General features: G+C 35.2%; 4 protein-coding genes across 5 annotated transcripts in view; 3 read left to right on the forward strand and 1 right to left on the reverse strand.

Moving 5' to 3' along the window:
- Positions 1–9,837, forward strand: part of LOC149791710 (uncharacterized) — a 56,617-nt gene extending 46,780 nt beyond the window's left edge. Inside the window, exons 8-12 of the mRNA XM_089969243.1 lie at positions 320–433; positions 2,324–2,406; positions 3,339–3,492; positions 5,556–5,732; positions 8,506–9,837. Of these exons, the coding sequence (XP_089825369.1) occupies positions 320–433; positions 2,324–2,406; positions 3,339–3,492; positions 5,556–5,732; positions 8,506–8,544 (567 nt within the window). The 3' untranslated portion in view covers positions 8,545–9,837. The remainder of the gene's footprint in view (positions 1–319; positions 434–2,323; positions 2,407–3,338; positions 3,493–5,555; positions 5,733–8,505) is intronic.
- A 4,799-nt stretch (positions 9,838–14,636) lies between these two features.
- Positions 14,637–147,696, reverse strand: LOC149791711 (protein timeless homolog). Of its 2 annotated transcripts, none has more exons than XM_089970219.1 (34): positions 147,612–147,696; positions 137,100–137,228; positions 135,030–135,180; positions 134,214–134,331; positions 133,075–133,137; positions 123,577–123,678; positions 122,567–122,607; positions 118,769–118,883; positions 115,149–115,213; positions 108,856–108,924; positions 105,702–105,966; positions 96,853–96,965; positions 95,499–95,603; positions 91,055–91,158; positions 83,779–83,857; positions 82,879–83,018; positions 81,371–81,527; positions 78,148–78,228; positions 73,628–73,725; positions 54,912–54,968; positions 52,789–52,858; positions 46,663–46,870; positions 44,114–44,256; positions 37,117–37,199; positions 35,408–35,537; positions 33,947–34,026; positions 32,699–32,896; positions 29,496–29,687; positions 26,136–26,204; positions 25,465–25,580; positions 24,939–25,225; positions 22,677–22,844; positions 21,426–21,937; positions 14,637–16,730 (listed from the first exon to the last, which is right to left on the reverse strand). In XM_089970219.1, exons 2-34 carry the CDS (start codon positions 137,185–137,187, stop codon positions 16,609–16,611), a joined length of 4,389 nt encoding a protein of 1,462 aa, XP_089826345.1. In that variant the 5' UTR covers positions 137,188–137,228; positions 147,612–147,696; the 3' UTR covers positions 14,637–16,608. The 2 variants fall into 2 exon arrangements, with proteins under 2 accessions (XP_089826345.1, XP_089826346.1); XM_089970220.1 differs by having other exon boundaries at positions 147,633–147,683.
- Positions 62,111–68,698, forward strand: LOC149791712 (uncharacterized). Its single transcript, XM_089970221.1, has one exon. The coding sequence runs from the start codon at positions 62,431–62,433 to the stop codon at positions 64,711–64,713; it is 2,283 nt and encodes a 760-aa protein (XP_089826347.1). The 5' UTR covers positions 62,111–62,430; the 3' UTR covers positions 64,714–68,698.
- A 29,349-nt stretch (positions 147,697–177,045) lies between the features above and the next one.
- Positions 177,046–288,358, forward strand: part of LOC149791713 (myc box-dependent-interacting protein 1-like) — a 124,221-nt gene continuing 12,908 nt past the window's right edge. The window contains exons 1-13 of the mRNA XM_089970222.1: positions 177,046–177,121; positions 207,458–207,538; positions 209,722–209,776; positions 248,637–248,731; positions 253,801–253,896; positions 257,407–257,514; positions 261,513–261,598; positions 262,691–262,766; positions 265,866–265,966; positions 273,875–274,077; positions 274,575–274,915; positions 278,875–279,096; positions 282,449–282,550. Of these exons, the coding sequence (XP_089826348.1) occupies positions 177,056–177,121; positions 207,458–207,538; positions 209,722–209,776; positions 248,637–248,731; positions 253,801–253,896; positions 257,407–257,514; positions 261,513–261,598; positions 262,691–262,766; positions 265,866–265,966; positions 273,875–274,077; positions 274,575–274,915; positions 278,875–279,096; positions 282,449–282,550 (1,632 nt within the window). The 5' untranslated portion in view covers positions 177,046–177,055. The remainder of the gene's footprint in view (positions 177,122–207,457; positions 207,539–209,721; positions 209,777–248,636; positions 248,732–253,800; positions 253,897–257,406; positions 257,515–261,512; positions 261,599–262,690; positions 262,767–265,865; positions 265,967–273,874; positions 274,078–274,574; positions 274,916–278,874; positions 279,097–282,448; positions 282,551–288,358) is intronic.

Raw genomic sequence — 288,358 nt, forward strand, 5'->3', positions numbered from 1 at the left:
TTTCGACAGGAATTAAATTTAAGTTAGTTAGATTAGTTAGATACTAGTTTCGCACTGTTCGTTGTCAGTTTATTGCATTTATTTTAATCAATCCCTGACACACGTGATCCCTTGCTGGATCCAGTGCTCTTGAAAGGACTCTTATTCGCCATATGATTTGTATTCTTTATATATATATATATATGCAGCATACATGCCAGTCTGATTTTAATGTAGAGATCTAGTTATAATAATTATGTTATTCATTACACTAGGTCTGAAATTTTGATTCTAGTCCAAATATGATACTGTATGAATGTAACTCAATCTTTTTTCACAGCTTGGGTACCACATTTACCCTCCTGGCCTATCAGAGCTAAGGGAGGCTGTTCGTAGCGGGGCTAGTCATACCTATACATGTGCAGCTGCTCCTATACAGTATGCATCAGTTAAGGTAATACTGTACATTTAATTCTTGTCCACTTTTATATTTTATTTCTTGGAATCTTGAGAGCTTATATTTGTAACAAATCAACATGCCAGATTGACCATATAGAACTTTGCAAAACACACTTTTTTATAGAGTATTCAGAATCTCATTTAAAACCAGTAAGGAGTTCAGTTGTATAGCACTGAGAATACCTTATAAGTTTGTGTTTTTTCCTGAAATATTGCCTCATATTTTTGACTAATAAAGAAATATTTTGAAGAAAGTTCAACCATAAATGCAAAATTTTGAAAGAAATCTTAACTGTATAATTTTGGACATTTACTAAATGCAGCAATGACTGATGGTTTAACTTCTCTACCTTGCAAACATGATGGACAATCTGCACACTGTAATATGGAAAGATAGTTCATGTGGTCAGCTGTCATGCTACATTAATTGATACTAAATTAAGAATTAGCTTCCAATTATTTTGAATAGGCTATCTGCTATAGATAAAAAACCTCTAGGGATGATCTCTCAATATAACAATCGTATCTGATTTTGGATAACTTTAATGCAGAACTTTAACACTTTTGACGACAGTGACACTGGCAGAAAAGTGACTTATGTATCTTGCAATGCTCTAGTGAGATGCAAAAAAAATCTTCAAAACTAAGTGCATAAATATTAAACAAACGGTGTCTTCCCACCACAGTTTGAAGGGACATTATTCAGTGTAAGGGTTTATTCTTGGAAATGACAGGAACTTAGCTTACTTTGGAACGCTTCTTCTCACTCATTATAAAATTTGATGTCTCAGGTCACCCAGAATTGATAAGAACATCATTTTTATAACTGAATGGAATGGCATTTTCTTTAAGATTGTTAAGAATCTTTTTTCAGCAGGAGGGAAGTAACTTTATTGTGACTGCTTTGGCATTGGTAGGGCACTTACATCAAGATGCAGGAATCATTGTTGTTGTTGTTGTGGGGTTTAACGCCATTTTGCAGCACACAATAGGCTATATATGGCAACCAGTATTATTGGTGGAGGAAGAACCCGAGAAAACCCCGGAAAGAACCGCCGACCCACGAGAAGCTACTGGCAAGCTTTCTCACATACCCACATTGGCTGAATCTTAGACTCGAACTGACGCAGACAGAGGTGAGATGGCAGTGATCAGTAACGAAGAGCGCTTTAGACCACTCGGCCACTTGGGGCTCCTGCAGGAATCATACAGTAATTAATTTGTCCATCCATCTGTGCAGCACAGTCCATCTGACCATCTAATGCCACGACAAAATTGGCAACTCTAGTTCACTAGAAGTGATCGTTACTAGCTCTAATTCACTGCAAGCTCTAGTTTACCAGAAGTAATTGTAAATAGCTCCGGTATATTGCATCAGTACTAGCTCTAGTTCACTGCTAGCTTTAGTTTACCAGAAGTAATTGCTGTAGTTAACTGAAAGCTCTAGTTCAATGAATTATTTGTTACTGTCTCTAGTTCATCACACATAAATACATTTGTTGGAGCACTCTGGGCTAAAAATATAAATACTTTGAGGCATATTGTATTTTAGTGGATATCACTTTTCATGTTTAAAAAAAGGATATTTTCCTTGGTGCATAAAGTAAATAGTATGCTTTCTCTTGGGGAGGAGGTCCTATTTTCATCACAGGTGGATGATTCTAAAAATTCATAGTCATTTACAACTTGGAAGTCTGCTAAAATTGATACCAATTGATCAAATAAAGTTGGATCTACTAAACTGAATTCTTTCAAGGCACTTCATTATAACAATGTTGCGGTAGTGAATATATGTATAAGTTGCTATATATATATATATATATATATATATATATATATATATATATATATATATATATATATATGCAAAACATTTCTGTTTCAGATGTTGAAGGATGTGGCTGGTTGTCATGACTACATACTCCATACAACAAGAATTATGGAAGTAGTATCAGATTTTTGTTATAGGTAGACAGACTGGGGCATTTTCCCCAACTTTGTTTCTACTACAGTACTAATGGTACTTTGCATAAAGACAATGTTAACAACTGGAACTGCACAATCCATCCATCCATCCATACACACACACACACACACACACACACACACACTTGACATGTATAGAGGATAGTGTTTTGTACCATAATATATTGTGAGTGAAACCAAAGTTTAATAGGGAAAGCATGCAAACCCCATGTACTTTTGTCTAAGACAACAATTTCCAGCCTTACAACAACTATCATTAACATTTTGTATTGTATAAATGACGTTAAAATAATAATTTTTGTTGCTTCCTGATGGAGTTGCTATAACAACATTTTAAAAAGCTACACATTTTTTGCATCCTTATCTGTGCTTAACATAGCTGTTAAATTTTAGATAATATTCATCAAGTGGAAAAATCACAGGATTTTCCCAAGCAATGCATTACCATAGCAAGACACAAGCTAGGAATCCACCATATGTACTTGCTTATAAGTCAAATACAACTGTAAAACACATTAGACCCTAATCAGCCATCACATAATGTGCTAGAAGATCAGGGAATATTTTGCTTGTTTTACTGATTACTTCCAAATTAATGCCCATGCTATAAAGTGTAGTGATATGCTGAGACCTTTTAAACTGAAGCACAAATGTATTAAAATATTTCTAATACAGATGGTATGTCTTATACACAGGACACCATGACATGTGCTTTATAATAACTGATTTATTTATTGTTCCATGCTACATGGTTATAAATGGATATTACTTCATTTCTTGCTTTATTATTGAAATGTCAAATATTTTTAATTTTGCCCCAAAATGTTGAAATTTCAAGATACAACAGCAAATTAACTATAACATTTAATATCCATCCCATTTTCATTCATTAATACCTGGTATTTTATTTTCAGAGAGCTGACATCGATTGGTGTAAAAGCTCTAAAACCCACAGCTGGTTACTACATTTTCCCTGATTTTGCCATACTGCATAAGAAACTAAAACAGTATGGGATTGACACGTGTGAACAGATGTGTGAAGCCATGCTTGAAGAATGCTCAGTATCGGTCAGTAAATAATTCAGAAATGGAATTTTAAAAGAAAAATTTAAATTTAAACAAGCAGGGAGTAGCCTGGAAAAAGTATGTTGTACCTGCAAATAGTATTATGATGTACAAATGTTTTAACAGAAACATTTTGTAACGAATATGTAATTTGAAGATTTATAATAGTCAGAACTGTCAAAATGGTCACCTTTATATTGCAGTCACCTGATCACTATCATGTATATAATGGTCACCTGTTTTCTTCTGTCAGCTGCCTGGTCTTTGTTAGTTATTCCTCCTAATCTACTTGGAGGATTGCCATGAAACTTTAGGCACATGTATCCATCCTTAAATATCATTGGTCCTAGATGAAAATAGTGCTGCTTATACAGCCAGTATAGTCATTGTGGCAGCCATCTTGAAAAGTTTGTTATCACTACTCCTTCTAAATGAATAGTCGTATCAACACGGGGTTTTCACTAAAAGACCTCCTACAATGTCTTGTTCCTAAATGAAAATGGTGCTGATCTGATGTTCAGTATGGCCACCATCTTGAAAATCTTGTTATTAATACTCCTAATGAATGATTTTATCGTGGTTTTTTTCTCACTAAAAGTCTTCTTATGATGTCCAGTCTGTTCTAAATGAAAATAGTGCTGATCTGATGTCAGTATGACCACCAGTGCAACCATTTTCAAAAATTTTTTTTTTTTGTTATTTATTCTTACTCCTCCCGAAGTGATGGTCCTATTAATTTGGAGTATTCACTAAAATAAACTTCTTATGATGTCTGGTTAGTCCTAATCAAAATGGTGCTGATCTTGGGTCCAGTATGACAATCGCAGTGGCCATCTTGAAAATCTTATCATTGCTTCTCCCACATGGTCAAATCAACATGGACTTTTCTTTATAAGACTTGTTATGATGTTGGTGGTAAATAAAAATGGTGCTAATCTTACGTCCAATATAGACACCACATCAGCCATCTTGAAATTTTATTGTAATTCCTTATGAACAGAAAGTTGTATTGACATGACGTTTTCACCATATATTTCTTATGAAGTCCATTTGGTCTTAAATGAACATGCTGGTGATCTGACATCCAATATGGCCACCACACACCTTGAATTATGATTACTCCTCCTGAATAGATGGACATATCAGTGTGAGATATTCACTAAAAGACTTCTGATGATGTCTACTTGGTCCTAAATGAAAATTATGCCAATCTGACATACGATATGGCCACCACAGCAGCCATCTTGAAAATCTTCATATTGCTACTCCTCCTGAACAGAGTCATACTGACTTGAGGTTTCACCAAAAGATGTCTTATCATGTCTGCTTTGGTCCCAATTAAAAATAACTAACCCTCAATATGGCCATCATTGTGACTTATCTTTAAAATACTTTTAGATAAACTCAAAAATGGATGGTTATGTCAACATTGGCTTTTCACCAATAGACTTCTCATATCTAGTTGGTCCTCAATCAAAATGGTGCCAGTCATACATCCACTATAGTTGCACTGATGGCTGTCATGACAATTTTCTTGCCACTATTTTCCCTGAATGGATCTTTATAAATTGAGTTTTTCCAAAAAACTTGTAATAATGTCTATTTTGTCCTAAATGAAAATAGTACCCATCTAACATCCAACAAGTCCACCACAGCAGCTAATATGAAAATCTTATCACTAAAGAATATCAGAGATGGTTTCAACACCCAGCAGCTAAAAAGAAGAAAAAGTCTTGAATTCCTGGAAATACATTTAGCCCAGTAGAGCATCAGTCTCCTCAAAGGACTCTCGTTACTGCTTTTTTGGCTTGTCAAGATTTTTCAGTTTTATTCTAAATTAGTCATACATTCTAGGTACTGAATTTGAAATTTTAGCCAAAATTCATGGCAAGTAATTTTAAATATAAGCAAGTTCAATAAATAAATCGTTGGACTGCATGAGCTACATCACGTGTACTGCTTCTGATATTTACTGTCAGTTCTCTATAACTAGTAATATCTAATTCTCAAGTTGTTTTTTTGTCCTGAAGGCACAAATTATTATCATTATTTTTATCTTTTTTTAGGTAATGGCAGGTGGTCCTGCATTTCTGCGTCCCCTCGATGAACTTACGGTACGACTCTGCTTTGTAAATTTTGATGGAACCAAAGCCTTGCATGAGAGTCGTAAGAAAGGGCTACATACCAAACTTCAAGATAACTTTATACTGGAACATTGCAGACCAGTCTATGAGGGAATACAGGTATGTAGTCTGATCCCCAGCCCATCTCAAGCAAAAAGAAAAAGAAACCAGACTATACAGGTATGACTATCTGAATCCTTTACAGGAGTCCAATTTTTTGTAGGACTCCCAGCTTCTGGATCTTCAGTTCCAGCTCCTAAACTCTGTGTTTTCAAACTTTGGTCTTCAGTTTTCCATTTATTGGTCTCTGAATTTTTGAGTAAAATCATTGGCTTCCACTTAATAAAATCCTACAGAACATTATGCAAGTACACTAGTAATGAAACCTGAAGAAAAAGTTGTTTAGAAACAATGAACTTCTTGATCAACAGTAAAATCCATTTATAAAGGACGGTAACTCTAAGAATTTATTCTTTATGGGTTGATGTCCTTTATATGAAGGTGTCTTCTAAGACATGCATTACCTGAATTGCTTTTTGTATCCCTATATTTAAGCAAAGAGTGAGTATATTATCATTGCCAACATGCATCAGTCTGTTCATCCAAGACCAAGGCATTTCACTGCCCCCATGCATCAGTCTGTCCATCCATGACCAAGGCATGTCATTGCCCCCATGCATCAGTCTGTCCATCCATGACCAAGGCATGCCATTGCCCCCATGCATCAGTCTGTCCAACCAAGACCAAGGCATGCCATTGTCCCCATACATCAGTCTGTCCAACCAAGACCAAGGCATGTCATTGCCCCCATGCATCAGTCTGTCCATCCATGACCAAGGCATGTCATTGCCCCCATGCATCAGTCTGTCCATCCATGACCAATGCATGTCATTGCCCCCATGAATCAGTCTGTCCATCCAAGACCAACACATGCCATTGACCCCATGCATCTGTCTGTCCATCCAAGACCAAGGCATGTTATTGCCTCCATGCATCAGTCTGTCCATCCATGACCAAGGCATGTCATTGCCTCTCCTCCCACAACACTTTGGGATTTTAATGAACCTTTGTATGCTAGATATGTTGATGTAGATGTGCAGTAAGGTTTTACTTTTTCCACCCCAGAGGCCTAAGTGGTTAGGGCTTCCACCTCAGATGCAGGAGACTGCTGATTTGAACCCTAGCCTGAGTCATACCAAAGACTTATAAAAATGGTACTACTAGCTGCCTTGCTTGGCATTCAGCACTAAGAAGTTAGTGTTAGGACTGGTCAGCATGGTGTTAGGATAGTGTGACTGGGTGGGACATGATGCTAAATGTCTGCACCATGATGCCCCAGTGCTAGACATTACTATAAACTGCCACACTGCATACATCATAGCAATATAACTGAAAAATTGTTAAAGCTATGTTAATAATCTAAATCAGACATGCATCACGTACACTTTTTGCGAATGGTCAATTTTGGAGAAAAGTTCTTGCAAATTTGTGAAAAAGGGGTGATTTTGAGATTTAGCTAGTCATTATTTCTTCTTGAACACTGCTTCAAGGATTTAATTAAAACATTTGTGGGTTTAGTATCTGGTTGGTGTAGAGGCACAATATTTGGTACATTTATTTAAAAAATTGTGCCCCAACTAACAGCATTTTTGGACTGTTGAAATTACCTGTCTGGCTTGTTCTTATTAATCAGTAGTATCAATTATCCCATAGAGGACACCTGTCTAGCAATTATTAAACAATACTGAATTTCTTGCTTAAATCCATCTGCTAAATGAAGACTTTGTAAATTCCATCTTGTTAACATAATAAGGTGTTTTAGGTTAAATGAAAAAGATAAAACGAAAAAGTACATTTAAGTGGAAAGTTAGTTACCTACTTTGGATTGCTTAAGTGCAAACTACAAAGATGTGTGCAAGGCCAGATTTAGGCAAAAGCTAAACAAGCTATAGCTTAGGGCAGGGGTGTCCAAAGTCCGGCCCGCGAGCCAATTATGGCCCACGGTAAGATTTCATACGGCCCGCAGCTTCAGTCATATAATGTATTATTTATGGCCCAGATATGAATGAAAGGCAGAATTGTGTTTTTAGAGTTGTTCATGTCTGCCTGAGTGGCTTATATTTCGTTACATTGCCATTTGAAAAATAAAGATAATTGTGACAATGAAAATTGTTTTATTTATTTATTATTTGTTTTTTTTAAATTTATTTATTGTTCTATAACAGTGTATATTTGCATGTAACTTCTGTGGTTAAAAACCATCTGAAGGAACTATTGGCCCCCGGGCATTTTCACTTTATCAAATCTGGCCCTCTTTACAAAAAGTTTGGACACCCCTGGATTAGGGCCTCAGAGTCTTAAGGGGCCACTCAAATTTTCAGATTTTTTTCTCGATTTGTTACAGTTTTATTATAAGGGCTGTTCCATTAAAAAATACATGGGACCCATGGAAGGCACTTTTAAGTTGGAGTACTCAGTCAGAGATGTGAAATCAAAGTATACTTTTGAAAAACTGCCTTCCCTGGGTACCATGTTTGTTTAAATGGAACATCCCTAACTTATATTTAAGTAATAATTTAACCCATCTTTTCTTGCATTATATGTTCGCTGTTACCTATGCAATACATTTTATATAAATTAAGGTGCAATAATTAACAAAAAATTGCCAAGTTACACGGCCTTATTCTGTTAACACTTACCAATAGGGCCTCTACAGTTTCCCATAGCTTAGGGCCTCACCGTGTCAAAACCAAGCCCTGGATGTGTGCATATCTCACGTTTGATAAATATAAATCTGATCGTATAATATGCAGATTTACAAATCGTGTCTCAACAAAGACTATAAACTGAATACCAACATCATTTTACATACACTGTAATTTGTATATTTCAGGCTCTTAAGGGTTGGGTGCTGAAGAAATTAGAGAGTTAGAAAATCTTTGAAGAACGTGACAAGCAGTAACAAATGGAACTGTTTTCATATTTCACTATTACATGTATATTGTAATGAAAAGAAGAAAATGATTCATCTGGATGGAGACTGTATGCAGACCTACACAGTAAAGCCTCCTTGCTAAGACCATGTGAGATAAGCAGAAAAAGTTTGATTTGGTCTGATGTCCAAAACAGATGTTTGCTCTTACACAAAGAAAACAGAAATGACCAAAGACAGACATTTTTGGTAGCGCTGTACAGTTTCGTATTTTGCATATTGTTAGAATTTTAAAGAAAAAGATTTTCCCTGGCTTTCCTCACTGGTTATACTAGCTATTTAAAAAAGATCTTGTATATCATAGGTATAGTTCAAAGAACCTTTAATTCCCTTTATTTTGGTGTAAGATTGATGGGATATAGAGTATACAGCTTGGCCTTACTCCAGATGTGCACCTTTCAAAAAAGTCCTAGCTCCACATGGTCATTTTCACTTTCTGAACTTCACAGGTAAATTGTATAAAAAAGAGCTGATATATTTTTTTACATTTTATATATTGGGTAATTCATTCATTGCACTTTCAGAAGCTGGTATTGTCTAGTCTGGCAAAATTCATTTTCCCTATTTAAATAAGTGCTACGGATAGTGTACTTTAGACTAATTCAGGCTGATTTTATTAGCACAAGGGAGCAGTCATTTTAGCTAGCAGTGTTCTTAGATCATGTACAGTTTCCAAAAGTACAATATTTAAAGAAATGTCAGCCACATTACATTAATGTAGCATAGAGGTATGCCAACATTCTCTCCAGTGCATATTTTAAATGCAAACAACTTCACCTGACATGTCACTCTCTCAAAAGTACATAATAACTGGTGAGCGCCCCCTTTGAGGAATGGTCTCATTAGGATGTTCACAAAGAGATTTTATTTTGTAGGTGCGAATGACAGATCTTGGTTTATATCTAACTGAGAACAAGAGGTCTAAGTGAGCCTGATATTGCTCACATGTCTTGCATAACAATCATCCATTTCCCTATCCAGGCTTATTTAGCATTGTAAGGACACAACCCTATGTATGGTAAACCATCTTTCAACCTTCATAACTTGAAAATCTTACAGATTTTACTATAGTCTGAAATTAATTCTTTCCAAAGAAAAAGACAATTGTATCTGATCATAATCAGATTCTTCAAAGATCTTCATGACATAAACATGTTTGCCTGAACTCAGAGTGCCATATTTATGCTGTAGTGATTATTATTTTGTATGCATGATGGGTATTTAAAAAGATCTGAACATCATCGAGCTGTACACCAAAGTTCTTTGTTAGTGAACAGTATATCATTGTATCCCCTCAAAGTATTCACCATGCACCTCGGGGCCCCGAGTGGTCTAAAGCACTCTCCATTACGGTTCACTGCCATCTCACCTCTGTCTGCATGGGTTTGAGTCTCGGATTCAGCTAATGTAGGCATGTAGGAAAGCTTGCCAGTAGTTTCTCGTTGGTCAGTGGTTCTTTCTGGGGTTTTCCCGGGTTCTTCCTCCGCCATTAATACTGGCCGCCATGTATAGCCTATCGTGTGCTGAAAAATGGCATTAAACCCTACAACAGCAACAACAACAACAACAACCATGCACCTCTACACACACTTTTCAGTCTGGCTATTCAATCATTTTGCTCTCAGTTTTTGGTATGATATTCATGAACTGGAGGTGTGTGTGTGATTTGGGTTTAAAGATAACTTCAAAAACAAATTCAATTATCGCTACAATGTCAGCAGTGTGAGAGTTTTGTAGTAATGTCTAGCACTGGGGCATCATGCCGTAGACATGTAGCATCATGTCCCACCCAATCACATGATCCTGACAAGGCAACTGCTAGTGCCATTTTTATAAGTCTTTAATATGACTTGGCTGGGGTCTGAACATGTGACCTTCCATATCTGAGGCATATGCTCTAACCACTAGGCCACCAGAGTGGTCTTCATGACTGGAAACTGGAGACTGGAAACTGCACTTCCAGCTGAATGGTGGCTTCAAAAGCTGTCCACTCCTCTGCAAATCTTTGACAATGGAATTCAGCCAGAAATCAGTATAAAGCAAAGTTCAGATGTTGTGCTCCTTCAAGAAGCATGTAATGACGGCAGTGCATTGCCATGGAGTAGATGGATACTGCAGGTACTGGTGCACATACAGGTGGTTCTGTATTGTTTGTTAACGTCTGGTAACACTTTGGAGGTACAAAGATATCCAACTAATTACAGTATCAGTCAGGCACAGGTACCTGGATAACCAAATATAATGCATATAAAATTCTCGAGACAGTCTAAATACATCAAGCTATTTGTGATCTCTACTTGTTTTCTCCAGTCCAAACTAGTTTTATTTTTCTCTCTAGTTAAAAACACTAAATCCACATTTCATCATTGATGATAATCTCACTCAAAAATCTCTTGGTCACTCTTTCGTATTTGATGAGTAGTTATTTGTAACTTCAATCAGTCTGGTTTTGATTAGCTACTGACAAATGATGGAACCAGTCTTGCACAAACCTTTTTGGGCTTCATATGATTCTTCAGTATATTTAATTACCATATTATAAATATTTCCACTGTGTATCAAGCAAATTTAGATATCTTAATGTCCATGATAATATAAATATTTCCACTGTGTATCAAGCAAATTTAGACATCTTAATTTCCATAATAATATAAATATTTCCACTTTGTATCAAGCAAATTTAGACATCTTAATGCCCATGATAATATATTTCCACTGTGTATCAAGCAAATTTAGACATCTTAATTTCCATAATAATATAAATATTTCCACTGTGTATCAAGCAAATTTAGACATCTTAATGTGCATGATAATATAAATATTTCCACTGTGAATCAAGCAAATTTAGACATCTTAATTTCCATAATAATATAAATTTTCCACTGTGTATCAAGTAAATTCAGACATCTTAATGTGCATGATAATATAAATATTTCCACTGTGTATCAAGTAAATTTAGACATCTTAATTTCCATAATAATATAAATATTTCCTCTGTGTATCAAGCACATTTAGACATCTTAATGCCCATGATAATATAAATATTTCCACTGTGTATCAAGCAAATTTATCAACTGGCTCCTTCACAACAGCAACTCCCTGCTCATCAGTTTCTGATGAGTCTTTCAGAATTAAATTGATCTACCATGTATTCACATCTATTCATAATCCAATGAAACTACCTCAAAACTCTTGAATGTGACAGAATTATATCCTTCAATTTTATTCAAGTCAGTCTGGAACTCGGAGATTTCCCTAAGAAAGCCAGAATAATACAGTATGCTCTTTGTTCAGAGAAATTATTCTCCTTATCCAACATTTTTAGGCCAATGTCATTTAACATACTATCACACACATCTCTGCAGCTGTCTGGCATGCTGTAGATAAGCTGCATTTAATTTTATCAAACATCATTTTTTCTATCGATTAGTGTCAAAATTACTGATAAGTTCAAAAGAAACAAAAGTTATGCCAAACATTCCGAACTTATTAGATACCCACCCATATCTCTTATAAAAATTTCTTTTTTTGGAGAACTGGAATCCTCTTCTTTTTTCTCAAAACTGGCATCATACTTCTTGTGTATAGGAATTGCACTCAGTACTTTATTCTATATCAGGCCACAGAATGATTTTGTTAAATATAGGTATTAAATGTTTCTCATATTGCAAGAATTTAATGCTATTCCTTTACAATCTAACAATTTATTTTCATGTAGCTACTATATTTATTTGATTTAGCCTGAGATCTGGGAGCTGCAGTAGTTCAGATCTTGAGTATTTGACTCATAAGCCATGGGTTGCGGGTTCAAAAGGTCAGCCTCATACCCTGTTCCTTTCGCTACCAACTTCTACATAGGGGCATATAAAATTTCCTAAGCCACAAAGATTTTAGTTAAAATCATCATAGGAAATATCTGTAGATATTTTATAAAGCCAGTATGTACATGTCTGTGCAATTGATATAATTCTAAGTCATGCTTTCTGTTGTTTAAATTACTTCATTCTTTGCAATAAATTTCCAAACAGGTGTATTTTGGTTTTCAGTTTTGTTCTTGTGGACATTGTTAAAATCCACTTGCACGGGTTACTAGTATTCCAAAGTGTGATTTAAATAAGTTTTGAAATCTGTAAGAAAAACGTGTGAAACTTCTCCAAGGCTTGGGTCAGACAGCAATTTTTAAATGTACCCCTATGATGTATATCAGATTTCAGGCTATATGCAACCTGTAGGTTGACTCAGTACGATACAATTTTCAGATTTTGAATTAATATGTCCTCTTCATCTTTAGCATAACCTAATTTACATGTAATCTTTTCCTTGTCTTGTATCTTAAACTTTTCATAGTTTTTAATTTTTATTATTTTATTCATTTTCCAAACTGATAACTACAACTGTATTTAATGCATCGCAATCCGGTACATGGAGAATCCATAACCGTTACTAATTTTATACTTGAGAATCGAAAATTCACCTGTCTAATATATTACTTTAATTTTAAATTGACCAAGCCCGAGACTTGAACCAACATGGACAGAGGTGATATGGCAGTGATAAGGCAAGCGCTTTTGACCACTCGCCCACCCTAGGCTGAGTGGTCTAAATTACTCACCTTTACCAATCACTGCCATCTACTGTGTAATCGGTATAACACAGACCCTGACAGGCTGGCATGTCAGGGTCAATGATGTTTGCAGTTGGGCTTGATTTATAAGTGAATAATGGCATAGTAAAACTGAATTATTTTCATAAAATAAAATAAAATAAAAGTTGTTCATTATTATTATTATTATTGTTATTACAAGATTAAAATGGGGGCCCGGAGTGGCCGAGTGGTCTAAAGCGCTCACAGTTACGGATCACTGCCATCTCACCTCTGTCTGCATCAGTTCGAGTCTTGGATTCTGCTAATGTGGTTATGTGAGAAAGCTTGCCAGTAGCTTCTCATGGGTTGGTGGTTCTTCCGGGTTCTTCCTCCACCATTAATACTGGCCGCCATGTATAGCCTATCTTGTGCTGAAAAATGGCGTTAAACCCTACAACAACAACAACAAGATTAAATGATCATGGTTGGTTCACAAAGTTACAAAGCCTCAAAGACTTAGTATGGATTAGGCAAAATATAAATACCAATCTATTACTACTATCATATAATCCTTCTAATTATAATTTTCCTAGGGGGCCCCCGAGTGGCCGAGTGGTCAAAAGCGCTCTCCTTTACGCATCACTGCCATCTCACCTCTGTCTGTGTGGGTTCGAGTCTCGGATTCAGCCAACATGGGTATGTGAGAAAGCTTGCCAGTAGCTTCTCGTGGGTCCGGGGGTTTTCCGGGTTCTTCCTCCACCATTAATACTGGCCGCCATGTATAACCTATCATGTGCTGAAAAATGGCGTTAAACCCTACAACAACAACAACAACAAATCTAATTTTCCTCTTTTCTTTTGTTAGTGGTTAACAAATCTGATTTTAGGCAGCACACAATTTACAATCAATATCCTCTTCACATGGTGCCTTCACTAACCAATAGTTGTGTATTTCATGGTATATATAGTCTCTGAGAACTGTTTTTCAAGTGTTCAAAAAATTCCAAAATTTTCTAAGAGTATTTTGCCTCATGTAAACTGAACATCCTCCAAATGTCATTTTATGTCAACTCCATAATAAATACAATAGTTGAAGAAAATCCTCACAATTAATTAGCATGCCACTAAGCAATACTAATTTGTCTGGTAACTGTCGTTGAATTCGCCCATTTTTATCTGATTTTATGTTTTTATATATTAACTTTCTTTAAGTATGTGAAAAACTAATATCGTTCCAAATTTAAAAAGTGAGACCTTTGATTCAATCTAAATGTTTTGAATTCCCTAAAATAAATTCTGGGCATTTTGTGAAAGGTTCACGAGTTTTGCAAGAAAATGAAGGATTTTTCAAGGTTGTATGAGCAATGGATCCTCTTTATTCACTGGAACTAACAGTGACTCTTTGCTACCTGTGATAACCTGTACAGAATCACAACACAAGAGATGATACAGGTCAGTAATTTTTATTTAGCTAATGTACTTAAATTTCAAGTATTCATTGTGCTCACTTTCCATACATTTTGATCTTTGTGTCCATTTTAAGTGAGATTTGCTGCTCTTGTACCAAGTGACCCTGACTCTGACACATTGTCAAAGCAAATACACAGCAATTTATACAAGCAAATTTGCTTCTAAATCCTGCTTTGTTTGACTAAAAGAGGCAAATGTTGGAGTGCTGGAAGGACTGTGTGACTGCAGTGTTTAAACTTCAGATTTGAAATGTGATCAGGGTTGCAAACTTTGATCAGAAGAGGGGAACCATGCTTCTTGTTGCTATTTTCATAAGAGCCAATACAAAATCTGATGTACGGTACACTGGAAACTGACCAAGAACCAAAAGTAGTCCCCAGATCGGTAACATGACAGTTTACAGCCAATTACACAGTAGAAAATGCAGCTAATTCATGAGCTGGTATTATTATTAATATAAAACACTGGTTAGGTTCATTACAATATCTTCAATGGTTCAAAATTACATTCAAACAATATGAGTCAGAGTTAATCTTCGCTTTATGTGACCTTCACCTTGAGGTTTGGGGCATGGCTATGTAATGGGATTCAGCATCTATACGCAACATAAATTTGGCACAAGTTTCATGTACACTTCTTCAGTGGTTGAAAAGTTGTCACAGAATTACATTTTCCCTTTAATAACCTTGATCTGAAGACATAGGGCATGGCTATGATACATGACACTGCCATGCCGTGATATATGCTTGGACCTAGCCATAGACTTTGGCAATGTTTCATGAAAACCTCCCCAACTTTTACAAAGTTGTGGTCTGGACAAGCAAATTTTAATGACAGATGAACAGTATCATAAAATAAAACACCAGGATGGCAAAAAATATCCCAAAAATGTCATAAACTGAAAAAATTCTCCCAATTCAATCATATATGCAATATATGGACAACTAAAAAGGATTTTGATTTCTTGAACAATACCACTATGTTCTAAGAAACCAAATCTTGATAGAATAGTCTACGTTACAATATTTAGCCCCATCCTTCAGCAATGCATATAGAAAATCCTTTAGCAATCCAAGGTTGTGTAACTCATGCAGTACTTTACGTGGTTCAGTTACAACACACTTTTTACCCCCTCCCACCAGCACTGCAGACAGAAAATCCTTTGTCAATCCAAGGGGACATAATTCATTATTTTTGTTCGGTTCAGTAACAACACAATCTTTACATCCCTATATCAATGTATATAGAATATCCATTTGGCAATTCATGAAGGAGTAATTCTTACACACACACATACAGATATATATATATATGGTACAGTAACAACACAATCTTTACTCCCCTATATCAATGTATATAGAATATCCATTTGGCAATTCATGAAGGAGTAATTCTTACACACACACACACACACACACACACATATATATATATATATATATATATATATATATATATATATATATATATATATATATATATATATATATATATATATATATATATATATATATATATATATATATATATATATATATATATAGTACAGTTACAATACAATCTAGACTATAAATCCAGCATTCCAAAATAATTCTGAAATTTCCATTGCTGCTATACTCAATCCACAAAGTCCTTGTAGCTGCTATACTCGGTTCTGAATTCTCTCATAGCTGCTTTACACAATCAAGAATTTTCCATAGCAACTGTGCTCAATTTAAACATTTCCCATAGCCGCTATAGTCATCTAGAAAATTTTCAAAACTGCTATACTCTGTTCAAAAAATTTAATAGCAATACTTAATCAATAAAATTATCCTAGCTGCTTTACTCTGGAAAAGTCTTGGCGACTGTACACAATCTGGAAAATTGACATGGCTGCTGTACTTTGGAAACGTTTTGGCTACTGTACACAATCCGGAAAATTTACATGGCTGCTATACACCTGCTCATCAGTTCTCCTCCTCATCACTGTCAATTACATTCTTCCGCTGTAAAACTTTCCTGAGTGGTACATGGTCATCGAGATCGGAGTCCGATTCTGGTTGAGTATATAGTGTTGCTGGGAATGATTCTGTAAATATTAGCATTATAGTTAACAGATAGGGGATTGATGAATACTGGAAATTATTTGATTGTTTCAATCAAATTATTATCTGACTTTGCTAAAATATGACTGGCTCAATGGTCCAAGGTTGCTAAAACATTATACTGTGCTTTCACAATTATTCATGGGTTACCAATTTTCGTAGATTTTGTGATTGCTCTGAATCATGAATTTAAAGATGTGATGAAAAATTAGCCACATGTAATGCAGACACCCATCCACACTCTATTTTCTAAATTTGTATGACAAACTCGCTTAATTCTCTGCTGTTCTCTGTGATTTAAGATTTGACAACAGTTATGATCTATACTGACAAATACATTTCACAAACTTTCCTATTAAAAAAAAAAACATTTTATCCATGCATTTTTAATCCAAAGGAACAAGAAAACTATTTCTTGTAGCACAAGTGCTAATTAAATGCAATGTTCACCAATTACCCAAGTCCAGTTTTTCAAAGCCACTGATAATTAGGATTGATCTCTCAAAACATTTTACCATGTGCTGCTTTCCTACAATACAAATGAAAGGTTGCCACAGCCGCTGACAGCACTGAGAAGAGGGCATTTGGTTACATGTTTTATTTGCATTTGCAATGATGACATTATCCACATAACATAATCAGTCCAAATAATAAAAATAAAAGTGGTTCTGGTTACTTGGAAGAAAAAAAACATCAGGGTAGGTAGATAAGAACTATTTTAAATGGGTCTGGATGAATTGAAATGAAGCAGAAACTTGAAAATAAACATCATTCATACCTTAAATTTAACTTTGATTATAGTTATATCCGTTTGTTAATTTTTTTTCTTCTTCTTTTAGTGATGGTGCAGTTTTATGGACAGTAGTTTTTGTGAAAGATATATTTCAATAACTGCTTCATTTGGTCTTATTGGTTGTGTAAGCTCCATCTCATGCTGTGCAATTGGATGAAAACAGTCTAAAGCACTGATCTTGATGTCTTTGATTTGTGTTCATACTAGTGGTAATATTGTTTTAACCATTCAGGCGACCACCATTTGCTGTCCTCATATTTTGGTTCTTTTGTATTCTTTATTTACGTGGGTATTTGTTGAGTATCCATGAATTTAAGTACCCGCGAAATTTTTGCTATAAAACTATGTGTAGGATGTGTGCGTGTGTGATTTGGATTTTTAACTTTGCTTTAAAACATTTTCAGCTATGATGTCTGCAGTGTGGCAGTTTATAGTGATGTCTAGTACTGGGGCATCATGCCGCAGACATATAGCATGATGTCCCATCCAATCACATTATCCTCACACCAGCTTGACCAGTCCTAACACTAACCTCTTAATGCTGAACGCATAGCAAGGCAGCTGTTAGTACCATTTTATAGGTCTTTGGTATGACTCGGCTGGGATTTGAACCCATAACCTCCTGCATCCGAGGTGCACTCTCTAACTGCTAGGCCACCAGAACGGTGTTAATAAAACTATAACAGTTCATGCCCAAGACATAACTCGAACCACAGTATCACGTTCAGATGGGCACACAATGCTGATCTAAGATTCCTGAAGCTTGCCTGATTCCCGATATCTATTCACCAGCATTCTATATTCAAAGGCATCACTAACAAGTTACCAAATGTCTTTTCATCTGTCCATCCATCTGTCCATATTTCTGCATCTGTATATTTTTGTTTTAAATACAAGGGTTTAAAAATGTTCTTTAGCTTTTATCATGTTAATTTCAGTTCATATCAGTATTTAACATAATGTTGTTCATTTCAATTTATATCAATATTTGATATTTAGAATGAGAGAGCAAAGTTTTCTTTGAACTTCCAATGAAATTATTTAATACACTTGTGACTTCAATGAGTATTGTCTCCGTATCAAAAGAACATCAGAAAATTAAGTCAGGTAATGAACTGATTAATGACTTTTGACCCTGGTCAATACAAAGATTTATCGAACAGAGAAAAATATACACCTTGCCTTGGCCTGAGGCCTTGGGGAATACTGAAAATAGTTTTTCTGGGACTGATACCTTGCATTAACCTTGTCAGAAGTCAATACTAATCAAGACCTTTATTTTATAACCGTGTTAATTATTTGATAAAAAGAAAGTAATAAATGTAGCTTTCTATCTCCACTGGTTTTGATTCACATTTATGGTTTATACAGCTAGATAGTTTTGATGAAGGACTGAAATAAAAGAACTATTCTTACTTTAATGTGAATATTTGCAAAACATGAATTGCTTAATGTGAAAAAGAAAAGCAGAACATCTGTATACTACTTGTCGGCCAGACTGGTATGGTGGATGTGGTTCCCCAATAATTACTCATTTGTTTCCCTTGACAAATGTATCTTAAATACATACTAACCTGAGAACAAAATAAAGGACCTAAAGATGCCAAAGGGTACCCACCCATTAATAATAATCTGGGTAATAAAGTGAGCCACCGGGTACCCATTAAAAAAAAAAAGGTTCAAAGTACAGATCAAGACACAGAATAATGATACAGTTCAAGGCTCATGTAGTGTGCACATTTATTCATCCTCACTGGAGCTCATATGGTTGCTGACAATTTACTTGTCATACATGTACTTTATATAATAATACAAGGGAGGACACTTGCCTCCTTTCTTGCCTGACCTATTTAAGAATCGATGCTGATATTTAAAGCTAGACCATCCCAACTTCGTGCCTGTTCATGGTTTGTGCACTATTTTTCTTGCAACTTACGTGCGCTTGTTTTGAGATTCTGATGACATTAACTAGGTCAGTACCTTTCATCGACAGCAACTGTAAGTACTCATCAATAAATATTCAATGAAATAAAATTTAAATACATAATACAATTTTTAAAAAAGGCTGCTGTTCACTTGTTTGTTTACTGGCCTCTTATATTAGCTAGAAACCCAAGGCAGGCATTTTTGTCATGGCAAAGCCAACACAAAAACTTGGTTACCGTTGCACGCACTTCTTATACCATGTTAGGAAAAGTGAATGAAATGGACAGCTATTCAGAATTAAACTTTTCACTGAAATATTTAATACAAGGGAAATCTTTGTTATTTAATAACACAGAAAAAAATCTAATAAAAATTGATCATGTGTGTAAAAATGGTAATTTCTGCATTAATTTTACCTGAAAAAGAAGGGATTCTTGAATATGAAAACACGTGTCATATTTTAATACTTCGTACGTAGCGGACCAGTCTAAATTAAAAATAAATGGTGCCAGATATAAAAATTTTGGCTGAATCAATGTGAATGTTGGATGTTACATGACTGAAAAAATGTCAGAGGACAGGGATTTTATTAAACTTAAAAACATGTTGCAACGGACAGTCATTTAAGGATGAACCATGGCAAGTCAAGGATACTACAACAGTAATCAATTGTGGACTTTACGACTATTCACGAAAATTACTGTAGACTAGTGAAAATGAGTGTTATGCATAATTAATTTATCCATTTCTTTTATGTCTATATTCTTGTATGAACTACTAATCCAGAGGGACATAGCCGATTTGTAAAAAAAACTGAACTGCAGACCAGGTAAGCAGCAAAAATAAATGTACGTTAAATAAAAAAAACGTTTTTCATAGTTTTCTGTAATTATGGCATGTATACAGATTGCTCTTTTTATGCTCAGATTACGCATTTTTGCCACTTATATTAGTAATAAATTATGTTTATACCTCTCTTGGGGGTTGCCAAGTCAGAACCTACAACAAAGCAGTTCAGGTTCATATTTAATACAATTTCCCTTTCATTGGGTAGCCAGGTAACTGATCGTTTTAATTGATGGGTATCCGGTATAAAATTCTGAAAATTTTGACATCTCTAAAAGGGACATAATTGGAACTCAAATGAGATGAAACATACAAGATATTTCTATGTCTGTGAAACAGTGCTGTCATCAAATTACACCATAATATGTTCAATGGTTCTTTTGCTATATCCCACGTAGATGTATGAACTTGATTGAAGTGAGCCATAACTCTGTCGAAAACAGAGTAGATGAAACAAAATCAAAAGGCACTTTACATCCATAAGTAATGTCAAGTAAAACTGCACCAGAACACGATAAATGGTTCTTGAGCTATGACAGTTACAATTAATTTCCCATGTGAAGATATGAAACTGTCAAGGGCCACAACTCTATCAAAGACAAGACAACTCATAAAGGGCATACCTAGGTTTACAAGATGATGTATACACCAAATTGCATCAGAATATGTTGAAACTTTCCTCAACCATCTGCTGTAATGGCCACTAAAAACTTCAAACTGGTTGAAAATGTCAATAATTCCATCAAAAACGATTAAACTCTCAAAAGGTACATCTACATGAAATATACAAATCATGTACCAAAGGCAATTGATTATGTGTAAGTCTGGCAGAGCTTTACTGGTTGCCAGTTGTGTCAATGGAGGGACAGACACCTGGATAGATAGATGAATGGAAGTAGTGTCAGTGGATGGACAGACACCTGGACAGACAGATGAACAGAAAAGGCAATTACAACTTGGATCCTGCATCTTGATGAAGGGTTCAAATGACCTGGAAATACTGCTCCTCTGAAACATAGCATACTAAATTGAGCAACAAATTGGACTGAGATTGATTAAACTTGGCTTGTGAGTCAGGATGAATACACGTGCATATGCAGGATTGTGTAAATACCTGGAGCAGCTTTCTTCCCTACTACTGCAGAGAGAGGCATATCATCTTCACTATCACTGTCACTGTCCCCAAATGTCAGTGGCTCAGTGTTCCCTTGGCTAGCAATATTTTCCTTCTCCTCATCACTGTCATCTGATAATATTATCCTTGACCTTTTGGTGGGAGGACTGGCCTTGACTTGATCATCACCATCATCTTTATTTAATGACCTTGACCTTTTGGTAGCACCACTCCCTGAGATCTTGACCTGGTCATCACCATCATCATCATCACTGTCATCTGACTTTAACATTCTTGATTTTTTACTAGTGCTTTTTGCAGTAAGTATATCATGCTCATCAAGTTCATTGGATAAATCTTGTCTTGATTTCTTTTTTGAAGACTTGACTATGGCTAGGCTGTTTTCATCGGAGTCAGAGTCTGAACTCAACTGAAGTGGTTTAATTGGAAGAGTAGACTGGTTCTCTATTTCTTCACTGTCAGAACGGACTGGGTCTGGCCTCTCCTGTTGACTGAAAGTTGATTTTAAAAAACTGCACAATACATGGAAAAAAGTTTAATATTAGAATTGTACAATGTGATTTTCTGTAAGCCGAATTAAGTGTAACACTATGTCACAAAAATCTCTGAAGAATATAATTTTGACAAAAACAGCAACAAGTTATTAAAGTTATAAAACTAAAAAAAGTAAGACTGATTACTATTATTTAACAGTTTTATAAAGTTGAGAATTGGTTGGTTAAGAGATCAACACATGAAAGTTTTCAATTTACTATTACGGTTTAAACAAACTGTCTTCACAGAAATACACCAATGTGGCCTGGCTTGGGCAGGATATAAAATTGAACCTTTAAAATATTTCAAAGGTAAGCTACTCTTTATAAAAGTGAGGATGAATTTAGAGACAGGTATATGGACAGACGGAACAAAATGCAAATCAATATAATTAGTGTTCCAAATTATGGGGATGAATTTTTTTTCATCAGTTGGGTGATCAGTCAAATTTCCGTCACTAATGTCCATAATATCAATGCAATAAACGCGTAAATGCCTATCACTTTTTATTTATATATAAAAAAAGAATTTCAACAGGATTCTGATTTCAGACTGGAAAAACATCACACATTTTACAAGTTAAACTTACAGTTTGTGAATGTATTTCACTGATCTATAACATATTTCTCATGTACTTTATCTCACTACAATCAATAAATGTATTTAATTCATTCCCATAACATTTTCCTCATGTACCTTTCCTCGCTTTCAGAATCCATCATCTTTTTGACCCTCTTCTTCTTGGACTTGACAAGAGATTTTTCTCTTACAGGAGTGGGTAGTGCCACATTAACCAGTGTGGAATCATTCACATCCCTGGGCTGATCAACATCAGGGATCTTTGGGGGGGAGGGTTTCTTGTATCTGGCGGAGTGAAATCAACATGACATCAACACATGTTTATAGAGTCACTATACACATACATAGTAGAGTACAACCGTAATCGTATTCAGGATAAAATGGGATATTACGAACACAGGCGTATTCAGGATAGAATAAGGTATTACGACCGTAGTCGTATTCAGGATAAAATGGGTTGGTGCTCATCTTATTTTATAAAGAAAAGTTTCAAAAAATGTTCTTTTAATGCGCATGTCATGGTGCAATACACTTTAACATCACATTTTGTAGACAGCAGAAAGAAGTCCTTCAAAACCACCTGGGGTAGAAAATTCTCTGAAAATCCACTCACCCACTCTGACAAGTAAAACAAGAGTACCTGGACAGGACTGATGCTCTACTGGCTGAAAAGAATATCCTAGAGTTCAAAATAAGATCATTTCTTCCTTTTAACTGCTGAAGGTTGAAACTATCTCTGATATTATTCAGCAATAAGATTTTCAAATTAGCTGCTGTGGTGGCCATATTGGACGTCATATTGGCACCATTTTCAATCAGTACCAGCAAAACATCAAGAAGTCTTCTGTTGAAACCCCATGTTCATACAACTTTCTATTTTGGAAGAGTAATGACAAAAAGATTTTCAATATGGTTGCCATTGTGGCCATACATTATATCACACTGGGACCATTCCCATATTTTACAAAACAAGACATCATAAAAATGTCTATAGGACCAGCCATTCAGGAGGAGGCATAACATGATTTTCATATTAGACATCAGATCAGCATCATTTTCATTTAGGAACCAATCAGACGTCTTAAGAAGTGATAAAAATCTATGTCAATCTGAATTTCAGGTAAGGACTAGTGGTAAGATTTTCAAGATGATAATTGAGGTGGCCATATTATAGACATCAGATAAGGACTAGTGGCAAGATTTTCGAGATGATAACTGGTGGCCATGTTAGACATCAGATAAAGACTAGTGGTAAGATTTTCAAGATGATAACTGTGGTGGCCATGTTAGACATCAGATAAGGACTAGTGGCAAGATTTTCAAGATGATAACTGGTGGCCATGTTAGACATCAGATAAGGACTAGTGGTAAGATTTTCAAGATGATAACTGTGGTGGCCATGTTAGACATCAGATAAGGACTAGTGGCAAGATTTTCAAGATGATAACTGGTGGCCATGTTAGACATCAGATAAGGACTAGTGGTAAGATTTTCAAGATGATAACTGTGGTGGCCATGTTTGACATCAGATAAGGACTAGTGGCAAGATTTTCAAGATGATAACTGGTGGCCATGTTAGACATCAGATATGGACTAGTGGCAAGATTTTCAAGAGGATAACTGGTGGCCACGTTAGACATCAGATAAGGACTAGTGGTAAGATTTTCAAGACGATAATTGTGGTGGCCATATTAGACATCAGATAAGGACTAGTGGTAAGATTTTCAAGATGATAACTGTGGTGGCCATATTAGACATCAGATGAGGACCAACCAGACATCATAAGAAGTCATTTAGTGAAAACCCTAAATCAACATGAATTTTCACTCTGGAGGAGCAGCAATAAGACACTCAAGATGGCCAGTGTTGGGCGTGTCTGAGCTGCACCCTTTTCATTTAGCACCAACTAGACCATGGGATGAATGTGCATGTAAAGTTTCATGGCAATCCTCCAAATAGTTTTGGAGTAGCAAAAACAAACTTGTACTGATGGACGGACAACAGACCATCCAATAAGCTCTTCAGGTATATGACCATTAGATCTAAAAATTGCTACTTACCCAGAATACACTCTAACTCAACCAGCTATAAATAGAAATATGAAGTCGTGTTGTGACTGCCAAATTCACTAGATCACCAGAAATCTTCAGTTGCCATTTCAAGCTGGGCGAGTGAATTTTCAAATGCTGGACACCATTTGACAAACTGATTAATAACTCACTTAACAGAAAAAAGACCTATATTTATTTAGTTCTAACAATGTCTGTTGTCAACAACATATTGTACATCTGTTCAATTTTGCCTCCATTTATTGTACAACTTAACTGTCTTTGTCCCCTGTAGATGATACTCAAATAGAATGCAAGAATAAACAATTACCTCGACCTTCTTTTCCCTTGAGTTTCATCTTCCTTCTTCTTTTTTGCCATCTCCTGTAAAGCCACAAACCTTTTGGAAACATCCTGGTCCTTTTTGTTCTTATGTTTATCAGTTTTTCTTTCCTTTTTCTTTTCCTTCCTCTTTTTCTGGGTATTCTGTTTAGGTTTCTGAACAATGTTTATCTTGTCTGCTGCTACAGGTTCACCATTTTCATTCAATTCCAGGCCATCAGCAATGTTTCTCAATTCAGAAGCTGTCAGGTTGGCTGGTATTCGCCAAAATGCCTCCTGTAAATTTTGTGTAGATAGCTTAGTCTCATTAATCTGTTATTAAAACCTTAAAACTCCAGTGGCTCTAAGATTTTCAGACACTTTGAAAATTGTTTCAAATACGTAACGCTAAGGAAACGATCCAATAGACATCAGATAGTGAGACTGAACATGATGTTATCTTCAATGAAGACAATAATTTAGTGATGTCTATATCTTACCACTTTTAACTGGTGTAAAAAGAATCAACACCTTACCTGTTCACTGGCAGGAGCAGCAATTCCAATCTTTGAGAGGAATGAAAGGAAGATTTCATCCTCCATTGCTGTCTCATTTTCCTCTGTCAATGGGACGATTGGGACAGCAACAGGTTCTGTTTGTAGAAAAGACTGACTGGTTGGCTGGTATTTAAGCACACTTCAGCACAGGCAAGTGAATTTAGTACAATGGAAAAAGGAATTAAATGCCTTGCCCAGAACAATATTTACCATGATTTTTCAATTTCTAAACATAACTACCCTTTTAGAACACAGGGAAAAATAATAAAAATATGTATTTGTAGTATTTGCATGCCCCCATATTATCTGGAGGTGCAGTGAGATAGTAAAATTAATTCTGCCACATATTTTCCATTAAATTTCAACCCTCTCACACAATTTTTCCTGGGATACCTATAAAGAGCAGAAAGCACTCATTACCAAAAAAGGGTCTTGAATACGAACTGTATGCATTAACTTCTTATCACTATCTACCAAATATATGCATAATGAGATGGTATGTTAGCTCCAAGCTCTATAATGTCAACTTCATTTATAATACACCAAAGTGAGTGGTATTACAGAAAAGGAGAATAGTCATGTTGGTGAAATAATTATTAACAGGATTGAAAATATTTCAGTCTAAATCACGCTTGTGTGATAAACTCTACCTTCAGACTCCCTGTCCACAGCTGTTCTTCTGAGAGCCCTTTCAATCCAGTGGACTTGGTCTCTGTAACCTGACATTGTCCACAAAGGAAATGAAAATGTAGAGGAGGCTAACAAAACATGTTATTTGTTGCTTGTTATTCAGTGTAGTGTTCATTTTACTTCAAATATATTATGGAACTGCATGGACAATGTATTGATGTTCTAGCATTAATACTTTAAATCACAAAATTTTTAGCATGCATAAAACCTCATGTAATTTGGCATGACAACAATATATGCTTGATTTAATTTAATTCTGTGGTTGCTTTCCATTGTGAACTGGAATATAATATATATGTATTTGGGTTTAAAGGCACCATCAGCACCACACTGGCTAGATGGTACCAATCTAATTATGTAAAAATAAAGAATTACAAAAAAACTTTAGAAAGATAAACTCTTCCAAATAAATGTGAACATCAAGTACTAAAAGATAATAGATAAAAAGAAAAGATGTTAAAATTATGTAAAATGTATATAAAATAACAGGTAAAGGTAACAAATATAACATGCTAAAATACTGTGTCAAATTTGCATATAACAACATTCACTTAAAATTCAAAGATTTTCTTTTGTGGTACATAATAATAAATAGTCCACATCAAAAAAAATGTGTGGAAGTAAAAAAAAAATGTGTGGAAGTCAACACACACTGCCAGAATGTATTCTGGTGTCAGTGGACACTGACAAGGTCTGCACTCTGGTCGAAGTTCACACTCAGGAGGTTTGCCCTCTGAGTGAGGTTCACCCTTCAAGAGGCTTCAGGTCTGCACTCTGATCGAGGTTCATCCTTAACTCAGTCGGTCCCAATCCCGTCTGCACGTATGATCCGGTTTCTGCATTCAGTGGCCGATCCCGTCTCCAGTTGTGGTAAATGTATGTTAGATAGAACGTCTCTGATTGGTTACAAATGTTTTTTTCTTCTAAGAATCAGACCAATATTAAACCAATCAGAAATGATTTTACTTTCCTTGTGCAAATTTGAACTGTTCAGAAGCCAAGGTTTACTAATTGAGAGAACCGTTCTGGTGACCTAGTGGTTAGAGCGGAAGGTTGTGGGTTTGATACCTGGCCAAGTCATACCAAAGACTTACAAAAATGGTACTAACAGCTGCCTCACTTGGCACTCAGCATTAAGAGGTTAGTGTTAGAACTGGTTGGCCTAGTGTCAGGATAATGTGAAAGGGTGGGACATCATGCTACATGTCTGAGGCATGATGCCCCAGTACTAGACACCAATATATAAACTGCCACACTGATGTGTATGCAGACATCATAGCAATATGACTGAAAAATTGTTAAAGCTACATTAAAAATCCAAATTACACACATACACACACTAATTGACAGCAGTTTCACTACACGTGTTCTGTGCATGAAAAATTGTAAATGATGGCGTACGGAAGCGTGATTTTTGATGACGCTGAGAGCGAAAATGAGGAGTTTCTCAGGTTTGATTTCGAAAATATTGAGCAAGCAGAGGAAATATATGTTCGGCAGTTGGATATTTTGCAAGATTTAGATTCGGACATAGAAGTTTCTGAGACTGAATTGTCAGAAGAAGAGGATGTTGATAGCGATTATGATAGGGCTGATGAAATATTTCTAAAAATGTTGCACATAATTTTGTAAATAGTGTATAAATAAGTTGTGAAAGACTTGGACAAATAGGAAGAAAAAATACAGCACTGTGTAGACAAATTCATCTGGAATAATTGGTGAAAATTTTGTGGATTTTAATTGGATATAAGAAGAGATATTAAGGTAAGAGTGAATGCATGTGCATGATGTTTACAAAATTTTCCAAACAGGTAAAAACTCTGGGACACAAGCAGCTAGACACAGCTTAGTGCTGCTGGGGCATAGCAGCGGTGATACTGATAACAGTGCTGGGGCTGAATGAGTTATGGAGGTACGCCGAGTCAATACAAGTCTTATACATAATCGGCTTAAAACAATGTAATCTCAAGGGATACCACCGATGTATCTGATGTTATGAAGCTTGTTCGCATGGATTTTTATTGGATATTAAAAGAGAGATATTAAGGTAAGAGTGAATGCATGTGCATGATGTTTAAAAAATTTTCCAAACAGGTAAAAACTCTGGGACAAAATCTTATACAAAATCAGATTAAAACAATGTAATCTCAAGGGATACCACTGATGTATCTGATGTTATGAAGCTTGTTCGCAATCTTTATTCCACATACTTTACCCCATGTCTAGAACATGCCAATTTATATTTAAATCATTTGGATTGTAGTTATCCTGCTGTTCAAATGGCAAGGGACTAAAATTTAGCTGGTTGATCCACAGATTTGTTTTATGATTTTGTCAAAACCAATTTATTCAATTGTTTTTATTTCATTCTGAAGGCTTACAGTGTGTCCAACTTTCTCTTTCAATGCTTACACTGGTTACTTTGTTGGTAAGTCTAATTATCAAAAGATATAAAGAAGTTTCTCCATACAGTTTATTTGGAAAGAAACACAGTTTAACCAATCACTTGGTTACTTTCTATCCAATGGAAATCTTTGTTACATTTAATGCAGCTGCAATTATTGTATGTATAAATACATTTATGCAGTAGCATTTTATGACATCTCAGTGTTATAGATATTTAATGATTCCAACTGAATGTTGTTGTTGTTGTAGGGTTTAATGCCATTTTTCAGCACATGATAGGCTATACATGGCAGCCAGTATTAATGGTGGAGGAAGAACCCTGGAAAACTACCGGAAAGAACCACCAACCCACGAGAAGCTACTGACAAGCTTTCTCACATACCCACGTTGTCTGAATCCAACACTCGAACCCACACAGACAGAGGTGAGATGGCAATGATCCATAACGGAGAGTGCTTTAGACCACTCGGCCACCCAACTGAATGTAAATTTAGACAAATGTAAAATGAACTGTGCAATAAGTTAGGAAGATGCATCCTTGCCAAAAAATGTAAACACTAACACTGAGAAGATAAAATTTAAATTGTCAAGATGCTAAAATTCTGTAAAATATATAGATAAAATAAAAAAGTAACATGTAAGATCCTGAAAGCATAGAGTAAACAAAATATATACATTTTAGTCATATAAACTGAAATCCTTCAAGATTTTCTCATGTGGTAGATCAAACAAGATGACAGTGTTTGAGACCCCCTGTGGATGATCATGTTAGAAATTATGTATTGATGAATGAAATAACTAAGTTTTGTGTGCATTTGTTTAACATCTTTAATGAATTCTTAAAATCAGTAGGGGAGGGGGTACAAACTGCCCAGGAATGGTGTGTGTGTGTGTGTGAATACCATACTACAAACCTTTCTCCACCAAGCTTCGTATAATGGAAGACATATTTCCTTCGCTTATCACACCCAAATTTTCTGCAAAAGATTCTGCCTCTTTCTCCACATCAGAATCTGATTCATCAGTGGAACTACCTGCAGAACCGTTATCATCAGAGGATTCTGGCAACTCGGGTTCTTCAAAGTCTGATGGCAGCTCTTGAAACTCTGAGAGAAAAAATTAAACAGCTGTTCAATCAAGAAATAAATATGTGAACATGGTTTGATTGTTGTTTGCAGGGTTCCCATGCTACCAAAAAGTTGGGAGAAATTATAATTTTTTCTGACCGAAAAGTCCTTGAATGTTGCAAATATTAAAGAAAGTCGAGAATTTTCCACCACCATTTCACAATAGAAACGATTATGTAACTCAAGTCATACCTGAAGCTGAATTTATCAAGTTCAGACCAGAATATTTAGAGGTTGCCATATGGATGATTTAGATGCTTGCCATAAACATATTTGTTTAATCAATTCAAAAGCTCAGTCGATTAGATTTGTTTAGTAGACTGGTCATTTCACAGACAGCTTGATATCTGTATCTTTTCTTACATGGAAAGTATGAAAACCAGTCTAGCATCACAAGAAGCCAATATGTTGGTATCAAAGTGACGCTTACTAGATGACCTAGTAAACTTAAATACTTTTGCATCAACTAAAAACTGCATGAAATCAACATGAAAATTATCTTAGAATCTTACAGTCATTATGCATTTAATCTAGTGAAATTTCACTTGATTCTCGCCATTTGCATTGCTAAATCACACAAGTACACAAGTCTTGCAACCCACATGTTCATGAAATCATAGGTCTAGTAGTCACGTGATATCAATAATAACTGGTTTCAAATGTTATAGAAAAAATTAAAATATTAAAACGAAAGTCATATACTGTTTGTAATAAAAAACAACTATCTGGGTTTTGTTTTATCATGTGACTACCACTCTTTGCTTGATGAATCTAACAGTCCAGATTGCTGCAACAGCAACAGGTTTCTAGTTCATCAAATCAATGTGTTGAGAATTATATGTTCTTTCTGGTTTTGACAAAAAGAATCTGACTTTCATTTAATATATTTGAATTTCTGTACAACAACATTAGAAAGGGGTTTCTTTGTTGTTAATATCACATGACTATTGGCCTATTGATGTCATAGTTTCAGATTTGTGTAGTCATGTGACTAGTAATGCCAATGGTGAGTACCAGGTCTGGTCTATCGGGAGATTAAAGACATCAAGATTATAATACGTGCCATTTCTGAGAAAATGAATCATTTTCATATTGATTTAATGCAGGTATGACTTGATGCAACATATTTAAGTTTGCTTGGCACACTAGTAAGTGATTATCGTATGCGCTACAGCATGGTGGCAGCAAACAAATTCCCAATAGGCAATTGGTCCAACCCAACACCCCAAACCAAATGTCCCAAGGTGTAAAACAAATGGGAATATTCGGAGGAAATCCAGATTAGAAAATAGACTGCCCTTTGTTTTAAGTCCAATCTGTAGTATAAAATGTAGAATCTCTAAGCTAACTTTGGTGCTAAAGTGTTACACTGTCACATCTAGCTTTAAGTCTTGGTTTCAAATCTTAAATGGGTCACAGAAAAATAAAACATTGTTGTCCCTTGTATTATATGTTAAGAAGCGATATGAGCCCATGTGAGTAGCAATACAGATTTGAAGACTGGTTTATCACATTATAAGCAAACATATGTTGATTATACAGAAGTTTCAATCCTTGTTTATATAGCAGTATATAATTTTAACGGTCTTTTTGACAAAATTTAGATCAACTCTTATAAGTAGCTCTTTTTTAGATGATGGGTTTTTGACCAAATTGTCTTAAGGAGTTTAGGTTGTTTGAAAAATCTTGTTTGGGGTTTTATTGGCACAGATTAATTCATGGTTTAAACTTTTAACATCAGGTTCCAAGGAACGTTTGGTGTTTTCTTCTGCTCTATTTCTTGTAGCTGAATGAAACTGTTGTACTTGTTTCAACGTACACAACTGATGCATGTACTGTAAACAGGCAAATACAGAATTTTCTCCCTTAGATGTGAGACCAGATGGTGTATGCATTATCTGATAGGGCAGCTAATGTAATATTAGTTTTTATGTATATGTATTCCGGCAATATAAACAAGAAATGGGCAATTGTGAACCAAATATCAGTTACTGTGGTCATTCAAAATCATGTTTTATTTAACAAATCCAATACTAGTGGCCAAGATATCTCCAAGTATTGAACCCGCTAACCTATATTTATGACCCCAATTCTCGATGAACTAAGCTACTGCTTCTACAAATTAAAAAAGCCAGGTCAGATTCTGTGGAGCCAATTTAAGAAATCATTCAAGGTTTTGCTATTTTTAGTAATGGTGGCCATTTATGATGGTAAATTGTCAGCCTCTATAAAAAAAAAAGTGAAAGCTCTTCATGGCAGGATGCACCTTATCAATTCTATTCTGCTGAGTGGACATTAAGAAAATGCTGACTCAGAAACAATGGTCATGACTGATTGCTGTTGCTCTTCATTTGTATCAATTCTATTCTGCTGAGTGGACATTAAGAAAATGCTGACACAGAAACAATGGTCATGATTGATTACTCTTGTTCTTCGTTTGTATTTACTTTAAAGCTGTTCACGTCAGGATGCTCAGTGAAAATTTTGGTGTAAATTAGTTGATTTAGCAAGTGTTAACAAGTGATGGACATACCATGCATACTATACTCAGGGTGAAGCCAGAAAGAAAACACTATTTTATTATAAACTGAACGAGTTATTTATGCAAGCAAAAGATATAATACATCAACAAAATGAGTATTGCAAACATCATTTCAAACAGTTTATATCAATATCTACAATGCCTGACTATGTGTAGTCATGAAGTGTAAAAGCTGCTGTGTTGTACGCACCTGAATGCACACGCTGTGTTGTACGCACCTGAATGCACACAGTGTATCTGCTTACATTCTAAACTGGACTTGTCGTTTCTGTTATTTTTTTACATTATGTTACCTGTGTAGACCTACAATTCTTAAGATGTTTTGTTCAAGTTGAAAGAGATGCTCAGAAAAATTAATAACCTAGTTAACTAATAATTAATAATAACAATAATAGTCCTAGGCTTGTATTTCACATCCAGAACCTTATTTATTTCTGCTGTGCATTACCCTGCTCGTTGTTTCCTCTGTCATTTAAATCATCATTATCATCATCCTCGTAACTGCTACCACCCTTGCGGGACTTGTGTGATCGTTTCTTGTACAGTTGCTTCCGATCCTCCACCAGTCCAAGCTGCAAGACTTTCTCTATCACCTTTGCCTTGCTTCTCTTGATGCTCAAGTTACTGACGATATTCCCAACAGGGTCTTAAAGGTTGTAAACAAATGTTAATATAAAGAACACTTTTATGCTAATTCTTGGCACTTAAAGATTTTCCTGGAAGTTATCTCTCTGACTGAAGAAATATACATAACTCACAGCCTAAATAAGAATTTAGGTTTGGAACTAATTGTGTTTTTAAAAAAATAAAAATTAATGGCAGATTTTGTGAATGTGGCAAAACAGACAAATTTGCACTCAAACATCCAAGAAAACACTTGGAACTTGAACAAGCAGCATAGCTGATTTTAATCTAAATTGTCATCATACAACATGGACTGGACTTATGCCAGAATCAATACAATAAAAACTTCAGATGAAATGAAGATGAATTGTTTCGCACAATTTGAACATAATGAAAATTTCATTATGCATTTTTCATCAACTGCACAAAATACACAAACATGCTGCTTGTCTAGATCTCGTCCAATAGGTTAAGATCTCTAATACATTTAGATCCCTAATATGTCTAGATCTCTAATACATTTAGATCTCTAATACGTTTAGATCCCTAATACAGTTAAGAAATTTCTGAAATTCAAAATCTTACCATAGTGGAGATATTAAGACAGAATAGGTTTAAGCTGCCTGATATTTAAATCTTCATTTAAGCCCAAAAAATAACCACCGAATTCAATACGTGGAAGACTTTACTAAGTCTCTTTGTAGAATTATTAACAAATTCCAAGATTATAAAACACCAAGAAAGTGACTGATGATGTATAATAAATCAACTAGGAAAAGCAAGTTAGCTAACATGACGAAATTGAAGTGTATTTCACGTATGTAAACACCAGGATTCTTTCCACTTTAACCTACATCAATATTAAAGACTTTTTGCTCAAGTAAATCAGAAAATCTTATAGCATTTGATACTACCTTAAAAATTCTAAAATCATGAAATCCAATGTCAAAAAAATAATCATAATGCTCCTTTGTTTTTGTTGGTTTTTTTCCCAGTTTGTTCTCAACATTTCAAGAGATATAAACTAGTCATTTGAAGAAAGTAGTATTTTAAACAATTATTGAGTCCTTACCACTTGAAGTTTTAAATCTGTCAAACAGTTCTCGGAGTTCCACTTCATGATCCTCCTTCCATGGTCCCGCTCTCATACTTCTGTGGGTAATAATTTTCAAGTCGTGATTAAACGGTTTTTCATCTTTTTGTTTTTGCTATTGAACAGCTTAGTCTCTGTTTGGAAAACTCGAGTTGTTCAAGAAAAAAATTCATAATCTACCCATTTTCTGTGGCACCAGTCAGAATTTATAAATATTGTTAAATTAACTCTGAAAAATAGGCAATGCGACCTACTTTGGATGCAAGGCTCATGCCATCAAACAGTTTTACCCCATTTTGAAAAAAAAAATGACACAGGCACTGCTGGTATTTGGTGCCACATACAGAAGAGAATCACTCTGTCGTCTATTTGGGCCTAAAACTTTTAGCTTTTAAAGCAAAAAATATTAGACTGGAAGGGATGGATTTGCAAGGCAGTGGTCATATTACTAAGGTATTATGATCGGGTCACATATCTGAAGATGAATGTGAAGACTGGAGTTCAAGAGAAGAAACAAAATTAAGGACAAAAAAGAAGACTTTGAGAATTATGAGAATTATTACTTATTTAAAATTCAATATGCAATATATAGTTCAACCAATTTTACCAAATCAAGCAGAATATTACACAAACATTGTAAAAATACAGACTGTTATTGCATTAAAACATTTTTTAAAAATACTCTCTTTTTAAATCAGCCATTCTGGCGGCCCAAGTGGTTTGAATGTCCACTTCATATGCAGGAGGTTGTGGGTTCGAACCCGGCTAAGTCATACCAAAGATTTTATAAAAATGGTACTAGCAGCTGCTTTGCTTGGTGCTCAGCATTAAGAGGTAAGCGTTAGGATTGGTCAGCCTGGTGTCAGGATAATGTGACTGGATGGAACATGATGACACATGTCTGTGGCATCATGCCCCAGTGCTAGATATCACTATAATCTGCCACATTTCAGACATTGTAGCAATATGACTCGGATTGTTAAAGCTACCTTAAAAATAAAAAAAGACAAATACACTCATACCATAAATGCTTAACTTCTAGCAAACTTTCATGACATCTTCACTAATATTTTTTAAAATATGCATTTATTTGATAAAATGAATAAAAAATTATGTTCATTTGATGTGAAATTAATAAAGCTTAGACAATAAAACAAGAAGCAATCCAGGGTATTATTCAACTGCCGCATATACTTGCTTGTAAGTCGGATCCGTCTCCAAACTATATCACACTCAGATCTGCCGTAGTATATACACTGGCAGATCTGGGTATATGCAGTTTGTTATTAATAATCAGGAGAACAAATGAACCATGATATGCTGGCACATTATGCAACAGCAGATCAGGCTCCATGTTGTTTGCATTCGGATTTGTGAGTATATAGGGAACTTTTAAGGATTCTGTATGAAAAGGTCATTCATACAAGGTTCTCAGATTACCCTTTTGGTTTCCTCAAGTCCTTGGCACTAGTAATAAGTGACTGTCGTTTAAGTTCTCGAATAATCTGTCCACGGCTCTTGGTGGGATCTGTAATCCTTTCTGCAATGCAGTCTACAACATCCTTCCCCTCTGTCACAGAAAAAATACTGATTTTAATATATTTATGACTATACCTTAAAGGAAACTAGAAATATGCCAACAGAAGACCAAAGCCCCTGCCAACATGCATGGTAAAGTTATTTTTTTTAAAAAGCTAATTAAATATGCAAAGAAAAACTTCCATGTCAATCAGAAGCCTTAACTGTAAACGTCTGATGGAAAAAGATGAAATTTTAGCATGAACTATGTTTTGTTGACATCAAGCTTCATACCAAATTTGGTTTTATTCCAAAAAGTCCTTAGTCTGTGATGGACGGAATGAATGGACTCAAGCACTAGGTGGAAGCATTAATAAAAATATTTGTTTGAATCTTACTTTCAAATCTGGTGATTCACTGAACTGTTCTGATTAACCACTCTGAACTAACTAAACTGAAATACAAGTTTCATATCACAACTATTTATTTAAGAAGGTTCAAATCTAATTTAGTAAATGAAACATCCAAACCAAAGGCCCAAGTGGGCCTAAGGTCACTCACATGACTTACACCTGCTTAATAGCAAATGCAAAAGCAGTTGTCCAAGAAATTCAGAGTCAGAAGGATGCTCCTGTAGAAATTTCTTCCAATGTTTTGATTTATTTCAAGGTTTCTCTTTTATAAAAAATTTTTTTTTCTGTATTTGACGACACATGCACATATCCAATATCAAAAGGTTTTTCATGCCTAATAAATTTCCGAAAGCCATCATGCCAGTGTACTTTCTGTCGAAAAAGGTTCTAAAAGAGGTATAAAGCTTTTCTTATTGTATATTAACATTTATATTTGATGGTAGAGTGTAATCATTTGTACAATAACTTGAAAGTTATTCATGTCATGATGCTGTGTCAAATTTTGCTTCCATGTCTATTTTGTAGGAAGACGTCATTTCAAATATTTTCTAGTGTACTGACTGTGGTCATTGCTGATGCTGGACTGGAATTATACATAACATTTTTAAAGGACTTCATACCAGGATCTTTTCTGTCAAATTTGGTCAAATTCTATTTCTCACTTTTTTGGATGAAGCCCTTTAAAGGTTTTTCTGTTTTTGCTGATGGCAATCATATCTGAGGGCTGATTGACATCATTTGCATAATTCTGAAAGGCCTTCAAGCCAGGATGCATTTTAACAAATTTAGTAAACCTCTTTTGAGGTTTTTGTTCAATTGTTTAAAGCTTTACAATTTTTAGTAACAGTTGCCTTTCCTTTTAATCACACTATCAACACAGTATTGGCTATATCATCCAGAGAATGCAAGCTAAGTGTCTTTCTAATGCAACCATCATGGTGGCTGACCCAGTCTGGTATCAAACCCATGACACTTAGATTATGAGTCTGACACTCTACCAAGATAATAAAACCTGGGAAAATGGGAGAAAAAAATCTGCAAAATAAATTACTAAAACTTTTCACTGAACTGTAAGATCTAACCATGCACTCAGTTGTTATAATTTTACTATACTGATTTATTTTATGGTAATAAATCTTTTGAAATTATGTGCAAAATATAAATCATGATGAAAACAAAAGTGCATTTTCAAAATTAATATATGAGATAACTTTTTACCATTGTCCTGTTCAACATATTCCTCGTACAATCGTCTAACTTCTTGTTCCAAATCTTCTGTCCAAAGCACTTTTGCTTTTATCCTGAAAGATAAATATTTGAAAAATAATAGCATTTTAATGTGTACAAATATTTATGAAAATCAATGTTATGTCAGCTCTAGATACCGACAAGAAAACCATCAATGGCAGCATGAGCAGATTGCAAGCAATCATTGCATTAAATTCTTGCTTATTATTCAAGGCGTACAACTCTACAAAGATTGACATCTTTTAATTGTGGATTAACATATCTAAATACTAACTTATGTAATTCGATGAACACCTGTTTGAGAAAATGACCTGAACTAAATGCAAAGGTAAGCAAAATTAAATGAACCATGAAATATGTCACAAAGACCTAGGTTTTATGGATGACTCTTGCCACAACTACAAAGTTTTTTTTACTCAATTGACAACAGAACTGAAGAAAATGAGCTCAATGCAAAGGCTAAAACAAATCAATGGACCATGAAATACAGGTCACATTGACCTAATTTTCACTGAGAAGTGTAAAAATCCAGAAGAGACATCTAACCACAAACCATAACCTTGAGAAACTGAGCTCAACACAGAGATATGTACAAACCACTAAACCAGAAAATGTATGTCATGCTGACTTAGCATTCACTGATGGCTACAATACTTCCCATGATGCAGATACATCACAATAGGCTGAGATGAGTTAAATGCAAAGGTTAATACAAGTCACTGTTTTGTAAAGTATAGGTCACAGTGTCATAATTTTTCACTGACAGGTACAGTACTTCACATGACACATCTAACAACCAACTTCTGTGACAACCAGCAATGTCTCTAAAAAATGACCTAAGGACAAACCCTAACATCAATTTTGCAGCCAGAGATAGACTGACAGATATTATCAATCCTGAATTGCTTTGTAATCTATCTTATAAAAATAAATTACAACCTCAATAACTAAAGCAAATAGACATTTTAGAACAAAAGCAACACAATCCCAGTTTAATGCCTTAGTTACTTCCATAATTCAGACTGCTGTCTTTATTTGACTTGGACCAAAATTGAATAGACGTCAGAGCAGGTAGGGATGAGCGAAATTTAATAATAGAAGGTAGAATTAATTTTACCCAAAAGAACTAAAAAAATTAATAGCAGTAATACATTACCTATCATTACTCTGTCGACTTTTTCCAGGTTGTTTCTTTTTTCTTCTTTTTCTTGGGAGGCTGAGTACCCCAAGATAATACAAGTACTACTGCAAGCTGGAGAATTTCTCAACAACTTACTGACCTGACACTGAATGAAGGCATAACAAAGACGGTGAAGTTAGACCACCAGAATGTGGCTGTCATGACATCATCCGAAGAAGAATGATTATGAAAGGCCCAACAAGCAGAAATAGCATTAACCAAGTGGGCTTTGATTCTCACAAAAGAAATATCTCTCTCAGTGACAGATTGATAAACCCTTTTGATAGAACTATCCATGCACTAAAGGTGGCTTCTGAAATAGCAGAGGTACCTCTGAGAGGGAGAATAAAAGTTTTTACCCCTTATTTTCCCTTCTGACCAAACAGAAATGTAAATCCAAAACTGAACAAAGGACTCTATCTAGATCACCCCCAGCACAGAGTAACTAAATATTACATCTGGAGCTGGAATTACAGTAGCTGATTTTTGGCCAGAGACCCATGGTGGCAAAGAAAAGAAATTAAATCACAGTTGCCACTGAACCATACATAATCTTTTTCCACTGAAAAAGCATGAATTTCACTCCTGCCCTTCACCAAAGATAGAGAGAGAAGGAAGACTGTTTTAAGGGTAAGATTCTCAAAGGAAGCTTCCCTCAAAGGTTCATAAGGTTTAGATAATGACCAAAGAACACTAAGCTGCCTTTATCAAAGAATATAAAATGAAAAATATCTGCAACTCAAGTTAAAAGAGGGCTGATAGGATCAATGTATTTCATACTGCACTAATCACTGATCACTTGTCATTATAAATCTTGTAAGTCAACTGCCTTCTCGCCTGGACAATATCTGAGTTATCTTGAAAACTGATTTTGGCAGACAGATTATTTGATTGTGTGTTTTGGATTTTTAATGAAGCTTTAACAATTTTTCAGCCATATCACTACAATGTCTTTAGTGTGGCAACTAATGACTTGGCTGGGATTCGAACCCACGACCTCCTGCATTGGAGGCAGACGTTTTAACCAACCAAGGCCACTAGAGCAGAGAGACAAATTATTTGATATAAGCCAGGTGCTAAGTGAAGAATCTATGGATTTCTGTGCAAGAGGTAGCATCTGTGCTGCTCAGTGGGGGGAAGAGGGCTTCTGTCAACATGTTGTAGAGATTGTTGAATTGCTGAGGCCAAATGGGAGCAATCAGGATGAGCCATGATGTGGAAGCCCTCACTGTATGAAGAACCTGAGGGATTATTCTGAAATGTGGGAAGGTAATCAATCCCACTTCAGGCTGAATGCATCCACTGACAATGCACTCTGGTCAAGCATTGGAGACATAAAGAGGAAGCTTATTGTAGCACTGACTTTCTCCACAGCCAAAAACATGCTTCTGCTACTTTCTTGTGCAGAGATCATTCAGTCTTGACTGCTCATCCCTGTTTACCAGAATATTTCTCTTTCCTGAAATGTGGCAGACTCTGAGATTGATTACCTACAAAGCTGTCAGTTACAGGAGGTTCCAGGCTCCTTACAAAATATATCGGGTATGCCATCTTAGGTACATGAAAACCACTATTTGTCCATAGCAACTCTGCTGTATCGTGTAGTGCCAGAAAATCTGTCTACATTTCTAAGTTGTTGATTTGAATGAAAGATTCTTCACAAATCCTGCAGGAATACCTCCTCTGGCTCTAGGTGCACACCCATGACTAAACATATAGGTTAGTGTACAAGGAGTGTGTGTGTGTGATTTGGATTTTTAACGTAGCTTGAAAAAAAAATCCGTCATATTCCTACCGATTGTCTGCAGTGTGGCAGTTTATAGTGATGTCTAGCACTGGGGAATCATGCCGCAGACATGTAGCATCATGTCCATCCCAATCACATTATCCTGACACCAGGCCAACCAGTCTATCTAGTGAGACAGCTGTTAGTACCAGTTTTATGTCTGTGGTATGACTCTGCTGACGTTCAAACCCACAACCTCCCACATCTGAGGCAGATGCTCTAACCACTAGGCCATGGGAGTGGTTGTACAAGGAGGTTCCATGACATAAATTAAAACTAAAGAAATAAACCTATTCTGATTGAACTACCCAATTCAGAAAACTGGAATCCTAAGGGGATCCTGGCACATTAGTGGTCCTTATGAGGTCTCTAGCTCACTAAAAGCAAGAACTGGAGAGGCCACATATGAAAAATCTTATGGAGAGTAAATTCACTGTCAAAAGAGGCAGAGGTGAGCAGACAACAAAGTTTTCATGAACAGTCCTGCCATGAAAGAATATACGTCTGAGTGGAAACATGAACTGTCCCTTGACAGGTAAGAAAATCTGTTTCCATGAAAATGAAATTCTAAGACAACAGGATCAATCTGGCTTCTCCTGGCTGGGGATTAGGTCTGGATAGTGTGTCTCCCCACAGACTGAAGAACCCTCTGAAGACATTTATCAGCCAGTTATCAAAGTATCAGATGATGGGGACCCTTAATAACCTTAAGAGACTCACTATTCTACTCATCACCATGGTGAAGGATCCAGGTTGATGGGAAAAGTCTGATTTCCTGTGGGCTGCTTCGATGGAGATTTAAAGGCATGCATTATGGAGGTCTATGGAGACCATAAAGTTACCCAACCTTATGGCATTCCTGGCTGAGACAGACGCAGAGATGGTGATAGGGTTTTATCATAAATGGGAGCTCCAACTTGTCACAAAAATAAGGGGGGGAGGGGGGGGGGAGAATAGAGGAAGAAAAAAAAGAGGGAGAAGAGGACACAGCCACATTTCAATATTTACCAAACATTCTATAAATATAACTTTTTTCTTCCTGATCCACTCATTATGAGATCTTATGAAATCAAAAACTTTAAAAGATATTGGCTCTAGTTGTATAAGCGTTACTATTCTGATTGTTTCTGTGCCTTAATCTGTATATGAGTACTGTTTTGTGCTGATATTCCCTTTTCACAGCATGCTGTCGGAAGGGCATATACACAGCTATCTTAGCCACCCTGAACAAGTTGGGAAACTGTCATTTATGATTTTGTTATGAAATATTTTACACAGCTCATAGGTACTATCTTTGGGATACATCGGTTCAAACAGGATTTTTCAAAAACATTCAGTTCTGTTGTACTTTCTTTAATCAGTGCTGATTATTATGCAAGATTTTGTATCGGCTCCATAATGCTATATTAGAGGTTTATGTCCAACAATGGCATAGCGTCCTTTTTAAGACAGATATTTTAATCAAATTACTTTTTCTTAAAACATATAGGCTATATAGTTTCATAGCATAAGATTCTGCAATTCTCTGAAAACTGCACTATCTTTTCAAATTGTCTGTATTTGAATTAGGCTAGATATTTTGCCTTTTCTACATTTAATTTTGAAATACCATTGAAGGAGGGGTTGGCCTGCATGCCGTCTGTGTTTGTCCATCCAGCATTTACATCACTCATATTCAAGATCATTTTCAGGTTCAGAATCATTCAGGAGTATCTTCATTAACACTTTCCCAGCTCCAATAATCTGATATAGTTCATAGCATTAAAATCTACTGTCATCATCCTTCTCGTCAACAAAACCATCATCTGAAGATGAAGAATGTTGCAAATCAACCATTTTGGTCTTGTATGTAGCCCCGTATTTGATACACATTTGAAAAACTTCCCTGATTCAAGGATCAAACTATGACAGAATGCTTGTTCATGGGCCCAACAATGAATCAAATTTAGTTCCACAACCACTCAAGTGAGGTCAAAGAAACCAGATGTGTACACAGTTGCCTACCTGAAAAGAGACAGATGACACTTCAACCAGCAGCATGACTTATGTTGTGAAAAGTATTTCAAAGGTTAACAGTCCAATAAAAATTGAATACTGTGCAGATTACACAACTTTAAACTAATTTGCAGGAGTTCTTGCACATCACTGTTTTCCAAGTGTGTGAATTCATACAAAGTTGTCAAGATTCCTACATTATGTGTCCTTGCAGCATCTCTGCAGATGTATCCATCTTGAAATGTTTGTCTGAAGAAACTTGTTTAATGGGAAAAGATCAATAATTGAGTTGAAACCAGAAAAATCTGGTAATAAAATCCCCGACTTTGGTCTTAGAAAGCTATATACCTCTTCACTTGGGAATTCCAAACTGATTGGATAAAACGAATTGGGAGTCCTTGAAAGAGCTACACGATCTTAAAAGTGAAGGCAGTAATCATCTTTAACTCTGAAAACTATTCAAGCATCATGTTAGGCCCATCCATGCCTTTTAAAAAAGACAGACACCTACTGGGGTGTCAGGAAAGGAGGGACTGGCAAGAGAGTGTACGACTCACAGAGTTAATTGCCACCTTCTTTAGGAAAGACAAGTATTATTAGGATTTTTTCACGTAGCTTTAACAATTTTTCAGTCATGTCGCTACGATGTCTTCAGTGTGGTAGTTTACAGTGATGTCTAGCACTGGGGCATCATGCCGCAGATGTGTAGCATGATGTCCCACCCAGTCAGGTTATCCTGACACCAGGCTGACCAGTCCTAACACTAACCTCTTAATGCTGAGCACCTAGTGAGGCAGCTATTAGTACCATTTTTGTATGTCTTTGGTATGACTCGACCAGGGCTCAAACCCACGACCTCCTGCTTCTGAGGCTTAAGCTCTAACCACTAGGCCACCGGAACAGTCCGAAAGATGAGTGAAAGGGAGTTTTAATTTAGGACTAACTGGTCTGTTTAGGTTGCTATATAAAACACTTAAGTAGAAAAGCTACAGACCTCATGGAATGGGGTCTCTTCTTTGCCAGTTTGGACAGGCCCAAGACTACAGCCAAAGACTGATGTTGCCGTTTCCTCAGATCCTAGGGGGCTACCATAGGGATAAAGTCGCTAAGTAATACCTCATGAAAAGGAGGAAAGAAAATAACAAAAACAACAAATAACTGGAACTAATTTAGGGTGGGTAACATAAATTCTAACACTGGTTACTAGAAAGGGGACAGATTATAAAGAAGCACTGCAAGTGAACTAAAACTGTAGACAAAAGGATACATATACAGGAAATTACTTAAAAGACTCGTGATCAGAGATCAAATACAGTACAAAATATACAACTGAAGGTAATTATGCCAGAAGATTGTTACAGATGAAATTTGTCAACATGTGATAACTACAGGAAGTATAAAAAAAATAGAATGACATATGGATGACTATGAGCATCAGACTGAGATCATATTGTTTTTAAGACCTCAAATTACTGAATGAGGAGAGAGAATTCTCCTTGGACTGGGAATGAACACCAGGAAAAGAATATTAACAACAGGTACTGTATTATCATTTTCCATATTGAGAATATAAAACCAAAATGTCTTACTTAGCTAGATTTATACTGTTGATATTTGCAGTTCAGAGTTTAACTTTTATGCTCCAAAAGTTTATTTCTTATAGGACCAGACTGAGAAGCTTTACAAAAGAAATAAGGGCAGCATCCTATTTCTTCATTTCTTAAATACTTATAACCAGTATAGTAGCAAGTTATTGATTTCCATCGAGTCAAAACAGTAGTCGAAATGATCAAAGCTTATTTCAACAAAATTATTCAATATGGCAATCATTCTGCAATTGTTGAGAAACATGACCCAAAATTTAACAATTTCTTCCTTCTCTCATCATTAAAAATCTTACAGACTTTCATTTAATTAGACATATTTCTTACATTAATCACAAACATATGGACACAAGTGATTCTGTCAAGTGGGTGGAGTTATGATGTGGTGTTTGAAAAACTCACTGACTATATGTGCCATATCCTTCCAAAATCTCGTATCCCTCTTTACAGGATTTCCAAAACAACAACTCCATGTATACCTTGGGATTCTTCTGTGCTGTTTCCACGAAATGTCGCACCACAAAGGTGGCAAATTTGGCAATTTCCTGGCAAAGGGATCCAGAGAAAATATAAACAACATTTTCATTTCAGTTAGCCATTTAGGAAAGCGAACTGCATCTGCAAAATTAATATTCAGCTCCGTGTGTGCTTCATTATAAGTTATTAAATCAAATTTCAACAACCAAAAATTTCAACTTGCAAATTGCTGTTTTCTAATTATAGAAAATCTAATCAGAGTAAAATATTATTCATAAAGTATGTTGTGAGACGTTTAGCAGTTAAAAAAAAAAACAAAACGCTGAAATTAAACACTTCATGATATGACATATTGCAGAAATCCTAAACAAAATTATGGCACAGCAATAAATGTAAGTTATATTGTGCCAAGGATATCTGAATAGAGTGCCTTGCACGAGAAAACAGCATTGTCTGACACAGGCTAATTTGATGGCAGGATTCATACCTGCACAATTTTGATTGCAAGTCCACAATTCCTCTCATCCATGATAAACTACCATCTATATTTGCTCATAAGTTGAGTACATCTGCAAATTGTACAGATCCAGATCTGCAATCGTATCATGCATCTGATCTGGGTCTATGCAGATAGCTATGTTATGACTAGATCTTGAAATATGCCACAGAAAGTGAAACGAACAATCTATGTAAAATCAACAAATAATTTATTTCCCAAAAATACAAAGGGAAAATTTTAAAGACACAGTATTGTGAATTAAATTCCAAATAATCCTAGATGTCCTTGCACAGGTCCACAAATATAGAATTCTCCCCAATCAATTCATACAGTGGGCCCCAGCAGGTGGCCAAGTGGTTTAAGCACTATTATTTACTGTTCTCTGCCCTCTCACCTCTGTACAGGTGGGTTTGAGTCTCAGGCTTGGCAAACATGGGTATGTGAGAAAGCTGCCAGTAGCTTTCCATGTGGCAGTGGTTCTTACTGGGGTTTCCTGGGTTCTTTCTCAACCATTTATACTGGCCAACATGTATAGCCCATCTTACGTTGAGAAATGGCATTAAACCAAAAAAAAACAATTCTAATTGTCCTAGATGTGCCGATATAACACAATAATGCAATCCAAAATGCCTCTGAATGAGTTAGCAAAAATCCAAAGCAATATGTTAATCCAAAAGTCTGTGAGCATTTTAGTCATTCCAATAAAAATTTTACATAAATAATTCCTCCTAAATTATATCTTATTTCAACAACACAATTGCAAAGCCTGATCCTATCTTGATTCCCACAGACTAATATAGAATATAAATTAATTATTTATCAAATCCCCATTTATACACATGTTCACTTCACCTAGATGTGAAACATTTCAAAGGAAAAACCAGGTCTAACTGTAAATAAGACTGGCCATAAACTCAAATGCTGTGTAAATGTTCTACAATCACTGACAAAAGTCAAGCACAATATATAAATGAAATATATTTAACAGTTTGTAGTCATGAGTAGAACAAAGGCAGGCCTTCTGACAGCTGATTGGCTTCTTTATTGTCTGCAATTGAACTTATCTATGGTAATAATCAAATGTCACATGAATATATATATTCCTTAAGGGCTATTCCATTTAAATCAGAATGCCACTAACATAATATAACTAAAATCACACAGGATTAAAAACAAGGGAAAAGTGAACAGACCCTACCTTTACAGAAAAAAGTGCAACATCTTCCTTCAGAAAGATTTCTATTGAACCGATCTGTCCATTCTGATACAAGATTGATTACATTTTGTTCATAAGTGCTGGGATTCCAACTTAATGAGTATTTGCCACAATACCAATCTTAAGTCGGATGTAAATTAAATTATGAGATATTCTGTGTCTAATCAATTTACAGTAAAGTGTTGCTAACCTGACTATCAAAGATCTGTCTCTTTTTGGAGTTGCAGGGTTTAAGACCATTTTTCAGCACATGGCAGCCAATGTATTTTGGTGGATTAAGAACCCAGGAAGACCCACCAACCCACAAGCTACTGGCAAGCTATCTCACATACCCACAGCTGGTTAAGCTGAGACTCGAATTCACGCAGACGGAGATGAGATGTGCAAGTCATATGTAATGGTGGGCATTTTAGACCACTCTGCCACCCGCAGCCCCCTCTCAAGCATCTGATGATATGATTTCTGCAATGGTGGGGACAACTTACTGTAAATCTTGTCATATTTGTGTACTTTCTCAAGACAAACCTTAAATCTGTCATGTTTGTGTACTTTCTCAAGACAAACCTTAAATCTGTCACATTTGTGTACTTTCTCAAGACAAACCTTAAATCTGTCATGTTTGTGTACTTTCTCAAGACAAACCTTAAATCTGTCATATTTGTGTACTTTCTCAAGACGAACCTTAAATCTGTCATATTTGTGTACTTTCTCAAGACAAACTTTAAATCTGTCATATTTGTGTACTTTCTCAAAACAAACCTTAAATCTGTCAGTTTTGGCAAGTGGACTAAGAAGAATCTGTTGAAAGATTCGGAAAAGTGATGCCTGAAACATCATCCCCAAACATTTTAGGTCCACGGCAATACGATGCATCATCTTTACAATACAATGGTTGGTGTGGGTGGAGTTCTTCTTAACATCACCGAGCAGGATAACATAGGGCTTTAGAATCTCTGGCCTTGTAAATCTATCAACAGAATTATCATTATTTTGCTTAAGTTATCAAATAAAATATTTTACATTCACTACAATTATGACATTATATTACAGAATGTGCATCTAACCATTACATCACAAAATTTATAAACAACATTGTGACAAACAATTAGCGATGTCACTCAACATCTAGATTCAACTTTAAATTAACTAACCGTAAATGACCTTAAAGTGTTTGTAGTATACAATAATCAGATATCTAAAAATGTGCTTCTTACAGATGAAATTTATGAAAAATAATATTGTTACTCATTGCAGAGAGTAATATTACGATTCACTTTCCCAATTCCAGGTGAGAAATACACATATGCCAACCCCTGGTGAGAAAAAAGTGTAATCCGAGCAGAAAGAGTAATCCACATATAACATAATAAAATTCACTGAGCATATGTACAAAATTATTTATTTACCCCTCTGATCTTTTAACATCAATTACTGCTTCAAGTTTTCATATACAGCACTTTGAGCTTTAACAAGCAACAGACTATCATACTGCATTTCAAAACACTTTGTACCAGCTGAGACTATGAATGTTTTGCACACCAGTAGTGCACTATTTGATGGGTTACAGAGCCTGGATCTGAATTCAGTTTTATTTTTGTTAACAATACTGAACAATCTCTCAAAGTCAGCATTAGAATGGTAAAGAACCAATATTCCTTTCATAACATGACAAGGAAGAGGAAATTTATATCTTCCAGTTATTGGGTCTTTTAGGTGGGAAAAATGGTGTCATTGTATATCAACTCTGTCCGCATGAAGTACATTGTCAGATAGAACGCCATCTCGATACTTCAGGAGTTCTCCTTCTAAATTATCGGCAGCCTTTCCTGCAGCAAGGTGCATCATATGACAGGGACAACCTGATATGTACACTGATGGAGACATGTTTCCAAATGTAGAATGTAACTCCTTTATTAATTTTCATAGCTTCTGCAATTTTAAGTGAATTATCTTCTGCTAAACACCTAATACTATTAGATGATTTTGTTCTTGCACATGCATATTTTCTGCAATCAGAATTTTGGAATCAGAAAACATCCGCTTTAACAAAGGACCAACGTATTCTTCTACTGCTAGGGGTAGGCCGTGTTCTATTAAGAACTCGGTAAATAATGCCTCTGCTTTTATAAAATTTGTGTCCACAGTTTATTTCTGCTGTGAAAAAGAAGTTATCTTAGTATTGGAGTTAGTAAAATGAGCTAATTCAAGGTTTCTGATTTACCACAATGACCAATATCAAAATCCTTTTCACAAAGCCTGCAAGGGACATGAAGCTGCCCTAGAATGGAACATTGTATTGTGTAATTCATGTATTCATCTTTGAATCTGTTTTTTGTCTTTATCTAATCCATCTGTAAAATTATTTGAAAAACATTTTTGCTCAAACACGCGCATCATTTAGAATAAATCATACTTGACATTTAGTGCCAAATATCTACAGATTTGTTCTATCAAAGATATGAGTTAGAACAATGATTGATTGATTGATTTTATTTTTAACAGCGCATCAGCACTGTTAGACTATTTAGCGCCAAACAAAATGTTATTTGTATAATCTTTTTTTTAAAAAATTATAAAAGGTCCTATATCGACCCTAGTTTTACAGAGTGTTTCAAATTTAGTCCAGTCGGCCTTCTTTATATTCCATTGTGGAATTACGTCATCAATTGTAGAATTAATATTTTCAAGGAATATTGGAAAGTGATCACTGCTGTGAAGGTCATCAGCGACCTTCCATTCGTAGTCCAAAAGCAGCGAAGGAGAACAAATTGTCATATCGATGCATGTATAAGTACCCGTTCCTGGGTGTAAATATGTTGGTGTTTTGATGTTATATAGACACAGATCATGTCTAGAAATAAAGTCTTCAACTTTGTGACCTCTGTCACTTATGATTTGATCCCCATAACATGTTATGGGCATTAAAGTCCCCGAGTAAAACAAATGGCGCGGGAAGCTGTTGAACAAGGTCGTCTAATTCGTTTGGTACTAGGTTAGTGTTTGGTGGTAAGTAAATAGAGCAAAATGTAATCACTCGATGAAGAGTGACGCTTATAGCAATGGCTTGTAAATTTGTGATTAAAGGGAAGACGCTATGAGGGGCTCTGTTGTTCACAATAACAGAGACTCCTCCTGAGGCCTTGTCAACATTTTGAGAGTAGTTGTCAAACAGGGAGTAGTTTTTAAGTGTGATGTTATCTGTATTTTTCAAAAATGTTTCCTGAAGACATAGTACTGCAGGATCATGTTCGTTTAAAAGCAGAAGAATATCATGGTAGTTGGCTTTAAGTCCTCTACAGTTCCATTGTAAAATGGTGTTCTTCACTACAAGTTTATATTGAAGATTCTGGAGCTAGGTTAGACCTTTCGCGGAGGCAATCTGTTTGGTTATTTATCTGGAGGAAGTACGGGGGTGTATTTTTTGTTGTTAGGTCTGGAGCTACCTTGAGGACATGGAGTAGATTCTTCTGCATCCATGTCCTCTAAGTCTCCAAACCTATTGTGCAGCTTTATGGGGTCATCAGACCCCTTTTGCTGCCTATTTGTTTGTGACTTTTTCTTGCTATTTGGTGATCTTGGTGGTGGAGTATTGTTGAGTGTTGTTTGCGTCGATGTTGAGTTTTTCTGGGGTTTAGAGTGCGGGATGTTCGAGTCGGAATGGGATTCAGGTGGGTTCGTTTGAGTTTGGGCGTCTTTCGTTGCTTTTTAGCTGCTCTTCACTACAGTTGAGAAGGATGGGCCGGGGAGTGATCTAGCTTGAACAAGCTTCCTGGCCTCTGGAATGGGGATGTTGGACGTGTATTTAACCCTCTGGATTTCCTTCTCCTGTTTCCATGTGTCGCATTCCTTTGAACTAGCATGGTGTTCTTTGCCGCAGTTGACGCAATGCGGATGAGTTAGAACAAAGAAACTGTGAGCAAAAATTACAAATTAGAAAACCAGTCTGTTCTCTCCTAAGCCATACAGCTTCTATAAATAAAAACTGAGGTCAAAAGTTTAAGTAGAAACCAGCATGTTTCTTGCAAATAGGGCAGCTACTATAGAATATAATACTGTTAGGAAAGTGCATGCAAGTCTACGGACATGCGTACTCTTATGTCGTAGTTACATAGAAGCCATCTTTTCTAAAATACGGTCTGAAAAATTAATCTGATGTTAATAAAAATGAGAAAATAAATGATTAAATTTTTTGGGTGGGGATATACTGAAAACTTTTAATCTGAATACATTTACATGTAAGGCATAATTTAGTGGAAAAAAAGGTAATGATTATGCCAAAACCGTGATGGTTGGTATGTATGGAAATATATACCTGGCAGGAAAAAAATTGAGGAAAAAAATTTAAATATGGGATTTAGGGGATCCTGTTTGACAGGATGACATGTTTCCATGAAACTAAGTGATAGATGGTGAATGACATTCTTTGGTCATAACGCTATCAATGTTTATTTAACAAAAAGTTATTTAGAGAAGGAAAAAAAAATCAATATTTCATTTCAGTGAATTATTGAAATTTTATTATTGAAAAATCCAAAAATTCACTGAATAGCAAAAATGTTTTATTCCACAAGTCTTAAATAAATTTCATGTCAAAGTTGGAAATTCTATTGATCACACTTTGTAAGGTCTTTGTATGTCATATATACTCACTTATAAGTCAAGTCAAACTGCAAACAACAAAGATCCTGATCTGCTGTAGCATAATGCACCTGCAGACTAGGGTTATTTTGTTTGTTCTAATGATTACTCACAATAAACTGCACAGACCCAGATCTGAACCCATCATTATGCAACAGCAGATCTGGGTCTGTGCAGTTTGCAGTCAGACTGGACTTATAAGCGAGTACTCATGGTAACTCAAATGATGTTACCATGTCACATTGTGAAGATTTATGCCACTGTGTTTAGAACAATTCATAACATATGATATCATTATAATGGTAAAAGTTAATAAAATTATATTCACTGATTTACCATTACAAGGAAAAGTCCATCCCAAAATCTAATAAACAACTGTTGAAATCCAATTAGGATGCAATTATTTCATATTTCACTATTTCACAAAGACTTTCTCATTCACATCCTTTACCTCAAAAATAAATATCAGCAACCCAACAATAAATTCACACAATCAGTACGAAACCTAGGTGTTACTCTGGACAGTACTCTCACATTGCACCAACATGTCATGAACATATGCAAGGCTGCATATCTTGAGCTGAGACGTATCAGCTCAATTCGCAAATATCTTTCAGTTGATGCCACTAAAACACTTGTGTGTTCATTAGTACTTTCAAGACTGGACTATTGTAACTCAGTTCTGTCTGGTTCATCTCAATATCTACTCCAGAAACTTCAAAAAGTTCAAAACACAGCTGCTTGGATCATACTCAGAGTACCACGATCAGAGCACACCTCCCCACTGCTCTGTACCCTACACTGGCTATCCATTCGATCTAGAATCAAACACAAAATTTGTTCTCTGTGCTACGTTTCACTGTTGGACTCTAGTCCAACATACCCATCTGACCTCACCCATGTGTATACACCAGCAAGATACTTACGCTCCTCTTCTGACAATCGTATACTCATTATTCCCACTATGAAAACAAAGTCATATGGACAGTGTTCTTTTGCATACCAGGGCCCAGCAACGTGGAATGAATTGCCCACTGAACTTAGACACAAAGAAACAGTGATCACATTCAAGAGGGCTCTCAAAACTCACTTATTTCGACTGCAAGAACAAACTTAAAGACCTAATAATGTTTCCTACCTGAAATATTCTCAGCGTTTTCTATTTATTCATGTTTTTCTAATTTCATGGTGTTTGTTTTTGTAATAATATTATTATATGTTTTTTTATCTTATAGGTGTTGTCTAATGTTGTAAAGTGCTTAGAGCTTCTAAGGATTAGGCGCTATACAAAATCCTCATTATTATTATTATACTTGCTTTGACTTTTAAACAAAAATTAATATAATACTGAGGCAGAGATATTCATCTTGAAATTTTTTATGCAAGAGGAAAATGGCTTTGGTCAACATTCAATGTAGGATAAAAAGACAAATCCAACTATCTTGCAGATGATGTATAATTTGCCGACAGAATACGATATTGCAAATCTAAAGTTTAATCCCACAAAAATACAATGGCTGATTGATGTTTAGTGACTAAATAACAAAACATCCAATTATATGTCACATTCATATAATATGAGTGGTAACACAATTAAATAGATGTCAACAAGAAACAGAAGCTATCATACAGGTTTTATCCCATTTTATCAACAGTGACACTGTAAGTACTGATCCTCACTCCACCTGTAATGTGAGCCTGTATTCAGGATCTGAATTATTCAGTGTAAACTAACAATCCTTGTGAAATATCATAGCAAGTGTGATAACTACTTGTGAAATATCATAGCAAGTGTGATAACTACTTGTGAAATGTCATAGCAAGTGTGATAACTACTTGTGAAATATCATAGCAAGTGTGATAACTACTTGTGAAATGTCATAGCAAGTGTAGCAAGTGTGATAACTACTTGTGAAATGTCATAGCAAGTGTGATAAATACTTGTGAAATGTCATAACAAGTGTGATAACTACTCGTGAAATGTCAGCAAGTGTGATAACTACTCCTTGTGAAATGTCATAACAAGTGTGATAACTACTTGTGAAATGTCATAGCAAGTGTGATAACTAGATAACTACTCCTTGTGAAATGCCATAGCAACTACTCCTCAATCAATATAGATGGAATTCATTTATAAGAAAACAGAGGAAAACAATGATGGACACAATCAATTATAAAATATCTGCAAATGGTAGAAATAATTTGATTCAAATAACTTTTACAATGACCTAATAAACACGGACTTACTTCATGACAAAATCTTTGAAGTCAAATTCCTGTTCTGCCTTCTCCACTTCTGCAACCTCCTCTTGCTCATCTGAAATAAACATCAACCAAATCATTGTTGTCATCAGTCAACATAACTGCTGACACCACATACCATCACAACTACTACCAAAATCATCATCATCACACTGATACAGGTTACTAGTGATGTTATTGTGTTCCTGAAGTTGTACCCCAATAGTGACACTATGATATCACAATAATATGATTATTCCATTTCTATAACAAATTCACCTAAGACAAGTGTCTGGCCAAGGTCAGAGCTCCCCATAAATTCTAATTTTTTTTTCCTTGCTGACCACTGACTGCAGATCGTTACTACTTATACCTGACAAAAATGAACTGATTGAAATGTAGCGACGCTGATGATGCAATAACAATGGTATACATACCACTCTTTACTAGCATTTGGTACTAATAATGGAGGCATGACGAAGGAGGTCCGGGATATCTCAAAGCTACAGACTATACTGACAATCTTTCTTTTTCAATATAAGGTTGGTGACCTGTATCTGACAATGCATTATGATGATACTGAATGTAAAGATGCCAATGGGTACCTGGGTACTTGTCCATTAATAATAACCCAGGTAATAAAAGGAACAGCTGGGTACCCGTTTAAAAAAAGTATTCCAAGCACAGATCAAGACAGAATAAAACGATTACAGTTCGAGGCTCGTGTCATGTGCGCATTTATTCAGAATTAAAAGGGGCTCGTATGGTTGCTTACAATTTACTTGTCATACATGTACTATAAAATAATACCAGGGAGGACACTTCATTCCTTTCTCGCATGACCTATTTAAGAATCAAGACTGACATTTAAAGCTAGACTGTCTTAACTTCGCGCCTGTCCATGGCTCGTGTGACATATTTCAAGCAACTTAAGCGTGCTTGTTTTGAGAACCTGATGACACTAATTAGGTCAATACCTTTTGCCAACTGCGACAATAAGTGTTGATTAAGAAAAAGTTGACAAATTAAAATTTAAATTCGTACTACAATTCAAATAAAAGAAAGCACAATATGAATGTCCGGTTTAACAAAAGTCTGTTAGTGGCCTTGGAACGAGTATTAGCTGTTCAAGTCAGAGCCACTGTTGACATGTTTGTTTACTGGGCTCTTTTTTTTATTAGTGAGAAACCCAAGACAGATATTTTTGTCACTGCAAAGGCAAAAAAAAAACAGTTTACCGTAACATGCACTTCTTATACCATGTTAGGAAAGAATGAATGAAATGGACAACTATACTGAATTAAATTTTTAACTGAAATATTTACATATAATGAAAATATGTTATTTAATAACATTGAGAGAAAAAAAACCTATCTAAAATTTACGAGTGTAAATATGGTAATTTATGCATTAATTTTACATGAAACAGTTCCAAGAAAATAGACGAGATTCTTGAATATGAAACCACTTGTCATAGATTCATTCTATTTTGGTACTATATATGTAAACTGAAAATAAATGGTGCCCGATATCATTAAAAAACAGTCTGTATCGATGTGACTAATGAATGTTATATGACTGAAAAATGTTAGAGGGGAGGGATTTTGTTAAACTTAAAAATACATTGCACCAAAGTTTACTGTAGACTAGTTAAAGTATTATGGATAAAAAATGTATCAATTTCTTTTGTGTCTATGCTCTTGTACTTACTGATCCACAGATTTAGCTGATTTGTGACAAAATATGTCACTGCAGAGCCATGTAAATAACACCAAAAAAAGTACTTTAAATAAAATAAATATGTACGTTTTTCAGTTTTCTGTAGCCCATGGCATGTAATATATAGACTGCTCTTTTTATGGTCAGATTATACTTTTTTGTCGCTTATATTGGTAATAAATTACACTTATACCTCTCTTTGGGGTTGGAATGTGTGAACCTACAACAAAGCAGTTCAGATTCACAGTTAATACAATTTCCCTTTGATTGGATACCGGAGTAACCATTAGTCCTAACCATTTAATACAATTTCCCAAACTTTTGATATCTCTAACTAAATTATAGCGCTGCCACTTTATGCAAGAATAAAAATGGCAGAAAAACAATATCAGAAAATTAAATGGACTTGCCGTCTTCTTGCTCTATTTCCTCCTGTTCAGTGACTTCTGGAATCTCAGTCGCTGGACCTACAATTAAACATTCATTTGTTGCAGAATAATTCATAATTGCATAAATCGTGAAAGTCACCAGTTAGCGTAACGAGTTCCTTGATATCAGACATATGTGAATTTATGATAATCGCTTATGCCTACACTTACCATTTATTATGTCAAGAGAAACATTATTGTTGCTTCACAAATGAGAAGATAACAAATGTAGATTTCATGAATGAGTGCACTATAAACTGTAACAATAAATGACTTAACATTCGCCATAATGAATATAAACACATGCATGTGACATCATAGGACAATGCCTTACCAGTCATAATGATGATGTGCATATATAAGCACATAAGAACATTTGTAGCTATGACAGCAAAAATATGACTGATAATTCTTAAGTGATTCTTTTTCAAGCAATTCAGCAAGTAAAATTATGAGAAAATAAAGGTAGGAATTTTTCCAAAAAATCAACTTCACATATGTAATTTTTAACAAAGTACCATGAAAAAGCATGTTAGACTACTGTACTGATGTTAAATAGTACCCTTTGTAAACACTGGTAGGGTACGACTGTCTGATGCTAAATAGTACCCTTTGTAAACACTGGTGGGCTACAGCTGTCTGATGTTAAATAGTACCTTTGTACACACTGGTGGGGTACAGCTGTCTCATGTTAAACAGTACCCTGTGTAAACACTTGTGGGGTACAGGTGTCTCAAGTTAAATAGTGCCACGTGTAAACACTGGTAAGGTAAAGCTGTCTCAATAAATAGTACCTGTTTAAACACTGGCAAGGTACAGCTGCCACATGTTAATTAGCAAATTATGGAAATATTGGCAAGATATAGGTGTCTGATGTTAAATAGTGCCCTGTTTAAACACTTTAAAGTACAGCTGTCTCAGGCTAAATAGCCCTCTGTAAACTCTGGTAGAGTACAGCTGTCTGATGTTAAATAGTACAATGTGTAAACACTGGTAGAGAGCTGTCTCATGTCAAATAGTACAATGGGTACACACTAGTAAGGTAAATCATGTTCAATAGTACCCATGTAAACACTGTAGAGTACAGCTGTCTGATGTTAAATAGTATGCTGTGTAAACACTGGTAGAGCACAGCTGTCTCATGTTAAATAGTACAATGTGTAAACACTAGTAAGGTAAATCTCTCATGTTCATTAGTACCCATGTAAACACTGGTAAGGTACAGCTGTCTCATGTTAAATGTATGTTGTTTAAGCTGACTGATGTTAAATAGCACCATTTGTAAAACACTGTTACATAATACACATAAACAGTATGTTCCACAAATGAATATTCTGGATGTGCAATCTCAATTGATTACTTCCCAAAGATCATAAATATTTATATATTTGTTCATGCAAAATACCTGTATTAGGTAGGGAAGACCAAAATGGTGAGGCTGCATATCCTATGATTGGATTGGCCTGAGTTAAGTACCATGGTTTTTCCTTGGGCAAGCCACTTTATTCCAATTATCTTAGCATTAAATTAAACAACATATTTGCTGTGCTAAAAATGACCAAACAAATACCAAACTAGAACGACACCAGTCTAGAACAGACAAGTCTGCCCAAGTCCTTGACTGTCCTTCATCAATCGATTTTGCTATTTGGTAGTATTATCGTTGTTTACATAACACAAAGGAAAGTTACAAAGTCTGCTTAAATATCCAGCTACTTGCCAAGGTCATCAGTGACAATTTATTACTACCGTATATGCTTGTTTATAAGACTAATCCAACTGCAAACTGCAGCACAGACCTGGATCTGCTGTTGCATAATGTAATGGTAGATCTGGGTCTGTGCATTGTTGTTAGAAGTAAACAGTAGAACATAGAACCTGATCTGCAGGCTCATTATGATATGGCAGATCAGGATCTCTGTTGTTTGCCATTTGATTGGATTATTAAGTATATGAGGTATGAAAACTTGTTCAACAGTTAGCATTAAGTTACAATTCAATCCTAGCCATTTCATTTTTTCTGTGACTAAAATGTAAGGCTGTCTTCTACTAGTATTGTACATTTTGTCTACCCTATACACTACCATGACCACCATCTGCATGCATTGTGAATCGAACTGAAAACAGCATAGACTTAAAGCTATCACAGAACAATGTGTTGGCATATTAAGGTCCATATTGTTCATTGGAAATCCTAAGTAAAACCAAATGCACAGACTCAAACCAATCACTACACAATGTGTTGGCATATCAAGGTCTATATTGCTCATTGGAAATCCTAAGTAAAACCAAATGCACAGACTCAAACCAATCACTGCACAATGTGTTGGCATATCAAGGTCTATATTGTTCATTGGAAATCCTAAGTAAAACCAAATGCACAGACTCAAACCAATCACTGCACAATGTGTTGGCATATCAAGGTCTATATTGCTCATTGGAAATCCTAAGTAAAACCAAATGCACAGACTCAAACCAATCACTGCACAATGTGTTGGCATATCAAGTTCTATATTGTTCATTGGAAATCCTATGTAAAACCAAATGCACAGACTCAAACCAATCACTGCACAATGTGTTGGCATATCAAGGTCTATATTGTTCATTGGAAATCCTAAGTAAAACCAAATGCACAGACCCAAACCAATCACAGGACAATGTGGCAACATATCATGGTCTATGTTGTTCATTGGAAATTATAAACAAAACTATCACCACAGAGGTAGATCTGTCATCGTACAATATGTAGGCAGTACCAACTGTTGCTTAACGGAACATAAGCAAAACCACAACACAGACCCTGATCTGTCTGATAAAATGTGCTCACAGATAAGGTCTCCACTGTTCACTGGAAATTGTACTTAAAACCAAAAGCACAGATCTAAGAATGTCATGGCACTATCAAGGTCAATGGAAATCATAATTGAAACTAACAAAATAAATACAAATCTGCCATGGCAAAATGACTTCAAATATCAAGGTATATGATGTTCAATAGAAAATATAATTATAACTAATAATTACAGATCCACCATGTCACAATGTGTTGAAGATCTGCCATGTCAATGTGTTGAAGATCTGTCACATCACAATGTGTTGAATATCTGTCATATCACAATGTCTTGACATATCAAGGTCTATGCTGTTCAGTGGAAATAATTAGAAGTAACATAATAATTACAGATCTGCCATGTCACAATGTGTTGAAGATCTGTCATGTCACAATGTATTGAAGATCTGTCATGTCACAATGTGTTGACATATCAAGGTCTATATTGCTTGCAGTTGGGTACATAGATAAATACAAAATAACATTGTGTGTGTGTGTGTGTGTGTGTGTGTGTGTGTGTATTGTCAAACCTAGATCCCAATGGCCTTTGTCTTCAGGTTCTCACCAGAAATTTGAGCTGCCATTTTTTTTGCAATTGTAATGCAGGAAGTCTCCACCATCTTAAGGACCAGATTCCTGCCCTTAACGAGTTTTATTTTTTTTTAATGATTCCTCGCCCCTAACAAGCCTTTCCCAGTTTTCCCATTAATTAGTACCACATCTTAAAGCTAAAGTGCAATACTGGAAGGCAGGTTTCCTGAGGCTCAAGCGGGACTGTAGAGGGAGTGTACTTTAAGAAAATACTGTAAAATATTGATAATAAGCATATATATGCATTTTTTGAAATAGTAAAGGCCATGTGCATTTATTTTGTGATTATCAGCAGTCAAACTGGAACAACTGCACATTATATCATACTAGGATATATTGCTTTCTTACTATATTTTTTTCATTAGATATCAAAGTAGAAAATGAGCTTTTGCTAATTGCAGTTAGCATGAAATTATAAACACCATATTAAAGAGCTGAAATTAGAAGAATAGTTTTTAGAGAAAGACAAACTCAGGAGTGTGTGTGTGTGTGTGTGTGTGTGTGTGATTTGGATTTTAAAAATAGCTTTACCAATTTTTTAGTCATATCATTACAATGTCTGCAGTGTGGCAGTTTATAGTGATGTCTAGCACTGGGGCATCATGCCGCAGAGATCCCACCCAGTCACATTATTCTGACGCCAGGCCAACCAGTCCTAACCCTGACCTCTTAAAGCTGAGCGCTTAGCAAGGCAGCTGTTAGTACCATTTTTATTAGTCTTTGGTATGTGGCTGAGGTTCAAACCCGCTACCTCCCGCATCAGAAGCAAATGCACAAACCACAAGGCCGCCGGAGCAGTCGACAAACTCAAGAGAATAATGTTCTTGCTATTATTGTATTTAATTTTTATATGTGCACTTATTTTAGCTACAAGAAAATGGAGTGGCTAATGTCCTTGTATATGATACTCATTCTCACTGATCTGCTTATTATCCATATTTTGTTTGTTTTGACGGCATGGCTATATCATGCTGAAAGATTGGAGCCACGTGCCTTTCTCAATCACATATTTAGGCAGTTATCTCTGGCTGGCATTGATGACTACTGAACCCACAACCCATGAATTAGAAGTATGACACTATATCAACTGAGCTACTGCAATTCCTAGCCATACTTTATAGTATCCGATGGTGCTACACCAAATAAATTCTTTCATGTGGTACCAATTTGAAGGATTTCAAGGTTGCTACAGATCATAAATTTAACCATCCAATTAATAATGATTAATCTTCAAAATAAACAGACTCCACAAATTTAAGTTACAATAAAAATGTCACTTTCTGCACAAACATAAAAATGTATACCCACACAAAAAAATGATTGCATGCTTGATAAGTGAAACTCACCTAACACTGGACTGAAACAAAGAACAGCCAATCCTATAGGAAGATCTGTTATGGTCATGGGATCAGTGAAAAGTACAATCAATTTCAATCAAGATCTGATGGAAACCAATACATACAAAGTTATGATCAGCTGACCTCTGATTCACCAATCAAACTGCTGCTTTCTGATTACCTTTTTTAACCAACAACCTGGGAAAAGCAACAAATCTGGATGTATAAGAAAGGTGGCTGCTTACAGGAGGCAATATGCAAAACCCTTTGAATTTAATTGAACAGAACACAAAAACAGACTATATATGAAATTAATGGGTAGAAAAACTAAAAACTCGAGCAACACAAAAAGGATATACAGTATTAGGCAAAATAAAACTTTTAAAAAATGACAGCAATAAATGTAAATGTCATTGAGTGTCCTGACATTCATGTACTTGCATGAGTCCAAGAAAAAATGTGGAAGGAATACTCATGTACTTGTGTGAGAGTCCAAGGAAAATGAGAGTATACTCATGTACTTGCATGATGCATGAGAGTTCAAGGAAAATGAGGAAAGTCTAATCATGTACTTGCATGAATCCAAGGAAAATGAGTATACTCATGTACTTGCATGATGCATGAGAGTTCAAGGAAAATGAGGAAAGTCTAATCATGTACTTGCATGAGAGTCCAAGGAAAATGAGAGTATACTCATGTACCTGCATGAGAGTTCACGGAAAATGAGGAAAGTCTAATGTACTTGCATGAGAGTCCAAGGAAAATTAGAGTATACTCATGTACTTGCATGAGAGTCAAAGGAAAATGAGGAAAGCATTACTCCTGTACTTGCCGAGAGTCCAAGGAAAATGAGGAAAGTATACTCATGTACTTGCATGAGAGTCCAACGAAAATGAGAGCATACTCATGTACTTGCATGAGTCCAAGGAAAATGAGGAAAGTATACTCATGTACTTGCATGAGCGGCCAAGGAAAATAAGGAAGGTTTACTATATGTTGGCTATGACTAAGGAATCTGATTGGGATCATGTTATTTTCAAAATCTGTGACTCTAGTTACTAACTGGATGAGAGACTATTCAGCTTGGACTCAGGACTTGGTGTCCTGGAAATAAAACAAACAATGCAATAGTAATAGTTATTTTATTACTATAAAATAATATTTCAGGATCATTCAATTTTGCCAATCTTTAATTACAGCATACTTAAAGTGAATTTACAAATGGGGTGTCAAAGAGTGAGTTTAGTCTTCTAAGCTTCAATTCTGGAGAGAGACTGGTACATAATATAATGAAAATTTTTCTTCTCCTGCATAAATACTGGATATATTTCATCTTTTGTTACCAAAAATGATATATTTTAACTTAAGGCATCTCCACTCATTAAAATATCACATTTTTTTTGTACTACACAATGATATTTATCCTGTAATTAACATTCTCTATTTATCAAATAGTTCACCTGAAGACATAATGGAATGTGATGTTATGCCTCCAAGAAATATTAGTCACCTATTTTCAGGAAACATTACCTATTTCTGACTTTACCATCTAACCCTGCTAGCAAAATGAAATGGAACAGTTACCTATTTCTGATGTTACCCATCTAACCCTGCTAACAAAATGAAATGGAACAGTGACCTATTTTTGAGGTTACCATCTAACCTTGCTAACAAAATAAAATGGAACAGTTACCTATTTCTGAGGTTACCATCGAGCACTGTTAACAAATTCATGCACCAGCCACAATCAGATTCAAGACAGAAATTGTAAAAACACTTTAAAAAAATTACATGAAATATTTTGAACATTTCAATACTATCTGATTTGCAGTGCCAGGAAGAAAAAAGTTAACAAACTTATTCTGCTTTTACAAAACTGCATCTCAAATTCAATTCCCACAATATTCCCATCACATAGCCCTATTTAGGCAGGAGGGAAATGTCACCTGGTCTGAAATTTTGGGTCAGTGTGATGATGTATAAAATGTCTTCAGGAAGTGATGGAGAAATAACATGTTTGTGTGATATTTATGGAGCAGCCATCATGGAGATTTGTTCTTCATTCCTGGGAATCTCCCAAAATGTAGACAAAATATAAAGATATTATTGATTAGCATCTGGGAAACCTGTTCTGGATTGCTGAGAGATTTTCCCAAAATACAGACAAAATATAAGGACATTATTGAAACCGGTGTTTTCATAGCAGCAAGATTTTCCCAAATGTAAAGAAAACATTATGACATTATTGATTCTTTTATATATTTAAGGATCTGAATCAGAGTTGCAATGATGAACGAGGAAATATTACATGAATATATTGGTATGCTTGAATGAAGACTGAATAATTCCCCCTCCCCATTAAGACCCTCATTCTGGTTAACCAACTTTTGTGGACAAAAATCTTCAGTTATTTCTCAGTTGCAAATACATGTGTCACAAAATATTACGTTAATCACAAATGCATGATCAAGCATGAGAATTTTTGTAACAGTCTGATTTGATTGGTCATGAGCGGGTGCTGACTTCAAGAGCCTCAATTGTTGCTATGTACAAGATGAGACATACAGTTACAACACTGTGATCCCAAAATATGCAATTATGCTGCCTAGAAAGAATGTAAATCTCTAACAAAGGAGACATTTCTTACAGATTCTGTATTTTTGATAAGGACAAGAGACACACAGTAAAATATAAAATCACTACTACAATAAGTTGTCAGTCGTGGCATTTAGTGTTATTGGAAATGATTCTAGTGTGGATTTTATTGACTTTTTTTGCTCTGCAGCCAACAACGTGCTGTCCACAAAACTGTCTCTGTGTTGATTCTCAAGTTGACTGCACGGGAGTGAATCTTAGACATGTACCATTAGACATTCCGTTAACAGTACTGCAGTTGATCTTACAAAACAACAATATCCTTGTGATATTAAATAATTCCCTGACTGGACTGGTTCAATTACAAGAGCTAAAACTCAGTTATAATTTTATTGAAACCATAGAACCAGGCACTTTTGATTCTTTGCTGACTTTGGAACATCTAGATTTGTCGGATAACAGAATCAGCACTCTACCACCTGGAATTTTTAGCAAACTCAGAAAACTGGAACAACTGTTCTTATCTAAGAATTTTTTGAAGGATACAGACGGAATACTGAACGGTCTTGGCAATCTGATACGGCTGGAAATGGATAAAAATTCAATTGTTGAGTTAACAGAAAAGACATTTGAAGACCTTGAAAAAATTCAACACATTCAGCTGAAAGAAAACAGTATTTCTGAAATCAATCAAAATGCTTTCATGAGCAATAAAAAACTTATGTTTTTGGCACTAAGTAATAATCTCTTGGAAAATGTTGATGGAATTTTTGTGACAAATCTTATGCTGACTTACCTGGATCTTTCAGACTGCAAAATAACATCATTCCCAAAACATTTACCGCTGTCACTACGGTATCTTCAGTTAAGCAAAAATATGATAACCAATGTAACAAAAGCTGATACCAGGGATTTTCGATTTCTCGAACATTTAGTATTGGATGAGAACAAAATATCTTACATAGAGCCAGGCACTTTTTCTCACATGCGCTTACTAAGTGACCTCTTTCTCATTGTGAATGAATTGGATGTGATCCCTGGACCTTTCCCCCAGAGCATTAAAAGTGTACATCTCGATAGGAACAAAATTAGCCATCTTCCTAAAGGTTCCTTTCAGAATGGTACAGATCTCACTATTCTTTCATTGAGATCAAATAATATTTCAACAATTGAAAAGGAATTTTTCAAAAGTCTCACATCAATTGTTGAACTCCATCTTGAAAGCAACTCTATAAGGATCCTTAAAAATGGGACTTTTTCATATGTGAAAGGAATTGTCTATCTCACACTGAATCGACTAAATCTCCAAAGGATTGAGGCTGACTGTCTCCTTGGTCTAGAAAATGTCATACAGCTTGAGATGTCATTTATTTCAGTACCAGACGATGGCACAGAGGGGAATATTTTTCACAACACACCTGATCTCATGGAACTGGAACTTCAAGACAGCCCAAACTTGGCCAAAATCTTGTTGAGACCAGAAAGTCTAAAACATCTCTCACAGCTGAGAACTCTTAATCTCATGGACAACAGACTAAGGACAATAGAACCGTCACTCAACAAGTTACCAAATCTACAAACCCTCAAACTTCTTGGAAATGAATTTATCTGCAATAAACATTTATTATGGTTACGTGAATGGATGAGAACTGAGCGAGAAAAATTTTACCTTCCTGGGCAAGTAAGATGCGCAGAGCCAAGAGAAATAATGGGTCATCCCATTACAGATGTGGATCAGCACTATTTTACAGATAATAAAACTAAGGACACTGATAATGTGTATGAATATTACTATGAATACGAGGATCGTAATGAAAAAGTAGAAAAAGTGGATACACATGTAACTAGTACTGATTATATTGAAAGAACTAATGAAACCATACATGATCTAGAACATGTTACAGAAGACATCTCAGACGATACTATCATCACAAATTTCTCAAGTACTTACGAAGTTTCTTCCCCAAGTACAACAGATACAATTACAGGAACAACGTATCCAAATGATTCAAGTCACAAATTGTCAAGCATCTCAGTGACTAAGATCATATTTCGTCACATCCCTTATTCAGGTGATCTATCATTAACCAACGAAAATGGAGAAGGTGAGTCTGACCAATCTGAAATTAGTGGAGAACACATTGGCACAGCGATTGGTATGGCATTAGGCAGTATGTTGCTCATTTTTATAATTGCTGGTGTTATTTACTTTCTCTACCAAAGGAACCATGAAAGAGTATCTCTGAAATCAGCGGAACAATTTAAAGAGAGAGAGGATTATGTTTTTATTTCAAAAATTGAGAAAAATAAAGAAACTCCACAACGCCATCTCACTCGTGAGGAACGTGGGTCGACAACTTCCCGAGCTAGTGAGGACATAACTAATGAGGCTGAGCCCTCCATGAAAGTCTTCATTTGGGATGATAAGTAATAATCAAAGGATTTTCTTTTCATGTTTTTCCCACTGTATTTTAAGCCATATGCTAATTTCTCATTTTTGTTTATAAATTCAAGCAAGTTTTAACTGTATATATTCATTTTTAACGATGATTCTACACAAGAAATACTCTTAACTGCTTTTTCTCAAAAAGTGCTTTACAAAACATGGTGTCTCATCTATGAGTGACATTAATAGCCTTTCACTAACACAGGCAAGAACAGAACTCAAATACACTGATTATTATTTTACAAATGTTTAACTTGAAGACAGCAACTGATGTAGAAGATGTGACTCTCACAAAGTATAACACTGTATCTCAACAGTCAACTCCCCCCCACAAAAAAATGATAAATCTCTAGCCATTCACAGGCAATACAAATATTTAATGAAAATCATAGATTCATCAACACTAAATGACCAAAATATGCAACACATCACGTGAGAAAAAACTAGGAAACAGTGGTTATGTCACAGGTAAAACAAAACCCGATATTGTATCTGGATTTTCTTTTGTTCTCTTGACAAGGTGATTTACTTTCAAGCCATCCTAACAGCATGAAAGTACTATCTGGAATTTTCTTTTGTTCTCTTGACAAGGTGATTTACTTTGAAGCCATCCTAATAGCGTGAAAGTACTATCTGGAATTTTCTTTTGTTCTCTTGACAAGGTGATTTACTTGAAAGCCCGTCCTAATAGTTTCCCTTCCAAGAATTGTGGATAAATCCTTAAACGTGGCAGACTTGGTGCAAGAATAAACTTCTCAAATAGAAAGAGCAACAAACTTGATTAATTTCCTGAAACTTGTTTTAAAATTTATTTTAATATGTTGAAGATCTAAGCTTTCTACACATCATAGTGAAATATGGAGTTGATTTTGATAAAAGCCTGAAATATTCTCAATCAAACAATCTGATTGAAATCAGATCTCCGCTGTTATACATGAAGACCTGACAGCGACCACATAGATGTCATCTTCTGGTAACCTATGTTTTTACCATAATCGCTAATTTTATCAGCCAGCCAGATGAAGTCTTAAATCTTTGCATTTTGTAGACTGAACAGTGTGGATGAGCAACATGAATGTGTAACAAACAATCTGGTTCACTTTCAGATTTGTGAAAGCTGCATTTCCAATGGCTAATTCAGAGGTCACCAGAACATGACCCCTAAGCTTCCATTGTCTTCACGTAGGACAGCTGAGATCTTATTTGAATCAGTTTGCTTAATCGGACAAAACATATATTTTTTGCTTACGTTGACCAATTTTAAAGGTTATTTTTATTCCAATAAAAACAATTATCTGCAGCAGTGATTAAGTAATGTGACAACAGCATTTATCAGTAATTATAAATATTAGAACTACAAGTAACAGCATAAGGCAGAAGACAAAAAGCTGCATAAGGTCAGCAAATCAAGCTTTGATAACCTGTGCATGTAAAAACAAAATTAACCTTGAGGTTAATCATGGGTAAGGACACATGTATGGATAGACTCACAGACAGACAAAAATATGATTATTATGTTCAGGTTTTAGAACTAGATTTCAGCCATTTCAACCCCACAAAGTTCAGTCAGTGAAATGCTTTTGAAAACTATATATATCAACTAAAGCATCTTATTGCTAAGATGTACAAGGTCATTTAAGTAAGCACTTAATTTTCTTAATTTTGGCAACATGCCAAGTTATCATGCCATTCAATTGTATGAACTTATATTTTTAGGATTCTATGGTTTGTTAGTTTCATATGTAAGGCTGCAATGTTCACATGTGGCTTTGTTTAGCATAAATGCTTACAAAACTGGTGAGCATGACATGGTACATGCAGGAGGCTTTCTGTGTTGTAGGAATCCCCCATTCCAATTAAATGAGATACTTCCATGTCACTTTTAAAGAAGACTGTTTGTGTCCATTCTAATAGTATAGGTGATTTTCGCATCTGATGAGGTAATGGTTTGGAAATTTTACGTTAATGAGAACTGGTTATATAACACATGCAACATTTGAGAACAAGTTGATTTACTAATAATGCTTATATATATTTCTTTAATCTAAATCTTTTAACTCTGAAACAAGTTTGTCAACTAAACCTTTGATTAGTAACATTTTCTTGTATTTAAAAACCATTTCAAGCTTGTAAGCTACTGCATATATTTTCTTAGTCACTGTACATATCCAAGCAGTTTGCCTATCGATTTTTTTTCATCATGCACTGATCCAACAATCATACGATGCAGAAGTCCACATAAGCCAAGCAAAAATTTAGCAAGTAAGTTTGACTTAGGAATATTTACCACAGTACAGAGAACATATATAAAACACAGAAAAAATTAACTGAATTGATGTGAACTAAAAATTCAGAGATCTACATGCTTTATTGTTCATCAAATCATGATTTTTTTAATACATTTTCTTTTAAATTATATACTTGCCATATATACTCACGTACAAGTCCAAGTGCAAACAACACAGACCCTGATCTGCTGTTGCATAATGTACTTGCAGATCAGGGTTTATGTTGTTTGTTGCACTAATTACTCCAAACTGGTTGCATAAAACCAGATCTACTGGCACAGTATTTGACATCTCTGGGTGTAAGCAAATTGAACTGGACTTACACATGAGTGAATATGGCATTACTTAATCAGTTACCATAAATATCAGAAAATTACGAGCTGACGCTTATCATGATTTCTGATTTTCCATCCAAATTTTTTAAAAATATTTTACAATGAAAATCTGAACATTTGCAGAAAAATGTTTCACTTACAGTATGTATGCATGTGTGTATGTATGAATGTATGTATGTATGTATGTATTAAAATATATATATATCTTAGTTAATGTAACAGAAGATCAGAAATATATCCATGTATCAACTATCAGTATTAAAAAAAGTCTGAAGTCTTGTTCTGTTAATAGAAATAACAAGTATGAAATGGGATCAGCACCATCTCACTTCTCTTCACAGAAAGAAAAAGCAGTACTCAGTTTATTTTTTGTGTAGTTGGCACCTTTTTCGGAACTGGAATTTATGCCATCCTACAGTGTAACAAGTACTGCACAAGATATTGCTGATGAATTCCCTGTGCTTGATTGTAGCCCACCGATAAATCAAAACTCATCCAGAAAATTCATTAAGCCCATTAAACAGATAAAGATGGATTTTTGATAAAGACTGTATCAGACTTTCTAGATATTGGTTGCCAAATCCACTATTTCTGCTAATGTTATAGTACCAGTCTCTCACTATCGAACTAATGACTTCCACTTCAGTGCACCTTTCTGGCTTATTTCAGATGTGTTAAGGGTTAAACTGCACAAATGTACTCAATTTACATGAACAATTAGGAAATATTAGATTTGATGGGATGGTGCTCGTAATATATGACAGGTGCACGGCCAAATATGATCGGTCGTGAACCTTGGACTACTGTTAATATCACGCCATTAGGTTGTAAAGGAAAGATGTACATTTTAACGTATTACACAAGAGATGTGAATTTATTTATTCTTGCTGAATGTGGAACCACTTATAAGCCTACTGTATATACTGTCTTATAAGTTGAGTCCAACTGCAAGCTGAACAGAACAAGATCTGCCTTCACATAATGCACTGTCTATCAGAGTCTATGCAGTTTGTTAGGAATAATCAGTAAGGCAAACAACATAGACCCTGAATTGCTGGCACATTATGCGATGGCAAATAAGGGTCTAAGGGTTGTTTGCAGTTGGACTGTACTAACAAGTGAATACACAGAGCAAGTATTCAGCTCCAAACATTCTTTTTTTCCCCATGTATCGATCAACTAGATTTGTTTTGTAACTAAGACAGTAAAATTAATTGTTCTACATCATTTTACATGTAGAAAATTCATCTGATTAATTAGATGTACATGTTGGACAAATATCACAAAAAGGAACAATTATGTTGTGTGGTACATTGATATTTGAAATTAAAGCATACAAACTTGTCACCAATGAATTGTTTGTCTTTTCTGGAAAAATGTTAGGACATGTATTTCATGTACATTTCTGTCTAGCTAAATGTATATTACTGTCTGTCTCTCCGCATACTTGTAACCCAATACAAATCTACCTTCACTTTACAGTTACACCTGTCTTGGTAGACACTACCATATTAAGTACAACTGCTAATATTGGACATTTATTATCTCCATTCCTAATTAAGCTTACAAATTCACATGCTATATAAAAGACACCTGTAAAAAAGGATGACTATTTTTGCTCCTTGAGTGTCCTTTGAAGAGAGGTTTCAGGGCAATTCATACAAATGCGAGCCCTCTCCCCCTCTCTCTACACATTGTACATCTTACTGTCCGTAAAATCTGTCATAATATCAGCGGATCAGATTTAATCTGCATAAATCTTCATATCTCAACTTACAAGCTGTAATTAGTTCTTCAGAAATAATTGCTATGATGCAATCTGGTTTCTTAAATATTCCAACTTTTCAAAAACGCACCAAGAGGAAATAAAATGTAATTTGCTTCAAACCTGCTAAACAAAAAACTTCTCATGACTTGTGCCAAGTAAAATAAATTGGAATTTTTTTTTCCACCTTGTAATCTGACAATCTCCTGGGGAAATAAATTATCCATTAAAATTGCATAAAGCCTCACTTAAAATGCAGGAAACAAGATCTAAATGATAGTGCAATCGAAAAGGAAAAAGCAAAAATGTAAAAACAAAATTTTGGCACTAGCAAAATAGGTAACCTGTACTTTGAGAACGAGAATAAAATGAGAATTTTGGATAATACAAAGACCACAATACACCAATCATTGCACCTGTCAGGACTGGGGGGATTAAACTTGGGACTATAAAGTGGCAAAGCAAGTATGTTACCATGGTGCTATTCAGTTTTTGCTGCAATCTTTATTAGCATTCAGCTACATTTACCTTCATCAGCATCCAATCTTGCATAATATGAACAGAAAGATTTACCTTCATTATTACCATTCTTTCTCTTTATTTCAATCTTTTCAATTATTGCCTGCATTCCAATTACAGCTCAAAAATATTTTGGACCAAACATTCAAGGACTATACTGCTGTTTGTGTTGGTGTTCAATACGGTAATTAGGTCAAGGCCAGGCTGTTCCTGAGAGTAACAGGTGTAACAAGGCAGAGCAGAGTAATTGACACCACTAATTACGAGGTCAAACAAATTTTATACCATGAGGAGCAGGTGCATCTTGATAAGACAAGGAGACCAATCAAACAGAACAGAAGAAAAAGTGTTGGTTTAGACTAATGCAAGACAAGGCATGGTTTGAAAATGTACACTACTTTGCACAGCTAAAAAAAAAAACCAGTATATTTGTCAAACTGTCCTCAAATGATTAAGATCAATACTGCTGAAAAAAAAATCATCTGGAGTTCAGTTCATTTCAAGGTTTTTTAGATGATAAGTGATAGTTGAAACTTAACCATTAGAGCTGCTGCCAGGAATTTTCATGATAGGGGAAGGTCACCCACACCTACCTGCAGAGGGAGTGGGGAATTGGGGGGGGGGGGGACAATGCCGAATGGTAACTGATGAATGAAGACATTGCAGTGTACATGCATACCTAATTTAAGATGAGAATTTAATGACTTTCTTTTACTTCTTTAGTAATAAATATACAGTTACTGAATTTAGCTGGCTCCACTGGTAAATACTTTCTTCTGCTTATCGTTCTACTTCTTCAAAGCCTCTGAAAACAGGAAGTGGTCTAATTAACCCCCCTTATATCAGAATACTCATCAGGTTATTCACTGTTTCTGATGTTAAAAGCAGTGTAAAATCAGTTTGCGAACTAAATCCCCTCTCAAAATCTGTTTGTAATGAGAAAATTTCTACAATTCCGGTCAATTTAAACAAATTAGGGAACTGGTATATTTGAACATATTTTTCCAACTCAGTTACGTTGTTCTTAGGATATTTCTTTTGTAGGATCACATTTATTGCAAGGCTATATGTCAATGAGGCAACCATTTTTATTAGTGAATGGATTATCTTTCTTATACTTTCAGACAGAAAATGCATAGCATCACTCCATTTTGGTTCTTTCCTGATCCAGTTGTAGGCAATCAACCATGTGTCTTACAATTTTGATTCCTTTCTTCTCTTTTTCTCAGCCTTCAGTTCGACATGCTGTGGATGAGGTACCAACTATTTTCATTTTATCAGCTTGTACATCTTCAGTTCGCATTGGAACAAGAGAGCATTCTTTTTGTTCTATAGTATCAACTGTATCCAACCATAAAGAAATCGGATATTTTCCATCTCAATATTCATAAAACTCACTGATTGTTACGTTCTGTAAAATTCTGTTATGGCTCATCAATGGATCAGTTTGTTATACCCCTCTAGGAGACAATTTAATCAGAACCCCTCGATAGTTTCTGCAAAAACCACAGCAGATCTCAGATCATACAGATGCTTGTATTCAACTACTAAATCTACCTTAGCATAACTTTTCTGAGATCACGGACAAAATAAACGACTAAAATTTAATTTCAAAAAACATTATTTTAAACTTTTGTCTTTAATAAATGAAACCAAAAAGACAGCATGCACTGGGTACACCAATCTGGTCTGCCATTTTGAAAAACTGCCAATTGCTTTCCTTCTATGCACAGGAGCCAATGAATAAGCACTTACTTGACAATGATCAAAATATTTTTTTAACAAAAGAACACTGAAGTGGAAAGAAACTCTAAGACATGTAACTGTTTGCCAATTCAGCTTTTCTCTACAGTCTTGTATTAATGATCAGTATTTTTCAGGCTACATCCATACAAAATACACCACTCCCTCAATAACTCGTGCCCGGATAATTCGTGATCCCGCTTATAATGCGGTGTCCGGTGTGACTCCCTATTTTTTTTCTAAGGAAAATATATTTTAAATATCTTTAAAATATGCTGAAACTGAAAAAATTACAATAAGAATTGGTAAGTTAAACCTTGATACATCGCTCGTTTTATCATTGAAAATGGTGATTAATGCCCGTAAAGATGGAATCCATACTGTGAAATTTGCAAGTTCTAAATAAGATATATATTAGGTAAGTTTTTTTTAATGATAAATAGTTGTCCTTACACTGTAAATAAACAGTCTGGTGAAATAGCGATCAATGAAAACTTCTGGTAAATGCTAACAGGTGACAACAGAGAATGAAATAAACACCAATTAAATGTCTTGCTATGTGAAAATTACATTCTAATCCGTAATAGCAACATATTCTGTTCTACGAAAACAGGAAATGAGTCAATTGACTGTCACATAAAACCGGTGAGTACTTCTGTGAGAACCTAATTATATGCCGGCTTTGTTTTGATCAACAACTTGGGGAAGTGTTTGTTGAAATTAAAAATCAATAAGAGACATGTGTTTGTCTTATGACTTTGAGAGTCTTTTAAAGCAAAATCAAGCAACAGAATAACAAATCAAGCAAGGAAGGCACAAAGAAAAAAATTCAAAGGCATGCAAATCTAAGCACAAGTTCTTGTGGTCACTACCACTATCAAATTCCATTTTATTTGACCAATCAAAAATGGTTTCACATTTTTATACGGTGGCTGGAGACCTAAAATGTTGACTATGCAAAGATCATACAGTTGAGAAATCTGCAGGATTTTTCTCGGCAGAGAAATCAAGGAGTAACACAAAAAAATTAACTGATTTTTTCTTCAAAATGTGAAGTTATATTTGTCAAGCGTGTCACAAACGGCAAGTATTATCGTGTTAAAATTTACGTTGTTTTAAATTTGTAGACCCATTAAACTCCTGTTGGTCATGTGGGGCCTTTTTTTTTATTTTACTTCTACCACAATCAAACCTGTCTATCTATCTATCTATATATCGTTCGTTTGTTCGATCGACAATGTTTCTCGAAAAGAGTGTTGATCTTTTGTATTAAAAAAAATCTAATTTGGATCAAACAATAAAACTGGAAGGTATCCAATTCAACACACAAATTAGTGACATAGTGCACAATATGTGAAGTGTTACACGTGTTAAGCGAATGGAAACCATGTGGAATATGTTTTTGATGATCTCCTCATTATACTGTAATTTATGAGGAAAAATAAACATGAAGAGATATTTATTCACAGTTAATCTCAGCACGATTATAAATTGAGTATTCAACACTATAACCTGCCAAACACCCCCCCCATTAAGTCGATCCCTTTATTGGTTTGGGCTTTTTTTATATAGGTTCCTTGATAACTCGCGCCTCACTTATAGTGCGGTCAATGTTTTTGGACCCCAATGAATGCAAGTTATCGAGGGAGAGGTGTAGGAAAAATTCAAAGGGGTATATTGGTATGAGGGTACTTCAATGAACTGGGTTACAAAACACATGCTTATTTCATACCTACCTATGAAAATGCAAACGTCACTGAAAGATGCATACATACACATGCAACATCAAATCTATGAAAATTTATGGCCAGAAGTGCACTCTTATTTTAGCCTGTGGGGTGGGGGGGTGATAGTATGGGTAGGCTACAGTGGTGCGGCATCCTTAACTAAATGTATGAAGATGTTGTTTTGCTGTTTTTGCAGTGATGACTTGCATATGAATGGAATCATTCTGCTGTAGCTTTCTCGCTTCCACAGGTATCACAGGAACTCTGAGTGTATCAGGCTATAAGCTAGTCATTTATTACGTAGAAGATATAGGTATAAGCACACATTTTATTGATGTCAATAATATTCATCGAAACAACACCTCTGTCACTGCCATTAAAGTGAAACTGAGGGGATATATCATTCATGAGTACTAAGTAGGTTGTTGCGACCCTTATTATCCCCACCATCACCACTACCACCTATGTCCAACCATTTATAGGTGAGACAAAAATAAAATTCAATATACGTTCATTACATACGTGGTAGACTGGTCATAAAAATTTCTCTCAGACACATGAACTCATCTTCTGGGGAAATGTCGGGTGTACCAAACTCGTTTCTCTCTGGCCATACTTCTCTGAAAATATAAATGCAAGTCCACTGACACCGTAAGTCTAAATGCATAAAACATTTGGACAATAAGCAAGGGAACTGCATGGCAGTGATCCGTAACAGAGAGCGCTTTAGACCACTCAGCCACTCGGTATTTCAGTATTTGTGAAAGGCGACTGCCATGAAATCTGAGACAAATAATTAGATGTTTGCTCAGAAAACACCTGGAAATCTTTGTTTAGAACAATAAGATGAGGGAGAAATTTAAGGAGTGTGACAGCACACACTCCTTATAACTCAAGCCCTGAATGATATTATTTATGGTTAATACTGTACCAAAACAGCAGATACATACAGTCCACAATTTTACCCCAAAATACGTATGCCGTAACTTTTACTAGATTTATGAAAATTAAACTATATCAACTTGTTGTAATTTCAGTTCCTAAAAGCTTTGTGATTCATCTGCATAGAAAAATTTCACAGCAGGCTATTCTGGCTATAATGAGTCAATATCTAATTATGAAAAAAGAAATATTAAAAAGAGACTGCCTTATGGGCAGGACCATATCAACCCAAGTCCTGACCCTGGCATGAGGGCAGTCCTTATAATTTTGCCCTCTTCATACATATCACTGCTACTGCACTGAATGATGTTTTCCCATTCATTCTGTACGTTCTGCATGATGGGACATTATCTGCTGATAAGGAAAAGTCCAAATCTGTTATGCATCCCAGACTAAATTCCTTCATTCAAACTATGCCATGTGATGTGAGTGATGTGACCCCATCCAATGATATAGAAATGTCCATACCTAATCAGGACCAGTGATTATCATAAATCAGACTAACTGTATGGAGGGGGGGGGCTATCTATGTTTCTTTAGTAAATATGAGTAAATATCTCATGAATGAAGTGAAAACATTTTCAATCGACCATACAAAATGCATCAATAAAAAAGGAAGTTCTAAAATTTTACGATAATGTTGGACAGTTACATTTAACAAATTTATCTCCTACATTATTGATTGAAATTGTTCTTTTGTCAAATAACTGGTTTACATATGAAAAATGTAATGGCCTTAGCAAGCTTGCACTCTAGTTCGGTAACAGGTCCTCAATCCAAATTCTGAATGTCATATAATTTTGGTTAGCAAACAACACTCATCTATCCCCAGTTTCTCAAATTCCAAAGATAATTACAATTGTGATGAGGAGGTCCCGAGTGTTCAAGTGGTCTAAAGCGCTCTCCATCACAGATCACTGCCATCTCACCTCTGTCTGCGCCGGTTCGATTCTCAGATTCAGCCAGTGTGGGTATGTGAGAAAGCTTGCCAGTAGCTTCTCGTGGGTCGGTGGTTCTTTCCAGGGTTATCTCGGGTTCTTCCTCCACCATTAATACTGGCCGCCATGTATAGCCTATCGTGTGCTGAAAAATGGCGTTAAACCCCACAACAACAACAATTGTGATGAGAGTTAAAATTACTATTTAACCAACTATATTACTATATCTCTCATTGTGTGTTCCCCATAAAACTTGTATTCTTTGTCATAAAGTGTAATATATGACAATGACTTTCAAACAGAAACTGGTCATGCATGTTCAGTCACTGACAATATTCACAATTTATATGGAAAACTATTTATAAAAACGTTCATATATATACCTACTTTGTAGTTCATGTCTTGGCAATTTCTGATGTCACCTCCTCAGTGATTACACAAATATATACTTGACATTTTAAGATCTGTTCATTGCACTGGGGAGTGAGGATTGGAAGAGAATTGAGTAGTAGAAAGAAAAGGAAATAGGTCTAAATATGGAAATACAAGATTGAATAACACAGACAAGGTCAGATATATTTCCTAAACAGGGAAAAAATGTAGTTCCAAAAAGTGATATTGCCAGTGGCAACCAGTGGTATCCCATTGTTGCAATTTTCTCCTGCTGATATCTTTAAATATCTCTTTATGATGATACCTCTAAATCTCATTATGATGATACCTATAAATATCTCATTATGATACCTATAAATATCTCATTATGATGATACCTATAAATATCTCATTATGATGATATCTATAAATATCTCATTATGATACCTCTAAATATCTCATTATGATACCTATAAATATCTCATTATGATACTGTAACGGCCAAACTAGGTCCTGATAATACTATCTTGGAGTATCGCACCAGGGATGAGTATGCTTCTTATCCACTGACTAAGGAGGGGGAGAATGGAGTAAACTCGAACTCTTGATTTCTTTTCAACCATAACACAAGATGATTCATTTATTAAGAAACAGCGAATAAAGCCAGTTCATAACCATGACAATCTTGTTGTTTTTGTCCTAAGCCAAAATATTATCATCGTTTGAAGGTACTGTATGGTATATGATAATTTCATGCAAAGTCAGGATACACATTAGCACTATGCTATTAGTTCATGATATTATTTCTTCTGATTAGTGAACATTATATTAGAGTTACCATATGTGGATTTAGTTGCAATAAAGTTTACTACAGAAGAGAAACTTTGACTTGATTGTAATTGTGAAATGTAAAAAATCTGCAAGGAAAACACTTGCTTCACTTTACACTTCAACTATAGCATACTACTTATTTGAAGTGAATTGGTATAATGGAAGTAAATTGGATATCAAGCCAGTGAGGAAAACACTCACAATGACTTAGACAACTAATACATTATAAAACAGAAATATAACTTACATTGTTTAGATTGCTAGCATAATCAAGTATTGTTGAATTGAATTTAGAATGTCAAGTCTGTGAGGAAAACACTCACAATGACTTAGACAACTAGTAAATTATAAAATAGATAAATAACTTATGTTTTATAGATTGCTAGAATAATCAAGTATTGTTGAATTGAAGTTAGAATGTCAAGTCGGTGAGGAAAACACTCACAATGACTTAGACAACTAGTAAATTATAAAATAGACAAATAACTTATGTTTTATAGATTGCTAGAATAATCAAGTATTGTTGAATTGAAGTTAGAATGTCAAGTCGGTGAGGAAAACACTCACAATGACTTAGACATTTTATTTCCCTAAGAACTTTGTTGGACCTATAATTTAAGAAAAAAAGGAATTATATATTTGTAGTGTAGCAGAACTTTTCTGTATGTCTTTAGCTTCACAAAACTAATTAAATAAAGAAAAAAAATAAAGAAATGAATAAAAGTACTGGTCTGTGAGGACAACACTCACTTGACCATATAACTGAATTTCAAATAACAAATGATAAAACAATATCTATGTTGCTTGTAAAATAAATTAGAAATGACTAGAATGAGTATAAGTTGGAAGAGAGAAAGGAATTAAAAATAATAAAAAAATAACTTAAATAAAAATTGATTAGCACTTAAATAAACTTTATAAAAAATATTTACTGTCCAAAATATTGCCTAAAGTTACATAATTCTCTAATAAACTAAACAAAACAAAATAAAAAAATATATATAAAAAAATAAAACTCACAATAACTGTGATGTACCTAGTTTGATGGCTGCTAGCTGACTGACCCCTCTCAAGCAGCCCACAAAGCCTTATATACTCCTGACAAAACCCACAATACCCACAACGCCCACAAAACCCACAAAGCCCACAATCCTTGTTGGAATGTTCAAACCATCATGCACTAGTATTGCATGTGTATATTTAGTTAATTTTCACAGTGATTATTTATGGAAATTACCAGCTGGATATTTTACACATTGCTACATTGCGAATGAATTGCCATAAGTAAAAATAGAAGAAAAAAAAAATCAGTTTTGTATTTCACGGCACATACCGTGTTAGTCTGTCGCTATAGCAATGGTTTGGAAACCGGGTTATGCACTCTTACAATATTACCGAGGTAGACAGCATGAAAGGGTAGTCAACAGTTATATGTACCAAAGAAACAAAGAAGAGGAAAAACAAACTTAAATGCGATGACATATACAAATGAAACCCCAGGGTCTATAAACACATTGAGTATGTAGTGTACAGTCTTAAACTGTTAACTAGAAATAGCCATTAATCAAATTATCAAGGATGCCAGCCGCCAGCATGATACTCCCTATTTTCGCTATCACAAAAACACGTAGACTATACCAGCTAACTATTAATCGACAAGTAAACAAAACATAGGATCCTAGAAAATAGTAATGTCAACTCATTTGAGCAATTCACTGCTAATGCACAGATTTATAATTTTTAAAAAAAAACTATACCAAATTGGACGGCTTGTATGAATAATGTTTACCGTATATATGCATGCATACCTCACTCCCTAAATGCAGGTTATTACAATACCTATAAATATCTCATCATGATTATACCTTTAAATATCTCATTATGATGACACCGATAAATGTCTCATTATGATATATATAAATAAATAAAAATTCCCACCCACCCCCAATTTTCTCTTACCTTGCAGCTCGAAACAATGCAACAGCCTCTCCTGGCTTTTTCTCTCGTAGCATATCTTGAATATGAATCATGGCATCAACCCTGAAATAAAATTGACCAATGATTAGCATGAACAAGAAGGCCTGACATTGCACATTATGCCGATATTAATCAAATAACTAAATGCCGATGCTTTCTGTTAAATATGAATCTTTTGGGAAACTTTTTAAGTCATTCAATTTTTGTTTGTTGCTTTATGTAACAGTGCCCATACTTGAGGGAAGACTGTCAGCATTTGTGCACAAACATGAAAAGCCTTTAAATAACAATACATCCTGTGAAATGTGGTTAGTTTGGAAGTGAACCATATTAAATGTTGATGATTTACACCTGACAAGAAGTCTGAACTGGACCAAGACTGCCTGCCTGGCTGATATCTACCTCAAAGCCAAATGCCAAGGCATGAGGGTTAATAGAAAGCATTGTAACATTTAAAGGTTTTTCTATTTTGCAACAATGACTGACATGCTGGATAGCTGATCTGTATCACCTGAAGGTCTTATGTTTCTGTGACATTTGGTTGTCTTCACAAAGTCAGAAAGCAGCTTGGCATCATTTGTAAAACTTTAACAGCATTCAAGCAAGAATGCTGTCCAAACTTTGGTTAAAATCTGCTGCTTTTTCTATTTGGATGCCAATCATATTTGCTGGTGGATTGGCATTATTTGTACAAACTTTAAAACCTTTATGTCATAATCATTTCTGTCAAATAGGATCTTGTCCTGATCTGCTGTTTTTCAGAAGTCTTTAAAAGGTTTTTAATTTTAGTAATGGTGTAGTGTTTTATGTTGGTTCAGCATCATTTGTACAAGCTTGAAAGGACTTTGTGCCAGCATGTTTGCCAAATTCTGTTCAATCGGTTATTTTCAGAAGATGTTTTAAAGCTTTTTGTTTTAAGTAATGGTGGCCTAATGTGATGATGAATCAGCTTAATTTTTACAAAATAAAAAGGGGCCCTGAGTGGCCGAGTGGTCTAAAGCACACAACGTTCCGGATCGCTGTCATTTCACCACTGTCCATGTGGGTTAGAGTCTCAGTCTCGGCAAACGTGGGTATGTGAGAAAGCTTGCCAGTAGCTTCTCATGGGTCGGTGGTTCTTCCCGGGGTTTTCCAGGGTTCTTCTTCCACCAGTTATACTGGCCACCATGTATAGCCTATCTTGTGCCGAAAAATGGTGTTAAACTGTACAACAACAACAAAATAAACAGGCCACTGAGCTAAGATTTTGTTAAATTATGTTTGTGATGCAAAGCTTTATTTAAAGATTTGCTTTTTTTAGTAACAGTGGTCAAATTTGACAGCAGAATGTCATTACGAGTCTAAACAAAGGAAACCATTTATCACCCTAATAAAAACTATGGCCAGAGGTGAGGCTAAAGAGAAGAACTTGAAACTGAAATAACTCCAGGCCATGACAAAACCTAAGTGTTCTGTATGAGGCAGGAATAGGGGCACCTTAACATATGCATCATGCGAATCTATCAAGGCAGTCATAGAGCCTTCAAACATTCCAGACAGAGGTGGTAGTCTCCATCATAAAGCATTCTTCCCAAAGAATTTTGTTTACATGGGAAGGTCGATGATGAATCAAAATTTTCTGCCTTTTCGCATCATCAGAAAGATCCAGGAATAGAAACCTGTCATCTGGTTGTTTTCCACCTTCTCGAGCACCCTTCTGCAGATGAGTGTATACCTCTTCCATTAGGTGAACCAGTTTGGACTGGTAAAGAAAGTGGGATCCAAGATAGTAGAAGATGTTCCCAGAATCCTTGAAGTGGAACAGACTTGAACATTGTTTTAAATTTTTCCTAGCTGTATTTTAGCAGTTAGGGTTATAAATTAAAATGCAATATTCAAATTGCATGGGAGTATTTTTCCTTATGTCAGAGGCAATTAAATTAATTAGCTCCTCCTCCACTGCATTATGATACTATCAACGTTAATTAGCTTAAACGAAGAATATCCAGCTAAGTATAAAAACAACACAGCCTGTAAATAAAAGAAAAAAAATGAAACAAAAACTACAAATATTAACAATAACATTATGCAATGGCAGATCTGTGTCTGTGCAGTTTGCATTTGGACTCAAGTTATAAGCGAATATAGACTTTACTGCTAAAATGCCTAATGCATTGGATTTATGGGTAGCACGGTAATTCAACATTTGAAACTGGCAAAATACTAATACTGCATGTCATCTGCTTTTTTAAAATTATTTTGTTTTGAATCCTTACCAATAAGATACAAAAAAACTTGGAAATCATAAAGAACTTGGTTCAAGCTTTTAACAGACCTGCCAACCCTGATGAGTCCGTCTCAGTAAGGCAGTTGATTGTATTCCATAAGATTGACCAGTTTTCAGTAAAGTGTAAGAAAATATCAATAACTGCTATTGATAAACTGAAAAACATAATTAAAAGTTTGACTCATCAATGATAAACATTATGTTAAACTGAAAAGATTGTAAAGTATGTGTAGACTTCATTTACCACTAATACAGTTACACAAACTCTAGTTCCAAACCCTATGCAGCTCAATGGCTTGTTGCTATCTCTCAACTTGACAATTCTTGGAAATTTTTTCCATTTCACATGATGATGGCAATCATATCTCCCGCCACGAGACATACTCCAATTGGCATGTGATGTCCAATAAACGTAATTGTGTCCTTTCCAGCTTTTATTCACAAGAATCTGAATACTCCCTTTTATTCTTCTGTGTTGATTTCCAGAAGCTTATTTTCCCTTTCATATTAAACATGCATCGCTTTCTGGATGCCATGTTTACAAATTTTCTAAAATTAACAGTTTGATCATGCAGACGCTTTGTATGAACAAAAAAGTGCAGTTTAAAGCATCTGGAGTGCTGCTGTAAAGTTAGTCTGGTTCCCTGACTAATTTCACTAATTCTAAGATGAAACCCGGATCCAAATAAAACACAGAAGAACCAATTATCCGGATTTTTCGGCAACAATCATTTTTCTGTAGTTTTTACTAGTATGCCATAAGTCTGTATTTTAAGGGTAATTTTTGTAAAATCGTAAGAGTTGGCAGGCCTGTTTTCAAGGTAAAATAATGTTTAACTCCAGGACCGAAAAATCAATTAAAATGACAAAGAGTACTTGATGATTGAGTTAATGAAATTTTACTTAAGTTCTGAGAAACACAGAAACTTAAAAAAATACCTTTGTTCGTTGATGTCAACTTCTGAAGCTGCATCAAATGGACTGACATTTTGTGGTATTTCAGTTCGACCCTGGAAAATGGCTGATAGTTCACTTGACACCTCATCCCAAAGGTCTTCTATTTCTTGTGCTGTTGGTTCACTCGGCTGATTGGAACCTGTTGAAAGACTTGTTCTCAAGTATCACAAACTAAATATTTCCCTTTTCTCAGATTTTAAGCTGAATCTGGTAAATTAATTAAAAAATTCAGTTAAACAAGCAAATTCTGTGAATTGTTGTTCCTGCCTACTATGGTGAGGTCATCAAATATACACAATGATGGGACCATTGCAACCGAGTTGTAGAGTTACTTGGCACTTACTGTTTCATGTCTTTTGTCTTAAAACACAACAGGGTAAAATTTCAAAAAGGAGAAAAACACCTTGACCTTGAAGATCATATATGAGATGCTTACAACAGAAACAATTGCATCCTGTTTGATCCTTGAACCTCAATATTTAGGATTTATGACAGAAACAAAAGTAACCGTGAAATATATACCTGCAACCTTGACCTTGAAGACAGGGCCTAAAATGTGAATTGCAACACATCTTTAGGTGACAATATACCGAAATACCAAATTTCGTTCATTTATCTAAATCAGCTTGTACAGAGATGCATCTAAGATTTAGTCAATTTTGCCAATGTCTGACCTCGAGTCATGAAATGAATGCCAAAATTGTGAGGGTTGGCAGGTCTGAACAGGTGGTTATTTGATCTTGCTGAACAAGTGACGTGTTAAGTTGCCACCTTGAATAGATTTTACAAATTGTGCAGTCAAAGTGTTAAAACAATTTACTAGATGACAATGGAGGATTTGAGACCTTTATCAAACAATGAGGATGAATTCTTGGACTTTGTACCAGATGACATTAGATAGTGGTATTTATAGGATACTGTGAATGGAGAAAAAACGTGGACTTAATTTTTATACATATTTAATACAATTTCACCTTAACTGGGCAGCCATGATTAGGATTGACAGGTACCCAGTAGAAGTTTTCTAAAATCTTGACAGCTTTTCTGGGTACTGACAAAAATGGTACAATTCAGGAAATTATTTTTTTAAAAACCTTTTTGTGAAACATGCAGAAATTGGAGTCCAGAAACCAAAATCTGACAAAAGACCATCAGCTAAAAATCTGACAAAAGACCATCAGCTAAATGAGATTTTTGCATAAAAATATCAAAATGCAATCATGACAAGACCAAATAAGTTTTGCATGCCACAAACCACCACCCATTCAACATGAAAATGCTGACATTTCACCTGGACTTTAAAATCTCAGATGGCATAAACAGTTAAGAGTAATACATTTGTATGAACACATCTTTTGTCATATGCATGGTAAGAAATGCAAATATTATGACCATGCTTTTGTGAAAATGCAGTGATACAAAAATAAAGCGAAAGCAGAAATATCACATCATAAAAATTAACTGGTAACAAACTGGTGTCTTAGACATACCTTTGGATTCTGGCTTCTTTTTTCTACCTCCCTTTTTCCTTTTTTTCTTCTCCACAACTAGATGCTTTGTTTTCTTGGAGAAATGTTCCAGCATCTTCAGGAAAAGATGAGTAGTTTCAATCAGGTCTTTCAGGTAGGACCTTCAGAAAAACAAGAGGCCTAAGTTGGATTGAAATTGTTCAACCAAGCAATAGAAGCTAGCCATAAAATCTGGATCAGAAGGCAGCTGTAAGAATTTTTTTCAATACTGCTGAATGCAAAAGTTATCAAAGTAATTGTTCTAACGTTTCTCATTTTCTGTATCTTAATCCATATTTGATGGCACATCACCATTATTAATCCAGTATTAAAAGACCTTTATGCTTTCTGTCAAACTCTGTTCAGCACTTTGTAAAGTTTAATGTAAAATAATTAGATATTTATTTTTAGTACCAGTGGGCATAAATGAAGGCAGATTGTAATCATTTATTTATAAATTTAAAGGCCTTCATGCCTTCTTTCTTTTAATGGAGAAAATAGCTCTCAAGCTTAAGGAATTCTGAGCCTCTGTTCTAGCACCTATCTTTATAATTGCACCTGGATCAAGCCTATTTACCTGGATCAAGTCTATTTACCTGGATCAAGCCTCTTTACCTGGATCAAACCTATTTACCTGGATCAAGTCTATTTACATGGATCAAGTATATTTATTTGGATCATGCCTATTTACCTGGATCAAGTCAATTTACCTGGATCAAACCTATTTACCTGGATCAAGTATATTTACTTGGATCATGCTTATTTACCGAGATCAAGTCAATTTACCCAGATCAAGCCTATTTACCTGAATCAAGCATATTTACCTGGATGAAGCCTATTTACCTGGATTAAAACCTATTTACCTGGATCAAGCTTATTTACCTGGACTGTCTGTTCTCATCAAATCTTCGTAACATGGTCAGGAATATGTCTCGGAATTCCATCATGTAAAATATGTTGCCTGAAATCATGAAGAATTTTTTTTATAAGATTTCATTTTTGAGTATGAAACTTCAACATTGCATAGCTTGCCTTGAGCACAGTTAATTAGGAACAATCTCAGCAGCCTGTTTTTTTTCCACATTAGCTTGAAATATCAGTCCCTCTCAATCTGTTAAAAATATCGGCTTATGTGTTGACAAATTCAGAACGGCTCAAACAACAAAACCAGCTAAGATAAATAGCTACCAATTGAGTGTCTTTCATGCTCTACATTGTCTTTTTACGATAAAGACAAATTAGAGGCACAAACATATCTCAACCAAGTTTTTCAAGATGACAGTGTCCAATTGTAAGAAGTTTTTGCCCGTAATGTTACTACAAGCAATGTTTTGCAAGGCACTTAAGTAGTAATATTTACCTTCACTGGTTTTCTTGTCTGAGCCACTCTGCTTTCTTCAAATACTTGAACCAACTATTGCAATTTGCCATCATCACTGGGAACAAACCAGAAGCAGCCTGTATGCTTATAGTGTATGATGTTGAAATTGTTGGCATTCTGTATAGGAATTTCAGTAAACTGTGGTAGCAGTTGAATTAAGTAACGTTGCTGTAGGGTTTAATGCCATTTTTCATCACAAGATAGGCTACACATGGCAGCCAGCATAATGGTGGAGGAAGAACCCGGAAAAACCCCAGAAAGAAACACCGACTAACGAGAAGTTACTGGCAAGCTTTCACATAGCAAATATTTCCGAATCCAAGACTCGAACCCACACAGACAGAGGTGAGATGGCAGTGATCCATAATGATGAGCGCTTTAAACCATTCGGCCACTCGGGGCCCCGAATTAAGTAATGTAAACACTGTACTCTATAAATGGGAACTTCACTGATTATTACTCACTGTGATCAATAAACAGACCTATATATCTACCTCTACAATCAATATATAACACAAAACACCAATTCCAAACAACCAACTTAGAAAAGGTCAATGAAGCATGAACTACAAGTCACAGTGACCTATTTTTGGAAATATGTCATTGTACATATCACAAAATTACATAACCCTAAAAGTCAAGACTGGCTGAAAAACTGACAAAATCTTAGTTCAAAGTCATGGATGCTAGAAATGTAGGTCATAGGGACCTATTTTTGATGTCATGATCAAGTATAATGAATCCACAGACAAAGCCATATGACAGTAATCATCTGCCAAAGGTTAAACAGATGCTGAAGTGTGAAATATAGGTCATGTTGACCATTTTTGCATGCCAGTTTAGTTCTCTCCAAGTTGAACCCAAGCTTAACTACAAGACCCTGTAAGTGAGTGCCTAAGAAATTCAGCGCAGGTAATATAAAACAAAACTAAGGTATGATGAGAAATGGACAGATGAGTATGCAGATGAAGTTAAACCAAACATCCGTACTGTATTTACAGTGGATCATACAAAAGTAGTTTTTGTGATCTGCAAGGCTTAAGATAATGAAAAAGAGAATTTCACAACTGACCTGATAGAGCAACCATAAACAAAAACTTCAATAAAAGTTAACAGAATTAAAAGTTGCAATTTTTATGATGTTGGTTTCAAATTTCTGGGCACTAACTGCCCTTTTCTATGATAAAACGAGTGTTATATCATGATTTTATTTACCTGGGTTGATTGTGGTTTTGATTGTGGTTTTATGTCATTCAGCAAATGGGGTCCTATTTTGGGGGTGTATTTCTATAGAAGTAAATGGGATCCACATCTGCCCATATCTTGAAAGCTGACTTGCAAGTTATCTAGGCAAGCTAAAACTAGGGAGTGGCATCGAGTGCATTATATGTTTATAAACAAAACTTGTGTTATAAAATGTCTCAAAAAATGCATTCAATTATTGTGTCAGCTGTTTAAAAAGTTGCCCTGTACTTCATAAGCTACAATGTTTGCATAACGAAACTTGTCTTTATTGACAACTTGATATCAAGTGTACCCATTTATTTAGAACAGTATTTATTAATCCCTTTGTTTAAGAATAAACACTTGTGAAATGTTGAATTAACTTTTAAAAAAGTATATACATATTTATGTCATGGGTGGAAGCAATCTAAAACCACTTCAAAGTGTATAGATTTTGTTTGCCTTTTCTTGCCAAATATATAGTTGAATATCTATTCCAAGAGAAGAGTCTTTACATAGAAAAATATATTGCCCTTCACTAATTGCACATAAATAATAGCAGAATGCCAACTTAAAAATTCATCCAATACACAAAGAAAAAGGTATCTTGGTAGCTGAATTTTTAGGGTAACACGATTATTGAGGTCTTTGTGATTTTCTGAAACAAAAAGCCTAAGGCCGATTTACGCCATTTCATAAATTGCTGACAATTTCCCAACGCCTTGTAAACTTTTCACTGACTTTATCAGTTTCTTTCACTTGACTGTTATTGAGATTATAAAACTGTACAAGTATTTTCTTTTTTATCCAATCTCTCCAAGAATATGTAGCGCTACAATACAAAGAACAGTGCCATCCTAATATAAGGATCATGTCATTTTGAGCAGCAAGCATTCATTTTACAAAACCTAACAACCTCAAAGGAAAGTGAACTCTGTTTTCATGCACCTTGAATAAATGTACAAAGTTAACGGAAATATATACGAAAATTGTATTTAAATCCAGTGAAAGGTGAAGACCAACCAGAGAGCATTTCTTGCAATGAACCCTTCTTTGTTAAGCACTTACTGATAGATTGTTTTGATCTCCAAACTGCATGCGATCATCACTACAATGTTCAGCACATGAAGGAACTTTCTGATACGACAAATGGGTCTTGTATTTTACATTTTTTTTAAGGAAGTTAGCATGAAAATGTTTAGCTGGTGTGCAGTCCTATTTATTTTGAGTATCTTTTAAACAACATTTAATTACCCATGTCATCTTGTTGTAATTTACAAAGAACATTAACACACACACCCACTGATCGGAACACTCATATATTTCCAACATATTGTTATTGTATTTTTGTAATTTATCCCTCTTTTATAACGGGCCATTTTGACTATTCTTTTTTTTCATGAAATTTTGTGGTGCGATATATAGCCTTGCAGTACTGGTGCACCATAAAGTCCACAGTCAATCAATCAATCAAATCCACTGAGTGTGGGGTGGAAGGGATGTTAATAGTATTTTTTAGATAATAACAATCACAATAATAGCTGAGTTTCAAAAGTTGCCATGATTAAAATAACCCATGTCCTTGAATTTCAAAAGTTGCTATGATTAAAATAACCCATGTCCTTGAGTTTTAAAAGTTGCCATAATTAAAATAACCCATGTCCTTGAATTTCAAAAGTTGCTATGATTAAAATAACCCATGTCCTTGAGTTTTAAAAGTTGCCATAATTAAAATAACCCATGTCCTTGAGTTTCAAAAGTTGCCATGATTAAAATAACCCATGTCCTTGAGTTTCAAAAGTTGCCATGATTAAAATAACCCATGTCCTTGAGTTTCAAAAGTTGCCATGATTAAAATAACCCATGTCCTTGAGTTTCAAAAGTTGCCATGATTAAAATAACCCATGTCCTTGAGTTTCAAAAGTTGCCATGATTAAAATAACCCATGTCCTTGAGTTTCAAAAGTTGCCATGATTAAAATAACCAATGTCCTTGAGTTTCAAAAGTTGCCATGATTAAAAATAACCCATGTCCTTGAGTTTCAAAAGTTGCCATGATTAAAAATAACCCATGTCCTTGAGTTTCAAAAGTTGCCATGATTAAAATAAACCATGTCCTTGAGTTTCAAAAGTTGCCATGATTAAAAATAACCCATGTCCTTAAGTCACAATCAGTCTATCTCATATGAACTCCACCAATTTTCTGCTGCCATAAAGTTCGTCGGGAAAAATCACAAAGAATAATGATGGTAAACCATATAGTAAATAATAAAGATAAATTCAGATTAGGAAGTTCATAGTACCGTCAGATCTTCCCAACCTACACTGAAAACCAACCACTTGTCACATCAGCATGATATTTCTAAATCACTTGTCAAATAAACACAATTTTTTTTTCCTCAAAAGACTCTAACATACTGCTAAAACAGATACTTGCTTCAAATGAATTTATATTCAATTAAATTGAAACTTTCTAGTAACAACCAGAATTTCGAAACACTTCTAGCCTACTGTCATCTTGCCTAATGACTGGAATGAACCAACCATTACAGCTAGGGACAACTACTGCTTTCACAGGTCAAGAACTTACAAATATGCCACCATCCTATACACTGGGAAATTCTTCAACTGCAGAGAAGAAATTGATACATGATCCCTTTGAAATGTGACAAAAAAAGGCAAAGCTTCAGTAAATACAAAATGTTCTACACATTTTTCATTTAACAAAATCCATTCATCACATATTCATTTTCCTTTAATATTTTTCAAACTCAAACTTAACATAAATGATACCTGCACAAAAAGGGCAAACTAGTTGTTCTGAGTGTCCTTTATACACAGGTTTCACTGAACTTTGATTCTGAATTAAGTCCACCATCTTGAAATGTATTTATTGGAGGGGGTAGGGTGATGGGAAACTAATTTAACAACTACTGGACAACTGTCTCATGAAGCCTTCTTATCCCCCCACCTTGTAAGACTATACTCTGAAATATAAAAATTTAAGCAACCACAACAACAAAAATATGAAGAAAAAAATACAGTACATGAGATAATTACTTGAGGGGGATACAGTTAACTAAACTTCCACTGACAAATTAAGGCACAAAAAAACAAACTTTAACAATAAAGGTAAAGATACACTCAATTTTTAGCAAGGACTGACAAGACTAACACTTGATCGAAACAAAAAGATAGGTGAAATACCAAAAATAAGTTTAAACCAAGAATGAAACCGCTTTTCAATGAACAAAACTGCCTATGTCTAACTTGCATATCATCCAAGTGAAGGAGAAGACTATTCCACATTTAGGCTCTGATGTAGAAGTCCAATATTGATTCCAGGTCTTTTCCAGGTTTTTTCCCCGATGAAATTTTTTCAAGGTTAACATATGACCAATACTGAATGGAATTAAAGAACATTTTGGGATTATAAAACATGCATTTTCCAAATCTAAAGATGTTTCTCTTTCAAGACTCTCAAAAACATGTGTCAGAAAAGATGATCATGTACAAAACCACAAAATGAGTCACACAAAACAAATCTGACTATATTCCTATAAATTGGCATTTAAAGCCATTTCAATGTACAGAATTCAAAACCTGACTTTACTTTGTTGACCTGCATTATGTTGCTATGTAAAATAAACACAATCAGCATACATTTTTTTGTTTCCTTTTAAACCTTTAATTCTAAAGAATTCTAGAGCAATATATGTGCTTGTTATACAAAGTAAACATTTCTTATCACAGTATGAAAAAAAACAAATAAATGCAAAGTATTAGAATCTTATCTTGTAACGAAAAAAATTTAACCCTGAATTTATGTGCCAATAAAATCTCAAACAAAATTTTTCAACCAACCTAAACTCCTTAAGATGACTGGATTAAATATTCAATCATTTAAAGACATTTCCAAAAATGGCAAATATTATAACCGTTAGGTCTTTAATCTGCTGACAGACTAGATGAAATATGGCATAGATGAAACCTGACCTGGTATTCACCATTTGTGTTAATAGTCACATGACATTCACAAATCTCAAACAATGACATCGGAAGTCCAATAGTCACGCGATATCAACAACAAACTCCTTTATAATGTCGTTGTACAAAATTCAATTATATTAAATGAAAGTCTAATACCTTTTGTAAAAACTAGAAAGAACATATAATTCTCACCATATTTATTTCTAGAACAACTACAAGAAACTTTGCCAGTCTTATTCATCAAGCAGAGTAGTCTGGTTCCCCGCTTTGTATGCTCCCTGCATGAGAGAACACATGTCAACATGGTAGTCACGTGACACAACAAAACTCCAGACCAGAAGCAGGTCTCGGAATAAATATAGAGAATTTTGTGCTCTTTCGTTTTTGTTTTTTTTATTATAACCAGTACATAACTTTCATTTAATAATTTTGTTCTTCTACAATATTTCAAAATGACGGTTGTGAGATTCTGTGTGCTTGTGCAACTAGTAATTGAAATTGCTAGTACCAGCTTAAATTTCATCAATGCATTAGTTTTATCATCTTTCAGCAGATTAAAGATATAACGATTTGAATACTCACAATTTCTGAGAAAATAAATAATTTTCATATCGATTTTATGCAGGTATAACTCAATTTAACAACGTTCAAGTTTGCTAACCCATCCGCTAAGCAGTTATGCTTCAATGCCACCATGTTCTCCTCTTGTGATGCTAGACTGGTTTTCATACCTTCCATACAAAAAGATACGGATATCAAACTGTCTGTGAAACAAAAGTCTACTAGATGAATCTAATCCACTGAGCATTTGGATTGTCTCAATAAATATATTTATGGCAAGCACCCAAATGATCCATACTGCAACCTCCTAATATTCTGCTTAGAAATGGATAAATGTAACTCACTATCAGTTCAGTTACAACTCAATTACGTAATTGTTTCAGGTGACAAGTTGTGGAGGAAAGTTCCTGAATTTTGTCAATATTGGCACAATTCAAGGACATTTCATGGTATGAAAAATATTTATAATTTCTCTCAACTTTTTCCCGATTAGAGCGGGAACCCCGTTAGTTCCAAAACAGAAAGCAGTGCAATAGTAGCAGCAGGTATTACATAATTAAAATTAGTTCCATACATACACACACAAAAAAAAAAACATTTCAAAATGGTGGACTGAATCCAGAATCGAAGTAACTGTGAAACCTTTGTATAAAGGACAATCAGAGAACCTCAAACATTTGTCCACTTCTATGCAGGTGTCATTAAAACAAGGGTCAAGTTTGAAAAAATTAAAAGTAAATGTACATCTTATGACAAACCAATTGTATTAAAGTCAAAATTTGTCAAAAATTATTTACTGACATTTAGGTTTTTCTGGTCAAATTTGTAAAGGATAATTTATCAATTTCTTTACTGCAATTGATGAATTTCCCAATGCAAGCTTTTTACCGGTGAAGGCAGTAATTGTAAATAGCTGTGATGTTTGGTGCATTCCAATATGTAGCAAAACAACAGCTGACCTGAAGTTTTAGTAAGACTGAAATTCAACATAAAGGGCACTAACTCTTGATGATCCTGGAACTCTCCATTAGTTGTGGGTTACCCGACCGGTCCATGGAATCCAATGTCATTAGCAACTCCTGGTAGGCCTTCAGTGCCAAATGAGCTCTGAAATTTTTATTGAAAACCAAGAATCTTTAAAACTGAAATATGCAACATTTTTTACATTGTGAAATATCTCTAAAACATGAGGCAATGGATTTCAAGTTAAATGATTTTTGCTCTCATAAGCTGACAAGTTTCTTTCAGTCAGGTATCAAAAAATATTACAACACGGTGACATTAAATAAAAGGGTCAACATGGATGCAGCATCTATACTAGTAAATCTTCAAAGTTCATTCTATTACTAGTTGTCAGAAAAATTAGTGATGGTGAGTGAAATATTTCAGTTGGTCACCAAGCAACCTTAAGAATCATAATGCAGCCAATAAAAAATGAACACTATTCAATGACAATTGTATATCATATTTTATGCCAAAAACAATTAGTGCAGATTCTATTTAATTCATAGCATGATCCCTTTTCAAGTTGAAAGACTACCATATTAAATCACCATCTTAACTAGTGATAACTCTGGATCACAGCCTGAAATATAACAGCCCATTACATGACCTGTGTGATCAGCATCACCTGATTATATGGACACTGAAAAATGCAGACATGAAAACAAATACTGAAAAATTTGTTGGCAGTCAAATGACCATCAGCTGAACTATCATAAATGCAGATACAGCAAAGACTTGATTAAAATCATTATTAATATAATAAATAAATATTTATAAAAACTAAAAAATGAAAATAAAGGTCAAGGTACTTTATTAATGAACTTGAGGCCTGGTATTATGTAAAGAGTTGGTTTTGAGACACAATTAGAACTAAAAATTAGGCAGCAGATAACACACTTGCTGTTGTTGTTTTGTTGTATAACACCAATTCTCAGATCGGCTATACATGATAGCCAGTATAACTGGTTGTTGAAGAACATGGGAAAACCCCACCTTTCCTATATAAAAACGTCAAGTCATTGTCCTCCAGATTTCTTCCTGCTGGATCTCTGTTGAAAGTCATACACTTAAAGTATAAACATTTACCTCATTACACTTCAAATGGATTTCCGTTCACAATACCACCCGTAAAGCATATATTTAATTGGCATTACGAGATACCGGCTTTGGTCAAATCCTCTTGAGCACATTTTGAGAAAACGTTGTTAGAAGGTTTCTCTATTTTGGTAAGTGTGGCTATATTTGGTGGCAGACTGGCATTATTTGAACAAATTTTAAAGACGGTCACTCCAGAAAGCTTTCGGTCAAATGTGGTGAAATTCTTTTTAGCGATATTCGAGAAAAAGTTGTTTAAAGTGGGTGGGGGTCAAAATGGCATCAACACTTGAAGGTGGAATGGAATCATTTCTTGAACAATTTAGAAGACCTTCATGCCAGGATACAGTTCATCAAACTTGGTCAAATTCTGTTAAGCATTTTTTAAAGAAATTGTTTGACAGTATTTGATTTTAGTAATAGTAGCCATATTTGATGGTGGATCTGAATAATTTTAACAAGTTTGAAATACCTTTGGTCCATGATGCATCCCTCTCAAATTCTGATTTTAATGCATCCCTCACAAATTCTGATTTTAATGCATCCCTCTCAAATTCTGATTTTAATGCATCCCTCTCAAATTCTGATTTTAATGCATCCCTCTCAAATTCTGATTTTAATGCATCCCTCACAAATTCTGAATTTAATGCATCCCTCACAAATTCTGATTTTAATTCATCCCTCAGAAATTCTGATTTTAATGCATCCCTCTCAGATTCTGATTTTAATGCATCTCTCACAAATTCTGATTTTAATGCATCCCTCTCAAATTCTGATTTTAATGCATCCCTCTCAAATTCTGATTTTAATGCATCCCTCACAAATTCTGATTTTAATGCATCCCTCTCAAATTCTGATTTTAATGCATCCCTCTCAAATTCTGATTTTAATGCATCCCTCTCAAATTCTGATTTTAATGCATCCTTCTCAAATTCTGATTTTAATAATGTTGGACATATCTGAAGACAGATCGACATTTTTTAACAAATCTGAAATACCTTCAGGATGTGATGCATCCCTCTCAAATTCTGATTTTAATAATGTTAGGGGGCCCCAAATGGCCGAGTGGTCTAAAGCGCTCTCTGTTAAGGATCACTGCCATCTCACCTCTGTCTGCGTGGGTTCGAGTCTCGGATTCAACCAATGTGGGTATGTGAGAAAGCTTGCCAGTAGCAATCTCGTGGGTTGGTGGTTCTTTCCGGGGGCTTTCCCGGGTTCTTCCTCCACCATTAATATTGGCCGCCATGTATAGCCTATTGTGTGCTGAAAAATGGCGTTAAACCCTACAACAACAACAACAACAATTACAATGTTGGACATATCAAATGACAGATCAGCAATTGTTTTAACAAATTTGAAATACCTTCAGGATGTGATGCATCGCTCTCAAATTCTATTTATAGTAATGTTGGCCATAACTGATGACAGATCAGCAATTGTTTTAAACAAATTTGAAATACCTTGAGGATGTGATGCATCTCTCTCAAATTCTGATTTTAATAATGTTGACCACATCTGATGACAGCACAGAATGTTTTAACAAATTTGAAATACCTACAAGATGTGATGCATCCTCTCAAATTATATTTATAGTAATCTTGGAAATATCTTATGACAGAACAGCAGCATTTTTTAACAAGATGCTTTCTTTCAAATTTAAATAAATTCTGTTCAGAGGTTTTAAGGAGTTGTAAATAGCAACTATGAATGGGTGATGAATGAAAGATGCTCCACTATGCACAATGGATGATGTACAATGAACTAATAATAATAATAACAATAATAAAAAGAATAATAATAAGAATAGGAAGAAGAATAAATAAGGGCTGTTCCAGTAAAATATACTTGAGACCCAGGGATTTTTAATGTGGATCAGTCACTGACACATGCGATTTAAATTTTGTATTGCTTTAATATAAAGTCTGTAATCTGAGTACACTGGCACGTATTTGTTAAAACAGGCCTTCTCAGGGTACTGTGTATGTTTAAATGGAACAGCAGTAATAATAATAATAATAATAACAAGGGCTTCCTCTGTGTGGGTCACAAGAGCTGCATCATCTGCAAAAAGCATCTCCCTGATGAGCACAGCTCTCACTTCGGTTTTTGAGTGCAGTCGTGCCAGGTTGAACAGCCTCCCATCGGACCTGGTGTGTAGATATATGCCATCAGTGGACGAGTCGAAGGTGTAGGACAGGAGCAGGGAGAAGAAGATCCCGAAAAGGGTTGGCACCAGCATGCAGCCCTGCTTCACGCCGCTGTTAATTGGGAAGGAGGTTGATGAGGATACATCATACAGGACTGTTCCCTTCATATCTGCATGGAAAAAGATTATCATGCAGTTTGGTCTCATTATCAGCCTGGAAAAGACAAATGTCAGCGTGCAAGATACCACCATTGCCCCTTCCATCAAACTCAACGGTGTCACCCTGGAAGCAGTCAACAACTTTACCTACCTGGGGTCAACCATCGGCAACACTCTCTTGCTTGATTTGGAGCTGGACAGAAGGCTTGCAAAGGCAAACACCATCATGGCAAGACTATTGAAGAGGGTATGGGAAAACAACGCACTGACATAGCACACCAAGGTCCAAGTCTACCAGGCCTGCATTCTGAGCACCATTCTATATGGAAGTGAGACCTGGAGTACCTACATGAGGCAAGAGCACCAGCTCAACTCCTTCCATATACGGTGCCTAAAATGCATCCTGAAAATCAGCTGGCAAGACCGTGTTCCACACAGCGAGATCCAGCAGTGTGCAAGTACCCCCAGCATGTACTCCATGCTAAGCAAACGCCGCCTTCGGTGGCTGGGACACGTCCGATGCATGGAGGATGGAAGGCTGCCAAAGGACATCCTATATGGACAGCTGGCCACTGGCATGAGAAGAGTCGGCTGCCCCTCACTCCATTTCAAGGATGTGTACAAGAGGGACATGAAGGCATGTGACATTTCACCCGATGGCTGGGAAGTGCTGGCCGAAGACCGAGGCACCTGGAGACTGACGGTAAACAAGGGCCAGTTCGCGGCAGAGAAATGTGAGAGAAAGAAGAACGCGGCAACAACCACAGTAACTCAGACTTCCCAGTATGTCTGCACCAACTGCAACAGGGACTGTCACTCGTGTATAGGCCTGCACAGCTACAGCAGACGATGCCAACACCCCAAGAGCGCTATTCGCATGGTCTCTCGAGACTGAATCGCCAATGATGAATAATAACAATAATAATAATAACAAAAGTTATAAAAACAAAAAATAATACCTAAAGTGTTATAAATAAAAAAAACGTTGATAAGACTGCCAGTTTCTTTCCAAATATTTAGTCTATGTTGTAGTTAAAAATACCTGTTTCCCCAAATGATGGCCTCCTTTTTCTCCATCATGATCATCTCATAGTAGGTAAATAACTGTACTTGGATGTAATGAAAAGTTGGCACAGACATGGTTTCACTGGAATATAAACATAGAAAATAAACAAAGGTTCCTGTGAATCTTGCCATGATTTAGCTCCCCCCCCCATATATATATATATATATATATATATATATATATATATATATATATATATATATATATATATATATATATATATATGAATGATATATTTGTATACATACATACACCATTAATGTTGACAAATAATGATAATGCAAGTGAGCTAGCAAAATAATAAAGTGCTCCCTTATTACAATGCATTATAAAACCAGTCACAAGTAAAGCCACCTTCTACTGAGGTGTACTTCAAGAAACCTGTTCCACAGTAATGTGTCTTGTACATAAAAACACCAAATAATGACCTGAAAATAATATTAAAATTGGTTTTTATCAGCCAAGATGGAAATTGAGTCAATTTAAAAAAAAAAAGTAGCAAATGGTAGAACAATATGTACATTGGATTCATGATCTTATTAACATTGTGAGTGTCTTTGTGAGGTACCACCCAAGTTCATTGCAGTCAGTTATATGCATACCAAAAAAAGAGGGACAATGTAAAAGATGGAGTATCTAATAAATACACTACTGCAATTGGTTTCTTCTGAGTTGGGCAAAGAATCTGTGTGTCAGTCTAATGCAGATCAAGTGGTCACTAACACAGACACTGATCTGATGCTGAGTTGGACAAAGAACCTGTGTGTCAATCTAATGCACATCAAGTGGTCAATAACACAAGACACTGATCTGATGCTGAGTTGGGCAAAGAACCTGTGTGTCAATCTAATGCACATCAAGTGGTCAATAACACAAGACACTGATCTGATGCTGCACTGTCCTCCAGATCATAAATATAACAATCCAGATACCATCTTGTCTTTAGATGATATCATAAACAAAGCCACTGCCTGTACAAACTATTTTAAGCCGGGGTTAACCTATTTTTCATTTATCATTTAGGTTAACATAGTGATGAATTTCGATGAAAAGATCCAGAAATTTACTATTTCAGCAATGGATAGGCTAGCTTAGTTACTTAATGTTAAATTTTATCCATTACTTTTGGCAAGCAAAGTTATATCAAGAAATAGCCTTTCTGGCAGTTTCTAACAGTGGTGGCAGCAGTGATATCCAAGCTCTAAGGGGAAGTAATCCTCTGAAAAATTATGACCCAGACCCTGATCTGCTGGCACATTATGTGACGGTAGATCTGAGTCTGACAGCATACATTAAACACGAGTAACTACCAACTTCTGTATTAACCTACCTGACAAGGTCGACTTGTTTGCTGTGCAGACGGCAAAACTCCATGAAGAACCTCATTGCCCACAAGTAGTATGTCTCATCATGATCCTGGGTCTTTTCGTGGTTTAGCAAATTCTGAAAATACACCATGATTGAATGAATCTGATGAAATAAATACCATGTCTAGCCACCTATAAGTCATGTCCATCTGCAAGCTGCAGAACTAGATCTGCCATTGCATAATGCACCAGTAGATCTGGGTCTGTGCAGTTTGTTAGGCATAATCAGTATAACAAACAACACAGACCCTGATCTGCCAATACATTATGCAACAGCAGATCTGGGTCTAATTTGTTTGCAATTGGACTCTACTAACAAGTGAGTATATACAGTAATCATCAAATAAGTCTTTATTAAGTCAAATACTGATGAGTTAAAAATCGCCTGAATGCTTTAGTAAAAACAAGTTTAGTGGCCGAGTGGTCTAAAGCGCTCACCGTTATGGATCACTGCCATCTCACCTCTGTCTGCGTCGGTTCGCGTCTCGGATTCGGCTAATGTGGTTATGTGAGAAAGCTTGCCAGTAGCTTCTCGTGGGTCGGTGGTTCTTTCCGGGGTTTTTCCTGGTTCTTCCTCCACCATTAATACTGGCCGCCATGTATAGCCTATCTTGTGCTGAAAAATGGCGTTAAACCCTACAACAACAACAACCTACCGTATTTAAGAAACAAAATAAATTTGTACTGCAGTTGTGCTCCCCCTCCCACTGCATGTTGCAATAATATAGATAAATAAAACGCTTAATTGATAAAAAAAGAAAGAAACTAACCTTGTGTTGTTATCATTCACTCCTTTTTTCAACATGAGCATTAAAGAATAAAATATTTCCATGAAATCCGTATAAGTGGCGTAGACTTCCATACTGTAGCGTGTATCAATTTTTATGTCTGATAACACATACCACGTTGTTCACTGATATGAACATTGAGAAACAATTGTGTGTGGTTGTGCTCAAAGGTTTGAACATGTTATCCGACTGAAACTGGAGCCAACAAAATCGCAAACAAGAGGGAAATAATCAACCGATATCTTGAAGATGGCATACACGCATGACACGGTGTTGGGTGGAAAATAATCAAGACTGAATTATATCCAGGTCTACTATATGACAGTATGTCGCAAATAAAAATCGTCATTTGAAAACACATTAACTTGAATGCATGTGACAATCTTTTCACCAACTCGGGTTACAAAATTATCCTTACTATTTTACCGCAGATATCAATGCTCCTTTGTATTAATTGTAACTACATATGCCAAGCACATAGAAGCCCTGGTGGTGAATAAACACGACTGGCAGCAAGATGTTAACTCCTTCTCTGAACCTACCAACAGCAACAGGACATCAAAGACAAAAGGATATTTTTATTACAAAGCAAGCCGATCTCAGAAGCCGACTCTGATTACTTTATTTTGTAAAGGATATCAATACAACGGTTATTTTATTGCAAAGCAAGCCGACACCAGAAGCTGACTATGGATTCTGTGAAGTGAGCTGATCTTTTTTTTTTTTTGAATATACAAAGATGGCCAAGATATGGAAGTAAACTTGGGTTCATTTTCATTCACAGGAATTTTGAAAATAGATTGAAACAATGAAACAAATTTTAAAGGGACACAATATAGTGCTTTGTGCACAGATGTCTATGAGCCAGCAATATTTGGAGAAAATAAAATCATGTTTTGAATTCGTGAAGGCCAGAAGAGAAGCAAATGATTTCACAAATGAGAGGGAAATAATCAACCGATATATTGAAGACAACTGCCATTCACGTATGGCAGGGTGTTATGTGCAAAATAGCTAAGATTAATTTATATCCAGGTCTACTGTATGACAGTATCTCGCAAATAAATAACATTATTTGAAAACACATTCACTTGAGTGCAAGTGACAATCTTTTCGTCGGCGCGGGTTACAAAAGTATCATTACTATTTACCCGCAGACATCAGTGCACCTTTGTATTAATTACTACAGATACCAAGCACACAGAAGCCCTGGTGGTAAATAAACACAACTGGCAGCCAGCAGTAAACTTCGTCTTTGAACTTACCGACAGGACAAACAAAAAAAGGATAATTTTATTACAAAGCATGCCGACATTGGAAGCCGACTTTGGACATGGAAGCCGATTTTATTTAAAGGATATCAATACAAAGGTTATTTTATTGCAAAGCAAGCTGACCTCGGAAGCAGACTATGAATTCTTTTAAGTGTGCCAATTTTTATTTTTTTAGCTTTGAATATACGACGACAGCCGAGACATGGGAGCTAACTTTGGTTCCATTTCACCACTATTCACGAAAATTGTGAAAATAAAGTGAAACAATGGAACAGTTTTTAAAGTTACACAATATAGTGCTTCGTGCGCAAACATTGATGACCCAGCATCATCCAGAAGATTTGGAGAAAATAAAATCATGTGATGAATTCGTGAAGGCCATAAGAGAAACAGATCATTTCGCTGACAATATGATCATTAACATGGATGAAACTCTAGTGCACTTTGATCGCATTCCTGGATGGACTGACGATAAGATGGGCATCAAAAGTGTGAGAATTATCGAGTCTAGTGCAGATTTGAAAAAATCTTTTGTCCTTGCAGTTTCCTCTTCAGGTGGTGTGTTGCCTCTAACAATTTTTCACTGTATGAGACAGCTAAAAAAAATATTCATGTACCAAAATAATAGATCGTACGTGTGCAGGAGAAGGGTTGTGTTGATGAGATGCTGCTGCTGTGGATTAAAGAGTTTTATCTCAAGTATACAGTTTTATATTTTTTAAATAAAATTTCAGCTAGAGGTTAATTTCCGACATGTAATTTTCGAATGATTTAAAAGGTGTCCCACAACTTACGACTCAAAAAAAAACAGTGTCCTAGAACATACAGTGCACAAAAAAATTACTTTTAAAATTAATTTATGGTGTCCCAATAAATACGGTCTCCCAGCATATACGGTAAATACGGTACTTTTGCACCTTGCAATGATGTGATCATTACATTATGACATCAGTCATATGATGTCACTTCTTACCCAAGTGCATCATAGTGATTGGAATTTTGGGTATAACAGGTTAAGACTCCTGTTGAAATTATTAAAAAGAAAAACGGTTATACAATTTTAATGGGGAAAAAATTATATTGACAGTAAAAAAGATAAACAACCTTGGGAAATCATTAGCAATTTATGACATGCCAGGGTTCATACACCTTTGGTGTGACAAAATTCAAGGACTTTTCAAGGACTTTATCCAATTTTTTCAAGGACCCCGATGCCCAGTGCACTTTAGGTATATTTATCAATGGCCATTTAAAGGATTCGTGAGAATGTTGTAATTTCCTGACAATGGGCTTCCTAATATTTATGTAATAGGCTTGAGACTTTATAATAGAGACATAAAAAAATCTTAGAAGAATAACAACATTTCATTTCAAAGAAAAATTAATTCAGATCTTTATATGAAGAACAAAAAAAACCCTATAGACTACATAGCAAATAAGGTACACTAGGTTCAACAATTCTTTAAATTCTTAACTCAAACTACACTACAACTACTGGAGATCAGAGTCTGCTTTTATGACAGTCACAAATCATCGTATGAAGAACATAATACAATGGAAGGATAAAAAGTAGACAAAGTAGAATAGTCACAATCTTTTCTTTGAATTCTACACTCAAATATATAATTTGCACACATGACTTTTTAAGTACCAAGTTCTTTAACATGGTCAGCAATTTCCATTTTGACAGTTTCCATTTCTGACTGCTTGTGCTGTTTCTCTTTCTTTAATGCATTGGCTTGTGTAACAAAGGAGATTTTTCCAGTAGCTTCTGCTTTTTCATATAATCTGTCAGATGTTTTCTTGAGATGCTGAATATTCGGTAGTGATCCAAGTTTACGGAGATTGCCAAAGCCAACCTTCTCTCTCCGACACACTTCACGACTTAGCATATAGCGATTTGCATAATTTATAAATACCTGAAGTTGTCTGTTGCAGACAAAATCGATTTCTGGAATAACTTTGACACATGATATGATGCATTCACAAGGCATATTAAAATCGTCTGCCGCAAAAGTATGCCATGTGTCAATGCATCTAAAAAAAATATCTGCTGTCGTGTGATCGCCCATAGGTGCATTTACACGTAGTTGTAATGACATTGTTTAGCAAGCAGCTTTTCTGTTAACAGGCATGTGGCTGTAATTTACGCCCAAAGATTGGTCACGACACCAAAAAAGTCAATAAAAGACTTCCAGCATACTTCCAAATTTTAGATTATACGCTGAAAATCAAAAGCTTGGATGTAAATAAAGAACAAATTGTGACCATTTTTGTGTATATTCTTCATTATGTTTTGTTTCAAGAGTTTGAAAAGCTGATTCACCAGGATTTAAACTATGAAGATGTACCGCTGCTGCAGAAAATCAATTGATAAAGAAGAATGATCATCGGAAAAGATTCATGCACTTTTTAATGCTCTATAATCAGGTCTGTACGCAATTATAAACATCTGATTGGTCACATGTTCGAAACCACCAAACAGCAAGCAGTTGTATTTCCATCACATAACGTAATGGTATGAAAAGAAACTTTTATGCATTTGTTTGATTAATTTTATATTTTTCAAGAAGCAAGGCTTATTTTCCAGTACTTTTCAAGGTAAAAATGATTGTCATGTACTTTTCAAGGTAAAAATGATTGTCAAGTACTTTTCAAGGTAAAAATGATTGTCAAGTACTTTTCAAGGTAAAAATGATTGTCATGTACTTTTCAAGGTAAAAATGATTGTCATGTACTTTTCAAGGTAAAAATGATTGTCAAGTACTTTTCAAGGTAAAAATGATTGTCAAGTACTTTTCAAGGTAAAAATGATTGTCATGTACTTTTCAAGGTAAAAATGATTGTCATGTACTTTTCAAGGTAAAAATGATTGTCATGTACTTTTCAAGGTAAAAATGATTGTCATGTACTTTTCAAGGATGAATAGAAATTGAAGTACTTTTCAAGGTACCGTGTCATCCCTGTGTGCTGTATATCAGATAAGTGAGGTTTCTGCAGTAGAAACTGATTTGATCTCAATATATGTGCGAAGCGTGAAAGATTTCACTCAATCACATACACTTTCCCAGTATAAAGCCTTTTCTATCTTGATCTCAAACAAGAAACTGCAAATGCACATTTTTAGCCCTCAGAGCTTTATTTTACTGCAAGAAGTGTTTGTTTTGATACATAATTCAAGCAATAACAATTCCACAATATGGTGAATCGCATCTGCTCTCTTGCTGCGAGATCCCCAAATCAAACACTAACCTTCACCCCATTAAGAGGACATTGAGACATATTTTTACCTGCTTAGAGTAGTACTTTTAAACATAAATACATCTATCAAATCTCATGACTAGATGTAACAGATTTGGAAATGGTCAAAATGCCAAAACATTACTGCCTTGGTTACAGTGGAATCATGATTTGTTTTCAGTAACTGCTAAGTCTGGTCACCCCACCCCCAAATACTTGGTTCAATAAGTATGCCAGAATAGGACTTCATTCTGGAATATTCTATGCTGGATCCTAATTTCATTCACATTTAATTTTACAGCTGCATTTGTTTTCTTATTAACTCAGAATTTTCTTTTGATTCTAATGACTATAGCAATATACACTAGTCTGTACATGTCTGTCAGATTTGTTTTTTTTTAATTAAAAAAATGATTATTGCAACATTTGCTTGACTGTACATGTCTGCCAAATTTGGTTTTAAAACCAACAATTGAATATTGCAAAACATGATAAACTATACATGTCTGCCAAATCTGGTTCAGAACCAACAAATCTAGGTAAAGTTATGCTGCAGATACCAAAGTCAGGAGGACAAACCCCTGTAAATAATATCATGAAAATTGAATTTGTTCAAGGTCTCATTAATATACAACTGTAAGCCAAAATATGGCTAAAATTTAAAACACCCTGATAAGTATCATTGCAGAAACAAAAGTCAGAAGGACAGGCAAAGCAATCAAGGGGTGTAAGTTGTCTAAATGATGTCATGAAATGGGAAATGAAATTCTTTGAAAGTCTCATCTAAAGCTGCATGGCACACTTAAGTGAAACCTAAAAATCCCCAGTAAGGAAATGCCACACTGAAACCTAAACATCCCCAGTAAGGAAATGCCACACTGAAATTAAACCTATCAATCCCCAATGACAAAATGCAACAGTGAACTTACACCTAACAATCCTCAGTAAGGAAATGCCACACTGAAAAGAAACCTAAAAATCCCCAGTAAGGAAATGCCACACTGAAATGAAACCTATCAATCCCCAGTAAGAAAATGTCATAGTGAACTTACACCTAACAATCCCCAGTAAGGAAATGCCACATTGAACTTACACATAACAATCCCCAGTAAGAAAATGCCACACTGATCTTACACCTAACAATCCTTGATGATGAAATACCACCCAGAATATACACCTAGCAATTACTGATAAAGAAGTGCCACAGTGAAATGAAACCTAACAATCCTTGGTAAGGATATGCCACCAGAACTGAAACCTAACAATCACTGATAAGGAAGCAACAACACAATAGTTTGAAAGTTTGGTAATCACGGATTCTAAGTCCCCTACTGATGACACAGATGGCTGAAAATTGAATTCTTCTATAATTGATTACTATAATTGATTACCACTCTTGGTTAAATTCTCTAAGATAATAAATCTTAGACATAACAAGTCTTATAGAGATAAGTCTTTGAGATAACAAGTCTTACAGAGATAACAAGTCTTCTAGACTGAACAAGTCTCACTGATATAGATGTCAACGGGTACCCGGTACATGCCCAAAGATATCAACCTGGGTAATAACATGGGCAACTGGGGACTCATAAAAAAGAAAAATGTTTCCAAGTTCAGATCAAAGTCAAGACATAGAATAATAATTACAGTTTGAAGCTCATGTCATGTGACTATTGGCTGCTGCACATTTATTTATTGTCACAGGGGCTCATATCATTGCTTACAATTTACTTGTCATACATATAATATCCACTGTTTTCATGTGACGTCACAAAATGTGTACTTCCATGTCCACCATTTTGAATCCCAAGCCAAATACACCGGCACCTAACAACATGGTGTGTGACGTGTGACTTTGATTTTCAATATAGCTTTAACAATTTTTCAGTCATACTGCTACAATGTCTGCAGTGTGGCAGTTTATAGTGATGTCTAGCACTGGGCATCATGCTGCAGACATGTAGCATGATGTCCCACCCAATCACATTATCCTGAAACCGGGCCGACCAGTCATAACACTAACCTCTTAATGTTGAGCACCTAGCGAGGCAGCTGTTAGTACCATTTTTTAAAAAGTCTTTGGTATGACTCAGCCGGGGTTCAAACCCACGACCTCCCGCTTCCGAGTCAGACGCTTTAACCACTAGGCTACCAGAGCGGTTCCTATAGAAATAATAAGTCCTGTAAAGATAATAAGGCCTATAGAGACAATAAGTCCTATAGAGATAATAAGTCCTACAGAGATATTAAGTCCTATAGAGATAATAAGTCCTATAGAGATATTAAGTCCTATAGAGATAATAAGTCCTATAGAGATAATAAGTGTTATAGAGATATAAGTCCTATAGAAATAACAAGTCCTATAGAGATAATAAGTCCTATAGAGATAATAAGTCCTATAGAGACAATAAGTCCTATAGAGATATTAAGTCCTATAGAGAAAATAAATCTTATAGAGATCTGTCTTACAGGAATAAGTCTAAAAGAGATAAATGCACTATATGACAGTTAAAGATGCCAACACATATCCATATACTTGTCCGCTGATAATAATCTCAGTAATAAAATCAGCCAGAGGGTACCTGTTTACCTTATACAAGTTTACTGCCAGTGCTAGTAAAGACAGAACTTCAGATTTCAACTGACAATTCCTTTTGATTTAGCCATGAACACACATTGTTTTCTAGTCCCAAGCCGAGGTCTGCCTCATTTAATAAATAATTGACCTTAATCCCGTAACTTGTTTTCTCATGTGACAACTCTTTGATTGAGCCATGAGAGTGGTACAGCGGCAAGTAAAAGAGGTTGGTTATTTGATCATGATACACAAGTGACATGTTTTCAATTTGCAACCTTGAATAGATTTCACAAACTGTACGATCAAAGTGTTAAAACGATTTACTAGATGACAATGGAGGATATCAGAACTTTATCAAACAATGAGGATGAATTCTTGGACTTTGTACCAGATGACATTAGATAGTGGTATTTATAGGATACTGTGAATGGAAAAAATGTGGACTTACCTTGAGGTTTGTACATATGTAATATAATTTCCCTAATATTGACAGCAGGCATGGGTCTATGATTTTCATAATGGGAAATGAGGTACACAATATACATGAGTATTCATATTGGGATACACATCACACATGAGTGTTCATATTGGGATACACATCACACATGAGTGTTCTTATTGGGATACCCATCACACATGAGTATTCATACTGGGATACCCATCACACATGAGTATTCATACTGGGATACCCATCACACATGAGTATTCATATTGGGATACCCATCACACATGAGTATTCATACCGGGATACCCATCACACATGAGTATTCATACTGGGATACCCATCACACATAAGTGTTCATAACTGGATACCCATTGTGGCTGACTGATTACAATGGGTACAAATTACTAACACAATTCTACTGCTGATAATGGAGTACACATGCCCAAGTGTGAGAATTCATAATACGCAAGTAAAATGTGGCACTCACCTTGACGGTGTACATGAGCGGATTGTAACAGTTCTCAAGAAACTGAATGCAGAATTCCTTAAGGCTAAGTCGTATGCTGAGTGTAGAACGTCGAATCATCTCTTGCTCCTTGAGAGGCTTTCGATTTTTGGGCTTCTTTTTGGGTTTTTTGTTCATATCCAGGTTGATATTTGTAACATCTCCTTGTGATTTGTGGTATATCAACTCCCGTTCACTTATTGACATCATGTTCTTCACTACATACGTCCCACCAAATCGAGAATGCCTGCAAAATCACCACAATAATAATGTTAATTACAGACAAATCTGTAAAAGGTCACCAATAAGTGTGGAAGAATCAGACACTTGCCATTATATACACAGGTAAATAAAAACTAATTATGTCTTTATTGGACTCTTTGCATGTAAATATGCACTGATTATTTTCTAAGGGAATTACTGTACATGTTTTTTAAGGTAGATGTGCTGAAAGTATTTTAAATGGGATATACAGTACTTTACCTTTACATACAGGTAAATGGTTTTATTGGTTCCATTCCTCATAATTTTTGTACAAATATACACAAAACACACCTGTCATTTATCACACAGGATACCATAAGAAATCTGCTATTTCAATCTGTTATACAAGTTAGCAAACCAATACATTTGTATTTATTACATTATATACGACAGTTAATTTTGTTCTGAGTGAATAATGATTAATGACATAATATAATATAATAATGATATAAATTACCTCATGAGTAAAAGACTCAAGCATTTTCATCCCTTTGATAAAGTATGTACATTGTATACTCAGTACAAGCAAATATCACACACACACACACACACACACACACACACACATATATATATATATGAAATAAACAACAACACAAAGTTCAATAAATTTATGCAACTAGTTTCTTATTTATTATATGCTTCATCAGGAACAAAATATTTTGAAAGAAATGGATGACAACTTTATATGTTAAAAACAATTATGCCATTGTGAAACATTCATAAACAATAAGCATTACCATAATAATATCATATATATATAACAAGATTAAAAAGATGCAAGAGTCTCTAATGAAAAATGAATCTGTGAAAACATAACGCAGAGACAAAAATACATTTATTATTTATAAAGGATATACATGTGTATAGAACATATTGTAAATATGATCATAATACAAACAAGTCATAAATCTTCCACCAGCCTGCTAAATCGTCTCTTAGGAGACTGAAGGATTAGTCAAAGATTTGTATTTACTATGAAAGACATTTTGAGCTTTGCTCTGAAAATATAAGTTTCCATAGTGTGTGGAAATCCATATTTGTTCATGCTTGTGTTAAAAAGGACAACAAATTGTTAGTTTTCCTATTTTTCCTTTTAGAATTCTAAAGTATGGGGCTAGTCCAAAACAGATGGGATACAAAGTTTTCCTATCTTTACATGAAAAGTTTTTAGTGATGTTGCTATCAGGGAACATGCAAGCAAAGACTTTGTTTATTCCCATGTTAGACAAATAACTGTTATGCTTTGAAACCGCGTGTGGAGTCCAAATAACTTCAGACAACAAAATGTCTTCTTTCGATACAAACGATGTCATCAATAGACAAGAAGACTGCTTAGGAGTCATAAAGTTAATAGAGCTTACAATGCTGATAGGCCTTTTAGGATCCAGGATGGCCTTGGAATGTGGGACCAATACAACGAAATGCAACATCCACAGCAGAACATCTCTGACTGCTGTTTGATGTTTAGCACCTTTGACTGCCACTTGATCTTTAGCACCTTTGACTGCCGCTTGATGTTTAGCACCTTTGACTGCCACTTGACGTTTAGCTACTTTGACTGCCACTTGATGTTTAGCACCTTTGACTGCCACTTGACGTTTAGCTACTTTGACTGCCACTTGATGTCTGGCACCTTTGACTGCCACTTGATGTCTGGCACCTCTTGTGCGACATTACATTAAATGTCCTGAGACATAATTTGAAACAAGGCTAGTAAATGTCTGCACCTTTCTGTAGCAAATCTTTATATTCTTGATTTCAGAGCCACGTTGCTTGGAATTTTGTCTTGCTCACCATCTTTGCATCCAAGCATGTGTACAGGTGAAAAATCGCAGCAAGGATAGACCGACAGTTACTGAATAACACAACAGTCTTATTTGAGATCATCAATTTTTTTGTGCATTAGGCTTCATTGTCAAGGGTTTCCTGATAAAATTCCAGGATTATATTAAAGTTTAAGCCTTTTGCAAGGTTTTCCAGGATGTCATGGAATTCAAAATTTTCATGGGTTGCTGCGGACCCTGATACCAGGTTTCAAGAAAATATCTTCAATAGTTTTGGAGCTGTGTTCCAAAAACAAAAGTGGGAATGATGGTTGGATGGGTGGATAAACAAAAAGATAAACATGTTAAGAATACTGAAAATGACTTCTGAATAGCAGAAGGCACATCTTTGTTGCTAGGCTAATACATGTACTATGTTTAGCAAAGGTGTCATGAAATGTTTCAGAGTTATGATCCAGAAATGAAAGTGTGAATGAATGCTGGACAAGCAATGAAAAAATTAAAAATATCTAAGAATTATGAGTAGAAAGAAAGTTCTATACACTAGTCAAACATGCATAGCACATGGCAGAGATACTTTAATTGGTTTTGGAGTTTTGCCCAAGACAAAAAAGTGCAGATATTGGATTGGTGCATATGCAAACGAATGAAAACACTATAAATATTAAAACTGAAGCATTCAGAATAGCAGACAGTACACCAGGACAACTAGTGTCAGGTATACTAAGTATCACTGACACATTCTGCAGTTTTCAAGATGTGCTCTGCAAATGAAAGAGTGACAGGCCCATGGGTGGACAAATGAATGGAATCCATTTCTACATCTCTACCCAACAAAATTAAGGAATCCATACACATTTTTCTTTATAGGCATGTGTCCTTTTTATGAAAGTACCTGGTATGGCTGAATTGTAATTATAATGATTATTATCAACATTTCCATAAATTATATCAGAAAGAGAGTAAACCGAAAGGATAATATATCAAAGAGTAAAACAGAAAGAGACACACAGAAGACACACTTTGTACAATATTCATTCTATCTTTGTCTGTTATGAAAAGATCAACAATCCTAAACGCATCACCTGGTATTAAACTTCAGCAAGTTTGACCTCTTCTGAGCAAGTTCTTCTTGTCTAATAATCTCCAACTCTCTGAAACGAAAAGTCTAGGTTACAGTATTTACAAATTCTGATGAATTTCAGCAGACCTAATAAAATACTCTAACAAGGTAAATAAAACATTTCACAACATTTTGAAGCATGCTGTTTCAATTTTTTATGTGATAGAAATTTTTATCCTTGTCTTGAATTTGATACTGCATACTCAAATGCATAATAATAATCATACCAAGATGCTCATTTTTTTCTCCGTTAACATTGCATTGTCAGAATCATTCAGTATTTTATGATACTAAACTTGCACACAACTTCATATTGCACTCATAAAGGAATTACTTTCTACTGTAAACAAACAATGGACGCAGAGCACTTTTTGTAAACAAATCATGTACGCTCACATAGTAGGCAGTTTACATTTTGGTTGATTACATTTGTTTCTGAATGAACTAAAGCAGATGTTTCGTGGACTTCCACATACCAGCTGCTTTGCTACATATTGCGTTAATGTTTTTGATACAATGTTTCGGATTTAGGCAGGTTATGCCAGATTTCATAAAAGTACTGGGTACCTACAAATAACACACAAGTGACAAGGCATAAACTGTCTTCTTTAGCTGGTAATAAGAATGGCAAAAAATATACTTTCAGTTTTACATCCAGAATTTCCTTTCTTAGTCCGAATTACATAAGCCACGTCATGTTGTTCTCAAGCTTGATTACACATTTCGAAATTGTACTTTAATTTCAACTATATTTCAAGTGCAATTACATCCTCCTTACTGCACTCAAAACGAAATAAACATTTAATTCGATAATTGCAATTGAAAGACTTCATATTTTCCCCACATTATGAATTCAAATATTCCATGACAGAACAGAAACACACATGCATATGTTAACATGCTTCTCCCTCACTATTTCAATCTGATGTATTTCATGTAGAATTTCCAGATGAATCCAACTCCTTAATCACAAAATTTCGTAGAATCAACAACAAAATAAACCTATTCATTCCAGATCAAATGGAAAAGTTGTTGCAATGCACATTCATTCACAATACGAATCTAAATTTCAATTTTAAGTAGACCAAAACGCCATTTTCATTCAAAAGTTATGTCTAGCATGTGACTAAGTTCAAATTTATCTGGGTGGAGTTATGTGCTCATTAATAATGTTGTTGTTGTGTAATGATGAACCTGCACTTGTGTATTTAGTGTGGAATATGGCATACATTCAGTTACTTTGTTTCTTTTAGTGTATTTTGTTTATTTAATTAAGCCTTAGGTAGAATAAGAAAAATGAGCATATAATAAAAAGGTTACTGCATTTGTATGAGAAAATACGAACTCATTTTGTCCAATTGATATACTGCACTCTCAAGATCGTGCATTATTCCATCCAAAAAACTTGTTCATATTTTCCCATACAAATGCAGCAACCTATAAATACATATCCAAAGCATTTTGAAATGCGTATTACATATTCAAAGCATACTGAAATGTATATTACATATTCAAAGCATTTTGAAATGCGTATTACATATTCAAAGCATTTTGAAATGCATACTACATATTCAAAGCATACTGAAATGCATATTACATATTCAAAGCATACTGAAATGCATATTATATATTCAAAGCATACTGAAATACATACTACATATTCAAATCATACTGAAATGCATACTACATATTCAAATCATACTGAAATACATACTACATATTCAAATCACACTTAAATGCATACTACATATTCAAAGCATATTAAAATGCATATTAAACTATTCAAAGCATATTAAAATGCATATTACATATTCAAATCATACTGAAATGCATACTACATATTCAAATCATACTGAAATGCATACTACATATTCAAAGTATACTGAAATGAGTATTACATATTCAAAGCATATTAAAATGCATACATATTCAAATCATACTGAAATGCATACTACATATTCAAAGAATACTGAAATGCATATTACATATTCAAAGCATATTAAAATGCATACTACATATTCAAATCATACTGAAATGCATACTACATATTCAAATCAAACTGAAATGCATACTACATATTCAAATCACACTGAAATGCATATTACATATTCAAATCATACTGAAATCCATACTACATATTCAAAGCATATTAAAATGCATACTACATATTCAAATCATACTGAAATGTATACTACATATTCAAATCATACTGAAATGCATGATACATATTCAAAGCATTCCTGACAAGAAATGTTCTGTGAAAATCATGATCTATTAAACTTTCTGTATAATATATGGTTATTATCACTTAGAGCAAACGTAGACAGACACTTGCATCGAAGGACAATAGGTATGGCATATTAAAAAGCCTCCCCAATTTTCATTAAATTTCTCAATTTTTTTCTAAATCTGAAATCTTCAATTATCTCACCACGATACAGGTAATGTTTGAAATTTCATCCGAAATAGAGGTAGCACAAAGGATTTAAAAAATAAAGTCGTAAAACTTCACACATGGGAAGATTTTTGTTTTTTAACAGAGTACTGCAAATGACATATAAATACAATCACCGTGTATTTAATAGCCCATTATGACCCGGACCTAAACTTGCCCCATGTTTAACCGTCCACTACGTAGGAAGCAGCAGAATATGGCTGACTGGAGATCACTGACCAGTGAGTCTCAATGACTTGGACATTTGGCTAGTGTATGCTGTCATGAATTAAACTTATGAAAATATTTTCTTACATTTCTAAGTTAACATGTCAGATGGACACTATGCTGCAAAAATGTATGTCAAATGGCCGCTATAGTACAATACAGGATGTCAGATTACCACCACTCTGCAAAAATGTATGTCAGCTGGCCTCTATAGTACAATACAGGATGTCAGATTACCACCACTCTGCAAAAATGTATGTCAGCTGGCCTCTATAGTACAATACAGGATGTCAGATTACCACCACTCTGCAAAAATGTATGTCAGCTGGCCTCTATAGTACAATACAGGATGTCAGATTACCACCACTCCGCAAAAAATGTATGTCAGCTGGCCTCTATAGTACAATACAGGATGTCAGATTACCACCACTCCGCAAAAATGTATGTCAGCTGGCCTCTATAGTACAATACAGGATGTCAGATTACCACCACTCTGCAAAAATGTATGTCAGCTGGCCTCTATAGTACAATACAGGATGTCAGATTACCACCACTCTGCAAAAATGTATGTCAGCTGGCCTCTATAGTACAATACAGGATGTCAGATTACCACCACTCTGCAAAAATGTATGTCAGCTGGCCTCTATAGTACAATACAGGATGTCAGATTACCACCACTCTGCAAAAATGTATGTCAGCTGGCCTTTATGGTACAATACTGCATGTCAGATTGCCAATATGGTGCAAAAGTGGGTGTCCAATGGCCAATATTGTGCAATAATGTGTCACATTGTCACATGGCCACTATGGTACAATAATGTATGTCGCATGGCCACTATGGTACAATACTGGGTATCAGATGGCCACTATGGCATAATACTGAGTTTCAGAAGGCCTCTAAAATACAATAATGTTTGTCACAAGACCACTATGGTACAACGCAGAATGTCAAATGGCCACTATGGTACAATACTGGATGTCAGATGGCAACCAAGGTACAATATTGGATGTCAGATGGTAACTATGGTACAAAATTGGACATAAAATAGCCAATATGGTTCAATACTGGATATCAGATAGTCATGATGGTACAATACTCTGTCAAATAGTCCATGGTACAATAGTGGATGTCAGATGGACATAATGGTACAATAATGTATGTCAAATGGCCTCTATGGTACAATACTGTGTGTCAGATGCAGACCTGCCAACCCTGACGAGACCATCTCAGTAAGACAGTTGATTTTTTTTCCTAAGTTTAACCAGTTTTCAGTGAGCTGCAACAAAATATCATAAACTGCTGCAGTAAAGCTGGAAAACGTATTTAAAAGTTCAGTATTTGAAACAAACAGCAACGGTAAACATTATGTTTAACTGAATAGTACATGTAGATGTTATCTACCACTAGTACAGTTGCACAAACTTCAGTTCCAAACCCTATGCAGCAACCTCAATAGCTTGTTACTATCTCTCAACTTTACATAATTCTTCAAATTTTTTTGGGTCAATTCACATGATGACAATCATATCTCCTGCCAAATAAAATAATTGTGTCCCTTCCTGCTTTTATTCACAAGAATCTGAATATTTCTTTCATTCTTCTGTGTTGAGTATTAACATTTTTGAGAGGCTTATTTTCCCTTTCAGCATCAACATGCAGCACTCGCTTTACGCCTTTTAAAAATCTATAATCAACAGTTAAATCATGCAGTCCCTTTGCATGACAAAATATGTGCAGTTTAAAGCGTCTGAGGTACTGCTGTAAAGTTAGTCTGGTTCCCAGACTAATTTCACTAATTCTAATAAGAAACCCACATCCAAATCAAACAGACAAACAAATTATCTGGATTTTTTAAGCAACAATCATTTTTTCGTAGTTTCTGCTTTTATTCCGTAAGTCTGTATTTTAAGGGTCATTTTCGTAAGACTTATGGCAAAATCGTAAGGGTTGGCAGGTCTGCAGATGGCCACTATGGAACAATAATGTATGAAAAATGTGTAATAACTTATAATATAGGACGTGAAATTTCAACTATGGTACAAAAGTGTATGTTAAATGGTCACTATACTGGATGTCAGATGCCCACTGTGGTACAATACTGAATATGAAATGTCAACTACAGTACAATACTGTATGTCAAATGGCCACTGTGTAAAACAGGATGTGAGATGGCAAGTATGGTACAATAGTGTATTGTCAAACGGACACTATGATACAATACATGATGTCAGATGGCCATTATGGTACAACAGTGTATGTTAAATAGCCAGTATGGTACAATACTGGATGTCAAATGGCAACTATGGTACAATATGGAAAATCTAAAGGACCATCAATTCAGAAGAAGATATAACAAGATTTTAAAAGATCACAAACAAGGCCATAACAACGATGGTCTGATTAAAGTTTAGGACCAACTGGACATAAGCAGTCTTTCTGGATGTCCAAGTGGCAAAATTTTCTTTTAGGGTTAATTAGATACCATAAGAAGTCTTTTATGGAAAATTTGTGTCAGTATGATGAGAGTAGCATTGATAAACTTTTCAAGATGGCTGCAACGATAACCAAACTGGATATCACGTCAGTATCAATTTCAATTAGGACCAGCCAGACCTTATGCTGACATGACCATCTGCTCAGGAAGGTTGCCATAACAAGATTTTCAAGATGACCACAATGACAGTCAATAAGGATATCCCAAGGGTACCATTTTCATTCTGACCCAACCGAACACCATATCAAATACTGAAGTGAAAGCCCCCATGTCATTAAGGCCATTTGTTAAAGAATAGCATAACAAGATTTTAAAGATGACCACCACAATGACCAATGACCAAATCAGATGTCCAAGATGCACAATTTTCATTTACGACCAACTACTATACATAAAAAGATGTATTTGATTGAAAACCCTATGCCAATGTGTGCATCCACTATGAATTACCAAAATTTTAAGATAATCATGACAACCATATTGGAAGTCATGTGACCTTCACTGCAGGAGTAAACATAACAAGATTTTCAAGTTGGCTAGCAACCATAAATAATTTAGCAACTAAGAATGCAAAGTTGATTAACTTGTCAAATTTATCAAAGTAATTCAAAATGTCAAATCCATCAAGTGAAAACACAAAGTTGTTGTTGTTGTTGTTGGGTTTAACGCCATTTTCCAACACAAGATAGGCTATACATGGTGGCCAGTATTAATGGTGGAGGAAGAACCTAGGAAAGAACCACCGACCCACAAGAACTACTGGCAAGCTTTCTCACATAGGCCGAATCCGGGACTCAAACCCGAAAGCACAAAGTATAGAACAACTTTGAAAAGTGGTTACAATTTTGGTTTATGTATAGTCATTTTAGGTTTTCCAGAACCACAGGCAAAACAAATTCATTAAAACAGTAATGAACAGGTCTTTCAAATTATACTGTGTATTCGTGCAATTAATCTTTCAAAACAAAAAGTTTTACTGTAATTACATTTAATGTGTGCCACTTCATTGTTTCACAATTATTTTTCATAATTGATGAATGCAGAAAAAAGGAATATTGGATCAATCTGTTTATTGTATTACAGGAACATTCACATTACCTTTCATCTTTTTCCTTTTCTGTCATTGATCTTCCCACACCAGCACTAGCCAGGATCTCTGGATTCTAACAAGAAAAATATAGTTAACTTAAATCCAATTATTTCTTTCCATCTTCTAATAAAATGTCAATCAATTGTAAATAATGATACAGCAAGCTACATTTCTTTTCTTACTTAGAACTGCATCTTACTCTGGCTACACCTGTATGAGTGCTGTGAATGGTACATCGTACATCTGTATGAGTGCTGTGAATGGTACATCGTACATCTGTATGAGTGCTGTGAATGGTAGGTACATCATACATCTGTATGAGTGCTGTGAATGGTACATCATACATCTGTATGAGTGCTGTGAATGGTAGGTACATCATACATCTGTATGAGTGCTGTGAATGGTACATTATAGATCTGTATAAGTGCTGTGAATGGTACATCATACATCTGTATAAGTGCTGTGAATGGTACATCATACACCTGCCCCATGTTTAATAGTCTTGCATGTAGGCAGTTATAGCTCACAGTTTGCTCTGAAGATCACTATAAACATGCATGAAAGCAGGCACAAACAAAAGTGAATTTTTTTTAATGTTTACCTGTACTAACATGCATGGAAGCATAAATATACACAAACACAAGTGGAATATTTTTACACATTTTACCTGTACTAACACGAAGACCTGCCAGCCATAACAAGATCTTCTCAGTAAGGCAGTGAATATTTTTCATTAGGACAGGCACATCTTTTTAGTAAAGTGTAACAAAATATCATGACCTGTCAACTTGGAAACATGCATCCAAAAAGTGTGATTTGATGCTAAGGTGGCAGCTTTTTTTCCAACCAAAAAGTGTGATTTGATGTTATGGTGGCAACTTTTTTTCCAACCAAAAAGTGTGATTTGATGTTATGGTGGCAACTTTTTTTCCAACCAAAAAGTGTGATTTGATGTTATGGTGGCAACTTTTTTTCCAACCAAAAAGTGTGATTTGATGTTATGGTGGCAACTTTTTTTCCAACCAAAAAGTGTGATTTGATGCTATGGTGGCAACTTTTTTTCCAACCAAAAAGTGTGATTTGATGTTATGGTGGCAACTTTTTTTCCAACCAAAAAGTGTGATTTGATGTTATGGTGGCAACTTTTTTTCCAACCAAAAAGTGTGATTTGATGTTATGGTGGCAACTTTTTTTCCAACCAAAAAGTGTGATTTGATGCTATGGTGGCAACTTTTTTTCCAACCAAAAAGTGTGATTTGATGTTATGGTGGCAACTTTTTTTCCAACCAAAAAGTGTGATTTGATGTTATGGTGGCAACCTTTTTTCCAACCAAAAAGTGTGATTTGATGCTATGGTGGCAACTTTTTTTCCAACCAAAAAGTGTGATTTGATGTTATGGTGGCAACTTTTTTTCCAACCAAAAAGTGTGATTTGATGCTATGGTGGCAACTTTTTTTCCAACCAAAAAGTGTGATTTGATGTTATGGTGGCAACTTTTTTTCCAACCAAAAAGTGTGATTTGATGTTATGGTGGCAACTTTTTTTCCAACCAAAAAGTGTGATTTGATGTTATGGTGGCAACTTTTTTTCCAACCAAAAAGTGTGATTTGATGTTATGGTGGCAACTTTTTTTCCAACCAAAAAGTGTGATTTGATGCTATGGTGGCAACTTTTTTTCCAACCAAAAAGTGTGATTTGATGCTATGGTGGCAACTTTTTTTCCAACCAAAAAGTGTGATTTGATGTTATGGTGGCAACTTTTTTCCAACCAAAAAGTGTGATTTGATGCTATGGTGGCAACTTTTTTTCCAACCAAAAAGTGTGATTTGATGTTATGGTGGCAACTTTTTTTCCAACCAAAAAGTGTGATTTGATGTTATGGTGGCAACTTTTTTTCCAACCAAAAAGTGTGATTTGATGTTATGGTGGCAACTTTTTTTCCAACCAAAAAGTGTGATTTGATGCTATGGTGGCAACTTTTTTTCCAACCAAAAAGTGTGATTTTTGATGCTATGGTGGCAACTTTTTTTCCAACCAAAAAGTGTGATTTGATGTTATGGTGGCAACTTTTTTTCCAACCAAAAAGTGTGATTTGATGTTATGGTGGCAACTTTTTTTCCAACCAAAAAGTGTGATTTGATGTTATGGTGGCAACTTTTTTTCCAACCAAAAAGTGTGATTTGATGCTATGGTGGCAACTTTTTTTCCAACCAAAAAGTGTGATTTGATGTTATGGTGGCAACTTTTTTTCCAACCAAAAAGTGTGATTTGATGTTATGGTGGCAACCTTTTTTCCAACCAAAAAGTGTGATTTGATGCTATGGTGGCAACTTTTTTTCCAACCAAAAAGTGTGATTTGATGTTATGGTGGCAACTTTTTTTCCAACCAAAAAGTGTGATTTGATGCTATGGTGGCAACTTTTTTTCCAACCAAAAAGTGTGATTTGATGTTATGGTGGCAACTTTTTTTCCAACCAAAAAGTGTGATTTGATGTTATGGTGGCAACTTTTTTTCCAACCAAAAAGTGTGATTTGATGCTATGGTGGCAACTTTTTTTCCAACCAAAAAGTGTGATTTGATGCTATGGTGGCAACTTTTTTTCCAACCAAAAAGTGTGATTTGATGTTATGGTGGCAACTTTTTTTCCAACCAAAAAGTGTGATTTGATGCTATGGTGGCAACTTTTTTTCCAACCAAAAAGTGTGATTTGATGCTATGGTGGCAACTTTTTTTCCAACCAAAAAGTGTGATTTGATGTTATGGTGGCAACTTTTTTTCCAACCAAAAAGTGTGATTTGATGCTATGGTGGCAACTTTTTTTCCAACCAAAAAGTGTGATTTGATGTTATGGTGGCAACTTTTTTTCCAACCAAAAAGTGTAATTTGATGCTATGGTGGCAACTTTTTTTCCAACCAAAAAGTGTGATTTGATGTTATGGTGGCAACTTTTTTTCCAACCAAAAAGTGTGATTTGATGTTATGGTGGCAACTTTTTTCCAACCAAAAAGTGGTTCAAGTACACTTAATGACCTCTGTTTCAGAAACTGCAGTTCTAAATCCAATGGAGGTCAATGACTTCTTCCTAAATCTCTGAACTTGATTTAATCTTTCTTGCTTGTTTATTTTTTAATTTTACATGTTGGCAGCTATCATCTTTCCCAGCATAAACGATACTCAAATTGACATGACATACATTATGCCCAATAAATTTCATCCTGTCTTTTCATGCTTTTCTGTGTAAACATTTTTATATGCAACTGTCCCTTTTACCTTCAACACATTATCATTTGATGGACGACATTTCTAGGTAATGCTTTAATGTAAAAGCAGAAACCTGATCATGCAAACTTTCTTTTAAAAAAAAACATCAGCAGACTGAAGTATACCTGTAAAGAAAATATGGTACCATAGCCAAGTCCACTGTATCTAATATGAAAATCAGGATCCAGACCAAAAACCCAGCCAAGCTAATATCCTGATATGACTGCAATGATCACATCTTCTAATTTTTTAAAACTATTATTGTAAGGGTCATTTCTGTAAGACATGCAATCAAATCATTATGATTAGCAGGTACGTCTATGCATGAGATAGATGACAAAAAATGACAAAGAAATTCAACGCACCTGTTCCCTGAACATAAGGGAGACAATTTCCAGGATATGCATAGCATACTGTCTCTCGTCTTCCGAACTAGCAATGTAAAGAAGTAGATCCTCTAGACCGCTGACGTGCATTGCCCTGAAATGAAGAATGGAAAAACCACGATCAGTACCATGCATCATGTCATCCTATCTATTGTTTGATTCTGAACTGGTCTCTCTATATCTATATCTCCTCAAAAACCACTCAAAGGAAATTCAGGAGAACCAGCACACAAGTTATTGTGGGTTTAATGCCGTTTTTCAGCACATGACAGGCCACACATTATAAATGGTGGAGGAATAATCCATGAAAACCCTGGGAAGAACTACCAACCTATGGGCAGCTAATGGCAAACTTTTGCACTTATTCAAACAGGCCGAGTCCAAGACCTATATAAGCAGAGATGAGATGTCAGTGATCTGCAAAGGAGAGTGAATTAGACCACTCGGCTGTCTGTCGCTCCCACACAAGTTGTAGAAATGGTTACTGTTTAAGAAAGGATTATAATTCATTGCTTTCTCTATCTCAGATTCATTGGAAAGAAGTGAAAAGTCTTGATGTACAAAATTCTTTGACTGCAAATACTTTTGAGAGAAACTTTGTAACAGTCTGGTATGAGTAAAAAAAAGCATAAATTGGCCGGCTTCATTCGAAAAAGTGGGCCAGTGGTGTGATTATAACATGCTGACTGATAGTAAAACAACATATCATTACACAGCCTATTTTACATAGTATCTACATAAAGAACCAAATAAATAAAATTCCCCTCTTTCATGTCTCTGACCATACCTTATCAGTACAGGAGAAGTCAAAGTTTACAATTTCAAGTTCATCCAAAATTAGTCTTTGCAAAGTTTCTGGTGATTTCTTGACAGTCTGATGTGTTTTTATTCTTGGGCGCCACCATTTTATGAATCTAAATCTTCATCGGAAGTTAAGCTTCTGATTAACTTTCATCTTGGCTTTTGTGAGGTTTACCCACTTGTTTGTTAGAGTAATCTTAACTGCGGCTATTTCACAACCTAAGGCTGATACTGGGGGTTAAAGGTAATCTGTTATCAGTCATTACATATCTGTGTCTTTTTAGCAAACCTTTGTCACCGTAACAAATCAAAAATGGTGCCAAATCAAAGTCGTATCCTGCTTACAAAAGCCCAAAATTAAAAAATTTCTTTCATTAAATATTTTTCATAAATCAATAGTGGAAGTTTGAATTTGTTTGTTATTGTCATCAAGGTCATTAGAATTCAGTAGCATGCCAAGAGTATTAATAACCTCACAATGAATATTATGGAATATACTGAGTACTTGAAATTTCTGGACAAACCAAATTTTTGCCAAATATGGGATTAAGAGACTGGGGTGTGGATAGATAGTTCAAGCACAAATGCCAGTGCAATAAGGAAAAAAGAAAAAAAAATTGCTTGATGAATTTTGTTCATTTTCAAAAAAACAATTATCCAGTAATTCAGATATGTGATGATTGGCTGGTGCATATGAACCCATTTAATCCTGAATATGCACGTGGTTGTAGAATCCCATTTTATCCTGAATACGACTACAGTCATACTCTACTACGTATATGTGTAGTGTCTCTAGAAACATGTGTTATACATCAAAAATATTTGTGTACTTCTTCACCAACACAGGAAATGGTTAAAGGACGCATGTGCAGTAAAAGTTAAAAACAAAACATGGTTGGAAAAGAAACTTAGCTTGAAAATCGATTGATAAAATGATGGACAACAACTCAGATGTAAACATGGTAGTTGATAGCAAGGGTAGTGACAATAAAGTTGACGATTTTGGATGATTCTGATGATAATATTGACTTAAATGATGGGTTAGAATTGAATTTTAAATCGTGGCTGCAACTGAGGTGAAAAATCATCCTGGACCCATTCCTCTTGAAATCCTTCAAAGTCAGCTTCATTCTCTGAATCACTGTCAAAAAAGTGCATGAAGCCAAGTATCATCTCTTTCATCAATGAAGTGAGTTTTGCAATGTGATGTGGACATCTTTATTCACCATTAAAGTAATATTGTTATGGTGAAGATCATCACAATTTCTGCTGCTGCTGCTGTATGATGCTCCGTTTTACCACAATGTATTTAGAATTGCTTTTCAGGAATCAGGTACTGCAGGTGAAATTGGTAAACAGGATAAAATGGGTTAATCAGATTAAAGGTTTAAAATAACATGCCTTGCTCACTGTTTTGTGATACATTTGGCACGTGCCTTGCTCACTGTTTTGTGATACATTTGGCACATGTGAATTGCTCACTGTTTTGTGATACAATTGGTACAATTGGCACATGTGCCTTGCTCACTGTCTTGTGATACATTTGGCACATGTGCCTTGCTCACTGTTTTGTGATACATTTGGCACATTAAATCTACTTGTGGGACTTGCTGTCAATGTTGCAAAAAATCCCACAAAAGGAACATTGTTGCTTAAGCAGTATGTTTATAATCACAACAGAAAGACACAACATACAATCCTTGAGTCACTATCTGGTAGGGGGAGGACTGTTCAAAGAATTGAGGGCATGCATACAATTATCAATCAACTACATCACAAAATGTAATATAATTAATATATTACTCATAGCTGCCAACCCCAGAGGACAAAAATACCAACTTTATGACAAAAATACAAATTTTCTGGGCCAATTACTGATTTTTACAACTTTCATGCATATTTATTTACAACATCTGCAACCATCAGTAAAGGACAGTAACTTAATTATTTAACATCAAAGAAGCACATGTTGCACTCTTGCAGCTTCTGAATGGGCACCCTGTTCAATTCAGGTGTCTATGAGAAGGTGCAAGAGTGCAACACACTCCGACACAGGCTGTTTATAGGAGCCTTTTACACACCTTGGTTTTTTTTAATAATTATCGATTACAATGTACCATCTTTCACTGATGAGCTGAATTATGTATGTGTGTGGGTTTTTTTTACTGAACTGTTTTCATTCTAGCACACAAGTAATCCTTTGTAATTTTACTGTCTGGAAAACATGTGTGACATAAATCACCAGCAACACTAGTAGCTCAAAGAGAAAGATTCATTTCTAAAAGAAATTTTGTTTATCAAGGTTCTCTCTGAGTTGTTGATGATGAAGCAGCAAGCTGATGTTTATTAGCTTTTTCATGGTGTTTTACGTCATGGGCACCTCCATGCCCAAAAGAGAAATCACAATCACACAATCTGCAAAGCACAAAGCTTTCTCTTTTACTAGAAGGTTTCACAAATCTAAACATGACAGTATAAGTGTCCTTTAAGTTCTGTTTTCTTTTCCTTGCTGGAGAAAATTCTGAATAGTCTGCCTTCTTTTTCAATGTGACTGGAAGTTAAATATTACAAAAATTAGATACAGTGATAGCTGCAACTGCTTTGCACAATCCAATATGGTGGTTAAAGACTGGCACAGCAGCCCCGATTTCAAACAAAGCAATCATATTGTAGAATTCTATACCCCTACATACATGCAATACATTTACTCTCAGAATGGAAACAGGTGCCCATTCTAAACAGAAAATTGAAAGAAAATTTTTAATTAAATTTTTTAAGAAACAGATTTTTAACAAGAAAAACATACACCCTTATTCAGGTCCAAAATATGGGAAAAACGGGACACTTGGTAGCTATGATTACTAAATCAGCAATACGTGTAATGATATAAATATATAATTATTTACAGTGTATTGTAAACTGGAAATGAACCACATTCATACAACTGGTAACAGGTTGTTAAAAAAACAGACTTACCACAAGACTTGGTCATGGATACTGGCATCATCATCTGTTCTCTAAAAGAACATGTAACAATTCATCAATTCCTTCAATTATCAATTAATAAAATGAGAACCATTGAGTCATCATTTAGATTGAAGATCATTAAACAAGCAACCACAATTATTTTACAAATTTCAGATATTTAATTAGATTCCATGCATCATATGATGAATATCTGCACACTTATTCGATACAATTTGCGAATTATTGTCCAGCAATGACATGACTTTGAAGTATATTCAGAGAACTCAGAAATTACAAGTCTGCATGATATGATATTAGAACAGTATCAGTGATGTCATGAAAGATATGTTTACACAATATAAATTCTCCCAATTTTAGCACAGTACTCAGGTTCCATAACTGCCAGCAGTGTTATGTACCAAACCACGTTATAGTGTGAACTGCATTATATCCTAAACAGTGAAATAATGAAAATATCATTGCATGCTGAACCACATTGTAGCAGGAATGATTAATTTTGTTCAAATAATAGTTTTAAAAAGGAAATTTGATATTTATATGATGAATGTTTACACTGATTGCTCTGAACCCATATTGTTATACAATGGTGTGATTTTGCTTATGGGATCCATAGTAGTTATCATGTTATATCTGGAACAGTGTTATAACAAAGCATGTTATAATGAGATAGAGCTGAATATATTAAATATCCGACTTAGGCATAAGTAATGTCATGCCAATAACAACATGTAATAAATGACTCTACTTAGGAAATTAGAAACCGAAATTCTAACTGAAGCTGCATATGTCATTACAACTGGATTAAATATAAAGTCCATTTACACTTGTAGAAAATGAAACTTAAATTACCCTGAAAGGATGTTAGTCTTTCATGCTGACAACATTTACAAATCCTTTAGTGATGGAGTCAAGGTTTCATTAAAAACTGAAATGGCCTTTGGCCCAAGAAACCAACTGAAGGTTCTGGATGATTAAAACTTGACCTTTTCTTGTCTTACCTGTTCAGCTGCAAGGTTGGGTGGAACGTGTAGCACATTTCGTATTAAAATCAACAACCTCTCTATGAGCAACCGGTCTTCTTCCTGACGATTTTCCCAATCCTGAACACAAAAAAGCAAGACATACTGAAAATTCATTATAATGCATTGTGCACCAGTCTTGTGTGGTTTACCCTCTTGAGTGGGGTACCAGTCTTGTAGTCAGTTATATCCCGAAATTAGAGTTTTAAACAAAAAATGAGTCATCCCTACATTCAAACATGCCGACCCACCTACCAACAACCTTTTTAAATAATTACAGCAATAGGATTAAATCCAAAATTCTAATTTTTTTTAAATATATGGAACTGGGAATCAGTCTTGTTTTTGTTTAGAAAGTATATAGTCATCCCAGTTGTTTCTTCATATTTTTGTTCTTCTTAACGAGAAATCCAGAAAATTAGGTACCAATGAATACCACAGACTTCATATGCAAATATTATAAGGGATTGATAGTTATATTTCATGTTTTACAAGAGCAAGTGACCTATTTTTGGCTTTATAGGTTGCAATCCAAAGATGACAACCACTGACACATTTATCAGGAAATCTAGCATTGATTCTGCAGAAACTAGATATCACATCAGGAATAGACAAGATTTGTTGAAAATAACAAACTTACACATACCCAGTGATGCTACCAAAAATTTTCTCAATGGGGGGGGGATATACTGCAAAAATGACAGCTGCTGATGGATGACAAAATTGTCATAAGGTACATGCATACCTAATTTAAAACAAGCATATAATGACTTTTCAAACTACCTGTTTCTATCTATCTAGTGACTAGTTTATTTAACTTTTCCAATGTCTTGTAAATTATTGGTTGCTCAGCAGTCAGCATGCTCAACTCACAACCACTGATATCTGACTCCGATTGTCTGCGACCTCAAGTCTTTTTTATGTGCTCATATGCCAGTAACATTAGGCAACCAAGCAATCATTTTTGTTCACTTCCAAAAAAAATTACTTTATAGGAAAGATTTTGGAAGGCACATCATTGCTATGAATAAAATATTAATTAAAAAAATGTTTTGCCAGGCATTTTTTTTAAAATTTCCATTTCGTGTATTGTAACTCACTTTTCGTGATACCCTCACCATAACTGGTACTTTATTTTATTTTACATCAGAGGTTCTCAAACTTTGGTATGCACAGACCACTCATGATCCATGAGCTCCACTCAGATGGTCCATGAAAAGTTTTTCCAATAGTTAGCTCATGGTTGTTGTTGTTGTTGTTCTAGGGTTTAACACCATTTTTCAGCACAAGATAGGCTATACATGGCGGCCAATATAACTGGTGGAGGAAGAACCCTGGAAAACCCAGGGAAGAACCACCGACCCACGAGAAGCTACTCAGGCTTTCCACATACACACACTAGCCGAGCCTTGGACTTGAACCCACGCAGACAGAGGTGAGATGGCAGTGATCCGGAACGGTGAGCGCTTTAGACCACCCGGCCACTTGGGGCCCCTAGTTAGCTTATGGTACAATCAACATTAGGAAAGATCATTAAGTGGTCCATCAAGACCCTCGGCAATGTTCAAGTGGTCTGCGAAGTTTGAAATTTACCGTTATACATTATGAAAAGTGTTTAAATTAAAAATAATTTAAAGACATGTAAATCAATTGATATAAAATTGTGTATTTATATAAAATAAACAAAACTCTGAAGTTTTTGTGCACCATAACTAATTTTATCTTATAGTTTGGACAATTTTTACCTTTGCATGTTAGCAAGGATTGTGCTGCTGTGTCATTAGTTCATATGATATTGCTGTTGATGTGTCACATACACAGAAAACAAACTATCAACAGAAACAGCAGCTACCAACTCTTGAAACTAAACATTAAAATACAAGATAACTGAAAAACATTCTAATAACGGCTTTCAGAACTCAATAATCCGCATGCTTAATTTTCAAATGATCACATAGGTTCTGCTCAATATATTTAACCATCATTACCTAGTCAGCTTTGAGCAAAGGATACCACGATGAAATTCACACACAACAAATGAGTGTTAACAAATAAGCATCAGTTATAGGTAACCAATGAAATACAGTAAACAGAAATAGTACTCTTTCCCAGTTATCAGTTACACGCATCTCTCTGTACACAAAGTTATCTCTTTTGATACAACAGACAATTTTTATAAGCGTGGCGGGACAAACAAATGACCCATCAGGGATTCTCAACATTTTTAATTTATAAGCGTCTTCTAAGGCAAATAACCGTTTTCTTTATAAGCCCTACAGGCAACTAAAATAGAATACTGAAGGAAACTAATAATAGAAACAGTGTATATCTATATTTAGAGGAGCAACAAGCATCAGGCATTCTGATTCCTTAAGCTTTGCATATTCTCTTTCATGTGTGATGCGCCAACAGGAATGATTCTGTTACATTAATTAGGGTTACCTGGCAGACCTAGAATTTGTATTTCAAAATGCCCCATCAGAAAGTTAGTAAAACGTGCCTGCCAAAACTTATCCCTCATTCCATTCAAATTCATCACATTTTCACTGGATTGGAACTGTAATGTTCACTTTTTCCTTACCAGGGTTTCATCAGGTCATACAAAAGATCGGCATTGCTGTTTTGTGTGCATTTAAACATAACAAATGTTCAGATTGTCCAAAGTACAGTGTGACCACGCTATATCATGCTCCATTATAACACGAATTTGGATATAACATGTGTATCATTGAAAAGTTGACAAGTCAGATGACAGCATCCAGTTTAGTGGCAACAAATCTGTATTGCTTCCCTAATTGGTTCCATGTTTGAACAATCTGTTGGAATAGTTGACAATACGTCACGGTAAAGATGTGTTGTGCTTTGAACTACTTAAAATGAACACGAGGCCTGAAATTCATATGTCAGTGTTTAATTGGAGTCACGTTATCTAGTATGACAAACTAATCGACTTTTTATGCAACTTTACATCTAATGTAAGAAATCAAATTTCTCATGACATAATGGGCTTTTTTAATCGAAAAGGAATTAAGCTTTTAATAATGTTCAATATTCTAATTTGCTGACATGTGTTTGCTTCATAAATGTCCTGCAGAAGGGATCAGAATTTATTCAATGTGAAATGGACTAAAGGTGCCATTCAATCATAGAAGACCTGTAAGAACAGATTTTAATGCAGCCTACATTATATTAGGTCAGTTGGCTGCTGATACTTAGTTTCCTATCAAGGACTGTTTTAAGATTTCCATTTTTATACAAAACAAAGCATCAACTCTATTACTATTACAGTAAAAACTGCTATGAGCGACCTCTGCTTTGAGGGACCACCTGTCATTTCCAACCACAATTGTAATGCACAGATCGATTTTATTATATAAACGCTTTTATTTCATAACCATTTTATTATATAAACTATTTTATTATATAAGCACCTGCTGAATATGACCAGTGACTGCGATGCCTAGGTAAAATATGCATTTCGATACTGGTATGAATGACCACATCACAAAAATGAGGATAAACTCCACCGACCTATATTTAATCCCAGTAAAAATGACTACTCTGCTCATACCGTTCTAAATTTTAAAATAAGAAAAAACAGGCTGGCTACCGATGTCTGAATTTGTTTAGCTATGCCTAGTGTTTTCTAGTTTCTGTTGTAAACCAGACTTAAAGTATATGTAGATTATTTCATAGTCTGGTTCCATTTTGCATGCTCCTTGCATTTTCGTATAAGGGTGAGCAACGCAGGAAGCATAAAAAGCAGGGAACCAGACTAATTATTCCTGTACTTAGCCTGCTTCCCTGCCTTATCGTAGGACCCAGCATTCCAATCAATGACTGTATTGTGAGAATAGAGCAACACCACTGACCTATATGTAATCAATTGTTACAACAACCGCTTGATTAGTAATGACTGTTCTGATAAAAAAACAAACATAAAAGGAATATTTTAAAAAAAGGATTGTTGCTACCAATGATAGATGCTAAGGTCTGTAGATCAGGCAAATGTACATGTCACAAATTGCCAAAGTTGATGTAGTGGTCACGTACATTGTTTTTCTTTAGTCTAGAGTTAATTTGTATAGCCAGGGGTGAATAAGGTCATTGTCTATTAAACCAGCAAGATAGAATCGTTTGCGGGATTTGATTGATAGTGTTCAAGACTTGTGATGTTTGTTGCATTGCCCCCCCCACCCCATGTTGAGTGATTACATCCCAATCACAAAGCTGTTGTCTATTCAAGTTGGTGTGACCGGGTTACACGCTTTGCTTATAGAGTTAATCCCTGTATGTCATCTTTGAATGAAACTGTTGACTTTTGTCTCTGAGTAAATGGTTCTGTTTCTGGATGAGATAATTGTTTCTTTTTATTTCATTAATTGTTAGATATGCAATGCACATGTATAGATTTTTCATATTTTCCGACAGCCCAGTCAAAACCGTCTTTACGTTCGATATTACAACTGAGCACTAATAAATAACACCTAGAACCTTAATAACAATGGATGAACTAAATAGAGATAAATTTTACAACTGGAGAAAATAATTATAACTGAAAGAAGTGAAATAGAGCAGACAAATCGCCAAAAAAATGGTTTAAACATCAGTAAAACATTTAGGTTGTTATAAAGGAAAACGAGTAATTCAGAAATGATTTCATATGCTAAAATATGTGATTTTCAAATATAAATGTGATTTCATGTTTAATGATTGAAATATACCTTTATTGCTATATAACTTTGTTTTTAGATGAATGCATACAATATTTTAGCAAGAATGATTAATAAAGAATAGAATATATGTATAATGATTGTGGTTATTTGTCTTGAAATTGTTCTGAAACAGGACCTGCTATGAGAGACCACCTGTCTTGAGAGGCCGCTTTTTGTTGTCAGAAGGGGTGGTCTCTCATACAGGTTTTACTGTACTACTACAAAAAAAGCAACGTCTCTACAAGACAAGCATAAAATTATACAGCTATTGTTGGTTTACATGATATACAGACTGTATAATATTTATTTTTCAATCTGCTAAAAAGATAAATAGCAGTAAGAATTACATAAGTGATCAATGACTGGGGATTAGAAATCGAAGCCTGTGTGCTAAAAACTTCCAAAAATAATCTGTTCCACAACGAAAAACATTCCCAATTCAAGGGATGGGGGCTGCAATTGCTTGTTGTTGGAATCATCCCTGATTGGCAATACCATCATTAGTGTTGACCACGATCATTCAAATTAATCAAAAGAATAAACATGTGAATCAAGATCGGCTGGTGCATTATATTGTGTCAGTCCTACAATGTAAAATGGTGACAAATGATATTTGTGATGGGGAGTTGACGTCTTACTGCCATAACAGAAAGTGCTGTGAAGCTGTGTTCCAACATAAAGACAAGGGAAAAAGAAAGTTGGCAGTCCATATTGGCTCTGTTGTACAGCTTAAAGTCAACCTACTCTATTTATACAATACCATCTTAGAAAATTTCACTTTCATTAAGATTTTCAAAACCACACGTCTAAATGCAACCCTGAGCATATGACCATGACTCAAGGTCAAAAACATTCATCTGAAGTATAAAGAAAATCCATCTTGGCATTTAGGAAATATAAGTAAATTCAAATCTCAAAACGAAAATGTTCTACAAATAACCTTAACCAGAATGTAAAAAGAGCAAGTGAGTTTGTCACAGAGTAAACTGTTCTAGCTTCATAATGATTCATCCAAGAATGAAGAAAATCCATTAAAGGGTTTAGAAATTACGGAGAAACTCCTCAAAACTGAGAACTAAGTGTCCCAAAATCCCCGGAAGACCCAAAAATAATTTTTAGTCCTGAATTTTTCCTTCTTCACCTCATTCTTTTCCCAGTAAACCGAAACTTAGCTCTGATTATTGAAACAAATATTGATCCCAAATTTAAGTTTACATTTTTTTATAAACACATAAAACTGAAGATAGAAATGTATTTTAGCTACCGAATTCGTGACACACACTGAAACAAATTAATTACAGTTTGCAAGTACTGAAGTACTAGACATACAGAGATGGTGCCAAAATTTATCTAAATAGCGGCGGGGGGGGGGGGGGGGGGGGGGCAATTTCCCAATTACATTGACAGGTGGTGTGTAGAAACAAGAAAGTAAACAATCATAGTTCAATATTTACCTAACACTTAAAGATCCATCTTTCTTCCCATTCCATTCTGTTAAACTTCTAATGAAATCAAAATCCTTGTAAGACGCTGCTTTGAGTTGTATAAGTACTAATCTGTTCAATGTTTCTGAGCTTAATCTGTTCTTTATTTGTTTATAAATACTGAAAACCCCTTTGGGAAACTATTCTTTATGGTCATTATGAACAATTTTCGACAGCTTACAGGTATGGACTCTTGGATATCTCTGCTCAAAGAGGACTATAACACCAGATTTTGTATCTGCTCCATAATCCTGTATTAGGGTTTGAAGTCCATAATGCCATAGTCTGCTTCTTCAGACAAGTATTTTGAATAAGTAAATATTCTTACCTTTTCATTTCATTTTAGATTCTTATTTATTCTATTTATCTTAACCCTTGAAGTGCTATATAGTTTATATGCACAAGATGACACAGAGCTAAATTGTTTGAGAAAAGAAATGAAAATTGCACTCCACTTTTAAATTGCACATATTTTAAATAAGCTTTACATTCTAACTTTTCAACATTTAATTTCAAAATAATGCCAAATAGGGGTTGACTGGCATGCCATCCATTTTAAATAAGCTTTACATTCTAACTTTTCAACATTTAATTTCAAAATAATGTCAAATAGGGGTTGACTGGCACGCCATCCATTTTTGTCTATCCAGCATATACATCGGACTCATTCAACGTCATTTTCGGGTTCAAAACCATCAATCACTGGTAACACATTCCCAGCGCCAATAAAATGACAACTTCAGAACTATAAAAATCACCATCACTACTTTCATGTGAGAGTCAGCCATATTTGATTTTGTTGCCCTATTTTAAACAAGCATTTGTAAACCTACCTTGATGCATGGTTCAAACTATGACAGAATGCATGTTCCTGGTGTTACGTGTTTAGGCTCTTACAAAATATAACAAGAAAAAAGTGAAGAAAACAAGCTTTGTAAAATTTAACAAATAATTTATTTCCCTAGAAAAACAAGGTAAATTTTAGAAAAAGAACTTTATGAATCAAATCCAAAAATAATCCTTGAATAATCCAAGAATTCAAAAATTAGAATTCCGTGTGTGTGTGTGTGATTTGGATTTTTAGCGTAGTTTTAATGATTTTTCAGTCATTTCGCTACAATGTTAGCAGTGTGGCAGTTTATAGTGATGCATATCACTGGGGCATTATGTCGCAGACATGTAGCATGATGTCCCACTCACATTATCCTGACATCAAGCCGACCAGTCCTAACACTAACCACTTGATGCAGAGCGCCAAGCGAGGCAGCTGTTAGTACCATTTTTGTAAGTCTTTGGTATGCCTCAGCTGGGGATTGAACCTACGACCTCCTGCATCCGAGGTGGATGCTCTAACCAATAGGCCACCGGAGCAGTCCTAGTAATAAAAAGCCCTAATGAAACTGAGTTCGAATCCCAATGAAATACAAAATGGAAGGTGATGACATATGCTGTGGTCAGCATCGTACTGAGGTGTCAACAGTTCTTTGTTGAATCACAGAAAATTATACTCCAGCATTTGAATTCTATGTAAATTTTGATAACTGTCCTTGTCCAAGAATTAATTTAGAGCACTAGTATTTCCAGGGAAAACAAACTTGAAATCCAAATAAATTCAAGAACATAACATTAGCCCAAAAACTGGTCACAACATAAAACACTTTAATTTCTCAAGTGTTAAGGCACTAATGACTAATCTTTCTCAAAACACCAATAATAAATCTAGCCACAATGCAAAACAGATACCCTGATGTAAGTCAATCCTCTGGAAAAAACTAATTGATACATGTTATTTGTCACGTACTCCAAGTATGGCCATGATTTCTCTTTATGAATTTTACTCTGAGAAAGATTTTTTTTATAAATTTTTGAGAAGTTGCTTACTCCATCTCTCACTGATTTCTGAATCAAGGTCAGGAACTAGGTCAGCATTTGATACAATGTTTCTATTAATAGTTGTTTACTAATGAATTAAATTTCTGAACAATGTCAAATGTTACAATAACATGTAATGGAATAAACAAAATTTAAAACTAACAAACAATAAAATTAAATAAAATATAAACAAAATCAATTTATATATAACACTGGGCACAATATTCCAATCAAATTATGTTTAATAAGCATTTGTATCAAGCCAACATATCCAGGCAGATGTGTCAACAGTTGCCTATATGAAAAAAAAGATGTAGCGATAAGTGCTATAGAACCTCTAGTGGCAATGCAAACTATGTGGTGACAGAAACTTCAAGGATTAACAATTAAATAAAATTTGTATGCTGTGCATAGATATCTCTGTGTGTTATAGAATGATATTTGGGAATAAGTGTGTGTAATTTGGATTTGTTATGTAGCTTTAAAAAAATTTCAGCCGTATTGGATGTCTGCAGTGTGGCAGTTTATAGTCATGTCTAGCAATGAGGCATCATGCAGCAAACATGTAGCATCATGCCCCACCCAGTCACATTATCCTGACACCAGGCAGATCAGTCCTAGCACTAACCTCTTAATGCTGAGCTCCTAGCGAGCCAGATGCTAGTACCATTTTTGTAAGTCTTTGGTATGACTCGGCTGGGAATCGAACCCACGACCTCCTGCATCCAGGCAGAACCCAAGCATTGCTGGACATTCCAGCAAATGTATGGATTTTGGAAAGTGTATGTGTGTGTATATATATATATATATATATATATATATATATATATATATATATATATATATATATATATATATATATATATATATTTATACACATATATATATTTATACACATATATATATACATATATATACACACACACACACACATACATATATATATATGTGTGTGCGTGTGTATTTATATATATAGTTATAAGTACAAGCTATAGTTATATAACTATTGGGTGGGGACCTTGGTAGTTTGTACTTTGTAACTTAGGAGAGATAAATGTATGCTTCTGTGAGGCATCACATAGAAGTCTATATCATACTCCCATCTGTCATGTGTGGACACATGAATCTGTAATCACATACCCCAATTCAAAGACAGGTTAGTCTCTTAACTGGAATTTATTACTGTTTAAGTTAAACAACTCCAACCATCTCTAGTAAGAACTTTAAAATAAAAATCAACGTCCACTTCTACCAACCACCCATAATCGTATCCCAGTCTTATGTCTCTATCTTGAATGAGGAGGATCACACACACACACACGCATACACACACATGCATACAAATATAAACAACTCAAATCTGAATAGAATATATATTATTATTAAGTGGGCTTTATCATTCTCACCAATTTCAGGAGATCTCCCAACTTCTTTGTAATCACAGCAAACACATCCTCTGATGCAAAAGCCTGAAATGGAAATTAAAATAAACGTATTTTGTTTTCACTTTCATATTATATTTTTAAGATAATTCATGCAGCAATTATGTCAGTATCAGAAATGATTTATGCCACAAACTGCCTAAATTTTTTTCTCACAATTTACTATCATATATTTTAAGAACTACTGAAAGATACAGGTTAAGAAATTTTTTTGTTTCCATGAAACCAATACACAAATTCGAAGACTCAACAAATACTTAAAAACAAGTAAAACCAGTTCTCCAATCCAAGAATGTAAGTGCCAAACCAAAAAGACATTTTCTGCAAATCACAAAATTGTATGGCCTAAAAAATAAATATATTCCCAATAAACATTCAATGCAGGATAAAAACCATGTCACTTTTTTTAAATCAATTAATGGAAATAGGATTCTATCCCTTACCTACACATCTAGGATAGTGAGACAGCAGAAAGAAATATCCCATGAAACACTTTCAATAAAGAAACCAAGTTTTTGAATAAAATTGGGTTTTAATACTTGTACCATCCTACTTACCAGCACAAACAAAACATTGTTTATCTACTTTTTTAGCTTTGGTGCACACACCAATAGACTGAATGGATAGATGAGGTCACTTACCAGCATTACTGGTGTGGACTTTTTTGTAATGGTCCATGCACACAACTGCAAAACGGTCAAATTCCGTGTGCATGCCATCCAATTACAATGACGGTGTCATTTGAGTCTCTATAGCTGTGCATCACTCAGGCTTCATTAAAACAACTCGGACAGTATAACATGGCTGATATTTAAAAATGAATATCATGGGTGTGTGTGCAACAACTGCTGTGTGCTACATATGCATTATTCAGTGCAACTATACTGGGAGAAACAAAGTTAGCTAACTCTTCTAGCACCAAGGAAATGTATATCATATTACACATGAATGGGAACTTCGTTTATGACTCCACTGATTGCAACATTCACCTGTAACCTAGAAAAATTTACACTAATAATAATTTTAAAGGACACAGTGCACAGAAAATGTCAAATAAAGAACATAAAATGTCAAGAATTGTATCCTAATTCACTTGTCTTAACCTCTTTGTAAGTCTGCAGATGTGTTTCCACTTCCATGTAATAATTCCTCATTGTCTTCTCCTCAGGGATTTGGTTGTTAAAGCACAGGATGGCTGGCTGAGTCAAATTCACCAACAGCCTAAAAATCAAAATCCAATAAAATACTTATTTCAAAGTTATAAAAACTGACTTCATAGTTTATGTTAGAAACTCAAGAATGCTGAGAAAGCGTGAAAATCAAAGCAGAAACCCACATTTGGTGTGTGTGTTTATGTACACACACACACACACACACACACACCACACCATATATATATATATATATATATATATATATATATATATATATATATATATATATATATAGTGAGAGAGAGATTTAATAAACTTCAATAACTCAAAAAACTTGAATACTGGCATCATTCAAATGACCTTTACTGTAAAGCTTTCTTGTATGTGACCCCTGTAATATGACAAAACTATCACTAAACCCATTGCACTTCAAATTTGTCTAAGTTTTATTGTATATGACTGAAACAGATAAACTCTTTATCAAAATTTTTTAACAAGAATAATAGAAAGCAGGCCTATCAAGAAGAACACCTATTCATAAAAAAAGAATCAATAAATATAGCAACTTACTGCAGAACTTTAAACAGAACTCCAATGCAACACTTAAAAGTTCTTCCTATTATTTCAAAAGCCACACTATTAAATGCATTCCAAAAGACCCATTTTAATAAGCTCCTAGTTCTACGGGTAGATAAGATGTAATAAAGTTGCAATCTGATCGAGACACTGGTGTAGAAAATGCTGTTATTACTTTCAAAATCTCACCTGACTGTAGTTTCCCAAAGGGCAGCCTCGTGGTCATACTGCTTCAATATTGGAAGTAGATCATTCTGCACAATTTGCGCATCACCCAGTTGTCGACGGATGTCACAATCATCCTCGCGTTTCAAAAATCGTATCAGATCCTTAACAGTCTCTGAAAAAGTTATGAGAACACATGCTTTAAATCAGCACGGTCACTAATCCTATACATCCTCTACCTTCACAAATAAAGTTATGAGAACACAAAAAAAGGAATGCCTGGACTTTATGATCACCCTTGTATTGTATGAAGAAACTACTAAATGTTTTTATTTTCAGAACTTTTTGCAGTTAAGTCAAACATAGCAACAGGAGGCTCAAGTGGACTCTCATATACTAGCTTGGCATATCAGCTGTGAATACATAAAATTTTTTAACACATTGCTGCTACATTCTCTATTAATGCTTCCAAACCTCCTTGTACAACTCTACTGGGATATAATTTCTGGGACCGATCTCTCACCATGCTTTGTCTTGTCCTAAGTTCTTAACTTAGAATTAGGTCAAAATATACTGCCTGGTTTGTTGTTATAGACACAAGAACTCACTTGCCTATTATTCCAGCACAACTTTGTATTGCTATATCTCTTGTTGTAAATTGTCCATAGCGAGTCAAGAATTCTAAGTAGATATTGTGTTGATTGTTTTGTATATAATCTTCTCCCTTGATGAAGAACTTGCTTGGAAAACATTTGGATCTGAACAGTTACCAATTTGTGTATGTGTGTAATATATAAAAATTATAAAATAAACAACAACAACACATAGAATGTGTGACCGGTTTCGCTTTATTGCTTCATCAGACTGAATTCAATATTACTGCTTATGTCATTAAATATAATGTTTCTAAATGATCAACGATATAAACAATATGACATAAACAGGATGACATCATAGCTTAAGATTTTAACCTAATCGTCTTATATTTTAGCGAATATTTGACAAGGAGATATGCATATACAGCACAAATTAATGATATTTTAATACATAAAACTAGATCTTAAAGATACACATAACTCTGTCGACAACTATCTCTAAAATGTATGAATAAATAGAGATAAACGGTTTTAATAATTTTATATTATGTATAATGCACATTTAAATAAAAAATTTACTATATATTGATATATTATTGTTCAATATTTTATCAGAACTCATTTTATATAATAAAAATTATGGTGTGCATAATACTTATAATCAAATACTTTATAAATAATTAATCACAATGTACTGAGAATTAATTTAAAAATGCACTTTCATTTTTAAAGAATTAGTAAACTTGATTTTGATATATATATATATATATATATATATATATATATATATATATATATATATATATATAGTGTAACACTTTCTAAGCACGAAAAGAACAAAGTATCCTATGTATCTGTCCAGTCCTTGACCCCTATGAATAGCCTCATCACCTTGGTGGCCTCAGCTAGCCTTTATAGTTTTCTCATGCAGCCCAAAATCTAGGTCAATTTAAGTATATGTACATGTAAACAACAATTATATATATACATGCTGCTGGTGACAATGAATATCACAGTGTTCTTTTGATGTACTCTTATAATGACAAAAAGCACATATGAGGGTCATTAAGCAACTGAATTATCTCATTGTAAGTATCAGCACAGCTAAAGTGATTAATTGATCAACACATTTTCCCTCTCAGCAGGAAGTTGAAACAGGACCGGCAAATCTTTGAATTTGCTGCCCAACTATTGCTTGTGTACGGAGGACTACTTCTTAACTGATTTTCTGTGTCCAAGATAAAATAAACTTGCATCAAAATATGTGTGATTAAGCATTTCTGAGACCTCTGAGAGATCCTGCAAATGTTAAGACTTTAAGAGATATGCAAATGTTAAGACTTTCTGAGATCTAGGTTAGATCCTGCAAACATTAAGACTTTCTGAGATCTAGGTTAGATCCTGCAAACATTAAGACTTTCTGAGACATAATGCAAGTACCGATGTGGCTGATAGTGAAGAGACAAGTATGTTATAAATGACACACATAAAAGCATACCTAAACAATCTGGTTCTCTAACATACTTGTCCCCTTCCTGGTAACCAAGAGCACTGCATGTTGCCTGCAACTCCACAAGCATTACCATGGTGACTGTTGTCTAGGTAACTCTGGATATGTTTGTAGCTTCTACAAAAAAAGAATGTAATCTGAAATGGTTAGTGTGTACTTCAACAATGTGTGCTATTGAATGAAGAAAGCACCGATATACCTTGAATAAAAAGTTTCTAGGTTTTCTTGATGTGGTCAATTTTGATGCACTAAAATTTATAGTTTATATTGTGAAGGGTCCTAATGATGCGAAATCAAAAAGAATTTATAGGTCTGTGTGTGTGTGCACTAATCGTAGCTGCACATTCAATCATTAGGGCAACTTCACTACACTAAAAGTACAACAGTAAGTACCCTATCATTGCTAATAACCATTTTAAATCAGGGGGCATAAAAGTTTGTTGTTCACAAAACAAAAATAAAAAACAAACATTGATAGGTACTTTATTTCTTTGATCTAAAATTAAAAACTAAAACAATTTCGTCGAAGGGACTGACACTCTACTAACTGAAAAGCATTTCCTCATATTCCAGCTAAAACCATTTCTTCCTTTTATCAGCTGAATGTTGAAACCAGGGACAGCGCTGGGCTTCGCCAATGTCGCAAATTGTGATTTTTCCCCCCTTATTGGCGACAAAATATACCATTTGGTGATCTTTTTGACTGTTAAAAATTGTATATACATGGTTCCGTCACTTTTCTAAAGATAGATTTCCAGGGTTTTTCCAGGATGAAATTAATTTTTTCAAGGTTCACATATGAGCATTACTGAATGGAATTAAAGTACATTTTAGATTATAAAACATGCATTTTCTAAATCTGAAGATGGTTCTACTTCAACTCTCCAAACATCTAAGCCAGAAAAGATGCTCATGTACAAAACCACAAAATGTATCCCAAGAAACAAGTTTGATTATATTCTTTTAAATTGGCATGTAAAGTCATTTCAATGTACAAGATAAAAAAAATCTAACTTTATTTTGATGACCTGCATTATGTTGCTAAGTGGAACCAACATAATGAACATGCATTAGTTTTGTTTCCTTTCAAACCTTTAATTTGAAAGAATTTTATAACAATATATATATATATATATATATATATATATATATATATATATATATATATATATATATATATATATATATATATATATATATATATATTTTATAACAATATATATATATACATATACATATATACATATATATATATATATATATATGTATATGCATCTTATAGAAAGTAAACATTTCCTATTACAGAATAAAAAAACAATAAACGCAAATAATTAGAATCCTGTCTTGTAACAAAGAGTTTAACCCTGAATTTATCTGTGCCAATAAACTCCCAAGCAAGATTTATCAAACACCCTAATCTCCTTAACAAGATCTACTTAAAAATCCATCATTTAAAAAACATTTTCAAAAGGGTTTATTTAAATTTTGACATGAGACCTTCAAATTATACTGTTGTACAAGGACTGAATTTTCTCTAAAATCAACTTGTCTTCTTGCAATTTGTTAAACCAGTCCCCAAACCTGTATCGATACAGGGGATCGAATAGTTTTTTAATATATAATACAAGGGACGATAATTTCTCATTTCAGTTCCAATTGTCAACAATTTGGACTGTAAATTTGGATTAAAACGAATAGCAGTCCATCTTCTAATCTGGGTTTCCTCCGAATATTCCCACCCCATTTTGCTCATATTTGGACATTTAGGTTGGGGTTTCAGGTTGTTGCAATTGCACATCTAAAATTTGGAATTTGCCACCACAGTGCAGTAGCGACAGATGGTAGTCGCTTACCAGCAGGCCTAGAAAATTTAAACTTGTGTTATATCAACTTATACCTGCAAGAAATCAATAAAAAAATTATTTATTTTCTCGTTATGTCTTTACTCCTTTGACAGACTAGACCAAACTATGGCATTGATGAAACCTGACCTGGTACTCACCATTTGCATTACTAGTCACTTCACAAATCTCAGACAACAACATCGGAAGTCCATTAGTCATGTCATATCAACAACAAACTCCATTTTAATGCTGTTGTAGAGAAATTTAATTATATTAAATGAAAGTCATACTTTCTGTAAAAACCAGCAATCTGGCCAGTCTGATTTATCAAGCAGACAGCACATGTCAATGTGGTAGTCCTGTAATACAACAAAACTCCAGAAGTTGTTCTCGGAATATATAAATATGGAAAACTTTGTGTACTTTCATTTTTGCATTTTGATTACAACCAGTGTACAACTTTCATTTAATATTTGTTTAATTTTTCTCTAAAACATTTGAAAACGTGGGTTGCTAGATTTGTGTACTCATGCGACTAGCAATGCAAGTCACGAGTACCATCAACTCCGATTTCAATACTCACAATTTCTGAGAAAATAAGTAATTTTCATATCAGTTTCATGCACATATCACTCGATCTAACAACATTTAAAGTTTGCTAGGCCATCCAGTAAGCAGCTACGCTTTGCTACCACCATGTTGGCCTCTTGTGATGCTAGAGTGGTTTTCATAGCTTCCACGTAAGGAAAGATATGGATATCAAGCTGACTTTGAAAATTAAAGTCTACTTGACGAATATAATCCACTGAGGGTTTGGATTGACTCAGCATATATGTTTATTGCAAGCAACCAAATGATACATACAGCAACCTCTGAATATCTGGTTAGAACTCTATAAATTTAACTCAAGATCAGTTTAGTTACGACTCAGTTATGCGATTGTTTCTGGTGTCAAGTGGAGGCAGAAAATTCCTGGGGTTTGCCCCGACTTTTATCAATATTTGCAAAATTCCAGGACTTTTCACAGTCGGGAAAAAAATTATCCCAATATAGTCTTGGGTTTGGAGTTGATAAATTCAAAGGCACCATGACAGGAAGCCGCAAACTTCGATATAAAATTGCACTGGAATCGATTGTTACATAAACAAATCCTTTGTTCATATTGACAAACCACCCTAACATGGCATTGTTATATCATAATCCCTTTATGCTCATGTAGGGATCGTCCTGGGCTTCGCCAATGTCGCAAATTGCGATTTTTTCCCCTTACTGGCGACAAAAATATCCCATCTGGCGATTTTTTTGGCGACAGACTTTTTGGTTTTTTAATTTGTACATACAATCATGGATTTGAACTGAATAAATTAAAAGGGAGAACAAAAGGAAGCCACAAACTTGACTAAGCAATGCATTGGAATCAATCTGTTACACAAACGATCCTTTGTTCGTATTGACAACCCCATCTTTACAGTGCATTGTTACATCATAATCTGCTTATGTTGACATCTGGGCCGAGTACTGTATGCTCTGATACAGTCAATCATGCTACCGAACTAACCTACAACTGACCGACTTCTGAAGACGCGAATAGAACAGATACAAATAATTGAACGGCTAATCCTTCTGTTGTTTTTTTTACATATACCAATACAATAGTTTTGCTGAACCTTCATAGAAAACTGATAACCTTTGAAGTACCGACTACTGTGCATAAATACAAAGCAAATGGAAAAAATCTCAATCACAATTATATCTATCGCCAGTGCAACATTATCATGAGCAAACGGAAGTTAGACTTTCCGTGTTCATCATCTCATCCTAAGTTACAAAAATTAACAGCGTTTGGATTTAGTGCAAATTCATTAGACAATACAGTCACTGAACCCGATGATAAACCTTGCAGTCCAACATTATCTACATGTAGTGCTTCAAGTGCAACACCACATTATGATGAACGGGCAAAACTTCCCGAAAATTTCTAGACAGTTGGAAACTTGGGCGTCCGTGGCTGAGATATGATAAATAGTTAAAACAGATGTTCTGTGATGTATGTATCAAGGCAAAGTTCGTCAATTCATTTACAACTGGCTGTGATATTTTGAAGAAGGACTGTGTCACCAAATATGAATCCAGGCGGGGTAAATAATATTTGTGCATTTTACTCATTGATCTTTTCCTTTTACCATCAATCCCGTGTTACGGCTGCAGAGACTTAAACTCCGCAACAAGAAATAGCAAAAAAAAACAAGTTTTGCATAATTAAAAATAATTATTTATTTCTCAAAATACAGGAGTGAAAGAATCCCTAAATTGGGTGTGAATTTATGCTTATATATACGGTCCAATATTGCCATGTGTTGACTCGTGTAAGTTTCATTCGTGAGAATGGAGATCCTATTTTGCTTGTCGAGAAAATTTATACAGCATTCAGTGATCATTCTTGGGATTTAGGAAGCAATTCACTACAAGCTTTGTGAAGCTAGCCATGGGGGGGGGGGGTCATTTAATTACCGAATGCATGCAATCGACGGTCGCAATATACGCCACTTATCTTACATTGCCATGTATGATCATAGGGTTTTATTATTATTAAAATGTCAACTAAAGTTGATAATGCATTTTTTTCAGGTAACAAGAGTCATACATGTGCACAAACGGTGAAACTTTTAAACTTTATTCAACAAGTGGGCAGCCCTAAAATCGCGACGGATCTTCATGTAACACTTTCTAACATTTTGTTAATGCTTGTTGTAACTAAAGTATTAACTAACCCATCTTTTGTAATTTTCATTGCCTGTTACATTAATAAACTAAATTAACACTTGAAAAAATGTACACTACTTTTTCTGGTGACACTTTTTGAAAATTGGCGACAAAATATTGAGGTTGGAGATTTTTTGGCGACAGCTTTTTAAAAGCCAGGACCAATACTGCTCATGTCTGCCTTAGTATTCTGTGCTGTAATGTAACCCAAACAGTCATGCTATCCAACTAACAGCAATTGACCACCTCTGAAGGCGGGAACTGAAAGACTACAATTTTACAAGATGATGGCAACTTTTTACTTTTTGAAAAATGTACCAGAAAAAAGTTTTGCTAAAACTTCAAAGCAAACTGATTACCTTTCAAGCATCGATCATTCTGTATATTTACTAGATAAATGAAGAAAAAAATTCTGTCTCCGTCGATGTTTTACAATTATTTGATGTTGACGCAGCAATAACAAATGGGCATTTTGATCATTCAAAGAACAACTTTAGCGGTGCCTTCAATAACCCATGAACCTTCATCAAAGCAAGCCGAAGACCTTTGATCATAAAAGTTGACAACAAACTTATATAAAAGCATTGTTTCATTTTTCATAGTGATTGGAACATGTTTATTGTGCCGTGAAAGTTTCCTGTTTGCAACAAAAAGGTTCATGGTTACGATCGCTACCAACAGCGATTGAAACAATAGATATCTGGCCATTGAGTTAAATGAAGGTGGGACATCTCGCAAGAATATGAAACTTTTTCACATGTTTTCATGTCTCTATGATTAGCCTCATCCCCTTGGTAGCCTTGGCATTAAGGTAGTTGTCTCCGACTGACCAAAACCTCGGCCAATTTAAATACATGTACATGTAGCATATAAACAACTATACAGCCACATGCTACTAGGTTAATAACATGGTTCCCATGCTTTTCTAAATATAAATTTCCAGGTCTTATCCAAGATGAAATTAATTTTTTCAAGGTTAACATATGACCATTACTGAATGGAACTGTGTGTGTATGATTTGCATTTTTAATGTAGCTTTAACAATTTTTCAGTCATATCACTACAATGTCTGCAGTGTGACAGTTTACAGTGATGTCTAGCACTGGGGCATCATCCCGCAGACATGTAGCATGATGTACCCCTCAGTCACATTATGCTGACACCAGGCCGACCAGTCCTAACACTCTCTTAATGCTGAGCGCCAAGGGTGGCAGCTGTTAGTAACATTTTTGTAAGTCATTGGCATGACTCTGCCAGGGATCGAACCCACAACCTTCTGCATCCGAGGCAGATGCTCTGACCACTAGGCCACCGGAGTGTTATATTGAATGGTATTAAAGAACATTTTGGATTTTAAAACATGCATTTTCCAAATCTGAAGATGTTTCTCTTTCAAAACTCTCCAAAACATGTTGGAAAATATCATGTACTAAACCATAAAATGAGTCTCATGAAACAAATCTGAATATTCCTATAAATTGGCATTTAAAGCCATTTCAATGCACAGAATACAAATCCTAACTTTACTTTGCTGACCTGCATTGTGTTGCTACGTGGAAACAATATAATGAGCATAAATTATTTTGTTTCCTTTCAAACCTTTAATTGTAAAGAGAGCAATAAATGTGCTTGTTATACAAAGTAAACATTTCCTATCACAGTATGAAAAAACCCCAATAAATGCAAAGTATTAGAATCTTATCTTCTAACGAAAAAGGTTTAACCATGAATGTATGTGTGCCAATAAAATCTCAAACAAGATGTTTCAACCAAAATAAACTCCTTAAGATGATTTGGTTAAAAATTCCATCATTTAAAGACATTTACAAAAGGATTGATTCAAATTTTGACAAAAGACCTTCAAAATTATACACTTTTGTATAAACAAGGAAAGAATTTTCTGTAAAATCAACTTGTCTTCTTGTAGTTCAATAAACCAGTCCCAAAACCTCTGCTGATACATGGGCTCTTATCGTTTGTTGATATATAAAAGGGAAGACAATTTCCAATTTTTCCTGCATTCTATTTAAGATCTGAAACCAATGCTTCAAGCTACATGTCACTGTGTAATAGTTTCGCACCAAAGTTCAGCTCAGAGATTCGAAATTTTCTAATCTGGGTTTCCTCCGAATATTCCAACACCATTTTTCACATTTGGACATTTAGGATGGAGTGTGAGTTCAGAGCAATTACATATAAAAAAATTTGGAATCTGCCGCCACCTTAAGATAGCTTACCAGCTGGCCTAGCAAATTTAAATTATGTTATATTGACTTATAGCTGTGCTTAATTGATAGGAAAATTATTTATTTTCTCAAAAATAGCAAGTATTATAATCATTATGTCTTTAATCTGATGACAGACTAGACGAAACTCGGCATAGATGAAACCTGACCCGGTAGTCGCCATTTGCTTTAATAGTCACATGACTTCACAACTCTCACACAATGAAATCAGAAATCCAATAGTCACATGATATCAACAAAAAAATCCTTTGTAATATTGTTGTGCATAATTTCAATTATACTAATTGAAAGTCTGAGATCAGAAAGAACATATAATTATCAACATATTTATTTCAAGAACAACTACTAGAAACTTGGCCAGTCTGATTCATCAAGCAGAGTGGTCTGGCTCTCAGCTTCATATGCTCCCTGCATGAGAGAGCACATGATACATCAAAACTCAGGAAGTTGGTCTCGGAATAAATATAGAAGTTTGTGCTCTTTCGTTTTTGTATTTTTATTACAACCAGTATACAACTTTCATTTAATTTTTCTACAATATTTGAAAATGACAGTTGTGAGATTATGTGTGCTTGTGTAACTAGCAATCGAAATCGCTAGTACCAACTCGAATTTCTTCAACGCATTAGTTTTATCGTCTTTCAGCAGATAAAGGCATAACGATTTTAATGCAAGCAATTTCTGAGAAAATAAACAAATTTTATATTGATTTCACGTAGGCAATACTCAATTTAACAATGTGTAAGTTTGCTAGCATATCCGCAAAGTGGCTATGCCTTAAGGCCACCATATTGGCCTCTTGTGATTCTAGACTGGTTTTCATACTTTCCATATACTAAAAAAATACGGATATCGAACTCTCTGTGAAACAAAAGGTCCACCACACATATCTAATCCACTGCAGGGATCGTCCTGGGCTTCGCCAATGTCGCAAATTGCGATTTTTTTTCCTTATTGGCGACAAAAATATCCCATCCGGTGATTTTTTTGGCGACATACTTTTTAGTTATTTAATTTGTACATACAATCACGGATTTGGACTGGATAAATTAAAAGGCAGAACGAAAGGAAGCCACAAACTTGACTAAGCAATGCATTGGTATCAATCTGTTACACAAACAATCCTTTGTTCTTATTGACAACCCCATCTTTACAGTGCATTGTTACATCATAATCTGCTTATGCTGACATCTGGGCTGAGTACTGTATGCTGCGATACAGTCAATCATGCTACCGCACTATACCTACAACTGACCGACTTCTGAAGACGCGAATAGAACAGATACAATTAATTGAATGGCTAATCTTTCTGTTTTTTTATACATATACGAATACAATAGTTTTGCTGAACCTTCACAGAAAACTGATAAGCTTTGAAGTACCGACAACTGTGTATAACTACAAAGCAAATGGAAACAATCTAAATCACAATTACATCTGTCGCCAGTGCAGCATTTTACTCATTGATCTTTTCCTTTTGCCATCAGTCCTGTGTTACGGCTGCAGAGACTTAAACTCCGCAACAAGAAATAGCAAAAAAAAGAGAACAGTTTTGCATAATTAATAATAATTATTTATTTCTCAAAATACAGGAGTGAAAGAATCCCTAAGTTGGGTGTGAATTTATGCTTATATATACGGTCCAATATTGCCAGGTGTTGACTCGTGTAAGTTTCATTCGTGGGAATGGAGATCCTATTTTTCTTGTCGAGAAAATTTATACAGCATTCAGTGATCATTCTTGGGATTTAGGAAGCAATTCGCTACAAGCTTTGTGAAGCTAGCCATAAAGGGGGGGGGGGGGGGCTGCTGAGAGACTACTGGTGTCACCTGTCAGCACTGTACACTGTGAACGTGGATTCAGTAAGATGAACTTCATAAAAACTGACATCAGAAATAAGCTCTGCATCTCATCTCTCGAGAATTTAATGAGAATCAACATGTACAGATGTGAAAAATTAGACTTTGAAACTGCATTCAACAAGTGGGCAGCCCTAAAATCGTGACGGATCTTCATGTAAGACTTTGTAACATTTTGTTAATGCTTCTTGTAATTAAAGTATTAACTAATCCATCTTTTGTAATTTTCATTGCCTGTTACATTAATAGACTAAATTAACACTTGGAAAAATGTACACTACTTTTTTTGGCGACACTTTTTGAAAATTGGCGACAAAATATTGAGGTTGGCGATTTTTTTGGCGACAGCTTTTTAAAAGCCAGGACCATCCCTGACTGAACATTTGGATTGTCTCAACAAAGATATTTATGGCAAGCACCCAAATGATCCATACTACTACCTCCTAATAATCTCGTAAGAACTCAATAAATTTAACTCACGATCAGTTCAGTTATGCCTCAATTGCATAATTGTTTCGGACATCAAAGTTGTGAAGGAAAATTACCAGGGTTTTCCCTGACTTTCATCAGTATTTGCTAAATTCAAGGACTTTTCAGTCTGGAAAATAATTATTATTTCTCCCGACTTTTTCCCAATAGCGTGGGTGAATTGGTTTGGGAAACATTTATTGACAATGGGATATAGATCAAACAAGGACTACCAATTTATATATGTTTTAGTTGTGTTTTCAAACGGGATTTGACAGACAAAAAATTTCTAACATATGATCGAATACTCTAGTTCATGGATTTTTCATATGCATGTATATTATTTAACACATTGTGGAGTGTACTTGTCAATATACATGTGTATTTCAGACATACTGTCTTCATTTAATCAAATTTCCATTTGTTTTTTTCTCTGCGCAAATCCAAGTCATTGACAACAGGTCATCTCTTAATTTTTTTTTACTGGTACACGAAATTTGAATTTATTATCAGCTTCCTCCTCCACTTATCTAAACATCCATTTATGTCCACAATATTACCTTGGTTCCGAGGATGTCGCGATGAATGGGTAGTACTTTATTAAGAAAATGGTAACATGTTTTGAAAACTGGCAACAAAATACTGAGGTTGGCAATATTTTGGGTGACAACTTTTTTAAAGCCAGCACCATCCCTGTGAAACCATTTCTAATATTCGTTAATGATAACAAAACTTTCAAAATTTAGCTGCAGAAGTGGGTATACTGAATATCGGATTGGCAGTGTGTTTGTTTAGAACCAAAAGACCTTCCAACTCAGAAAAGTCAATGATGGCTTGATGAATAGAAAAATATCTCAGGAGTAAAACAAGCCATATAGTATACGTGTGCCTTTAAAGACGGAAATACCAGAAGGAAATCGAGGGTCATGGGTGGAACGAAGTCTTTGGAAGTTACGTACCTTCTCTCTTATATATATTATGACTGAGAGGGTCCTATGTCAAGGGGTAATCTAACGTATTTTTGTCACCCTGTATGATTTATTTTCCTTCAGATTATTTTTTTCTTCTCAACATCACTTGTGGTTACACTGTTACAAGTTAGACCCACCACCCCCCATCTAGTGATTCATGGACGGATACTCCTAATTTTCTTTGTAACGAACCCTTGTGACATGTACAGTATAGAGGAAGCTACTTTAATGTTTAGGGCAAGCATTATACTCCTATAAATAAACATAATATCAGTTTGCTGATTTCAGTCAAATTGCTTGTCTTTTACATCCTTCATTTAAACTTTATTCTGCATTTAAAAGACTTACTCTATAATTTGTTTCTTTTACCTCCCAATAAAATCTCTATTCACAGCACTTATTTCTGTTTCCCGCTAAAGTTTCCAAAACAGATATTTCCGGGCTTATTTTTCGATCCTACTAAACACCGCATCGACGCTCAAAGTCAGGGCAAGATATGCACAGACCTGATAAAGACGGCACAAAGACATTTTTAACTGACAATAGTGGAAAATACTGAATGCTGATTCTAATTAAATAAAAATAGAAATGTTTTTTATTGTCCATATGTTGCTCTTTTTCTTAGTGTTCATTTGCTCTCACGTTGTAATGAATTATTGTAAACATTCAAAAATGTTGTTTTTTCTTTTTGTTTTTTTTTTTTTTTAAATGGAATCACCTCATCATTATTTGTAATATATTTTATCTCATTTAATAATGATGCAGTAAATTCCGGGGTGGGGAGGGGCACACATATAACATAAATGTGGTAAGTGCGGGGAAAAGAGAAGCGCACAAAGACGTTTTAATACTTTACTTAACTGAAAATTTGCTGTTATTTTATGTTTCATCTAAAGAAATATAAGAAATATGTATATCATATATGTCTTGATAGTTTTTATAATTAGTATACTCAACAAAGGCACACAAGGACATGGAAAAATGGCATATAAACGGTTCAAAACAACAATACTGGTAAATACTGAATGTTGATTATAATTTTATACCAATAGAACGGTTTCTATTGTCCATATCTTTTTTTTTTAATGTTTATTTGTGCACTCAAGAGTTGTATTGAATTATGGCAAATATTCAGTAATGTCTTATCATTATTTGTATCATGCTTATTTCATATTTAATAATGATGCAGAAAATTATGTGGGGGTATATATTTTTAATATATATATATGGTAAGTATTGGGAAAAAGAGAAGTAGGCAGACATTTTACAACTTGACATAACTACAACAAAATTCCTCTTATTGGTACATGTCTCACATAAATAAATATAAGATATATGTCTATAATATGTGTTGATAGATGTAGATACACCGGAAAGACGCGCAAAGACGAGCAAAGACAGGACAGAGAGGCTTTCCGTCGATTTTTTATATACATTTCTCTTTTTTTTAAAAAAATACTAAGTACATCACATTCCTCTTGTATAACGTGGAATATTAATTAAAAGCTATCTTGTGTTCAAATATACAGTAAATTTGATAACTGGGAAAGCTTAGAAATAAAGGAGGATAAATCGTAATCACAGATTTCATAAATAATAAACGTATATATTTGCATAATCAACATTTAAAATTGTCCTTGTACTGCCGTTACGATAACTATGTTAAAGGTATCGAGTGTCCACTCTGCTACTAGTGATTGTAACGTGTTAATCGGACTGCAGTTCCATTTACTATAAAATCTATATCAACAGTAAATATTTTCCAGTTTAAAAATGGTTCTGTACTTATAAGGCCGCTATGTTAATTGAGTTAAATTTATATAACAAGAATAAAGGATTCAAACATAGACAAAGCAAACATTTCTAATTCTTATATATTTATTTATATAAATTTTGTATCAATAGTAATTTTTTTCCAAGATTGTAAATATATGCCATGTCTTTGCCTGGCTTTGCATGTCGTTTCCATGTCTTTGCGTGTTATATTCCTTCTCTCAACACTTACCGTAATTAAATAATTTTATAAATATACACGAGGACATGACGTGGTCAAGAGAGAGAGAGAGAGAGAGAGAGAGATAGAGGGGGAGGGAGGGGGGTAACAATTAAAGTTGAGAAAAACATTAAAATTCACCATGTCAAAATATATAATATTATAAAGAAAGAACGTTCAACATATAGATCAGGGGTGCACAACCCTTTTCGGCCAAGGGCCAGATTGCATTTTCTAAGACCACTCGAGGGCCGCAAACACTATTTTTGTAAAAATATAATTACTGTTCACGGGACAGATTTCTGTGTTGTTTTAATTTCCCCTGAGGGCTGGACAGAACATGTTCGTGGGGATCCCACCCGGGGGCCACGGGTTGTGCACCCCTGATATAGATAAAGCAACAATATTTCTGATTCTTATATATTTATTTATATAAACTGTGTTTCAGCAGCCAATATTAATACATCTACTTCATAGGTCCGCTAAGTAGCTAGGTGGGATAAAATAATGTGTACTTAGAACAACATTTCAATGTAAACTCTAATTTACTTTTTACCAACATGACAACAAACCAATAAAGACACTATTTAAAACATGACTTGCAACACATAATAATATTGCATAATAGATACAATGGGACAGAATGTGACATAGCGCAAATAAGCAAGCAAAGTATTTAAAAAGGCTGTAACTAAAATAAATTTAGTATTTACGTAACTAAAAAACGACGCGAGGGCCTAAATGATGCAAGAGACGAAAGAATTTGAATAGGACACACAATACTAATGATCTTGAAAAGTGTGAACCAGCCTGAAAATGGGTGAACCTAAAATAGATTATATATGGGTTTTGGCATACCAGGACTGGTTAATAATGTAATTTATGTTTCAGGAGAAAGAATCTTTTGAGAGCTTATCCTAGTTGAAAGGAAAAAAAAATTAGAGACATTATTTTATTGATGGAATTTCAGTCCTTTAACAGGCTTGAGTTTGAATACTCATAACTAAAATTACCACCTGACTCTTTGGTGCGGAATTGAAATTCATGTTTCAAACACATGCAGGTCCAGAAAATGCCGCGGCTCATATCCTTTCCTCTACACAGAAGCTGACATCCAGATTTCTTCTATACTGATAAATAAAGGTTTGATCATGAGCAATCAGAAATTTTAAGTTATGGAACTTTTAATAGCATGGTGTTTGCATATGTTTACTATGGGAACTGAATTAGTACCGTGAGTCCTTTACATTCCATGACTGCATTAAAATGCATGTTCTTATATTTGTTTTGTCACTAAATGAACAACTTTTGTGCATCTCGAATGTTATTTATTTTAATGATTGTTTATTTTTTCCTTTTCAAATTTTTCTTTGATTGTACTTTGTGTATGAATAAAGATTTGACCTGAACCCAGAAATACGTAAATGGCAATGCCATTCATCTCAGCCTTGAAATATGGGAATGCCATTCATCTCAGCCTTGAAATATGGGAATGCCATTCATCTGAGCCTTGAAATATGGGAATGCCATTCATCTCAGCCTTGAAAAGTCCAACAACATTTTTATTCACTTGTGCGATATAGAGAATGTAACCCTTTAAATAGTCACAATTAAACTTTCCTCAAGTTAACTGCACTTTATCAGCTTCATGGATTAATTATATTTGATTTGTTCGGTGACGGACACAAAGTCCACGTTCTGGTGATTCCCAGTTTGTTTAGTGACCTATCATAAAACGCGGTGCATTTTGTATTTATTTGTGTGTGTGTGTGTGTGTGTGTGTGTGAGAGAGAGAGAGAGAGAGAGAGAGAGTAGTAGTAGTAGTAGTAGTAGTAGCAAATTTTTCGGTAAGTCAAATGGTTAACAGAACATAACCTCGGATTGATGTCCATCAGATCAACTTATTATTCTTTAATCTCAGAGTTAATCAGAATATACTACATGCCATACCTAACGCTACATGCCATACCTAACAATACATGCCATGCCTAACACTACATTCCATACCTAACACTACATGCCATGCCTAACACAACATGCCATGCCTAAAAGGATCGCATTTTCTTATAGCAGATCTTTGTCTACGATCATACTTTGTGTTCCTTAATTAAAAAAGGTCAAGCCAGTTCCAGCTAATATGTAAAGTCCGTAAGGGATTCTTTTGTTCTTTTTTGTGGCTTACAAACCTGCGTACACTTTAGATACACCAGTAACTGGTAACAGCCATATCTAACGCGAAATTCAACATGGAAACAAGACAAAGGGTTGTGTTATTCCACGTGGATTTACAAGTCACCAAACAAAAAATTTGCTCCGGAAATATAATGAGCATGTCACCAAAAGAACACTTCAGCCGACGGTAGCTCCACAGCAGCGAGAAGTACTGGTAAGTTTATAAAATGTACACCGATGTGTGCAGCCAAAAAGGTCTGCAGACTTTTGCATGTTTTAATGAATAGGTGATATCAGCCCCTAACCGAAATCAATATCCTCACTAGGGAGGGGATGATTTATCGGTCTACCCATGATGCAATGTGTGTGTGTGTGTGTGTGTGTGTGTGTGTGTGTGTGTGTGTGTGAGAGAGAGAGAGAGAGAGAACATTTCCAGACTTTAAAAAAAAACACCAAGACACAGCGAAACTGTTTATTCTATGGTATATTCTCTTTCAATCATAATCTCAATGAATATTCATAATATAATACAAATTTGCATTTTTTTTTCTTCTCTCACCATCTTTCTCTTTTGAATTTCTTAATTGGCATGGGTTCTTCTATTTTAGTTTCCTTACTTATTTTTTTAAATTTCTTTATTGGTATAGATTCTGCTTAGATTTTCTTCAACTTCTGAAGAATACTGCTTCTCCTTGTTTACTTTATAATTCGGACACGCTAAGGACTAATGCCTTTTATCTTGGGACATTCTGATGACCGACGCCTTTTTTCTTGCATAATTAACATGTGTCTAACTTTTGTCTTTCTTCACTCCTGTGTCAGTAGTTCCTTTTCTTTGACGTTCTAGACATATTCTGAAGCCCAGTGTCCTTTTCCTTGACAGAGAGAGTGGGTATCTTGACTTTCATCTGGAGTGGAGTGTCCGACATCTTGCTGGAAGTATAATTTCCAATGAGTCTCGTAAACCTCTAACCGGAAGTGTAATCTTCAGTGACACTTCCATCTTCACAGATTAAAAATTGAATTAGTGTATGATCTTATGACGAGGGGGTATCTATATACATATGTAGAGAGTGTGTATCCTAGTCAAATCAAATTTTGAATCAAGATGAAATAATCAAACCCTTCCGAGGGGACACCAGAAAAAGTGACGACCGTTTTCAGTGTCTCCTCAATACGCTAAGTGAATTAGCACAAGTGCATGGTAGTAATTTTGAAGACGATATCAATGAGCCTGAGCTAATACCGTCTGCCTCTACCACAAGGCCGAGTGATCAGCAAAATCGTTCGGTAGCTCGTGATCATTTTTATATTCGACCTACCCCAAAAAGTGACTTCTAGAATATTTCGAAAAATGGCTTGCATGTACACTGTGAAATGTAACGAGTGTGTGTGAGAGAGAGAGATTTGGAAGTTTAACGTAGCTTTAAACATTTTCCAGTCATATCGCTACGATGCCCACAGTGTGGCAGTTTATAGTGATGTCTAGCACTGAGACATTATGTTGCAGACATGAAGCATCATGTACCACTCAGTCCATCTTTGCTAGCCATCTACACCTTGGCGGATCGAACAGATATTTTAGTATTTTTCCTTGCGACATCTATTGGAATTCATGAGCTGCCCCCCTTAGAATGTAATGCCAACTACCCAATAGCGTGTAACAGCGGAGCATCAGACATCATCCAAAAATGGTGGAGGCAACTGACTTCAGAAGGATACTTTGTAAGTTGAAGATCGAAAGTATGACTATGTACCAGAGAGGTTTATTTGAGTGAAAGGTATTTGTACAAACACGGACCAGCAGTGGAAAATTGCTTATTTATGAGTCAATTCAAGTTGTGTGCTTCCCTTGTCTCGATTATGTAGGAACAGTGTTCACAATTGAAGAACTTAATTTTGATTCGATGCGGTGGCTTGCCGCCGCATCCAATGAAATTCACAGACTAGAACCACAGACATATCTGCTCGATAAGCCTAGGTTCCACACCATACATATATATATATATATATATATATATATATATATATATATATATATATATATATATATATATATATATATATATATATATATATATATATATATATATATATATATTGATTTGTTTGTTTGTTACTTTTTATTTATTTTATTTCATTACATGCTATCGTTATGTAACATTGTATGTTGAACTTGACCTTGTTCAAAATTGAGATCATTTCTGCTTGATCCAAATTGATTTGTTTTATTTAATTCATTGAAAACAATTAATATATAGCTAAATTATTTTCTATATGTATGGGTTTAAAATCAGTATTATTATTACTAGTAGAAGTAAATGTGTTTATTTGGGTCAAAGTTTTGGAAATCCTAAGTGAATTATACATCATCCAGGTTATTGCTTTGTAAACACCAGGATCATTCTAGAAGGTTATTTTCCATTAGTTAATTTTTTTAAAAATAGAAAATGCTAATTGTGACCCGAGGTCAAGTAGAAAACTATAAAATCTTGCGACTGTGAGGACTTGGTCATTAAATTCACGTTTGAGCAGAATCAAGTTGCATGTTGTGTCCAGAATTTGTATTTATTTCGGGCTAGAATATTTTCTTCAAATTATTGAATTCAAGTGATTAATTACTCTGGACATACAAAAGTACTCTGATAAATACATTCACTGAAATTTATAGTGAATTCATTAGATTACTGTGATTCAACAAAAGAAAGTTGACACATCAACACTCTATAAGGTGTAATAGACACGTCATTGCCTTCAGTTTTTTGGATTTCTTCAGGACTTGTACGAGTTCTATTCAGGACTTTACATTATTAGGAAATTATAATTCTTAGATTATTCTGGAATTTAATTCGCAATACACTAAGTTTTTTTTTTCTTCTCATTTTCACTTTGTATTCTAGAAAAATAAATTAGATTTAATAGATTTTACAAAACTTGTCTTTCACTCTTTTCTGTTACTTACTTTAAGAACATAGACTCGTAACACTATGACACGCGTTTCACCTCCAAGAGGAGCCGGACAACGCAAAAAAGTGTTATCAGTAGATAAACATCGCAGTACCAAAGGAATTAACGTCCAAATTAACAATTACCAATATCAAACAATTACCAGTATCAAATGTGTTTAGCTTATGCCATCGTAGTATCTCTAACTTATGCAGAAAAGAACGATACAGCTAAATGGACAAGATTATCGGAGAGCTTTTTACAATCGGGTAGGCAAACAAAGAAGAGCAGTAGAAATTCTTCTACAGAAAGCAGGAGTTCCTAAAGTTACTATGTGTGGCATTCCTGAAATGCAAAAACGTCAAGACGTGTTAGCACCTCGTTATACGTTGAACGTATACCCTCAATCCGTTCTTGGAGCTCTCGTGGAAATGATCTCCCACTGAAAATGCAGTTACGTTTATCATCATTAAGATCATTTCGATGGTACTATAAGTATCACTTTTCTTTTTTGTTACCTTTGTATTCCTCGAAGAGACACGGAGGAAATGTACCAACAAACTTATCAGTGACACTTGTTTAGAAAGTCAACGTTACCAAGTGATATAAATGTAAGAAAACGATTTTGATGGACATTTCAAAACAGACCCAGAATTTAAACGCATCACTGATGATTGCGACGTGGTGACCATCGATCCTTGAAATCTGCTCAATATTTTTTTTAGGAAGAACCAACGCGACACGTCTTTTGCACGAAATTAGAGATTGTCAAGGAGACCAAATTAAATACATCGATGCATGTTCCTTGTTTGTGCAGATGTGTTTCATGCCCCGACGGCCATCCTTAAACGTTGACAGAACGCATCGACATGCAACACATTCGCCAATACTATGGTTTGAACAGATGCAAAGTGTTTCCACCGACAAACAGGCACCATCCTGTTTTGCCACATCATAAACGCAAACAACTGATGCTTCCTTTATGTCCTAAGTGTGCTGAAATGTGTAATCAAGACTAACCTTTTCTCCAGACCAATCAAAAATGACCCCTGACAAGAACGCAGGAGAGTACCGACGTGTTCCATGCTCCCGATTGTTGATATCAACTTCACTTTCACGTTACAGAACAATACCAATAAGATGCTTACGATGACTCCAGTGAAGGGATTTTCTCATCTACGTGAACGAATTTTTTAAATTGAAACTATCTTTCCTGGTGTCAGACTCTGGCTCAAAGTCCGATATTGGCAACGTCAGAGTACTTGGCCGATCCAAGTCGATACTCTGTACTCATCGACGACACTGATGGTTGCATGTACATTGATCACCCTGTAAGCTATCTGCGAATGGAAGACTACTTTTTATGAGCTTGTGCCAATGAACATCACCATATAGTCAGTCGACCCCTGAATAAAAAATATAAGATTGTCTATAAGAAACGAGTGTAACTTACAGGCCACAACACATTAACTTACGGACATGCCGATCTCTGGTATAAAATGGAGAGAGTTCCAAGATAAAATTCGTTGAGAATACAAACGTCAGTCTTGAAAGAGGAAAGAGGAATCTACTGCAGACTCCATGTTCAATGAAGTCGAGTATAATGCTGCACTTTGTGACCCATGTGATGCCGTGCTCCACGACACAGCACGACCTTGGGGCTCTATTAGCACGACCTTTCTGCTTAACTAGCAAAGCGATGCCCTTCTTGTGTCTATCTTTGGATGTTATCTGTGGACTCGCCAACCACTTTGGATACCATTTGCTCACGAAGATTTATAAATCAAAGAAGAATATGCGCTTCCTGAGCCCACAACACAGAAGAGTTTCCATGCCACGACTTCCTGCGCCCACAACACAGAAGAGTCTATATCCCACGACTTCTACCTCCATTATTGGAAATATAAAACACCATTTAGTTATTTTCTTTCTAACAGTATTCAGCATGTCACATTTTCAATCACATTCTCTTGCCAAACTGATTCGTTCATTGTATGCCATCAGTCGAGAAAGAAAACTCACAAGTGTGTTCACTTTTATTAGAAGCAGCCACAACGAGTTAAGATGGTTCACTTTGACAGTACGACGGCTACTACAATGCAGCATTATCATAACATATTAAGCAAAACGTCTTGTTTAATAAACAAAATAGCTTTCTGCCAGCTAGCTGATCTAAAATTCGATACTCATACCAAAAACAGCTAATTTTGAAACCAGATGTAAGTGGATTTTAGAAGTCATTATTCTTTCACTTTTAAAGTAGGACCATAATGCTGAACTTAAAAAGCAAAATTACATTTTTTTTTAAAATCAGTAGACCAAAAAGAATAGAAGTGGTGAAGCACTTCACTTTCTAAGTAGATGAAAAGTCCTAAGGAAAAATAATCCCCTACAAGAAAAAGGGGTACTCATTGACGGTCTCTCCTGGCACTTATTTTTCTACTTCCTCTCCGCTCATGATGATGCCTGCACAACCTAATTTTGGATCAGTGTTTCCCAGTTTGAAGAAAAATGGAAACCATTTCTAAAGGAACTTGTAACTCTCCTTCGATGATGTCTACAGCTCTAGCTGCTGCTGCAGCCCACAAAAGTGGCCGCTCCTAAGACAAAAGTACGAGACAGAATAGGCATTATTACAAAGTATTCTAGATTTTTGCAACGTCTTAAACTGTTTCACCTGAAAGCTTTGGAAGAAATAGTTAAACCCAGTGGATAGATTCCACGAATGTCATGAAATGAGAAGAACAAAGAAAGGCAATAAATACGATGACAGAACCAGCAACATGGATAATAGAGATAGTGTTACTGGGTTCTTTTAGCCACACAGTGAAAGAACCTGTATAGCTTTAACATTTTGTGAGGTATTAGTTGTTTTTGGTTAATGTGTTATTATATTAGTTTTTTTATATTAAAAAAACAACAAAAAACCTCACAATAGCACACACAAAAAACTTTTACAAAAAAGAGTAATAAAGTACCTTTAATCCTTTTCTTGAGGATCTCTAATATCTTCCCTATTTATATATCACATAATTTTGTCTTTGTGGTAAAACAAAAGAGATACAATAAAATAGAAGAGAATAATTTTTTAAAAATATTAAAACTTAAAACATATCTTGCCATTTGTTTTCATATTTGTGTTAATATATGTGAGTAAATCTGTATATGTTTCTTATCAATAATATCATGTGTGTATAATACATTTCTAGCTACAACCCCTTCGTTTTCTCCACGTATTCTGTTTGTTAGTCTAAATCTTTCTTCAGCGGTTTTCGAGCATCTTAACATAATATGGATTTTAGAGTCAGTATGGATCCCGCAAAAGCGGCATGGTAGGATTATTCTTATAATGGGCATTCTAAAGGCGATCTCCCCTGTCACCCATACATCATTTAAATTGTGATACATTTTACTTTGTATAGCTGTATATTTAAGTCCGCCCATTTTGTTCCATATGGCTTCCCAGTTTAACTCTGGGTTACATAATTCAGCTTTCAGTTTTTCATTATATGTGATATTAATTAGGATATTATATAATTTATTTTTATCATTCTTCCATATTTCTTCTTTGTCTCTGTATTTGTATATGAGATCTCTAATTCTCCTGCAACACAGTGGCGATTGAAGCATTTTAATTATAGAAGTATTTTTAAAAATTGTTTCATTAAAACGGCATAAATAACCGCAGAAGTTAATATAAATCCCTTCCCATGGGTATTGCGGGCAGTTATCGATAAGTTTAATTCTATTCAAGATAATTGATTTTTGCTTGGCGCTTAGGATATGAACACCCAGGCCGCCTTTCTCTTTAGGTCTGTAGGTATATTTCTTATGCATATAGTGAATTCCATTGTTCCATATGTAGTTTGAAATCGTCCCTTCTATTTTGTTTAGCATTGCTTCAGTGAAATCTGTAGTATTTATGAAGTAATTTAGTTAACTGTACATATAGGTTTTAGGTTCAATACAGTATTCGACCAAGTTTCAATTTGTTCTTCTACCTTTTTCAATACTGTACGGTAGTTTAGTTGGATTGCATTGTTCCCACATATTATTTCTAGCGCTTTAACCTGGTTCTTAATTAAATTGGGTAACCCGGGGTGGTTATCCCTCCAATTACCTATTAGTAGTATTTCGGTTTTGTCGTGATTTATAGCTGACCCAGAGGCTTTCCGAAATTGCACGAATTCATCTTGCAGATGTTTGAATGATGAACCGTCTCTGGTGAAGTTTGAATAGTCATCAGCGTGAAGAAGAGTTTTAAATTCGCCTTTTAGATTTGGCAGTTTGATCCATTGAATATTGGTGTCCGTTTTTATATTAATATTTAGTGCTTCTATAGGAATAACATACAGTATCACAGACAGGAGACAACCTTGTCTAACTGATCTTTTAATCTCGATTTCTTCAGAAAGTGCCCCATTTATAGTTAATTTTCAAGTTATAGTTTTATACATTGCCTTTCACCAGTTTATGATATTTTTACCAAAGCCACAGGATTCTAACACTATAGTGATTAAGTCATGCTCTATCCGATCAAAAGTTTTCTCTTGATCGAATAGAAGCATGACTCCTTTTTCACCTCTGCTTACTAGATATTCAATCACAGCCCCTATGGATAATGTATTATTTAATATATTGCGACTTCCTCCCCCCACCCCTGCAGCTTTGATTAATGTCTATAATAGTTTCAATGCAGTTTTTTTTTTTGCTCTCTTAGTAATTATCTTAGTATCTTGTAATCCTTATTTAGTAACGAAATTGGTCTCCAGCTCTTTATATCACTTCAGTCACCCTTCCTCTTATATATTATTGTAATTATCCCTTTCTGCATTGTCTTTGGCATTTCCCCTTTTAGTAGTATGTTGTTAAATAGGAGTTCGAGTGCATCTATTAATTCTTTTTGAAATTTAATATAAAAGTCGGTAGTAATACCATCCGATACAGGGGATTCTCCTTTTCTAAACTATTTATAGATTTGTAAATATCATCCGCAGTAATCAATTTATCAACCATTTCTTTATCATATTCTGACAGTTTCTTGCACTTTGTGTTTTTAATATTGTTATTGATTGTATGTAAGTCTATATTTTGTGATGCGTATATGTCAACATAATACGCATTTAAATTTTGTAGTATTTCTTTCTTTCCCGAATATAAAATATTGTTTTTTTTTTTTTTTTGCTTCAATTTTCTTTTTATCTCCTTTTTTTAAATTCCAATCGTCTATGCAACCCTCTTCCCTTATCGTAGACTCCACTTAATTTCCCAGCTCTTATTTGTATTCCTTGGTTGATGTTCTTTTCAGATTCCTTTAACATTTTGTGATGTTCACCCAAGTTATGGCTTAAGACGACTGCCCGTACACAGAACGGATTGGTATTTTTATACCAGGGCGATAGTTTATCAAAACTACAAAATAGAGACAAAGTCGGGGTTCATTAACAATGTAACTTCTTGCCTATATAGTGATGACAAACACAGACCCATGTCCTATGGGTTAGCCTGTTAATCAGGATCAGATGTGTAGACTATGTAGAATTTGTTTCTAGCATTACCATACGTGACTGCTTAAAGTCATTTAAGCTAAAACTAATGTGCCTCCATGCTTCTTGTCTTAATGATAATCACTATTTATACAGTAACTTGGAGGGAAAGGTTAGGCATTAATATGACGACAACAGATAGGCATTATTAATTTTGTTATTATAGATCTTTGGAACGTTTTCAACTGTTTCAATATAAAACTTTTAACGAAACAGTTAAACCTACTCCATAGATTCCACGAACGCCATGAAATAAAAAGGGAAAAAAACAACCCACAAAAAACGATAACAGAACCAGTCACATGGATAAAAGTAATAGAAAAAGAAATAAGAAACGTATTTCAAAACTTGTCTGCTCCTTTTCCTCCTCCTGCTAGTGTGCCAATTTTGTTGAGACATCCTACTCTCAACCGAAGAAAGCATTAGTCGAATAGATAATCAGAGCCCCTTATTTACTATAAGGAGAAAGAAAGAATAGAAGACAGAAATAAACCAATAAATCAAGAAAAAAGCGACCAAAGACCCAATGAATACCTACAAACCTATTGCTCGTCAAACATGTCAAGCATCGTCCCAAACCCCACTACCACCTCCACTCCCCCACCACCCCAAAAAGGAAATGTTACCACATAAACAACATAAAAGCAGTGTTACATAGTGGGTTACTTATTTAGCAGCATAAATAACAGCAAACAACTGGATGCACTTTTAACCAGCATGTATTACAATCCTGCTCATGCTTCTGATTATAGAGGAATTGCTGAAAGATGTCTGGATATGGTTACAAGAACAACCAACGTCCACGTTCCACGAACCCATTCGACGAAACATTTTTCCAGAGGTCAAACGAAAATGGCGGACTTCGATCTTCAAGGTGATCATATTTGACATGTATCTCTCATTTGGCGTTGTACAACCGAGGTAACAAATTCTGGGGTTTAATTTGTTTTTGTTTTTTGTTGTTGTTTTTTTATTGGTTCGGGGATGGGGTGGCTTTTTTGTTGTTGTTCTTTTTTTATAGCATTTATATGTTTACAAGATCATCTTAGGTAGTTCCGTTGATTTCTCAAATAAGTTCAAAGTTAGTGCGAGTCTTAAAACTGAACATGAAATAAAAGTATTTCACATCCTCTGTGATGGCAAACGGATTAAGGCAGCAAAGTTCTGAACCAATCTTTTAAGATAAAAATTGAAAATGACATTCCTTTTTTCACCACTTAATATGCTGGAACGAACGCTGGTGTCATGGAAAATTTTCGAATTTTGAAAAGACGTAGGTGGAATATTTCACATAACAAAATAATCTCGATTACATTGACGTGTTACCATGTCTAGTCCAACCTCACAATGAATTGTAGGATCGTATCACTGAATATGCACCAGGAGACGTGAGACCTGAAAACGAATTTACAGTGCTTGACCTATTGTTTTGAACATCAAAAACCAGAAAATGGAAACAAGCGTTACATCCCAGAGATTGAGTTCGCACTGGGAAAACAAAACGCACTTTCGACAAAGTTGATTTACCTAACTGGATGGCAGAATTGTCTCGTGTCGCAGAACAAGTGTACGGATGTGATCCTGCTGTCTGTAAATGTCAAACTTTTTACTTGCTATGGGCGACCAAACAAGAAGATCTACAAATGGGAGTAGCGTGCAGAACGTGTCCCTAAAAACCAAACCGTCCTTTTTAGCCAAATCTTTGTGGTGTATTGTGTCATCGGAGCAACCGTTGTCAATTTGAGTTTGCAAAAAGGAGACAAACAACTGTGGACATTGTTACTCGCTAGTTGTATTGGTAATCTTCTTCCGATTTTCTTCCCAGTCGGGGCCCCGAGTGGCCGAGTGGTTTAACGCGCTCTCCGTTACGGATCACTGCCATCTCACATCTGTCTGCGTGGGTTCGAGTCTCTGATTCAGCCAATGTGGGTATGTGAGAAATCTTGCCAGTAGCTTCTCGTGGGTCGGTGGTTCTTTCCGGGGTTTTCTCGGGTTCTTCCTCCACCATTAATACTGGCCGCCATATATAGCCTATCGTGTGCTGAAAATGGCGTTAAACCCTACAACAACAACAACATCTTCCCAGTCCGTCGCAACTCTTCCCAATCTGATTAAAATCAGATCTCTGTCCTTCATGTATAACAGCGGAGATATGATTTTAATCTGATTGCAACTCTTCCAGTCACAGTAGATGCTCACATCTGGAACATTTGGAAAATCGTTCTTTACTGGCAACGATTTACTCCTTGGAAATCAGAACCATCGAACTATGAATATCAATTTTATTTAACGTTACCTAGTGATACATGCCGAAGTCACAAAAAGGGAGACAACTACAACAGGAAAAATCAACCCAGACCAAAATAAAACCCCATAAAACAGGTAAATAACATTTTGAAACATCGGTGCGCTTAGATGCAAGGCAGGCAGGTAGCTGGACTCTCCATAGCAACACAGATTAATCCAGTTAAAATAAACAAAACCGCACCAATTAAGGCACTCCAAAATCCCAAACTAATCACAGCCACAATAGGTAATGGAAAACAACCGATTTATGGACCAGCAAATAAACCTCCTTATAAAAAAAAACGAAAACTTGATCGCAAATGCGGGAAACAATAACTACGAGCTACAAATCAGACAAAACAGCAAATCAGAGCAGGGCAATAAAATCATAAGTAAATAAAAAAGTTAAAAGAAGGAAACTTAATCCCAAATGCAAGAAACAATAACTACAAGCTACATATCAGACAAAACAGCAACTTGGAGCAGGTCAATACAATCATAAATAATAAAAACAGTGCATAAAAAACAACAACCAAACAAACATTGCTCACTCAATCAGAAACAAATAATAATGTCATTCCAGGGGCCTAATATTCGTCATCTCAGAGTCTTGAAGTAAATATAAATACGATCAGCGATAGAAGCATCAAATATGAGAACCTAGAAACATCGGGGGTGGAGGGAGGTGGCTTAAAAATCATCCACGCCAAGAAAAATTGTACTGTTTTCATATGTGCCACCACTAATAAGGTAGCTAAGTACGTTGAAATAGCCATAATCGGCCGTACCTATTGACTATCACTCGCCACAACACAATTAGGCCTCCAAGCGAAAACACGCAATTCAGATCCCTATTTTTTTATATGTGGGCCCTTTGTGGCAGCCTTTGACGAGTCCTCCTCCCCAAAAGTGTCCGAAAAGATAAAGGCTTTTATACGTTGGTGTGTCCCCCTAAGGTCTGTAGTGTTCTATTTTCGTTAAAAATCAAACAGAATTTAGAAATACAAATGTATTTAAATATCATTGTAGAATTTGGTGTTGATCTTTCTAATATCGGTACTAGTCGGAGTACACGGTCTGATTCCCAAACGTTCCCAACTTTTAAATGAGATTAAGGGGTACGTACTCCATAGCAACTACAGGTGTATAAGGCTGACTTCCCTCCCCTGTCTCTGTTAACTTTTGCCCGTAGGTCGCCCTCTGTCCTGTGTTACGTGCTATATTGTGTGTACGCATTAAGTTTGTAATAGGTCAAAATTATACCTAATTGGTCGATTTATTTGGTTGTCTATCGGTTTATATATATATATATATATATATATATATATATATATATATATATATATATATATATATATATATATATATATATATATATATATATATCACTATCATACAGGTTAGAGAACTTTTATTTCGTACTCTACGGAGATTCGAACCCAGGTCCGCGGGTAAACGGCACCCATCACCTTGCCAGCACACACGAGCCCATATTCCGTCACGACTAAGCTCACATCACCAAAACATGATGTGACTCAATCGGTGTTTTATGCACTCGTGTGTAGCGGACACACTCGCATGACGACCTAGTAGTTAATTCTCATGTATCTACACAGTCATTCCAGACTCGTATGAAAGAAATCAAGGTATATATCATTAATTATATATATATATATATATATATATATATATATATATATATATATATATATATATATATATATATATATATATATATATATATATATATATATATATATATATATATAAGACGTTAAAGAAAAGGGGAAGGTTTCTCTCTTATGTTAGTTTTGTTTCCGACAAAAATTTGCATGACACCTTCAACAGACATTTATTGTGTACTAACTCCCAAAAAATAAAACAAACACATGAAAATAAATAGTCTTCCATGTGTTTCCTCTGATGTCGTGTGTGTGCTACTTGTATGTTTCTGTCTCTCCTATTTTCAGGTCTCGTCTCTCAAAGGCCTGGATTATTCATTTTATTTGCCTTTTTCAAGACTTACCCTGTTTGTTCTTATTACTGTTGAAATTGACATTAAAGAGGCTTAAAGATATATATATATATATATATATATATATATATATATATATATATATATATATATATATATATATATATATATATATATATATATATATATATATATATATATATGGGTGTGTGTGTGGGTGTGTGTGTGGGTGTGTTGTACCCGTGTTAGCTTGGTTAGTATGATGGGAAAATTTGTTAGTAGAGAGTGTTCTTGTTTCCCCATGTCCGTATGTTTCTATGCCTATATTCTGCTTGCTCGATTTGCCCAGGCTCCCTAATAGTCTTGTCCACTTCGCGTAGCGCCACGTGGCGTAGCTCTATAATATCCACACAGAGTACTTCTCAAGGATCGCAGATCCCTGTCTCCACTGTACTTCTTTTCTGCACCTAAGGTGTTAAGTTATTTCTATATTAGGTGAGTCAGTTTTCCCATTTTTATAAAGTGTTGCTAAGGTGATAATTGTTTTAAATTAAGTTAGTTAAGTTATAAGGGGGATATCACGTGTTTTTTTATATATACAAACATTCTCTCTCCAAGGCCCATACAGGGACTCGGACATCTGAGAGAGGAACATCCAGCCTGCGCACAGGCTTGTACAGCCCCTATATAGGGCGGTATACTGGAGCCCATCTCCCTCATTGGTTATGTCCTCAAGATATCTGGGAGGTGATTTTGAGGGGTTTTCCTATATGTGAACATGCCTGTTAGTTTTCTCTACTATGATCACTTGGCCACATTGTGTCAAAGCTTTGATAATGAAATCAATTGTCCTATTTAGAATTTCCTTGTTTCTCCAGGTATCATAAACAATAGTCGTGATATCCCCATTGTTGCGCGTGGTAATTTCTTTATATCGGTACTTTCCTTTTCATTTGCCTGGCATTGTACTATGACATGCTTTTTGGGTAAAATTCATGTTTCGTACCGGAGGGGGGGACACTTCGGGCTAAGTTTCATCATGTGTCTACTTAAAGCTACGCCCCCCCCCCCATAAGCCACAAGCCATGTAGATATTTGAACAACATACTCTATATTTTCAATGATTTTATTTTAGCCCTTGTGTTTCGTACCACGACCATTTAATCTGACTATTCGGCCATTGTACATTAACAATAATATTCTTGGTATGTTTTTTCCCGTATAATGTTGTAAAAGCTTTGGTCCTGATTCTCCGCCCACATATTTTTCTTTCCCTATATTTTTATTAAAATTTGTTGCCTAATACACGTACATTTTTAATGTGCTTCTATTGATCTTCTTAACCTATTATTCCTGCATATATCTGTTTATATATATATATATATATATATATATATATATATATATATATATATATATATATATATATATATATATATATATATATATATATATATATATATATATATATATAAATATTAACCTAAACCAATACGTGTATAAGCGCTTCCCGCGTATATTCAGGTTGACCTGTCAGTTTCCGGATTCTATTAATTATGTTAGCTGTCCAGATATAATTAATTATTAACATATAAATATGTGGTTACATATGTAGGTTTTTGCAATTTATGTGTTTAAAGATTTCAATTCCGTCCATAAAGAAATCACCACAGTAAACACGGCGACGGACACTCGATCAATCGTTAAGGAAATTATAAAACAGGGGCAACCGCTCCGGTGGCCTAGTGGTTAGAGCGTCCGCCTCGGATGCGGAGGTCGTGGGTTCGATCCCCGGCCGAGTCATACCAAAGACTTACAAAAATGGTACTAACAGCTGCCTCGCTTGGCGCTCAGCATTAAGAGGTTAGTGTTAGGACTGGTCGGCCCGGTGTCAGGATAATGTGACTGGGTGGGACATCATGCTACATGTCTGCGGCATGATGCCCCAGTGCTAGACATCACTATAAAAAACTGCCACATTGCAGACATCGTAGCGATATGACTGAAAAATTGTTAAAGTTACGTTAAAAATCCAAATCACAATAAAACAGGGGCACTAAATAGCGAGTGCAAGCCGTCTCAAAAACAAACAAAAAGAGGAAAATTACACGACCGTACTACTGCAGTGTAAACAAACTCCACACACAATAGTCAGACTTGGACAATACGGCGTCCGTTACAAGGTCCAAGAAATAAAAAACAAACCAGTTTTGAGAAGAATGCAAAGGATCTTCATCCAAACGTAATTTCATACATAGATATGATAAATGCATGGTCAATATGAAGAGAAATGCAACTTTGAAGGACAAAAATGCATGGAACTGCCCTTGTGCGATTCGGGGACAAAAAAAAATTCATCATAAACTTCATCGTACACACAATGTATCATACTCAATCCCTTAATAAAAAAGGGGGAAAAAAAGGAAAGAAACAAACTATCAAAAGCAAAACAATACAAACCAGGGTTACCCCCACATCTGGTGAAGACAAAAACCATACAGATCCGCCGCCAACCCCCCCCCCCAAAAAAAACGAAAACATAACCAAGGCCTCAAAGTGGAAACCACATTCCTCTTCCAAACCTCAAAAGGGCCCGATGTTAATAAAACAAACACAGCGCACAAAAAATATATATAAAAAAAAAACAACAAAAAAAACTAAAAACAATTCCCTAAAAAAGAAACAAGAACCACCCACGCTAAAAACGTTCAAACTCCCTCAGAGCTGAAAAACATGAACAACAACAACCAAAAAAGCCCCCAAAACAAACCAAAACCAAAACCAAAACCAAACCAAAACAAAACAAAACAAGTAAATATGTTCCAATCATTCAATTGCTGAGTTCATCCGGGATATAAATATAATAGACGAGTTTATTGAGTTCAATATCGAAAACCGTATGTTTTCTAATAAGATTACTCACTGAAATAAAATTTATGCACATTTAGCTCAGTACATCTGAAAAATTATTAAAACCAAACAGTATATATAAATACCCTCCCCCCCCCAAAAAAAAAAAAAAAAAAAAAGACTCGAAAAACATAATTTGTATATTGCAATGGAACTTTGGTAAATTAATCAAAATATCGCGAACTCATTCCAGGAACAATAAAATTAAGCCAGATTTCATATGCCTTCAGCAGACCCACTTGAGCGAAAAATCAAACCATATTCTAAAATTCACGTGATATTCAAAGTGCTATATAAAACGAAGATCACATGTAACAAAAGGAGACGGACATGCGTCGTTCATCAGCGACGCTCTCTTCAGTGAGCCGTTTTAGGCATGGGCGTTCGCGCACATCGGGGAAAGGAGAGGAGTACTTCGCCCCTCTCCCTTCCCCGATTTCACCTCGAAACATGTTTTGGCCTACATCTATGAAATTTAACAGCTGACCACTATATGTTTACCCACCCCAGGTCACCCCCACCCAAAGACAAAATTGTTTTGTGGGTGCCCCGGGCCTGCCACCTCTGCACACCATAGACCCACTTCCCAAATTTCAATGTACGAAAATAAACACGGAAAATATACAATTCATAATATTAAATATGTTCGACGGGGATAAAATCACACAGACATAAATATACTACAATATGGTAGATACCATAGGAGAAAACATAATTATTATTATTATACCCGGAGATTTCAACGCCCACAGTGACAGTGGGTATAGACTGACATCGCCGCCAAAATCACATCGTTGAAATAATAAACGTAAATTTAAAATAAACCAAGAAAAGCTACAATAAAACAAACATGCTTGTAAAATAATACTAACAAAACCTCAGACAAATAAGATCAATACTCAGATAAAACAAACGATCCACAAACGAAACAGACAAATGTCATCGGAAACAAGCAAAATGCCAATCAAACAAATAAACGCCAAAGGGAAATAAACGGTATTGAATCAATAAGATCAAAACTCAAATTAAACAAGCGAGGCACAATCAAAACAGACAAATATCTACAGAAACAAACAACATACCAATGAAATAAGCAAAACCCCAAACGAAATGAACAGTATTTAAACAATAAGTTAATACTGAAATAAAATAAACCAGACAAACAAAATAGACAAATGTCAACAGAAACAAACAACATACCAACGAAACAAACAAACGTGAAACGAAGCACATGGTATTTACATGAAAGAAACAAACACAGGGTGGTTAAGCAAAATGATACAAGGCATTCACAGAAATGTCAGTTAAAAAACAATACCCATAAATATACCACACCCATGCGCAAACACTACTGAGAAATGAAAGAAACACGATAGTCAATTAATCAAGTTTGTCGAAAGAACGGAGGGCGACCCTCCGATCAACTTTGTCAAAAGAACAGAGTCCACCCCTGTATTTTAAGGGGGAGGGGGAGCCAAGAATGCAAAATATTTCAAAATAGTACATGATGAAGATCGGGAGTTGACTAACGCTTTAAGTCTTCTCAATGAAGCGGCATTATTTGTTATCACGAGGGAGGCTACCATCGACCATTGCGATGTCCCGAGTGCCACCGTCAAGATCGCTCCGGGCCGACGACTGTAATATCCCCCGTGCCCCTGTCAGAATTGCCACTCCTCTCTCTTTCTCTTTCTCTCTCTCTCTCTCTCTCTCCTTTGAATGCATGAAAATTTTAAACAGTACACACATTTTATCCTCGTGTGCGGAGGAATCTGGTTACAATACAAATGAAAACAAATATGTTTGTATTCGTAGAACCGTGTAACCTATTTGACAGGGTGACGATAAAGGATATTTGGCCTAGCACATACTTATCATCATCTGAGACTTTCTTTGTACCACAGAGTAGAAATGTACAATATATTCAGGTCGAAGAGATGGAAAACTTTAAAACTTTAGTGACACAGGTGTTTATGTATTCATCCACTATTGTGCGATTGGAATTTGTTGTAAAATAATCATCGTTAAGGATATTAAGTGGAGCAAAAACCAGAATCCAAGGATAATCCATAAACTGACTGATCGTTTTGCGAATGGGATATGTTTTAAAATATTGGCGGCGAGGGCATTCCACCTAATGCTTGGTTGACCATTCTTGACTATGTTGAAATTTGTTGCTACAATTTTTTTAAATCACAGATCTTCTACATTTGTTGCCGCATTAAATTCAAATTTTGCTTTAGATTTACAGAATGTATGGTGCACATAATATAAGGACGAAGGTACCGCATATAAAGAAGTTTGCACATCAAATAATTTACGAAAGCACCACATCTAAAGAAGTTTGCACATCATATAAGGACGAAAGCACCGCATATAAAGAAGTTTGCATATCGTAAGACGAAAGCACCGCATATAAAGCAGTTCGCACATCATATAAGGACAAAAGTACAACATGTAAAGAAGTTTGCACATCATATAAGGACGAAAGCACCGCATATAAAGAAGTTTTCACATCATATGGCGAACGCACCGCAAATAAAGCAGTTAGCACATCATATAAGGACAAAAGTACATTATATAAAGAAGTTTGCATATCATATAAAGACGAAGGCACCGCATATAAAGAAGTTTGCTCATCAGATAAGGACGAAAGCACCGCATATAAAGAAGTTTGCACATCGTAAGACGAAAGCACCGCAAATAAAGCAGTTCGCACATCATATAAGGACAAAAGTACATTATATAAAGAAGTTTGTACATTATATAAAGACGAAAGCACCGCATATAAAGAAGTTTGCACATCATATAATAAAGATTATCCTCTTAAGACAGCTCTGGCGTTCCATATGTATGAAGTTTAAATGCAGATATGATTGTCTTGCCTATCTATTTTGCATAAGCAGAAAATATATTTTATCGTTGTAAAAACAACGTTGAATCTTGGTATTAAAATGTTTGAAAGTTTCATATCTTGTACATCAGTTCTTGTTTTCAACTAAAAATAAATATGAATGAAACCCAATAAATTTGACACGAACAGTGCAAATTAAAACATATTGTATAAACTAAAAACAAAAATAAACAAGATAATGAAGCAGCACTATTTGACATCGACAAAAAATAGGGTACGTGTATAAAGACGGCCAATGTATGCACGAGGGAGGATGGGTAGTGAGGGCAGTTTATGCATAACCGACTTGGCCTGCTTTGGTTGCAGCGAAAATTCATTACACATCATGAAGAAAGGGTATATATTTTTTCAAATACGTTAACGCTAAAAATTCGTTAATTTGTTCGTAAAACGAGGGTTCAGTGCATGACACTCTTTCCTCATTCTCCCCCCCCCCATCTCCCCCCTCCCCCCCCCCCATCACTCTCTCTCTGAAAAGGGGTTCAGGATTTAATAAAACCACATCTAAAATAATTTCAAGCCCCTCTACTTACTCCTTGGTAATTTTATGGTTTCTAATGAATTGAAATGAATTAATTAAAAATTTAAAATAAATATTTCAACCAGTTAAGCCTACTTACATTGGACACTGATTAAAACAAGTGTATGTGTTCACTGATGATGCTGTTTGTGGTTGGGGTAGCTATTGCACCGGTCGATTGGAGTGGCGATCCTGACAGGGGCAGGGCGGATATTACAGTCGTCGGCCAGGGTCGATCTTGACGGTGGCACTGGGGACATCGCAATGGTCAGTGACAGCATCCCTCGTGATAACAAATCTGCCGCTTCACTGAAAAGCCTTATAGCGTTTGTTAACTCCTATATAATATGCCATTTTTAAATATTTTGCGTTCTTGGCTGTATTACCCCTCCACTTTACAACGCATGGGCGCCCTCTGCTGTTTTGACAAAGTTCATCATTTGACTATCGTATTTCTTTAATTTCTCAGTAGTGTTTGCGCATGGGTGTTGTGTGTGTGTGTGTGTGTGTGTGTGTGTGTGTGTGTGTGTGTGTGTTAGTGGTTGTGAGTGCGCATGGGTGTTGTGTGTGTGTGTGTGTGTGTTAGTGGTTGTGAGTATATATATATATACATATACATATACATATATATATATATATATATATATATATATATATATATATATATATATATATATATATATATATATATAAGAATTTTTTAAATTGACATTTCTATTGTTACATTGTATCATTTTACGTTAGCTTAACAAGCTCGTGTTTGCTTCTTTCATGTAAATACCATTTACTTCGTTAGACGCTTACTTGTGTTACGTGTTTAGGTTCTTCCCAACAGTATTAAGAAAAGAGTGAAGAAAACAAGCTTTGTAAAATTTAACAAATAATTTATTTCCCTAGAAAAACAGTGTAAAAATGAGAAGAAAAAGACTTACGGTTTTACGACTCAAAGCCAAAAATAATCAAAGAATAATCCAAGAATTAAAAAATAGAAATCCTAGTAATAAAAAGTCCTAATGACACTGAATTGGAATGCCATTGAAATCCAAAACGGAAGGTGGTGACGCATGCTGTGGTCAGCGTCGTACTGATTTGTCAACAATTCTTTGTTGAATCACAGAAAATAATATTCCAGTGTTTGAACTCTGTGTAAATTTCGAGAACTGTACTTGTCCAAGAATTGATTTAGAGCACAAGTATTTCCAGGAAAAAAAAAACAATCTCTTGGAATCCAAATAATTTGAAGAACACAACAGCAATAAAATTAGCCCAAAAACTGGTCACAACATAAAACACTTTAACTTCTCAAGTGTTAAGGCAAGTAATGACTATTATTTCTCAAAACATCAACAATAAATCTAGCTACATTGCAAAACAGATGCCCGGATGTGGGTCAATCCTCTGGAAAAACCTAACTGATACATGTTATTTATCACGTACTCCAATAATGGCCTCGATTTCACTTTATGAATCTTACTCTGAGAAGGAATACAATTTTCTTTTAAGTTGCTTACTTCAGCACTTACTGGTTCTAAATCAAGGTCGGGAACTAGAATCAGCATTATATACAATGTCTCTATAAAGTTGTTTACGGCAAAGAAACAACAACAATGTAAAAAAAAAAACAAGAAAAAAAAAACATTCAGAACTGAACAATACCAAATCCAGTAAATAAAGTTACATCACAATAGTATGTAGTGGAAAATTTTAAAACTTACAAACAAACAATTAAATTAAATCAGATATAGATTAAATCAAATATACATAACACTTCTTTCATTGGTGTGTAGTTTGTTTCTGTAGATATTTGTCTCTTTTGTCTGTGCCTTGTTTTTTTTCTTTCTTTCGAGTATTGATCTTGTTATTTAAATACAATTTATTTAATTTGAAGTTTGCTTGTTTTATTCATATTTTCTTTGTTTCAACTGAAATTTGTCTGTTTCGTTTGTGCGTCCCTTGTTTTATTTTGAATATTGGTCTTATCGTCTTATCGTCTGAACTTAAAAATTATTATTTGATAACCATGTTTGTTTCATTGTAGTTTTTCTTGGTTTATTTTAAAGTTATTATAATATGATATATTTTTGGCGGCGTTTGACTTTCCATAAGTGGGGAAGGAACCCACTTGGATAGGAGAGGGAGAAAAGTTGAAAGGTGGATCACGTTATCTAACTTTGTGGTACTAAATAACGGTTCACTTTCCAGAGCAAATCCCGAAAACGGGGGCTGGGGTGGGGTTGGGGCATTAACAGCAATTGATCTAACTATATGCTCTCCCAAAGTGCAGAAATTGCTGACTGAGGAAGTTGATCAATCAAATATCCTAGGAAAAGGCCACTTTCCAATATTTACCATTTGCGCATGAAAGTGCATAAGAACAAAATTACTATAGCAAGATGGAGATTTGACAAAGCGGACTAGGAGACATTTCTCTCAACTAAAAATTAAACGATTTAATCGTACTATAGTCAAAGTATTCTCCACGGTTGATAAACGCTGCATACCCAAAATATGAGGGTGGGGTGTGTGTCAAACAGTCCATGCTTTAGTGGAATAACGATTGTAGACAAGCCATAATGGAGGGTGAGGCCCTAAATAGATTTTGGCAAACATAACAAGCCCAAATACTCCTTCTTTTAAAAAGTAAATAAAAGATAGCCAAAACGGTCATATTCACCATTAAACAAAGCGCAAGAAAGGATTACTGCTGGTAACTAAAACACAAGCCAAACTGTAAACAAATGCGGAGCAAACATTACGCCATTAAGGGTGGGGTGGGGGAACCATCTTCTCAACCACCCACCTCCACGAATTAACAAACAAATAAAGAGAATCCGACAAAACAGCATCACACTTTGCCGGTATGAGCAGAAATTCCAACCATTTCACTATATTCCAAAATCACCGGAACAAGGTGGAACAAGAATACCCTCTTTTATTCACAGATAGGGGTAACCATTCAAGCCCTCTAAAAAACGACTTTACTATTTACGAATGTAGAAAGACATCACTCCCTCCCCAAACCTGTCCCAGAAAAACATGATGGGCTACGAAACCTATTTTTTAAAACAAATCTCCAGTTCTTATATATGATTAATTTGTATTATTTGTTGGCTTTTCTTAACGCTTATATGTTATGTGCATCTGTATTTTGTATCTGGCCATGTCCAAAATCAAAATTAATGGTGTACCTGACCAGTTACATTTATTTTGTAAACAACACTTTTTGATTCCTTTTCAACATATACTTTCAGATATCCTATCTACCTTACCACTTTTACCACTATTGATTTCATTACTTGACCTAAGACACACATGAATGCCTAGGATGTGGGTCATTTAAACGGAAACCTGTTCGTTTACAGAACATTCTAAGTTTGTGCGACTGAAACCTATTCGCATTTTTCCTTGATCTTGAAAAAGCCTATTATCTAATCTGGATAAAAGGACTAACTGCAAAGTTTAATCACTACGGGTTAACAGGTAGCATACGAAAATCGATAACACATTTTCTATTCGGTCGGAAAATCCAAACCAGAGTGGGTGACCAACTCTCAGAACAGAAGTACACAAGCTCGAAAATGGAACTCCACATTGCATGGTACTATGCCCCACTGTGTTAAAACATCATGATTAACGAGCTGGAACATTCAAGAGATCAATCCTGTCTGGACCTATCGTAGTTTGCCGACAACAATGGAATCTGGAAAGCTGATAACCCATCCAGTGAAGCTGTGGTGGGCAAACGGCAGAATAGACTAAACAAGAAACTAGGCATTTATGTGAAAGTGGCAAACGACATCGTCGAAGTGCCTCCATCCGAATAGGAAAACCGTGTGCCGTAGTCAAACCCATCGCGAGACGTACTTGTTACCAAGTCAACGGTCAAGGCAAAGACAGTCCATTTTTAGGCCATGCACGTCACTTAGAAGAAAGAGATCTTAATCAATCCGTGCAAATTTTGATATGTATGTATGTATGTATCTATCTGTCTGTCTGTTTCTCTGTCTCTCTGTTTGTCTATCTGTTTATTAGGGATTTACAAACCCACTTGCACGACTGTGGTAGGGATGAGCTCCAATTCGGTTCGGGTAAGCTTAAATTTGCAAGGCATTTGCCAAATACTTGTTTAAATATACATAATTTTAACGTAGGGACCTTTAATCTGACCCCAAAAACAAGTATGAATATAAGGTGGTATAAAGTTCAACGAGTAGAATACCTCCTGTATCTAATGGAGGAGATGCAGTCTTATCCCAACCTCAGACACGTGAAGAGGGAAACAATGTCCTTACACAGCGAAGGCCCTCGTGATAGAGATCATCAGAGAAGAGGTGGAGAATATCAAGAGGTCGTGGAAGGAGAAGATGGCAAAATAGCGTGAAGGGGATTCGAGTGCCTAAATGCAATAAACAATGAGGCACATGTGATAGAGAAGATGATAAAGACTGGATCCCGGAAGAGGAAGGGAAAGAAGATTCTGAAAAGGAAACCAAATAGCCTGTTGTTACGCTCAATATTTTCATCCGCCGTAAGAGTGAATAATTCAAAAAGATGTATCCTTCTTATGTAGCCTGGCTTGGGAGATGCAGTTATCGATAACATCAGCGATCCAGAACAAATCCAACGGCCCTTTACAGGGTCGTCCAGAGCTAGAAAAGAGAGATACTAATTATTGTCGATTTTTGTCCGTATCTTGGTGTATGTATATGTTTATGGTCTCAACCCAACTTAAACTTAAAACACCTTACCACTCTTGTGCGTGATAGTATGTTTGTGGGTATAATTTGTCTTTAAACAATATTGACCATTCGCTGCCTGTGTGTGATAATATGTTTGTGCGCATGTAAGTATAGCGCGTGTAACATTATTACTCTTTTCGTTGGATAGTCGGTCTGACGTTTACAGAAACTTCATGCGACGTTTAGGATAGTGACCAAAAAGTGGTTTGGTGGATAGTATATCTGAAAGTATGTGTTGGATCGTACGTTTGACCCTATGTATCTTGACCCCCATATATTTTCCCCATGTGGTGCCGATATGGGGTCACACACGAAATCCTATCTTAAAATTGTCCAAAGTTTTAACAAGCTGGGGACGGGATGGGGTCATACGGGAAATGTCATTTTAGTTTGGGCACTATTATTAATGCTGAAAAATGTATTGGATCAGACATGAATGAACATGGGATGTATGGGGGTCAAGATGTATAGGGTAAAATGTACTATCCAACACACCACTTTTTGATCCCTTTTCAACATATTTTTTCAGATATACCATACCACTTTTACCACTACTGATTTCACTTCTTGACCTTAGACACATGAATGCCTAGAATGTGGGTCATTTAAATGGAAACCTGTTAGCTTACAGAGCTTTCTAAATTTATAATAAGGGTAGGTCTTGAACTTATATCAAAGTAAACGTCTTTATAAAAAGAAAAAAGATAAAGTGAGCCACAAGTCTACCCTCATTCACGGACAAAGGTCAAACACACACTATAAATACTAGTAGTCAGGATACTTCGTCCATTTTGCAGACCCATTTTGACTGGAACGTCTGCATATAAAATTATAAGCAGCTGTAGAATATATATGTCAGCATCTGTATGTAAATTCTTCTTCAAGGTCATTAATAAACACGGATATTAAGAAAGATGACGTGCATTCCGCTTGACGCACGCCAGTTACAAATACAGGTTCTTTCTACAGGATATTATTCTATCTTTTTCTTATTTTGAGATTTTCATACATTATATGCAAAGTATTCAATATTTTACCTTTTATTTCTGTCTTATGTAACTTTGCCATAAAATATCCCTTATTACAGAGGCAAACGAATTAGCAAAGTCAACAATGCACAAAACAACTTTAAAAAAACAAACCTGAATTGATATAAAACGTTATCGATCCATCTAATGTATAAAAAATTTTTGTTATCAGTTGTGGACACATTCCCCCCCCCCCCCAAGAAAACCAGCCCGAGTTTCGTCAACTATTTGGTTATCCTCTGTCCAGTTAACAAATATATTATTTAAAATCCCAGTAACCATTTTGTCTATGGCATAAAATGGGCGATCCCTCTGTATTATGGTCGCTAATTACAGAACTTTTCTCATGAAGTGATACACCAATTAATTCATAGCAAATGTCTGTGAAGCAAGCAGTATTGAAAACAACATTAAAAATGTAGAGAAAATATGGTCGGAGGACATCCGTGCCATATTCCAAGCAAAGTTAAATGAAGTATCAGGACATCAACTTTTACCATTCATTAACTCTCTAATTACCCTTTTCAATTATCTGATCGAAATAGCAGCATTTAATTAATCTAAAAAATGTGAAAGGTATTTAATCAAAATTGCATAGTGATTTTAATTTAATTTGTTTTGTTATCTGGCGCTTTGATTTCCTGAATGCCCGGCAAATTGTGTATAGTTTTGAAACAGGCTATAGGGCCACAATTTTCGCCTAGATTTTAGCCAATCAGAAAAGTTGTCTCTCAGAAGTGTACATGAATGGATTTCACACAAAATGGCAGATTCACATACATCGAAGGGTGGAGTTTTCTCTAAAAAGCTGCGAAGAACGAAAACAAAGGTGAGAAAAAATAAGTATACGTGCGTGTGTATTTAAAATGATATGTTTTCTCATGTGTAATTTTAATGCAGGTTGCTATTCGCCATTTTACGAGTAAACTGACGTTTAAAAGCAGGTGGTCACATAGGGCCTACCGCTCTCATGATGATACTTGATATGTCACAGAAAGAAACTTAAACATGCTTAAAACTGTTTTTTACACTCACTTCTGTATTAATTGCATTTTACTTTAGTTTATTTGTATGAAATATATCAAACTTGATTTTTGTACTGTAAAACTAAAATGTAATTATAGAATGTCACTGTGTCATGCGTGTATGATGTGAAAAGGGGGTGTTTATTCTAGTTTACCGTCGCAATCTGCGGAAGTAAACTTCTGTTTACATTTAATGACTGGTTATCCACACTTATTAATAGAAGTATTACATACTTGGAAACATTAAAATCAAAGCTAGGTTGTCAAGAAGTGAACTCAGTTTTTTGTAAGTAAACAAGATGCGGGGCTCCCATGGGGCACCTGTCAAATTATGGTCAACTACTGCACCTGTGTCGGATTTTATAGATGTAGACACTTACCAGTAGTCTAGTCCATGACAAATAGTTATGATATTTTACACATGTGGGAAACAAATCATCTTTGTGTAAGGGAAAAGCTGTTTCATAAAGTATTTAGACCGTAGACTTAACATGCCATATATTGAATGGGATACCACTTATCAAACATAATCAAACAAAATATTTAGTTTGACATGTATACATATCCATATTTTTTATGAATCAGAATGTGATTTAGAATGTAAGAACAACATCTTTGCTACCTTTGGAGTATAAATTGGGAAGGGTGTTTATGTTTGGTTTTGAGTCAGTGTTAGAAGAAGCACAGCCAAAATCCACAGAACCAGTCACTGAATGACACTTAAATATTATTTCCCAATCATTTCCATGAAAATCATTGTACCCTTCTTGAATAAGAACTGAATTTATGTTACTTTCAGAAAGATACTAAATGGTGTGTAATGTAAACGTTAAAATAGCACGCATCTATTTATGTCTATGTAATTGGCCTGCAGTTACAGTTTCCCTTAGAACTTGAAACTGAAGGGCCATTGACTCCTGGGCAGAAATTTCCAAGAGTAAAAATTTTAAGACTTTGAGTCAAAATCTGAAACTTAAGGACGTGAGAGAGGCATTGAGAAAGAAAACTGTTTTGAACTTATTTACATACATGGTGATACACATCAAGTATAAAGGAACCTTGTTTAATTCACAAACAACACAATTATATAATAACATATTAAGCGCAAACCAGAAGGAACACATTGCATTAAAGTGCATTCATTTTTAAACAGCCTTAGAAATATATTTGGCATTACTGTTATTGGGTTCATACAAGTTCTGCCTGATGCAGCATGATCTTTATGTGATAATTCATTGCACCAATATCACTCAACAATTGTCACCCACACATCCTTACATTTGTATATGCATTTTGAAGCATTTTGTTTCTTGTTTTCACTCCAAGTCAGTATTATGTTGATGTTTCCATGAGAAATAAGGCAAAATATTTCTCTCTGCTTGGTATTTCTATGCAGCACATACCAGAAGCATGACCAGGAAATCAGGCAAAATCATTAATTAAAATATATGAGGATTGTATAACATCATCAGAACAACGATGTGTGGTACTTGCCAAAATCAATTCTCTTTGTTTTCTGTCTGGCATTTTTAATTTCTAGTCATTGCAGCCAATTTGCTGTCTTAATTTAGAAATATGCATTCAATTCTAATTATTAGCTGGTGTCACTTGAACAATTTGTGCTCAAATGAAAAGATCAAGAATGACATATGTGTTACTTATCAGACAATCCCAATTGACTTACAACTTCTCATGAGAACAACACTAATTATATCAAACTTGGATAGAGTCTGACTCTTCAGCAACTGATTCAAAGTATATAATGCTGGAAAGTGAATATTTCTTGCAGAAATTAACAAATCCTTGATGTTAGTGCCTATGATCATTACCAACCTTTGTTGTTGCAAGACTTTCATACCAGAATTTGAATTCCTCATCTTTGAGTAATTTTTGCCCCCCCCCCCATTTGTTATTATTTTCTTTCTGCCTGCTCTTTTGTAACTAAATGTATCAGTATTTTTGCACAGTATTTCATTGCCTTCTCTTTACATTTTCTATCAAGTATCATCATCCATGTGCTCATGATTGGTGCCTAAGCTAATCAAAGTCAGTAAGACATTTCTGCCAGCTGATTAAATCAACAAATTTACTGTCTTCTGCAGTGAACACACAGTGTCACTTGACTATGTTTGTCTTAATCAGTCTAAAATCATTTGGAGCAGTCTTTATCATGTGCCCTACTGGTAGATGAGGGAATTTTCTTGTGTCCAATACTAGGGTGCATCTGAAAATGAATCCTTGTTCAGGGATTTACAAATCCACTTGCCCAACTCCTGGGACAAGCTCATATTTGGTATAGGCAAACTCAAGTTAGCAAATCATTTGCCTGTGGGCAAGTCCAAAAATTGAAAGAGGGATACAATAAATTTTGTAACATTGGTAGTATGTGTAAAATATTAAGAACACTAGTTCTGTGAAAACTTTTAAAGACAAAGTGTCAGCACTTATGTTCATTACCATAATCATTAAAAACAGTCTAGCTTTCCTTTTCTATCTCTCCCTATCTCTCAAACATCTAGCTATTTCTGACCCCTTTTTTACCTATCCATGTATCTGTATATGCATGTCCACGTCTGCTTTTGCTCTTCTGACTACATCTGTATTCTAATTCATTGCAATCTACATATGTATGTACATGTATTATTTACATCTGTAGTTTTTGATAACTTATCAACATATGTCTTTTTTGTGTTGATAATAAAGATAAAAATAAAACAAAAGTTGAAATAAATATAATACAAAGTCCTTAAAATATAGCATATTTTATCTTGTTGTTTTACCCATGATGGGGTACTGTTTGGGGGAAGTTCACATTTTCCATGGGCAAATTAATTTTTACAGTTAGCTTTCGCTAGCAAGCTGTATTCTATAAAATTTGTGAATCCCTGTTTCTGATTTTTGTTACTAATGTTAATGTTGACCTGTTTTGCTTTTTTGCTTTTGTTTTTTCTGCTTTAAAATCTTGACTTCTTTGGACTAGAATAAGACTCCTATTTTTATCTCCATACATGTATTGTTGATTGTTGTTTTGTGGACACTCAGGAATGACCATATCTCATAACCTTGGTGTTAAAATATTGAAGTTACCACACAAGTTGACACAAAATCTATGTTGGCATTGTTTACAGCCTGGCCTATCTATAGCATTTAAGAATGTGTGTTGAATGCTTGATGAATGGCAAGGAAGTAGATACAGTTACTATATGTGGTATATCCTTGCCTGTAAGAGGGTCTATCATTTCATACTCTGATCAGGAATTTACATAGACAATGATCTATGCCTGCAGACTAATATATTATTCGGACAGCCGATAACTAAAATATTATCTCTTATAACGGTTCCATTATCTTGCTTAGCTGGAACTGCATTAAGTCAGTTTGTAGGCTATCTGATTCATAATCGAAGCATAATTTGTTTTGTATCTACCCAAGCCAGCATGGTTGACAGTGTCTGTGTCTCCAGGGAAAGCACTTAGTTCCCATTTTCTGAATACAACATAGCAAATAAGATGTTAAAAATGTCATTAAAAGCAACCAAGTAGCATCTCATGTGCTCTCTCATTACTTGTACATAGGAATAGTATTTTTCATTCTAGTCCCAGTTTGTAATAATTGTTCATCGCTTTGGTGGCCTGTTAGAACATCCATCTTGGATGCAGGAGGTCACTGGTTCAAACTCCCTTTGAGTCAAACCAAAGACTTATAAAATGGTACTAACAGTGGCCTTGATTGTTGCACAGCTTATTTGTTCACATTTATTCTGTGTATGCATAAATGAAAACAGCTTATATATGATCATGTGATGTTAGGAGTAGGTATCTATATGGTTTTTAACCTTCTTCCATGATCTTTTTGGCAGAAATACCTTCATTTAATCTTTTGAAATGCACCTAATGTGTATTTCACTTTGTTGCCAATAAAATATTTTATTATTATTAATATTATTACTTACAGGTCAGGCATAGATGCTTTTTATTTCAAGCAGGTATTTCCATGTTACAAAAAAAATGAGAAACAGTTTGATCTGTTCGGCAACTTCAGTAATTAAAACAACAATTATTTGTAACATTATCTCAGTTATGATAAAAAATTGCTGTTTAATTTCTAACTTGAAAAGTCTGAAGTGACATAACCGAAATTGATGTATAGCAGGAAATTATGTGTAGGAAATAAGTTGTTAGTAAATGCAGTACGTTATTTTGATTGTATACAGAAGGAAGATTTAAGACAGTTTTGTAGATCACTTAATAAATTAGGAAATTTTATGGATAGAGGTGCATACTATTTATATTTGCTTCTAAGTGAAGTCAGAATACCAACAACAATGATTCTGATCTGTGGCAGTGTAATCTGCCTGCAGATTAGGGTTTCTGTTGTTTGTTCTTTTGATTACTCCTAACAGACTGTACAGGCCCAGATCTACTAGTGCATTAGATCTGGGTCTGTGCAGTTTGCAGCTGGGCTTGACTTACAGGCAAATATATACAGTATATAACCATGACCCTAGAGGCTTGAGCAAGGCTGTGCTGTTACCACTGTTGTAGGGTGTTGATTCTTACATAAATTTCCCATGTCAGCAAAAGCTTGAAACTGGCATACCCTGTCAATCAAGCTTGTAGATTGACTTGAGCACCACTGCCCCCTTTGTTCCACTAACCATGACTTTGCAGTTGATGTCACATAAACATTGTAGGTAGCATGTTTCCCAGTACAGTGTATATGTTTTATGTAAATTGTTATTTTAAACTGACCTGGTTATAAGACCAAGCAAGTCTATGGGCATGGCCCTGCATCAGGCGTGTGTCATTTATTCATCAACAGTTACTTGTTTTATGAAAATTGTGATTTTTTTTAGCTCACTTGGTCCAAAGGCCTAGTGAGTTTATGGCATCAAATGTGCATAATCTGTTTGTCAACAAATGCTTGTTACTATTTTAGAGGCCATATTTCAGATCCAGGTTTATATCACCCAAGATCTTGGATGGGTTTGATAATGATTGAGAACACTTGTCACAAATAATGAGACAGTGTTGCATCAAATTGGCAGATGATGTTGCCACTTTTAAAGCCATATTTCTAATCCAATTTTAATCAAATTTGGAACATATGCTGGTACCATATGATCAATATCTTGGACATTTTTAGTACTGAGCAAGATTCTTTCTTATTAATGAGGTACTCTTGCATCGGTAATTGTTAATTGCTAATTACATCATCAATTGTTACCACCATGGAAGCCATAATTCTGATCGGACTTGGATCAAATTTAATGTGGGCTTATATCTTTAGGGTCTTGGTTGAGTTCAGTAATGGGCAACATCTGCACATGAGGTGATTTTACATTTGATTAGCTTAGCTCGTTAGCACTCTGGATATCATACCTGTTATACGATGAATGATCAGAATTTGAATATAAGATTTATATGCTCAGAATCACATATGAGTTAGGTAATGCATGGGATCAATACATATTAATGAAATCTTGCATGGGATTCAGATGGTTGAGCTTGTTATCAATATAAGACTGTAGTTTTGGTCCAGTTTTTATAAAATTGTTAAATTGGCATATTTCATCAGGATATGTAATATGCTTTATGTGCAGAATCAGCAGATATTAATGAAGTGATCTTTTATATACTTGACTCTGCCTCTTACCAGTGGAGAGACTTTTTCTGACCTAATTTCAGTAAAACTTGGTAAATAGGCTAGTATCTTCATAATGTTAGCTGATTCTTATCACATGTGAGAAATGCATATTGTGGAGGTGATCTTGCATGATGGTAATAAGATGTTTACGGTTAGGTTATGGTCATTTGGCAATACTGTGGTTACCTCCCTTTACACTTGGTCTGTAATGAGGTTATGCAATGCAGGGCTTTTAAACAGCCTGTATGTGTTATAAGGGACCAAAGTTAAGCACCTCAGCCATATAGATACAAAAATAATCAAAACTTGTTTTGATAGACTGGCTCATTAGAAAGTAACCAGATGTGTTAACATGTTAATGATGTCTGAAATAAATTAAAAGAAGTCTGAAGTTTGAATATACCGACAGTTTTCAGAGAAATGACAATCGACAAACAAGGAATCCAGTACATGTAGTGAGATAGTTTATTGTTTCAATTCAAATCTTGAGTATATTTTGTGGAATATTTCAAATAGGATATGTAATTGGATTTGTGCTTTTGTATATGGAAAAACATGCTAAAAGCAATAACATGATTAAATAAATAGCTCAAGCTGACTTAATAAATAAATTGATTTTTCTGTTTAGGAAAAATGAACAAAACTTATAAAAAATTAAAACCTTTTTATGTGTATCCATGCCATGTGAGCCATTTCAGTCCCACTTGGGTCTCGTGTTGAAGTATGTGTTTGGCATTTTAAAAAACAAAGAATTTTGGACCAAAAATTCATTGGCATTTAAACTGAAAATACATGGATACATTTTAATTTTACATTGCCCAACCCAAACACTCTCAAAGTATATCATTTAAAGCAAATTACATAGTCTGTTTATTTGCAAGTAATATCATTTATATTTATACTGAATACATATAGTTACAAAGCATTTTGATGCTGTAAATCAGGTAAAAAGTTTAAGGTGCAGTATCTGATTTCAAAGATGAATGCAATCAAAAATAAAATTAGCATATACATTATGTGTGTGTGTGTGTGTATACATATATATATATATATATATATATATATATATATATATATATATATATATATATATATATATGTCTGAATCTTCAAACTGCTTTATACATTTGCATCAGCTTTCACAAGCATGCAGGTACTTTGCAGGTTAACAATTTTAATGTTATTAGTCCCTTTTTCTCTTACTCTTGTTCTCTAATGCAGTTGAGATGTTTATGCTAATGTATAAAAAAGGTCAAACTTTTTTATTTATTTATTTTTGTTTCTTCAGTAATTGTTGTTGTTTTGGGTTGAATGCCTTTATTCAGCACTTGATAGGCTATACATAGCAGCCAAGACACCTTGTGAAGGAAAAACCCGGGAAAACCTGAGCAAGAAGTGCTGACCCACCAGAAACTACTGGCTAGCCTTCTCACATACACACATTAGACTGCTCCGGTGGTCTAGTGGTTAGATTGCATGCCTTCGATGTGGTAGGTCGTGGGTTCAATCCCTGGCCGATTCATACCAAAGACTTAACAAATATGGTACTAACAGCTGCTTCGCTAGGTGCTCAGCATTAAGAGGTTAGTGTTAGGACTGATCGGCCTGGTGTCAGGATAATGTGACTGGGTGGGACATCATGCCAAATATCTGCAACATGATGCCCTAGTGCTAGACATCACTATAAACTGTCACACTATGGACATCATAACAATATGACTGAAAAATTGTTAAAGCTACGTTAAAAATCCAAATCACATTTTCAGTAGATTAAATATTAGAGAATTGGTGTCATAAAATATTCTGATTCCTCTAAGAAAAGCTAAGTGACTTGTATTCATAGCTAAAATAACCAGTCTAATTGTTGTGCCCTGCTACATGTATAACTATCTGTGGACAGTTTCTTATCATTATTACAGTGTTGATGTTTTATAGGTATTTCTGCATGAAAGCAAACTACAAGGAACATGTTTCTAATTATGACATATAATCTAATAAATAAAGTTAACACAGTATAGAAATGCCTGAAGTATGTAATTTGTATATCCAATAAAGTTCTCTGTCTTTCTGACTAATGTTGCTAATGGCTTGTAATAATAGAATAAAAGAATACCTCAGGATATTGGTAATAAAGGATACCCCGATGTCTAATCACTTGAAACAATCTGACCACAACATAAAGAGTGATCAGTGTCAGATAACAGAAATCATCTAATCTGATGCCAATCTCTCCAGTAGCAAGATAGAACATTTGATTGAATACACCAATTACGTAATCAACAGCCACTGTTTAAATGGGATTCTGTATGTTTCTAGCCTAACTTTTTATATTCCTTCACATGAGAAATTAGATGTTCAGGCCAGTGTCTTTTGCTGGAAGTAAAATGAACACTTTTTTGAGGAAGTACTTTCCTCCAATTACCGCCCTTTCATTTGAATGACTAATATTTGTTGTCAGTTGTGACTTCCTCCTTTTGCATCATCACTGCTACACATTAGAATGAATCATTGACGAGACTTATGCTGGGCAGATTTAAATGTTACTAATCGCTGGAGGGAAACAAATATTACACATATAGATTTAAGAGTGTCTTGCCAGCAATGTAATAAGATCTTCCAAAGGAAGGAAGATATTAAGAAACATGATGAGAAATACCACAGTTCAGTGGATGCTTCTTCATTTGGACCCAGAAAATGGAGTAATTAGGGATTATGGATACAGGTTGTGATCCAGTCGAATTACATCTGACTGTGATATTCCCCAACAGTATGGAAAGCATATCTAATGAAGGATATTCTTTCACGGACATAATAAACTCTACAATGTACTGGACTTAACCCCAGCATCAGGAAACAGATATCCTGTTCAGTGATCCATTTGACAACATTAGTTTGTTTGTTTATTAAATCTTTGGACAATCTCGTAGCCCCACCAGGATTGTTATTATATAAACAATACGATGCCATGAAGACAGAAAAATAACCGCAGACTTAATAAAATACCATGGCAGTTTTGTTTAGCATTTACTGTGTTTATCTACACAATACAGGATACACAGTACTTGTATTTATAAATAAATATTTTAAAAGCGTTTTCTAGCCACTTCATATTTACCCCAGTTTTTACATAGATATTTTTATGCTTTTACCACTACTCAAGCCGAATCCCTGCTGCGTAACAATTATGTCGTTTAAAAAACCCAGCAGCATCAACACAGTCCAAATATAGGTACACTTGTTACAACAATAATATCAATAATTGTCACACGATCAAAGTTGCAGCTGTACCAGCGGCATAGTCAGCTATGGGTATATAAGCCTCTCTCTGACAAGGTACGGTGATCAGTTAAAACAATGAGTAAACAAGACCATTTTCCTCAGATGAGTTAAAAAGATAATGAAACCTGTCATGGACTGGAGGTGAGTAGACCACCACTGCTGAAGGGAGGAATGCCTCCCCATTCTGTCAACCTTCTTTGACACAGGACACATAGGAAATTAATTAAAGATGAAATAATATTTATAACATAGAACAATGTGGGATAAAGTCCACTTTTGCAAGATGCCCTTTAGTAGCTCAATGAATATTTAAAACTTTATATATAAAGAAAGTATAAGTTGAAAATCATGGACTTGGAATCAAATGCACAAGAAAAAGATGTTATTTTGAGTGAATTATGGCAGGTCCTAATTCATGAAGGTTCTCCAGATGTTCTATACTTTTTATGGTTTATAATTTTATTTCTCAAGACTCTTATTAGGATTATCAAGTTATGTAAGAATTTGTTTTCATTATTTAATTAAAAAAAGTCTCAGTCATGTCATTTTACATCCAGTGTCTCATATAATGATCAAGTTAATTTGAATGTCACAGTAAGCGTTGACTTTAAAAAATGCATGCACATGGTAGTCTACCCATACTATGATGCTACATGGAATGGTATACCTGGTCTGTTATTATATTGCATGACTGCTCCGGTGGCCTAGTGGTTAGAGCGTCCACCTCGGAAGCAGGAGGTCGTGGGTTCGAACCCAGGCCGAGTCATACCAAAGACTTACAAAAATGGTACTAACAGCTGCCTCGCTAGATGCTCAGCATTAAGAGTTTAGTGTTAGGGCTGGTCAGTCTGGTGTCAGAATAATGTGACTGGGTGGGACATCATGCTACATGTCTGCTGCATGATGCCCCAGTGCTAGACATGACTATAAACTGTCACACTGCAGAGATATGACTGAAAAATTGTAAAAGCTATGTTAAAAATCCAAACCACACACACACAACTTTTACGATCTTGTTTATTTGAATCTTGCCAACATAAAATCTTTCGAAAAGTGAACTCTCCCCATTGTCGTCAAGTTGAATAACTTTTACTTTTCCTTCTAAAGTATTATTTCTTCATTTACATGATGACATATTAAAGTTTTGTAATGATTTATTTCTGTGTTGCTAAATGCACAGTACTGCAGTTTAATTTTGCAGACATCACTTTTGTAAACAAAAAACCTTGTTATAAAGGAAAAGATACATGTACTGTCACATGATTTTTCAGTCTTTGGGTTAGTTGTTTCTCTGTGCGTGTGTATGTGTGTTAATTCACAAAATCTATTATTAGTCTATTGGACCATATTATAATCTTGACAATTACTTAGGTTGTAATTGTAAATTTAAAAAAAAATATCCGCTGTGTCAAACCCAAAGCTCTATCAAAACAATGCTGGCCCCTTTTCTATCTGACCATGTTATGATCTTGACAATTATATCTGGTTGTAATCGGCAATTTAAAAAAACTGTGTGAAGGCCAAAGCTCTTATCAAAACATTGTCGACCCCATTTCTATCTTTCTATCTGACCATGTTATGATCTTGACAATTACGTCCAGTCATAATCGGCAATTAAACGCACAAAAAAACTCTGTGTGAAGGCGAAAGCTCTGTCAAAACATTGCTGACCCTATTTCCTGCAAATGTCAGCATTATTGTTATAATAATAACCTTAGTAGTACATATACTCTAGCCAACACTTCTTTCAGTTACGAAAACCTGACATCCGGAAACAGACGTCAAGAAAGATAATCAGATTACTTACCTTACTGTATTTAAATATTGTTTCTGGACACGTATTAGTTATAAAATGTGGCCACTTGTGAGGGGTAAATCTTACATTTGTGCTCTAATATGTTGGCTGCTGGTTGCGTTAGAGGGATGGCCTTTCTTGAGGGGTACTTTTGAACACAAATACATCGGTGACAAGGGATTCTGGCCGCCAATTGTTAGTGGCCACTGGTCGGGGTGGGCCATTCATGGGTGGGGCAACATACCCAGATTTGCTGGCACCTTATACAGTGACAGATTTGGGTTTGCACATTTTGCATTTGGAGACATCTTATAAGTTGGTATATATGGTTAGTACCAAGGGTGTCTGGTAGCTTCATTACAATCTCATCTTTTATGACAGTCAGTGATCTTCAGCATTCTAGTGCCCTTGAAAGTAAATGCAAACAAGAAAATAATAATAATAATAGTAATAATAGCAATAACAACTCATCAATACATATTTACAAACATGCTATGTAAGAAATTTACACTGAACATTACCTTTAGAAACACAAAACTCCAATTTAAGACCTTGAAACATAAAATTTGGTCATGGTGGCCTACCTTTTGCATGGAAAATTTGGCACCAACAAATTTCAGTTAAGACTGTACTACAGATTTATGTATAAATAATAGTGTTATGTCATCCTTGGGAGCTTTGATTTTCTTTGGTATCAAAAGTTTTGCAGTAATTATTTTGGCTTCTTTCTTTTCAGTAATAGAGTATAACCCAGTAGTAATTCACCAGGATGAAGGCTCTTCCTTTTCTTTCATCATGACAGTTTTATAACCATCTGGGTAGATACTAATATCTGTTAGAGGTTACTCCGTTATAGTGGAGTGGTCAACTTAACTCCAACCAAAGGGTCCTTAATTTCATTGAAAGTCCTTGTGCCACTTTGTACAGTACAGTCATATTAAATGTCCATAATGAAATTAGAATGTCATAAATTTAGCAAGAGCATTATCAAGAGGCCATGTGTTATAGTGGACCTACCTGGTGTTTCATCCGTTGGTTGCTTTTAATGGCACTTTTAACACATTAATGACTTTACCTACATGGATGATGGGTCTTGGTGTAATTCAGTGGGTGGGTAGAAATGAGTAATTGGAATACTAAATTTATGTGTGAAAGTATCTGTAGTGAGTGTCTTTAATTTATAGCTGTGTATGTATAGGGTTTAATGGCACATCATTACCATCATGGTTACTGCTGGCAATTAAAAGACAAAAAGAAAGTAGACAAGCAATCTTGGGATTAGAACAAGAACAAACTTAAGGACCTAATAATGTTTCCTACCTGAAATATTCTTATCATGTCTTTTTAATTTTTTTAAAATGTTTTTTTTCTTCTAATTTCATGGTGTTTGTTTTTGTAATAATATTATTATTTTTTTTTATATCTTATAGGTGTTGTCTAATGTTGTAAAGTGCTTAGAGCTTCTGAAGATTAGGCGCTATACAAAGTCATTATTATTATTATTATTATTATTATTATTATTATTATTATAAAGTATCAAAATCAGTAACTCCCATTAAGGCATAAGGGTTATAAGCCAGATTATTTGAAGCCAGCAGGGTCTTGGGAATTCTCTAGGATCCTGGGATTCTAATGAAACTCATTGTATCTGTGGCATACATTGAGATTCTGTATTGATGAGATGAATGAATGCAGGATTTGAAAAATTACAGATGTTCAGGTGAGATTTTGATAAACATTGTGAGAATAATGTTGTATTTTTTGCACATTCCAAATAAACCATCTTGCCTTATGACAGTGTCTGGAAAAGTGTAGGAAAATGTTCTCCTTGTCACAGGCAGCCTGTCTTTTTGTAATGGATGTATTGATGAATGAAGCCTACCAGGACAGAAAATTTATTGTTATGCTGGTGTATATGTATTTATTTTTGTTGTTGAAAATACCACTTTTGGGGGAGTAGGTATGATGTATAAAAATTCTCCAGTTTATTGATGACTTTTGTGAGAATATTTCCTTTAAAGTGTTTGATGTATCATGGGGGTGGTCAAGTTTATGACCTTGTTATGGTTGTCCTATCAATCATTGATGTCAATCATTGATCATGTGTCTAAATAATACACCAAAAAGAAGGCAATTTGATAAAGGTTTCCAGTTCGAGAAAAATCTGCAGAAAACATGGTGTTTAGTAAGAGATATCATGAGCATGTACATGTTAGCAATAGATTAATGAAGTTAGTATTTATAAAGATAGATTTTACATTTAAGTAGTAGTTGCATGTACTGTTAACTCCTGTATGATGTACATTGTTATACTTTTTTCTCAAGAGGATCCTGTATGATGTACATTTTTATACTTTTTTCTCAAGAGGATCATGTATGATGTACATTGTTCAACATTTTTCTCAAGAGGTTCATGATGATGTACATTGTTCAACTTTTTTCTCAAGAGGACCCCAAGGGATAATACTCTTTGACCAAATGAGTCACTTTCTATAATAATAATAATAATAATTATGTAATACCTCTACTGGGAATAATTGGGAGAAATAACAAAATTACATCTTATGGGTTCTTGTAATTTATTAATCAAACATGATGATGACTAAATGAAACACCAGAAGAAGAAGACCTACTATATATACACAAGAAATATGTAAATAATTAAAACTAAATGAATCTGTCACACACAGATAATTCACAAAATGATAAGGTGCAGAATTATTATAAAACTATCACAATGTAATTATTAAACACTTACCAGGGCAATGTAGTATTCTGATGTACAATAGTTATCTTCTTCGATACCATTTACAAAATATTGAGTAACTTTTTGCACCCCAGAAATCATGAAGTTGACTCCTGGAGAGTCAGTGGAGGATTGAAGAATGGAACAGTGAACTTGTATATGTAATCGGCGGTTGCATGTTAGGCACGTGCAGTGCAGGCAACTTACTACTCACCGTACATACAACATGTATGAGGACATTGGACATCACTGTACTGAGATTTTGTATAAAAATCTCACCATTTAAAAAAATTATAGACCCGTTACAGCTAAAACTCTTGAGCCACAGGGCAAAAACCTACTTTCATTAGTTGCCTCTTATGACACACAGAAGAGTGCATTGGGTCTATAATGTCTACATCCCGGAACCTGCAGTAGGGAGGAGAAAAGGACAGTGTATTAGAAGTCTACTCTTGGTCTACAAGTACATACGGAAAAAAAAAACCTGATCAGCTACATTCTTTTTCTTTATCTAAATTAAGTGGATCATAGAGGCTCCAGACTTTCTGTTATGATTGGGGATAGTGTTTAGATGCACACACCAGTGTAAAATTTTGATCCACAGACTAGAAGGCAAAGCAGGGCTTGGGCGTTGGGTGTGTGGTAATGTAGCAGAGAACTGCAAATTCATCAGTGTACAGGAGGTGGCTCACTTAGGAAGCATCGGGATAATTCTGCTTTGCTGCAGAATTCTAGTTCACTTTTCAGCATAAACTATTTTTTGCAGTTGGTATTGTCCTTTGTCTCATGTTCACTGCATGATGCGTGTAAGATTTTTTCTATAAAATACAGTAGATCATGTATTATAGGGGAGGGGTTTCGGCATGATGCTGTTAGGGTTGTACTATCAGTCATTGACCTCGGTCATCGATCATATATGTGTACTGGAAGGGAATGTTATCTAGCATGTTTTTTTTTTTGGCAGACAGTACAAAAGCAGCCAATCTGGTCAGGCCTGGGTGGGTATTGAACCTGTGACTCATTGATTATGAGACCAATGCTTTTCCAGCTGACTACTGTGGCTCCCTCGGCATGATATTTTAAAATAAAGAGCTGAATGTGCTGTTAAGTACCAACCAACCAACAACATCTTGGCATATATACACACATTCATTGTTTCCCTTTTGTGCCAGCAGCTTCCTGTGACCCTGAAGTTCGGATTCTTCTGCCATCAAATATATTGGCTGCCATTTTCTGCATAACACTTTTCAATTATATCATGTATTTATCGAATTACTAAATATTTTTCGTTAGTTTAGCTTCTGTAATTCAGACCACATTGCTTGGTGTAATTATGTCCATTTTTGTTAAACTAGGGAGTTCCATATGCACACAAGCGTCTTATATACATTTTACAATTATTTATTAATTGTTAATCTAGAAGCTGATATACCTTGATTTATTTCATTGCAAAATGCTGAACACTCCCCTAGTAAAGTAGAACATGTATTTAATGCTACATTTTATGAAAGGTGTGCCTTGCGATGAAAGCATAATTATGCGTAATGTCAAACTTTAAATCTGAAGTTACTCTGCTGCATGATGGGGAAATAAGCTTCATTCTTGTGTTAATCCTCAATTCAATCTCTCCGATGTTTCTATTCATTATTTCAAATGTGTTTTTGTACATTCTCTCTTCACTTGTCATGTTCTAAGATCCTCAATTGAGTTTGAAGTCCAGCCACTTGTTCTGTACTTGTTATGCTGGAATGGGTGCTGAGATAGTCTCAACCTTTGATCTCATTTCATTCTCAAGACCAGGTCAAGCCATCTTGCCTTCATGCATTGAAATGACATGTACCTCAGTATGCTTTGCTAATGATGTTGAATGGGCATGTATAAGGTGTTTGTTACATTTTTAATGTCAGTGAACATTGATATTTCATATCCACATACACCTATCTACCATGTTCCTATTGTGACAAAGTCAGGGTTCTTTGAAAATGTTGATAAGTATTCATGCAAAGCTTTTATATTCTAGCAAGCAGGGTGTACATTGTTGCACATTGAGTTGGTTTCCTGCAATTTTTATCCAGTAACCCCTAAATCTTGAAGATCTCAAGTTTGCCACTCAAGCATCTCGTGTGTCAGTTGTTATTTTAGGGGTTTTCCTGGGTTCTTCTTCCACCATTTATACTGGCGGCCATGTGTAGCCTATCTTGTGCTGAAAATGGCTTTAAACCCAACAACAACAACAACAACAACCTTTACATCCATTAATCAGCTTCAGTAACATTTCTATTTCGTTTCCTGAGCATTTGCAGCATCGATAGTTGGAAGTTACATGTCTGTGAATCTTCATCCTTTTGAAGCTTTAACTTCTCATTGTCAACAAATAAGCACCTTGCTGACATTGATGACTGACATTGACCTTGAGCTACAAGTATTTCAAGCATCGGTGAGTGCAAAATTCAAAAGCAGGGTGTGCCATATGGACTCATTTTGCATTAAGAAAGAGTAAATGGGATGGGAAAATTGATGAGGCAATTGCTGTGTTCCGACTATTTGATGCTCATGTTAAGTTTTCTGGCGGAACTACTAATCTAGCGCACCACATGAACAAGCACCATCCCAGGAAATGTGGTAATTGCAAGATGACAGACAATAGATCATTGATCCCTGCTACTGCAAGTTCGTCATCTGCAGATACTTCTGATCTTTCTAAAGCTAAAACATCGCAGCCAATCCAGAGAACCTTACCAGGGTTCATTAGTGCGAAATACCCCTCGCATTCTTCTCGTGCTTTACATATAACTGACAAGGTGTGCAGATTGATAATAAAGGACATGTGTCCATACCGAATAGTGGATTGACCAGAGTTTAGAGACCTTTTACTTATACTTGACCCCTGATAAAATGTTCCAGATAGAAAGCAGTTTGCAGGGGTGATCATTCCTCAAACATATGCTCAAGTCAAGGCACTGGTAACATAAGACCTATGAAATGCTGAGACGGTTGTATTGACAACAGATAGTTGGACGTCAAGGTCAACTGAATCATATCTGACAATCACGTCAACTCACATTGATAAAAATTGGAAGCTGATAAACTTTGTTAATCAAACTCTGCCCACGTATGAAGGGCACACAGGTAAGAATATAGCTGCTGTGATTCATGAGGCCCTTAATGAATGGGAAATAACAGTCTATCCCCATACCACCTATTGTATCAGATAATGCATCTAACATGGACAGGACAGGGGCTCTTTTAGGATGCAGCTTTCACATCAAGTGTTATGCACATACAATTAATTTAGCTGCACAAAAGTGTCTCAAGATCAGATGCATTGAAATTCTCCTCAGCAGGATTTGTCAAATAGTTGGGTTCTTCCACCAAAGTACAGCTGCAGCAGCTAAACTGAGATGCCAGATCATAAGCTTATAGCTGATGTGCCCACTAGCTGAGATGCCAGATCATAAGCTTATAGCTGATGTGCCCACTAGATGGAACAATACTTTTGACATGATTTCAAGGTTTCTTGAAATGCAGTGTGCAGTATTTGTCATTTTGAGATCCAAAGATCTTGCTAAAATAAAAGAGAAAGTTTTGAACACATTGTCTGATGATGACATTTGTCTGGCAGGTTAAGTAGTGGTTTGTATTAAACCTCTTAAAGTGGTGATGACCACACTTTGTGTTGAGTCAGTTCCGACCATTCCTGTTATCATGCCTCTTCATCGCAAATTTATTGACAGCATTTAATTTCCAACAAAGTGATGATGTCTCTCTCCTAATAGCTCAGATAAAAAGGGCTGTGGTTGAAGATCTTCAGGATAGATGCTCATCAAGAAGAAACTCACTTTTTAAAGCCTTACCTTTCCTCAGTGATGCATGAAGGAATGAAATCTTTACCAAAATTTTGCAGAATACATCAGAAATCATTGTTAGAGTGAAGGCTGAACATGACACTGATCATTCACCTGAACTGCCACCATTACCACAGCTAACTGAGCAGTTATGTGTGTCTGCCAATTCTGCTGCTAAGGATACTCAACCAGTTTGCAAGAAGCTCAAGTCAGACACTGGTCAGAGTGTTGTTGTAATGTTGTCATTGCATTAAAAATATGGTCTGTTAAGACAAGTGGTCTCTCATGACAGGACATAATGCTATGTAATAAATTGATTGACTTTTCTAAATGATTTAAGAAAAGAATTTGCTCAAATTCTGCAGTTGCATACCCGAGAATAGGTTATGTGTATAACATATACCTGGAATAGAAAAATTTACAAGTGAATTAATTTATTAGAGTTTTCACATGGAAAAGAAAATTTATGTGTGAATTAATTTATCATAAAGTATTTACCTGCTGGCTGTTAGTGTATACATACCAGTTCACCAAAGCATGTCTTGCATCTTAAGGCTGTTTACACTGTATGGTGCATTAATGGTAGACATTAGTATAGATCTATTATCATTTGACCTATATCTTTTTAAGCTTGGTTTTGTTGGTTTAATGCTTTTTTTCTGCACTTGATAGACTGTACATGGCAAACAGTATAACAGTACATTTGGTGCAGCCAGTGTAATTTGATTAAGAAGAACCACTTGCCCATGGGAATCTACTGGCAAGCTTTCATACATGCTTGTGTTGGCCAAGTAGAAACTTGACCCTGTGTGAACTGAGGTGAGATATCAGTGGTCAGTAAAGGAATATGCATAAGACCACTCATCCTCCCAGGCCCACTATATATATGTTTAAAATGCCAATGTTGTTGTTGTAGGGTTTAACGCCATTTTCAGCACAAGATAGGCTATACATGGCGGCCAGTATAATTGGTGGAGGAAGAACCCTGGAAAACCCAGGGAAGAACCACCGACCCACGAGAAGCTACTGGCAGGCTTTCTCACGTACCAACGTTAGCCGAGGCTGGACTCGAACTCACGCAGACAGAGGTGAGATGGCAGTGATCCGTAACGGCGAGCGCTTTAGACCACTCGGCCACTCGGGGCCCCTAAAATGCCAATAAGGGACTGTATGTGGTTAGGGTACACTCAATGAATGCAGTAAGACTTAGAGATCACCCCAATTCTACCAACAAAAAAATTAATGAATAACAATATTGTCTCAGTACAGAGTGTTAGATTTGGTATGAGGGTTGGTGAAATCTGCCCCTTTTTTCAGTTAAATACTATGCAGTAAAGACAAATTTTGTTATTTTTTATTATTTTTTAACCTAACAAACCACTCATGCTAAAAATTGTCTTCCAGATGTTAAATTTGATTGACTTGATTTGAGGGAAAGCCTTCAACTTCAGGATGGCTTATAGGAATATATGACCTAGTCATCCATAAACGTAAAGCAGCAAAATCCAAACCAAGCTGGTCCCTCAACAAACGAATATATGGTTATTAGTTTGTTTTGAACAAAATGAAATAAAAGCTTGGATTAACATTCTACAAAGCAGAAATATGGGTGCTTTACTTTCTATTGCGGGGCCCCGAGTGGCTGAATGGTTTAAAGCACTCTCCATTACAGATCACTGCCATCTCACCTCTGTCTGCATGGGTTTGAGTCTCAGATTCAGCTGATGTTTGTATGTGGAAAAGCTTGCCAGTAGCTTCTCGTGAGTCAGTGGTTCTTTTGGGGGATTTCCCGGGTTCTTCCTCCACCATTAATACTGGCCGCCATGTATAGCCTATCATATGCTGAAAAATGGCGTTAAACTCCACAACAACAACAACTTTCTATTGCTTGGAACACTAGCAATTAGTTGCACATAATAGTACTGGAATTAGACTAGGCTTGTCTCTTTCATGGCTTCAGGCATTGTTTTGATAGCAACTACACATGATGGAAGTAGCTTATATGCTCCCTGGTTAAAACATTAACCCCTGGAGCTTTTTACCATTTTCGCCAGAAAATCGAGTAGGAAACACATTTTGAAAGCTATTTCTGAATAGACTGGAAAACACCAAATCCCCGGTCATCTTTCAATAACATACTGCCTAGTTGTGTTAGAAACATCATTTTTCGTTGGCTTTTTGATTCACGCATGAGCAGAAGGGTAAAAGTTGGATTTTTTTGTTTGTTTGTTTGTTTTTTTTTGCTAAATGGAGCCATTATTTTTGTATGGAGACCACTGTTTATTCCAAATGCCCGTCTAATCCTACTTTTTGCAAAGGCTCATCTGTCTGTTTGCAGTTCATACCAGTTTGCCTTAGATCTGAGACCAAAAAGTCTAAAATTCAGACACAAAATCGGATTCCGACCACGGGCGAATTTTGGGTTAAAAAAAGTCGGGTCCAAAAAATTAGCTTTTTCCATCTGTATTTTATAGTGCAACTAGATATTCCAGATTATTTGGTATTATTGTAGAGCTACATCTGTCTACCTTTCTATAATACCACCCACTTTAGCACATCATGCATGACCATGACGCTACAGAGCTCAGCAGTAGGCTACTACCTCCTGCCCCGTAAAGTCGTCGCTAGGGGTTAATGTGTTAACAAGGATTTTTAAAACTTTTTTTTTTACAAATCGTCAAGGAATTGCTAAATTTGTAATTTATGTGCAATGTCAATGCACAAGTGATTAAATACGCAAGGAATATTCAAATTTTGTGACGTCATCAAAATGGACTGCTTAACACATTAACCCCTGGAGCTTTTTGTCACTTTTGTCTGAAAATCGAGTAGGAAACACATTTTGAAAGCTGTTTCTGAATAGACTGGAAAACACCAAATCCCCAGTCATCTTTCAATAACGTACTGCCTAGCTGTGTTAGAAACATCTATTTTCTTTGGCTATTTGAATCGTGCATAAGCAGAAGGGTAAAAGTTGGAGTTCTTTTTTTGTTTTTTCTTTTTTGCTAAATGGAGCCATTATTTTTGTATGGAGACCACTCTTTATTCCAGATGCCCATCTTTTCCTACTTTGTGCAAAGGCTCATCTGTCTGTTTGCTGTTCATACCAGTTTGCCTTACATCTGAGACCAAAAAGTCTAAAATCCGGACAGAAAATCGGATTCCAACCATGGGCGAATTTTTCTGGCATGATTCTTATCTTGGTTTTTGTTGGGTTTAGCTCCATTTTTCAACAGATGGCATCCTGTACATTTGGTGGGGGGTAGAACCAAGGAAGAAATATTCATGACTGTGTTCCTTTGAATTTGAGCTGGCTTGTTCAAAAGATAATGCGAAGGCTGGATAATGGGTTGATGCCATTTTGGCATGCTTTGGTTGTGAACAGTTGTATTTAAAGTGACCAATTGTAATTAGAGTTGGCTACCAACTTGAATACCATTGTATTACTAAGATTGTTTCCAAAAAGTTTCAACTTGTTTCGTTTTATTGGACAGAAACTTGTGCAATATACTGTCATTGATTGATTGATCACTTGGATTTATGTCACATGCGCGCAAAAGGGCATGTGCGACGGTATATACTGTCATTATTATAATATATTGTTCTCACTCTTTAAAACAATGTTGGTATCATGTAATCCTTTTCTTCTTTGGGTACTTTGTGTGTGTGTATGTGTCTATGTGTATGTGTCTGTGTGTGTGTGATGTAACTCCATCGATACTTTTTAAAATAAGGACATATAATTTTGTATTTGCTACTTTTGTATTTGCCTAATTTTCACCATTCAGTTTGAAATATTGTAAACCCCAAACATCTGCAGATGTATCTCCACATTTTGTCTCAGTTCTTTTTATCTCTTCCCTCAGCAAGTGACAGTGCTTGGCTCCTTAGGGGGATAGATTAAAATTTCAGTGTATTTGTGCATGTCAACAGACCACCTGCTTGAAGTTTTTTGAGGAGTTGTAATGCAATAAGCACACATGCACAAACATATGGGAAGTGTCGCATTGTCCATACCATTTTGTTTATAAAAAAAGCACAGGGATAATTTCCCTTTTTTTATTGTGATTTATTATGAAGAGTGTGTCATAGAATTAATAACAACAGCAAATACATGTAAACATCACTGTATGTATATTTTAATGGCATCTTAATGTGACAGGTTATTGATGTAGCCTGTGTGATTTACGTGCATTCTTTGCATAGGGTCATAAATGTCATAAAGAGATATTCATTTAGTCCATGGAAACACTGAAGTGAAGACAATTATCAAACGTTTGTTATGTGGAATGTATCAATGATGCGTACACATTCATTACAGTTGATGCGTACACATTCATTATAGTTGATGCTTACTCGTTCATTACAGTTGATACACGTTCATTACAGTTGATGCATACACGTTCATTACAGTTGATACATACACGTTCATTACAGTTGATGCGTACACGTTCATTACAGTTGATGCTTACATGTTCATTACAGTTGATGCATACACATTCATTACAGTTGATGCTTACACGTTCATTACAATTGATGCATACACATTCATTACAGTTGATGCTTACACGTTCATTACAGTTGATGCGTACACATTCATTACAGTTGATGCTTACACGTTCATTACAGTTGATGCGTACACATTCATTACAGTTGATACATACACGTTCATTACAGTTGATGCATACACATTCATTACAGTTGATACATACACATTTATTACAGTTAATGCATACACGTTCACTACATTGTCATCATGCTTTTTCAGACAGTGCACAGTTGAGATATTTCTTGTTAGCCACAGATACTTGTCTTTGAGCTAGGAATTGCTAGCAAGCCCCTTGTGAAAATTGGGGCAAAAATAGCAATTTCATTGGTTAAATCAGCATCATTCATTTGCAGAAGGCATGATGCATCATACATATTACAGTAGTAGGTTATTTAATATCAGCCAAGGTCAATTGGTGTAAAGTGTTACCTTTTTACTGTATGCTAGTAGCACAGCTGTGGTGTACAGCTGTGCAGACAGATATAATTAGGTTTACATGCATATGTATGTCTTATTGATAGAATATATATCAGTTAGGATGTGTTACAAGGCAATGACTGTCAGGTCAATTACAGAGATAGGTAACCATGTGTGACAGGGCCTGGTTACTCCTGAATCTATAACCAGGGGAGAACAAATTTTCCTTTTTTCCTTCTAGTCTATCAAGAATGCTGCAAATATAGTCTTTAAGTTCAAAATTTTGCACTTTTTTTACTGTAAAACATGGGCTACTTAAATGAAATTTCACTGCCTAGCAACTTCTGGTTGGTTGTCATGGATAGTTAAGTTGGGCGATTTTATTTCTTTGCATGATTACTTGAACACTTGTGGTACATAGATAATAACCCTCTTATGGGTCGAATAAAGTGAGTTTACTTCACACTGCTCTCAAGTCTAAACTGTGTTTTTGTGATTTGTCATGAATTGGTGTTAATGTTTAACCACTGCCCATTTGAATTTTATGTTTAAAACAGATTTCAGGCAATGTGATGAGGCATTTATATCCCATGAATCCACTTAGTGCTCAGAGAAACGTTTGTTAGATGCAGGTCCAGGGCAAGTGGTTTCAAAAATATCACATGCCCTGACAGGGTCATCAACATTTTTTTAAAATAGTATTTTGACAGTGCTAAAACTGCTTTAGTTTAGATTAAAAAGATCATAATAAAAGTCTGTGTGCTTTGTTTCTCTCATTAAAAACTATTTTCTCATGGTCTTGATGTAAACCAGTATGCACTAGTTTCATTTTCTGAATGCTGCAGAAATCTCCACATTTTGCAGTCAAAGTTGAACTCAGAAGTGAATTATGATTGGCATTAATTATTTGTTTAAATTTCAGTCAGTAAAGACAGCAACTTCAAGTTTTGTAATTAGTTCATGTCTTTAAGCCCAGGAGATGTGTCATAGAAAACACTCCATATATCAACAGAACCAGTGGCTACAAAGTCTTCAATGAAATAGAATATAATTTCATGATTTATATTCCTTTAGGGTAAAGAAACATTGTATTATAGGCTATGGTGCTGTGAATCCCCTAGCTTAATTATCAAACATACATGTACTGCTTGATAGATTGAAGAACGAGGCATTGAGCAAAGGGCATCTTATTGTTATTCATGCAATACAAATGAATAATAATTGTATAGATAATCAGTGACATACAGAAATAGTACAGTTCATCATTCGTGTGATTCGCTTTGTACACAAAGTTGTTAACGTTTGAGACAATTAAGCAGACATTTGCATAAATTTGGAGGGAGCCAAAGATTGAGCCCAAGCAAGGTGCTGAATATGAATAATTTACCGGTATCTTTCATGAACTTTAAAATATGAATGTAGGATTTTGTAAGTGCACTGGAAATTCTTTCAGGCAAATTAGATAACACTTTTTTGGATAAACCTGACAGGCAACTCAGTCTGAAGAGACACATGTAGGTTTAGAATGGCTCTAGGCATCAGGTTATCTGAGATTTTGATCGCACATTGAGTTTCACTAATCTGTTCATCTGCCTGGTGGTATGTATTATGGGGTATACTATGATCAGATATATGTATTAATCACTTTTTAAAATATTAGCCATAGAAACAAGTCTGCATTCAATTGTCTGTTATTTGTATGTTGCCCGTATTATTGTGAAAAAAATAATGAACATTCTAAGGCAATGTTGTTTTGATGAATTTAAAGAAGAGCCACAAGAACTTTGAATTTGCAGCAAAACAGCATTATCCTAGTGCTTTTCTTAGCTATCATTCCATTACAGACATTTCTTGAAAAACTGTCAAGAAAGGAATATTTTGAGAAATCTGTTTCTCATCACTTCTCCTCCCAAACAGCACGGAAGATTTAGTAGAAAATTTTGGCTAGATACTTGGCTGGTATAGATGTGCAACAAGATTTTACTTGTTTCCTTGGGCCAGTTTTGGCGAAAATTTCATGAAATATTGTCATTGAAAGGAGTTGTTTTGGGAGTTATTTTGTAATTGCTACTCCTGCCATACAACTTTGAGAATTTTTGTGAAACTGTGTAGATTAGATACTTATTTAGTGTATATCAGCAGTACGTTCTTATTTCCTCTGGCCCATATTTCAGAGAAGTGTTTGAAAAATTGCCCCCATGGCTCATCTTCTACAATATTTGAAAATCAGACCACTCCGGTAGCCTCAGATGCAGGAGGTCGCAGGTTTGAACTCCGGCAGAGTCATTCCAAAGACTTTTATAAATGGTACTGGACATCACTATGAACTACCACACTGACTGAACTTTTTTAAAAGCTACATTCAAAATCCAAACCACACACACAATGTTTGAAGAATTGTAATAGTTATGCACATTAGCTAAGAGCAGTTATATTTGTTTCTGCCCCCATTTGTAAGTCTTTTCATCTGTCCATACATCTGTGTGTCTGTGGCAAAGTTTATCTTTGCTTTTCCTCTCACACAGCTAGGATGATTTTACTGAGAACGTGTAGGATAGATAAAGATGTGTGGTTACCGCAGATGTGCATTAAGGTTTTTGTTTTTTCACTGTCCATTTTTGGGGACATTTCTTGAAACATCGTCCAAAAATGTAGGTGTTTTGGGAGTCAGTTTTGGCATTATTTCTCCCACATTGCTTGGAAAATTTTATTTTCAAGCCTCAAAGGCGAGATATATGATTGATATAGATAAAAATATACATTTTGTCTTTAATGTATTTTTGAACATTTTGGATAAAAAGCGAATATTATGTAAATTCATCTGTTTATCCCTTGGTCTCCAACACCAGAGGAATTTATTGAAACTTTGAAGGATTAATGCAGGTGTCACTGTGGGTTTCAGGCTTTTTTTCTCTTCAGGCTCAAGGTTTGAAACAAAATAGAAAAACTGCAAGTAAAGTGAGTTGCTAGGCATTTTGGGTTTAGTTTGTTATTCCTTCTCCCACCACTCAGCTTGGGTTGTTTTACAAAAGTTTGTGGTCTCATTATGCAGTTAGTTTTGCAGAACTGTTTTTGGGAGAGGCTCCCTTACCCAAATATGTGTTTTCGATTGCACTGGTTTTAAAATTAGGGTAGGATATATATATATATATATATATATATATATATATATATATATATATATATATATATATATATATATATATATATATATATAATGTGATTTTTTTTTTTCGATGGAGGAAAAAGTGCTTGGGTCAGCAATGAGAAACACAGCCAAACTGAAATGCTTATTATTTTCTGTGGCCGAATTGTGCAAATTGTGGGCTAAGATGGCCTCCAACCTCTCAAACTGGAATAATAGAATCATCTATCTAATCTTTGATCAGTTGTTAGACGAGTGCCTGGTTATTTACAGCTCGGAGTCTGAATTCCTCTTTCTGAGTTCAAATCAAGAATTCCTCTTTCTGAGTTCAAATCAAGAATTCCTCTTTCTGAGTTCAAATCAAGCTAATAAAATACACCTAGTTCTCTTTCCTTCAGTCTTGAAGATGGTAGATCGATACAGGTGGCCGTTGAACATGCCCAAATGTATTCATCTGATTACTTCTCAGAATCATGGAGGTACATATACATATTGAGTCCTTAACGCTCTTAAATGTTTTTATCTGATTACTTCCCTGAATCATGGAGGAGAATGTATATATGTATTCAATATCAGATAAGATTACCGTATATACTCACTTATAAGTCGAGTCAAACAACAAATATCCATGCAGATCTGCCATCGCATAATGTGCATGCAGATCAGGGTAATGTTTATTCTACTGATTACTCGTAACAAACTACACATACATAGATCTGCCGGTGCATTATGCAATAGCGGGTCTGGGTCCATGCAATTTGACTCGTTTTTTTAGGCAAGTATATACAATATATAATTGGCAATGCATCTGCCATGTTGAGTACGATGAGAGTGCTCATAAAATTGGTGAAATTTATTATTCAGATTTGTAAATTAGTTGTGCACAGAGTGGATAAATGCTGCTTGGTGTGCATATTTTGAGGTCGTTTGTATGGAAATATAAATTTGTAATATCAGTAAGTTGTAATTATGACAGAAATTTCTGTTTTGAGATAGATTTACACCAAAATAATTATGGGTTTATTTGGCCTACATCGGTCATCCTTAAAACAATTCTTGGTTAACTCTCCTAACTTAACATTTAACTTGAGTGTAGACATGTAGCCCATTTTATTTATCCGCAAACTTAGTGAGGGGATATTGTGATACCCTCTGTCCCTCCTTCCATCATTTTGACCATCCATCAGTCCATCTTTACATATCTTCCTTTTGCAAAACATGATGATTTTGGGGTCTTTCATTAGGAGTCCTTTGGAACTGGCCAGAGGTCAAATAAAAAGAAAATGCTATTTCATTTTAAAAATATTTGTAACCAGACTTTGTAGATGGACATATAATATATTTTAAAAAAATTGGGTTATGATGCCTAAGTTCTAAGTAATTCTTATGGGGCAGGGGTTGGTGTCAGCATCAGTGGGGAGGGGAGTAGTTTACATCTCAAAAACCACATGATTTTTCTGGCATCAAAATGTCATTTAGAGTTGTTCATTGGGTACCAGTCCATTATTCCTTATGCCTACCATTAGTAAAAAATAAAATACCACTTTAGCATTTTCCATAATTTGACCAAATTTAACAGAAATCTTACTGTCATGAAGGTCTTTAAAATTTTTAATAATGATGAGAATCCACTATCAGATATGGCCATAATTGTTACTAAAAGTATAAACAACTTTAATTGACTTCTCAAAAACAGTTTTACTGAATTTGACAAGATTTGACAGAAACTATTCTGTCATTGAACGCTGTCCTGTCAGGTGTTTTTTTGGGAACAAATTATGCTACTCTTCAGACAAAAATAGCTGCCATTACTAAACATAGTCTCGGATTCGGCCAGTGTGGGTATGTGAGAAATCTTGCCAGTAGCTTCTCATGGGTTGGTGGTTCTTTCTGGGGTTTTCCCAGGTTCTTCCTCCACCATTAATATACTGGCCGCCATGTGTAGCCTATCTTGTGCTGAAAAATGGTGTTAAACCCCACAACAACAACTAAAGTTTAAACATTGAAAAATCTTCAGGTAGCTTCCGTAAATCATTCAATAAAATTTGACCAAGTTTGACAGAAATCATCCTGTAATAAATATCTTTCAATTCTTTATGAATAATACTAACCTGCTGTCAGATTATGCTCATTATTATTAAAAATAGGGAAAAAATATCCAACTCATTCTCACCTTAGCAGAGTTTGTCCAAAATTGACAGCAAACATTCTAGCCTTAAGGTCTTTCAGATCTATGCAGATAATGGTTATTCTGTATTATAGATGTATCCACCATTACTATAAACAAAAGACTTTAAAAGCACAGAACACGTTGAAACCAAAGCTTTCAGAAAGCATCTTCGCATGATGAGCTTTTAGTTTTCCACAGACGGTGGTTATCTGCCATTCAGTATAGCTGCTGATACTAAAGAAAGAAAAAACATCTAATAATTGTTATAAACACAGAATTGGACCAAATTTGACAGCCTCCTAGGTTGAAGACCTTTCACACTTTTAGAAGTGATGCTGATCCATCATTAAATTTGGCTGCATTCAATAAAAATAGAACAATATTTTGGTAACTCTAAACAGTATCCTTCCAAACTTTTTTTAACCAATTCGGACAGAAAGTATTGTGACATAGAAGATCCAGTCTGGGACTTTTAGTCCACTTCTGACAACAGGAATGTCAGCCTTCTTTTCCTTGGATGTTGTGCATTTATACACCTGTCTACGGGACACATTGGCCGCTCTGGTGGCCTAGTGGTTAGAGTGTCTGCCTCAGATGTTGGATGTTGTGGGTTTGATCCCTGGCCGAGTCATACCAAAGACTTTTAAAAATGGTACTAACAGCTGCCTCGCTTGGCATTCAGCTTTAAGAGGTTAGTTTTAGAACTGGTTGGCCTGGTGTCAGGATAATGTGACTGGGTGGGACATCATGCTACATGTCTGCGGCATGATGCCCCAGTGCTAGACATCACTATAAACTGCCACACTGCAGACATTGTAGGGATTTGACTGACAAATTGGTAAAGCTACATTAAAAATCTAAATCACACACACACACACTAGAACATGTTACACTTCATGAATTATGTCTTTTGCCAAGTCCACTGTCTGTCAGTTTTATCCCTTTTTGTGTTTGTTATTTTTATGACAAATTGTAACTGGGTAGGATTGGATGTAGCTTAAAAAATTTTAACGTGATCACATAACATAACACAAATTAATAATCAGTGAATCAGACACTATACTCATGAACAGATTTCAGCAACAGATATAACAAAATTGGCTTGTTCTTTAGTGAATAACAACAAAGCATGGACTTTCAACAAATAATCACAAATGATCTTTTATGTCAATGGATATGGTGGACAGATATGATTAATATGGATCTATATTTGTTGATAATTCCATACACTGATTTCCAGTATATCTATTGATACATGGTATCAACTGATATAATCAGTGTATGGAATTATCAACAAATATAATCAATGAATTGTTCATTAGCAAGGATGATGATGTGTTAGATTTATACTAAATATGTGGATTCATATCCTACCTCCAATCAATCCAGGTTGGCTACCATGGTGTGTCCTTGGGCAAGGCGTTTTACTCCACTTGCCTGGCATTAAATAATTTAGTTGAATTGCTGTGCCCTAAAGCAACAAGCCAAACCAAACTGTTGGAGCCATCAGTGACTTTGCAATGATGTTTGGGAAGCAACGTAACAAGTCTTGAATATCTTGGCTGCCAAATTGTTATATTTAAATAAAATGAACTGGCATGTGAACATTTTAATTTCTTTTGGCATTTTGGCAATAGTATTGGCAAAGTTAGATGTGGAGGTTGATGTGTATATGTTCTTTGATACATTGGCATGATGTATTTACAGAATAGACATATAAAAAAAATTTTTTAAAATGTGTGGGCACACATTTGTCAAGAATAAGGGGACATGATAATAAAAATGGATGGAAATTTGCACTAACATGGTCAGGGTGCATTAAGTCATGGGTGCTATGTATAGCAGAGTCACTTGTGTGCCATTTTGCTGTGCAACTGCAGGTCTCAGTGACCTGGTTTGCATTTTAGCAGCCAGATGCCTTTGTTAAGGAGCCAGTATGGTGGCTTTGATAAGGTCATTCCAGGTGTGAACGTGTTTAGTGTACATGTACCATCAACTGTTAATTTGAACTGCAATAAACTGGCTTTTCAGCTAGGGAATTAAGTTTCTTTAATGCCATAGAAAATATATTAAAATGTGGACTTGGAGCAACCAATGTTTTTTTAAAACATGTAACCTTAAAATAGTTATTCCAGTGTAAGACAACCAAACCAAAGAATTAGAGAACTTGAACTCTTTGACATCATACCTGCACCATCTTAATACACTGTTACCATCACAATGGTAAGTGATTTTGTTGTTGTTGTAGGGTTTAACGCCATTTTTCAGCACACAATGGCGGCCAGTATTAATGGTGGAGGAAGAACCCGGGAAAACCCCGGAAAGAACCACCGACCCACGAGAAGCTTTTAGCAAGCTTTCTCACATACCCACGTTGGCTGAATCTGAGACTCGAACCCACGCAGACAGATGTGAGATGGTAGTGATCCGTAACGTACAGCGCTTTAGACCACTCGGCCACTTGGGGCCCCACAATGGTAAGTGAAAGTAGATAACTAAATTTAGGCATCATGTTTGTAAATATTTACATTTTTCTAATTTTTTTCAGCTTTTACAGAACTTGGGAAAGACACAGAAGACAAAAGATGAGGCTCTTCAAGAATACGTTGTCAGGTTGGATAGACAACACGTAAGATTTTTTTTATCTTCATATTTGTTTACAAAACGTTTTATGTTCCTGCCATCTGTATCGTCTCTGAAGGAGCATATAATATTTCTCACGTCCTTTACATCCTTTACATTTGATCACTTCACATGCTGTACATATTTAGTTTCTGCTTCATAACATTTAAAGGAATTAATAGATTGAAAACTAATTTGGTATAAGGTTTTGAATTAGGAAGCATATGTTAAGTTCGATTTTCACAGTTAACTGATACTTCCTTGGTGGCCTAAGTGGTTAGAGCATCGGATGTGGGAGGTGGCTGGTTTGAATCCTGGCTGAGTATTGCCAAAGACTGATAAAAATTGTACTATTAGAGCTGCCTTGCTTGGCACTCGGCATTAAGAAGTTAGTGTTAGAACTGGTTGGTCTGGTGTCATGATAACGAACACTGGTGGGCCTGGTGTCAGGATAATGTGACTGGGTGGAACATGATGCTGCATGTCTGTGGCATGATGCCCCAGTGCTAGACATCGCTATAAACTGCCACACTGCAGACATCGTAGCGATATGACTAAAATTGGCAAAGCTGCGTCAAAACTCCAAAAATCACTTACACCATTAATTGACGAAACTTGACCTGTTTGACTTTGCACTTATCCTTCAAATACTTCATATTAGGAGGGTCATCTTGCTCATTTCTAGTTTTATTGGTAAAAGTTTCAGATGACTTTGCATGTTTTTCTGCAGCTGCAAGAAGTGTGCATTATATATAAATAGAACCAAATTTATGCATCAGTGTCCATACATCTAACTAGCAATGTTTCCTGTTTGACCCACAATAAATGGGTCAGTGTAACCCATTCTTCAGGGTTTAATCAACTTAATGTTTTGCTTAAAAACATGGACTTTCTTTCCAAGGAAGCCTACATATCGTTTCTTTGTATTTGCTTATAACTCAGCCGCTTCATGTCATTTGCATTACTTTTTATAGCCCCGCACATTTGGGTAGTGGTCAACTGGAATCAGCATGTCCATCCATCACAGTTTTGTTTACTTAATGTTATGAACTCTTTGAAATTTCTTCATGAAACTTGGTGTGCTTGTGTCCTGTAAATAATGGAGTCTGTCTGATCAGCATTTGGAGTGTTAGCTCCATTTGTTTTTAAAGCTGTTTTCATCCATTTTTCTGTCTATCACACTCTTCTCTGGTTAATATCCAAACGAAAAAAAACTTACATCATGACAAGAGTGTATGGCCTATATAAAGACTGACATTTATTTCTATCTCCCCATGTATAAAAATTTTAAGTTCCTTTTTATATCCCTTACCACTTGAAATTTGTATGAACCATCTCCATTTATAATGGCTGGATGGTGTATCTTGTGGAAGAATGGGCTCCGTCTGGTTAGTATTTTAATTTTTGAAAATATAAAATTCGTTTTCCTTTCAACTCACTGTCATACTCTTGATAGTTTATATCTTCCAAACCATCTGAGATGTCTTGATGAGTTTAGATATGCATTTCTGTCATAGAAAGAGTTTTTGTTACATAAAAGAATGAGCTTTGTCAAGGTCATTTTTTTTAGAGCTCTCTGTTTTTACATTCATTTACTGAGAGCTGTTTTTTTTCCTTCCTGGATTCACCTCCCACTGGGTATTTTAAATCTATATCAAAAGGGTAAAGAGGGCCCTTGGTGGCTTATTGCTCTCAGGCACTCAACAGATCACTCACATCTCAACTCAATCAAAATGGGGCGGTGGTTCTTTCTTCACCAGATATACTGGCCTCCATCTTTAGCTTACCATGTGCTAAAAATTGCTTTAAACCCCAAAATCTAAAATTAAAATTCAGAAAAGTATTATATTATGGTCTTACTTTCTTGAATATCTCCACCCTACCCCCCCCCCCTTCTCATTGCCATTTAGGCACTATAGTAGGGCATTTTGACTGATTGAAAGGAAAATGCTTTTTTTATAACAAGTCAGGTTCTAATGTACAGTGCCAAAGTGCGTATATGAGAAATATTGCCAGTAGCTGACCATGAGTCAATGGTTTTTATCAAGGTGCTCTTGTTAAATTGTATTCAGGATGGTGGAGAGACTCTGTATGGGTGCAGTTTAGGGCAGACATGTTTTGCAATACAACATATCTTTCTGTGAAGATAGTAGTGATCAAGATTTGAGAACATTTGTTTTTACTTTTCAGGAAGTTGCTCAGAGATTTCAGAAGGATCTGAAGAACTTTACACATTGTGCAAAGAGTAAGTACAGGTTACTTTATGTCCTGGTATGCTGCTTTTGTCAGTGAAATCAAATTACCACCAGTTGGAAGATTTTATATATATGTATATATATTAAAAAAAATTCAAAAACATTTTTATGAATTGGTGAAAATGCTTTTTGAAATAACCACAAAACATTTCTTTATTTCACAAAGAATGTTTACATTATAAAAAAAGATTCTCTTAATATTTTGAAAATCACTCTTGGTAATAAGAAGAATCATTTTGTTATTTGAAAAACATACTTTTCTCAGTTTAAAAATAACAAAAATGTATTTTTTGAAATTAAAGATTTTTGTTATAAAAAAATTATTTCAGAATTTTTTCTTCAGATTTTTGAGAAAGAGAAATTCTTCAGAAAATAATGAAAAAAGAGTTTAATTATTTCATAAAGATCTTTTTAAGCAGCAGTTTTGTTAATGGATCTTTTTGAAATAGCATTTTTTTTTTCTTGTAATCAAAAATACTAATTTTTTATTTTGATTTTGGTATTTAAAGTTTTTTGTTTGAAAAGATTTTTAAGAACAGGATTTTTCAGTACTCTTAAAATTAAAAGGAAAAAATATTCTATGAAATTTAAACGAAAAGAGAAAACATTTGGAAATGTTGCAAGCTTGCCCATTGTAATGTCGCCCTCTTAGTAAGAGGAGTTGTTAATTTGATTTGGCTGGCATTATCTAGGGAATGACCTCCCTTGATTTTATAGCCCAGTGGGAGTGAATAGATAGATTATCTACTGAGCAAGACTATTGGGAAGAAATAATGCAATATGATCCCCCTTAGACAAGAAAAATAAATAAATTTGCTCAATAATGATTAATAGCAGCAACTTTAATTCTCTTTTAAGTTTTGTCAACAGAATTTAATAGCAGTGTCTAATTTGGATTTATTTCATCATAATAACAAGTGGTGAAAAGAGCGCAATGTCCATGACTGATTGGATCACCTTCTTCCCTCAGCTGTGTGTCAATGTCTTCCTATTGCCTCGAGTCTTCCTTTTCCGAATACTTCATCCCTTTCTGGACTTCCTAGTCCTTTATTCTGAACTCGTCACTTCTTTTTTCGGACTTCCGTCTTTGGACTCTCCTGTCTCTCCCCAAAAAGCTGTTTCTTAATGCTGCTCTTGTTCAAAAATTGTGCATCCTAGCACAAAACCCTATCTTTTCTTACAAGACAGCCACCTGGTCCCCTTTTCTTGTTTGAGGAAAGCAATATTCTTTTTAGGCTTCCTCGGAGCCAATTTTCTCCTCTCTCAGGAAATTTAAGACTAAAGAATTTGGACCTTGGTCGTCACTTTAAATTCACATTACTTCCTTATGCCTTAATTTGCTCTGATCAATTGTATGCAGCAGTTCCTAAATTTTCCCAAGATAATCATTTCTTTTGTCAGATTTTGGATAGCCTAGAATCTCTGAACTACGTTGCATATTAATTTCCCTTTTGAAAATGATAATTTGACATGGGTTCCTATCAAGTGGTTATGGTTGGTAGCTCAGATGTGTATTTTCTCAGGACAGTGTTGCAATGCCTTGGTCAAATTTCAATGAGTCATAGAAGTTAGCTTTTCAGGTTTAACTGATGTGGGGGGGGGGAGGAAAGAAGAAAGGTCGAAATGACCCATCGCAAAGACTTTTCTGGCTTAAATGTGATAAAATTTTAATGCTCAATGCATTCAACTTTAAGGTTCAATACTGTTCAAAATTTGACACTTTACATATATATATATATATATATATATATATATATATATATATATATATATATATAACCACATTAGGACATATATTGAAATCCATTTTGTCTGAGGAAAATCTTTGAGTCTGAAGGAACAAAATAACTAAAAGTGATACATTAAGGAACCATTTCTTGAGGGATTTTTTTAGCTTTACTCGAAAAAAAAGACGGTGTCCTTCATCCTCAGAAAGCATCTGTCCAGAGGCTGGCTACACTCTGTTTGATAATTAGATGGCCTGGTCCAACATTAAAGAAGTAAATTTATATACTTGTATGCTTTACTGGTCTTAGAAAATTTGTTATTGCTTTTCCTTCTGAAAGGGTGCTGCGGTGTCTCTGTGGTTTTTGTGCCAGACTAACAACCAAGGGTGCTGGTTCCAATCCTACAGTTAGTCATGAATTGAATGTCATAAGCTCAGAGGTTACAGTGAAAACTATGCATGTTGATAAACAAATCTGTACTAACCTATATTTGTGATGATCAGACTTAATATGCTCTTTTCTTGACCCAGTTAGTACCTGGCCACCATTGTAAAAATTCATAACGATAGATAATTTTTGTCTGGATTCAAGTTTCCTGATGACTGTTTTAAGGTGCAGTGCATTCAGTAATCAGGATGAAATAGACTAAAGTTAAAGAAAATTATTATTATATTTTTCAACAAGAATTCATATTTAATTTAAGATGAGTAAATGCACATATATAACCTGTATGATTTTATTATTGGTTGATCTGTAGCTGCCTATATATGTCAGGCACTGTAGCTGCCTATATGTGTCACAATCTCTTTGTGAAATATTAAATATGTTGCAACTGGTAACTTGTTGTTCCAAAGCTGTACCCAATACTGCATTGCAGTAGACCAGATGTCGTAATTTCCGTACCTGTACCATAAATATTCAGTATTTCTTAAAAGTAGATCTTAGAAATTGTATCTTCGTTTTTTTTATTCTTGGTTAAATTAAAGTATAATATTTAGAATTCAAACAGTATTACTTTTCTCATGAGAGGCACTTTTGCAGGACATATTTTTTGCAACTATGGTTAGTTTGTTATGGTAACTCTAACACAATATGAAACAACATATCAATTTAATGTATGAAGTCAGAAAACATTTTCTTTTCTGGATAGTATTATTATGTATATTTAAGGTTGACATCTAGCCAGTAGTCTGTCTTAAAAATGTCACTAGGTTGTGAATAAATGTGTTTTTTTTCTCACAGATCAGATTTATTATTTTCTTTGTTATCTGAAAAATTCATTTCCTTATTTTGTTAAGTATATTTTATTCACAGGAAATTAAATTTTGATTTCCTCAGTTTGGTCAGTTATTTTGAAAAAATGCAGACATTGGGGGAAAAAAAGAGTCTATTTCAAGAAACTTGGCATAGATTGCCCTATTATGGAGTTGTTTTCACATGAAAGACACAGTCCCCCCCATCAGAGGAAATTACTAGATGTAAGAAATGGAAGGTTCATGTTTTAATTTAAATTTTTATTTAATGTTGATAACACAAGAATGTACTTTTTTTTAAAATCACATATCATACTTTATTGACATTATAATACTGAGAAATAAAAATCATTTATCATTGGTGGAACTTTTAGAAATACCTTGAGCTACAGCAGTAAGCCCAACCTCAATGTCAGCTTCCACACCAGCACTAGATATGGTTGCAGTGGTTTTTCTATAAGAGGGAAAATTTATTGACTCCAGTGTCTAATTTAATTTTTTAAAGAAGAACAGATCCACAAGCACGTATAATTTAAATACCATAATGGAAGGTTCATGAGGGGGAGGCTGATCAAGGAGACAGATGCTTAGATCATGGATTTATTGCAGTAAATATTAGCTTTTCTTGCACCATATACTTTGAATCAGTCATTGTTAAGTGAGACTAAAGCTACAGGTTGTTGTAAAAACTGCTTTAGTCTGATTCTACATAGACTGTTTCTAAGCTTAACACTGCTGGATAATTGAATATTTATTGCAGAAATGAATAAATCCATGATGTGATTGCTTGTGATTATCATATGTGTTTAAATTTTGTCAATGAACAAGAAACAGTATAGCTATTTGATAAACTTTATTTTCTTTAAATCATCACACTTTTCAAGCTGGTAACAGCCGTTTGGCCCCATTTTTTCCATATCTGGAATAAGAAATGTAGTTTTGAACTTTTAAAATTGCAATACTGTAACTTTATTTCGATTTTTATGTTCAACAATTACATGTACTCCACCATTTAACATTTGACTTCTGTTTTGTGGTGGGAAAGCAAGCTTCATTGCATGTATTACGCTGTCCTCTCTAAGAACATAAACCACTCATGTCTTGTAGCTCAAAATAGACACTTGATGGCAGTTGAATTCATAAGGAGATATATTTACCTGAGAATTTACCTGGAATTTTTCCCAAGTGTCAGTTGTGTATCCTTTACAGGTATTATCTTTTGTCTTTTGTCAACTTGAGCTTGTTAAGTGGTTTTCATCTTGTCAGAACCATATATGTGTGATGCGCACCTGGGAACAACCACTGTATTTGTTTTATTATTTGTGGACTTGGAAGCTCATTACAGGAGACATGTTGCATTTCCAGTTTTTGTCAGAGTCTCTTGCATTTTTCCATCTTAAGAGGAAGCTTAGGTCCTGTCTTTGAGGAAGACAAGAACACATTATTAGTATTGTAGCAATGTGTGTGTGTGTGTGTTTTGAATTTTTAACATAGCTTGAATAATTTAGTCATTTCACTACAATGTCTACATTCCACTTTGCCCACTGGAGCATTCATTGTAGCAATGAAAATTGGGTTACCATTTATGTATAGATACATGCCATCTCAGACCTGTGATAGAGAAAGTGGTGACGAATAAATTTTGTATATTCCTGCCTAAGGTGAAACATATCATGCTATGATGTCTGTATGTCTGTACATCTATTTATGCATCAGTCCCTTGATTTTTGGTTTCATATGCATGACATCAATAAAATTTGAGTAAATAACTTATGACCTTGACTATTTAGCTTGACCAAATTTGTTGAGGTCATGCATATGTGGAACCTTTTGTAAAAGGTCAAAGTCATGGTCACTGACTCAGAGAAGGAAATGTTTTTGCACAATAACTGTAGTTATAAAACATATAGCATCACCAAATCTTGGACTTTGGTAAAGCAAATGCCTATCAGTTGTATCATCAGAAGGTCTTCAGTCAAGGTCACAGTGACACAGGAAAAGCTTTTTAAAAACAATCTTAATTGTGCACCATCTTAGGACACTAAACTTGAGAATGACTTACTGAATTGCAAAGGAAATAAGCTACAATTTTGGGAATGACAACTAAGGGTTAAAGTCATAATTAACCAAAGTAAAACTCAGTTATTTCTACATAATAATTCATGTTCTGCACAACCTTCTTGTAGGAAAATGTAAAAAATTATTTGCTGTGTTATTGAGGAAGGAACTTGTTTCTGATATGGTTGATGGGTCTTGGTGAAAGTTGCTGTGTCCCATCAGTCGCTGTTGTATTTACTTGTACTATAACATGCTGGAGAGCTCTCTACTGGAGGGGTTGAGTGTGCTTTTTTATGTACATGTCTATTTTCTTGTAAGCACTTGTTTTCACACCTACTCTAATAAGTACCCTGTCATGCTCCTCTGCCATCCCCACCCCCAGAACCTTGACAAGAGGTTGTGACTCAAAATTTAAGAGATATGTAGTATTCATTCCAGAAATGGAAAAAGTAATGTGGCCCAGCGATTCCATCTAGGTCAAAAATTAGGTCATTTAATAAAAATGGGGGTCTAAAATATACTTGCCTGTTCCTTATTTATTCAAAACTTGAAGACTGCTATGATTGCCTTAGCGGTTAGAGAGTCTGCCTCATATGAGGAAGGTTGCAGGATCGAAACCCTGGCCAAGTCATACCAAGGATTTCTAAAAATGCTATCTCCAGCTACCTCACTCACACTGTTAGGACTGGTCAGCTTGGTGTCAGGATAATGTGACTGCGTGGGACATGATGGTACAATGATGATGCCCCATTGCTAGACTTGACTATAAACTGCCACAATGACTAAAATTGTTAAAGCTATGTTAAAAATCCAAATCTCAAACACACTCATGCACACACAAGAAACTGAAACACTTATTATTTCAGGCATTCACTTCATGAATTTTATTTATTTCTGCAATAAATATTAGCTTTGCCTTGAATGAGTGATAGATTGAACAATGAATCAAAGTATACAGTAATGGAAATGGGAATATTGGAGAAGTTACTAAATCCACAAAACAGTGCTAGTGATAATTAATAGTCTGCCCATTTGTGAGCCTTCCATACTGGGATTTGCATTCATTCCTCTTTGCAGAAGTAACCAATTTTGAATTTATCTTATGTTTTACTCCTTATACATGACTTGGCAGATAAATGCAGAAATGCTTTTGCAGAAAATGTAATCTTGAATTTTCTCTTAATGATCATCAACCATGTGCAGAAGCTCATCGTTGTCAGTAAGATGTTTCTGTCAGCCAATTAAATTGATTGTCTTATGATTAATTGGCAGTGAGCACACTATAGTAATCTACGGATGCACTTGATTCACTCTGTATTTGAATGCACTCTATGGATGTCATGGAGGGAACATTTTTTGTATCAAAGATGAAAAATAAGGGTCACTGACACAAGGAATGAACCCAACATATATATTACGACTGCATATATACAGTTCTATAGTTTTGTCAAGAATATTTTAAAACAACACAGTAATTGAAATTTAAAGGCATTTGACCTTTTGACCTTAGATAGGGAGCCAAAAATGATATCCTAGTTTAATTGCCTCATGGAAAAATGAACCACCAGAATAATTTAATTCCTTTCATCTGTCTTGTAGGACATTGAGTAATGAGGATGAGGAAGACTGTCATATGGAGACTAACATAGGGTCTCCAATGCTAAGTGTGGAGATCAAATTGAATACCAATACTCTTTAGGAATGCATAAATGCCAACCTTATGCCTTTGGCATAAACATTATGCTTTTTTAGTAATAGTAATAGCCTCAACATTGTAGGGGGTACTAATGTTAGTAATAGTAACAGCCTCAACATTGTAGGGTACTAATGTTAGTAATAGTAATAGCCTCAACATTGTAGGGGGTACTAATGTTAGTAATAGTAATAGCCTCAACATTGTAGGGGGTACTAATGTTAGTAATAGTAACAGCCTCAACATTGTAGGGTACTAATGTTAGTAATAGTAATAGCCTCAACATTGTAGGGGGTACTAATGTTAGTAATAGTAATAGCCTCAACATTGTAGGGGGTACTAATGTTAGTAATAGTAACAGCCTCAACATTGTAGGGTACTAATGTTAGTAATAGTAATAGCCTCAACATTGTAGGGGGTACTAATGTTAGTAATAGTAATAGCCTCAGCATTGTAGGGGGTACTAATGTTAGTAATAGTAACAGCCTCAACATTGTAGGGTACTAATGTTAGTAATAGTAATAGCCTCAACATTGTAGGGGGTACTAATGTTAGTAATAGTAATAGCCTCAACATTGTAGGGGGTACTAATGTTAGTAATAGTAATAGCCTCAACATTGTAGGGGGTACTAATGTTATTAATAATAATATTATGCTCAGAATATACTCTTTTGCCACTTACATTAGCAAAAATTATGCTTATACCTCTATTGGGGTTGGCATGTATGGTTTTGTCTGGTGTAAAGGGCAACAACCCAGACATGTAAAATTTCATTCTAAATACTTTCATTGTGTAGTGGTTTGTTATTTTATCCATCCCCACTATTTTATTCTTTGCATCTGTTGTTATGTTATAAATATTGGTTCATAAAATAGTGCCAGTATTCTGGGATCAAATGGAAAGCATCTGCACTGAATTTTTTTAAAATCTCCATTCCACACAAACAGGCTGTGACATCATTTGAGATGACTAGGGAGAAAAAAAGGTGTTTCCTGTCGGCTGACCATCCGTGTTTCTCATTGCTGACCCTAGCACTTGTTTCCACCCATCATAAAAAAGCACCCCCCAAAAAACACATTGAATATATATCTAACAATTTTAAAAAATTTAAAAAAAATTGAAAATTTAAAAAAATTGATCTGCCTACTCTAATTTTAAAACCATTTCAACAGTAAACACATTTCTTATTGGCTATACCTTGCCAACAACAGTTATGTTCAGTTTTTTGCAATGAGGTGGTGAGAAGAAACAAGATGGTTTATATGTGGCTGTAAATAGTAGTTCTGGATAGAATTTTTTCACATTTTCAAAGGACTCTAAACTATGCATGAAATGGGTGGTCAGAATTAAGACTGAAGGCTTTACCACAACTTGACTCACAAGGTTTTGCCAGAGACATTAACTAGTATTTACAGGTCAACCTTTTGCTTGTCATGCGAACTAAATATCCATGAAATAAAGTAATTTTTCTCTTTTCATTGAGCTACACCATAAACTTAATGAGCCTTCTTTTGATATACTAGTTTCATGGTTCCACAGAGACAGGTAGTCATTTTTCATTGAAGACTTAATTGACCCATAAGGTCATAGTGTAATATAAAACTAAAAGCTTAACTGACCTTGTGAATCACACCTGATACTTCAGAGCCACTTTTATGGCCCAAGTGGCCCCCAATCAGGTACTTCTATAGGTTATTTATTATTCAGTCATAGTTTCTTGTATATGATGCAGCCATCCAGCAGCAAAATGCATCGATCCAGATCCTTAGTGGCATAATGGGCCAGCAGGTCAGGGTCTGTGCTATTCCATTGCAGTTATCAGTGCTCCCTCATAATCTAACATCAAGACAACTGACCCATGCTAGTCTAGGCATGTCACAGCCTGAAATTATGTTTTGAGTCTTATGCTCCAACAACTGAGTTACCAGATGGCTGAGTTGTTGAAAGCACTCACCTTTACCAGTCACTATGTGGGCTCAAGTCTTGGGCTCAGCCAATGTGGGTATGTGAGAAAGCCTCCCAGTAGCTGAGTCCCATGGGGCAGTGGTTCTTACCAGGGCTGTCCCAGGTACTTCCTTCACCAGTTTTACTGGCTGCCTTGTATAGCCCAATGTTGCTCCGAGAAATGGCATTAAACCCCAAAGCAAGAACAGCAAAACAACCATAGCTCTCCAGCAGTTGACTGAACACATTGTTTTGACAACTGAGATAATTTCTTGATTTGAAGTTTATGGTTCACTTGTTTGTTTTTCATGTAAGGATGAGTAATCCTTTCTTCATGAAGAAAGGTCTTACTTTATGGATTTTTAGCGTTTTTCTATTATATGCTCATATTCTTCCAGGAGGAAAATCGGGTCACATTTTATATCCTCACAAATGTGGTGGAAGGGATTGGATTCTTTTTCATTTTTGTCCTATTGTTTGTGTTTGCTTATTGGGTTTAAAAAAATAATTTATTGATTTGTTTCTTGATTAGTTGCCTTATTTATCTTGAGCTCTTTTTTCAATGATGGGAAATGGCACATGTATTTGAATGCATTGCAAGGAGATGAAGTCAGCCACTCTAAACTTCCATGTCACTGTTACTTCTGTATTTTCAGCTGATTACTTGTTACATGCTTGATACAGTGCTTGAAACAAGAATTTAATAAACTGAGTATGTTACTTCCCAATATGGTATCAATTGCATTTCTTAAAATTTGATGGGGTATTTTGTGAGCACTGAAAAATACAAACATCATGATATGGGACTGAGTCTTACTGGTAATTATTTAGATGTTAAGTATGCATTTTTTAATGTTACTGAGTGACTGAGACTAGTCCAGGTTGTATTTGTTTCTACAGTAAAGATTATTTATTAAATTCTTGGATGAAACATTTTCTTTGTTAGAACTTTCGGGTTTACTTTCCCAGACTAAATTCCTAATTACTGGTACTGTGCATTACAAAGGCTTTGTTTATAGCCTTCCTTTGTCACAAAGTTTAATTGTTTGTATCATTTAATTTGTGTCGTCTTCTTGTCTCTCAGAAAATTAGCTCAGTTGTATGTTTTTGTCACTGGATGTGCCATAGTTGGGTAAACAGTGGCAGTCGTTAAGTAAAAAAGGCGTAACAGAAGTAGATCTCATTCATGACCTCATAACAACAAAGATGTAACAAATGCATCATAATCACACTTCATTCCTAATTGGCAATTTAGAATGGTGGGTTCCTATTGGATGCTATTAACACATGGGAATGTTTTGTTTTGTACTTTTGTAACCATAGCCCCAGGTGGCTGAGTGTTCTAAAGTGTTTGCCTTTACCAGTCATTGCTATCTCACCTCTGTCCACGTGGGTTTGAGTCTTAGGCTTTGCCAGTGTGGGTATATGAGAAAGCTTGCCAGTAGCTTCCTGGGGCTGGTGGTGGTTTCAGGTTTTTCCTGCAACAGTTATGCAGGCTACCATGTATATTATTATAAATGCTAGGCAATGTATATACCAAGGTCTGAATAATATTTTTGAATGGTTTTGGAATACGCATGCCAACAATACTCCACTCATATCTTGCGCTTAAGAATTAGAATTTTAATTTATGTTATCTTCAAATAAGAATGTTCTTAAGACAAGAAGAACTTTTTAAATATTAATGCTATATTTAAATGAAGATATTAAACGTTCTAAGTTAAATGTAACTTTCTTACTACATACACATATTTCTCACAAATATAACCTCCCTCTGAAAAGGCCACCCCTCTTATATATGGCCACTTTCCTCATGCAGAAGGTGTGGCTGTATAAGAGGGAGGCCATGGTACACATTTTCCAAATTTACAATAGCAGTATATGCTATTTTGTTACACCTTACTGAAAACCAGTCAGATTTGTGGATAAAAATAAAGTGCCTTACTGAGATGGTCATTGTTAGGGTTGGCACGTCTGGCTTCATATGTACAAACCACAAGATATTATGATAAATGTATCTCACTGACATTGTTTTGTACAGTCTTAGGATAGTACTTGCTAAACAGCTCAATGACATCATTTTGTACAGTCTTCGGGTAGTAATTAAACATATCAGTGACATCATTTTGTAAAGACTTTGTCAGGTAATTGTGAAACCTCATTTAGGTGTCTTTGGTATTAGCACTGGTATTTGTTAAACCTTTCAGGTTCCTTTTGGTACCATGTCAGGTAATTGTTAAACCTTTCTGGCTTCTTCATTACCATGTCAGGTAATTGTAAAACCTCTTTCAGGCTTCTTTGGCACAATGTCATGTAATTACTAAACCTTTCAGGCTTTTTTGTTACCATGTCAGGTAATTGTTAAACCTTTTTGGCTTCTTTGGTACTATGTCAGGTAATTGTTAAATCTTTTTGGCTTCTTTGGTACCATGTTGGGTAATTAAACCAATTTCAGGCTTCTTTGGTACTATGATCAGTAATTATTAAACCTTGTTTACTCTTCTTAGTACCATGTCAGGTAATTATTAAACATTTCAGGCTTTGGCACAATATCAGGTAATTGTAAATTTTGGCTTCTTTGGTACCATGTCAGGTAATTGTGAAGCCTTTCAGGCTTCTTTGACATCTTTTCAGGTTATTTTTAAACTACACTTGCAGTGAATTTGCATATCTCAGGAAAACTCGGGTGAATTTAGACTGATCTCACCAAAACAGTTCCATTGTAGGTTTTATCACACCACTATGGTCTCATTAACATGATCGTGCAATTGTTGTTAAACTACACTGTTAATCAAGTTAATACACTGGCTGTATTTGAACGGTCTTGGGTTACAGTGCATGACCTTACATTTAAAAAAAACTCAAACAGAAACCCAGATAAACATGAATGTACACTGTAATTATACTCTGGCAGGAAATGGCATTGTCATCAAAATATATAGAAGTGACCGTTCTTGATATCTCATATTTCACTTTGACAAAAGGGTAAATTTCATTAAGCCAGATAATCTGGAATTCTCAAACATACCTGTAAAATTAGTTACACTAATAGTTTTGTACAAAAGAGGTTAGTTTTCAGTGGTGTAGGGTGAACTTTTTATCAGCTTCACTTGTGAACAAGTTTGTTCTCTAAAGAGTAAACATTGAAGTTAGCGTGTTGAATTACAGGTATTGATATACAGGTAGATGCTTGTATTGGTTGCTGTACAGCAAAGCAGCACATTTTTAAAGGTCACATATAATAACCACTCATCTTTATTAAACAGGCCCCTTTTAAAGGTCCTGTGAACTAAATTATTTTTTTAACTAGAACTGCTGGGTTATGGCAGGTCTGAATACCTATCTATCTATCTATCTATATATATATATATATATATATATATATATATATATATATATATATATATATATATATATATATATATATATATATATATATATATATATATATATATATATATATATATATATATATATATATATATGTTTGTTCCTGTACTTTTTATTGTTTAATCATAGCTTTGCTGTTAGGTAACATGTGAGATGCTAAAGTATTTGGCATTAAATGCATTTATCTCTAATTGTTTCATAGATTTCGTTTTTTTTTTTGCTAAAAAATAAAATCAAACCAAGTTTTAGTGTAATCAACCCTGCTACAGCAACCATGTCCATATAACTTACGCCTGTGTATAAATGACGCAGAGTTCCAGAGGTTCCATGGATACATAAAGCAGCATACAATATAATGATCATTTCTAGATGGTTCTCACACACAGAGGGAGTCATGGTAACTTGGAAGAATGAGATACTCATAATCCAAGGGTTGTAGGTTTGAAACCCACACATGCCACTGAGTTTCTGCTGTCTTAGTGTGTCCTTGGGAAAGGCACCTAGCTCCCATTTCCTTGTCAAGAGGAAGCCGTATAAAATGCAGAGAGTACCATTAAGAAACAACTAGCCACCCAGCTACTAATTGTTTTATAACAAGCTATTGTCAGTGTTTGTGGGTTTAATGCCAGGCAGCTAGTGCTGTATATTTATGGAGGAAGAACCTGTGTAAACTATGGGAAAATTCACTGACTCATGGAAAACTACTGGCAACCTTTCTTACATACCCACATTGGCTGAACCCAAGACTCAAAATTACATGGACAGAGTTGAGATGTAAGTGATCTGTAAGGACAAACACCATTGACCACTCGGCCACTCTGAGCCCCAGCCTGTTGTTACCATGCAAGATAGATACTCTTTCTTTATAACTTCCATTTTTTTTATAACTTCCATCAGGAACTTTGTTCTTGCCAAATATAAACTTTGCTGAACTTTTTGGTTTGAAAGCAGACTTGGTATCAAGCTATGTCAAGTTCAGTTTTCAAGATGATCCGACAAAATTTGAATATGTTATGGAAGCTGTTTGAATCGGAACATTAATTTTGCTTATTATACCAAGATTTATAAATATAGACCATTTTGGCAGAGATGTCCTTTTTTTGTATGGGCATATTTTTATTTTCTTCATGAATCTATCAATAAATGTTTATTAGGGAACTTTCAAATACAGATGTTTCAAGTGCACTTTTATCATAAAGAACTGTTTACAGTTTCTTGTAAATTTTTATACCATAATGTAATTGAAATCAGAGAATTGCTCTCATTTTTGTAATAACCTATCATATTTTGAGCAGATAATGTTCTAAATAGTGTAGATCTTTATCAGTAGATATTGAATTATTTCCCCTTCTCTCCAATTTTGGACAGCCATTCGGATGTATAACTTTGTAACACGTGATTTATTACACTTTAAGCTTTCATAGATATAATCGTGAAAGAGAGGTAAATATGTTGTCTTATCATCATAGTGGAGTAAATAAAAATTTTAAGATTGGGCTGGACAAAATTGCCCAACAGGACTTAAAAACTTAACGTGACTGCACTTGAAGTATCTAAAAAAATCTTTTTGAGGAAATGACACTCATAGCTGAAGTATGCAAATCTAGAATTAAATCTAGACGCATGTTGAAGGAGCACTGTCATCTGTCATTTAATATGCTTATAATAAGGTTGATATGAAAAACTGGTGAAATCTTTTTTTACCACCATGATTCTATATATTTAAGGGGAATGATGCAAGCATTATGGTGATGTTGCCATGGTTATTTCAAATTCGTTGGTCAATAAACACATTAGAAAACATGGAGAAAGAATGATCAATCAGGCAAGGAATAAGTACTGACAGTCACCTTTAGAAAATATTTGCAATTAGAATTCCATGTGGAAAGTGTTTAACAGACCAGGAGCAGGTAAGCTTTCTACAAGGTCATCTAAATCCAACAACATTGTAAGTCAGGAAGGCCAGATTATTGATGAGGCTCTTGAAGTAGAAAATACATTGAACAAATTGTTTTGTCAGTATAGCCTCCAGAATTAAGGAACCCATTTTAAGCTCTACTTACAATGAACTAAGAAATTTCTCCACCCAACACAAAATGTTCTATCTCTGCAGTACCAAAAGAAATGGTTTTGAAATTTTTGCTAACTATTGCAACAAGGAAATCAACAGTTCAAGGAAATACTGGACCATGTCTCCTGAGGGTTGCTGTAGATATAATATCGAATAGCCAAGCTTGCATATGTAATCAAAGCATATCCACCCCAGTGTTTTACCATACATGGAAATTGGCAATTTCCCCCCATTCACAAGACTGGCAGCAAAGATGTCAGTAAGTACAGACCCATGTCTATCGACCAACTCTGTCCAAACTACTTGAAAAACATGTTCATGACAATCTTTTGATACACTTATTGCACTATAACTTAACTCATAAAAACCAATCAGGTTTCAGAGAAAACCACTCCATTGAGACAGCCTTGGTCTTCATGATAGCAGGATCCATACAAGTTGAGTTGGAAAAGCTTTTGATCTTCTTGATCATATATTCTTATCAACAAATTGAGCACTTATCAGTGTGACAGTTCAATGATTGATTGGTTTAGATCATATCTTACAATGAGAAAACAGTGTGTCAAAATAAATGTGGCTGGTTTTTCTAAAGAAGAACTAATTACATGTGGAGTACCACAGGGATCAATCCTAGGCCCTCTCCTTTTTCTCATTTTCATAAATGATCTGCCACTGAAAATAGGCAACTGTATTTCATCTACTGACTTATATTCATGTTCTGCATTAGCCAATGCAGATACAGCTTTCAGAAATCTGAACGTAAATCAAATTTGGTATTCAGCCACACTGCTGCCTCCTATACGTGAAGATATAAGATTTTAGTTGATTGGCAGATAAAATGGTAATTATGGTAATAACAGGTCAGCAAAACATGACCCAAAGTGGATGCAGTTAGATCTTCGCCTAGGACAGTTGAGATCTGATTTTAATCAAATTGTATGCCAGCAAAACATTGCTATGTAGACAACACATTAATTGGAGAACCTATTAATTTTGTTTTTAAAATACTTAAAAGATAACATATAGTAATGGTACTAGAAAGATACCATTAGCAATAGTAATTATAAATTTATACACATGTTCTTAACAATTAGTGAGCCATACTGAAAGCATTCACACAAATATCACCTTGTTGTTTACATGTTGACTTGTTAAAAAAAAAAAAGCACACCCTGACATTTATCACCCTTTAGCCATCCTTGTTTTAAGAGGGCTTTTCTTTGCCTTGAGGCATCTCAGTGTTTCATAGCTACTATCTGTCATAGCTAGGTGTGTATACAGTGGCATCCCCATCCTCTATCTTGTCAGTGTGGACAAATTACTCTCTGATAAATATTGACCGTGTGCAAGCATAAACACATACAGAGTCAGCCTAAGGGATTACTGGATACCTGTATACCTTCACATAAAAGCTATGATGTGAAGGTGAAGGACCTGGTACCATATGTACTGTTTTGTAAGTCCAGTCAAACGCCAACAACACAGGTACTGATCAGCTTTCGCAAAACACACCATTTGATCAGGGTCTGTGTATGTGTCTTCTACTGATTTACTCCTAACAAACTAAATAGACCCAGATGTACCACCTTATTATGCAGCAGAGGATCTGGGTCAATGCAGATGGATATGACTCAAGAGTATATATGGTACTTAATAAAGGTTTAGGTTGACATTAGCATAATGTACAAATTGGTAAAAGATCTTGTGTATTTTTTTCTTTTCCCCAGACATATTATCTTGCATAATTTTAATCCCTCTGTATGCCTTTGTATGGTAGATATGTTTTTGTATCTTACGAAAATATGCAAGGACATCTGTCTGTCTGTGTAGTAGCTAGAGCATCTACCTTGGATGTGGGAGGTCGTGGGTATGATCCCCGTCCGAGTCATGCCAAAGACTTACAAAAATGGTACTAACAGCTGCCTCGCTTGGCGCTCAGCATTAAGAGGTTAGTGTTAGGACTGATCGACTTGGTGTCAGGATAATGTGACTGGGTGGGACATCATGCAACATGTCTGCGGCATGATGCCCCAGTGCAAGACAACACTGTAAACTGCCACACTGCAGACATCGTAGCAATATGACTGAAATTTTTTTAAAGCTACATTAAAAATCCAAGTCATACATGCACACTCACTTACTGTCTTTTTGCAGCCTTTTTATTCCCAAGTAATTTTGCCAATATTAGCTTGTACATCTGTATCATTGTCTTCACATATTAAGTTCTATACACCCATTGATCTGTCTGTCGATATGTTCACCTATCTAGTTATTCTGGCTGTAGATTTTTCATGGTATTCCAGGAAGAACTATGGAAAATTCTTGCATGGAAAATCATGGAGTATTTGGGATAATATATTGCAGACTCCTTTTAGAGTAGGCTGGAAAACCCAGGGAAAAAGACAAGGAAAAGGATGTAATAATAATAATAATAATAATGAGGACTTTGTATAGTGCCTAATCTTTAGAAGCTCTAAGCGTTTTACAACATTAGACAACACCTATAAGATAAAAAACATATAATGATATGATTACAAAAACAAACACCATGAAATTAGGAAACATTAAAAAAACATGCTGAGAATATTTAAGGTAGGAAACATTGTTAGGTCTTTAAGTTTGTTCTTGCAGTCGAAATAAGTGAGTTTTGAGAGCCCTCTTAAATGTGATCACTGTGTCTTTGTCTAATATGGGTATAGAAAACCTGCGACAATTCTTGCATAGAAAACCTTGGAGTATTTGAACTAATATTCCAGGCTCTATCCAGGGTAGTTTGGAAAACCATAGAAAACCTTGGAATATTGGCATGTAAAACCCTGCAAAATTCTAGCATGGAGTATTTGGACCAATATATTGCAGGCTCTTTCCAGGGTAGGCTGGAAAACCCTGATAAAAAAGAAAAGGAAAAGCATGTAATATTGCTTTGGAAAACCTGGTTTCAATTTTAGCACGGAAAACCCTAGAGTATTTGGACTAATATTCCAGGCTTTGTCCAGGGTAGGCTGGAAAACCATGGAAAACTCTGGAATATTGTCATGGAAGCCCTAGAAAATTCTAGCATGGAAAATCATGGAGTATTTGGACTAATATATTCCAGGCTCCATTCAGGGTAGGCTGGAAAACCACAGAAAACCTTGGAATATTGGCACTAAAATTCCTGGAATATTGGTCTGGACAAACAAAAATATTTGGTTGGAAAACCCAGAAAATGTTTCATGCAAATGAGATTTCCATAGAAAATATTTTTCATGAAAAATTTTCATGACAAGAGAATTCCCAATAAAATAATTTTTATCTGGCTGACATCCTGACAGGCTCCCCATCTCATCCGTTAAAATCATACACTATTAGGTGAAAAACAAGAATATTAGCCATTTGAATTACACTGAACGACTTCTTCTAAAGAAAGCGTCTCAATAAAATCCTGCATCCTGCCCTGCTTTTTGTATGATTTTGGTACCATCCACTGAAATAGATTACAGCAGCATGTACTATGCATCCTGAACCAAATATATGACTATTTAGTTGTTCGACAAAAACATTTAATTATTTAGTTCAGACTTGAAAATCACAAGTCTTAGAAACATCTCTGAGTGTTATTCATGACCATCCTTTAAAGAGATCCAAAATTTTAGTTTTACCATCCATTTTGAAAAGGCTATGACAAATGTCAAATGATTATTACCTAATAATCTTTAAACACAAAAAAAATCCTAATGAAATTACTTATTTAATAATTTGAGACCTTTGAAATAGAAAGACTGCCATCTTCTTTAAAAATTAAAAAATTGATTCAGTGACCTCTGAACAGTTATTGAATTTGATACGTGAGAAGAAAAAAGTCCCAAAGAAAAATGGAAATTAGATTAACAAGCTTGTTTGCAATTTGTTAATTTTGTCAACCTGTTGTTGATAACTGGCAGGCACAGCAATAAAGAATGATCTGCAAACTTATTGTCACAATGATTATATGAAGCATTGGATTATATATCATTACATCTCATTTGACATATTAAATCATAAAGGAAAGATGTGCAGCACCAGTACAACATGCAGCAAATGCAGTAGTCTTTATTGTATTCACCAACTTGATTATAAATTATTTCTGAGATTCTGTGATCATTTGCTGCACATGTATTGGTATTGATTGCAATAACATTTGGCGAATTAATGAACAAAGTTTTGATGCCCCAGTTCTCTTAAAAATGGAGCCTGTTTGAAAATGAGGCCCTACATCAGCCCCCTAACTACAGTTGCATAAACCATTAAAATGCAGCACAGTCTTGAATTTCCTCACCAGCATAATTACTCTGTAATTTTAAATTATTTCTTGGGTTCTAGGATCTGTTGCTACACATGTATTGGTACTGCTTGCAATAAAATTTCCCAAATTAATAAGCGAAATTGTGATGGTCAACATTAAAAATGGAGCTGTTTTCAAAACAAGGCTCTTGTGGTAGTTTTGCCTTTGAATACTGTGTGCATATTTGGAGGTTTGTAAACCTGTCTCCAGAACTGTCAACAAGGGAAATAAGAGCAATTAAGGTTTCGATACAAAACTAGACCTCTGACATGGCAAACCACATTTCATCTTGTATTATTTTATTTCTTTTCTTAAAAGGCAAAATTCGCACAGCTTAATTCTTTATAGAATGCTGGCAGAATGTATAAAATAAAACAAACATTTTAACATTTTAAAATTTATATTTAGTGTGAATATAATTATTTTTTCATTTGGCAGCAGATAATAATAATAATAATAATAATAATAATAATAATAATAATAATAATAATAATGACAATAATAATAACAATAATGACAATAATAATCACCATAATCATAATGATACTATTTCACATTATTCACAACAACACTTACAGTAATAATAATAAGGACAGGTATAACATACCCTGATGCTAAGAGCAAAAGATTTAAAAGAATGGATGTTTTAAAAATAATTATTGATCTCCCCCCCCCAGCTTTTTTTTGGGGGGGGGGTTAAAAATACTTATTATTTATGCATTGATAATGTAAGGAAATTTTTGATACAAGAAATAAAATCAGATTTATTGACAAATCTATAAATAAAGGAGTTCTTTATTATTATTATTATTATTATTATTATTATTATTATTATTATTATTATTATCATCAAACATTTTACTATTTACCACATTCAAAAATGTATAAATCTTTTAATATTAAATATAGCAAAATGAATAAGTGAAAATAAAAATCATTAATTGAATTGATGTCACTGTTAAAATTATGTTTTGCACATTTGCTACTTTAAATTGTTTAAAATTGAATGTTTTTGATACATTTGTTTAAGATACATTGAATACTGTACAGATGGTGGACTTGACAATAGAATCTTGTCTTTGAGTAATATTGTGTTCCAGCCAAATGTCTGTTTGACATTAAAGTCTGTGTAACATCGCCCACTTAGAAAGAGGGGTGGTTAATTGGGTTTTTTCTGTGTTATCCAGAGGATGACCTCCCTTGATATTATAGCCTGGCAGGAGTGGAAGAAGAATAGAATTTCAACAGAGAACTGAGTGAGAATACTGAGAAGAAATAAAGCGATACGAGCCCCCTTTGACAAGAAAATAAATTTGAGCAGAACAAATTAATAATGGCAATTCCAATTCAAGTTAGATTATGTCATTAGAATGTAACAGGAGTGTCCAATTTGGATTTATTTTATCATCATAATGAGAGGTGAAAAGAGCACAATGCCCATGATTGATCTGCATCACCTTCCTTCCTTTTGACCGTATATCAATGCCTCCTAGTTCATCCTTCATGAGCTCTATGATTTGCCACATCATGGACTTCCTGGTCCTTTTATTCTGACCTTGTCCTTTCCTCGGACTTCTGTCTTTAGACTGTCCCATCTCTCTTTCAGAAAGCTGTTCCTTATTGCTGTTCTCTTTCAGAACTTGTGCATCCTAGCACTAAACCCTGTCTTTCTTTTTCCAAGATGGCCATCTGGTCCCTTTCTTATTTAATGAGGAAAGCACTATTCTCTTTAGGCTTTCCATGGAGTTGACTACATTTCCTCTTCCAGGAAATTTTCAGGCTGAAGAATTTGACTAAGGTCGTCACTTTAAAGTCTGATTGCACTAAAGTGTACGCCTTAATTCATTCTGCTCAATCATAGGCAGTAGTCCCTAATTTTTCCCAAATAAATAATTCCTTTCATCAGGTTTAGACAGCTCACAATCTGTGAACGACAGTGCGTATCAAGTTCCCTTTGAAAAATGATGGGTGGACATAGGTTCCTACGAAGCAGCTAGGGTTGGTAGCTCAAATGTTTACTTTCTAAGGACTGTGTTAAGATACCCTAGTTAATTTCACTCATTTGGAATGCTGCCCGATTGAAGTTTACACTGACATGGGGGGGAGGTGAATGAAGAAAGGTCAAAGTGACCCGTCACAAAGACTTTTCTGGCTTAAATGCGATAAAATTTTAATGCTCAATGCGATCTACTTTAAAGTTCACTGCAATTTAAAATTTGACACTTCACAGTCTGGATGTCATGCCAGATATCCAACATTCACAGAGAATATACAAGTCCAAATTGCCCATGTGAAACACACACTTGAGAAGATCCAGTTTTGAAAAATTAACGTGTTAAATTCAAATCATAGTCCAAAATCTGCACATGTGAAAATTTGGTTAGTTTTTCCTTGTCTCACAAGATTTGCAAACGGCTCATATGAACTTACACCATCTACGCTGTTTCATATGTTGTTAACAAGGTCCTCCCTCATCTGCAGCTTAGGAATTTATAAGAATTGGTGAGATTTTTCTACTATGGTAACTAATCAATTAAGTGGAAGAAATGAATAATAATATGAAGTGCCAATCTTGAAAATTGACAATTCTTTTTGAGGGTTTTCCATGTCAAAATAATTCCAGATCCAAACTGTCCATACTTTTCCAGGGAAAATTTCTAGGGTTTCCAGGATAAATTCTGGAGAAAAAAAATCATTTTTGCACTATTTTCCAGGGTTTCCATTTTTTCCCAAGGTATTCCCTCCATTTCCAGAGTATACTATGGACTGTACACCATAATAGGTGGTTGGTCTTGTCTTTAATTGTGGTGTATGTCTGTTGTCTTGTATGCAGTTACTTGCTGAGAATATCACGCTTCTGATAATATCACACAGCCAATCATGGAATATTCTGAAGAGACATACATTGGTGGACAACAGAGTCATGGATGACAAAAAGTGATTTTTGATATTGCATTGTGGAACATGTTTGATTGAGCATTAATGCAGTTGAGGGCTGGCATAGTTATAGGCTGTTGCCATTTCAGTATATGATACATTTTTGTCCATTGTACAGAAAGAACTGTCATTCACTGAACGCAGATGGTTGCTGGGCATCAACCGGACCCTCCAAGAAAGTCCAATGTTGATTGCATTACAAGCAGTGTTAATTTGACTTGTGACTTTGTCAGCGTAGATACTTCAGTATTTGATATGCATTGCACACAACATTTCTTATTAAATTTGTTGTGTTATAGCACTGTTGTGACAATAGCTTTGTCTTATTTGTATGGAATATCAATAATAGCTTATATATAAAGGTATTTACATTTTTGAACGTTTCAGATTAAACATAGTGCTCCACTGTTCTGAAGAATTATCCATTAGTATTAAGGTGGTGTGAAATTTTATTTAACCATCGCTGTTTAAATGTATTTGAAATATAACAGGCTGCTTGTAGATCAGATGCTATAACTTATGGTGTATTATCGTTTGGGGGTTAGTGTGTGGTTTTTAAAAAATGTGTAACTGTGTTTGTCCTGGAACCATTGTTAAGACATTCATCATGCTTCAGCTTGACTGTGCATCGCTCCATCTATTACCTTTTTCATTTTCATGACAGTTTTGCTTCATCAAATTTAATTAAAATTTGCCTATACTTTGTTTTCTTATTTATAATTATTCTGTTGATTGCAGTTGACTTTCACTTTACTGTTTATATGAAAAAATGCTCATGAATAACAACTTCACACTTGGATCAGCAGCCTTAATGTTTCGATGGGAAACGTACTTAGATTCCATTTCATCAGCAAGGTATGGCTGATAAACCATTCAGAGTAAAGCAAGCATCCTCCACCACTACCACCATCAATGACCATTGTCACCACCACTACTGCTTTGCTGAGTGGAACAATGTCAGTACAAAGCATGATATACCTTACATACATGCTTGTAAGTTGAGTCCAGCTGCAAACCGCTGTCACATTATGTGATGACAGATCTGGGTCTGTGCAGTTTGATAAGAGTAATCAGAACAAGCAGCATAGACCCTGATCTGCAGAATAATTATGTTATGGCAGATCAGGATCTTTGTTTGCAGTTTGATTTGACTATATAAGTATGTATATGTGATTGTTGTTATAGAGTTTAACGCCCACTTTCAGCACAAGATAGGCTGTACATGATGGCCAGTATAAATGGTGGAGGAAGAACCTGGGAAAACCCCCAAAAGAACCACCGACCCACGACAAGCTTTTAGCAGACTTTCTCACATGCCATATTGGCAGAGACCAAGATTCGAACCTACGCAGACAAAGGTGAGATGGCAGTGATCCGGTATGGTGGGGGCTTTAGACCACTTGGCCACTCATGGGCCCCTGTACAAATGTAATTCAATTATTTCATGACAAATCACAGAAATCTCCAAAATGTGACAGAAAATGAAATATTTCAGTTTGAGAAAAAAAATCCACAATTTTGGTGTAGGTATGAATGAGATCAACCTTTGTGGTATTACAAATATCCTACACTGGTTTTTTTAATGAAAAGTGGAAAATTTGGATTGTTGTAATGATCAGACAGAACCCAAAATCCTTCATCTTGTACAGCCTTATATTCCCTTCATTGTAGAGGCCATAAGTCAGTCCCACATTTTCAATTATTGATTGTCTCCAATGCCAGGGTGCTTTCCGAATTTTAAAGAGGAAGAAACAAAAGTGGGTTCACGCACATTTTATGTTAGGGTTGGATTCATTCATGTGAAGAGAAGTGATTGAAAAGATAATTGGGTGTACTATTGGGTTAACTTCTATGTGGGTAACCAATAATGTAGTTTCTTTTTAAGCATCATTAACAGTACTGAGGAGTGTGCTGAAAAATTGTTGAGGCCATTGTAATTGAATCGAGACAGACTTTGAATATTTTGGCTAGTTCATGTACATGCATCAGTTGGTACAAGTCAGTCAACTTGTCAGGAATTTGAATGACTGAAAATAACCGAGAAATGCATTTATCAAGTTGGAAAATACTTTAACTTAATAACTTAGAACAATATACCATGATTGTAGAGTCAAATTTTATTTAAATATTATGCAGTAAAAGTGAGCTGGATGTTATTGACTTAATTTGTGGATATTTTATAAGTATATACATGTAGAGGTATACATGTATACCATTTGGTATTAGCGATGGAGATGAGTACATTTATGAAAGATGCCATCTTGAGACAGTTGATTTTGTTGAAAAATCTTGGACTTCTGAAGAACTTCATAAATATGTACTTATTCATTTACAACAGTTAAAAATTATTATCTTGAAAGTTATTGCATACTTAGTTTTTGAGAAGACAACAAATTGTTAGACATTTTGTAGTTGGGTGGATACTTTCATATGTGGGTTTGGTGGTTGAAGGGCAGAGGGAATCATTGTACATACTTATTTTTATGAATTTTAAATGTAAAGGATAGTAATAGCTAACTGTTTCATGATTAGGAAACAATAACAGGTACTTACTGATGCATACCGGATAAAATAATTTTTCCCTTTATAGCCTGTAGTATTGACCGAGTTGTGGACAGGTTTTTAGGAATTTCATTCCTAGGCTATAAAGAATAGAATAGAACTTAGTAGAATAATTCTTCACTTTTCTTTTCTTGCTCTGAGGACAGTATGCATCAGAATTGGTAATCCTTGCAGCTTATGTACACCAGGTACCACATAACCTTTCAGATTACCTGACGAGCCTGTTCATAACTGGACCATTTCTATCTTAATGCAGGGATGCTTATCAAAATGGCAAACTTATAATGCAGAGGGAAAAAAATCATTACAATATTAACATGCCGAGTTTTGTTTTGACTGTTGTTGCCAGTCTTCTTCCTCTTCCATTGTTATTTGGAGCTTATTTTGTTTCATTTTTTTTAACACATTGTCAAAAATCTTTTCCAAAATTTAATTCACAAGATAATATTTAAAGTTTTATCAATGGTTTTAGTTTTCTGCCATGGTCTTTCAAACTGCTTTTTGCTGTCATCTTCATTTACTTGACCTGCATACTTCTTTCCTGGTTTGCCAACAGGATATCACCTACAGTGCATTCTGCTCAACAAATTATACAGTAAAAAACATCTATATTGCTTGTTTATACCTTGCTGGAGCTATTAATTAAGAAGAACAATTTTCCCGAATGAGGATATTCTTTTAAATGAGACGACTATCATAATGTATGAGAAAGAGCGTTCTCAATTTTTAATTTTTTTTTTTTTTTACGAATGGCCATTTTTAGGAATTCAGGTTTTTCCCAACATGATTATATCAAGGTTTAGGTTAATAATTCAGAATTGTGTTCCTTATGTGACATGCTGTGACTTGAAATGTATACGTTACTACAAACACAATGTGATGGGACTGATTTATGTGCTGCATATGATACGAAGATATAAAAAAAACCTGGTCATGTGTGGTGGTGGGAATTAATCAAGAGAAGAATAACAAGGCAAGCTCACTGAACTGAATCGGAATTTGTGTCATCCTTACTTGTTGAATAAAGCACTACATGTTCTCGTATATTTATAAACAAGGTCAGAGTACATGCACATCTTTCAAGATTTGGAAATGAGTATATTGCAGGCATAGATATAAAGTTGTTATGTTGACGTTAACAGTAATGAACTTGTGAAATTTATGTTTATTGAGTTTGTTCTGTATATTTATATAAATTGGCTTCGTTCTAGCTTTGTAATATCTCACAGCTTGTCAGTAAATGAATAAACGAACTATGGCAGGCTGTGGGAGGTTTGTAAAAATCGGTCACATGATTCACCTTAGCATTTATTGATTAACCTGAAATTTTATATTGTTGTATAATTACTGGGGCTTTGCTTGTTGGAACCAATATTAATCACCATTTCCATCCATCCATCTGCATGTCAGTCTGTTCAGTAACCATCATATTTCTGCAAATCTTATGATGACTGGATTCCATTTGGCAGATGAATTTTTTATTACATGCCTGTATGGTATGTTGAGATGGGTGACATTTTATGTACTTTAGTCCTAAAATGATCAAGAGACTGGGATTTATTACATGTATGGGACACTGCCAGTTTGGTGTAGAAGAGTTGGACACTGCCAGTTTGGTGTGGGAGAGTGGGATGCTGCCAGTTTGGTATGGGAGAGTGGGATACTGCCAGTTTGGTATGGGAGAGTGGGACACTGCCAGTTTGGTGTGGAAGTGTGTTCTCTGGGTTCACTCAAGGTGCAGTACCAGTGGCAAAGCAACTGCCATTGCCAGGGCCAGAGCCAGGCTCAGTGCAAGACCAAAATTCCTATTTAAGGCCTTTTCTTTTTATTGGGAGGAGGCCCTGGAATTAGGTTTTACAAATGGAGCGGGGACGGGGCTGAATCCCATGTTATTGCCCCTTTCCCATCAGTATTACATTGCCACTACAGCATATCATTGTAACTAGCATCGCTCAGGAACCATTCAACATACGCTGACGTATTCTGGCACAAACATTGACCCATATGACTAAATGTCTTCATTTGTTTTTGTTGTTGTTGTTATTGTTGTTGTTGTGGGTTTAACGCCATTTTTCAGCACACGATAGGCTATGCATGGTGGCCAGTATTAATGGTGGAGGAAGAACCCGGGGAAACCACGGGAAGAACTACCGACCCACGAGAAGCTACTGGCAAGCTTTCTCCTAGACTCGAACCCATGCAGACAGAGGTGAGATGGCAGTGATCTGTAATGAAGAGCACTTTAGGCCACTCGGGGTCCCCATTTGTTTTTGTCTTGTCAACTCTATTTTGGATTGAGTTGTGGCCCAGTGGAGTTAACTTCATAGCTGTATATACATCGGATGCTGCTTATGACCAGCATAGTCCAGGAACAATTGAACATACTTTTAGGCAATTTGGTGTGAACATAGTCTCACAGACTTTTATATGCTTTTTAATGGTTTCATCTCATTTATTATAATTATCTCCCCCTGATGGCTTATCCTCTTGACTTTAGTGTCTACTAGTTAACTACACCAAAATGTGTTCAATTCTGTCAAATCTGGCATTTGGCTATAGGTTGATCACTCCACATCATAATTTACAGCAGTTATCTCTTGTGATTGCACACCCTCATGTCTTTTGTTTCCTCAGCATAATTTTACATATCTCATTTCATCTAGATTTGGCATGCAACTTTATATAGATGAGGTCGTGAATCAGTTTCACTTCAAGTGGTCTGCATTATCATTTGGAAGAGTTATGACCCCTGATTGTCTATCCTCCTAACATTGCTTTACACAGCATAAATTTACTTTGGAATATTGCACTGCAGCAAGAAATATGATGCATCTTTATATTGATGCAACTTTGTATGTGTGTGTGTGTGTGTGTGTGTTTGTGCTTTTTTAGCGTAGCTTTAACAGTTTTTCAGTCATATTGCTACAATGTCTGTAGTGTGAAAGATTTGAAATTCCAACATTCCTTATCTTTTGGAAGATTTACTGCTCCTGAATGCTGATCTTCTCCAAACTTTGGTTTTCCGACAGTTTCTTCTGTTTAAGGTCTTACTGTACAAATTTTAGAGTGCACTCAGTTCTGTTAGCTCTACACGGAGTTGGGTCTTTATAAGCTGGGCTTTGGGTTGGATGTCTGCAGATGTACCAGCTAAATAAAGTCTGATTGATGGAACATTGTTAATGTCATATCTATTGTATATCATCTGTAAAGGATTCCGAATGGAAAACTAGAATGTGAATTGACTGTAAATTCAGGTGCATAATTACTGTGTGTCATAACACTTTGGCATTATTATATTTCAGTGAATTTATATTTCAATTACTGTGTGCCGAATGTTAATGTATCAGTATCATCTCTATGAAAAGCGGATTCAGGAATTTGGTTTCCTTGTCAAGTTTGCAAAATATTTATGATTGTGAATTTTTTTGTTATGGACAGTGTTGGCTATGTTTGTGGAGGCATATTTTTTCCACATAAAATGCTTTAGACAAAAAATGTGTAAAAGGGAAAATTATGGTATAATTTTGAAAAGCTATACTGCCATTTTCTTTCAGCTAAAGTTGGCCAACAGAAGCAACCTGGAATGATTCAAACAATAAAATTGTGGGGCCTCAATCCCAGGGATTGGGAATTATTTCATTGTGAAGCGATTATTTTTTTGGTGGGGGGGGACGGAGGAGAGAATTTTTAACAAATACAGTCTTATGGGTTATATTTGTATTCATGTTTTATGGAGAATTTGATTTTGATAATAGTAGCAGTGGTAGAATTTGTTGTGTTCTTGGTGTACAAACATTGTTTTTATAACAAGTCCTTAATATGAAACAAGTCAACTGGTTTATTCGTCTAACACAGGGGTACACAAACCCTGGCCAACAAACATGCTCTGTCCGGCCCATAGGGCAAATTAAAACAACACAGAAATCTGGCCCGTGAACAGTAATTATATTAAAGAAATTAGTGTTTGCAGCCCTTGAGTGGTCTTAGAAAATGCAATCTGTCCTTTGGCCAAAAAAGGTTGTGCACCCCGAACTAACATGATACAAATGTAGATTGCAATATAATTGAAAAAATGGAATAAAGACACCCAGTGTTCATATGGCACCATTTGTTTCTCATCAAATTAAAATTCCATGTTTTAAAGGATAGGAATCATTGCTGCATATTTACTACCAAGGAGACACAAGTCTACAAACTTGAATGTTGAAAATAACATAAAACTATTATCCCAGTTTCAATTTAAGAAAAGCATGACAAAGAATGTCATTAAAAAACATGAGTTGGTTCATCAGAAGTTAAGTTGTTATTAAGTCATTTTAAAACCAGGCCAGGCATACCTTGACATATGACTGTTAGGTAATGTTTTGAATACAAGTAATTCAGAGCACAAAATGTGTCTATCAGCCATTATTAATATGTATTGTCAACTATCCAAACAGTCAGCAAAAATGTTCTAATTATGGAAGTAATACATACCCACCATTGTGACAATGGATGGACTGTCTGCTTGCTTGTCAGCATTTCGACAGTGCACATATGTCCAACTATTGCAGTACGTACAGGGTCCATATGCTTGGGGCTGATTCAGGTGAAAGAGTCACCCAAAGTCTGCCATTTTACTGTGTCAGGCCCAACAGGCAAAATTCACTTTGACTTGCATTGAAATTCATGACATTACCCCCACCCCTTTTATTTCAGTAGAGTGACTTTTGTGTCAATTTTACCTTCAAAGAGGAAGATGGAGAGATAGATAGAACATGGAGTTCTGTTTCTGTAGTCAGATTTTGTGCTCGTTTGATGATCATCATAAATGCCAGAAATTACATTGCTGTTTATGGAATATCCGCCAAAAATTCTCAACTTGAAAACTTGAAAAGCAAATGAAAAACTGAATTTGTGTAGTAGCCCAGTCAGAAACAAATTATGACTAAGTTGATGTATCCTTATCCATTACTAATAAAATAAATAATGTTGCCCCATATTTTGTCACAGAAACATATAAAAAACTTATGTGGCCAAGATTTGACAAATTTCCTTACTGTAACCTATCTTCAAGATTGCCATTTTATGCTATACAACAGCGGTGATGAAGTAAAATAATAAAAGTTTTAATATTTTTTGTAAACCTTTAATCATATTTGATCATTTTAATAATCAGACACAAAAAGAGGCAAAAACATTAGTCAAAAGTGACTATTAAAAAAAGTAACTGAAACAGCTACTCCATATTTTCGCCAACTTCAGCTAGTCTGGCAGGCGAGGTAATTTTTCCAAATATAACTGTCCAGCTTGGACCTTGACTTATTATGCTTAATTACTCTTACAAACAAGGTCGGGGGCCCCGAGTGGCCGAGTGGTCTAAAGCGCTCTTCGTTACGGATCACTGCCATCTCACCTCTGTCTGCGGCGGTTCGAGTCTAAGATTCAGCCAATGTGGGTATGTGAGAAAGCTTGCCAGTAGCTTCTCGTGGGTCGGTGGTTCTTCCTGGGGTTTTCCCGGGTTCTTCCTCCACCATTAATACTGGCCGCCATGTATAGCCTATCGTGTGCTGAAAAATGGCGTTAAACCCCACATCAACCACAACAACAACCACAACCACAAACAAGGTCGAGTTCTTTATGATTTAGCAGACATCTGGTGTGGAGAAAAAGGGTAAAATTATAATTCCAAGCTAGTAACATGTGTAAGAAATATGAATGGAATGGAGGAAAAGTTTGGGTATGCACAATTGACTAAATTTTGATTGGGATATTTCAAAATAAAAATTCCAGAGCTGTAGATGGAAGTTAGGGCCTCCAGGCAGCCGTAACTAATATAGCAGAATTATCCATGGTAGCTGTCACAATGCTCTGCAGTTAGTGCTCATTTGTTGAACAGACCATTGAGAAAGCTTTATACATGTGTTAGGTCATAGACATTCATCATGCTGGATATTAATGAAACTGCTTTTATTTGTTGGTGTGTTGATAAAAGACAAATATTCATGTGTCTTGTATCAGTGATCAAATGTTTCTTGCTGAAAAATATATTTCATTATACTTTTCAACACCATCATTTTTAATAATATTTTTGGCTTGTTTGATGTTAAATGTCCATCAGACTTTAATATCTACATTACATCACTTATCTAAAGTCACTCTGATATATACCACTGATTTTGTATTCATAATAATAATAATAAAGTTCTCTGATAATACTGCTGAAGTTTTTTCCAGAGTTATAATTTAAGTTTTTAACCATATGGGCTATGTATTTTAGAATCAATTCTGACATTCATTATTATATATTTCAAAGCAAGGCTCATACATAGAGATTGTTTGTTAAAAAACACAAAATTCTGTTTTTTATTTTCATTAAAACTGCTGTTAAGTTATGCCAGTTAGCTCGCTTGGTAGAACTTGCTCAAATTTACACAGTTGATTATAATTTGCTTTCTGTCAAGAATAACAACATTTAAGAATAGTGAATCATTTTCTTACTCAGTTATTTTCCTTATTAGTTTTCAAAATCAGTTTCAGTTGATTTGATTGATGAGTAAGCAGATCTTGTCAGTCATTGCTTGACAACAGTGATTTTTATTTAGCATTTTAGGCCATCTAAGGCCTCTTGATTTGATCAGATACAGGACTCACTTTAGCCACCAGACAGAAGTATTTTAATCAAGTGAATATATTTACATCTTAATTTCACTTTTTTCATTCTTATTTATTCACGTTATCTTAACCCTGATCGGGATATATCATTTTGTAACATATAATCCTGCAAGGCTAAAATTGCATTCTTCATTTTAATTTGGCGTGGCATTCTGCCTTTTCTGTATTTACTGAAAAGTTGCTATGATATCATAACCTCAATGTGGCTAAGGCAGTTTATCTCTGATCCTGTATCTGAAAATGGAGCAAATAAAACTGTTGCCAAAGACAATGTAAACAGTACCTTGTCTACCATGACAGATGCAAATGGTACCTTGTCCACCATGACAGATGCAAACGGTACCTTGTCCACCATGACAGATGCAAACATTACCTTGTCCACCATGACAGATGCAAACTGTACCTTGTCCACCATGACAGATGCAAACTGCACCTTGTCCACTATGACAGATGTAAACGAGATTCTCATGGTAACTTGTTTTACAAATAATGCTTGCTATCTCATATTCGGATATTCGACGGTACTTTATTCAGTGCATGCCATATAAGTACAATCTGTTTACATTTCCAAATAAGGCAGCAATGTCCTTATTTGGCACACAAAAACGAGGCTGAAAACAAAGTAGTTATATATCAGTCAAGCTAATATGGCGGATGATTCAAAAGAAAAAAATCATAACGAAGGTGAACAGTATTTCACATGTATTTCTGCAATGATATGCAGCAATTCTGGTATTAAAAAGGAGGAATATTTAATTTCTTCCAGTATCTGTAACAAACAAATTCAGAATATTATATAGTAGGTTCGTAAAAGCACCAGGTGAAAAGTACACCCAACTTATCCATTGATACACATAGGCTCATGTTAGTACCCTGTCCAATAAGTAGGGGTATTAATATATTAGTACTAGCTGAAATGGGGGGGCCCCGAGTGGTCTGAAGTGCTCTCCATTACAGATCACTGCCATCTCACCTCTGCCTGCATGGGTTCGAGTCTCGGATTCAGCCAATGTTGGTATGTGAGAAAGCTTGCCAGTAGCTTCTCGTGGATCGGTGGTTCTTTCCGGGGTTTTCCCGGGTTCTTCCTACACCATTAATACTGGCAGCCATGTATAGCCTATCGTGTGCTGAAAAATGGCGTTAAACACTACAACAACAACAACAACAACTAGCTTAAATGGTGATTGACTGGCATGCTGTCTATTTTTGCCCATTCAGCATGTACATCAGACTTGAATTTAACACCATTTTCGGGCTCAAAAATCACCAACTGCATGGTATCTCAATTAAAACTTTCCCAGCTCCACTAATCTTTTATATTTCATAACTTTAAAAGCTAATATAATCATAACTAGCACCAGCCAGTGTTTGCCAGTCAAAATCATCAGCTAAAGATGAATTTATGCTGGGAATTAGCCATTTTGGGTTTACATTGTAGCCCATGTTTTAAACATGCATTTGTAAAACTTCATTGAAGCGAGGTTCAAGTTATAACATAATGCTTGTTCTAGGGCACAATGTGCCAATCAAAGTTTAGTTTAACAACCATTCATATCCAACTGAAAACCGAGATGTGTAAATAGTTGCCTATAAAAAAAAACATGTCATGACAAGCTCTATGATACATCTACTGGCGTGACTAATGTCACATGGGGGCCCCGAGTGGCCGAGTGGTCTAAAGCGCTCTCCATTACGGATCACTGCCATCTCACCTCTGTCTGCATAGGTTCGAGTCTCGGATTCGGCCAATGTGGGTATGTGAGAAAGCTTGCCAGTAGCTTCTCGAGGGTCTTTGGTTCTTTCCGGGGATTTCCTGGTTTCTTCCTCCACCATTAATACTGGCCGCCATGTATAGCCTATCTTGTGCTGAAAAATGGCGTTAAACCCTACAACAACAACAACAACTAATGTCACAAAAAGCACATTAAAGTGAATATTTAAATAAAAATTGTATGCTGTACCAAATACATTTTCATTTGTTTGACTTTCACATGATTTGTGGGAGTTCTTGCGCATCACTATGGTCTAGATGCACAAATTTGTCCAAATTTTGCGCCATTCATGCACCCTTGCAGCATATCCATTTAAGCACTTTACAGAAAACTTACGATCTCTTTTGCAGCAAGTTTCTCTCGTTTTCCAATACTTCCTGCTTGTCATATAGCGAATAAGCTACATTAAGTTCTGATTGGAGGTTATTATTTACCCAGGATTTGAATAAACAATAAACACCAATGAGAATTCAAGGTAACATATTGCACTACATAACACCAGTTCGTGTAGCTTTCAAATTCAACTAAAGTAGACAAAATACATCAAAATACTTCGCGTAAAAGTGGTTAATAAATGATGAGTAAAGTACTTGATTATAAACATGGAGCGCATTTGGAATGTCTTCTTTGTGCTGATCAAGCTGTTGGGATGAAATAATTAGTAAGGAATTGGTGATGGAACGGGTAATTTTGCAAACCACATCACTTTGTGTTGATTTGTAGAAGGCAAGTGAGTGTTGTCAACTTTTTCATTTTTACTATTAAAAATGAGTGCTTGTGCCTGCAGCAACTGTCTCAGATGAATTATCAATTTAAAGAATAATAATCCAAATGACTAATTATTAATGACTAATTATTAATGACGGCTGAAGATTAATATAACTTGTATACGGTAAGTATTGTTTTGTATTGATTTTGCATTTCTTATGTCCATATGTATATTGGCACAGCAAAAGTATCAATGTATCAAAATATTAATGAATCGTTTAACCTCTAATAACTTTGGTAGGACGTACAGTGTTACCCTTGTCTGTCTCTTAGTCCATCATATGTGAGAAAGCTTGGCAGTAGCTTCTCGTGGGTCGGTGGTTCTTTCCGGGGTTTTCCCGGGTTCTTACTCCACCTTTAATACTGGCCGCCATTTATAGCCTATCATGTTCTGAAAAATGGCGTTAAACCCCACAACACCTAGTCCATCATATTTTATGTCTGACCATGACATTGGTAGGGTATAATAGTATTATCTTTCTGTGTATCACACTTTATTTCCGATCATGCATTGGTAGGGCATATAGTGTTAACGTTGTACATCTGTTAGCCCATCACATTTTACACCCCACCATGACATCGGTAGTGTATAATAGTGTTATCTTTCTTTGTATCACACTTTATTTCCCATCATGCATTGGTAGGCCATATAGTGTTAACCTTGTACATCTGTTAGCCCATCACACTTTACACCCCACCATGACATCGGTAGGGTATAATAATGTTATCTTTGTCTGTTATCCCATCACACTTTATTTCCCAGCATGACATTGGTAGGGCATATAGTGTTTATCAGTCTGTTCCCCATACTTTGCATTTAGACAGGTTTCAGGTAACTGGGGGGAGTGGATCATCCATAATATGTAAACACATTTCTAGTCAAAAGAAAAAATGGATGTCTAAGCTATACCACTCATTTGTATATCAGCAAGTATCAGCACAGTTACATGGTTTTGTAATTCTGTGAAGCATTTGGATATGAATAAGCATTAGAAATTGCTACCAGCACAATGGTCTGAAACCAGCAGCTTCAAGAATTTTACTGTTTGTTTTAATAGTTGCTCTCCCAGAGACCAGCTTTTGAATGTTAGTTTCGAACCGCTGTATTTTATTCAGTGATTTTGGAATTTGTTTCATAACCTATGAAGTTTTGGTCATCTGCTCAGAACATTAATTCATTTTCCATAAACGTCAGTGCTTAACATCTGAGAAAAGCCCCCACTGTTTTGTGCCTGGTACAACACACAGTATTTCTTGTTTGAAGTTAACGTAAACCGTCAAAACAGCATTTTTTCTCCAAATAATTGTTCCTAGTTTAGGATACTGGTGAAAAGCTCCCTTAACTCATTCAGCCCCAATCCCACCTATAAGCAAAACAAACCCAAACAAACAAAAACACATGCCATGTTTTGGTTATTTACTAGCATCGTTGAATGTGTTAAGTATATGTATTCCTTTGTAAGACTCCAGATCATCCTATGATTTGTTGTCTGTCTGAACTATAGAGTATTTCTTTAGTCCACTTAATATATTCTCATTTGTTGATCAAGCATGTTTGATGTTTACTGGTTCTCTCTTATAAATTATTTGGCCAGGTGTTGGTATCCCATTCGAAGTTTCCGTACCTATTATATCAATAGTGCAACTCTCAAATCGCAGGTTTCATTATCAACACTTCAAATTTGTATCAATAGAATCTTTAATATCATCATAATGTCTTTCACAGAATCAGCTATAGTGCAAGTTTAAGCAGTTCACTTTAGTTACATCTGGTTTGGTTGCAACTTATACAACAATTAACATACACATAACAAATTCATTTAATGTAAGATACTGTTCTTGGGTGGGGGGGGAGGGGCTTTCATTTTCTTTTGAGCAGAAACATCTTTTATTTTATTTCAAGATAATATTTTTTCGTAATAATATCATGAATAGAATGTGGTATTATTTTGCTTTAAATCAAAGCCAGATATTTTTTTTTTGGTTATTGACAAACTGAATTAAGAAAAAAATTAATAGGCTCCTGCAACAGAACATTGAGGGGCCCCAATTGGCCGAGTGGTCTAAAGCGCTCTTTGTTACGGATCACAGCCATCTCACCTCTGTCTGTGGCGGTTTGAGTCTAAGATTCAGCCAATGTGGGTATGTGAGAAAGCTTGCCAGTAGCTTCTCGTGGGTCGGTGGTTCTTTCCGGGGTTTTCTCTGGTTCTTCCTCCACCATTAATACTGGCTGCGATGTATAGCATATCATGTGCTGCAAAATGGCGTTAAACCCCACAACAACAACAACAACAACAACAGAACATTGAATTGTTGTTGCTTAATATAATTGTGGTATACCACCATATGTGTTGCAGTATATTGATGAATACCATGGTATACATTGATACAGAATTTTTTGTGATACCCATCTCTGTTAATCAACATCATTGCACTGGGTAGAGACTGGTTAAAAGCCACCTGATTGATAATTAATCCACTAGTTAGGATACTTATACATGCTACCTTAATCTACAAGTCTTACAGTATGGAGGAGCTGGTAAAAAAAAAAAAACTACCTTAATCACCAGTCTTACACTGGGTAGAATAATTGTTAAAAGCTACCCTAATCAACAGTATTGTGCTGGGCAGGCACAGGTTAATTTTGTCCTGAAGTAACATTGTTGTAACTGAACATGCAAAATTTTGGTAGAAGTTAAAATTACATAGACAAATTTTTGAATATTAACAAAAGAAAAATTTGGTGCTGATATTCATATTTTGGTCCAGTCTCAAAAAGTATGAGGCACGAAAAATAAAATGTTAATACATGTAATTAGTGGTCTGAGTTCATCACAGGAAGGGAAGGGTTAGTGGGACTGAGGAAAGGTAGATAAGATAATTGTACGTTTGAAGCACCTGAGGGTAGAAGCAGATTTGATAGCAGGGACCCTGATATGTTCTGATATGGGCAGTGTACTTAATGAGTAATGAGTCTGAATCATGTTTACTTGTGGTAAGTATGTATTTATAAAATATTTGAAGGATGATCATCCTTTTAAAATATGTGCTAGTGACCTTAGGTCAGTTTTTCCTCAGAAATAAATACTATACAGGACTACAAAGTTCCACATGCATACTTGTATTAATTTTATGGATTTTTTGAGGATCTCAACACATGCACGCACGCATGCTTCACACACACACACACACACACACCCCCAGAGGGAATGTTAGCTTGAGAGCTTATTTAATTTTGCCCCATCTTTTTTTTTAGTGTAAAATAATTGCTTATCTGCTTTTCAAATAATAATTACCTTCCCTTATGCTGACTTTATTTGCAATCCTAGTATGCAATTCAAAATTTGATGGACCTGTTTAAAAGAAGGTAATATATTCATGGTCTGTTTCTTACTTGTATAGTAAACATCTATGACAGAAATTCGGTATTTGAAAAATGTAAGGAGTGGAGTAACCTGATCGGCAATCATCTGTAGGAAGATACCTACACAATACAAGTGTGGAGTATCATGAGATTAGCAAATAAAAATGTGAATTTATTTGGATGTGATGATGAATGTATATATTTATTTAGACATTTTGATATACGTACATATATATTAGGGTTTAATGGCATGCCAGCACAATAACCAATACATGGTACTAATTGAAAGTAAGGTTTTGAAAATATGAATATAAAGAATATACAAATAAACTGTAGGAAAGTACACTCTCTGAAAAAGTAAAGATGAAGTTCTACAATGTAAAAATTGAAATGCAAAGATCATAAAATTTTGTATAAAAAAATGTATACACAATAAAAAAAAAGTTTAGAAATCTAAAATCTTTAAAATATGGCCTTTGAATGTTTTATAAACTTCATTCCTTCAAAATTTGAAGATGAGATGTGTTGATTTTAATAGGTAAAGTACATAAACATTACCATGGTTAAACCTGTTTCTAAGCTACGATTTAGGTGCTATGATATTGAAAGATGGACAGACTAATTATGATACATAGCATAGTGAAGAAATCTATGTAAAGTAAAACCTGTCTATAAAGGACAATCTGAAAGCAAAGAATTCGTCTTGTGTATATCCTTTATGTAGAAGTTGGTTATGTCAGCAAAATGAAGAAAAGTGTTTTGTAAGCATTGTTCTCATTGAACAGGTGCCCGTTATAACACGTTTTTGTTGTAGATAATGCACTTGTTTTTGCCTTATATACATGTACATAATATACCTGTGATACTTTCGTAGTGCCAGACTGAAATATTCTTGTGTTTGAGTAAATTCTGTCAGACCTTATTTTTCTCCCATGCAGATATTTTATTCTTTTGGCTTGATTTTTTCATGAATTAATCAATTGTAGTTTGTGGTAATATGTGTACTGTAAAATCACTTGCCAGACTCAAAATGGCCAGTGGAAATTTATGGCAGCAGAGTGAATTTTCCAATCACTCCTTAATCTGGCTGGTACTGATTCAGAGTTTGACTAGTATTTTTTCTTTAATGAAATGGAAGTTCTGTCAGGAATATTGCTGATTTTGTTCATGGAAAGTCCATAATTTTTACCAGAAGTTTATTTTCTATTTGAATTACCTAATCAAGTTCCTACAAGTTCATCACCCTTCTCATCAATACTAATAAAAATTTCCCATAGGATGAGCAGAGACATACAGCTGGTTTAAGAAAAGCCACAGAATAAGTTTCAGATTTTTTTCCACACAGTTGAATTTAGGTCAAAACAGTTTGAACTTCAATCTTTCTATATCAGCTCAGACCATTGAGCCACCATGGCTACTGACCCCATTTGTCATTTTGTAAATGAAGGAGGGCTCCCAGGGGTTTAGTCAGTGGGAGGGGGGATCATTTGAGTTTCCTAGTGAGCTGAAGCTATGGTTAACACATTTAATTTATATTCATTAACATAAACATATTATATTATCACAGCTACTCTATATCATAAGACAAGTGGTAATATATATAGCCTTGCAGATTTAGGTTTGTGGTAACATTACTATTAGAAATTTATCACAGCTACTGTATATTATAAAACAAGTGGTACTATATATAGCCATGCAGATTTAGGTTTGTGGTAACATTACTATTAGAAATGTATTCTTTGAGAAACTTCTTGAGTATTACTTGGATGGCCTTTCCTCACAGTGAGATATCACATGAGTGGTAATTTCTTTCATGTATTTATAAATGAAACCATTGTACTTGAATTGTAATCATTGAGAATATGGGCTGAAAGAAAACAGCATAATGCTTAGTATTCTGCTAATGTTTCTTTTTCAGACATTATTTTACAAAACTATTGCCCTGAAGAGCAAAAAAATATTTAATTTACATAATGAAAATTATTATTATATGTTTCATTTGTTCATCAAATTTTCTGCCCTTCTTGCTCAACTGTGGTTCAGTACAGTAGCTAAGGACCCAAACTGCTGTGTTATAATGAGGGAGAGATGTACAAACTGTTGTGTTATCATGAGAAGGAGATGTACAAACTGCTGTGTTATAATGAAGGAGAGATGTGCAAACTGCTGTTATAATGAGGGAGAGATGTACAGCCTGAGTTACATTCTCCATGTCATCATTTGTCAACATTTAGATTATACGCTTAATAAGTAGACCATGAGTATAGTGCATGCGAACTGCGTCGTTTCTCAGAACTCCCATTTTCAAACTTTTCTTTATTATGGCTTTCATGTTTTCTATTTGTATTTGTAGATTTGTCGGCTGCATCCAAGTCATTCTTTACCACACTGGCGGATACCTATGAACAAGAATGGACAGATCGCAGTCAGATACAACAGCTGTTAGAGGTCATTAATTTATTTATCCACTCATAACTCCAGTTGACCAGCTTCATCGCTTAGTGTGCTATCAGAAGTGTTAAACTCTTTTACAGGAAAATTTATTATGTAAAATTTTTGGGAAAAAATAGGCTTCTTATCAGGCAAAAAGTTCTTACATGATAATGTACATTAAAAAATTTGTAAAAATTTTTTATTGTAAAAGCTGTGGATTGACATAATGAAATATTAATGGTACAGCGCTCCATTTTTATAATACTATTAAAGGGAGATTAATGGTACAGTACTCCATCTTTAAAATATTGTTACAGGACTCACAGTACTAATTCAATTCCCATAGTAAACCTATGCAAACACCATGACATTAAAAATTCAATAACTAATAAATTTTGAGTGCTCATGATCAAACCTAGATTTATCAGTATAGATGAAACCAGGATGTCAGCTTCTGTACAGAGGAAAGGATATGAGCCGTGGCATTTTCTGGACCTACATGTGTTTGAAACATGTGCTTTCAATTCCGCACCAAAGAGTCAGGTGCTAATTTAGTAACAAGTGTTCCAAACTCAAGACTGTTAAAGGACTGAAATTCCATCAATAAAACAATGTCTCTATTTTTTTCACTTACAACTAGGATAAGATCTGAAAAGATTATTTTTCCTAAAATATAACTTACATTATTATCCAATCCTGGTCAGGCAAACCCATATATACTCTATTTTATGTACACCCATTTCCAGGCTGGATACCATTTTTCCATATTATTAGTACCGTGTGTTCTACAGGGAGATTAATGATACAGCACTCCATCTTTATAATAGTTACAGGGAGATTAATGGTACATTACTCCATCTTTATAATACTATTAAAGGGAGATTAATGGTACAGTACATCATCTTTATAATACTATTAAAGGGAGATTAATGGTATAGCACTCAATCTTTATAATACTGTTACAGGGAGATTAATGATACAGTACTCCATCTTTATAATAGTTACAGGGAGATTAATGGTATATTACTCCATCTTTATAATACTATTAAAGGGAGATCAATGGTACAGTACTCCATCTGTATAATACTATTAAAGGGAGATTAATGGTACAGCACTCCATCTTTATAATACTGTTACAGGGAGATTAATGATACAGTACTCCATCTTTATAATGCTATTAAAGGGAGATCAGTGTTACAGTACATCATCTTTATAATACTATTAAAGGGAGATTAATGGTATAGCACTCAATCTTTATAATACTGTTACAGGGAGATTATTGATACAGTACTCCATCTTTATAATACTATTAAAGGGAGATTAATGTTACAGTACATCATCTTTATAATACTATTAAAGGGAGATTAATGGTACAGTACTCCATCTTTATAATACTGTTACAGGGAGATTAATGATACAGTACTCCATCTTTATAATACTATTAAAGGGAGATTAATGATACAATACTCCATCTTGTCAATACTATTAAAGGGAGATTAATGGCAGAATGCTTCATCTTTCATTTTTATAATACTATTAAAGGGAGATTAATGGTACAGTACTCCATCTTTATAATACTATTTATAAGTGTTTATGGGAGATTAATTGTACAGTATACCCTCTTTATAATGTTCACGTTATATTATATTGAGGTATCTTCCAAAAAAGCTGTGTCATTATAGTAAATAATTATTTAGAAATAGGATATATGACTGATGTGAAATCACATTATGATTGGTTCCCATTTGCAGGGAACTAAAACAAGTGAAGCAGATAAAGTAGCATTGATTAAAGCAAATTTGACCATTTTAGCTGTTGTTGTTGTAGGGTTTAATGCCATTTTTCAGCACATGATAGGCTATACATGGCGGCCAGTATTAATGGTGGAGGAAGAACCCGTGCAAAACCAGGGAAGAACCACTGACCCACGAGAAGCTGCTGGCAAGCTTTCTCATATACCCACATTGTCTGAATCCGAGACTCTAATCCACGCAGACAGAGGTGAGATGGCAGTGATCCATAACGAAGAACGTTTTAGACCACTCGGCCACTCAGGGCCCCGACCATTTTATTGGGATCCATGATCATACCCATGCTATAAGAGAGGGGAACAGACCACATAGGAACTTTATAATGAGAGACAACTATTACCGTAGAGTCATATGTTGAGATGTATCCCGTATCTGTTGTATCCCATATAATCTGTATCCCATATAATTTGTATCTCATGTAATTTGAGATACTCTGATTCAGACTTTACAACTTTTGCTAAAAAGTGAGAAAACTGGAAATTTACCTGAAGCTAACATGTAGAAGGTGTTGTAAAGCGCTTAGAGCTTCTAAAGATTAGGCGCTATACAAAGTCCTCATTAATATTATTATTATTATTATTATAGTTGTTTAAAGGGACAGAATTCAAATTGTCAACCTTTGCAGAATTGGAATGGTTACCTCCCTTGATAGTTTTGTCAGCTTCTGTTTATTTTAATACAAAATGCTCACAAAGTTACTTAGTTAAAAAATATTTTAAGTCATGAATTTGCACAAATTCAGTATCAGTTAAGAGATAAAGAAAAGAAAACCTTTATAAATAAATATGAACTTCATTATCATTATTTAACAGATTATGTTGATCGCATTGAGCCTGTTTTTTGTTCCATATTATTTCTTCAACCCTCCGTTAATAGCTAGACTGTAGAAGTCAGTAACTTTTAAACTGACGGATTTTTGAAAAAAATCATTAGTTACTGTACTGGTTGCATAGGTGAGTGTCATAGATGATCTTTTTATTAAAGTAGTTTTGCCAAATATTGCGGGAGGAACCTCAGTATCTTAGCAGTTAGTGTGCCAGACTAATCACTAAAACACTTTTAGCATATTACTTTTCATGTAGGGTTTTGAAACCTAGACCTTATTGACCTTGGAGTCAAGTTAAAGGTCATTGCTTGCATTTCTGTATTTCACTGAATATGGTATATTTTAATCAGATTTTGTGTTTAGTTTCATTCCAGTAAACAAGTTAATAGTCAGCATTCTGATGTTGAATTGAAGTCAAAGGTATTGACTGTGATTTTTAGTTGTACTGGCATGTTATCATGTTAACACAAACAAGCATGAAAAAAGTTTTATTTTCTAAACTTTTCTTGCAGATATAACTAAAAAATGCCCTGAATTATATAACCTTAATAACTATTTTGTCCAGAATTACTTTATTTACAGATCTAACCAAAGTAGCACGTGTTTATATTTTGGCATTGTTGAGTCAAGTACAAAAATGTTCTAGCCATGATATTAGGTTTAGGGTCAAAGATCATGACAAAGAATTTTATATGTTTGTTAACATTGGCATAAGAAAGTTGTTTCTTACCCAATTTGGTGTTTGAGTTTCTAAAGACTGTTAAAGATGGTTTCAATTCTCAAGGGTTGAAAAGAAGCAAGGGACTTTAGGACTTGTCTTGGATTCTTGTAAATTCTAACAGGTGAGCATCATACCCATATAGGGACTCTTGTTTAATAAATATTGCAGTGTTTTCCTTTATCCTCATTTGCACTTTAGAGACCCTCACATTTTTAATTCAGCAACCAGTTTTGTTACCAAAGATTGGTTTTACTCAGTTTGACCCACAGTTTTGATACCATTTAGATTTTTGTCTTGCACCCTTAAGGGATACACTGTATTGTAAGTATTAATATATATGTAATTAGGAAAATTTATTTAAAACTTTTTCATTGAATTTAGTAACCAGTTCAAACTTCCGATATATTGTACTCCTGATAGCACAGATCTTCGCTTGAAGTAGTCATTTAAGTATTATAAACTTGGACCCAATGTAAAAGTTTTACTTACTGTTTTGAGTTTAGAAAAACATACCTTAGACAGATGTATCCCTTACATTTATTGGCATACTTTGGAGTAAAACTTGGAATGAGCAGTTTTGAAGTAGATTTCAGCTGACTCAGCAATTGATCATAGAATTCCGGACAGCTAAGGTTCCAAATGAACTTTATTGATCATAGAATTCCGGACAGCTAAGGTTCCAAATGAACTTTATTTTGGGTATCAGTGACTGTTGCACATAGAGTATCAAGATAACTATATCATGTGATACAATTATATTCTAGGGATACAATGTAATAGCGGTTCCAAGCAAAATAGCTTGAATTTTCTTGTACTAATTTTGTGTGCGATATAAGAAAATGGTGCTCCCCAAACAGTCTTGTTGCACCATGATGGATGGAAGTATCAGCTTGGGGTTTTTACAAAAAGATTCTTGTGATGTCTGGTTGCTCTTAAATGAAAAAAGTGCCAGTTTGATAACCACAGTTGCAGCTATCTTGATAATCATATCGCTACTTGTGGAAAGAAATCCATGCTAACATTTTCACCAGACGACTTCTTATGAACTATGGCCAGCAAGAGCCATCTTGAAAATCTTGTTGCTCCTTCTCCTAAATAGAAAGTCACATTGGCATGGCGTGTTCACCAAAAGACTTATTATGATACGAAGTTGTTCCTGAATAAAAACGAAAATGGTGCCAATTTGATCTCAGATATGGTTGCCACAATAAACAAATTTAGTTGCTAATTCATCTGAATGGATGGTCATGTCATCATGGACTTTCACCAAATGTCTTCTAATTATTTTTTGTCGGGAATGAGGAAGATACCCATCTAACATCCAGTATGGCTGCCACAGTGGCAAGTTTGAAAATCTTATTGCTCAAGAATATCAAAGCTGGTTCCTGCATGGAGTAATTCAGAAGAAATGGTTTATACAAATAATTCATTTACGATGAAGAAATTATATTATTCCTAGGATATTCTTTTTGGCCTGTAGAGCATCACTTCATTTGAATTAGTATCATCATGGATTTTGGCAGTTGCAAAGTCCGAATTTAAAGATGCAGTAGTGAAGACAATGTGACCCTCTTCCCATATCATCAAATTTAATTATTGATCAAAAGAAGGCCGCATGTCAGAAATTTAACAAAAATTTATGCACATGAAAATAAATGATTTCCATGTAGGTTATTACATCATTGTCCCAAAAACAGTTGTTAATCTTTTCATCGGTTTATTTCAGAGCTGGGAAAATTTATGGTCAGACTACTTACTGAAACTTCAAGACCAGATTCAAGAGCCTCTGACTAAATACATTAGCCATGTACAGCCATTAAAGGTAAGGCAACAAAGTGAATTGATAACAAATTCCTGGTGAAATGTTGATGTATTTAGCTTTTTCAATACCTTTATATAAAAATAATTACTACGAATTAATTTATCATTATTTTATACTCTTTCTTGAATATGCAAATATCACATCATTGATGCTTAAATTTGTTGATTTGATTTGGACAGAAATGGCAAATATTAAAGGGTCATTGTGCTTTGAGTGTTGTAATTTGATTTGTAGCCTTATAAAGTTATAGATGAGGTTCGATATCTCACAGAGATAACAGCTCCCTCTTATTTTTAAAATTAATTCTGAATGAGCATGTACATATTTACTAAATTTACACTAGTTGAAGATAATGGATTCCTCACAAAATGCTTGAAGAATTGTCTTGTTTTTCAACAGATATTTGTTGTAGTGACTGATGTTGTTTTGTACAAGCCTTGCAGCAATATAGCTACTGTTGGTGTCTCCGTTCTTCAATTGTTAAAGCTACGTTAAAAATCAAAAACTCACAAACAAAAACAAATCTTTAAAATTAAGATATACATTGACTGGGTGATTTTTCATTCGAATATTTATAAGGTTCTGATCCACTTGAAAAATAGTTGCTTTACTCCATGCATTTTGTGTGTGCCCATGATTTGAATGAATTATCTCCTTTATATTAGCGTGCACAGTTTATGCACGTCATGTTACCTGTTTCTTCTTCAGATTCATTGTCTGATCATAATAGGTTAGGAGCACTTTCACTGCCTCTCTAATCTTTGAGTACATTCATTACCTCTCAAGCTAAAACAGATGTTTACCACACCTTTTAGCTTGTCTTGTCAACAAATGTGTGAAATTGTCATCTGTTTGCATTGGCATGATAAGGAAAAAAAGGCATAAAAAAGTAAATATATTATAAATAAAACAAATAGACTCTAAGCTGTGTGACAGTGTCAGTATGGGCTGCCAACTGTATGAGATATTCTTGAAAATTTGGCCTCCAGTTTTCCTGTAAATACTGTCAGAACAGAGCTCTGCAATACTTATTGTTCTGGCAGTAAGACCCCCCCCACCTTACAAGTCCTGTGTATCTGGGCCAGAGTTTTATATTGTCAGACTACCATCATAATGTGCCAGCAGATTATTATCTATACCATTGTGTTCTTTTGATGAATTAAAATGATTGACATAAACACTAATGCTGACATGCCGTACCTAATGTTCAGCTGCATGTTGAATCACAGCTCTTCGTTATGCTCAACAAACAAGTTTGTACTGAATGTATTGGAAAGTCTTCATGTGACAGCAAAGTTCACATATTCAGTGCTGTTTCAAAACATGAGGAGTGATTGACTGTATGGTAGAAATGCAGACTGGTTATGGTTTTTTTTACTGGCAAGTGTTTTAAAATAAACAACAACTATAAAACATTACTCCCCCCCCCCCAAAAAAAAGAGGGTATGGTTTTTAACATCATTTATGAAAGGGATACCCTCCCCCTTGTTCTGCTTTCATTTTAGTCTTGTTTTATACTATTTAGAGGCCCATATTGTGTCCAGATTGACCCCTTATTTTTCCAGATTGTCCTCCCTTTTTTAACATTGAGGGAGTACACTGCTGAAATGACTAAATCCTAGATGCAACCTTACATTCTACAGGGGAAGCTCTACCTTCTGTGCATAAATCAAAGAAGTCTATCAGCTTCTTCCTCCAGAGTTTTCTTTGCCCCCCTCTGTTCCATCAGTTACCTCTTGTAGAATTCCACTAATATTTTAATTAAAAAAAGATCATCCTTTCAAACTGTTACCATAGTATGGTTAAGCGGCAGACATTATACAGTGCCAAGAAACCTCATTGCCCAAGTGTCAAAATGGCTTTCGTTTTCATTTGGACTCCCAACAAGATCAAACTTCAATATGACACACACACTGGTCTTCTCTGCTGAAGACCTAGCTGTCAGTGGGGACATTGGGCATATAAATCAGCCAACGCTGCTCTGCAGCCGCCTGTTTCTGAGTGAAAGATCCCATATACTGACTTGAAATTATATCTAAATCAGCTTGTTCTGACAACTTGATAAAACTCATGATTGGAAAGTGACATCCCCAGTACAGAATAAATCACAGAGATGAGGTAGTATTGTGATGACCGCATGTGTCACATTTCACTTGTGCATATCTAGTGAATGGTGAACCTAGACCAGAGTGAATGCTTTGACCAGAGTCTGAGTCCACTGACAGTGGAACACATTCTTGTTAAGTGTATCTGCAGTCTTCCTGTGAGATAGAATTTTCTTTGATGTGAACTCAGTCACGAAGCTTTAAGATGATGTAACACCAGAGAAAATCTTGGAATTAAATAGGGAATGTGGTTTACATAGCAAATTTTTACTACAGTATTTTGAGGATTTTCTATTTTAAAAAATTTGTGTCTTCTGTTTTCAGAATCTGGTATGTTTTTTATATATATAAAAAACAATATTTTTTACTCTTAAAATTTGTTTCTCATGTGCATTTGACCCTAATAACTTTGCTTATGAAAGGTCAAACAGAACAATTGCTAGTTTGTTCTATGATTATTGTCTAATTATTTATATGCTTTAGTTGGGGAATATTTGTGAGATCCTCCCTTTATTTTTCAGTCATTTTGTCCATCTCTGTAACTCTTTCACCTCCTAAATAGCTGGTCAGAAATTCACAAAATATTTGGTACATGTGTTACCCATCTAGTAACAATCTGCAGTAGGGAAATAATTGTATGGTCTTTACCCAAGGTACTATGGGGGTGGGGGTGATCAGAAATCAAGTATGTAAAAGTTTCAGTTAAAATGGCATTTGCTTTTTATTTCTTTTCTTTGTTCCTTGCTTTCTTTGCCAGACTTTAAACATGCAGGCATAGTTGGAGGACACATAATATATGTGGTGGGTTTTGAGTTATGACTAAAGGGTCATTCATGGTCCAGAGTGGGCAAGGTTTGGGATTGGGAGATGTTTAAAAAGTAAGGAGATTTGTTATGATGTGCCATCATTGTCGAACTTGTCAATAGCATCAACCCATGGGAAAGGCCAAATTAGCCTTTGTATACAGGTGACCAGTATGCAGGTTTACCTTTCAGATAGCATGTGACTGAAGTATAGTGAGTACAAGCAAGATAATAAATGCTGACACATTGATTCTCATTATATTCATGAACCTAAACAATGCCATCCGCATGAAACAAAAGTTTAGTTTGCATAAACAGAGCAGTCGCTATTAATATGCTCCAGTGATCGCTTGAGTCAATTAGTTGGTTTGGTGATCACCGGGCTGTTGGCTGCAAAAAGCAGGGACAGCCATCATAGACATGACCTTTATATAAAAAATTAGCTGGGGAAAAATCAGAATGGTCATTGAGACCAGGTGACCACTGTACAAAGGTGACCTTTTGAATAGTTTGATTAGATTCAGTTAGTGCATATTTTGCAATATTTTGAATCATATGGTCAAACATGTGCATTGCCGATCATGTTCATTTTCATTTTACAGTCAAGGATATCCAAGCGCGGCAGGAAATTGATTGATTATGACAATGCCAAACACAATCTAGAAGTACAAAATGGTGCCAAGAAAAAAGATGAAACAAAAATTGCTAAGGTAGGTTAATGCTACGAAATACAGTCCCTATCATTGCTATGAACAAAAGGATTTTATTGTGTTGAAATGTAGCTTTATTGTTGTTATTTAGCTGATGAGAAAGTGTATACGATCACTTTTTCAGTCTCATAATTTTTGCCTTTTGCAGGGTTTTAAGTCCAGGCTGTAATCGGTAACATAAACCAGAATGAACAATCGGCCCATTAGTTTTGTTGACTTATTAGTGGACATATTGTATTATTTGGATAAAAGTGTGAATAGACAAATGGAACTGAAAGATCTTCAAACTCTTTGTGGGTGAGAACAGAGAAAAATATTGAAGCATTGTGTAACAAGATGGTTGTCTCTTGGTGAAGGTATAAAGAGACTTTTGGAACAGTGGGAACCCTTACAAATATATTTTGGTAAAGAAACCAAGAAGCAAGAGGTTAAAGGCAAAAGAGCTAAAGCCAAAAGTAGGATGTCGGAGAAGGAGTCTAGTTCCAAGGATAAAGTTCCACATGTATCTAGCAATAAAGAAGGAAATAACGACAGTGCCAGCACGTGCAGTAAAGCTTTGAGCTGTGATAAATCTACAAATCAGGCTAGTTCTACTTGCAAGTCTGCCTCAGCCGGAAAGACTGAAAAAATGAAACCAAGATAGGGTCCTTAGAGAAAGCTAAATCAAAGAAATTGGATAAAAAGGCTCTGTCTAGACATCAGACACCATTGGTTAGAAATGATTGGAAAGGCAGTAAAAGAATCAGTTACAGAGAGTAAAAGGCTATGAGTGTGTGTAAGGCTTTGCAGTCTCGGAGGGCGAAGATTTATTGCTTATTTCTAGACCACATAATTCCATTATTTAACAAGTACAACTTAATCATGCAACAGGAGGAGCCTGTGATCCATAAACTTAGAGAAAAGGTGCTTGAATTATTAAAGCAATTGCTTATCAGATTTGTAAAGGCTACAGAAATTTCACAAGCCAAGGATCTTACTGATATCGATTATCATGACTGTAAGACACAAATGTCAGATGAAAAACTTATAGTAGGTTCAGAAACTTGAAAATACTTGGCTGAAAGTAAGTTGAATGAAAGTAGCCTTTGTTGATTCTGTAAAGATGTAAGGGACTATTAAACAACTGTTTTTGAGTAGATTGTTAAGAGGTTTCCATTGAATAATGAACTTCTGAAACACAGGCAGTTGTTGATGTGTCAAAAAGGATGATGAGTGATTTTAGTAGTGTGATGTATTTCCCATCAAGGTTTATGTGTATGGAACCCAAAGAAACTAACTGGCAAGACAACTTGGAAGCAGAGATTTTGAATTACCAAGTAGATGAATTGAATCCTGAGATCTTAAACACTACATGAGTTGACAAGCAATGGGATCTTATTAGTAAACTCAAGGATGCTAATGGCCAGTTCAAATACAAATTGTTGTCCAGCATCATGAAGAATGTAGTTATTGTTCCTCATTCAAATGCAGGTTGTGAGAGAGTGTTCTCATTTGTTGCAAAAAAACACTCAATATCCAGATCGGAAGCAATACTAGTCATAAAAGTGAAGGGGGTGAATGCTTCAAAATGGAATTTGACCAGAAGTTTCTTAGAAAGTGCAAAAGTACCATGTACCAGTCACATCAGTAGCTATATATTTAAGTTACAACATGGATATAAACTGTAATGGTTATTAAAATTTTACTTTTTGCCAGTACATAATAGTTTTTACAAATGACAGAGATTTGGTCCAACTTACTGAAAATGTTTGACTGACTTAATGAGAATATCTCTTTAGGGTTGGCAGGTCTGCATTGTTTAATGGCAGCCATCTTGAAAATGTTGTTATTGCTACTTGTCCTGGATGGCAGATCATATCAACATGCAGTTTCCACTAAAAGACTTTTTATGATGTCTAGTTAGTCCTAAATGAAAATTGTGCCGATGTGAGATCCATATTGTCAATTTTGAAAATCCTGTTATCGCTACTCCTATATGGATGGTTATATGAAGATGCTTTTTCATTAAAAGACTTCTTATGATGTCTAGTTGCTCCTGAATAAAAATGGTGCTTATCTGAAGTCCAACACGGCTGCCACAGGAGCCATATATAAAATCTTTTATCACTACTCCTTCTGAACAGAAAGTCATTATTGACATGGGGTTTTCACCTTAAGTGTTCTTATGATGTCTACTTGGTCTTAAATGGTGAGGACTAACTTTCCTAATGCCCACTATAGTTGGCATCTCATAAGTATTGTTATCTCTCCTCCCAGTTGGATGGATATATCAACATTCACCAATAGATTTTTTATGATACCCAATTAATCCTAAATGAAAATGGTGCCATTCATACATTCAGTATGGATGCCATGATGGTCATTGTGAAATCTTGTAGCCTCATCTCCTCCTGAATGGGATGATCGTTACAGCATGGAGTCTGGACCAGTGATGTCTACTTTGTCCTAAATGCAAATGATGTCCAACTTGTCCACCACAGCTGTTATAAGAAAATATGATTATTGCTGAAGAATATCAGAGATGATTTCAACACTTAGCAATTAAACAGAAGAAATGTTCTTACCTTGAATTCCATGAAATTCTTTTTGCCCAGTAGAGCATTCCTTAAAGGGATTCTTGTTCGAAATCCAAGCTGAAAGTCTGCAGCCAGGGTATTTTTTTTCTTCTGTTATCACAATATATATTTTCCTCAACTAAAATGCTTGATAGAATAAGGTTCTTTCTACAAAATAGATCAGGGCAGGATAATGTTTTTTTTAGAACTGTTTTGGGGCTGGGAATTAGGTTTCCATACACTCACCCTCTTCACCCTTTTAACAGAAAATTAAATGATCTTCATAACTTTGTTGATAAGATCTCCCTGTTATACTTATATGTTTGATATCTTTTAAAGTAACCAGGCTGATGGTTATGGATTCCTGGCTTTTTTTTTCAGTGTGTAGAGTGGCAGTTGTTTTGAAGAATGATTACTTGACTACGTTTGTCGCTGGGGCCCCGAGTGGCAGAGTGGTCTAAAGCGCTCTCCATTACGGATCACTGCCATATCACCTCTGTCTGCGTGGGTTCGAGTCTCGGATTCAGACACTGTGGGTATGTGAGAAAGCTTGCCAGTAGCTTCTCGTGGGTCGGTGGTTCTTTCCAGGGTTTTCCTGGGTTCTTCCTCCACCATTAATACTGGCCGCCATGTATGGCCTATCATGTGCTGAAAAATGGCGTTAAACCACACAACAGCAACAACAACATTTGTCACTGTTTATGCAGTGCATATGGAGAAATGTCAGCTTCTTAAGAACTGTCTGGGAAGTCCTTCAAAACTACCTGCAGAAAACCTTGCTCACATCATATAAACCATGTTTTCACTTCACTGAATTTATTTAAATTTGTGTTTTATGCTTATTTCTCGAGCTGTATTCATGCTTGAATCATCAAACTTTATTATTATTTGCATCCATCTCAGTATCACACACTTAAAACAAAAGAAGGCCAAAGTGACTACAATAGACATTCTAGATGCTTTGGTAAAGTTTTTGCACTTTTACGTCATGACCAGATGTTTCTGTACATACTGTTATACCTGGAATAATTAAACTTGGTGATGGGATGCATATTGATGAGTACTACTCCAGTATCACAAAAGTAGGCCACTGATTTATAGTTTGTGTTTCACTGAGTTTGGTTAAATATTTGGTACAAGTTGATTTCATTGTTTATGCTAGAATCATCAGACTGAATGAATGTTGGCATCTCTATAAGCACAGCAACCTTACAAAAAAAAAACAATGTCTCTGTGACCTTCATTTCACAGTTTACTGGCTTTTACCGCTTTCAAACACAAAACCTTTTATGGATGTAATCTCTCCCCACTTAAGTCTCTGGAAAGTTGGCAGATATGCCCTCTTTGGAGATCAGAAATCATGATATTTGATTTTTTCTTCTTCCAATTTCTGTAGACAAAGTTGGTTATACTTGAATATATTATCTTGTGCATTTTTTTTAGGCACAAGAAGAACTGAATGAGGCCAAAAAAATCTATGAAGAAATGAACAACGATTTACACATGGAACTGCAAGACTATTACAATAGGTGAGTATTAGGGCAGGCAGTGGAATATCATCTGGATCAGTTTTGTATATGGCTTCACAGGTTTGGTTATTGCCTTGAAGCAGAAATTGATGCCTGCTAAATCTCTTGATTAGCCAGAGGACTGCTTTCAATTCAAAAATTGCTAGTTCCTGGGAGACTTCCTGCACTTTTGATGCAGTTACTTCTTCATTGCAGTTACGGTACAAAAAACATGTTGTCTCTTGTGAGAATGGATGTTTGGGATAGTCAACAGCCAATCAGATAATTTGTAATCTTGTCCAGGTCATGAAGATACTTGTATAATCTTGTCCAGGTTATTAAGATGCTTGTGTCATTTTGTTTAGGTTATTGAGATGCTTGTGTAATCATTTCCAGGTTATTAAGATGCTTGACAGCTTTTATTTGTTACAGGCTTTTAAAGTCAGATGTTTTTATGACCAGGAATATAGTTGGCTACATCCTTTGGCTTGAGATGGAATTTTGTTAAGAATTTTGTTAGTTTTACAGTTTCATGCCATGTCTGGATCTACCAATTTACATTTCATTGTAATGGTTTTCTTTTGGAAGGGTTGTGGAGGTTGTGTTTCATTTTTTTCCCCACTAGTTCAACTGACAAGATACAAGCAAATTTCCTTTATTCCCCCAGCGTTTTAACCTGCCAGAGAGAGAATGAACTAGTTTAAATGTTGAACCCTGGTTAATGCCACCAGCAGTAATATTTTTATACTGTTTACTTCTCTTCGGGTCTATCATAGTAGATTCTTACATTTATGACTGGCAGCAGTATTTATTAGCACAAAAAGAATGCTGTGGAATTACGATTCTCGAACATTTGTGACGTTGAAAAGTCTTCGACATATGGATTTTTCTGGCTCTTTGAAAGGGATCATATGCTTTCACCAGGACATTTACTATCTTCATAATAGGTAACAAACTTTTCCATGTTAATTACTGAAATTTTTTTGCCAGTAGGAGATATTTTACTAATTGACTTTTGCTCATTAAACAGTTAACCATGGAAATTGCTCATTTAATACTGGGAAAATAGAAAATGTGTTTGATTTAAATGCTGCCTTTCATCCTTTATTACAGTCGAGTGACATGTTATGCCTCAAGCCTACGACATATGTTTGCTGCTGAACAAATATTCCACAATGAAGTAGCAAAGGTGAGTTCAGATTTTACACGTGTAGATAAAGGTTGATAAAATACCTCAAATCTGACATGCTTGTATAAATTACAGCCTGATTTTTGTCCACGATGAGTTTTATCTCATGTTTTTCTTTGTACCCATGAATGATACATAGCTCCAACAAAATATTTTCTGACATTATGATACAAAGAATTGTATCGTATACTTGCAGTTTCTGAAAACTTGAATTACCTTACCACCCTGCCTGATTGTTAAGAAGTTAACAGTAGCTATAAAATCAGCACAAACATAGTATGAAAATAATTGTTTTGAAATTCCTATAGCAGCAAATGTACAACTCTCATTTTGGCAATGTTTAAAAGTATTCTGAACTATTCACTGGTTGGCATGTGGAGATCGCAGACCATCTTTGAGTTTCACATCAGTCAACCACGACTGTCAACTAAATTCTCCAGAATGAAGGACGAATAAATTTAGAAACACTGACACCAGGTTAATCCAACAAGAATAGAGCAATGTTCTGTTGCTAGAAAATAAAAATGGTTTGCTAGCCATTGTGGCTTCTGCCTTTTAGATTACCAAATGTACTTGAAAGAGTACCAGACTAGAACTAGTTGATCACATGACAGCTCATTTCCTTTTGTAAACACTGAGTATCTTATATATTAACTGCAAGCCCTAGAAGGATTAAGTTATTGCAAAAATGTAAATGTGGTCAGGCATGCTCAGTTAGAACAAAACATAGAAGCAGTTTGACTAAGAGAGTGTGAGTCCTTTGTTCACTAAAAGAATTAGAGTCCTTTGATTACTAAAAAAGGGAGAGTCCTTTGATCACTAAAGAGGGGGAATCCTTTGATCATTAAAAGAGGGAGAGTCCTTTGTTCACTAAAAGAATTAGAGTCCTTTGATTACTAAAAAGGGGAGAGTCCTTTGATCACTAAAGAGGGAGAGTCCTTTGATCATTAAAAGAGGGAGAGTCTTTTGATCACTAAAAGAGGGAGAGTCCTTTGATCATTACCAAGAAATTTGATGACCAACAAATTGAGATAAACATTGTCGGTATAATAGTGGGAAAATGGACTGGGATAGTTTGCCTGATATGACATCTTATCAATAGTTATGTTAATATAAGATTTTTGCCATAATGGATGATTATCCATAATAATTTTTAACAACATTGATATGTTTTATCACATTGATTACATAACATTCTTGTGTTATTTTGTTATTACTCACATCTGTGATGCCCCCTCAAGTTGTCCCCACTCTTGCAAGGCCACTTCACTGCTGCGGAAGGAGTGGCCTTGTAAGAGGAGACTGCTGTACATAATGTGTATTTTGAACAGGACAGCATATCCTCACATATTATGTGGTACCTTATCACCTATTAAAAAACCACTTATGCTTTAAAAATTCGTTTCAATAATTAATAAAGTAAACGTCAATTTTTGGAAGAAAATAGTGTTTGGATAAAAGCAAGATAATATGCAATCGATATGGAAATAGCCTTTCAAATAGAGAACAATTTCTAAACATTTTAACAGCAATAGAAAGAACATGTACAGTTTTATTTACAGTGAAGCTTATTTGTCAGCAAACCTTGTCTTTTGAATCATAAAACCACAAGAAAAATTGCAGATATTTGTGATGTCAGCTGCAGGGTTCGTGTGCTCATTCATATCATGTAGGTTTATCCCAAATGGTTTTACATGGGCAAGCTGTGTCACACATGTAGGAATGAGAGTGGGTATCTCTAAGGGAACATGGGCCTGCCTCCCAGTTTAAACACGGGAAACTTTTGGACAAAGGGCTAGTTCGCCAATAATTTTAGCCTAATATGCTGACCATTTTTCAGTGAAGTATCACTGTTCAGCCTCCTGAAAGTGCATTCATTGTTGTCATTTGCCCTTCAGTGTTTGATGGAAGCATGGCAGAAATATACTGGCATGTGGAATTAGTGTCGCAGTGATGAAGGAGCGAGCTTCAGGGCCTCTTCATAGAGCAAGGCTGTATGAAGTTCAGTGGAATTGAGTTTGTTTCTCTCTTTTGCCAAGCAGGATTTTGGCAAACATTGGCTTTCAATGGTTGGTCCACTCCTGATTGAAATCCCCCGTCTCAGTCATATCTGTGCCGGGGGATTATCCAGTTAGAGTTATGTCCAGTTAGAGCTGTTTGCATTTATTTGGCCACTTCTAGGAAGAAGAAAGCATTTTGTCCGGCTGAAATTTCAGCTTTCACCAATTCAAGGTGGATGGCAGATCATATAAGGACAGCTTGGGTTTTGTATTGCTGATATTAAAATGTGATTTTTTTGGGTGGGAGGGAACTAATTAAATGACACACCACTTAGGAGGGAACTAATTAAATGACACACCACTTACCTGTTGCTATTGTCAGATTTCCTCCAGCCCCACACTGATGTCTCACTAGTTTAGGCTGTGTTTTAAAAAGAATGAAGGACACTGCGGATGGGAAAGATATCTGTGTGGTGTACCAGGTGCAGTATTCTGCTCTGGAACCTTCTGCTTCACCTTAATGGGAGGTCATATTCTTCTCATACTTTCTCACATGGACAAACTGTATAACACTTATATAGAAATGTTCTGTAAAAAAATGTAGCCCAAACTCCAAAATCATAAATGGAACAAGTGCTTGTATTTTTCCAGCAGTATGCTTCAGTTTTCAAGGTATTTATATAATTTTAAATACTCTACAATCACTATTTTGGTGGCTATCATTTTTTGTGGTTTTGCATCAGTATTGGGTATGGGAGGGTCATCACATTGTTTTCACAGATAAGATTATTGTTTGTTGGTCTTTAAATGTGTGGTTTGTGGCATCCACAAAATCAGTGAAAATTTGTATCCCACAGATAATAGTGAATTCACATTTTAATCTAATATTGTTTGTGATACATGTTGCATCCCTTGGTAAGTTGGAAATAGAGTGATTTCCCTTGGACAGTTTCCACTTTGTTTAACATTACGAGTTATGAATTCCCAGACATTGTTTGAATCTCTCTTAAAACTGAATGATCAATGAAGCGGAATAAAAAAAAATAGAAAAAGAATATTTAGCAGAAACACGTAATTTTTGTTTTCATTTTGTTTCTAGATTAGTGAGAGAATCAGTGAAATCTCAGAGAAACTGTATCAAGACAATGAACAGCTAACATACACACCAAAGCGACCTCTACGGGATACCATGTCCCATGGGTAAGTTTTATTGAATTATAAGTTAGCTAGAAATGCACAAGGATTTCAGAATTTCCATCCAGTAGTTCTGGAGCAGTTTTGGATGTTATTAGAGAACACTTCGATGGGCATTCTTCGCTCCACTGGAATAACAGGTGTTTGGGAACTGGTTTTTGTAAATGTTGTGAAAACAAATCATAAAAGTTGTTTTGCTGAGTGGTTGTGCTACCATTTAGCTAAATGAGATTAAAAATTTTGTTCACATTTTATTTTCTAAAATTATTAGGTCCCTGATTGATGAAGTCATTGGAGCCCTACAGTAATAATGTCAGTCCATTCGTCTGTCTAGTCTATCCAGCACTGTCAGTACTCCTTGGTTTCTGCGGGATGACTTTACTGTCAATTATTGGATTTAACCAGATTTAATTGTAGTCAGCTTTATATTACTATAACCTTGAAAGAATTTTATTTGCAGCTTTCAGTGTAAATTTTTACAGGAGTTATCACTAATGATTGCCAAACCTTTCATATCTGCAGGTTAATGTGGTTGAGAACATTTTTGAATTGTAAGCATATTTTTTACACACTGATGAGAACTTGAATGAGTTTTTTTCTCAGCATTTCTTGACCCCATTTACAGGAATTATCCCTTTCTTGCCCTGCTACATAACTTTGGTATCACAATATTACTTTAAAAAGGATGTATTTCAGCCAGATTTGGCATGCAGCCTTGCACTGATGAGACATTGAACTAATTATTTACCAGCATTCCCACCCAAAAAAGATGTTGAGCCTTCAGATTTCCTGACCTCCTGACTCGTTTCAACACCATAACTTTACCACATTTTTGTTGGATTTCAGTCACATTAGGCATGTGTCTTTGAATTGAAGAGACTTTAAATGAGTTTGAATTCCAATATTCCATGGCCCCTAATAAAAATTCTCCTAACTTTGTTTCCCAACATAAGTTTCTCTGTCTGCGTGTGTTCGAGTCTCGGATTCAGCCAATGTGGGTATGTGAGAAAACTTGCCAGTAGCTTCTCGAGAATTGATGGTTATATCCGGGGATATACCCAGGTTCTTCCTCCACCATTAATACTGGCTGCCATGTATAGCCTATCATGTGCTGAAAAATGGCATTAAACCCTACAACAACAACAAGAAGTTTCTCTGTTTTAGTCCTTGCCAAAGAAATTGTAGCAAGTGGGGCCTTTTGCTATGCATCCGTCACTGATAGATTTTGTTCATTGTTTTTAGCAGTAGAAGATAATTTATGTTTATGAAGGTAAAAAATCTTTATACTTGGTCAAGCTGTGTAATGTAATTTCTTGTTAATGCACTTATGTTTCAGGTTATACAATAGAAGTACAATGGATATAAGTACCTTCCCTGTAAATATGCGGTGAGAGTCTGATTCACAGATATTTGCGTTTTGTCCTCGTTCTTAACCTTCTTTGTCAATAACAACATTAATAAGTAAAAATATTAATGCAGTCATCTTTTGGTCACATTCCTTTACTCTTGTCCATTTTAAGCTCACCTGGATGTCAGTTAAAGTGAGCTTATGGTGTGGCTCTGCATTAGAGCTTTTGCTTGTAGCATAATCTGAAAATGTCCAAGCAAAAACACAATAAAGGTGATAGGGACAATCAGCCTTGTAGAAAGTAAAAACAATGAGCACAGAGGTAAAATAGGAATATTCTGATTATTGGGGAAAACCCCTGCATGAAAAGCAATTGATCATTGTGTCAATTCAAGTATTACTTATGGTGGATTGATCGTTGTGTCGATCTGAGTATTACTTATGACAGATTGATCAGTGCGTCAATCTGTGTATTACTTCTGGTAGATTGATCATTGTGTTGATTTGAGTATTACATATGACAGACTGATCATTGTGTCAATCTGAGTATTACTTATGACATATTGACCATTGTGTCAATCTGAGTATTACTTATGGTTGATTGATCATTGTGTTGATCTGAGTATTACTTATGGTGGATTGACCATTGTGTTGATCTGAGTATTACTTATGGTGGATTGATCATTGTGTTGATCTGAGTATTACTTATGGTGGATTGATCATTGTGTTGATCTGAGTATTACTTATGGTGGATTGATTATTGTGTTGATCTGAGTATTACTTATGGTGGATTGATCATTTTGTCAATCTGAGTATTACTTAGTGTTGATTGATCAGTGAGTTGGTCTGTGTATTACTTATGGTGGATTGATCATTGTGTCAATCCGAGTATTACTTATGGTGGATTGATCATTGTGTCAGTCTAAGTATTACTTATTGTAGATTGATCATTGTGTTGATCTGAGTATTACTTTGGTGGGAGAGATGAATGCTGCCACTTGACTCAGCTTTCATGGGCATGGTTAAATTAAATAGAAGGTATTAGTGTTTTCAAATTGATGGCAACCTGTGATATAGTTACAAGTTAAGAAGCTTCATTTAAGCACAATCAGGTATGTAAGCATAACAAAATTTGATAAAAGGTTTTATACTAAGAAGTCTCTTTGATTTTCACTTTTTTCCATCACAATTTGACTGGGATAATTATGGTTCATGTTTGAGTGAGAAAATTTCGCTAGCATTATGAATTGCATTTCTACTCAGTTTCATTTTTAGGATTTTGTTGATCATGTTTTTGTGTTGGGCCTGATATTACAAAGAATCATGGTCAGGATTGATTACCTTGCTTTTTCTGTCTTAATTTTACTGAGTTGGACCTCTTGACTTCGATCCTTGCCATTGCATATGGAACAAAGGTTTTTCCGCCTGCATCATTTGAGCTTGTTCATGCATGTTGTCTTGACACATCAATATTTTTAACATTCTTTTAACTTACAATCCCAGTTACACCCCTGTTCAGCCGGGGTTTTATCTGTTGTATAGATATTTCTCTAAGATCAAAATATGAAATCAATATTATTGAATTGCCTATTATTTTTCTGGAATCTTTTGCCTTTTGGCTGCTGTATGGCAGCTTTGGTTTCAGTGAACATCTCATTCACTGATAGCATTTGTAAACACTTAAAAAGGGTAAACACTTGACTTCTGAAGGAAAAGTAAGAAACAAGGATCCTATCTAACATTGTTTTTTCCACCTTCAGCTTCAGGCTCCCATCTTCATATTGGTTATCACAAAGCAAGTTAGGGACTTGCGTAGAACTTTTAGAAATTGCTTGCACAAAACTTTAACATGGAGTCAATGTCAGTGAAGCCAATGACAAACATCCCCATCACTATTTCTCATTTATTTAGGAAATGGCAAGACAGAAAATATAATTTTTAACATTCTTGTCCTTTATGCTTGTGCAGTTGTTGTTACCTTGTTGAATAGGTATATTCATAATCATTCTGGTGAATATCTATTCGTGCTTTATTATTTACTAGTCAGAGGCTCTTGGAGTAAAATAACTTTCCACAGTAGCTGATCTCATAGGACTTGAACCCATACACTTTCAGTTGCGAGTCCAGAAAGCTTACCACTAAGCCACTGTGGCTCCCTTACTAGTCAGAAGCACTGACTGGTTTCTATATACATTCCTTTTCTGGATACCGCCATAAAATAAACACCTGCTCATAAAGCAAAACATTTATTAACCCCTTGAGTTGATACAGTGTATGCATATTTCAAATGTAGATAAAATACACATTTCGATAAGGGATCTAATTTTGGGGTTGGAAGGATTTCAATCATTCGATGGCTATGGCATAGTGTGCATTTTCTTTTTACTAAATACAGTTCTATTACTAATGATAGTAACCAGTCTTGTTCAAATTAGTAACAATGTTTTGATCCACTAACCTTTGAGATCATTTTTTAATGTAAATTTTGTGTAAAGGGAAGCAACTCAAATTGAAGTAACTGATGGTAACACTTGAACCTATATAACAAAATGCGTTTAAAAGGAAATCACCACAATAATTCCTCCAGTAATGTTTCAAAATGTTAATATACATTCTCTAGTGACATGTAAGAAAAAACTTTTAAAAATATTGTAACGATAATTTTGAGTAGTATGTTTACATCAATAACTTTAACCATGACTTACAGTATCTCTGGAATTAAGTTCTTTCATTGTATGCAAATTAGTACCACTTAACCCCATCCCTGCCATCAGTAATTCCAGTACTATGATTTTGTTCTACTGCTTACTCTTTATCGATGAGCGTTACTGTTCTTTAACACTGAGAAAAAACAGTTCATCCTATTAAGACTTGTACAGTTTAAGCATTAAAACGTTTTGTGAGGATTTCCTTTGTTGGTGATAAGTTTTTATTTGTGACTGTTTACTTAAGTGCTTAGAGTTTTACATGTCGTACATCAAATTTTAATACAATAATTTATCCTGTGTTGAGAAATATTTGAAGAAAGAAGACAACACAGCACTTCCACACTGTACTCATTATAATGCCATTCAATATAATGCCATCATTCCTGTTTATTAGGCAGCTATGGTCATGGATCCCATTTTATTAGGCAGTAGTATAATTATATATACTATATACTTCATTATTGGGCAAACTCATTACAAGGTGATATACACTATGGCTCCCATGGACAGCTTTATAATGAGGGAGAACTGTATCATGTACTTGAATAAACTAATTCTTCCTTGAAGTAGTTTTGAATGTCTGGTCTCCTTATTTCTTTTGAAACACCATTCTGTCAATTTATAACAAGCTCTTAAAAAAATTTCCTTCTTTCCATGACTATAAATGAGATGAAAGATAGAATGATCTATAAACGACTTCTTCTAAACTAAAAATGGTTTGACCCAATTTGATGAACATCATCCTGGCATGAAGGCCGTACATATTTGAACAAATGAACATTGCTATGACTATCATAGGGAATACATGAATATTGCTATGTCTACCATAGAGAATACATAAACTTGGCTATGTTGCCATAGGGAATACATGAACATTGCTATATTGTCATAGGGAATACATGAACATTGATATGTTGTCATAGAGAATACATGAACATTGATATGTTGTCATAGAGAATACATGAACATTGCTATGTTATCATAGGGAATACATGAACATTGCTATATTGTCATAGGGAATACATGAACATTGATATGTTTTCATAGAGAATACATGAACATTGCTATGTTGTCATAGGGAATACATGAACATTGCTATGTTGTCATAGGGAATACATGAACATTGCTATGACTACCATAGATAATATATGAACATTGCTATGTTTACCATAGGGAAAACATGAACATTGCTATGTTTGCCATAGGGAATACATGAACATTGCTATGTTGTCATAGGGAATACATGAACGTTAATATGACTACCATAGAGAATATATGAACATTGCTGTTTTTACCATAGGAAATATATGGAATTTTCTATGTTTGCCATACGGAATACATGAACATTGCTTTGACAACCACATGAGATAAATAAACATTGCTGTAATCACCATAGAGAATATATGATTATTGCTGTTATTACCATAGGTAGTGCTTGAACAATTGTTGCAATTCATACATGCCAACCATTACGCTTTTGGTGTAATTATTACACTTTTTTTGACCTAATTAGATCATATGCTTGCCTTAAATGGATTATGGATTATGCTTTTTCACAACATTAACAAGTTTTTTTTGTCATTGATGGCACTCATCATGTAAGCTGAGAATATTCTGTAATGAAAGACTGCTGCATAAGAATAGTATAAGAGTTAATTTGTCCAGTGTAGACTTGCATATATTTTCCTTATTTTCTATTTATAGCAACTGTATTTGACTCTTTTCGGGGCCCCGAGTGGCCGAGTGGTCTAAAGCGCTCTCCGTTATGGATCACTGCCATTTCACCTCTGTCTGCGTGGGTTCGAGTCTAGGATTCGACCAATGTGGGTATGTGAGAAAGCTTGCCAGTAGCTTCTCGTGGGTCGGTGGTTCTTCCCGTGGTTTTCCCGGGTTCTTCCTCCACCATTAATACTGGCTGCCATGCATAGCCTATCATGTGCTGAAAAATGGTGTTAAACCCTACAACAACAACAACAACAACATTTGACTCTTTTCCAAGAAAACAGAATGGTTTCTTTAATATGAAAAATTGTCTTGAAGGTTATATTGATAATCAAATTAGGTAGCAGACCAGTCTGTTCTTTTAAAGAAAATAGCACCAGATGTTGAGCAAAACAGGATTTTATAGTGTGTCTTGTGGATGAAACATTTTAGAGCAAATAGATCTTTTTAAACTTAAAAATATGTTTGTAAAAAGGACAAATCAGTGCTACTTTACAAGGATATTTGTAATACAAAACTTAGATTGAGCACTAAATAATTTGTGGACTTTTCAATCATTCTGTGAAACATGTTGAGCAGTTGAGTGTTGAATATAAATAATTTGTCAGTATGAGTATGTTTTGTTTTTGTGTTCTGGTTCTAATCCACATTGATTTTGCCCTTTTCTGTCAATAATTTGACCTGATGCAGATCTAGAGTAGTAGCAAAACTAAATGTACATTTTTCAACAGACAACTGTAATTAAGGCATGTAATATATAGATTACACTTTTTATGCTCAGATTATGCTTTTTGCCAATTACATTAACAAACATTATGCTTATACATGGTTGGCATGTATGCAGCTGAACATTCTTGTGATTATCACAGGGAATAAAGAATGAAATTAATACCTAAGTCTCAGACCCAAGGAAACAAAACTTTTACATGGTTTGAAATAGAGACTTTTGAAGGGGTAAGTCGATAATGTTAAATTTCATTGCATGGTCAAAAGTTCAGAAACATGTTATATAGCCTGCTTGTTTCAGATTGAGTAGCAACACAAAAAACTGACTCTGAAGCTGTTTTTTTTTAAATTGTTGCACCTCTAAACAAATAGTTTCTTTATATCAAACAGCTTGTTAAGCTTCTAATGAAATGTAAATGTGTCTACGTCTGGGATACCGTATTTGAATAGACCCCATGGGCTATCATAATGATTGGTCTGGGATAGCATAAATGTATTGAGTCAAGGGGCTACCAGAATGCTGGATCTGAGATCATTAGGCCAGGGACTACCATAATGATGGATCTGGGATGGCATAAATGTATTGAGTTAAGGGGCTACCAGAATGCTGGATCTGAGATCATTAGCCCAAGGACTACCATAATGATGGATCTGGGATAGCATGAATGTATTGAGTCAAGGGGCTACCAGAATGGTGGATCTGAGATCATTAGCCCAGGGGCTACCATAATGATGGATCTGGAATACCATATATATATTGAGTCCAGGGGTTACCAGAATGCTGGATCTGCGATCTATATGTGAACAGAGCCATGGTATGACTAACAGAAAATGGGATCTTTGATACAAATATCATGGATATAAATAGAGAATTGGGTCTACCAGAATGCAGAGTCTGAGCTGCTGTGTATTGCATTCAGATAGCCCAGAGGGATACTTTATAGGTTGACTTGGTAGGTGTGAAATCTGCTATTCAGTATTCTTATAAAAAAATATCTCAGTTATTACAATGAACTCAGAATAATCAGTAAGGAGTAGTCTTAATCCTGGCACCAGTTGTACATGAAAGTGCTAGTGAGTTAAAATATGGAACACTTGTTTCATTTTCTTTTAGCCCATTGAACTGAACTTCCAATTTTATTTGAATATTTGTTGAACCCATTTAAGGAAATCTATCTGAATATTCTATCTATCTTCACAGAAATGATGTAGATCAGGGGTCTCAAACTAAAACCACCCTGAGGGCTGCATGAGGGCATTTTCAATGGCCCGAGGGCTGCACCACCTTTATTATCTCTCATGACACCTTGTGATGCCAATCATGTTGCGGCCCACAGGATATGGCTTGCGACCCACCAGCCAGGTGTTTGTAGATGGTGTTACATTTATCAACACATTCTATATTTACAGAAGTTATGAATTTGCGGTTCCCAATGGACATGAGCACAGTGAAAACAGTAACAGTGGTTATGACAGCCAGCCTTCACAGCCCGGGAGCCCACGAGACAATGAAGTATCAGAAACTTCCAGACCTTCTAAAGTTAACGACAACCCACATAGCAGAGATAGGTTGGATGGAGAGAAAGAAATGGCAGAGAAACATGTTGAGGAGGGTAGGTTGAAACTCTAATTGTTTTATGACAATTGTACAACCTATTATAATATTTATATTACAACCCATTCTGGTATTTTAATCCATTTCTGCCAAGTTGTGTGATGTACTTTATCTAGATGGCATAACTTTTTTTGTATTATGGACTTCAAAGTATAGGAAACCATAAAAACACCAGTTGTGAATGGGAGATCACTTACTCTTAGTAACCTTTATTATGATAATTATTTATAATAAAGTAATAAGGTATGATAAGGTAATTATAATAATATATTAGATGAATTATTTTACATCAGTCCTGCTTGTTTTAGTCTATTATTGTACATAGAGAGATAAACAGTTTTGTTCATTTTTCGAGGAGGGTTGTTTTCAGGATGTAGTGGAAATTAATTCGTAATGTTGGTATGATCAGATAAGTATTCTTGGTAAGACAAATTAAGAAGAACGTAAACGATCTGCTGAATGCTTGTATTATCAATCTGTGTGCATTTGTTGCAGTGGAATATGAGAATGCACATTTTGCTGCGCAAGTCAGTGTTCCATTTTCTCCTTCACAAGAAAAGGAGGAAGAAACAGAGACTTTAAAAGCAGACCATCGTGAGAAGGAAACAGAATCAAAGGAAAATTATGATGAGGAAGAACATCTTGATCAGGAGAACGCTACTGAGGCCAGACAGGAGAAAGTTACTGAGGCCAGACAGGAGAAAGTTACTGAGGCCAAACAGGAGGAGACTATTGAGGCCAAACAGGAGGAGACTATTGAGAATGAAAAGGGTCAAAAAGAAGAGGAGGTTGAGGAGAAAGAGAAATTTCCACAAGATAGTGAAGACAAAAATGAGGTAATTGAATTATTTGAACAACTTCAAAAGATCAAAATTTTGACAGCATTGAAAAGTAGGCAGGTGATCAAAATTCACTTTTCCTCAAGTCCAGGGTTTGTAAATTTGACATTAAACTTGTGCAGTAGTCAACCTGGCTATTAATATTTCTGCACCTTTTTCTAGATCCCAGTTGTTTTGGGAGATTATTTGTCAGTGTATATAAAACTAATTATGTGAAAATCATACCAGTATGAACTAATTTTCATGATTTGAACACAAAAAACTTTGACAGATTGTCAGTACTATTTAAAAATCATCAAACTGGATGATTGTTTGCATTTTTGTGAGTGCAACACCCATATAACAAAGAAAAATCATTGTGGTCTACATTTCACAATTTAGTGGCGTTGATTACATTTTTGTGTTTAGCTCATGTGTGAATATATACTGTTATACCTAGAATCATTAAAATTAGCAGTGGTGGACGAGTCTTGATGACCACTGTAGTAACATCACAAAAGTAGGTCACTGATACATAATTCTTGCTTCACCGACTTGAGCACTGTTCATGCCAGAATTATGAATCTAGATCAGCGGTTCACAAACTTTTTTTGTATGGACCACTTCAGCATTGCCGAGGGTCATGGCAGGCCACTTAATGATCTTTCCTAATGTTGACTCTACTTTAGGTAACTATTATAACCTTTCTGCAGACCACCTGAATGGAGCTCACAGACCACCAGTGGTCTGCTAGCCACAGTTTGAGAACCTCTGATCTAGAGGATTATACACCTCCGTTAGTACCCCATCCATACAGCAAAAGAAGGTCACAGTGTCCCATGTTTCACATTTTACTCAAGTTTTTGCATTGAAAGTATGATCACTTAGGTATTTTACCTCCTGTTTAATACTGTCATACATGGAATCGTGAAACTGGTGAGAAGATACATTTGACCCGTTATTTAGCATTTTGATTTTAATTTCTCAGGCACGTTTCATGCTTGAGTTGTGAAATTAATGATGATATTCATCTCTTTTACTACCACACCTATACAACAAAAGAAGTTCATTGTGACCTATATTTTGTCTTTTACTGTCTTTGGTTGAGTTTTTGCATTTAGCTCATGACCACAAGTTTTTGCATTGAATCATGAAACTTTGTGAATGGAGGCATCTTAATAAAATCTATATGCATATTACTAAAAGAAGCCTCTGTGATCTGTATTTTATGTTTCTCTGTTAGTACCACACCCTTATAAACCACTCCGGTGGTCTAGTGGTTAGAGTGTCCACCTCGGAAGCAGGAGGTCGTGGGTTCGATCCCTGGCCGAGTCATACCAAAGACTTTAAAAAATGGTACTAACAGCTACCTCGCTTGTCGCTCAGCATTAAGAGATTAGTGTTAGGACTGGTCAGCCTGATGCCAGGATAATGTGACTGGGTGGGACATCATGCTACGTGTCTGCAGCATGATGCCCCAGTGCTAGACATCATTATAAACTGCCACACTGCAGACATCGTAGCGATATGACTGAAAGATTGTTAAAGCTACGTTAAAAATCCTAATCACGCACACACACACCACACCCTTATAACCAAAAAAGGTTCCTGTGACCTACATTGTATGATACACTGACCACATTGTTTCCTATCCTGCACTGAAAGCCCTTCTTATTTTTCCAGTGCAGTTTGAAGTTAGAATAAATATGTTTATTAAGTGGTAAACATTACATATTGATGATTATATAGTGTATATTGTGATATATTATTCTCAGCAGATTGTCTGTGTTGTACATGTGAATGTATTTAGGGATCACTAGTGGATATGTTTCATCTGAGGTCCCAGCTGTAGTGGCAAATCAAGGTAATTATTGAGGCATGAACTTTGCATGTGTTCCTGGTAGTAACTCCAAGGTTACTCAAAGTCCACCACATTTCATCCAGTAAAATCTGGCTTCTGGAGGTCAACAATAAAGCAGCTTTTAAATAATTTTAAGAACAATGATTTCGTTTTAAAAAATACAAAATCGTAATCTTAGATTTTATTATTGATTCTAATACATGATCTTTGATATAATTCAAATGAATGCTAATTTCTTAAAATATTATTTTAGTTCCTGTAATCATTATAGATAGATAAGTACTGGCATATTCAAAGTTAACATTAAAATTTTTGGAAAAAGATAATAAAAATGTAAAGAGAAAAACTTGAGAATTTTTTTTAATATAAATGTGCTAGTATGATCACTTTAATCACATTAATCAAAACTTTTCTGCATTATCATGTTTGCAATGGAAACTGGAGACTACTAAAATCTTCTGAGGTGAGCTTTTTGTTTTGTTACGGCGCAAAAGCATGCAGCCTTATTTTGAAGAAAAAAATGATATTCAAACAAGATATCATAAGTTTATTTACCAAGTCCCTCACATCTTTTTAGGTTGATTGGTTTATTAAATAATTATTGCTACATTGAGTAATGTCTTTATAACAAGAATGAGTCACAAGTGCAAAGGAAAAGGCTTCAGAAGATCTGCTTTACATAAGGCAGAAATGAAGCACTTTGTTATTTTCTAATTTATGGGTAGAAAAACCAACATAAATTTCCATTCATTCTGCTACACATAAAATTGTGACAGATGCTTGTCCAGTTATCAATCATTGAGACATCTCGACTCTTCAACCCATTAGATAGATTTTGGATTTGTTTTGGCCTACTTTAATAATTTACATTTTAGAGCCACAATTCGTATGCAGACCTGCCAACCCTTACAAAAGGACCTATGGAACAAAAGCAAACTTTAGAAAATATGATTGCTGCTGTAAAATCCGGATGCTTTGATTTCCAGTTTTGATTTGGATCTGGGTTTCATATTAGATATAGTGGAGATGGTCTGGGAACCAGACTAGATTTACAGGAGTACCTCAGACGATTTAAATTGCTCATATTTTGTCATGCAAACATCTGCATTTTCAAGGTTTTGCATCTAGAATTTTCAGAAAATGACATCCAACAAACGATACATGTACAGGATGGAAGGGAACATAAGTCTTTTGAAAGTGTTAATAGTCAGCAGAGAATAATAAAAAGGAATTTTCAGATTCTTGAGAGAGAGAGAGAGAGAGAGTATGAAGGACAACAGTTATATTTATTGGACATGTGTTGATTGAGTATGTCTTGTGGTGGGAGATATGATTGCCATCATTATGAGAAATGGAGAAAAAAGATCCAAGAATTATATAAATTTGAGAGATAACAAGAAGCCTTTCAGATTTTGGAACTGCACTTTGTGAAACTGTACTGGAGGTAATTAATGTCTAAGTGTACTTTACAATCCCCTTAGTTAAAAATAATGTTTATCTTCGCTGCATCTGTCTTGAAGATAACATTTTAAATGCATGTTTTCCATCTTTACAATAACAGTACATTATATGTTGTTACACCTTATGGTAAAGTGGTTTAGCTTATAGAGAAAAAAAATCAGCTGCCTTACTAAGGTCTAGTTAGGGTTGGCAGGCCTCATTAGGGTTGGCAGGCCTCATTAGGGTTGGCAGGTCTGCCTATGCAAAATCTTTAGAAATAGAGTTATAGTAGTTTTTCAATATGGCCCTGTTGGTGGAGGAAGCAGACTGGTAAAGGTTCATGGTGCTACACAGAGTGGTGGATAACCAATAAACCCCATCTAATCTGTACTTCATTTGCATGTCATGTACAGCCATGTGTTGTCCAAATGTATAATTTATGACTGTCCAGTTTTACTTGCATTATAAATAATCATTGCCTATTTGTTTTTTTAAATAATGGCATGAAGAAATTTCATATTTCACTACTGATCTCTCTCCTTTTTCTGATACTTCCAATCCAGTGTTTACTATGATCATGCAAACATTATTTTATACATTTGTCCGAAATTTTATATCAGATGAACACCTGTGTAAGATCACATATTTCACTGGTGACATTTATTCTCCATTGTAGCAGAGTGATGATTCCTCATCGGATTCCACATCAGATTCCTCATCTGATGAAGAACTAGGTATCGCTCCTCCTGTACCCCCAACTGAGCCCCCAGGGGACCTTGTTAATGTCATGGCAGCAGATGAGGTAGCTGTGGAGGAAAGTGTAGATACGTTATATGAGGTTCCAATGAACAATAAGCCAGTACCTACAGAAAATCTGCCGGACAATTACCTGTACTCGGTATGCCACAAGAAATCCATTTTAAACTTTGTCATTACATAATTATCATTTATTACACTACATTACTGGTCTGGTGTTTGATATGGATGTCCAGTTTGTTTTTCACATCACACACTGGAAGTATTTAGGTTTTGTGACGAATCTTCTTGAATCAGTACTCATTGATGAAAAGAATTAAACATTTACAAATCCTTATTCATTTTGAATTTATTTCATACAGATATTGAGAAAGCACAATAGAGGGGTTATGTAATAAATACAAACATACATTCATGTTTGTTCTTGTGTTGGAGTGAAGGAACCAGTTGATTCGGTATATAGTGAGTTCTGATTGCCTTGACTTATCCCAACTCTTTATTGCTAATTTGTGTTCTTTCTTCCAGCATAAAACGAAACATTACCAAGGATAACTTGGAACATGTATGTGTATTGTCTGTATATTCTAGATTAAACGTTTGCATATACTTTAGGTTTGTAGACCTGCAGGTCGCAGACCAGAAGGGCTTATATAATAGTCTCTCCTTTGTCTTCCATTGTTAACCATTGTCCGTGCATCCCCGTTTGCATAAAAGTCGTATTAGTAATAATCATAAACTACATGGACATTTGTCATGAAACTTTATACACATATTCATTTCATAATCTAGTTAATTCTAAATATTTTACAACTGAGACATCATTATCGGAAATCACATTGTCACTACTCCTCAAGAATGGATGATCTTATCATCCTATGATTTTCACTGAAAAACTTCTTTTGATATTTCATTAGTCCTAAATAAAAATAGTATTCTGATGTCCAGTCTTGAGAATCTTGATATTGCTATTGTAATGGTGGTGATGTCAGACATTGAAAGTCTACATCCCCCAAACAGAAAGTCGAATAAACATCATGGTTTTAACCAGAACGTCTAGTTGGTCCTAAATTAAAGGGTGCCACTTGAATAATGGCCAATACACTGTCCATTTTGAATACCCAGTTACTACTCCTTCCAAATTGTTGGGCATATCCCCCCTCCCTGCCCAGAAAACCCATAGTTTTGCATATTCCATGTTCGGTGAGTAATTTTCAATCATTTTCTTTTTTTCGATTGAATATGATATACTTCATTTCTGATATCAACAGTTGCCATTGTTAGGTTGATTTGAAATGTATTTCGTTTGCTCTGTGTACAGTTTAATTTTATGGATATTTTATTCTTTAACAAAAAATATGATTTGGACAAAGAACATTTTGCATAAGAAAGAGTTTAAACATAATGTCTATTACAGAAAGGTACACATTATGGGATTTCAATTCATTTGGTTCAGTTCGAAAGACAATACTTACAATGTCATTCTCCACCTCAAATCTGCCCTGTGAAACCCTGTGCCTGATTCAGTTTTCATTTAGTTGGCAGGTCTGTAAATGACTTCTTATAATAATCTAGTTTGTCCTTAAATGAAAATGCTGCTGTCCAGTGTGGTCAGGAGTCCAGTGTGGTCAGGAGTCCAGTGTGGTCAGGAGAGTGTTGTCACTACTTCTACTCCTGATTGAATGGTTGTTGTTGTAGGGTTTTACACCATTTTTCAGCACATGATAGGCTATACATGGTGGCCAGTATTAATGGTTAACCCATGCAGACAGAGGTGAGATGGCAGTGATCCATAACGGAGAGCGCTTTAGACTACTCAGCCACTGACTGAATGGTAAAATCAGCATGAGGTTGTCACCAAATGACTTTATATGTTGATCATAAATGAAAATTATGCTGAGTTGATTTCCAATATGGTCACCACAATGACCATCTTAAAAATGATGTTATGGCTACTTCTTCAAGATATCCGGTCATATCAATATTATGCTTGCTCCAAATGACTTTTGTGTGATGGTTAGTTGGTCCTAAATGGAAATTATGCCAGTCTGATATCTGATATAGCCACCATAGTAGCCATCTTGTATATCTTGTTACTTTTCCAAAATGGGAAGTCACATCAACACTGGGTTTCCACCACAAGACTTTTTATAATTTCTTGTTCGTCCAAAATAAAAATGGTGTCAAGGTGACATCCACAGCAGCTAATTTGAAAATCCATGTATTGCTGGAAAATGTCAGAGATGTGTTTTCATTACTCGACAGTTAAAAGGAAGAAATGTTCTTATTTTGAATTCCTGGAAATTCTTTTTTGTTATGTAGAATCATTCTCACGAAGGAACTCATTTCACCCTTTATACATACAGTTATACCTGGAATGATGAAACATGGTGAGGAGATGCATATTAATGAGTTGTACACCCTCATTACAAAAGTAGATCACTATGACCCATATTTCAAATCTCATTGACTTTGGTTAAGTTTGTTTTCATGCTTGAATCTTCATACTAGATGAATGTATGCCTATCTGTGTGTAACCATGTCCTTACAATAAAAGAAGTCATTATGATCAACATTTCATCTAACTGGCTCAAGTTAAATTGTTGTGTTTATCTCATGACAGTTTTTTTTTCTTCATCCTGTTATAAATGAAAGCATGAAACTTGGCAAAGGGATGTATCTTGATAGCTACTGCAATCTTATCACAAAAGTAGGTCACTGTTCCCCATATTGGATGCTTTACCAACTATGCTTAAATAACTATGCTTAAATTGTTTATTTAACTATTAAACTTGATGGTATTATCCATCTTAGTAATTCATTCAAGACAAAAGTAGGTCAATGCAACCAATGTTTCACATTCTGCTGGCTTTCGTTAAATATGTGGATTTAGATTGATGAAACTTGGTGTGTTGATGCATCTTGCTGAGGACTACTCCCTCAATAGGTCATTGAGGCCCATGTTTTAAAATTGACTGATTTGGGTTAAATTTTGTTCATTGATCAAACTAAAATCATGAAGTTGACAACAATATGTCCCACACTCGTTAGACAAAAAGAGCCTATTGTGAATTGTATTTCATTTTTGACTGGCCTTGTGTAAGGTTTTGCATTTTAGCTCCAGACCACATGAGGTTTGGTATGTTATATTTACAATGAATTTCGTGAAACTTGCAGAAGGGATGCATCTTGATAGATTCTACATAATGAAGAAAGATATTTAATTAGTGCAACAGTGTTCTAAAGAATTTTCAGTACTAAAAGAATGATCAGTGTTGAATAGTCAAACTTGACAAGATTTGTTGATATCCACCTCAGTAAATATTGATTTTAATAGTATTGCCCATTTACCTTTTTTTTTCAAGCAATCAGCACAATTTCTGGCACAGTAAAAAGAAAACCCCTCATTTTCTGTCACTGTAATTGTGGAAGGTCTCAGAACACATTTCCCAATGCTATTAATTGAATAGTTTCCCAATTATTTCCTGCTCTTTTAGGTGATAGCCACCCACCCCTACCACGGAGAAGATGAGGACGAGTTGACTTTTGAAAGGAATGATGTAATTTATGTGATCAGCTATGATGATCCTGATGAACAGGTGAGTAGATACACGGACAGGCAGACAGACAGGTGGACAATCCATGAAATGAAAATCAGTAAAGTTTTGAAAGGAATTAGGTAATAGAATATGGTCCTTTTGTGATGGCTCTGAGGAACAGGTTATTAAATTCTAGTAAAGAAATGAGATGAATAGACCAACAGACAGATGGGGCTGATGTCCAGAGAGAAACTGAAGGTAAATTAAAGCCAAGCAAGTTGATGGTATGGTTGTGTGTCTGTAACATGTTGTCCATTGTGAATGTCAGCATTTGCTTTTTCTACCTTCTCAAAAACCACTGTACTGGCTTCTAATCAAATTTATGATGGAACATCCTGTCATGAAGGTCTTTTCATTTTGTACTTTAGTCCGGGTTTTCTCTGACCTTTGCCTCCCCATTTTTGACGTTTTGATATTTATGCTGGTGTGTAGGGTTAGAGCCAATTGCATATTGAAAAGTTGAAATTCACCGACTCAGTGCTGTGTTGGCATAGGGTATCCACTAACAAGCCGGCCTAGCAAACTTGAATACCTGCATGAAATTTATTGGAAAATTTTTTGTTTTCCCAGATATGGTGAGTATAATATTCTTTATGTCTTGAATCTGCTGACAGATGAGACGAAACTACAGCATTGACAGAGTTTGACCTGGAACTTGCCAATTTCATTGCTAATGACATGACTACCCAAATCTCACAACCTACATGTCCATGACATCAGTGGTCCAAAGGTCACGTGATATCAACAGCAAACCAATTTTGAATGTTTTTGTATGCAAAATTTGAAAATATTAAATGAAAGTCACTTACTGTTTGTAAACAAATGAATGCACACTTAATTCTCAACATTTTTATTCTGAGAACAGCAACCAAAATCCTGTTGGTATCACAGCAACCTGGAGAAAGCCAGATTCATCAAGCATTGAGTATGTATCGGTGATGTTTTTGATGGTACTGCATGTCTAGTGCACTTTGCTTGGTGAATTTGGCTTTCTCAGCTTGTTGCAACAGTGACAGGTGTTTGGTCATTCATAAAATAAATATGTTGAGAAGTTTGTGTTCTTTCATTTTTTTAAATTTACATTATGTGCCTTTCATTTACATTTACAATTGTTTTCCTACAACAACATTTTGAAATGGGTTATTGTTGATATCATGTGACTATTGGACATCTGATGTCGTAGACATGTAGGTTGTGAGACTTGGGTAGTCATGTGACTATAAATGCAAATGGCTTGATTCAGGTCAAATTTCATCAACGCTCTTGTTTCGTCTCTTATACCATTAGATTAAAGACTGAATAAATGTTATTCTCACAAATTCTGAGAAAATAAATTGTCTTCTTATAGATGACATGAAGGTATGGCTTGATGAAAAGTCAATAAATTTGCTAGGCTGGCTAGTAAGCATCTACCCTACTGCATGGTAATGATGAATTCAAACTATTCGATAGGAAGTTTACTCTGACCCTACATCCCAACATAAATGTCCAAATATCTGAGGAAACTCCGAATATTTATACTTTTTGTGTTAATTTGTCATGAAATATAGCTGATATTACTAAAATTAGAAAGAAGAAAAAACGTTATGAGTGCCATTTGGTTTTATAAATAAGACACCAATCCACCATCATGTATCACCCGAATTTGATGGGAAGCATCACTGCAAGAAGGACTAAGTTTTATATCAATGGTGGTGATCACCCGAATTTAATGGGAAGCATCAGTACAAGAAGGCCTGTAAGTTTTATATCAATGGTGGTGATCACCCAAATTTAATGGGAAGCATCAATGCCAGAAGGCCTGTAAGTTTTATATCAATGGTGGTGATCAGCCAAATTTAATGGGAAGCATCAGTGCAAGAAGGCCTGTAAGTTTTATATCAATGGAGGTGATCACCCAAATTTAATGGGAAGCATCCCTGCAAGAAGGCCTGTTAGTTTTATTTCATTGGTGGTGATCACCCAAATTTAATGGGAAGCGTCAGTGCAAGAAGGCCTGTAAGTTTTATATCAATGGTGGTGATCACCCAAATTTAATGGGAAGCATCAGTGCAAGAAGGCCTGTAAGTTTTATATCAATGGTGGTGATCACCCGAATTTGATGGGAAGCATCCCTGCAAGAAGGACTAAGTTTTATATCAATGGTGGTGATCACCTGAATTTGATGGGAAGCATCAATGCAAAAAGGCCTGTAAGTTTTGTATCAGTGGTGGTGATCACCCAAATTTAATGGGAAGCATCAATGCAAAAAGGCCTGTAAGTTTTATATGAATGGTGGTGATCACCCAAATTTAATGGGAAGCATCAATGCAAAAAGGCCTGTAAGTTTTATATCAATGGTGGTGATGACCCATCATATATTACCACTGTTATTACATGTATAACTATAAAAACCTATCAAAGACTTCTTCCCAGAAAAATTGCTGAATGGAACATAGCCAAATTTACAGAAAGGATCCTGGCATGAAGACCTTTAAACTCAGTACAGATTATGTTGATCAGTTATAAATTTGGATAAAATAGCATGACCCATAACTGGCTTCTTCACAAAGACCAGTCACTCTAATTTGACCATATTTGGCAGTATTCTGGCATTGTGGCCTTTCAATTTTAAAAAAAAACCCAAATGTTACTAAACCACATTCAGTACTAAAATAGAAAAATATTTACTTGTTTTGGAAAATATTGAAAATGGCTCAAATCAGACCCAGTTTGACAGAAAGCATTTTGGTACACAGGCTTTGTAAATTTATACCAGTGATGCCAGAAAACCATCCTTACAGAACTATCAAACCTTTAAACAGATTCTCAAAAAGAGCTTAATATAATATTAGTTTGATGGAAGGAAAACATTCCGGCTTGCAGACTTGTAATCACATATGAAGATACAAAATGTATAGGGGGCCCCGAGTGGCCAGGTGGTCTAAAGCGCCCTTTGTTATTGATCACTGCCATCTCACCTCTGTCTGCGTGGGTTTGAGTCTCAGATTCGGCTAATGTGGGTATGTGAGAAAGCTTGCCAGTAGCTTCTCGTGGGTCGGTGGTTCTTTCTGGGGTTTGCCTGGGTTCTTCCTCCACCATTAATACTGGCCGCCATGTATAGCTTATCGTGTGCTGAAAAATGGCGTTAAACCCTACAACAACAACAACAACAAAATGTATAAAAGCTTTAATATGGTTGTTTTCATAATCATTCAACAGAATTGGAAGAAATGTTTGTAGAAAGCATTGATCTAGCCTGGTGGTGATGGTGGTGGTGATATTACGGGTTTAAAGCCATTTTTCAGCACATGATACATGGCAGTCAGTTTATATAGAAACCCTGGGATGAACCACTGACTCATGGGAAGCATTCTCAGATACCCACATTGGTCAAGCTTGAGTCTTATACCCACACTGACAAAGGTGAGATGTCTGATCTCTTAAGGTGACTGCCTTAGACCACTAAGCCACCCATCCCCCATCTAGCCTGGACTATTTGGCCAGTTGTTCTTGCATTTGGCTGTTTGGTAGATAGATGGTAAACAATAGAAACCCAATTCAAAATCACAGAAGAGATAAGTCCTTCTTTCTCTCCTAACAGTTTGTATAAACAGGGTGATAGCACAGAATTTGTGAAACAATATCTGCCTCTGTACAGCTTCTCGAAAACAACTGAAATAGAATTTGACCAAACTTGGTAGGAACCATCTTGGCATGATGTCCAGATGTTTACATCATGAAACGTGATCATTGGATGCATATCTCTTAGTACTACACATACAACCATAGAAGGTCACTGTGACCTTCATTTTGTGTTTATCATAGATTATGTATTTGTGTTGGCCTACCCTTACTACCCATCAACACACAGTCTTTTTCTCTCAAGTATTCATTATGTTTCATCATACTTCACATTCTTGTTTGGCATATAATGTTTGGTTGATAGGCCATTTTCTTCGTCATGCTTCCTTTGTCTCTTCGGATTTGCTTCTGGAAGAGAAGCAAAATAAACTCGTGACTGATTGGTTGTCTGTAATGTCCATTGGAATGGAACCAAGCATAAAGGTTTTTTCATGTTTCAGTATTGTTGTTAGTGGTTAATTCAACATTGTGCTAAATATGTCACATGATATGCACATATCTTTTGCATTGGATGTCTCAAATCTTGTTGACTTGAATTCAGGTTGAATTTTCTGTTTCCAAGTAATAAGACAAGGTCTACTTGAACAAGATTTGACTTTAGGTCTTGTTGTTTTGATATGCTTGTGGACTGGTACTCAATCTGTGGTAAAAGTTACACAGGTTTGTACACAATTTTATACAAGATGGCAGGGTCTGACTGTTATGTGCACGAAAAACATGTACACTATGAGTAACATTGATTTGACAGAATTTTGGTGATATCTTTATTGACATTTTGCATTCGTTCAAAAAACAACTTAGAGACTGCGGAGGAATACTTTGAAAGTTTCTGTTACTTGGAAAATTGTGAGGTTCAGTGGACTGAGGAATTATTTTGTTATTTGGTCCAGTGGTAAAAGTTGCAGGACCAGAACTCAGACCATTTCTGTGTTTATGCCCAGCAGAGGTGGCAACAATAAGCATCCAAAGCAGGTCTTCGAACAGTGATTTAAACAACAAAAAATTAATCTGTTTTTGTTAAATCCCTTATTGTACCTCTGCTTTGACATCATTAAAAAAATGTTCTTTGGTATGGTTTTGTGATGCCTGTCTTAATAGGTATCTGGTTTAACAGCTTGTCAGCAGAATATATATTGTACTATTAAAAAGTTCAAAGACTTTTTTTTTTAAATTGCACATAAAAGATTATAAAAGTGGATAAGATGTCATTTTCAAGGTCATTTTATTCTGAATTTGTTTTGTGCTTGATAATTAATTTTGTTGAAAACTTTGACTTTCACTCCATATTTTGGGGCTGACTACCACATAGTGCATATAGTGTTAACCGTATATGTCTGTCTGTCTGTCATCCCTTGCTAAATTGCTGCATTTAGGTCATTATTGAGGTAATTTCTACAAAATTGTATTACTGTCTCATAATAGACCTTATTTTCTGTTTTAAAATTTTTCCTCATTTTATTCTATTGAAGCAGTGTCATGGTGTTAAGAACTTTACACTCCAGTCACTTCGCTATTGGAACAAAGAAACAAAACACATGATTAAAACTCCTTTATTAGAAATATTTATGCAATATCACTGAAATTTGGCTTAAAATATAGAGATGTCAGTGTTGTCATTGGCGACCAGCAAATAAATCCTATACATTTACATATTTTAATGGGGACCTTGGTGGCTGAGTGGTTTAAGGTACTTATCGATCACTGCTATCTCACGTTTGTCTGCATGGGTTTGAGTCTCAGGCTCAGCCTAAATGGGTACGTGAGAAAGCTTGTCAGTAGCTTCCTGTTGGTCAGTGGTTCTTCCCCACCATTTTCCTGGGTTTTTTCTCCACCAGTTGTACTGATCACCATGTATAGCCTATCATGTGCTGAAAAATGGCGTTAAGCCCACAACAACAACAACAACAACAACAACAACATATTTTACCGTCAATAATTCTACTTGTAAAACACAGTAATGGGTTTTGATATGCTGTTACATTTTTCACCCTGATTACTGGGTTATACTTACAGACATGGTTCATATTCATTCTATAATTCCAATGAAAAATAAAGGATCCAATAAAAGCCATACATTTTTTAAATTGTTGCATAATTCCAATAATGTATATACTTTCAAACTTGAGTTTTGGGGCTTTGCCACCTTTATGTTCAGTTTTGTGCAACATGAAACATTTTTAATAT

This window comes from Sinohyriopsis cumingii, chromosome 9 (genome assembly GCF_028554795.1).
Source record: "Sinohyriopsis cumingii isolate HCF-2022 chromosome 9, ASM2855479v2, whole genome shotgun sequence".
Taxonomy (NCBI): domain Eukaryota; kingdom Metazoa; phylum Mollusca; class Bivalvia; order Unionida; family Unionidae; genus Sinohyriopsis; species Sinohyriopsis cumingii.

Bases quoted from the DNA above. Each gene is read 5' to 3' on its own strand.
- LOC149791712 (XM_089970221.1), top strand. From the start codon at position 62,431: ATGATTCTAGTGTGGATTTTATTGACTTTTTTTGCTCTGCAGCCAACA.
- LOC149791711 (XM_089970219.1), bottom strand. From the start codon at position 137,187: ATGGTAATGCTTGTGGAGTTGCAGGCAACATGCAGTGCTCTTGGTTAC. The intron at 44,257-46,662 runs GTTTGTTTTGAG...TCCCTTTGCCAG, and splicing joins CCAAAACTGACAGATTTAAG to GAAATTGCCAAATTTGCCAC. The intron at 26,205-29,495 runs GTTTGTAGTATG...GGACAATGTCAG, and splicing joins ACGAAGCTTGGTGGAGAAAG to GTTACAGAGACCAAGTCCAC.